The 201,931-nt window shown below is 40.8% G+C and overlaps 1 protein-coding gene across 10 annotated transcripts; it reads right to left on the reverse strand.

Annotated features, from left to right (window-relative positions):
* Positions 1-10,538: 10,538 nt before the first annotated feature.
* Positions 10,539-173,568, reverse strand: THRB (thyroid hormone receptor beta). Of its 10 annotated transcripts, XM_072328150.1 has the most exons (10): positions 173,499-173,568; positions 169,914-169,997; positions 132,598-132,627; positions 61,758-61,822; positions 33,000-33,100; positions 26,686-26,833; positions 24,680-24,885; positions 21,440-21,586; positions 17,392-17,650; positions 10,539-16,064 (listed from the first exon to the last, which is right to left on the reverse strand). In XM_072328150.1, the coding sequence occupies exons 4-10, from the start codon at positions 61,762-61,764 to the stop codon at positions 15,823-15,825; spliced, it is 1,110 nt and encodes a 369-aa protein (XP_072184251.1). In that variant the 5' UTR covers positions 61,765-61,822; positions 132,598-132,627; positions 169,914-169,997; positions 173,499-173,568; the 3' UTR covers positions 10,539-15,822. The 10 variants fall into 10 exon arrangements, with proteins under 10 accessions (XP_072184251.1, XP_072184254.1, XP_072184250.1 ...); XM_072328153.1 differs by lacking the exon at positions 132,598-132,627; XM_072328149.1 differs by lacking the exons at positions 169,914-169,997; positions 173,499-173,568 and adding an exon at positions 161,199-162,069.
* Between the last annotated feature and the right edge of the window lie 28,363 nt (positions 173,569-201,931).

Consider the following 201,931-nt stretch of genomic DNA (forward strand, 5'->3'; position numbering starts at 1 on the left):
GGCTTTTAGGGTTGTTTTTCCCATCTAAGCTAGCAGTTGGATCTGGAATACCTTATGTGATATTAGTTGCTTGCTTTGGTTGATTCCATGATCAAAGTCTTCAAACAAGAGCAACTATAATATTTTTATTAGGTTTTTGTAAAACAAATTGAGAATCCAGTCCTTGGTAGAAAATAGGTTTGAACTGACCGACTTCATCAAAGGAGCAACTTAAATGGCTTTGCCAGGTCAGACAATTACACCCACTGTGTTTGCTTTTGTCAAGTCACTTTCAGTCATGCCCACTGATCATGCAAGGAACTGCCAGGGCAGAAGGGCTGCCATGCTTTGGGGACCCAGAGCAAGTCCTTGTTGCAGGCAGCTGGGATTCCTCCAGAAACCCAGCTAGGATATCCAGCCATGGCTTCAGCTGCCTCATAGTCAGCCCCTGCATGAGGCAACTGTGTGGTGATGATATAAAACCATGAGCATAGCTCAGCTTGGTCAGAATAATAGATTTAACCTGTATTTCATACTTCTATCAAAGCAAGAGGTGGATTGAAAACTATGATGGTATGAGAAGGTGTGTAGTGTGTGAGAATGGAGGAAAAAAGTGAACATAAGGTGTCATGTAGGGTAGCAAATAAAATTATACTGCAAAATATCCTCTTTGTTCCTATCCTTTGGATAGAAGTAGGGACTGGTTAGTGAATGGCTTGCTGGGCTGTTGTGCTTTCAGTCATCTTTGGACTCACAGAATGTTGTTTTAGCTCCTCCTGCTGAAATTTTTATAAATAGGCATCTTCTGTTTTTCACTTTCGATGGAATACTTCTGAATATTCAGTAATGAACCTGCACACACATAAGAGAAGCAAACAACCATGAGTTACCTGAAGATGAGCCAACATATGTTTTGTTAAGGTAACATTCATGTGCTTTAAATCATCACCACTGAGTTAAATATAGCACCATCTTCTTGATGTGGAGATTTGTTTTGAAACATTTGCAGTTATTCATTAGAGTAAATAAGCAGGTAAAATATTAATCAATACTTTGATAGATTTATGGATGAAATTCTTCTAAAGCAGTCTGTTTCATTGCCTTATACAGAATTTGTCCCCGGCCTTCAGCTTCCTCACTCTTCTCTTTTACAGCACCTTTTCTCTCAAAAATGATTATGTACAAAATAATAGATGTGAGAGTGTCCATCCTCCTGGCTGTATGTTAGCAAGCTTTTCCACTTTGAGTCTTCTAAAGCACGTTCTTTCAGACTTACATAGTGACCACATAGTGTGATCGTTTCTACACTCTCCTCACGTTCCCATCACATTTCTAGAGATATGGCGGATCTTGCCCATCATCTGATGGGTTCAGAACTTCCTGGAAAACAGTTTGCTTCTCTTAAACCCTTCTACCCCACTGTGATTTATTCCAGAGGTGTTAACTGTTGTAATAACAAACAACTTGGTCACTTCTGTAGAACGGTTTTCGGTACAGCCCAACATAAATGGAGAAAAATAAATAGTTCACAGCTCTGTAGCACCTTCATTTGCAGCCTAAACCGCAGCAAAATAATCTGGAGGGCTTCAGCTACTGAAGAGCTGAAGGCTCTTCAACGAGATACCATCGTTAGTTACTGCCGTATTGCAGAGTCTAGGGTCAGAGCTGTGCCGTCTTTGCTCCAGGTGTAGACTAGCAATAACAGCAATTGTCACTTGGTGGAGCCAGATCACTCCGCAAATGGAACGGTGCCTTAAAAGTGTCTTGAGAAAAGGTCTCGATTTGAGAAGAATGGTGTAAAGAAAGAAAACTGGCATTGGGGGACTTAAATCTTTTGAGAAATAACAATATTTTGCCTTTTTCCCTGCAGATAGTCTGGCGTAGGAGAAGTAAAGCTCTTACCAGCAGAGGGAATGCTGTTTGGTTGGAAAAGGGTAGAAGTGCAGTATAGATGCATTTGGTAATCTATGTGCAACTGTGTGAGGTGCAACCAAAGCTGTCACTTTTCGGTTGTGTATTCTTTAAAGGAGCTCAGATGACTGATGCTAAACTGTGCCACCTTTTTGTTATCAATTACAAGTCTTTAGAGACATCTGACTCTTTTTCTCATCCCTCTCTTACATTTTCTTAACGAGAGAGAAATAACCTACTTTATTTACGGTGTTAAACAGAGTATCCTAAGAGGAAAAAAGTGAGAGGGTCCCAAACCATAAACCTTCTTTATACTCTTCTGATATGAACAACTCTTTCCTCACAGTATGTTTCTTTCCTTTCCTGTCTGTCTGTTCGGAGTATTTTAATTAAAGAGGTGTTATTATGAGAAGCTCCTCTGGCTTCTGATTCTGTGCTATATTTACTGTAACTGCTGTAACAGAGCTCAGGCAATTTACATCTCTTTGTCTTCAGTGAGCAGGAGGATATAGATTCTTTCTGGCATTTTTGTATCTTCTCATTACACAGATTTTCTTTGTACTGAATTGCTCCAAACCAGACAGATAATGCTAGAAGGAGGGTCTGCTTTTGAGGACATGAGCTGACTGGCACTTAAATGAAGTCTTACCTGTGCTTTCCATATATTTTTTAGATCCATCAGATCCCACATGTTGGGAAAAGACTGTTAGTTTGCTCCAGCTAAGTGCTTTTTCCAAAATATACTGAAAACAAAGAGAACAGAGCCCTTTTTTGGTCAGTGACTCTACAAGCCAGAAGAGGCAAGTTGGCTTAGTCTGATGCCAGCAACAAAATGCTCAGCATCCTGGTCCCACGTGTTGTATGGCTGGCCTCAGCTCTCATACCCACCTGGATGTGCATTTCCTTCCATAACATGCTGGGTCAGATGGAAGCAGAGGTTTTCACATTCTCAAGATTCTGGCAAGCCTGGCACTGAGTCTGGTTCTAACAGGTTCTATCCTATTATACAGAAGGGTGAGAAAGAATAGGAGGAACTTCTTGTGTTACAGCTTTACAGATTTAAAGTACGAAGGTCTATTAAGGATATTATCAAATTCTACCTAAGATTTCTCAGATGAGAGTTAATTTTCTCAATTATTTCTACATAAATCCCACTCTTCCTAGGTGGATGAGAACAGAATCATAAACTGTCTGTGACGAACAATGTAGTGTATTACTACAGGCGGTAGCAGGACTTTTAATGTGGAATTAATAGCTTTAGCATTATGCCTGTCAAGAAAAGCACATACATATCACGGAAATGATATCTACACGTATGGAATACATCACATACTTTAGAAAAGCAGAACAGGAGAGAATAAATTGAACTAAGGGAAATAAAGATGTGATTTTCCCATGTGCATGGGCTCTCTAAATGCTGTGAGATAGAGTAGGGGCAGGAAGAAAATTGAACATTGGCCTGTAAGATGGCAAAGGCAAGCTGGGAACTAGTATTCTCAGCTAGCATGCTTGTAGTTTGCTCCCTCTTGATGTGTGGCTTGGGCTGAGGAAGGGGCTGGGATCTGGGCCTTGGGTGAGAAGGGCAGCCCCTCAAATAGCTGTGAGAGCAGGGAAAATCACAGAGATGGAGCTGGAGATGTTTCTTATTTGACCTTGACCTGTTTGGACTCCCGCATTTCTGAGGAAGGTGGTTGTGTCTTGATGTCAATCTGAGTTGTAAATTTGGTAAAGGAAGAGGTGATGAGCTATGTTTCTCTATGTTCCCATGCAGGGAGCACAGCAGGATATATTATGGGAGCACCAGGCTGCCTCTGTCTCCTTTTACTGGGTGCAGTGATAGATGAGGACAGTGGTGCCAGGCTGTGCAGGATATTGAGCTCTGAGCTCAGGTGGGCTCTTCCAATGGACAGTAGAGCTCAAACTTGGCTGTGAGCCTCAGCTTTCTTACTGACTTGGGGGATCTTCAAGCATCCAGGCATCGGCTTAGCTTCAGGGATATAGTCTGGAGAAGAGGAGGCTTAGGGAAGACCTTGTGGCTCTCACAGCTACATGAAGGGATGTTGCAGTAAAGTGGGGATTGGCCTCTTCTCCCAGGTACCTGGCAATAGGACTAGAGGGAATAGCCTCAAATTGTGCCAGGGGAGGTTCAGATTGTATGTTAGGAAATACTTCTTATCTGAGAGAGCAGTCAGGCACTGGAATGGGCTGCCCAGGGAGGTGGTGGAGTCAGCAACCCTGGAGGTGTTCAAGGAGGGTGTAGATGTTGTACTGAAGGACATGGTTTAGTGGGAAATGTTGGCGATGGGTGGACAATTGGACCAGATGATTTTGGATGTATTCTCCAGCTTTGGTGATTCTATTCTATGAGTCTACTCAGTTCTATTCTATGTCCAGAGAGGACACAGCAATGACTGGAGCTGTGGCAGGCATCTGAGGTCTGCTCCTATTTCTGGAGAGCCTGTCTGGCACTTGAAGAGAGCAATTGAATTTTTTTTTTTCTTTTCTTTTTTACTTTTATGGCTCGCTTTGCTATTTTTCAAGCTTCTGAGGCCGTATGAAACTCGGTATTTAATTGAGTTTTTCAGTTTGGAGCTCTCATCATATATCACACTTTTTGCACAGTCACAGGATTTCAGATTTCCCCCAGTGAAGGGCAAAACACACATTTAGCTGGATTGCTTCACTCTTTGTTTGAAAAAATGGATCTCATGTCTTCTTCTTTTCCGAACTTTTATTCTTTTTATAACCCTCAAGTCAATATTTAGCATTTTCCAATCAGTGAATCCTTTTTAAACCGAGCATTCTGGATTCCTGTGGTGGAAGAGTTTCCTGTTTTTCACTTTATGGGGTTTTCAGCTCTCCGGTCCTTTTTGCTGTTGGTTTGGGCAAAACTCATCTGTAAAAATGACAGAATTCCTCGCAATACTTGTGAAAAACCAAAGACTTTGCAGAGGAAGGCAGGAGGGTAAGTTTGAGTGGTTAATTTCTAAATCCCGGTCAACATATATTTTGGCACATATCCTTGCCCTGGGATCTGCTGTAGTTTCGATTAGCTGGATTTTTCCTCTTTCTGTGACTTTTGTAGTTTTGGCAAAAGGCTTTGGGCAAGAAGGTGGCTGAAGAAAAAATCTTCCACTTCCCCTCTCTCCTACAGTTTCTCTCAGAAATGTCAGAGTGTGCTCTACCAGCATGTGGGGCGAGTGCTGCGTCCCTTCTATCCTGCACAGGAGAACAGTTACGAAAACAGCTCCAAGGCTTGGATCTTACTGCCAGTGGTCAGTGACTTTATGCAAAACTTACGTCTGATGCCCTGCCTCCAGGGCAGGAAAAAAATGGAAGAATTCAGTACAAACCGCTCAGGATCCATTCTGGGGATGCCACGGAAGCTCAGAAGGAAGGCAACAAGCAGATTTCTCAATACAATAATATTACATCAACTGCTAAAATTAAGATCAAGCAAATTAAAGCTCTGAATATGCTCTTGTGTTCAGCGCTCAACTACTTTAAGTTTGGTCCAAGAATAATGCAGTCCTGAGCCATCCCAACAGAGGAGAGGTTTTCCTAATTGGTCATGAGCTTTTGAAACAGCAAAAATCTCAGCACACTCCTTCTCACCAATGTAACTTTGTGTGGTGTAGTACTCGTAGAGGGGAGATGCACTGTAGAGAGCTCCAGCATACTCTCAGAAGAGCCCTCACTCCAGGGAGGTGGTGCAGTCACTGCCCTGGAGGTGTTCAAGAACCATATAGATGTGGCACTAAGGGACGTGGTTAATGGGCATGGTGGGGATGGGCTGACAGTTGGTCTAGGTGATCTTAGAGGCCTTTTCCAACCTTAATGGTTCCATGATTCTAAGAGTCTATAAGACCTTGGCCCCTTGGCCTCCAGGCAAATGGAACTCCAGCATTGGCAGGAGTTACTGCTGCCTGCAAAAAGAAGGAAAACACCTGGGGGTCCTGCTGTGCATACGTGAAGGTTGCAGGAGCAATGGCTGACTGGTAGTGCAGGGAAGTGTTCCCTTCAATAACTGAACAACCTGTCTGCTTGAAAAATGCCTCAACTGGGAGGAGAGAGCTTTGTCTGCAGTAGATGCATCACAAAACAACAGCAGCTGAGAGGGGTTCACCAGTAGAAGTCGAACACCTCCCGAGTCTCTTCTGAAGCCCAGAGAAAGGAAGAATTTTTTCTTCCTTTCATGTCAATGACAAAAATGCTGCTGGGGGGGGGGGAAGTAACTGAAAAACCTGGCTTATTTGTCCAGCTGGTTGCCCCGTCCCAGGCAACTCCTGATTAAAATCCCCAATGCCGCATTCTTTCTCATCACAAATAAATAGAACTGTTTGTTAGCTTAGTCTTGGAGTTGAAACATTGTCATCATTCTCAGCTCAGGAGAAAACGTGTGGGAAAAACAAAGTGTGTAGGTGCACTCAACTGCCCAAAGCCTGGAGGCAAATCAGATCAGCGAAGCTAGAAATGTGTCAAGGTGTGGTTAATGTTGAATGATGCCTTAATTTCATTTTTGTGCACTTTAAATCAAAGTGAAATTGAGAGGGGTCCCACCCCAGTACCTGGGTGGTCTGGAGAAATCCTGGGCACCTAAAATGAGTATCTGGTCCCAGAATAATATTCATTCAAAGGGCAATCAGAAGAGTTTTCATCTGTTTTATCAGGGTTGGCCATTAGGGTGATGGATCAGCTCAGTTTGGGTTTTTAGCCCTGTGCTCCATCCAAAGTTACCACGCAATCACAGTGTAAGCAGTGAGCTCAGAGCCCTCAGTCTCTTTTGGAATGGCTTCTTCCTTTGAACTGACACTCTCCACAGGGGGCTGGCAGCACTACTCACACCTTGGGAGCACTGCTGACAGGATACCTCTGGGGAGCAGACAAGTGGATGATGTAACAGCCATTGACTCATTTTTATCCTATACTCCTGATAAACAGTACTCGTTACCTGAGCTTTGCACAAGAGGTTCAGGGGCAGCAGCTCTGTTCCTGTTGTCACCATCCATTTTCTCCAGACTCACGTTGGTGATGGTGTTTCCAGCACTGTAAGACTGGTGAGGAGAAGACTGCTCTGGTGCCCCTCATCCCATCTCTGGTGTCAGCACGACTTCCAGGGGTGGCTCATGCCTCCGGGCTATGTTTATTCTGCATACACGCAGAGATGTTGGCAACTTCTCTGGCTCAGATGTCTAGCCAGGGGGTGCTGATATACTTTCTGCCATCCTCGGACGCTCTCTTGGATCTCCTGGGCATCATAACAGCTTCACAGGCATCCAGCACTCCTCTGTGTCTGCTACATGCCTCACATCCCCAGTATCTCAAGGCACATGTGGAGCACGGGGCCCTGTCCCCACCCATTGGCACAGTGCAGGCCAATGGCAGGACCCTTGATGTATTGGTCCTCCCTTGCTACAGACAGTCACACATTGACTTTGGTGGAACAACTACGACTTGCTGAGCTGGATACCAGCTGTGCTCTGCTCTCTGGGGCCAGGCTGCATCTGTGTGGACATGAGCAGAAGAGCAAAGGCAAATTTGGTGCCTTGGGGAGCTCAGCAATGCATTTGGCATGTACTGCTTCACAGCCAAAGTGTGTCTGGTGAGGGGGATGTGATTCACATGGAGGAAACGCCCAGATGTGTGGTAAAAAACAATCACCAGGCTTCAGCTGTGTAGGGTGACTGTTGCTCATGCTCACTGTTCTAAGCACAGAATTTATTTCCACAGTAGAGCAACAGAACACTTTCTTCTGCATTTCATGAAAGCAACTGATGGGATCTGCGAGCTCTCATACATTCCAGGAGCAAGGAACAACCTTACCATGCCCAGAACGTGGGCCTCACCTGACTTCAGGCTGCACAGGATTTGTTCTCTAACAACTGTAATGCAAAAGCGCTTCTGCAAGAGGTTTACAACCCCAAATAAAGTAGGCGGAGGCAAGTTAGCATTCAGCTTAATAGAGAGGTACTCATGCTACTGGCTGGTCAGTCTCATCTAAGTTCTTGGTACTGGCGGCAGCTGACTGGTACAGTGTTTGCCCTGGGATTACCCCCAGCAGATACCAGCAGCAGCAGGCTGGCAAGATGTCTGTTTCACCCCCTTAACACCGTGTCCATATAGAACAAAGCACCACGTATAAGAGTAACCAGAGTCATTCACAGAAAGCAAGGAGACTTAGTTACAGCCACAGAGCAGTTTCTCACAAACAAGTTCCTTCTTCAAGCAGAAGCTAAAGGCATTCTACTTGTGCTCCCAAGTTAATATCAGCTCTTTCTCACAGGCTAGTCATCTGTTCAGGCTGTGATCTGTGTTTTTTCCACACGCTCATCTATCACTCCCCACTTTGTGATAGAATGAGGCCACGCAGCGTCTCAGCACAATTCACCCTCCACAAGTGGGTTCCAGCCTGAAGCGCTCACCTGTAGCTGGGTGGTGCCAAATCGGGAGGTGAGGACTGACCCCTCAGCTTCTCCCAGCCTCACAGCTCTGCCTCAACACAGCCCCTGGCTCATGAGGCCCCACTGCAGGCTGTGCTCAGAGACACTGCCCAAGCTGCAGGGTGCAGGACTTGCATTGTCAGAGGCTGTCCTTTGCAGTGTGCTAAGCGCTGAGCCATGGTGCGAGGTTAGCTCACATTATTCTTTGTGCTTCCCACATTCTAGAGGAATAGAATGACAGCCTAAAGCCACTATGCGTATCTTCATCCAAAACAAGCAAACCTAGGACTGCTTGGGACCACACCAAGTCCCTGTGTGTGTTGAATTGCTCTCCTCAGGTATGCACTTCATCTGATCTTTGTGTTCTCCTAAAAGCTTTTCTCCTTCCTTTCCTTCATTGGTCTCCACTGTTTTTAGATCTTCATCTACTTGCCAGGACTTGCTGCAGCCTCAGATATTTGTATTGGTGCATTTTTTTTTTTTCAGGTCTTCAGCTCCTTATTTTCCTGTTCCATAAGTGTAGCCTCTGTCTCTGATGTTTCACTTTTGGACACATTTCCAGCATTAGACAACTGCTTTGGTAACCTTTAGACATACATTCAGGTATGCACAGTATGCACAGACTCTCATTTCCGTATCACCGTTGCAGCAGCCAGCAAAGCTCGCTGCCCTCATACCTATTCCAGCAAAGAAAACTCCCTCCCTTTTGCTGTCACCTCTGAGCAGGGAGATATGAAGGGCCTCACAGCTACAGAGCAACTACACTTTTTTTTCCCCTTTATGTGCTGTTTTCCTGCAGAGTTTGCAACACTGTTTTTTGCTTCTTGCAACTCAGAATTTCTGTTCTGGTGGACGCTGCTCTGAGCTACTTCTATTCCCCCATCATCCACTCACGCCATTTCTTGTGTATTCAGATTCCACTGGCGTTTGGGGTAGGACTCCGTCATGGTTTCTGCCATAGCTGGTGCTATGCATAGCACACCGCACACACGACCACAAGGGTAAGATTCAGGCATTTAATGTTGGACTGGTAAATCCATGCTGGGAAAGCATGTGAGAAGTGGCCCATTTTTCAAGGGGAGAGCAGTGTCACCCACTGCTGCCACAAGGCAGAATATGGTGCAGCTGTGTGCAGAAGGGCTCAGGGTGCACAGGGTGGCTCACAGCAGCCCTCTCTGGTCAGTCATTCTGGCAGTGCCTGCTTCTCACCATCAAGAACCACCTTTTGTTTTGCCCTCTGCAATGCTGTACACATACTGGAGCAAACGCAGCTGACAGACTTCTGCTCCTCTCCACAGACCTCAAACCAGTTCTGGGAGAGCATGGCCTCCATTACCAGTGCCAACAACGAGGCCTGAGGACATCACAGCCAACAGCGTGAGGTCTGCAGCAGCAGAATTCCTTCTTCCCTCCAGCCAGCAACTGTGCTGCAGTAAATCAGTTCCTTGCTCCATGGTGGGACCAGGCAGCCCATAACTCCCACATCCACAGCACAGCAACCCACCCTGGGGCTTTGGCACCACTCCCACACTTGGAGGCCTGAAACCAGGTGCTTTAAGGGATTTAATTTAGGGAGAAGGTGGATTCATTTCTTTCCCCCAGGCTCTTCAGCATGAGCCTCGACCCCGGAAGGCAGGCCCCATTCCCACAGGCTGCAGTGCCCAGCGCCTTCCCTTCGGGACACGCCAAGTAGCCACTGTGGATGTGGGTTCCAGGCCTTGCTTTACCTGCTGAGGGGGGTGAAAGTCCCCTTGAGACCACCACAAAGGAGCATGAGAGCAGAGGGAAGATTTGACTGAGGAGATCACCAACAGGCAGCTGGCTGAGGTATGGAAAATGTGAAAAGACGGGAAGACTATTTCTCTTGTCACAGCAGCCCCATCTAGACTGGGAACAAACAGACAGCAAGGGCGTTCCCTCAAGAACTGTAATTGAATGAGACGTAAATCACGGCTCACCAAAGTGAGTTAGGTTTGGCTGATGTACAGAGCTGGGAAGTGAAAGTCACTGGCTGGGCGCCCAAGGGAGGGGAGGAGATTGGGCACGAGATAGGCAATGAAGGGGTGCAGACGGATAGAAATGTGAGCAAGTCAGTGCCAACACAACACGTCGCTCCGGGCCCTACTTCTGCCATGCCAGCAGTGTGAGGTGTGTGGCAGAACCGACTACACAGCCTGGAACGAAGAGAAGGAGAGACCAGGACCACCGTTCAGTTATAAGCTTTTTCTTTTTTAGAATTGAAGCTTACACAGTTATCTATGCCCACTATATTCATAATTACATTTTAATATCTGCATACAAAAGCTATGTAAAAATTATTTTCTTCCCCCAAATATACAAATTTTCTCTTTAGATAGTTTAAAACATTTGTGATCACAGATTTTTTAATATATTTTAGGCTGAAAAAATATTACCAATCTAGCATAACTCTTAACACTGCTTGCAAAAAAATACATCATCCAAGGTAAATTTTTTTGTACTGTACTGCGTGACGTTTGCCTTACCCTCAGGGCACGAAACCGGTATAAAAAATAATGAACCAAATAAGCAAAACCCACAAACCTCATAGACAAAGTAAGAAGTCCTCCCACCTAACTTGATAAAAACAACCAACCAACCAACCCAAGCCACCCTTCTCTTAAAAAAAATAAAAGCCTGAATAACTAATGTGATGTATTCATGAGCAAACTCAAACTGAAGAGTGCTAAGGAAGTAGGAAAAGAGCAAAAGAAATGACAGTATGTCAGCTAGTTCATGCCCTGATACTATCTCCACCAACATTAAATGTGTAATTAAATAAAGTGTCCTTTAATGTTTTACATTGTGCTCAGTAATTTACATGAACTTAATCTACACCCGGGTGCTGATGTAGATTTACATTTGATTGTCTTGTGCATAAACAAGGTCAGCTTTTGAAGAAGGTAAACTGTGCAATGGACGGTCACAAACAACTCATTACCTGCACAATATTGCTTTTTGAAGGCGACATCAGTCAATGTGGATACACACAAACAATGCATACTCTTTGCATTTGCTAACATCTATACGACACACTAAAACTTCGTGGTAAGGCCAAACCTTTTTTTTTTTTTCTCTTTTTTTTTTTTGTTTGTTTTTAATTTTAAAGCAAAAATATACCGTAGTAAAAAAATGTGCTCACATTGTTTTTGAGTCCTTAAGTGGAAAATAAACCTCTATCACACTAGAATAAAATTTCTCTCTATAAAATTTAAATACGGATCACTTCGTCACTCTATCAAAAGGAAACGTCTGGCAATCATTTCCAGATGATCACAACAAGACACGTCAAGAGGTCCTACTGCCTCTTCCTTGGAGAAAAGATAAACGTTCAGCTCTTCCGACTGCTCTCACAGTGAGAGGAGCACGTTCCTTGGTTGTGGATTTTGATTCAGTCAATGAAAAAGGTTTAGCCTTAGGAATGCTGGCTACGTCTCAAAACCATAGGACTGATTTTTATAGTTTATGATTCATGCAGCAAAAAGTCAATATGACACATACAGGTTAGAGTTCCATAGCATAAAAATGCATTGCTAGCAATGACATGCTCTGCTTGTGATCAACAGCCCTGTCTTGGCAGATTTCGGATACAGCTGATTGTTCCGGACAGGTTTTTTTTCCACTTTCCAATGCCTGCCTCTGAAGAAGCAAGCATTGTGCTCAAGGATGGTTGTGGATCTCGGAGGTCTAACTCTAACGCCTACATTTTGGCAGAGTGTAAACAAGAATCATCATTATGCATGTTATATGTTGACATAAATATCATAACTTAACTGCGATGACACAAGAAATGAGTATGTAAATTCATACGTTACTTGGGGCAAAACCGGGAACGATGACAATCAGGTTTGATAGGAAGCATCTCCTATGCAAGACCCACGCATAGACCACAAAGCAAAAACAAAGGTTATGTGGCACCATCATAAACAAGACCCTGAACTGCAGTGAAAAGTGCTGTTTGTTGTTTCCCTCGGAACAGGTCCTTCAGACCCTGCTGACCAGTGCCTGCCACTCAGATGGTAAATCCAGTGGCTGAGTCCTACAGTGACCTGAGTCACTGCAGGACAAGGGTCCTCATTCACCAGTAAGAGCCTGCAAAAGCATCCTCACAGATTCTAGTTCTGCTCTCACGGTCACGTAAATCAGGAGTCAGACTGAGGAAGTCAATGAAGACACAGAGTAAGACTGATAGGAGATGAGAGGTCATTAGATGTCAGACTAAGAGCTTGGTCTTAGCACTCTGTTGAGGAATGCTACTAATCCCCCTTGGTTAATCAAAACCAGACTCCAATGTAATCTAAAAAGCTAGAAAAGTACACTGATACTATCCTTACAGCTTTAAGGACTTCTGAACCTTTCCAAGTTGGTTGCCTAATTGCCCATCCGCAACCATCTAACAAAGAATGCTCAATGTTCTGAATCCTGATTAGCTGCATCCCCAAACTGCTTCAGTACCAGGAAGTCAAGCCGCGAGCTTGGATGCCTAACAGCAGCTGACATGCCTGAATTCAGACATCCACTTGTGTAGGCTGTGTTTCTGAACCTCTTGACCTGCTACAGTAACCTTGGCAGACAAATTCCTGTACGAGCAATGATTTTTGCAGCAGCCTGCACAATGTGTTTGTTCTCAGCATTACCTCAAGCTGAAGTTCTACCCAAGGTGTTGTGAGTTTCTTCACCTCTTGCTGCTTCCCCAGGTCAATCCAGTAACTCTCACATTTTTTTCTAACTTCTGATCTTTATTTTCTGATTAATGCAGTCCTGACACTCCCAAGTGTTCGAAAGCCAGTAGTGTGGGCCCCAGTAGTTAAAGGCAGCAAAAAGTCACTACTGAGTATTGACTTCCAACCTCAACATTTAGGCTGCTGTTTTTCTTTATAACCCAGAGGATGAGAAATGTTGACCTTAAGGAGAGACTGAGCCTCTCAGGCAGCAGTGTGACTCTAAGAAACTGAGGTTCTGAGAAATACCTAAAATATCGTGGAGCCTGAAGTGAGGTCGCTGTGAATACTACCAGGAGAAAGTGACTTTCTTTCTCCTTGGTCTCATCTACAGCACAGTTACAAGTTTTTACACTAACTCAAGCTCACATTTAGCAAATAGGTGAGATACTCGGGTTGGTTTCAGAAGGAACTCCATGATTCTGGGAGTACAAACCTCCAAAAGATATATTCTTCTTGAGAGCCATTTGCGTACAGATGCTATTTTTTTGCTTTCCCTGTATACTACCAATGCCCTACCAAGCCATCCTCAAATCAGATGTCTAATACACTTCACTTACTGCAGACGCTGCTCATCTGAGACTGTGCAGAACTGAATATATGTAAGCTTTTCTTGTTGTGTGATCTCTTGTTCCAGAGGCTAGAATGTTTCCTGATCCTTGTCCCCAAGATATAGCGCTCTACACAGAATCTGTGTAGCTAGCACACCTTTTGATACTGAGCAAATAGAGCCAGCCCACAATGGGGGTTCTTCAATTTCAGCAAGCATTTAAAGACTTACTTCCAAAGGCCTGTCTACTTGGTACCTGCAAAAAGACCTCAACATCACACTGTGTTTTATATTCTCATGAAATTATGGGCATAACCCCCAAGGAATAACAACAACACTCAACACTCACCATGGGTACATATGATATCAAAGAACAGGCACAACAAGATTCCATAACCCTGACAACAGAGCCAATAGCACTCCAAACACTTCCTCAATGTTAAAGGGAAACGGAGGCGAAAAGAATTTCATCCCTGGCACAAAGATACTGTGCTCCACCTATATGTTTTCCTGAGTATTGTGATCTTATGAGGGAACAAATACATAATGTATGGGTTTGGACACGGGGCATGAGCTTTGAAAATCAACACATCAGTTGTAGCAGTGCCCACTGAGTTGCCAGGAAAATGTATCAATGAATAACAGAGACAGAAACTGGTACAAATGAATGCACAACACAAAAGAATGTGGGATCTGAGGAAGTGCAAAACAGGTCTCTTGAGTTTCCAGGAAGAACAGAAGAATGTTTTTGATGTATCATACAAATTCAGAGAATGGTTTAATATCAAGTTTATAAAATACAGGGACAACAACCCTGAATGGTGATGGATAACAGAAAGGAATCACTCTCTACCAGTAAAGCCCTCATTACAGGCTTCAAACATTCCAGCAACACTGAGTACTGACTTGCAGATTTTGGCAGCTGGACTTCGTATCTTTCAGCTCAGTTCCTGCTAGTGCAGTTAGTGGAAATAAATTACGTGAAGGAATAAAGTGGGAAACTAGCCAAACAAAACACATACACACACCGAGGAGGGAGAACCTAGCTGATCAACTCACATACACACACAGGAGAGGGTGAGAGAAGGAAAGAGAGAGAGAGATGATAAAAACATGGAAATATGTTTAAGACATCTGCTGAAGATTCATAATTATATATATATAAAATTATATATATACGTGCATATAAACTTTATATATATATATATATAAAACAAAAGATTACTGCCAAGCAATACTATTTGTACTACTGGGACAAAGCTGTATAGTCTTGAGTGCCATCAATAGCACAGTTGGTTTCTGTTCTCTCTGACGGTCATCCTATAGGTTTCATTCATTCACATCCCTGAATAACTCGTAGGAAATACTGCTATTCTGACAAACAGCTTACTCCTTCAGAGCACTGAATTTACCACAAACTTCAGAAAAAGCAGACTTCCCTACTCAGGAAAAAGCACATCAGAGGATCAAATCTCCCTCCTTCCCCCAGCAGAGCTTCCAGTGAAGTTACCTGGAGTAGTAAGAACCGAACAATCTTACTTTCAGTACACACGGAAAAAAAATGACTCAGTCCCTTCCCTCACTTTGCATACACTAAATAGTTGATTTATGGGGCACCGTTACAACGCATCCATTGGAACGATCCAAAGATAATGATGGGATCATGACAATGATGGTCCTAGATCATAAGGGTGATCGTTACAATAGAAACAACCACAAAGACTAGATATTTCATCTCACGAAACGGTCACTAGTACCCTGCAAAGTGAGGTAACAGCAAACGGAATTGCCAGGATCAAATTATCAATAGCTGTTTTAACTTGGAGGCCAATTTATTTTCTGCCACTTCGATTTATCTCCCATATTTTCCAAGCAATGATGCATGTGAGCTGGCGACCACATAAGTGCTGGTGAATGAAACTGGTCTGTTTCTATTTTCACTGTTAAGCTGTCAAAGCATTCACATCAAAGGACTGAAGAACAAATTGCAATAGTCACAAGTACCAGCAGAAAGGGATGTTTTCATCCATGTGTATACAACTGCCCCCAGCAACCCCAAAGAAAAACTCAAATGAAAGCCCAACCCCACCTCAAGAATCAGAAGAAAATAAAAGAAGAACAAACAGGTTTGAGAAGAGCTGGGCAATGGAATGAAATGACAGCCAGTAGTGCGATAGGGGTGCAGAGGACCGCTCCAGTCTCTCTAATCCTCGAACACCTCCAGGAACAACGGAGGGAAGAGTTCTGTGGGGCACTCCACCTTCATGTGCAGGAAGCGGCTGGCATGGCAGGCTCCAATCATTCGCAGATCTGTCACTTTCATCAGCAGTTTTGGCCAAAAATGTGCAACATGGTGTTTTCTGTAGTTAATGTAGTGTTCAAATGCCAGGAGGAAACCCTCTTGACATTTTTCTATCCTCTCGACGCAAACAAGGCCTGGGCGATCTGCAGATACAAAGAAACAAAATTATCTTTAAAATTCATTTACTGTATGGAATATCTGATCATAAGTTGGGAAAAATAGAATTATTCTGTTGTAAGAAAAGAAATCTGGCTCTGGCACAAACAACTTCTTTGACCCTTAGCATATCGCTTGCATGTGCCTCAATATTATCCCCGATAAGACAAGGAGATAACCCCTTCCTTCTTCGTCCTTTGTTTCTTTTGCCCATTTAGAAGATAGCTGTTTGGGAACTGTTTCCTTGCAGTGACTGGAGCAGCACATTCTCGATCTCGGTTGAGGCTTCTATCTATATCTTACCATAAAACAACTAATAATTAGAAAATGTCCCCATCAGATATTTGCAGTTCTTTCCTATCTGTTTCACCACAGTCTGACCAAGGCTTTGATTAGTCTTTGATCCACAGATGAGCATCGAAGGAATTTGTCACGGAGCACCATGGAACAACAAATGCCGCAAGTCAGGCAGACTGTCTGAACTGGGTCCCACGGGAGTGCTGGAAAAGCTTCTTTCACAGGTCACTCTTCAGGAGACATTTCAGGACAGCAGGTCATCTGAAATGCCTTCTGAGGCTCCCAGTTACGTACCACTGTGTGGGGAACTAATAAAATCAGAATGTTTTGACTGGGAAAGCCAAGCGCTGTGTTGAGATGAATGTGGAAACCTTCCTGCCACAGACACAGTTAATCCTTGTTAATCGCTGTCTGCGTACTGTTATCCAGTGTTCAATCTTCAAAATGGTCTTAAAACAAAACCCTTCTGAATCTGACACTGCCCAAGAATGGAATTTCCTCTTTGGATTGGCACAATCAGTAGTGTAAAGGACCAAGGGGCAAATGTGGTCACTCCTTCCCTCCCCTTACAGGCAGGACGTGACAAGTTGAAGCATATTTGAAAACATATTTCATCTGAGAAGGAAATAAACTGTTTGGAAATGATATGAAATGGTCTGTGCTGCTCCTGTATGACATCACTGAGAGAACAGCTAGTTTTTCAGTCAAGGAAAACTGGCTCTAAACCAGATCTTTCTGATTTCTGTCTGATGATCACCCCTGCCTCCTTGTTAAGTCACTAAACTGAGCAAGATGTGTTACCAGTGACACTTCTATGCTTGCCTCTCTGATTTTTTTTCCCCCTGTGCTCACCAAACTGATTTGACAGTGTATCAGGATTTTGAAAGAGAATTTCATTTGCGTTACTCCGTTTAGCAACACAAGATCTAATATGTCCTATTTCTTCTGAAGAGAGATTCCCGACAAAGACCGAAGTGTTTCAAAATGGTTGGGATCCCAATATATTTCTGTTCTTACCTGACGACATGAGCAGAACAGCCTGGAGAAGGGCAACCTCGGTGTCATCCAGGTTAAATGAAGAAAGAGACATGCCCAGGTCAAAAATGGCATCAGACACTACGCCGAGACCCCCATTTTTCAGCTGGCCCCTTGTCACGGCCATCTCCCCATTTAGCGTTAAAGTCTCACTCTCGGGGTCATAGCGAACTGCTGCTCGGAGGGACATTATCTCCATACAGCAGCCTTTCAGAAGGATGATCTGGTCTTCACATGGCAGCTGCAGCAATTATAAATGATAAAGAAAAAGAAGCGTTTTTCAAACTGAGATGGTTTATAACTACAGTAAATCCATGATCATGAATTCATGGTGAGCAACCCAGGACAATACCTAGCAAAGTACAGTCATCCTGAAAACATATAACTTACCAGCTAGTTCTAGTGCACATCACAAAAGCCCAAGACTCACATTCCTGCTTTCAAAGGTCCTGGCAGGCTAACATCCCCACATATCCTTAGGAAATCTAGTGATGACACAGCTGCAGGGAAGTGGCCCTGGGCAAGATATTCACAGCAAACCAAAGTAGTGCAGGTGCTCAGGAGAAATGGCCCAGCTTTCTAATTCCATGGGATCTCTTAGTTCATGCAACATTACAGGATTAAGTCCACTAAACTTAAAGGACATAGCTTCCTGTTTGCAAACCTTTCACAAGGTGTGGAGGATGAGGCAGACCTGTCCCTTGCCAGGTTAGTGGTAACATACACTGTCAGCTTTGTCTTGTATAAGGGTGGCTGAACCAAGATGGTCACTGTTCTCAGCTGTTTACGCTTCTCTCTTTCACTCCTGAGCTCCCTCAGCTTACAGCTTGGTATAACCTGCAATTGGGGCTGGTAAAGGTATCAGCCATCCCAGTTAGATGCACTGTCAGCTATACTTGATTTTCACCTGACCAGAGATGAAGAAAGATGTTTGGGAGAGTCCATCAGAGTAGACTGCTTTTTAAATAAACAGAATTATATATATATATACATAAATCTAAAAGACACATGTCAATCAGTGGAGCATATGTTGTGAATTCTCTGTCCATTTTAAACAACAGACAACTTATTCGGTATATTTAACCTATGACAGCTAGACTATATTGCTGTTGGATGTACAAAAAACAATCTATGGTATAGGTCCAGCTTTTATGCTGGTGCACAACTGTGATCTTCAGGGCATACAGCAAAACTCATCTCCTTCATACTTCTAAAAAAGTGGTAAGCTGTCCAAATTGGCAGATGTAGGTTCTGTTTTCTGTAAAGCATGTCTTTATGTTTACATAGGTAATCCAATGATAGCAAAAGGAAAACAAAAAACAAACACCACCAACACCATTTTAAGATTGTCATTAAATGATCACCAAAACATCACATACATAGAAAAGTGTTTCCAGTTTCTATGGATCATTATTATATCTACATAAATTGCAATTAGAAATAAAAAAAACAAACGAACCCACAACAATACAAACAATCATCATAGGTTTATGTGTAAACTTGCATTCACAAAGCAATTACTCTTATTTGGTGTAAAACCATGTAGGGTGGATGCCATAAAATTACCTGACATGAGTGGAAAGTCTGTTAGAGAAGAGTTTTAAGCACAAAGACAGCAAAGCAGTTGAATCATGTAGCTATTTTTCCAGCAATGACAACTTCAGGTGTAAAGTGTTTGATACATAAGAAAAATGACTCATCCTGTTCAGGGCAATCACTCTGTCGGAGGATCATACTCAGTTCAGCAGTACGGTATGGAAAGCTGCACAAACAGTGGCAGTCTTGCTACCAGTGACAAAGCCACTGTGACTCTGAGATTGAAGTAAGAAAGGGATACAGTAAGAAATAATTCAAAAAAGATGCCCGAGAGCAGCCATGAGAGATAAAGAAAAGGCAACGACAGAGAAAAAGTGAACATAAAAGAAAGAATCATAGAATCATTCAGAAATGAAAAAAGGGAGAAGAAAGGAAGGGTCCTGGAAGAACTGCTTGATGCGATTGCCAAGCCACCCTCCATCATATTTGTAAAGGCATGGCTCTCAGACAAAGTCGCCTGTGACTGGGAAAAGGGAGGCATTGTTCCCATGTACAAGAAAGGGAGGAAAACCCAGGGAACTACAGGTAGGTAAGCCTCAAGTCTGTTCCTTGGGAGATCATGGAACAGATGGAAGGGATGTTAAAACACATGCAAGAAGAGGCAATCCAGCAGCCAGAACAACTTCAGAATTGAGATCGTATCTGAATGCTGTATAGGTCCCATGGGAGAAAGGAGGCTTTTTATTTTTTCTTATAAGCACAGCCCACACAGTATTCCTTCTAAGAAAAACATATGGATTAGAAAACAGATGTATGAAACAAAGTTAACAAGACAGTGCCCTCTCAAAAAGGAGCAAACATTTGTCATTTTCTTTATGCTGCAGCGGGAACTCTATGACAACTCAGGACAGCTGTCCTATCCCTTTCCATTCACTATGAGATGTCCTTCTCTGCTGTCAAACCTTGCTGCATACGGGTGTCAGGTTTACACAGCGGTTCAGCTGTAAACAAAGCCTATCCTAGCTGAACTGTGCAGCCTACAGAGGTGATGCCAAACAACTCCTTGACTTCTTCAGCCATGCTTCCTGTTCAGCTCTGACACAAGTGGGCCCACGGTAGCCAGGAGGGGTAGAAGATGTCAGATGGGCACTGTAGTCTACGTGTGACTGGCAAAGCCTTCTAAATTGAAAAGACTACGTTGTTACGCCAGTTCAACTTCCCGCCAACAAACACCAAATCAGAGGAGACAGCTTCCCTCAGACACTGGATGCTGCAGGGGCTTCCTGATCTATGGATACATTCCTTGTACTTTAAAGTCCTCATGCTTGGTCACTATTTCATGCTCTGATGGAGCCAATGTTAAGGTTAGCCAGAGAAAGCTATTTACACTAGGCAACTATTGATATTTACCACTTTTTACTCTGTAGAATCTAAGGGATGCTAAGACCATTAGCTGACATAACTCTCCTTGAATGACCTTAAAGAAAAGCTGTCAGCCACAGAAGAGGAAAACACTCCTTAGACTTCTTTCCTGGCTGACTGTGTGTAAGAGGGAAAAACAGTCCTCATCCTAGGGAGCCCAGTGAACTCCCCAAACTTAGTCAGACTCCAGCAGAGACAGGTGCATCTCTGCAGTGTGGGAAGGAAGTCAGGTATCCTTTCACAGCTGGATTAAGAATAAATCTGTATTAAAACTCCAATGGTTGTGGATCTTAAGGGACCCACAAGACTTAAAATTATTAAAATTATTAAATCTGAAATACTATTTCAGTTATATTCAGGCTGCAGTTATGATAATGTTTTTTAATCTAGGGGAAACAAAAAAATCATCAGCCATTGCTTCTGCTCCTCCAATAAAAACGCTACTTTGCTATAAATGAAATCAGCCTACGGTCTCTCTACTCCTAATGTGCAGCCAAGCCTATTTCAGTCTATTTAGAGTATATGTTACATATGAGTACCTACCTGGAATGACATGCTATTATTTTATGCGCTCTCTCCTATTAAAGAAAAACATGCCTAGGGAAAACAATGAAGCAAGTGCCACTCCTGGGTAGGGATGCATTCCTGAATTTGGAGAATTTATTACTGCAGAGATCCAACTCCACAACAGTACACCTGTCAAGGAGCTGGAAAGTGCAGAAAGAAGCCTGTGCTAAAATACCTGATATAAAATATAACTTCAGATGGTCTCTTTTTGTTCATTGCTTTGCTCAAGGCTACCTCTGAAGCCACTTTCAGGTCTCTAGTGAATCGTGATGAGTTGCAGATGAACAAAATCAGGAGTCCAGTTGTCATGGGAAAAGGAGAAGTCATAAAAATACCAATGATTCCAATCCAGTTTTGATACTCTTATTTTTTCTGATTTGAAGCATAGTGATTTTTTTGGTTTGTTTTTTTTTGTATGATCGTTCTTGTTACAGTTTTGTGCCAGTATTTTGAATACAGCATAACCACAGCTTTGTAACTGAGGGACGCAAGGAGTTTGTCTTACCTCACAAAACATAGGCAACTTTTTGGCAAAATCCACCACTCTTGTAATCGCTGGTGTGATAATTTTTGTAAACTGGCTGAAGGCTTCTAAATCCACTTTCCCCCCTTCTGGGGCATTTACTATTGGTGCTTGCCCAATGTCTTCTGGCTAAGGATATAAACAAAGATATTAGAAGGAACGATCTATCTTACAGAGAGCGTTTGATACTCTAAACCATTCTGTTTGGCTCACGCTACAATCGCAAACGATACTATCTGCTTTTAAGTGATGATCCATTACGCCACGAAAAGCGAATTCTGTGAAAGAGAAGATCGCACACAGAAATGGGGGTCTGGCGCACCACTATCCATGCTGTGTGGACAGCTACATTAGAGGCACAAGTAGTTTCTTCCTTGTGCCTCCTTCTGCATACTTTGTGGGTGTAGCTGATGGGTTTTTTGTTTGTTTGTTTTTGTTAAAAATATAGGCATGATCTTGTTTCTTACAGTGATGAGAACTCCCAGGCTGGACTAAAAGCAAAGGGAGCTGAGGTGACTCGCTACCCCCAGAATATTCTCAGAGCTTTGCAGAACAAGGCACTTTAACCCACTCCAAGTTCTGAAATCCTCCCCAGAGCAGATTGCCTGCTATCACTGAGCTCCAGACAATTGCCAAGGCCAGTTTCCAAAGCTAGGCTAAAACAACAGATGACTAAGAACAAGCAAACACAAAGCTTGTCTGGATAAAATGACTAGAATTTGAGCTTGTCTGGGTAAAATTCTTGTTGAAAATCACCTTCTGTGTGATTTCAAATCAAGGCTTCTCCAAGTGAGAAAAAAAAAAATCCAATTTTCAAGCTTTCTACAGGAACACAGAATGCAATAGGTATGATCAATATCCACAACGAGTATTTTTTATTCCAACTGCATTTCAACTGGCTCACCTGATTCTATGACAGTTTGTCAATGTTACTGTGTGTTTTTAAAACAGACATATCAAAGCTGTTCCTCTGTTTGCTAAGTGCAGCTTTGCAGCTATAAAATACCTGCCAAACAGTATGCAGAAATTCCATTTTGTTCGTGTTAGACAGTTAAAAACTGGGTAAGACTCAGAGAAGAATGCCTTTAAAACTGATGGATTTCATGACATTCATGTAAGGGCACTGAAACAGGAGAGGTGCTGAAACTGCTGTTGATAATGAAAACTTGTGCTCAATATTTTTTTAAAGCAACACATCATAGAAGTGCCTTCCCTATCTTTGTCACCAATCTGAATCCAAACCTAACTTCTTTCATGAAAAAACTCAGCAGTGAGCTAATAAAACAAGCACCAATTGTAGAAGAACAATGAAGAGGACTGGGCTCAATTATCTAGGAGTTCCTCCTGCTAAAAAGCTCAAATAATCCCAGTTTTAGGCTGACTCTCCCCATCCCTGAATCTTGGGAAACTAAACCACATTGTCTGTGTGCTAATGATAAACAATCTTCATCGCTTCCAAGCACGAAGACCCAAAGCAAAAGCCACACATAACAGTGTGTGTGCTAGCTAGAAAAAGAGAGAACACAGAATTGCCATGGGAAAGCCAGAAGAATTCAGGATGACTAGCTAAAACCAACACACTCCAGAAAGGCAAGCTGTTGGAGAGCCCTTGCCACCTATCTCACCTCAGTAGGAAAAAACCATCCAGACCTCCAGGGAGCTCCCACTATTGAAGAACCAACCTCAGCTGCCACAGGGCTGACCCCCTGCTGCTGGGGCATGCAGTCAGCTTCTCTTGCTCTCCAACAGCTTCTGGCATGGAGCTTTCAAAGCCCTCGGCCTGAAGTTTTCAGGCCATCCTGGACTTTCCCTTCTGTGCTCACTGCAAGGTGTCAGTGAACTCCCTACACTTACCTTGAAACTGTAGGGCTTCACACATGAGCCCTGAAAAAAAACAAGGAGGCTGTAGAGTGCTGAGAGCGGTTTGACCTGGCCTAGGAACCAGCTGAGGAAATCACAGCTGGCTTCTGAGCTGCCCGTTACAGCTGCCACCCCTGCCTTTGCCCTACCTGATTCCTTTCCCAGTAGTCTTGTCCTCACATCACCTCATGCCCCTCTTTTTACTCTAAAGCAAGTGACACCAAAATAAAATAGTACTGTCTGAGTAATCAAATGTGCTGGCACAGCTGATGTTACAGTTTCAGCTTCTTGGCTTGTTAAAAAGAAATGCAGCAAACCATGCTATGCGGGAAAACTGGAAATTTCTCTATTGCTCCTTGCCAGCAACCACTGGCTGCATGTTCTTGACTGCACACTACTGTGAACGTGTGGCCATTCATATAGAAACTGCTACTAGAATTAACATAACTTTATAAAAGGGATAAGCTGCTTGAATCCAAAACTTATCTTAGCCATTTAACAGGGGGTCATGATTCCTATGGTGGATTAGGCAGTAGGAGCCTACGCTTGCAAAAAAAATGAGTATTTTCTATTTGATTTGGTATACACAGACTGTTAAACATGCCTGTGAATTCCTGACATGTAGTCTATAATACCTCTTCTGTGCTGCCTAAACATCCCGTATTCTGCACAGTTTTTCCTTAAAAACTGAGTTAGAAAAATAAAGAAAACAACCCCACACATTCTTTTTCCTAAGCTTGAAAACAACCCCACACATTCTTTTTCCTAAGCTTAAGCATCACAAATCGCCACGCATTTTCCTTAGCAATGCTCTGGAAATTCACGATTTGCAAACCCGCAATACTACAGTTCAAATATCTTCCTGCTTTCATTGAAATTTATTTTTCCTAGTCAAATTTAATTAATGTATCCTCTTTGGAACAAGGAAACAAAAAGTACAAGTTATTAATTAAAAATATCAGCTTCCAGTTAAAATTTGCCATTGCTTTCAACATTTAACATACTTTGTATGCAAGTCCCTAAAAAGACAACGAATACTACATATCATAAATAAATAAAAGATGCATTATACATTATAGATGGATATTGCTGTTAAACAGGAGAGAGTCATTTTTTCCCCACTTTTTCTTACCAAAGAACATGAAAAATATCCAGCTGTGTAAGCCTTAACTCATCAGAAAGCTATTTATCTGTTAAATACCCGGTCCGATCAAATATTGAGACTCAGCCAAGAATCAACAATCATCAATTTTTCATATAAATCAAAACACTGGCACATACACCAGCGGTTGCAATGCTGGGCATTCAGAAGAAATGAAGGAACTTGACTTCAAGAGCAGTGTAAATGTCTGCAGCCCCTACCAAAAATTTCCTTTTCTGCTTCCAGTGGCTTCCTTGTGCATTGGTGGCCACATGTGCTTCAGTGACAATTTTGATCAGCTCCCATTCCTCATCTGTTGGTTCAGGCTTGTGACCAATTGTTTTCTGCAGCTCCTCCCGACGCCTCTTCTCTCGATTTTCTTCTATCAGCTTCCTCTTTGCCAGCCGCTTGCTGTCATCCAACACCACTAGCAAGGATAAAAACATACAAAAATGGCAGGAAGTTACTGAAGTTGTCTGAACTTTGGTCTTTCCTATCTATACCAGATGTACTAATTGATTACCAACAACTTAAACAATCATAGAATGGTTTGGGTTGGAAGGGATTTTAAAGATCATCCAGTGCACCACTCTAACGTGGGCAGAGCTGCCACCCACCAGCTCAGGCTGCTCAGGTCCCCATCCAACCTGGCCTTGAAAACCTCAACGGATGAGGCATCCACAGTTTCTCTGCGCAGTCTGTGCCAAGGCTTCACCACTCTCACACTGAAGAATTTATTCCTTATATTCATTCTAAATCTCTTTCAGTTTGAAGTCAATATCCCTCATAAAAAGTTGGTCTCCCTTCTGTTTATAAGCTCCTTTTAAGTACTGGAAGACTGCGATGAGGTCTCCTGGGAACTTTACTTTCTCCAGACTGAACAAGACCAGCTCCCTCAACCTTCCTCCATAAGAGGTGCTCCAGCCCTCTGATCATCTTAGAGACCTTTCTCTGGACATGTTGCAAAAGCTCAACGTCTTCCCTGCACTGGGGGCCCCAGGCCTCAATGCAGTACTTCAGATGGGGCCTCATGAGGGGAGAGAAGTGAAAGACAATCCCCCCGTCTCTGCTGGCCATCCCTCTCTCCTGAAGCAACCCAGGATACAGCTGGCTTTCTGGGCTGCACGCGCACACTACCAGCTCATACCCAATTTTTCATCCACCAGAGTCCCCAAGTCTTTCTCTACAGTGTTGCCCTGAATATATTCATTCCTCAGTCTGTACTGATGTCTGGAGATAGCTGGCTTTTCTACCACTCTCAGTGACAGCTCCTCTGACACATTCTACATTCTACAGATGCCACTTTATGGTATCAACAACTGCTGGTCAGAATCAGACTCAGACAAACTTCTCATTCTGTGCAGCTCCTAAATGCCTGATGCTCGGTATTGCCTGATGCATCAGCGTGGGCTGGATTTGAACTGATGATCTAGAGTCATTCCGTTCCCTCTCTTTAAGTATCATCTGCCTTTAATGAAATTGTTTCACTTCTTCTGTTTCATTTTATACACAAAATGCCACACATTACATTGCAAGTGAAAAACCCTAAGTTGGAATATTTTTATTTTCCTGATTGAGTCTGGTTTTGGTTTTTATTTATTTATTTATTTATTTGCAGACGATTACAATGGCAACAACCATTAACATTAACGCACGGGGGGATTTACATGAGTTCCTCTCATTGCACTAATTGAAGTTATTGGTGTAAATCCCTGTGCAGTGGCAGGAAAAGAAGATCCCTAAGGGTTAATCTTACAGCCATATGTTCTAGTTCTTTAGAATGAGAGTCAAATTATTTGCAGATAACTTCTTCAGGGCTAAAAATAAAACAAACAACTGCAGGATGACTCATACAACGGCATTCAGTTTCACATCCTCCAGAATTTTCTAAACAAGATGGTTTGTTTTTTTTTTCCAAGCAAAGTGTCCATCCAGACGCACTCCTCCCTCCTTTCCTCCTAAGAGTTAACATTCCTATTGTTACTCAGTCCAGTAAGGCCAGGAGAAGGTGCAGCCTGGAAAAGCGTAAACAAAATACTACAGCATTCAGAAGTGGATTGATGCAGTGAGCACAATTCTCCAGAACAAATGGTTAAAAACAAAAAATGTTGTCAGTTCCACTCTTTTTTAACAACCTTCACCAACCAACGTACTTTAAGCAAATAAATACATATCAAAAAAAAAAAAAAGGAGAGAAAATGAAGAAAAAAGAGAAAAATATACTTACAATCCGTTGCCATGCCAACAAAGATACATTTTTTGAAGCGACATTCCTGGCACTGATTTCTTGTTACTTTGTCTATCACACACTTTCCTTCATATTTACAGGAATAGGTTGGATGGAGGTTTTTCTGAATGGTTCTTCTGAAAAATCCCTAAGTGCGATAAATAAATACATTGGGAAACAGAACTACTGCGTAATTTTTTCAAATTGGTGGCCAATTTGGTTTGGTAGAAAAGGTACCTAAGTAAGCAGCATAAAATACTCCATTAAACTCTCAAAGAGAACAAAACAGACTTATAGATTATGGTATTTTCTTAGTTTCAAGAAACATTTCCTCCCTAAAAATTAAAACATATAGACCCCTGAGATATGTAAAAGCGTAAGGAAAGCTGTCTTGAGGAAAAATATGTTGATTATGTGTTTTCTACAAGTCCTGAATTTCCATGCATAAATTTTATTGTTGATTTGAACTAGAGTTTATTTTGAGCCCCTTCTTAAATTACACAATGATTTCAAAGGGAGGCATATGTGTACTCTTAATTAAAGGACAGCTTCTACTAATAACAAAAATGGTGGCGTATAATTAAGTCTAAGTAGAGGACTAAGAATGAACAGTTTTACTTGTGTCCTTCCACTAAAGTCAAATAATCAACCAACCAAATCTGGGCGAGACTATGAATTTTTCAGTCAAACACAATTCACTCAACTTTTCAGTTAGGCCCTAAATAATGGATCCATATTTCTGAAATGATATGCATTTCTGAGAAAAGGAATTCCTATTTCCCATAAGCATCTATATTCAAAACAAACATCACCAACAAAGAGCTCTCTATGTATATCCTATTTACCTATAATAATATACATACAGCCAATTGCAGTTGACAGGAGGTCAGATCCTCAGCTCACAACAAGTAATGTAGCTCCACTGAAGTCTCTGATTTGAACACACCACACACCCTGGCCTTAGGTAAAGAAATCAGATACAGCTGCTCTCCAAACATCGTAGACCTAATCCTGATATAAATTTCAACATGAGTTCTCTCACAGGCTTTGGCAAGAGCTGGATGAAGTTCCCAAGAGCACAGCAGTACGGACCAGACAGACTGATAAGGGCAGAAATTTACTTCACTTCCCACCACTGTTTGAGACTGCCTACACTTAGCAACACAGTTTGGAACTACCTTGACAGAAAGAACACGCTGAGATACCGGTCCTGTTGACTGGGGTCACTGTGAATAGCTTTGGTTTCATTGAAAACAATGGTAAAATTCAAGTGAGATGGGATTTTACATACACTCTCTTCAGCTTGGATTTTAGTTACTGAACATCTTTTCACTTCACTAAGCAAGAAGTCTCTTTTTAATCATATTAAATAACGCAGTGTAAAATCTTATAGCAGTGATACATTTCAACACAGAACGTTTAATTAAGCCATACAGATAAATCTGAATTTCAGCTTGATCTCCCAACACCTTCAAATACAGTGAAGCACATTCTCATTAGAATTTTATCTTACGGAAACCATCTTGAGCTAAGGGTAGAATTCTTTCTCCCTTCATAACAAAAAGACCTAATATCTCAATTAAACTGAGCTGCATTAAGCATGGATATGACTATTTATAAGAGTGGGATCTATGGGGTTGAGTCAAAATCCAGGAGGTCAATGGTAAGATGTTCTTATGTGGAGTCTGGATCTCAAATTCTCATTCTCCCAGCTGGACTTGGAGGATCTATTCTCTACCCTGTGTCAAATTCCTAGAGATGGGACCTGTTCCTCTCCTCGCCTCTGTGAAGATGGCTCTGAATACTCAGGTGCATGGGCTGACTTCTAGTTACAGCAAGAAATGGAGAAGACTGATGATTCTCTGAAAGTGGTACTGAACTTCTGTTTTCCAAACTTTCCATGAGACTTACTTTAGCTCAAATTTGATAATTGTTAACACTTTTCATCACACATAGGCTGTATGGGGTCCAGCACTTTTCATTCCCCATAGCATTGCATTCCTTTTTTTTTGGTTGTTAAAAGCCTTCTTTGACCACTGCTAGATACAATGTGATAAGAAACTTGTTCTCCATATTTGTTCAAACACATCAGATTACCATTCCTCTGCCTTGAATCACTTCCAGCCTTAATCTTGGGTGACTGTACACAGATTTATGTCACTTTTGTCTCTTGTACTCTGCTCATTTATGCACATGCATTAATAGGTGTACACCAATACAATCATCCATATTGCCACATTTGATTCCTCTCATAGATGATTCAGACTTCTGTACACATGAACACAGGGAAATGTAGAAAAGGCATTTCTACACGATAAAGAGAGCAAGTGGAATTAGGGAAAATAAATAAATAAATAAATAAAAGTATTAAACCTAAGCATTGCCAGTAAAAGAAAGCAAATTTTACTGTATATTTTATCTACTTTCCTAAATTCCTTTACATTTTAGCAATAGATCAGTGGGTCCAGCTTGGAGAAATATTTCAGTGACATCAGAATTTATTTATGTTTAAGTAACAGAATCATAGATTGGCTTGGGTTGGAGAAGACCTTAAAGACTGCCTAGTATCTGTCGCCCTGCCATGGGCAGAGTTGTCACCTACTAGATAGGTGGCCAGGGCCCCATCCAACTTGGTCTTGAACTCATCCAGGGATGGGGTATCCACAACCTTTCCAGGCAACCTCTTACAGTGCCTCAATACCATCTGAGTAAAAAAAAAATTTCCACTGATATCTACATCTTCTCTTTTTTCAGTTTAAAGCCATTCCCCATTGTTCTATCAATATCAGACAGTAGGTTCCTTTCTGTTTGTAAGCTCCCATCAAGAACTAGAAGGCAGCTATGTGGTCTCCCCAGAGATACCTTCTCTCCAGACTGAATAAGTTCAGCTTCCTGAACTTCCCCAGCTCCACAGGAGTGGTGCTCTAGTTCTTTAATCATCTTCATGGCTCTCCCCTGCAACTGATCCAACTACTCCATGTCTTTCTCATGTTGGGGATAGGCCTGGATACAGTATTCCAGATGGAATATCAAGAGGGCACAGTAGAGGAGGGAATCAACTTTTCTGCTGGCTTGCCCTCTTTTGATGCAGCCCAGGATACTGTTGGCCGTACAGACTGCAAGCACATATGTTCAGCTCATATTCAATTTTTCAACAATCAGAACCCCCAAGGCCTCTTTTGGGATGCTCTTAATGAGTTCTCCCAGCTTGTACACATATCTGGGATTGCACTGATGCAAGTGCAACACCTTGGGCCCACTTCTCTAGGCCCCTTTGGATGGCACCCCTTTCTTCTGTCATATTTACTGCACCACACAGATTCCAAATTGCTGAAGACTTGCTGAAGGTGCACTCAATTCCACTGCCCAGGTCACTGACAAAGATGCTGAAGATTACTGTTCCCAAGACAGATCCATGGGGGATACTCCTTGTCTTTGGACTCTACCTGGACACAGATCTGTTGACACAGACCTCTGGCTACAACCATACAACCAATTCCTTATCGAGTGAATAGTCCACCCTTCAAATCCATACCTTTCCAATTTAGAGATATGAATGTGATGTGGGACTGTATCAAAGGCCTTGCAGAAGTCCAGGTGGATGACATCAATCACTTTTCCTTTATCTACTGATGCTGTCTCTCCATTCTAGAAGGCCACCAGATTGGACAGGCATGATCTGGCCTTAGTGACGCTGTGCTGGCTGTCTCAGATAATCTCTTCTTGCATGTGTCTTAACATCTCTTCCAGGAGAATCTGTTCATTGATATTCTCAAGAACACATGTGAGGCTCACTGGCTTGCTGTTCCCTGGGTCTTCCTTTCTCCTTTTCTTAAAAATCGGAGTGATGTCTCTCTTTTTCCAGTCCCTGAGGCTTTACCTGAGAGCCACGACTTTTCAGATACGATGGAGAGTGGCCTACTTCCTTCAAGCCTCTGGGTAAATGTCACCAGGCCCCACAGACATTCAGTCTCATCAGGTGGTCTTGATATTGCTCTTTGATTACAGAGGGATGGATTTTTCTACCCTAATCTTGCCTAGAGGCTCAGAGACTTGAGAGAAGTGGGAAGCCTGACTGCCAATGAAGCCTGAGTCAAAGAACTTGCTGAGTACCTCTGCTTTCTCCATGTCTGTTGTTACCAGTTTTCCCTTCTCATTTTTCAGAGGAGGGTCCTGGCCTGTCCTTGGCCTATTTTTGTTGACCAATGTACCTCTTCTAATTTTTCACACCCCTTGCCAATTTCAGTTCCATCTATGCCTTTGTTTTCTTGATCCAGCCTCTGTGTGACCAGATTACATGCGTGTATTCTTCCCAGACCACATATTCATACTTCCATTGCTAATGCATTTCCTTCTCATCCCTCAGTTTGACCAGCAGATTCATGCTCAGTCATACCAGTTTCTGCTTGATCTATTATGCTGGGGGATGGAGAGATCTTGTGCTCTCAGAAGGGTGTCCTGAAAGAGCTCACAGCTCTGTTCCATTCCTTTGTCCTTAAAGACAGTTTCCTGGGGGATCTCATCTAACAGTTCCTTAAACAGCAGGAAGTTAGCTCTCCCGAAGTTCAGGAGATGCAGATCTTTGTCAGATCCGCATTTTCCTTACAATTTATTCTCCAGAGATCATATGTGAGCACTTGCCAAAGTAAATTTTTGGCTTTCAGCCTAAATAAATTTTGCTACAAAATTAGTTTTCAGTGGAAGCAATCAGTAAATGCCAAATTTTTGAGAACTGATCACATGCAACTTTGCTAACAATAATTCATACAAATCAAAATACTTATGCAGATCCTCCAGAATGTGAGTAGAAATTGTCCACACAAAAGAGCTGTCAAACCATCTTGTGCAGTTAATAACTTTGCAAAAATAACAGAAAACACAGTCTGGAAGCTTACTGTAAGTTGGAGAAAAAAATTAATTTCTTGTTGCAAATTGTCAACTTGGTTCTTTCTGCATAAAAGCATTATTTTAAATTGTACATCAGAAGATATAAGTAGATTTGTTATACTATATTTTACAATAGCTGGTGGGCATAAAAAATAAATACTTCCAGTAGAATAACAAAAAAAACCTAAGCAGGAAATACAGCAAGAAATACTGCTGTTCAGCTGGGAGCAGAAGCTATTTCATAACGTCACACTATTTCTTACTTGTCAATGTATCTGAATTAAGCTATATTCCTGAGTTTTATGTGTTGTTATTATCTGGTATATGTGATGTAAACGTGTAAAAATCACTTGTTTGGTTCCACAATTTTTCTCACATATAAATATTTTTTAATAAATATGTATGTGTATAAAGCTGTGATGAATATTACTACAAACCTCCTACGCAGAGGATATTTAAGTCTTTGCGCATCTCATCAGTGTATGGAAGTGCACTGCTGTACAACAGAAGGAATTACTTCAATACTGTTACTGTGATGTGGGGATCTAATACCAACACAAATCCAAAATTTCATATTCAAATATTCCTGACTTTGGAGACTAACAAAATATGACTTTTGTGGTTCAATCCCATGACACTAGTGCATGACGTGTGGCTCCATTTGTTTAGAAAAACATTTCTTTTTCTGCAGGAAAGAATAGCTTTCTTACAGGATCTCAAGCCACACAGGCAAATTTATGGCAGTGAAATCACGCAAAATGTGCCTGATCGTGTTATTCATTTATGCTTTTCATTTACTTGCCCAAAGCAATTTTTTTTTTTTTCATTTTTCATGTAGCTTTAGAGTTGAAAAAGACTGAAACCGTATTTTAATATGGTTAAGTTAAAGAAGTAAAAAAAAAAAAAAGAATTAAATCTGTTTTAACTTTGTGTTGATGCTTCCTGAAGTGATGGATGTTACTGCTGTACGAGCATGTGGAAGAGATTTTTGGTTTTTGTTCTTTGCAGTGATAATGAGATACACTGGTACACTGTTAATCACCACAGACTCGTCATGGCCATAGGCAGAATCTCAGCTATTGCATAAAGAGTTTCATTGAAGTTCTTGGGAGGATGCTGATGTACACTGGCTAAGAACACGGTCAGAAAAAAAACATTAAAAAAAAGGAACTGAAAAAGCTAACAGTTAACAACAAAAGATTGAAATTCCCTGTCTTCTTTTCAGAAGCAAACGCTGCAAAAATCAACTATGTTCCTTATGTATATGTAGATCAGCAGCACAGCCAGATATGGCTTATCATCAGTACTGGATGTTCTTATTCACTTCTAATCTGTCTTTGTTTTATTTGATATAGTTCAGTAAGTCTGTATAAATGGAGAAGCTGGAGAGCTTTTTCTGATTCCCACTTTCCCACTATGCCATTTACCTTGCAACCTTCACAAGTGATGCAGCGATAATGATATCCAGTGGCTTTGTCCCCACATACTACACATAGCTCATCCTTGTCTAAGTAGCTGGGTATATACCCTGCAAAGAAAAAGAGGATGTGGCATGTAAACTCTATATAAAATGGTACATTTTATATAAAAATATTGTATTCAGATTCACTGCAAATATTGTCTACTAGCCTCACACTTCTCAACTCTCTGGATTTCCTGAATAAAAAGCTCATGCTAACAATATCACAGAAGTATTTAAACATTGTATGCTGCATCTTTTACTTTTCAGATTGTTTCAGCACCAACTGGTCATGAAGCATAACATGTCTGCTTTCTTCTGAAAGGATATAATAGCTCAGGAAAAGAAATACATTTATTTTTATAGCATGGGCTTTGATGTGAAAAATTAAGTAACAGCAAAACATGGAGTCCATTTCGCTTTTCTGTTTCAGAGAAAAAACTAATGTGCTTGTACTCTAAAATGCCAAGTTGCAAAGTGACTCGGGTACACACTAGTAAGAAATATTTACTGACAGTGCATTTGTTTCAAAACAGCTCTGCAGATGTGGTTGAGAAATACCAACAACAGATCACAAAAGGCATTGATCATACCTTACCTGGGTGTGTTCCACTGTTGCATTTAATATAGCTTAAATTGAGGGCAAAATACGTGGGCATTCAAATATTTGTGTGTGTACATATATGTGTGAGAATGACATTTTCTCTTCTGAAGTGGTTCATCAGACACCTAATGAGTGAAATCAAATAGTACTACTATGAAAAACTGCCGGGAATGCTTGGTTCTTTCTCACAACACCATTTGTTTTGACAATATAAACATATTTTTGCTCTTACGTAAAAAACAACAACAACAACAAAAACCCAGAACAATTCTGATGGCAACTGATGTAATTCTGAGCCAAAGAGAACTTTCAAGTGTAGTAAAATACAAAGCTTTCAAAGTTCGTGTTCCCATAATTTATAATTCAATTGAATTATGGTACATATTTTTTCTCTGTACACAAAGGTCTAAGATTCATTTTGAGAGGAGAGAGGGAAGTGCAGCTATTCATTTAACCCTTTAAAATTATTGAGGTACAGTAAATACTTCAGAGAATGACCGAGAGGCTGAGGCTGGAAGGTGCATCTAGAGATCTCCTGGTCCACCAGGGACATCATGGGTCAGGGTCACGTCTGGTTGGGTTCTGACTGCCCCTAAGGATGGAGACTCCGTAACTCCTGCGAGCAACCTGTGCCCTCACAGTAAAAGAAGATTATCTTATTATGCTTGCATGGAATTCCTTGTATGTTTATTTGTGCTCTTTACCTCTTGTCCTTTCATTAGACAACACTGAGATGAGTTTGCTCTGTCTTTATCACTCAGTCCTGTCAAGATTTTTTACACATGACTAGGATTCCAGTGAACGTTCTCCATTCCAGGCCAACCAGTCCCAGCACTCCCAGTCTCTCCTCTTATGTCAGACTCTCCAGTCTCTTCTCCACCTGTGTCCTTTCACTGGACTGTCCACATCTGTCCCATCAGAGTCCAGACTCAATCCCAGCAATGCAGGTACATGTCAGCAGTGTAGAGCAGAGGGAAGGTTCACCTTCCTCATCCTGCTGGTGATGACCCTCCTAACTGAGACTAAGATGTTGCTGGTCTTCCTTACCTCAAGGGCATTCTTCTGGCTCACATTCAGTTTGTTGCCCACCAGGAAGTCCCAAGTACTTTTCTGCAAATCCCTTCCTAGCCATCAGGTATCCAGCCTTTATTGATGTATTTATTCTTCCACAGGTGGAGGAACTTCTATGTCCTTTTGATGGACCTCAACAGATATCTCTGTCATTTCTACAGCCTCTGAATGGCAGCACACCCACCTAGGGCATCAGCCATCCTTCCCAGCCTTGCATCATCTACCAACTAGCTGAGTGCAATTTATAAGTACAGTGTGGGACAGTCCTTTGGATGCTGCTAGCTGCGACATTATCCCTTCTATTGCCTCGCTGTGACACGTTAAATCAGACACATTATACCAGGCTCAAAGTTTGCTGCCCTGCCATCGGCACAGCTTGGTGCAGCTTGGGGACTCGCAGAGAGATCAACCAGCACAAGGACTCAGGCACCAGAAGGCTGTCAGAGGATGCTGTCAGGGGAATGGCCATCATCTTCCTGTGACTAAAACCCAGAGAATAAGCTCAGTAACAGGCAGCTTAAAGGAGAGCGCTTTTGTAAGACTACACTTGCTACAGGTTCTTCAGAAAGGAAAGTCCTCATCAGACAGTAAATACTTGAAATTAATTCAGCTTAAATTAAATGAACTTTCCAGGGCTCATCTGGAGAAAGGAGGAAGAAACAAAGCAGGAAGTAATTGTAATGTCTACATTATATTTTTGAGCATAATTATGAGAACCTAAAATTACAGGAAATAAATACACCTCTTAGGTAACACTGGGAAACAGGACACAGGTGCCTGCATGACCGATTTACTAATACTCCTACTGGAATCTGAAGGGGGACTGGGGAATGAGCAGAGAGATCTTACTGAGGTACCATATCTGTCTACAGTATGGTAAAATATTAGACTCACATGTAGGTTATATTTCTATATTATAAACTTGAGTAAAGACTGTTGGACACATGGATCTGGTTCCTGACCTTGAGGGAAGAAAGACAGCAGGGTTTCGGTTCTAATTTACATCATGACTGCTAACGGACATTATGCCAGTGGAGGATTAGCAGAGGCTATTATCCCCGTCCTGCCCCCCTTTTGCTCACACAACACACACTGAATGCAGCTGACACAGGAGGAAGCAGGGTCAGCAAAGGGATATGGGATTTTGTACCAATTTTTTTGTCACAATTAATGACTTCTAGTTACTGCTATTCATAAAAGGCAGACTTACTTTAGCTTAGGTTATGCCCTCTAAAATTCAGCATCACCAGCTTCTGCTTCCTCAAGAAATACTTCTAAATTAAATGCCTTGATATTTCATTAAGCATATAATCTGGTTAGCACTGCTCATGTAATGGCAGCTTTGTTCTATTGGAGCAGCAGGAGATGACTTGTTTAAACTGCTTCCTTAAATATATTCAGCAGCCTGCACATGTGACCACTGATGTCCATCCTCTTCTTGGAGTTTCAGGACTTTATCCTACTCAGGAAACAGTCCTCATTCTGGCTGGAAAGAAATCCTCTACAGGCACTCCAAGTTAGAAATTAAAAACAGAATCCCTACGTGTAAGCACATTCCTAATTGTTCTTTCATTAGCAGTGTTAACTGCCTTCTACTTTAATTACTTAAATCTAAGGTACCACGTTCATCACTTCTACAGGATTGTCCCCATGTCACATGAAAAACACATACCCTGCCCTCTTTCACTGACTCAGTGGGGAACAGCAACATGGACAGAAAAGCTTCATCCCACGAAATCACGGACAATAAAAGTACTCAATAAGCACCTTTTTTTTTTTCTTTTTTCTTTAAAATGATTGATGCTTCAGACAAGCAGACCACACCAGGAGGGATAAGGGAAAATTAGCTCTTGCAAACTGTAACATCCACTGTAAATAATTCCTAGTATTTGCAGTTCCTGAGTAGTTAGCAATTAGCTAACAGAATCATTCAAAAGCAATGCTGATATCACTGAACTGTACAGTAACAGCCAATTTTGTTCCCCTGTCTTCCAAGCCTTAAGAAGGATATGGGCTTGTTGTCTGTAGAGATAGGATGAAGGGAAATGGCTGTAAACTGAAATAGGGTAGACTTAGGTAAGATATTAGCAATACATTGTTTACTGTGAGACTAGTGAGGCCCTAGCACAGGCTACTCAGAGAAGCTGTGGATGCTCCACTCCTGGAGGTGTTCAAGGTCAGGTTGGATGGGGCCCTGGGCAGCCTGAGCTGATGGGTGGCAGCCCTGTTCACAGAAGGGGCTGGAACTGGTTGGGCTTTAAGTTCCTTTCCAATCCAAGCCATTCTGTGGTTCTAAAATACTATGCTGTGTTTGGATTTTCATTTGGTACACCCAGTTTGATCCTCAAAGTTAAGCACTGAGATTGACTTGACATCACTGTTCACTGTTGATCTTTTTTGATGGAGATCAACGATTAACAACTTTGATCTGTCTTGTCTGCTGTTTCTTCTACAGCCTAAGGAAGCTCCTTTGCTTTCCAGACTTCGGCCTACCAGCCTGTCTAATCTTACCTTCTTGGCAAGGCTAGATGCTCAACAGGACCAGCTGCCCCTATCCTGGAAGAGAATGTTGGGTATGTTGTATAATCCGCTGAGTCTTGATGATGATCTACCGTAACTTTAAAATTGCAGTTGTAGCTTGTAACACCTTCTGTACTAATATGGCAAGAAACAATTCCCTTCTGCAGGAAAATGTTCTACAACTGTAAGGGCAGACGAAGACCTGCTAACCTATCTAGATATCTGACATAGTCTGTACCTTTAACACTGTATACCTACATCCTCGTTTGTAGGAGTGACACCTCAATGCACAGTGTAACATACTGGTAGGATTCAAAAGAGACAATGTGTGGCTATTCCTGCCCCCCTGCAGCAAGCCAAAGAAAAGCTATTTAAATGGAAACAACCCCTGAAAAACAGTATTCTTTGTATGTTGTGCATATCAGACAAGCATATTTTGAGAAAAGCAAAAAGCAAATGTCAGTTTTGTTGAAGAACTGTTGCACAGACTTCCCACTTCAACTCTCTGCATGTATGCACAATATTAACTTAGGAATTGAACCAGGATCAAACTGTGATTGACTGTCCAACAGGGATACATGAGATTGACACCAACAGTGTTCATAAACCAGATGCTATCTGGCTTGCTCCTAATCCTTCATAGGCTTATTCCTTTCAAACAGGGAAAGCCATTTTTGCAATTGCAGAACCTTGTGTTTTAAGACCATTACGCAGTATTTTGTTTTCTCTGTACATTGGCACAGTCACGTAATAAATGTACTCCCTGAAATCTTTTTTTCTTCATGCAAGCCATGTGACTAGAAACCACTCAAGAAAATGAGGAATTCACATTTATTCCTAAGCTCGTATTCACTTACTAGACACCGCTTTATGAAAATGAATAAGAAGAAATTAATTACTACCTTGGGAATCCCGAACTGCATTAGAATTGAAAAGAAAATTTATACCGCTATAATGTTAATTTTATAGTCACATTGTTACGCCTTGCAAAGTATAAGAAAAACACAAGAACCATCCTGCTATCGTAACTGGTATACTCGTGTAGAAGTCTATAGAATGTCTATTGGACAAAGCACAGAGCCGAGTCAGAAAAAGCATACTCCATTCTTGTTTGTTTGTACAATCATTGTTATTCATCTGAAAGGCTGTGCTGATACAGTGATCTTTATTTGCCACCTTCTTTAATTCATTCCTCCTGAGAAAAATTGCTTAGCTCTCCACAGGAAACGTCGTTAAAGAGATTCTCTCTTCTGACTTTTCTTGTCAGCTAGCTGGCTTTCTTGTCCACAATTTTATTAACATTCTTTGATTTATCAAATTACTAAAATTTGGCAAGAGATTCTGCAAAGACAGTAGGAACAACATGTCCTACAGCCCCTCTTCTCTGAGTGACTTTCCTAAATATTAGCCCTTTGGGTTGAGTCAGAATCCTTGTCAATGAAGCCCAAACCCTGCTATCACTTGAACTGCTACGATCAGTACTGCAGTTGCTCCCATTACAAGCTATAGGTACTAAATGCACTACTGTACATAACACTTGAGTGTCAGACCATTCAATTTTTTTTCCTCAAAAATTATTAAAGTGGTTCTAGAGAACATGGCATAGTATAATAAATAATTGATTTACCTAGAAATCTCAGTGAACATCAGTTTTACTACTGATGCAAAAACAAAGCATGACAGTTTACTCTCCCATTCTTCATTTTGTTTTGCAAAGGTTAGAGTAAATGAGGTGAAAAAGCATTTCCCACTGGTATTTTTCTTAAAAAAGAAAGAGATACAATTCCAACTACATAATAATTTGCTGAAATGGATGCCAATTCTCTGATCACAGCTGCTTCTTTATTTGGGTGGTCAAGAAAGAAATTAATCATTCTTAAACTCAAAATAATTGTTAGCACGGCTACTCTCCTGCAGGAGCCAAAGATGCAAATAACTCATTCTCTTTGTAACTTCATTATATGCACACATGCACCCATGCTGATTAGGAAGACATTTTTACATAACCTCCATGTTGTGTTTTCTGAGGTATTCAAGAGTACCCCGGTGTTTTCACACTGCTAATAACTCAGTCTGGACTAACTCAGAAGCATAAGCTAGCAGTCGTTTCTTTAGCTGCATACAAACTGTCTGAGAAAATACAAAGGGAAATAACAATGACAACTGCAGTAACAACAACTTTCAAATCCTATCCACCACTATACCAAGAGCACCCATAAATATCTCAGTAACCTCATCTGGGGAAAAAAAAGTGGCCAACAGGGCTAAGTACTGACATTGCTATTACACAACTCAAGAATCTGAGCCTGCAGATCAGTATTTTTCAGGGCAGTTTCCAGTTACTTCTGGCCTCCTCCACAGCGCCTGAGGTTAAAGCCTAAATTCACAGACAGCAGCCAGCATCTTTTGTTAACTTTGTGAAACGACTCTGTGCAAAGGGAAGTGAAATCCAACTCTCAGCCCACACTCAACTTTGCAGACCTATTTTTCATGTTGCCAAAATATTGCTCATGAAGCAAAAGTGGGGATACAGAGGATGCTGGGACTCTGTAAACAGCTCTTTTGCACTTTTCAGACTGTGCTACTTCTGTGCTGTCCCAAAGTGTTCCTCCTTGCTGTACAGAAGGCAGGAGGAGGCACAGGGGTGTTCCGTGCAGCCCCTCAGCCTCAGGGGTTGCTACACGGCACGTCTCCCCAAAGGAGCACTGTCTGCCCAACGTCAGCTCTGTTCTGCTCACTGGATATCACAACCCTTCTTCCTTAGAAGTCACATCTTTCATCAAAACCATCAGGAAAATGTTCAATGCACTGCAATAAGAGGAGCAGCTTGAATGTCTTCTTTTGTTCTGGAATAGCTAGATATACTTTCAAACTACTCACTTTTCCTCTTCTGTGACACCTTATTGGGGTCTTTTGTTCTTATTTTTTAAAGTTACTTCAGGAATTCTTTTAAAGTGACATTAACAATGAGAAATGATTAAATTCCCCTTTAGAAATGTTAACTTTCTCAGCATGAAATGCTGGTGTTTCTTTCTGCTTCTCAGACGGAAAGGAAGACTTTAAACATCTAAAAAACTAACAAAAGTTTTGATATGAAAAGCCTCCATGTGCTACTGTAAAGTACAATCTGATTTGAACAGCTGGAATCTTACGGAGATTACTACAAATTTCAGGGGACTAACAGAAATACCAACTGCAACAATCAGGACCCCTCATGGACACCTGCTTATGGACTTAATTTTGCTTTAATGGGCTTTTACCAAGGCTTCTCTTAACAAACTCCCTCTTCCCCCCTCAAAATCAATTCTGGATCAATACAGGCACACATGCCCTGTATGGAGCCTTCTGTTCTTATGACAGGATTAAAAGGTTCGTTAGTTTTATGATAGCTTGGTTAAAAGATGGAAATTGTACCAAACAACAACAACAACAACAAAAAACAACCCACAAAAAAAAAGTGATAGAGAAGATGCACATGTCCCACGGTGTTTATATCTGTTCTGATTAACAAACTCAGCACTTGCAAAGGTCTGACAGAAGGTATGCAACTCTGTATTGTCACAGCAATGCAGCTCTAAAAGAGTCCCGAAGAACGACACTCTGTCTCTGTGGATGATCAATTAAAAGGCTGCTTGAGAGACGCCTTCTATCAAAATTCAGTGCATTTTTAGGGGAACTGAGCTAGTAGCAAACAAAGGCAGACCAGCAGTTGTAGAAAATAACTCTGTTCCTTTAACCCAACAAGTAAAAAACTTTGAGCAGAGCATGAATCGTATGAGATATCTGAGTACTGAAATAACTTATTTAGAGCTCTGATATATGTATATCTGATACTATTTAAGAACCTTTAGCACTAGGAAGAATATGTTACTTAAATAACTTTGCAATAGTAGGACTATTTTCTTTAAGTTGATTCTGTGCAGGTTTTGGTTTTTTTAACCATTCCCAAGACACAAAAAAAGTCCGTAAAGAGCTGTAAGTTCATTAGTTAATTCCCAATAGTAAGCAGACTTAAACAGCATTCAAAATGCTGAATAGTAACAAAAACACGCATTATCCACAGCTATTCTACCTATAATTTGCTCATCTTCCTACAGCTTCCAGACATAGGATGTTTTAAAAAAATATTTCCTGCATTCTGAACTGCAATGGCGCTCAAATAATAAAACTAAGAAGACATTTTTCTACCAAATATACAGATTTACTGCAGTGAGCACTAATGAATATTACCTGCACAAAGGAAAATACTTCACATTTCTGTATTATTAATAATATCAACCGGTCTACTTTTGACTACAAAGCCACTTTAAAAATAGTAAATAGTGTTTTATCTACCCAGCTAGTTATACTGCATTTATTTTGGTTTTGGATAACTGCATACAGGAAATCTGGTCTTAATAGAAAAAGGACATTATGTTGCTACAACAGACTGTGTATGTTTATTCTTTAATTACGTGACTGTAAGGAAACAAAAGGATGTATATTCTCTGTTCATCAGTTTGCTTCTCTGAATTCAAAACAAACAACACTGAAAAGATTTTCAAGCATTTGCTGGTATTTTAGGCTCTTTCTGAGAAGGGATACCTGCTCTGATTATGTGAAAGAAAAATAAGGAAATCTAAAAGCAAGTAATGATTCAATCCTAAGGGAGCTGATGCTGCACTGACATTATCTATCACAAACGTATTGTCTATATCAACTTTTTGGATGCAGAATAGTCTTTGTTGCACAGAGGTATGCTTGAATTCTCATTCTTTTTTTGCTTTGCACAATCAGAAAGTATATGGTTTTCATTTAAAAGAGTTACTCTACCAAATGCATTCATTTTACCCACACGTATTTACAGTTCTATTTTCAAAATACTTTGCCTGAGTTGCTGAGTAAACAGAGTTCACATTTACTGGCAACAAGGACTCATACAAATCGTATGCAACTAGAAAACACAGCTTTAGATGAAGAATATATAGCGACGACATTTCAGATGAGAAACTTTCTTATCTAGCTCACTGCTGAATAGTACATGAACTTAATTGCCACAAAAAGCAGAAAGCAAGCAATAAACTGAAAATGTCTTTTACAGATTAAGAAAAAGTGCTTGGAAATCCTCATCGCTCATAGAAAACCTTACAATCACCTAGCAACCTCTGTTACTGCTGCTTTCAATTTTGAACAGGCAGCCTTCACATTCAAAGATGTATCTGAGCCAACTGATGCAACTGTAAGTTTAAAGCAAAACAAAAACATAAACAGAGATTTTTTTGTTGTTGTTATTTAAATAAATTGCCCCTACCTTTCTTCTGAGAGTACGATGGCGACTGCACTTGAGAAAAAGTAGGTTTTTCTTCGGTGAAATATTCAGGTTGGTTGTACTGATTCAGGGCCATGTCCATGTCAGAGTACTCGCTTTTAAACACGTTTCCAGGGTAACTACAGGTATAAGGCTGATTCACCGCCCAGGCCTGTTCCATATATATGTTGTTACTGTGCAGGACCTGAGCATCACAACTGCTGTAACCCTGATTATCTTCGATATATGTGCAATAATCAGTGGACTGCATGTAGCAATTGCTACCAGCAGCTGGGTGCACTTCATATATTTCTTGCATACAGTAGTTCATTTTGTTAGCCTATCTCAGCTCCTACTTTACGTACGCACACACACACACACAGGCATGCATACACATGGGACGGGAAAGGAGCACTGAATATACAACACCGACAAAGTCGACAGCAAAACAGCCCTTTTTACTTGGGAGCGGCACCCGATGTGCTAAAATCCTATTTATACTGGGATGGCTTCTGAACTCCCCTGCCAGTCAAACATATTGGGAAGCAGATTTATGACAGTCAAAGGTCTTAATCTGTGACTGTAAGTTAATTCCAAGGGAAGATGGCAGACAGGTAGCAATGAGCACCAGACAAAGAAGCGACATCCTGACAACCCTCCTGTTCCACTGTTTGTCTGTAATAATCATTTTATAAACCGTTTTCAGCCCTTCCCAATATGATTAGAAAATGATTACTAAGGCAAGGACACAGTTATGTCACTGTAGTTGTCAACTTAAGTGTGAAGCATTATAAAGACTGCTTAAGAACTCCCAGAGGGGACACGCTGAAAATCCTAAAATCAATAATCCTGTTTTTCAGCATTAAACCACAGAAAATCCAATAGTGCTGTGCTGATGACCCAAACAGAAGTCTAGTTTTACAAAATTTAGCAACTTAATCTGTCATCAGCTTTATTGATTTTGTTTTACAGAATTACATGCATGAATCTCCCCAGCCTTCCACACACAGACAATCCTCCCTATTGCCTGGTAATGCATTTACGGGAAAGCAGCTTTTTTAAACTTCAGTGATTTGTAGAGGTAATTTCTATTGAGTTCAACAGGTGGGAAACTTCAAAATATTGTCAGTTAATCAGCAAAAGGAACGCTGCTTAAACATCATCAATAAGCTAATTGTTTGCCTATTTTGCTTTGTTATCTTTTATGTTTCGGTAAAGAAGCACTTTCAGAAACCCATTTTTGTGACAACATACAGAAGAGAGTAAGTAGAGATTTTTGCTTGTTTTGGCTCATGTATGAGCTGTGAACCTTTAAATGCTACTGCAAAACACGTTTTCTTTACAGGACAGCTGAAATGTGGTAAAACTTGTGAAGTCAGAAATAAGATGGCATCTCTTTTCAATGTCTGTACTTATTATTATGAAGCAGAAATAGTGGTTTGACAATGAGGTCTCGGCTATGCTATTTCACTCATTTTAAACAATGCACAAGATTGCCAAAACAACCCTGTGGATTGGCCCTTTTCATATGCGACTTTAAGAACACATCTAACAGCCTAAAACAACATACACCTTAAATGGTCCTCACTAGTTCTCTTAAATACAGAAGAATTGGGCATGACAAGTACACATTTTTCCTTACCCACACTGTTAAATGCTTTAGACTACCGTGAAGAGCCCACTGAGAAATGGTCTCCCTTCCAACACATAAGCAAACTAACTCAGTTAAGAGAGCAGCATTGCCTGTCAGTATTTAATACCCAGGCTGAACAGGACTCAAGCTTCTGAAGATGAGAGAAGTCATTGTTTATACTCGGAATACTTTTAACTATAAAAGCATTCCTCATTAACACATCCACAAATAGTTCTACATTAAAGAAGTTGAAACGTACTCTATCAAGATAAGTTCTACAGAAGTCTAACTTCTAATGAACTTATTCTGATAAAACTGATAATTTAAAGTAACAATTTACTTCAGTGAAAGCACTAACTATTAGCAAAATCTCAGAAGTAAGACATCAGTGAACTCACATTCTCCGTACTCTTTTTAACACAGACCGAACTCAACAAACAGTGTTGTGAAGCAGTGCAACGAAGCTCACATAGAAAATTTCATTTGAGTTCCAGTTTATGATCCAGATTTTACAAACAGTGAAATTGTCTATGATAAAAAGCATGTCTCTGGCTGGACTTGATTTCTCTAGAATGGATGTTCAGCATTTCCTATAAAAACATGCCTGTGTTTCCTAAGAAAATCTGTAGTAGCTGTTTACGTAGAAACCATCTAACCATGCCCATTTATGTGACCAGCTGGTAGTTCTGTAGTACATACAAATGTGATGCATACAACCCGCCAAGCTTACTTCTCCATGCTTCCCAGAAAGAAAACATTCCACAGGTGAGATTGCACAAAGGTAAGGCTGTATTTTACAGGACAGCAGAGCAGTATGTTTAAGATATTTTTGCGCCATCCAGAAAAACCTTTCGAGGACTGAACTTCAAGTTCTCAGTGGGTATATTTCTCCTCTTGTGGATTTGTTCTGCCAGATGAAGCAAAATGTTCTTCTTCTTTGTTCTTCCCTTTCATTGATACAGGTTTGTTACTGAAAAACTAAACAGAATTGTGACCGTAGGCAGACAGAGCCATCCCAGACAGGATTAAACCTGAGGATACGGTATCATGATGTGGCACAGTCTGTGAATTTCTTTCTATTCCAGGATCAATTCCTCAAAACATATTTTTGTTTTGTTTTCTGTCGCTCTGTCAATAATTCTTTGAAGTGTGTCACATGTGTCACTTTTCACAGAGTGGCTGTAATATCAGAAGGAAATTAATTTAAAAGAAATTGCAAAGAACAAAGAGAAAAAGCAAAGGGGATGGATGAGAGTCTTTTCTTACAAAAAAAGAGAAAAAAGAAAAAAAAAAAAAAGGAAAAAAAAAAAAAAGAGGATGATAAACATTGCCAGGGAATGAGGTTTCTACCTGTAATGTGCTAACATTGAAAAGGTTTATAGAACTGCAGATTGCTGTTCCCTTGGAAACAAATCAGTTCAAAAACACTGTAAAGATTTAACATCACCATTTAAAACTGAAATATTCCTATAATATTTTCATGTGACTCTCAGGGTCCAATCCTGCAGGCCCCTTTCATGCACTACTTTGAATTAAATCATCTGATAAAAATGCAGCCAGACAGGTCTTTATCAAAAGTCTGAAACTAGAGTAGCAAACAATATTTACAACTGTTCTTCATCTTGCATTCTGATTTGAACATTAGAGTCTTAAAACATGTCAAGTTGAGCTTTCACTTCTTTCAGCAGTGTAGTATCACATTTAGAATTTTCTTAGTTCACAGGTGTCTGCTTTTGGTAACACATGGAAATTGACTGCTAGTGGAACAAAACCTCAGCTGCAAGCAGAGGGCAATGGTAGAACCTCTGACATCGTGGCAGAAGAGGATTCAAGGTATGAATCCTAGGAAGAAGTCGGAGGTGTCGGTTCATTGTATCAAAAAGGGAAAAATATTAATGCTAAACCCAAACCCTGAATGCCCCAAATTTATTGAGCTACTCACCCGATATAAATCAGAAGTAAGTGCAGTGCAGTCGGCGATGTTACTGTGGCTGAGCAGAACTACACAGCCTCTCTGCATATGCCTGAAGGGAGGCTTCTGCAGGCAGACTGCCCTACAGTACATCACGCTGCTCTCCACAGACTCATGTTTTACAGTCTCAGCCTAAAAACTTTAATTATGAACAAACAAACACCCCAACAAGCTGCACTTCTCTGGTGACTTAACTCAGTTACCAAAATATCAAAATGAACTCTCAGAAGTTTTAAGGAAAAACGATGTTTCTGTGGATGACACTCACAACGGAATACCCCAAACAGCTGAGATCCTGAACACAGAAAAAAACCACCACTGCTCAATGTAACCCATCCCACCTTGAACCACCGCTTCCTGTGGGACTGTGGCACGCTACCCACAGGAGTCACCTGTGAGTGAACCTCATTGCTCCTAAACTGCGCTCCCTGCTCTACTGCAAAGACTATCTCAAGGCAAGGCTGCTATGCTCCACTTCCAGATATTCAGCATATGTGGAAGGTATTGTAGAGCATTCAGATTGTTCAGGGTTCTGCAGGACCAAACGGAAGGATTGTACTGTGGCTCTGTTAACACTTTATACATACAGATGGAAAAAACTGAACTATTTAGTCACAAAGAGCTTTGCACATTGGAGTATGTTGATGCAAGGATTAACCGTACCTTTCTAAATTCTGTTATCTATGTTCATATTACCAGCACCTACTTTTTAATATACATCCTTACATGTTACAAAATAAATTTCATTTCCTATTTGTAATTCTTTGCCTTGCCTACATTCTCTCAGTTACGTCTAATGAAGGTTATGTGGGAAAAACAAATCAGATCACTGCTTTCCAAGACGAATGCAAAACTGACTTTCAGGACTCCTAGTGTTTAATGTGGAACACATCCCAGTCCGTGACTTCTGCAACACATCAGCCGTTAAAAATTCAGCTATCTCCTTGCCCACAAATTACTGCCATGAGTTAATGTATAGCTTTGCACTACCTTACAACTCATGTACTTTATGCTCTGTGACCAGAGAAGTCTCAAAATGATGCTTCAAAAATACAACCTGCAAACTCGTTTGCGGAAGCTGGGTTTGGGAAGCTTATCGCATCAGTTCCGACCTCCAGAGATAGCATTACAAACCTAGACAGAAAAACTCAAACTTCAGAATCCAAAATGCTACCAAGAGCAAGAACAGAAAAGGAACCCAATACAATATTTATCTTATTTTGAAAACTCTACTTCTGACTGAATCAAAAAGTATGTAGAACTATGCAGTTTTATTGCTGTAAAATCACATTTTGATGGTTCAGAGAGAGTATCTCAATGGAATCAAAGGCACTAAAATTGTCATTTTGTCTACCCTGTATTTGTAATGTCAGGCAATAGAGTACAGGGAAAAAGAGCTGAAGCTTTCTGGCATAAAAGAGTTTCTTTTTGTTTGGAACAGATACAGCAAGCTTCAAACCAGCTGCCTCTGGCTTAAACCCGATGAAGTGCTCACTTACACAACATACGTCTCTTTTCTCAACACGTGTCAGTTTACTCCTTCTCAAAAACTGCTTCACTCACAAAAGCTGCTATACCTTGCTAGGACACACCACTAGATTTGGAGGTGACTCACAAAATGCTGGAGCGATATGCCTTTCATTTAAATACTTCAGATTCATTAGTCTGTTTGGGTAACAAAGAATGTCATAGTCTGTATTTAAATTTCAGATTCACTACAAATCCAGCCCTCCCTTAAAATGTTTGAAATCTTGAATTTGACATCAAATGAAGAGAAAAGAGCCTGCTTTTTCATGACCAAGAATCTTCAAGGTTTTGTTCATGCTTTTTCTTATGCTATGAATAGAGTAGAGTAGAATGGGATAGATCAGAATTTCCTTGCACCCTTCATGACATGTAGAAGTAGTACGCTGTCTTTCCAGAAAGGATTTGTTCCTCAAGATGTTTGCCAAAAATCTGTCTAAGTCCTTAAATAGTGTTTGACAACTTTTAAGATAGCATCTGAATAAATATTGCTAAAAGAAATCATAGGCCTGTGACCCAGACAACCCAATTTGTTAAGTCTCCCCATATCTCATAATTGGAAGACCCTGTTAGCAGACATCATTTAATTATGGGGCTTATCTCATGAGAAAGTAACTGCCAGCACTTAAAACGCAAACCTTTTCTGAGTCATTCAGTTTGTTCAAAAATAAAACACAACAGAAAAACAGCTAACGCAGCTCGACACAACATGATTAAGAGACTCTTGGTTGGGACCGTCTGGGTTTTGGCAGCCTCCTGACAGCCCCAAGTAAGACGTTAAAGCGATCAACACCTGACATCTGTTAGCAAGGAGGCATTCTGAGGTGAAGAGCAACTAAATCTAAAGAAATCAGGTACTTAGACCAGTTTAACTTTTTCATGAGGTGATATCCTTCCTGACACTGTAATCTTTCTTCCTGGAGTGACGCAAGACTTAAAACAAAACAACTTGTAGTCCCTCCCTTCCTCCCAATATGCAGCATTTATCTCTTAGGCGAAGAAGAACAAAGAATGATTTATCCCTCTTTAAAAAGGAATAAAATAAGTGTAAGCACTAAATTTATGCTAATATCTAAACTACGATTCCCAAAAAGAATTTCTTCAATGTTGCTCTAACATGAACAAAAAAAGCTATCTGAAAGAGGATGGTGATTTTTTTCTGATTACGGAATCAAAGAATATTCAGAAGCTGCATTTATCTGAGTTCTTAACGTGCAGTTACTGAAGCTTTGAGGAATGGTTAATAACGAGAAAGAGGAAAAGGCAAACAGCACCGTCAGGTGAGAGATGAACGCCCTGAGAGTACTAAACAAGTGCTTTACTTTGTCTACGCTTTTTTAAGGCATTAAGGGAGTGCTTTATTCAAAAAGTCCAGGTTCAAAAAAGACTTTTGATCTGCTCATCACAACCACAAAGAGAGAAATAAACTTTTAAAGGGCTAAAGGAATATAAATGATTTTAAATTAGATAACAAATTAGACAAAACCCCAGTGAGTATTTATCACATTGTCACTAGGGCTCCCCACAAAGCTAACACGTTATGTCAAAAGGAATACTAAAAATCACAATTATCCGTGACGCAAAACACAGCAAAATAGTAACAAGAAAACTCTCCCCACATAATAATGCAATTATCAATGGCCAATCCCCTGAATGTAAACAAAGATATAATAGCCATTTTCCTTTTAATACACTGTTTGCAATGCTTTGCATAGTAAAGCCAGTTACCTTTATATTTTTTTTCTTCTTTTTGATATTCCTGGGAACTTGGCAGGACTTGAAAGTTTGCTTTTGCATGGCCTGGCTGGAAAATTGTGCTAGTCCAAGTTGAAGCACGCCGACACTGTGAGAGTTGCTGTCCATTCCTCCGGATACCATCACTTTTGGAGAGCCTTTTCCTAAACAAATCACTTTCTGCTATGCCCACTACATTCCACTTCGGATTTTTTTCAGGAAGATGAATCAGCCTGTGCCATGACAAGAGGCCACTTTCTGGATGGCTGGCAAATACAGTTGGGCTACAGACTGTTGGCATTGCCAATATCTTGCTCAGGTGTGGAGTTTTGGAAAGCAAGTGCTTCCCCAGCTCTCCTGCTGGCGTGGTACTCTCATCCACTTGGCTGCACTGGTACGATGCAGAGCCTCTCAGCCATGCCCATTCAGCCACCATAGTTCCCCTCCGGTACAATTAAATATAAAACATTCCCATCTGTGAAGCCTAATGAAGCAGACAGATCTACATGGACTAACACTAGATGTAACTTTCACAACTCCACAACCATGACACAGGCCCCCAGGCAAGTTACCACCAATTTATTGCCCTGCTCATATGATCATTTGAGGTCTTGTAGGTCGAGGCTGGTCGAGAACAATTTTCAGATACTTAAAACACAAAACATCACGGATTCAGCCTTGTTTGACTTTGCTCTTATCGTAGGCTGACCTGAGGGACACTCTGTTACCTAAGTGTGACATTCTTATGTGGGCATGCTTAGCAGTTCCGCTTTTGCTACCTACTGCCTTTCCCTAGTTGTGGCCACACTGGAGTACCAGACACTAATTTTATCACAGGAGTTCAGACATGTGGGTCCAGTGTCAGTCAGAAAAGGGACTAAGGCAGCATGACTTGACCTAGTTGGTCAAAATACTTAGGTGAATTTATTTATCCCTTCATACAGAAGGGACTGAGATACCACTAATTGAATCTGTGAAGATAAATATAACCTCATCTTCTATTTTTGGGAAGCAAAACTTTTGCCATAAGAATTACATATTTAAAGAAATTATTTTATACCACATACATCAAAACTCAAATTCAAGACAGCTCTCCAAATGGCATCTAGTAAATAGTAAATTCCAGATGTTTAACAACTAACATGCACTGTGGTTTTAATCACAGTAAAATTCCGCTATTTTATTGAACCTAAGAATTAATTTCACGTACGTTTCACTTCACAAAGTCATCCATACATATTAAAAACACGTGCATGCCAGATTAGTTATTTCCTGATAATAATCTTCAGAAATAACTGGATTTCAGTTACCAGATCTATCATATCAGTACTATTTTTGAAAGATTTGCCCTAAGAGTTAAGTCAAACATTACTAACATAGGGCATATTTAGTTATGGTTAGTATTAATTTCTAGTATTCTATATTAATTTCTGCTCACATTTATAGCTTTGCTCAGTGTATATTCACTTTTTTTTTTTTTTTTAATTTGTTTTGTTTTGTTTTTTTGTTTTTTTCCTGCCAGGAGCATAAACTCACCTGATATTTTAAGTTTAAGGTGTGCTCCTTCTACCCACTTTATCTCAGTTGGACTTTAATTGCACAGATTTGTCTGAGACACTGTCTGGCATCACAGAACTCAGTGTATCAGACATGTCCAGACAACGACTGAATCTGACCATACCCACTTTCTTCAGACTTGTTTTTCTTAGTAAAATTAAAGACTGACTTTAGATGCAGGTAATATGGCAAGAGTATATCACTCGTAGGTGGATAACTAAATTTAAAATAGAATAGTGAATATAACCCAGAAAACAATAAGCAATTGAAAACAAATTGACATACTTTTTTTTTTTTTTTTCTTTTTTTCCAGTTTTAACACTTTTCTGTCTTCTAGACTCCATAATAAGCTCAGACTCAGACAGAGAGATTGGATTATTCTGGTAAAACCCTCCAGGAGCTGCATGGAATTTCCCTGTAAGATCTAAATCTAACTTGGCCATTCATTCTTCTTTGCATGGAGAAGAACCATACACCGTAACCCACCTTTCCACAGCCAATGGCAACCGCAGATGAGGGATCCTTCAACACAATTCTGCTCTCCTCATTTTCCATCATGTTCTAATTATCTCCCTGCAGAACTAATGCTGTCTCTTTATATAAATCTAGGAGACAAGCAAGTGCAATATGTATGTAATAGATATAGAAAGTTCTATAGTTCACTCATAACTAACTAGATATTTCTGTGTTCTGTGAGATTCTCAACTAAGACCACTGACCCCACATAACCCTACACCTTGTTAAAAAAAGTGATTAGTTATATCCTCTGTTACTCAGTTGTTGCTATTATTACTGGAAATGAGATCAATGATTCATAACTCAGGCTATTCAATCTTGTTTTGTTAGGCAAAACTTCCTACATCTTCTTCTCTACTTTATTATTAAAGGCCATCTTTGCTCGTTTTTAGCTTGTGTTATTAGTCTTTGCCTTACCTTTGATTTTAATTAGAAGACACACACTCATCACAATGGTACATCTTTCCTAAGGATTCAAAGAGCATGTCATATGAGACTTACAGATTTTTAAATACAGCAAGAAAGTCGAAGGCCCTCCTTAGCTTAAAAAAGACCATTAAAACAAGTTTGCTAATTGCTGCATTTGCAAGTATCTCTGGGATTTTTCAAATTGACACATTTCAACTATGAGAATAAACAGATTATGTTACAGCTCCCATCATTCAGAATTTGCCCAGGCAGTTTCTCAAAGGCTAACCCCTTTCAAGCTGCTTTGCCTATTCTTTTCCTTTTAGCTCCCTCTGAAATTTGTCTCACTATTTTGACTCCTACGTTAGCTACAGTTTATTTAATTTTACAAGTCTCTATTGTATTTGTCAAATTCGCCCCAGTCATCAGGGACATTCCACATTCACATTTCAATAGAAGACAACTAAGCAGTAAGGAACTAGAACTGAGGGATCCCACATTGTACGTCTTTTTCCTATACTTCTGTGGTGCAGAAGATATGCATGTCTTAGTTTACCATTTAGCTTATTAAATTGTTAAATTACAATTTCACTGCAGGACTAGATTATTTATTCTACTACTTTTCCTTCCACATATCTTGCTTGATTTTGTCTAAAGCTGTGTTTTGTTGGGGTTTTTTGTTTGCTTGTTTGTTGTTTTGCAACAGAGGGCAGTTTAAATCTTCTGCATCTGATCTTGATTTTGTCAAACCAAAACTCTTTATAAAGGATGATCATGTAATTTGTAAAAGCTCTCTAACTGCATGAGAATCATCTCTCTCCCAACCCTTAGCCACTGCTAAAATGGCCCTAATCAAAGTAGAAAACAGCACAGCCTACTGGGATGAATCATGACTAAAACCAGAGGCCCTATTTCAGAAGAGAGACTAAATAAGAAGGGCCTAGAGCTTTTCTTGTCTATAACAGTGAAGGAATCATCAAGTAATTTAAGAGGTAGAAAAGCAGCACACTGTAGTGATAAGTGGCATACAAACAGTCAACAGTGAAAAAAAAATTCTCAAGATCCCATCAGTGTTTTTACAGGTAAGTCTGTTTTACAGAAGAGACAAAATTTTAACAGATGAAGGGCCTTTCTGAGCTGAACAAGTACAGGCTAGAAGAATTCCTCAGAAATTATTTACTACCGGCCAAAGACACCTAATAGATGAATCCAAAGGTTGGCCAGTTCACAGCTAGGCAATGTTGTCTGGATGGCAGTACATCATAGGCTACGAAAACAGTAAAACAACTCCTTTCTTTCCATCTATTTCTCAGCTATTATCTTCCCAGAGTTACTTTATATTCAAATACTGCCTCAGCTTGTAAGCATTTCAAGTTGTAGTTCATCAGAATTACAGTGATAGGTGAATATACAAGTAGTCTCTGAAATTGTGACTACCCTACCTGACTGGAAAACAAAAGATTGACAAAGGTTTACCTATTCTCACATCTATAGTCTAATGAAAACTGAGCAGCAAGTGCAACAGCGTGCTTGCTGTTTTTTTAAAACGTAGAAGTATACAAGCATCTAAGGACATGGAAGTGGGCTGGTTTCAGGGAGATCAACTAAGGCAAATGTAATCAGGATTAAGACTAGGGGGTGCACAATAGGTTGATCAAGCAGCCTAGCTTTGTGTGGACCCAGTCCAATAGCACTAAATGATATTTTTAACTAATGACTTAATACAAAAACAAACAAACCAAAGCTACAATTAAAGGACACCACCCCTTCAGGCAAAATTATAATGAGATTCTTTGTACAAGCATTTTAAAGCACACAGAGTAGCAAAACCTAAAAGCATACAAAGTTGTCATATGCTTGTGCTAGGAATGATAAAACTGTCTGTGCCAGACAGGGCAAAGGTTTCATTTCCTCATGTTGCTGTTGCATCAGTTCACAGCATTTTCTTTCCTTTGTTCCCATTCATTCCCTTTCCTTCTCTTTTCTCCTAAATAACACCATAACATCCTATTCACCCTTACAAACACCTGAGCTATTCACAGTGGAGTTTTCCAATTTTTAAACAAGGTCCACGAGACTCCTGAGTAAGAGAAAGGATGGGGCCAGATTCTTATTCATAAATCGCAACCCGTGCTACCATACAATATGCTAAATAACTATCTGAGAACAAGTGATTTTATATTTATTTTAATATGTAAGAATAAAACTGCAAGAGAAAAACGTACCTTGAGTGACAAAGGGCTCTAAGCAGAAGGTGGAATTAGTGATGTCTACTGAAACCAGAAGGTATTTTCAGCATCTCAGATATGTTTGTATGTCTACTTGACCAAGAAAACAGTGCAAGGATTACTTAATCCCAGACTGTTACACTGTCACTCCCTTTAGCAGCGACAATATTATAACATGTATAAATGTTACATAGTAATATGAAATAGTGGTACTACACACTAAATACTAAACATTTTAGAATACACTTTTGAAAATAGCGGACTTTAAATATTTTCCAACAAGGTTTTGGACAAATATTAAATCATTGTGAAAGTCTAGAGATACATAACTGTTGCAACATGTTCTTAGTGTGTAAGAACAGAGAATGTTGAGGAACATGCACTGTGAAGTGTAACAGCTTTATCCTGGTTCTTGCTGACAGCTATCACAATGAGCTCTGCAGTGTGAACCAGTGTTAACCACATTTTAAATACACACTGGATTTCTATTAACTAACAAAGTAAAACTAGGCATACTCTTGTCTCATCAAGAACCTGGGATTCAAGTTACACTTGGATACACAGTGGAACTGGGAAACTGGCATTAAGCAATGCAGTCATGTAGATGTTACATGCACATGGCCCTCTCGTAGTTCTGTACATCACAGGGAAGGTAGTCTTTCTGGGAATGAGGCGTATCAGAACATGCCAGCCAATGCTTGAACCACAGGGCTTGTGGTAGGACTGTTCTCCAACAGCAGCCACAGCTGGATGGGTACCTGGGGGCATAGTAAGGACAAATGAACTGTCTGGGAGCTCCCACTGAGATTCACTGCCAGATGTCCAATCACTGCTGGCCCAAGGGAGTGCCTAAGACCCTATAGCCTATCAACACACAGTAGTACCTGAGGGATCTCTCTCTGAAGTCCAGCTCAGTCTCCCTCTGTGTATATTTCATCCACTCACATCTCTGCCAAGGAGGTGTTCCAGTGTCCATCTATTCCATACAGAACCACCCCTGTTTTGAACCAGAATCAATTTGTTGTCAAAACAATGATCTGTCTCTCCAGGACTCATTTTGAAGACCACTGATTGTGTGAATATGGGCATGTTGTTGATTATTACCTTCTTCATATTACATTGCGTAATTGCTTTCAGTAATTCTTGCGATTGCCTGGAAATCTACTAATTATTTATTGCCTGAGAAAGGAAAATACCATTTACAGATTAGGGATAAAACAGCATAAAATATTCCTTCTTAAATGTATAACTGCAACGGAACCATTTGGGAAAACAAATTGCCCTTCAACTCACCCCCCACACTTTTGGAAAATCCTGATATACTCAGAGCTGCTTTGGCCACAAACCCTCAAATCACAGTATCACAGTATCGTGCGAGTTGGAAGGGACCTTAGAGATCATCGAGTCCAACTCCCAGGATTCGAGCCCTCTGTGTAGCAGAGCGGCACTTCTACCACTTGCGCCACAGGGGGGATCCGAACCCGGGCCTCCGGTGTTGCAAGAGGCAGTTCTACCACTGCACAACCATTCATATGGTCCTTCCTCAGTCCCACCCTGGACCTTCAATCCTTGTCCACTGATGAGCTAGCACTGTTCACTAACAGCAAATTCTGGGGAAACATGCACCTGATTGAAGCTCTTTGTTTTCTTTCCCCACCGTGAAGAAATAGTTAAAGTTATTTTACTTCTAGAATATTTAAGGAAACGCTGTATCTTGAAATAGGACCTCCTATTTAAGGACCATCATATGGGCAATGTAATTAAATTAAATGTAAAAAAAATTAATGAAATTAAAAAGAAGGGCACTAAAACCAGCAGTCTTGACAAGCACATGTTCTAGAAAGACAAAACAAACAAACCAACCCAAACCAATAGAAGTTTACCCAAATAATGCAAACAAAGACATCTTCAGAAAGAAAGACAAAGTGGGATGGAAGGAGAGAGTTCTTTAAAACCTGAAACAAACTCAAGTTTGGTAAAAGCCTAAAAGAAACGATTTTCAGATAAGTGACTACATACACAATAAAGCAGACCTAACAGTTTGTCCTTCCTGTTTTGAAACCTGACTTCTTTAACATTCATCTTAAATTACATAAAATGCTGTAGCAAATCTGTTTTAAAGAACAACAGAAATGCATTTAGGGAATGTAAAAGGCTGTCGGTGTTTTCTGGGTTTTTTTTTGTTTTTGTTCTTTCGTTGCTGTTGTTTTTTAAAGTGGAAGTAACTGGTAAATACCTGACTGGATAGTAGCTCCCCCATAGCTCACAAGCAGCTTTACACCTGGCATAAAAACAGATATGCTCCTCTCTACATATCAGACTACCAAGGGCACAAAGCATGAGCTCACTCTTCTGCCTCAGACAAAAGAAATGAAGAGCAGCCTGTGGTCAGGCTAATGAAGAACAAAAAAGTGGCAGGCTGCTGCTCCAGTAGCAAGCACAGAAAACAAGGATTTTATTTTACAGGTTAGTGGAGAAGGGTTAGAAAAAAGAAAAAGACAGCTTTTTTTTTTTTTTTTTTTTTTTTTTTTTTTTTTAAACAAACAAACAAACAAAAAACCAACAAAAACCTACTTTAGTAGGCTGCTTCCTGCAAAATCAACAAGTATGTTATATATTGACAACATCGTTCACCCCCTTTAACCGATGGCAGCAATATAACATACAGTGAGTGTTGCACAGTCTAAGAACGATAATCAAAATTTCAAACAGTCTGCTGCCATCAGAAATACATTCGGAGAGATGAGCTCACAAAAAGAACCTTCTCTGGTTAAAATACAATTACTATAGAAATGGGCTAAGTATACTTGCGGATTATGTAAAAAATAGAAAAGGGAAAAGTATCAGGGCTAACACAATGAAGCATACTTAAGAAAATGGCTAGCAGATGTTGCAAAGCTAAAATAAAGGCATGTTTGCTTTCTCTGTTCATTGTGAAATTTAACCAGACCTGAATGCTTTGAAAAATGCATGCATCTTTTCCAGAAAAATACAGCAGGTATCTATGAGCTGTAAGTACCAAACTTAAATACCTTCAGAAACACGCAGAGGTAAGATCTACACATTTACAAGAAGAAAAAATACTCTTTAAGGGAGCCATCTTTATGCCCTCGTGATGAGAATGAAAGCCCTAACACGTTATTAGGGAACTGAATGAACATCAAAACACTACAAAATGTCACACAGGCAGACGACTTGCTTTTGAAACTTTTTTAAAGCATATAAAATATTAAAGCTGAAAATGTAGAAGTTGAAATTAAGCCAGAATGTCTGTAACCCAGAACTTTCTAAGTGTGATATATTTAACTGCATATTCAAAAATACGTTTCTAAGTAATAAGAGCCATCATGGAATGATTCATAGCTTCATGCAAAAACATCCCACAATATAAATCTTGTTAACCTTTTGCAAATCCCCAAATGCTCGTTACAAAGCTGCTGAATCCTAGTTTAACAAAACCTTATATTAAAGTACTTACTGTCCTTCTATAAAGTCCGTTACTTAAAAGAAATAGTACACTTGAGTTAGTTGGATTTTATCGTGGTCCAGTGGAAGTGTCAGACAGTCTTTTATCTTAAATTATATTATCCTAGGAAAATTATTATGGAAGTTCAGAAGAAATAATTTCACAGCTGAGGTTACTCAATAAACTGCTGCCCTCCCAAATTAACAGCAAGTTTATGGGGTAATTAGCATCGCTGTGAAAAGATTCATGAAGAAAACATGATACATTTCCTACTCTATTATTTTTCCCAGTTCTTGGAAACTACATACAGCACCTTCGGAGGTACTGCTCTTCAAATAGATTTGTCTGCATAAGGGCTGGCTAATGTTCTTCTTTAAATGAGCAACCTATTAGAAGAAACATTGTATATTACATCCTGCTTATTGAAAACATTAATTTTTGACATTTAAATTATATTCCCTAATGTAAACACTTAATTTTATTATAACTCCTATCTTGATCTAACTTCACAGCCATTACCAAACAGAACGCTGTGAATATTTGAGAGTAGAAGCACAATGTTTGGGTCTATTAAAGAAAACAAATCACACTCTGAGCACAATCAGAGGAAAATCCTGTCCTTGGTGAAGCTACTGAAATAAGTACTGAAGACTTCATGAAGACCACTACTCTGCTCATTATAATTTTCATCTACAATGAAAGGGAAATGAAAAAGATTTACAGAATTCTACAAATACTGCTTTCTGATTTTTAGACCCTGTTCTTGAATTCCTTCTTCAGTTCTCACTCTAGTGAGAGGCAGATCTGTTTTAGGGTTCACCATGAATCTTGGGAGAGATGAGACAAAGCTTCCTTCAGAGACTGTGAGTAAATAACAACACTACAGGCAGAAGCTTCACTGGAGTGTCTGGATAGCAAGAACTTTGTTATGAACCGTAATGTACATTTATTTGAAACTACTGTATCACACCAAAGGGAAAATTCTGTTTTCCAGATTCGAAAATGTCCTATTCCATTGTGCAAACGAATGGAAGAAAGAACAGTAGTTCTTGCTGAATTAAGACTGATATTTAAATACTTATGGCTTTTTATTTATTTATTTATTTTTCTTTCCAGGTATTACTCCATGAGCAGTAATTGCTCGTGTCATCCGTAAAGCTGCTGATGAACTCTGGGAGTGCTACCACCACACAGGCATTTCCCAGTTACTTCCATTAAAAAAAAACAACTAAACGCTTAAGTCTTTTAATTCTCAAAATACATTACTGCTGGTCTTCAAAAGCATCACATTTCCTACTGCATTCATCAGAATGGACTATGAATATTAAAAAAAAAAAAAGAAACTGTTTCAAAATAGGGAAACTAAACTCGCAGACTTTGCTTTGTTACATCTATGTATGTGACCATTTGTCAGAAAACTGCTTATTTTAGGGATTACCAAGCTTCAGTTTATGAGAACAGAATGTCTCTGATTTAGTACTCAACTGCAAGATGTACATTATGTCCGGCTTTTCCCCCTCCCCAGAATAATCCTTTTATCTCAGCGTTTGGCCATCATCGCAGTCACGTGTACATAAAACTGCTTGGGCAACTTCTGGCCCTCAGAGCTGGCATAAGTGCAGAAGTACACTGAGAAGCACAGTGTTTACAAAGCCCTCCGGTCCAGCTTTTCACTTGTCACTTCTGATGTCATCAAGTACACAACATTAAGTGCTCATTAACTCCATCTGCGTTTGTGCGAACTCTAATTTGATTGCACTCTGAGAAAAAGCAAATACAGTTCGGACTTCGTTAACCGAGTATTTATTTTTCAGTTTATTTTTGCATGAAAAAAAGGCATCTGGTACATTTTTTTTTCTACTTTTTCTTTTCATTTCATTCACTTTTAAGCAACTGCTTCTTTCTTCTGCAATCCTTCTACGTTATCTGCAACTTAAATTCCCAAAACAATTTTGGCAAACTTGAACTGTCTCCTTACTTACAGCCCTCTGCACATACAAATACAGACGTGTGCCAAAAAATAATCAGACCAATAAATACTTTTAAAGTCGAGAAGTCAAAATATGCAGAATATTTTTCCTGTGGCAACTGTGAAAAGGAGTGAAGCTCAGCTTTATTAGCAAGGGCCAAATTACACAATCTTCTGCCCTAAGAAGTTCAGCAGATTGCACAAGAAACTGGAGGCTTTGGGGCAGTGCCTACAAGAGAAAAATCCTTGCTGCAATAAGAAATATTACATGGGCAGAGCAATCATCTGTCAGAAATCAGAATAATACAGCCCATTATTTTATGCAACTGGTTTTGTTTCGGATGTGATTTTTCTCTCATATTGCAGTAACAAAATCTAAGCTTTCTTTTCCATCTATTATGGCTTTGGAGGGTGCTATTTACACAGCTTTTATAGTTTGAATTTATTTTTATTTTTATTTTTATTTTATTTTTTATTTCAACTATGCTTCTTTTCACATTCACTGTCATGTAGGAAATTTCATTCGTATAACGAGAAATAAGAAATATAAACTGCCATCTTCTACAATTAATTTTTTTTTTTTTTCCACACCATGATTATTTTCTTTGCACATATTGGTTCTACTCACTTCCTTCTAATGAAATGCAGGCCCTGCCATTACTCTCTGAGTTTCCTCCATGAGCTTAACAGACCTGCCCTGCAATGGTGAAGTCCAGAGGACGGATCTGGTCTGCCAGCAAGAATGTGCTGCAAAGCCCTACCCCAATGGAAGACACACCCCAAACCACTAAGCTGAAGATAAAGAAGGTACACTGCATTTCCATTCCTGTCTTTTGCCAACACAAAGCATTAGATGCTAATCACTCCCTCTAAAGGCACGGCAAAATTAAACCCTGTAGTAAAAGGTCAAAAAAACGTAACAGGGGACAGAAGAGAGTACGTGACAGAATTGATGAGACTGAGTTACATGTCAGTGCTTCACATTGTTCCTGAAATAGGTATTTGCTAAATGAAATTGCTCTGACAGTAAGGATACCAGTTCCCTCCAGCCTTCACACGGTGTGATGCTTACCCAGAGCCTGGCACACCTATACAGCTCAGGTAACTACTCCACCAAAAGCCTCAGCTCCACCTGCTTCCAACTTATATTCATCCATGCCTAAATTCTGGTTGAAACAACAGCAAAGGTGCCATAAAACCAGAAGCCAAATATCATCTTTGCATGTTTTCAAATTATTCATTTTACTACAAAAACGTCCATTTAAATAATATTTTGTTTTCACCATAAATTTTACTCTGCTTCTCACATCTACGACCCAAAACTCAAAAGACCAACTCAGTTGATGAATAAAAGCTGTTACCATTTTCTGGTCAGTACAAAAGGATAGGAATGGAGAGGTTATTCCATCTGCTCAGCCAGTAAAAATAAGCTATTCCTTGAATAGGAATTTGGCCTTGTTTGTGATGAGTTTCTCTATGTAACACACACTACATCTTACAGAGAGGCTTTAGAGGTCCCAGTTATGCATATTTCAAGAGATGAATGTCATTGACAAACAGTATCAGCAGAACATTCTCTTTTCTTACGCAAATAACAAAACAGCCTGGAAGTTTTAACTTCTCTGTATGACCTCCATGTAATAACTGCATCTTTGCAGCCACACCATTCCTGGATTAGAATACATCATTTATTTTAAACATGAGTCATGCATAGCCTACAAATGCTTCACAACTGACAGGGCCTAGACGGTGAAGAGGACTTAAAATGGTTAATGGCTATTTCACCTTGGATCTTCTGCCCACCTGCACCCTTGGTCAATCATTACCTGAAGAGTACTTGGCAATCTATGTAAAACCAATTGGATTTTCTCACTTTGAACGTCAGAAGATACACTCCTGTTACAAAATAACTTAAGCCAATGTACTCAGCAGACATGGCCATTGTACCAGCAGTTTCAGCAGGAGAGTTGAAGTTCGAATGTTTGTTTACAACAAATCAAAACTTGGTGGATGAAGGAAAACAGAGGAGGGTAAGAGTCTTGGGGAAAAGATGTTGGGGATGATTACTGTGTGTCCTACAACTCTATGCTGTGAACGGAGGATAAACCTTAAAATCTCAGCATTCCCAGCAATGCATTTCAGAACTTGTGAAGCACAATTTCGCAGTAAATACTGAATAAGAACAACTCCAGCAAAGAGGGAAATACTGTATATATGCTCTTATGGAATATAGTTACCTGACATACTGCTGAGAGTTACAGATATGTAATCATTCTTGTTCTTCTTCTGTCACCACTGCCACCTGATAAGAAAAAAGAAAAAAACAAAATCCCACATGTAATACATCCATAAACACAAATCTGCGGAACACAGTATTTAAACAGAATGGAATATTTCGGATCTTGAATACCGTGCCAAAGCCCAGCAGACTGGAGGAGCTGTGTGCAATGTTGCTTCAGAAGTAAGGTCAGAATGCTGACAGCAGTAGAAAAAAATGCCTCTGCTCCCTTGTGGAACACTTTCCCCTGACTTTTTGTAGAAGTTATTCAGGATTAATATGTAACTTCAGAAACCGTAAGAGAAAATATTGCATTCCTGATGATACATGTGGATTATTTTCATGTTTAGTAACAAGGAGGACTCAAAGGAATTACAAATTCTCTGCTGACAGTTACACTGATTCTTCAAGTCATTTGAAACACAGAAACCCTTTAACTTTTACAAAGTCTTGAGATACACATCAGTCATTTTATTCATTTGGTAGAAGGGTAGCTTACGTGTACTCCTGATGTTCTAACAGTAATTTTCCAATGATGTTTAACCAAGTTAGCACTGCAGAGAATCAGTGTTTCTGAATGAAACACGCCAACAAGACAATGTCTAAGCATTGCCCTCATAGCTGCTCTTTGGTGATAGTGTACGAATCCAGGTTATCCTCAGAGGTATTTTATTTACTCATGACCAGAAATGAGAAATGTCTCCTTGGTAGGAATAATAGTTACGGGAGGACAGTTGGACTAGATGATCTTGTAGGTCCTTTCCAGCCTTGTGATTCCATGATGATTCTATACTTTTCCCTACTGATACTCAAACCACCATCATTCAATGCAGTGGTGCTGTTCTGAGAACCCTCTTAGGGTTTTTTGTAGGTCAATCCAAAAGTAATGCTTCCCATTTACTTCCATGGAAACTACGACAAAGAGCACAATAACACTATTTGATACAACAGATTCTCAGCTATAAACCACTGCTTTTCAACACAGTCACCACCATCAGCCAACTCACAGGGATGAGCTGATTGAGATGTTCTTCATTTTGTGATGTGTCAGCTGCGTGAACGACACGCTACACGTGGCTTGTGTATCGCAGCTGAAACGCACCACCCACCATCTCGTTGTGTCTGCATCCACTGTTTGGTCTCAGCAAGCGTCAACAAATGTCAATCAGTACCATTTTTTTTTTCTTCACGTGGAAGAATTCAGTTCCACAGCTCTGCTTCATCTGCACTCCCAAGTCAGACACCTTTGTGTCAGACTGCCCCTCTGCTGCCATCTGTCACACAGCAACAACCTGTAACAGAATTCTGGTGGGAGGATTCAACCTCTACTGCCATACCACCACCACCACATGATCCTGATGTCATGGGCCAACAGAACACAATGGCATTACTTTTGGAGCAGCCCTCAGAGAACTGCAGCAGAAAGGATCTGGATTTGTTAACTGGAAGTAATGGTTTTAATATTTAGAACTGTAAAATTGTTTGAGTTGGAAGGGACCTTTAAATGTCATCTTGCTGCAATGAACAGGGACACCTACAGTTAGATCAGGGTGCTCAGAGAGCCCTATCCATCCTGACCTTGAATGTCTCCAAGGACAGGGCATCCACCACCTCTCTGGGCAACCTGTTCCAGTGCTTCACTACTCTTAGTGTAAAAAACTTCTTCCTTATGACCAATCTGAATCTCTCCTATTCTAGTTTAAAACCATTTCCCTTTTTCCTACCACAACAGACCCTGATAAAGAGTCTGTTCCCTTCTTTCTTACAGCCTCCCTTTAGATGTGGAGAGGTTGCTCTCTGGTCTCCCCAGAACCTTCTGTTCTCAAGGCCTAACAGCCCCAGTTCCCTCAGCCTGTCCTCCTTGTATGGGAGGATCATTTCTGTGGTCCACCTCTGGACACACTTCAACGGGTCCACATCTCTCCTGTACTAAGGACTCCACATCCAGACACAGTGCTCCAAGTGAGGTCTCACCAGTGCAGAGTAGAGGGCAGGATCACTTTCCTCGACCTGCTGATCATGCTTCTTTCGATACAGCCCAGCATACAGCTAGCTTCATGGGCTGCAAGGATGCATTGCTGGCTCACGTCCAGCTTGCCATCCATCAGTATATCAAAGTCTTTTCAGCCTGGCTGTGCTCAAACCTTTCATCCCTCAGCTTGCATTGACAATGGGGAGTCACCCAGCAGTGAGACCTTGCACTTGGATCTGCTGAATCTCATCATGTTCTTCTGGGCCCACTTCTCGAGTCTATCTAGGTCCTTCTGAATTGCAGCACTTCGTGTTGGCACAGAAGTGACATTTTATACGGGAAATAAAATCCTTCTTTGCTTGTCCTGATCAATACTTAAACAGTCTGCCCTTTGATCTTCATTTCTCTTCACATTCAGCACCACCATATTTCCTTTCGGCTGCTGTCCCTTCACATCAGTAGCATTTCCCTTCCTTGTCCCTGAAACAGTGTTCCACCAACAGCTGGCTGAAAGGACATCGAGTGCATCTGCTCTATTTAGGCACAGACTATGAAACCAGAATTAGAAAGCAGGCGAACGACGGGGATCGCATGTATCACATAATTAATGTATCTGGGACGCAGCCCTCCGGTTTCACCTCGGCTCATCAGCCCCACCTGCGCGGCCCGAAAACCCTCCGGGCAGCTCCGCCGCGTCCCGGACATCTGCGGCATTACAGCCGCTCGTCACACGCCCCGCAGAACGGCAGCGGGACGGCCTCGCACACCGTGCTACTTTCCCTTCCCGCTCCTCGAGGTGGGGGAAGGCCGCAATCCGGAGCCTCCAGAGGCCGGGCGCCGGGAAGAGCCTCGTCCCTCCCGACAGCGGGCTTCCTCACGCTGCCTCGGCCTCCCCGGAGCGGCCCGGCCTCGCGGCGCAGTACTGTGGTGCCCCCAGGCGGCCGCACGGGAGCAGCCCACGACCCCTCCGTGCCGGCGGGCTCAGACCTCGACCCGCGTCCGCCAACCCCGCCCTGCTCAACCTCGGCAGCTTTCCTTGATTATCATTATGATTATTGTGATTATTCCCTTCCCCTCACCCCCCCATTCAGTCTCTCTGAATTAACATCTCTCTTATCTTCTCTGTAACGTTTTTCCTATCTCTTCCATCACTTCATGCCTCATTACATTAATTGGGCAGATCTGGTAAATCTTCAAGCTAAATGAATTGCTGCTCCAAGATTCAGCATTGCTTCATGATTCAAAAAACAACAGCAATAAAGCAAACAAACAAAAAAAGCCCAAACAAGCCAAAAAACAAACTGAGCAACAACAACAAACAAATAAAAAACCCACAAATCTTCACGTTCTCTGTGTCTGTAAAGCAAGTGCAAAGTACAGCCCATGGAAAGCTTTACAGCAGAAACTGCTAAAATGTCCTCCAGCATACATGCTGTAATGTGTTTTTACCTCCTTGTCTTTTCTTCCACAGAATCTACTCAAGACTCCACCAGAGTTCTTCTCAGAAAGACAGCATCTCCTTCAACTCTTAGGGGAAAAGCAAAGATTCTGCTTGGTATTTGCCATCTACAAACAGCACCACCAGAGGCAATAAATCAAGTGTTTTCTTTGCTACTGACACCTCGTGGAACTTCATAATCCCCTACAGTCTGTCAATCAAAAGAGAAAAGGGGATACAAATTTAGCTCAGCCCTCCAGTTATAATCAGCCTCTTCCCCATCCCATGTCATGGGACCCCAGGAACCTCAACAATAAACCGGTTCCCAGAATTTAATTGTGGTTTGGTGACTCACTGACACATAAGCACTCTTGAAGTAAACAATTCAGTGTTTCGTTCTGCCCCTCTTGTAAATAATTAGCGGCTAATCCTAAAATTATTAGTTTTGCACCAATCTATTTTAAAAAGAGAGAGAGAGAGAAAGGAGAAATATAAAATTCCTCAATGAATCCTGTATAAAGAGAAGAATTTGAGCCCTGCTGGGAGCTCTGCCATTTCCCTCACGGGACCAGGATTTGGCATGGAGGAAGCTGCCACTTGTGTAAAAAGTCTAATTACGAAACTACTGTAGGAAAAGACAGCCCTTTGTTTAAAGTGCTATACCAACACATCTGGCTTTGGCACAGTCTTCCCACATCCCGCAGCTCGAAATGGAGAGCGCTGATCCTTTTTGTGCCTACTGCTTATGATTAAAATAATCCTCCATTCTGGTATCCAAAACCTGGGCTACCCTCTGAGGGCCCAGCCTGGCGCACTGCTCTATGTCAGCAGGAGGAGTAGGCCGCATCTACGTTAATTACAGCAGTCTCCTCTTACAGGCATCGATGTGGAAGGCAGTGGTGGAAATCATATTCTTTTTCAGTGTCTGTGACGGGACACGAGTGGGAAGGAGACAGATGAGTCACCACATCAGGTCAATAATATCTGGGAGTCTTTGCAAACTTTGCAGATTAAGTTTTTCTCTTGCCAGAAGTGACACAACTTTTATGTGGGAGCTTTGCTACCATCAGAGCAGTGTTCATTAGATTATCCTTTATGTGCAGAGCACTTGCCCGCTCACAAGGAGCTACCCAAGGTCTCATGGCTCTGAGTCATGTGCCCCAAGAAGCAGGAGGAGCTCCAAAGGCTGCCTCATGTGGCACCCATGTGCCCCAGAGGGCAATCAGCAGAGCCACAGGCCAGGCAGTGTGCTCCTGCTCAATCCCCAGATCAAAGGATACCTATCTTTGGGATCTTCTTCTCTGGCCTGAAAAGGTCATATCTGGAATTAATTCTCAGGCTTCAGTCTCCAATCCAGCAACGGTGTCAAGCCGTTTTGCAAATTGCTGTACTTACCTTCTTCTCCCACAATGAAAGGTGATTAACCAATTAACACTAATCACTGTGGTTAAGCATCCTCCCACTCTCACCAAGCACCACCTCCTCCATACAAACTCACAGCATTAACCAATGAGCACATAAAAGGACTGCATCCTTACTCTATCACTTCAGATGAAGACTGTTTACTTCTCTCTGTCAGGCCATAGGCATAGTAATACTGTGCACTTAATCATAGTCTTTGTGCACATCACAGACCATATGCTGCTTGATAAGCCTCAGACCTTCTTTCCACATGGTCCTTTCTATTTGGCCAAGGCAATAAAGGGAGACTGGCACTGTTTCTGCTCATCTGTTTACAAGAGAGGTGAGAGCCAAAGCTGGAAAAGGGGTTTTTGGGTCTCTCAGAAGCACTGAGAGAGCCACCCAACTCCTAACTCTTAACTGGACCAAGCCTTGGTGTATCTTTTAAAAAGCAAAGGTAAGACAATGGTGTGACATGGCACATCCACACAGATGCCTCCTGTTACTGAATTCATACCACTCCGTATTTCTGACTCTTCCCAAAAGGTGAGAAATAAGGGTATAGAGTGAGACAACAGGGAGCATAAGCCCCTGGGCAATGAAAGAGAACTGACAAAAATGGAAGGGGCAGACAATCCTTGGAGGTGTGAGGCAGTATGTGGGAGAACATGGCGTGTACCTGATGGCTAGAAAACAATGAGGAAATGGGAGATAGCAGAAGAAGCAGGGACTGTGAACACGGTAAGCAGAATGATAAACAGTGTCAACTGCTGGGAGAGAAAATAGCGCAGAGGACGTGAGCACTATTCCCTTCTGGAGAGTCATTTCTTTTTTCTGAAAACATCTTCCACTGACTCTTGAATCTAAAGCAACTTTCTAATTTCTGTCATGTTCACCCAGTTTTTTGGAAGCCAGCTTTGGTACTTTTTGCAGGCAGCACAGGTACAATACCTGAGGGCACTGGGCCGATCACACAGACACAAGACCAGGCCTTATTTTGGGAAAAGCAGTGAGAAAACTGGCCAGCAAAGGGAGAACAAAACCCTTGCTAAACCTCAAATATCTAAGGAATAACACAAGTAATGGCCAAAGGCAGTAGATTTAACATTCTGACCTATATGAGGATATGACAAAGGACATCAGAGCCTTCTTTGGGACACGCCCATGAAGTGGGAAAACTAGCAATGCCACATAAGAGAAATGACCAGGTGGCCTCTAGGCTGTGTTAGTACCAAACCGAACCTTTACGTGTTTTTCAATATTTAGCAGGAAAGCAAAATCACTATTTTGGAGCACATTCATACAGAGAATTTCTAGTAAAACATATTCAGTGGAGACTGTACTAGGCTATGACAGAACATGGTACATATATAATGAGCAAGCTGGATAAAATACACCGAACAACTGCACATCACATGAAAAATAAAAATCTATGTAGTTTGAGATATGTTTAATGAAAAGCCCCCATCTGAACTGGCTTGCAGGCACCATCTCAAAAGCAGTCTGACTCATGCTTTTTATTGCTAGCTTAGTTCAACCCACAAGGGCATAAAGTCTATCCTGAAATGCTTAATCCAAAGGCAAGGAACTGTTAAGTTTCCTGATATGAACATTCAGTAGTTCTGTGCGATCCTTTTTTCCTCACACAGACCTCACAGTGGCTCAGATTTGTTACTGTTCAAGCCCAGAACTTCCTGTTTTAACTTGCTTCTTGAATGCTCCAAAAATTGCAGAGCGCTAATAGCTCTGCAACAGTCAGGATCAGAACATAATATGGTACGTGCTCAGTGCTGGGCAGGCTTCAGCTATTTTACAGCATAAAAGCCAGAAAATTATTACATGCAAGCAATGAGCCTGATAAGTTGTAATTGTAACCTCGGTGTTTTGCAGGTTTTTGAAAGCACTTGGGCTTCAGTGAGCAGAACTGTGGGATGAACACGTTAATTCAATGGATAAAATCATTCCTTCTGTAGTCCAGCACTGGTGGGACCCCAGGTCTGGAGCACCCTTTGCAGGACAGGCTGAATGATAAAACCATTGGGCTGAACATTACCTGCCGGAAATGGAGGTGTCCCTGGAAGTGTTCAAGGCCAGGCTGGATGGGGCCATGGGCAACCTGATCTAGTATCTGATCTAGAGGCTGGCAACCACTGCCCATGGCAGGGGGTTGGAATTAGGTATCTTTGAGGTCCCCTCTAGCTCAAGATGATCTACAATTCTACGATTACAAAATGCAGTACTGCAAATAAATATTGTTTTTATGGTTTCAACACAACTTCAAATCTTATTGTATTTAGGTAAACGCATCTTTTTTTTATAAAACAACAGAAAATACAGGAATTATTTTTGCCTTGGAGAAAAAGGAAGCTGCAGAATGGTGTTAGTAATGCAAGGAGCTCTCCAGCAGTCAGGTCACAGCAAAAAAATCAGTTCAACAAGAGATCTATCAAAATGCATCATCAAAACAACACAGGAGGATAGTACAGCATTACCTTTAACCCACTTAAGCATCAAGCAGAAAACTGTGTATGCGACGCTTCTCTCACTCTGTATTTGTTGAAATGAAACATCATCTCACTGTGCACAGTTTCTCCATCATTTGTAATTGATGATCACCATGTGGAGCCATGGCCTTTCCCTTTGATGCATACACCCAAAGAAAACTGTGTGTAATCTGCTTAGGACTGTGTCAGAGCAGTGAGTGCAGCCTCCCCTTTGCTTTACGTCAAGCCTGGCAGAGATGTCAGCAATCTCACTACTTCACATCACTTTGGCCTACTGCATGTGTACACAGGAGGGCATGCGAGGAGCACAGAACTGGCAGCAGCTCTCTAGCCACTGGCCTGATAACCAATGCTGTGCTCTCACAAGCCAGCTGTCTTACAGCTTAGCTCTTCTTGCAGGAGCTCCGTGTCTCTGATGAGGTTATCAGCAATGAAGTTGCATGAATGTCTTTATAGGGCATACAGGAATTACACACAGCACAAACACCCTGCGTGCACTTCTGCTGTTGTTTGCAGTGGGGGTGAAGAAGACCTAGTATGACAGGCAGTGAAGTGTGAAACTTCAAGGGAAAAAGAACGTATTTGGAGTATTAGTGCCAAATATTCCTTGTGGGGCTTCAAGTGGTACAGTGGAAGCTGTAACAGAGTTGCAAAAGCTGATCCATAACTGCTCATAAGGAGAGATTTAGCCTTAACATAGAAAGGCCTCTGCAAACTTGTATAAGCATCCAAGTGAGCAAGGATACTGCAGAGCTATTGATGATAGAAAAGCAAAAGTGATTACATAAAAGGTCTCCTACTCAAGTGGTTATTCCTGTGTTTTTGGAGAGCCTTACAGACACTTCATGGCTTATGTGTTTGTTCTCCTCTGCATGGGAATTTCATTCCAACAACAGCTTTGACGTAAAGCTTTTCTTCTTTTTCTTGTCCTGTCAATTCAGGAAATTGCAGCTCCCACCCAAATTTCAACAAGGGACAATTTATCTTTGATGCTAATTTCTCTTATTACTCATTTTGAAGCGTGTATTGCGCAGTTGTCTTGTATTACCCAGCAAACCTCCACAACCAATTAACCGAAGATAAGCCCAAAGATACTCAGTTCTGAAGACTTTTGTTGAAACTGGTGTTTTTCCACCATCAACACAATGGTAGTTAAGAAAAACGTTTTCTGAAGGTCAGGAGGGAAGGTACCTTAATTAATTTTGTTAACAAAAACGAATTGTGTCAATGCACCATATATGTACTGTGCCTAAAAAGTAAATAAAATAAAATAAAATCAATGAAACAGAAATGAGTACATTGCACATACAAATGTCACTCTCCTGAATGGGGATAAGCATTATCCTCAGGATTGGTAATGGCATTTGTCTGAGCTATTTCAGGGGTTCAGATACAAACAGTAGAATTAATACAGCTTCAGGCGCTCTTTTTTTCTTAACCACAGCTTCAGAGGGTTCTTAGTTTCAAAAAGAAATTCTGAATACTGTAAAAATCACTGCCTGTATTGCAGTCCTTCAGTTACAGTTATGCAAACATACAGAACTCTGCAGAAACCTTTGGAAAGTTGATCAGAGATGTGGTCAGAGATATAGGTTTAGCCCCACTGGGGTTTGCATATTGCACTACTTTGAGTTTCCAAACACAAATCCATTTGTCCTAAAAACTGATAGCCAAACTGCAAAACCATTGAGTTCTGCAATGTCCAACATGGATTCCAGACCTGAAATGTATGGCTTAAATTCAACTGTAAGTGGAAACCACCACAAAGAATCTTATTTCCAACAAAATTAAGGTAACAGATGAGAACAAGTTAGCTGTTTTCTGAAATACATATCCCTAACCAGCAAAGCCAATGCTAGGGAGATAAGGACAAGCGAAAAAACTACCCAGATCATTTCCCAGCTTCTAAAGTCACATAAGTGGTCCTGGACTGTTCATCTGCAACTGCAGTAAGAGCTCAAAGGAAGTGGGCATTAGACATAAGTTCAAAGTATGCTCTGCACCTGAAGAGGACCATGCAGTGCTGGATCGGTGCACTAAGGCCCTGTGTCAAGCAGCAAGGCACGGCATGGGCACAGAAAGTATCAGTTACAGAAAAGGGGAGACAGACAAAGTTAAAAGACTGAAAGGCTGGACAGACATATCAGTTCAAAGTTAACTGTAACTTGGCAGGAAAGCGAGCAAACGATAACCCTGTTCAAAAGAGAGCAAGGAGTGGTGGAAGAATGAGACTTATGGGAAAATCAGTTAACTCATGCTAATGGTTACTGGTGGACATGTAATTAGGTTAGAGGGAAGCTATATTTAAAAAGTATTCCTGCCTGGTTTTAATTGATATTTTGAAATGGAGAAGCCCATATTGCTATTTCTGAGGTTTACCCAAAGCTTATTTTTCAAAAGAAAAAATTCCATGACTTCAGTAACAATTAGACTCAAGTTGGAGAAACTTTTCTGCAAACATTCCCTCTGAAATTTCAAAATACAAAACATATGTTTTATACATACATAAATATATTTGTAATTATTACAGATAAATAAAGAGTTTCAAGTTATCTGGCAATAAGCTGGTGGTCATAAAATATGACTGTATTAGAACTATATAAATGCCCACTTACTCATGGTTTTGGGCAGAGGAGACTCATGGAGAGAAAGAATACTACTTGTGAAAATGAAGCAAAAGCTCTTTATTTTGCTCATTTTAACAGAATACTGCTTGCATCCTCTATACCGGGGTGCAGCACTGCATGAAGTTAACTGATTTCAGATGAGAATTTTCACAGGTCAGAAGCTGCCCTGCTCAAAGTCCTGTCCCTTTTTATCTTCACTTTTTGAGAACAAACACATGATGGCGCCTTTCCAACTAAATAATTCACTCATTTAAATCAGGCAGTTTCCTATGAGGTGTGCTCTGATCTCCACCACTCTTCATACCATTTATATTGACTTCGCTGGGGCCCCGGTGTGGACAGGAGCGTTACCAATGCCACTTCACCTCTGAAGAGCGAATGTCTTAGCATGGCGCAGAAGCGTTATGGATGCAAACCTACTTTTGGGTACGAGCTGGAAACAAACCACACAGCTTCAGTGCTAACAATGGCCTTTCAGTATGTCTGATAAAACAGTGATATTTTTTTAAGCCTATATTCTTGTTTGCTGCCTCATTTACAGCTAACAATAGTACAATCAGGCCCAGAAATTAAAAGAAAAAGTTTAATTGCTGATGATTTTGCTATCTGTCCCAAGCAAACAACAAAAGTCCACAACCTTTTAACCTTTTCCATCCTATTTGCTAATTACTTATTTTGTAATTAACCCATTATGCATCTGTCATTGTATTTTAAATTAAATCACTTTAATTGCTACTAAGTAGAGTCTATTTAGTTCCTGGTACGGTTGCATGGGGTCATGAATGGGGAGCTGTTGAAACACTGAGTTACAGGTGGCTCTCTGCAAAACTGCTGAAGTTGCTTAAGATAAAGACGAGTTAAGCTGCTTTCCTTAGGTGATTTGATTTTAATGCCTAATGGCATATTTCTAAAGAAGAAAAGTTTGCTGCGAATACCGCTTTTATTCCTCATACATACACCACACTTACATACATACACCACACTGAGCACTTCATTTTTGTATTGCAGAAAAAATAAAAAAAAGGAAAAGTAAGTAAAATATGATTCATGATAACTTCTTTCAGTATTTAGATTCTCAAATGCCCAAGGAAGATACTAAAGAATGCATGTGGCATCCTCTATAGAATGGTGGTATCAGTGAGTCAGATCAGTTTTCCCTTTAATACTAACCAAAGTCAAGAACCTAGTAACAATGCTTTGGACATGTGAACATATTTCCAGCAAGAATTTAAGCCCACAACTTTGCCAAGCATTTGTTTGACTGGTAGTTACATTTAGGTAAATTAAGTCCGCATAAATGAAGCTGGTCAATTTCTTAAGCTTCACAACCCATGCAGACTTTGTTCTGAGAATTCATTAACAATATTAGAATCCATGATTAGCCGAGATGTTAAACATTTGCTGGCTCCTACTAGAAAGTGATCTCTGACCAGTGAGGAAGCTGCAATTAAACTTTTAAACTTGCTAGGTCATCTCTGCATTTTTACCACCAACTCTCTCAAAACATCGTGCATGGCTGGGAGGTTATGGTACATGTGCAACATTTTGTTGCTGCCAAATGTGTGCTGCTGCTTCTGTTCTGATGAGCAACTTCCCAGCTCCATGGGCAGCACATGGGGCTTTGCCTTGTCACAGTCCTTTTCTCATCATTGTGCCATACTTCAGCAGAGCAACCCATATCAGCATTCCCACTGCTAGTACTGCATGACCAGACTTAAAGGTGCAGGGGAAGAAGGTTAGGTACAGCAGAATGATGCAGAGGGGAATGGGAAGCAAGGTGGAGACTTTCAGACTTTGAATAAGGAGCCTTTGGAGAACCTTCTTGTCATCACAGTCTGTCAGAGGGACACCATCAAAAGCTCAATAAATGTATAAACTTGTACAGAGCCAAATGATGATATTAGAAAGCTGATAATTGATTAGAGAAGGGGAACAGAGGCAAAGATGCATCCATGGAATTAAATTACAAACCAGATACAACTGACAGCTCTATTCTGAATATTCTTAATATGTTGTATGACTCATCTTGATCCTCTCAGCAGGCATTCTAGAAGTTCAGACCAATACAGAAAACCCAAATTATAGAAGACAACAACTTGAGAATCACACAGCTCTGAGGGTGACCTGTGTATAGATGCAGAGATAGACTCATGCTGGAGAGAACCCAAAAACAGGCCCTACAGGAGAATGGCAGGGAAAGAATGAGGCAGGGTAAATGCAGTTGTAAAGCTGTATTCTGCACCACTTACTTTGCTTGAGGTTTCAGGGAGACATTTGTACCTCTTTTGCTTTTCTTGGCTTGCCAACCATTGGCTTGGTATCCTCAAATCTTCCCAGTTTCACCATCACCTGCATTCAGCCCCCAGAAGAGGTAATGCGCTGGAACCTCAGAAACTTATCAAAGCACTAATATTAAAGTTCCTCAAAGGGCAGGAGGAGATATATATGGAAACAGCATCCTTCCAGTGTACTGAGCAAAACCATGGTCTAAGCAGACATGCCAAAAGTTACGTGGTGGAAAGCTCATCTTCCCATCCCATTAAGCTAATTAAATTGTGAATACTACCCTGCCCCAGTGCTTCATAATGTCTGTATGACTGAGGTCACACCAGGGTATCAGCCTGAATTTCTCTGTTCTCTTGAGTTTGTGGAATGGAAAAATTTTCTCGTCAAGCACAGTTTCTTCTCTCCCTTTCCTCCCTGCCTGCATTTTTCTCCTGATTTCCACTCTGCCCTCATCTCCTCCTGTTTTAGTTTCTAGCTGCGTTTGTATGAATGCGCAGATAGGAAAACTGCATGCTGTATTTCATTCTGAAGGAAATTAGACCTATGTGCTTTCTGGCCCATTCAAATACCAAACATCAAAGTTACAGCCCTGATTACTCAGTCTTTGTCTACTGCTCTTGTGTATCTATCTGCCATTTGAAGAACAAAGCCTTGATGAACACAGCTGCTAAAAGGGGCAATCATTCAAAGAAAACTCAACTTTATAATACTAAACTTAGCTGGCTTTCAAACTCTAGAAGGAAGACGCTGAATATAACCCAGGCTGGAGCCTTGAGAGCTAGGCAGCAATAAAATGGGGTGTGTGAGAAGCATATTGGGCAGACTGAAAACCCAGCAGTGCAGCGCATTGGACAGATTAAAAAAAACAACAACAAAAAACTATTTCAGAATTTTCTGTTATAAAGTTCTATGAAAATGTATTGCACAAAACAAGATGGAAATTGCTGCTTTCTCAGTAGATATCATTCCTCCATTTAGTGTCATCTCTGTTTAACTAACATGGAGTTTGATTTTAGCCAGGCACTCAGAGATAGCTTTTATGCCGCTTGTTTCAGAAGGAGATGCAGAACGGGATGTTGTCCTTGCACTGCTGATAACCAGGCTTCTCCTGATTTATCTCAGCAGCATCACACAGATACTGAAAAGGATAGCAGAAATGATCCCACAAGTGATATGGCTGACGGAAAGCACGTGAATTACCTGGACCCATGCTAAAAACATATGAGACATCTTTTTTCTTTCACTTTCCACAGTGTCTTAAGCAGTAAAATGTTGAAAGTATCAAATATGATGCAGCAATGTAAATTAAGGGTGCAGACATCCTCCCATCCTGTGCCGGGAAGAAGCTAATCTATCAGAACAATTTCAGAGTGAATCAGTTTCATAATCATTAATATATGGATCTAATCTACATTCAATTCTGTCCAAATTACCTTCTGCTGAAAGAACAAGTTCTGTGTAATGAAAAGAAACAACTGAAGCTCAGAGAAAAATAATTAAAGCCGGCAGTTGGAACGGGATTTGGAATCAGCACGTCTTCATGTTCCGTGTTGAAAATCTATTCTTACAGTAACCCGGCTTCCTCACCCATAGGTGGAGATGATAATACTCATCTAAGTTCCAAGAGTATGCCACAAAGATCTACAGATAAGCCATCAAGAACTGCTATTATTAATACTATATATAGCTGACTTGCAAATTGAAAACAAACAAACAAACGAAAAACCCAACTTCAAAGCAGTTTCACAGACTGCACTTCTGGTGTACTCTCTTTTGGAGATTGCTTCTATAGGTTTCAGAAAAGGGAGAAGTTATTCTTAATTTATTTACTGCATTTGGGCATATCTTTTGCTATTTTTTCTATTTTACAGCTTATTAGTTTTATGGGATTTTGTTCTCTTTATGATGTGGAAACGCAGTAGCACAGTGATTCAATGAACACCAGTTTTACCAACCAGCCAGATTTAACAGGCTATTTCTTGTTGTATCCTATAAACACAAGGAGCAGCCAATCTGATATTTAATGATACAAACCATAAGCAGAGGTACTGTTTTGTGCCAAGATGCAATACGTGGCGATTGCAAAAGCTTACAGAGAAATTTAGTTGAGGAAAAAAATAGAAAAATACAGCACGGAGTTTCTGAGTTGTTCTTCTGTGGGTATCAAAAACAACTATCTTTAGTATGAGAAACAGATAAATAGATTAATTAGAAAGCTTTCAAGGGTTTTAGCAGAATGAGAGAAAACTTCTTGTCGTCCTTTTAATCTATGGGAAGAATCTGCAATTAATTGTACTTTTTATGGGAAAACTTTATCAGAAGAGGATTCATATTTTCCCATTCTGCTATCTGCAAGCTAAGAGACTTCGGTATGAACAACAAAGCAGTCCCATTATAGGGTAAGCACTAAATCTACTACCTTGTAAAAGATGAGTATTTTTCAAATTCTTAAACATTCCTCAACAACTTCTTTATAATGACACAAAATCAGGATTTTCTTTGAGGGATCCTAACCAAATTATAACCTACTCTGTTTCCCAAGCCTTTATTGTACCTCTTAAGAGGGGTTAGTTGTTGGGTTGCTTTTTTTTTTTTCCTCCTTAAAAACATCTTTGTACTACTCTCAGAAGCGAGATTTTTCTACCATTAAGATTTTCTGAACTGGCATAAAAAGTACAACTTTATAGTCCGGTGTATGTACTGCAGTGCTGTCCTTGCTCACATACAGAGACAATAAAATGAAACAAGAAAAGTCTTAAAAATTCAACATGAAAAAGCAGAGTTGCCAATAATGACCTGGTTCACAGCTCCTAAGTGCTGGAAGTTGACGGCACTGGATCACTGGAAATGTTTTAATGATACAGAAATCTGTCCCCTCCTGTATCAATATCATCCATTAATTTGTTGGAATTCACAGCCACATGGATCTTTATTTCTGAGCTATTATGTTAAAAAGCTATAGGCAAAACATGCGTTTCTCTTCCAGTTCTCTTATTTCACTGATATCCTTTGACTACATTTTACATGTTTCTTCATCTCAGTTTTATTCATCCTTGCACTTTTTGTAGTCATGAACTACAACCCTACAGAGCTGTACAAATACTCTTTCATGCTCCAGGACAGATTTAAGCTGTCACTGTCAGCACTAGGATATCTGTCAGTATTAGCCATCCTGCCAGCTTAAAGATAACAAGAGAAATGATAAGGGTCTGTTCTAAGGCTCATAGAATCACAGAGTGTCTATTGACATCAGCTATTTTGTACCACATTCTTCTAGCATGGATTAGGGCACAAAGAGTAGCTCCTCATGCCAAATTCCATACTTAATTCTTCACATGCACTCAGCTTTATTGAGCAGACTCAATGACGTCTACCGGGACCACCATTCCTGCAACCTTTGTACAACTTCTACCTTACTTTATGAAGTCTATCTGGGCAAGTAGCCAGGCCTTCATATTTTACAAAGAAAAGCCTCTATCTCTGCCAGTCTGAGTTCACTCCTTTCCTTCATTCCTATTTACTGTACTTCCTTTACCAGATTCAAAGAGGTTGGTTCTTTGTTGGAAATTTACCCTTTGGAAACAATAAAACTGGCAGCAACGTGACTTTGTCAAAATCGAGCCCAAAATATTTGTCCACAGGAATACATCATTAGGGACATTATCTCTGCAGACAAACAGCCTGCCTGCTGAGCACCACAGCCCAGCTCTCCTCTGACAGCCTGCCAGCTGGGCTCATGCCTGCTTTCAGGCAGACTGCTGCCTCAGCCATGGGTCACATGGCAGCCAGCAATATTCCATCCTCTGCTCTCCCAATCCCATTGCCATGTTCAAGGATTGTCCAGAAAAATGGTAGATGCCCCATACTGGAGATGTTCACAGCCAGGTTGAATGGAGCCCTGAGTAGGTGGCAGCCCTGCCCATGGCAGTTGGTTTGGAACTACATGATCTTTAAGGTCCTTTCTAACCCATGCCATTCTGGAATTTTATGATATAAGGCCCCAATTACCTAAGTAATGGTGTCTGAAACATAAACAGAGAGCTTCCATGGTGCCCAAGCCAGTGCTGACAACACCAACCTCTTCCCGACCTCTTCCAGGCATGCAAAGCAGCAGCAGAAGCCCTCTCCCACCATCCCTGCATCATTTTCCCAAATAGCTGCAGCTAAATCAACAGAGACAGTGGTACTTTGACACTGGCATAGCTTCATACATATTAGCAACTTTGCCAGGATAATTTCACTGGCTAGATGGGGAAGATTATTTTTCTATGACCCTACACAACATATATACACTGTCAAAATCATTTAAAGCCACTTTACTGCTTGCCTGGTCACAAAGGAGTTAGAGCCCACAAATTATGTAAGTGGCAGAGCGAGGACTGAAATTGAATTGCACATATTTCTTCACAAAAACACTGCATGAAACAACTGCATTCCTGTATTTCAAGCATTATAGTTTTGTGGTAATAGGGAGTGAAAAAGAGAAGTCTCTTCCTTTCAAATGCTGTTTTTTCCACTAGCACTTTTTAAATTAGGTCTTTTTCCAGCTGGTTTCATGCAGATACGTTTTTCCTTACAAATATTAGTCTTTACATACTGCACAAATTAGAAGAGTGCACAATGTACTATCCTCAGAGATAGACAAAACCCACCACCAATTCCAAATGTTGGCCGCCAGTGCTGACTGGCAAAAACAACCATGGCTTAATATACAGCTGAGTGCCAGATAGGCTTCTGAGTTTTTTACTCCAAAGACCAAGTGAGATAACCAAGAAGAAAATGCATTTGTCTACAAGAGTCAACAACCTCCAAAATAAAAGGGGAGTCCTACAACTCTCAACTGAAGATAGATAAGAAGAAGGAAAAGGGGATATTTGAGTAAGGAGAAGCCTTAATAAAATCCAGAGACCAGCCTGCCGAATGACATCTGATTGGCTCCAAACCAAGACATTAAGTGTGGATATAAACCCGGGAACTTCACTAAATAGATGGTCTCTTACTCACTATGGGGTGTTTACAAAAAGCAATTCCATTTTCCCAGAGACCGTGACTGAGCAGCACAGCACCTCCTGCATTCATATCACATTTACATTTCCAACAGAGCCAGGCAATGATGAATGCTACAGATGCAAAGAGCTGCACAAAGCCATGCAATACTGGAGAATCTAGTCACTCCTAAGAAGGATCTGTGATAACGGATGTTCACGGTTGCCAGCATTTTCCTTAGGTTTAGCAGCCCACTAGAATATTTTAACAATACAATACATTTCTTTTTTAAACACACTGTCATGAGGAGCAGTATTTTATACATAGTTCACTTGTAACAATATTCTGAACTGCAAAGGAAAAAACTTAATTTGCTGGGACTTGTGCATCAATGAAAAAGTCAATAGTTTGGAAGCAGATCAATGTACACACAATGTCAAACATCTCACAAGTTAAATAAAGTAAGATCTATATGCAGTTCTTCATTGCTGCACTGTGAGGAAAACTTTTGACACACAGGTAGAATAATCTTTGTTTCTCATTAGAAACCACAGCTTTTAGAAATTAAAAAAATGAGATGGGAAGAAGTTGTACCGACTCCAGTTTAAAAACTAACATGATGGCTGGTGTGACTGCCCATGAGAAACTGAGATCCACAACTGGAATACTCTGACTCTGCCAAAAGCACAAACTGACAAGCAGCCTGACCCCTTTATCTTGAGAGAACTTCTACTCACTGTTTATATTCTTTCACAGGAAAGCAGAAAGCTCAAGGCAGCAGGCAAGGTAGGCAGCAGCCTGGAGCCAAAAGCTGCCTACACTCAGGAGAAGATGGAGCAAGGCATTCATTTGCAATTCCATAGCCCTTCCTAGCATGTCTCAAATGCACTCGCTGAGACAAAGGCCTTCATCTGAAACTTGACATGGATAAGAACAAGCATAAATTACAAGTCTAAACTGTTCTGGAATTGGATAGCTGATTTCTGAAATATTCTTACAAATCTGTATTACTGTGTAATTCAACTCCTGAATAAATATATGCTTTCACAAAGTGACTGAATCAACCCTTACTTCAGGCAGGGGAATATTTGTTTCTCTCAGTACACTTTCCCTGCTGTTTTTTAAAATTCATGTAAGGCTCTAGGCTGATTTCTGCTCCATCCTGCACAGATTTCTCCCAGACAAGACTGACATTTTTCTCTATGCAGTTGTAGGGAATATTTAATATATATAAAGAGAACAGCAGCTTCAGCTGGGATCCTGAGAGACCTTGCCCTGGGCAATGCTACCTATCTGTTAAGGAGGTGCAAAACCAGAGCTCACATCAGGGAGGAGATGAGGGACTACAGGTGGGAAGCGTCAGAGCTACCTCCATCCTGCAGTGCACATGACATTTCCTTCTGGTTTTGGGAGACCGGGTCTGACCTGAGTTAGCTGGTCCCAGAAGAAATGCTGTGGATGCAAATCTTGAGACATGGAAGGAGCAGTCCACTCAAAATCACTAGCCAATAAGCGGGACTTGGCTTCAATTCTTGCCAGTGTATTTCTCCTATGGGCAGTTGGACCAGATCTATGTCTAAGTGCCATAAACCGACTTTCATTCATACTCTGAGGAACAGGTGCCACAGAGCAGAGTTTCCATTCTTCTACCTATAAAGGACTCTTGCACTGTACTCAGCATTCTGAGCTCCAAAGTTACTGCCTCCTCCTTGAAAGAATGTAGAATACAGCTTATTCCTATTTGATAAGAGTTGTTTCATTCCTTCTGTGTACAAACTCTTAATATTTTATCTTCCTGGTCTTCTGTAAGAGTCAGGAAATAATAATAAAAAAGAAATCAGTGGGTGTTTTTAAACATTTTAGTTGCCAAAGTATGATTTGAATGGTTACAATCTGTGATTCACCTCAAACGAGTTTCTCTATGTCCTTGACATTTAAAGATTACCCAAAAGACTACACTCCCTTACAGCTGTTTGTATCACCAAAACCAAAAAAATCATATCAATATCTGGCATAAGCAAATTCTTAGTCAGAAACCATAGCGAGTGCCATCAGCTTTCCAAGGAACGGTATGCAGAAAGCAAAGTTCACCAGTAAGGAGGGAAACTTTAGAGGAATCCACTGATCAGAAAGCATTAGTATCACATTCAGCGCTTTCATGCAATAGTACATTTCTGTTTGACAACAGCAGGGAAAAAAACCAGCAACACAAAAACAGAATGACAAAGATGTCACAAAAGTACCATCAAGGATCCCAGCTAAGAAAAAATATTCTTGGATGCTGCCATGAGAACTGGGAATATTTTTAGAGGGAAACATTCCAGTCTGCTTTCTTAAATGTAAATACTTGCCCAAAATAAAGGCAATAGCAGATTCCCCCTTTGTGGCTTCAGTCTTTCAGCAGTGGTCAGTCCATCATCACTTGCACGAACTCTGGCTTGCAAATAGGAGCCTTAACTTTTTGTATACTTCTATAGCTAGTTGCAAAGGATTTCAGTACAATGCCACACTCCTGAGAATGTGCTAACACACTCCATCTTTCTCTACATTGCCATTACAAGTCAGCCTGCTGTTAAGGAAATCTGAGTTAATCTTGCCAATATTCTGTGCTGTGTCATGTGCTGCTTATTAGGAACTGTGGGCAACCAGACAGTCTCAGCTGGTCAGCTGCAGGAGCTGCAGAAGTCTTCCCCATCTCTTTGGTGGCAAAGATGCCAAATCTGCCACTATAACAGTTTTCTTCAGGAGAAACAAAGCAGAAAGCGCTAATTACATAAGGTGCCGTGGTAGGCAGTACAGCAAATGCCATTCAGAATGAACATTCGAGCGTGAAGGACAGAAAGTTTGCTTTCTCTTTCCAAGAAACACAGCAGAAAGTTGAACGCTGGATCTCCTCTCTGAAGTAGTACAATCTGAGTGCAATTTTCCCAATTTATGTATAGCAATGAAACACCCTTAAGTCTTCCATTAGGAACTTATTTGCAGCAGGCTGTCACTATTCCAACAAACCTGAAGTTCTCAATGCAGACATCAGCTAACATCCAGCAGCAGATCTCCTTCACCTGGCCATATGGATGTAACAGTGGGCTGGGTACCACTGCAACTAATTCATGAGCAGGGTTTGCAGTAAGTGGTTCTGGGGGCGGGCGAAGTAGTGGAGGACAGAAATGATTTAAAAAAGGTTTTCACCTGACAAGGCTTTATATAAAGTACAGGTTACCTATCAAGACTACAGCAAATGTCTTACATGAGACAAATCACACACTTCACTGCACGGGACTAAAGGAGATTTGCTTCTTGGTGGATGTCTCCTGTAAATCCAGTGCCATTTATGTTAGCATCAAACTCCACACTTACCCTAAGCAATTTCTTCTATTGCTCATCTCTTTCTTCAGTTCTTTCTTCAGCCTTTCCCCCCAATATGGAGTTTTCCTGCTGCAAAATCAGCTCTTGGTGTTCTGCTATATTTATGAACAGTGCTGGCCTTCTCCCTCCTTCACAGCTAATTATTATGCATTTCTAGAGAAAAAATATGACAGTCTTTCGAACACGCTTTCTGAGGAACAACAGCTGTACTTCTCTAACTCTTTACCCAGAACTCCACTTTCCTAAGCCTTCAATATTTCTTGCTGCTATCATCTAGCCACTCCTACTTCTCCCTGGTTCTCCAGCCAGGACATCAGCAGGGAAGCATCACAATGTGCATGTCTTCCAGCTATTACTGAAAGCAACCTATACATTAATCATACTGGATACTTTCCTCTGGAGTAAGCCCGTTTCCTTCAGTTCAAATCAAACCACGCTGAGATTACTCTGAAAAAAGAAGTGTCCCTTTATATAGTACCTCTGGAGTAGCTCTGTCTCATGTATTTATTGACATTTCTGATTGCACTCCTTAGTCAATACGTGCACACGCACCAACTTACACATTCCTCCATTTTAGACTTGGTGCCTAGATCCACACTGTAGTAGATAGTCAAGACTTTTAGCAGTTCTGCATTTAGTGAAGGCTACTGAAGGCAGAAAGAGAAATTCAGTGACAATTTCTGAAAGTAGGACCTAGCTTTGGATCTTTTTTTTTCCAGCTACCTAGAAAGCAAATGACACATTTTTATTCTAATAATGGATTAGATATCATTATTCAAGAAAGAATATATTTAAGTGAAGTCCTAAATGTTACTTTATGGGAATAACCAACACATCACAGCCACAGTTCTCATTCACAGTGCTGTAAAAGGTCAGCATGCAAATGCCGTATGCTAAAAACGGATCTGCTCTGCGTAATGCCCAATAAACTTAATGAAACTAAATCCTGAAGACAAAGTTAATCTTTTTGTTTTACCTCTGATATTTTGAGTTTGTTCTACAGACTAAGGCTTGATTCAAAATGTCAGGGGAAAAAAGAAGAGAAATTAAGTAATGCAAAAATAACACTTTCTTTCATTACGCACAATCTATTTATGCAGTAGCTATCTCTGCACCACTTTTTCCAGGAAAAGCACCAAAATGATGAGCAAAGTGTATCCTTCAGATGAGTGGGGAGGGAAAGGAGGAAAATCATTAAGCACAGTATGAATGCCCAACTTAATGTACAGGTTTGAAACCAGAACAACTGAGATACACACAGGATATGTAACAACTGTTGTATCTGAGAAGTACCTCTGGCAAAGTAATTTGTTACATCTCGGTGCTTAACACCTACAGGCACAAGTTCCGCTGGGTTATACTACCCCTCAGTGAAAGGAATAAATACAGGATTTGATCAGTATAATAGCTGTATGCACAGACATCTGAATACCCCCGTTCAAGAAGCCCTTTGAGACTACCACATCCTGGAATAAAACTTAATGGAAGACATGCTACAGCAAAGTACATACAACTGTAGCCAGCTAAACTATCCTTATTTACTAAGGATGGCTTCTGCTTTGCATGAAGTTATTTGTATCCATAATTCCTGTAATCCCATCTGTATGAGACTTCATATAGATAAGGCTTTATTTATTAGATATCTTTTTCATATTTTGCTTTGTTACTCACCAGAAAAATTAACTGCCAGATCTTCCTTCAAAATGTAGCAATACTGACAAACATTCATATCAGAAAAAACAGAATAAGATGCAGAGTCTATCCAAATCCAAATCCACTCTTCAGTATTACAGGAGTTCTAAATCATGCTACAGCAAGGTTCATCTATGCTTTGAATATGCTGTGTTCTCCAACGCCCCTTTTACAGGGGGTGCTTTACTGAAAGGTGTTGCATGTGCCCTGATGTTACAGACAAAATTCCCATAGGTCAAAAAGGACAAAGATCCCATCAATGAATGCAGTCATATGTGGACAGAAATACAGAGAATCTGGCACTTTCCTTTACTCCCTTCCTAAAAATTTCCAGCGCTTGTTTATGACCTTTGATAGGCACTCAGCTGTTACTTTTATAAAATCATTTGTTAAACACTAGCACCTTTCCCTGACTGCTAGCTCACCGGCCACGACCCTAACTCTTCTCTGTGTAAAAACCTTATTTACTTTCACTGAGTTTCCTTTGCCATCTCAGTACACAGTCACACTGTCAAATCCCTTTGCAACAGACCTTCCTGGCTGATGCTAGGGCTGTTGGAAGGTATTACTCCTCCAATCTGACCTTCTTCCATAAGCCAAATAACACAGACTCTTGGACAGATGCCGGCAGGGCTTCATGGGTAACTTCCCCCAATTGTAAACCTTGACCACTTACTCCCCTTTGCTTCCTAATGTATAACCTGCTGAAAATTTGCAACAGGAGCTTCCCTTTCATTGCACGGCAGCTTTACTTCTGTATGAGCCTTAAAGAAACTTACTGAAAGCTTTTGGAAACCAAAACAGATAAGTGGATCCCATTTTTTCCCCTCAAATCTTTTTCTCTATTGCAGAACCAAGACTCAATTGGCTGAGAGAGAAGAAATGGTTAAGAATTATGGACTTTTTACTTTTTAAAGAGCATTATCTCTCCTATCCACTTCTTACATGCTTCTTTCTCCAGTGAAGTAGAAATTAATGGGGGAAGGGAAAGAGGAGAAAGTCTTCACTGTGGTAAAGAGAGCCTTCTTGGAGTTCATGGGGAAGGAAGTCAATGAGCCTCAAGCAGAGCTGCCCAAAATGAAGCTTCCAAGCTGATGGATGACTTCAAACCTTTGGGGGACGGGAAGGAAAACTGAATGTCTTCAGAAAACAAGGCATTACGGAACTCTGTCCCTGAGTCTAGCACAGACTTATCTCACTGGAGAAGCTTTGAATTGAACCTTTCATTCAGTGAATGGTATTTTTCCATTCAAAATTTCAACCCAGGGCTCCTAGCTAGTTCAGCTACCAGAGCTAAGATGCTGCACTTTGTGCTCCTTCACAGTATTGAAGCTGTACTGCCATATTGCATGACACTGGGGCTGAAGGTATAGGCTGATGATTTAATATTGCGTTTTAACTGTAATGTCTAAAGAATTTTGGCTGGCTGGTAAAGAGGATAGTAGACAAAAGCCAAAGCACAGTTACTCACACCCTGTTTTATGGCTTGGTTTTCCTCATGTTATGACATGAGATGTAAGAAACATAGTACAGAGGTTTCTATCAGCTAGAGCAGATAAATGCATGATCCCTTATAGAAACAAAGTACATAGTGATATCCCAACGAACATTACTGTATTTATCTTTGAGACGCTTCTAAGTATTCAAATATATTCATAGACACACATATATGCCTACACAGGGAAAAACAGAAAAAGCTTACGTTAGTCTAGACAATAATTGCAACATACTGAAAATAGTTCAGTTGTAACATACCACGTACAACTAGAATGTCTTTTAAAAAGTGATTACAAGGTTACAGTTCAATGTTTGACCAAACTAATACAAATCAGCTACTGCTTACTTACAAGGGTAATTTTTCCCCTACTGATTTCCATTGTTACAATTTTGCAAAATAATTTCTATAGATCAAGGTAGCAAAAAACACTTGAAAGTAAGGAAGTAGGAGCCAAAGCTGTTTCCCAAGGAAAAGCCAGTTGTTCCCCGTGTTCTAATGCTGGCTGTCTGTTACTTTTTCTCAAACATCCCAAATCTGATAAAAAGAACAATCTCTAAGAAAATTCGGGTCTAGAAACATGTGCTACACACAACTTCTACTGCAAAATAGCCTTCCTTAATATTATATATGTTTTCAAAGAAAGCCAAGGCAATATCCCAACAAATCAAAGCAGAAACCTGGAAGGGTAGCAGCAGAGGGAAAAGCTTCCACGACTTGAACAATCATTCACTCCAGAATCTTGCAAAACCCATAAATAGGTAAGAGAATGAATGAAAACACATGAAAGAGATGAAAAATGAACAATGCAGTTTTCATGAGCCAGAATTAATCACTGCTCTTTCTTTTGAAAAAAGAGCATTCCAAAGAAGCATCACCAAAATGTAAGTAAGACACCACAACAGAAAGACATATTATGTACCAACAAATAGTAAGTGTTTGAAGAGGCAACACAAAAACTGCACTGCAGTCTTGAAATAGATATTTAATCCCACAGCAGACAATCCTGTGTTTAACTGGGTACAAAGAAGGGTGGCTTAGATGTCAGTTTGTCCACAGTCAGCTCACAAAAACAAGAATTTGCCTTTATTTTTTTGCCGCTGCTGTTAAAAAAACAACAACACAGCAAAGGAGAAGAAATAAGAGTTTTCCTCTTTCTGTACATCAAGGAATATCTTTGCTGTGTTAACTTGAAAGAACTTTTCATTCTAAATCCCTGAGTTTTCACACATAAATATCAGAGAGGCAATAGAGATAAAAATGAACATGGTTTAGCCCTGCCAGGGCAAAGCACAAATAGGGAGTTAACTTTTCCCTCTCCAAATCACAGCATATTAAGTTTTGTTCCATTCTTTGAAACATCAATTTTTAATTCTCTCATCACATCCTTTACTACTCTCACCTAATTTGAGGGCAATAGGTTACAGTAACTTTTATTGCTGCAGTGGACATTTTTCTTTTTTAAGTGTGGGCTTTTATGTTATGCCAAAATTGCCTAAAGTGCATACGAATACGGTGGGAGGTTTTTGTTGTTTTTTAAGAATGTGTGTACATTCAAACGAACAATTTTGCTTTCTGCCTGGATGCTCAACAAGCAGCATTTCTGTGCGTGTCAGCATCTCACTATTGTTCCTGTCCGTACCCACCGCATCTGTTCCACAGAAGTCACATTTCTCCCAGTCTACATCATGTTAGGTGCTATAGGCAAACATCCCAAGGAACCGAGGAGGGTTTAAGGGCCTGCCCTACTCATCCCATGGCAGAGCTCTGCCCCATGCAGGAAGGCAGCAGCTGCGTGAACCCAGCTCAGCATGGGCTTTGCCTTTCCCTGCCTGGCTGGCTCTTGGCTCTGGCAGAAGCGAGCCCACAAGAGAACTGCTGCCTTCCAACAAGCTTTCTGAATGCTGTATCTTGAAAAGCACAAAGAGCACGTTTAGGAACTGATCAATTGGCTGCTGCTGAGCCTGCAGAGGAGTGAGGGAGAAAAAGCAGAGAGGACTCACCAAGACGCATCCTCACGTAGGGAGCAAGACTTTTGTAGGACCCCTCGACAGTCTGAAGCCAATATGCTTTTTCTCTGGTATTGGCCTTTCTCAGTCCCCCTCACTCCTAATTTCCCCATTTAAGGCAGAAAATAACAAGGCAGAAGATGCCAAGAGACTTTCATGACATAAACAATAAGGCCTTCCTGAGCCAACATTTCCTTTAAAAAAACTTGCCAATAAAGCTCCTGGAGGCCAGCGAGAGAAAGAAATGCCGAAACAGCCGTGACATGAACTTGGCATATTTTCTGACTCACTCACTTCCCTTGAGACAATCCCGCCAAGAGAACGCTGAAGGATAATGGGAAAAGAAAATTTCTTCCTCTGCAGAGGACCATGGCTACCCATGCTATAGAAGAAAACTGCCAATTAACTTTATTTCTGTTTACCTACAGGCGTGCTCACGCAGCCATCTCGGCTGGCATGTTTCCTGACTCACACACTTGCGTTCATGTACTAATCTCACAATTCTCATGTCTGGAAAAGAGGCTTCTTTTTTTTTTTTTTTTTCTTTAAATACTAGAGAATCCCCGACTCCAAATAATTTCTGCAGAGCTGAAAAAATGATCAATAATTTATAGACAAATGGTTGGCTTTTTCATATTACATCCAATTTTCCTTTTCCCTTATCCCTGCTATTTAGACTTCTGTAGAGAATCACAGAATGGCTTAAGTTAGAAGGGAACTTAAAGTCCACCCAGTTCCAGCCCCTTGCCATGGGCAATGCTGCTACCCACCAGATCATGCTGCCCATGGCCCCATCCAACCTGGCCTTGAGCACCTCCAGGGATGGAGTACACACTCACTCACTGCTGGGGCGAGGCTGTCCCTTGTCCGTAGCAGAATTTTCTCACCGCAGGGGGAGATGTCGATTACAGGTCTCAGCACTGCAGTGGCAACACAGCTTATCTTCCTTTCCTCACACTCAGTGGCAGGGACTGAGTGAAGGCCCAGCCATCCCGTCACACAAACCTTGAGTTCTGCTGCCACGTGAGTTCGCGCTCCCAAGGAGGCAGCCGGTGCTGCCAGGCACCCTTCGCTCAGCGGAGGTTGTTGTTGTTTCTGAGGTTTCTCTGGTTTTGCATTCAACTTCTTAGATTAGCATCAGAGTATCGCATATCAAAATAACCACTAGTGAGGATTTGCTGGCAGGCTCACAAGTGAGGGTTCACCATACCTACACCTGCATAATTTCACTGTAATGTAGTCTGTACCTCCTACTTTCTTATTTCGAGTAACTTTCTTGTTGCTTTAGCACTTCACCTTATACTGGGGCTGAGGAGCCTCCTGATGCTCCCTTAGGAGCCTGCTGACCACTGAAGACTCTCAACAATTACACCTATGTTACCTTTCCTCTCAACACAAGGGAACTGCTCTTCTGAAGGCACTGCTCTATCCTCCCGAGAATCTGCTGATACAGCAACAATATCTAGTGGTCACTGCTGTGTTGCTATTTTTTGTATGGACAGCTAGCATGGCTCTTCTTGCAAAGTAATATACTATGCTTTAATATATATAATCAACAATGCAAGCCCTCTACTAGCTCATCTTTTCTCCTGCTAAGCACCTTGTCAACGTGCGCATGTACTGCAAGCCTCTTTTCCTCATTCATTTTTTCCTGTCCACTGGATAAGCTAACACTGGCTTGTTTTAGGTTTGTTTCCATCAAAACCTGAGAAAAGAGGTGTTTTTTGTAGTGACACGGCAGCAAGCTGCCTGTGGTTGGTTGGCAAACTCTGAAATTCAGGGCTGGGGCAGAAATATTCAGGAGTCAAAAAAAGCTGACTTGCTCAAGAAATTAAAGCCCTTCTGACAATCTTCCAGCGAACCCCTGAGGAAAAGGGAGGGAACCAGAGAGACTCAAGGAAAATGGATGGGAGCCCAGCGTGGAGATTCAAGCCAGAGCAGTTCCCGGCCAAGAAGGAAGGCTGGCAAGTAGACAAATACAGGCTTTCATAGGCAGCATTGTAAACAAGACATTAAAAATATTAATCCATTTAGATTTCAAGCACCAAGATGAGATTTACTTAAGAAGCAAAATTTTGCTGCTAATGGCTCCTCAAACATTTCAGCTGAATGTCAAAACTTTTGCTCAGCTGTATCAAGTGAAAACACCCGGAGCTGTTGACACACTAATATTCAAACAGGCAGTCATATGGTAGAGCTGGAAAAACACAGGGGATGGCAAAGGAACACTTCAGCCTTGGGCGAAAACTCAAGCCCTCACAAGGAAACTGCATTCACAAATTATTTTTACCTTCATTTCTGCACCAAAATAATAAACCGAAGGAGTGAGATGGTTTCTCAAAGCCAAACTTCCTTTCAGAAATCTTTTCAAATAAAGTGTAAATTACTTCTGACAAAATACTTTGTTTTCAAGTAGGAACAGACGCCTAGAACAGAATGTCTTTTTGTGTGAAAGAAAGTTCAAGCAGACTTTGAACACCTTGGACTTCTTTTCATTTTAAAAAGAAGTTTTTTCTCTCCTACAGGAGCCATTATGTCTTTTCCATTAGTAAAGGCACACTTAATCATTTAGAGTATTCCGATGTTTTTAATGTATTAGACAAGACATCTCCATACAAAGTAAACAGGCATTCAGGACAATCCTGAATCCATGCTTCCTACCACTGTACAGGAGGCTTGAAATACAGAAGACATGTGCATGTTTTAGCTGAACATGGTAAACGTTCAGTCAACTCAAGCCTGGCATGGCCAAAGGACCCATAAGTTGTCTTCTACAAGCTGGTGTAACAAGGGGTGAGTATATTATGGGAGATTATCTGGAACAAAGCATACAGCAAGTGCCTTGACCCGAGAGAAAAATGGGGGCTGCAGTTGCTATAAAGGGCTGAGTAAATGAGAGACTCAGGAACTGAATGGTTAAATGAAAGTCCAGTACTTCTTGACTCAACCAGGCTGCTCTTCATCCAAGCCTCTACTCAAAGGAGGTCCTCTTCCCTCTCAGTAGCACCAATGAACATTTTAAAATGACATGCACTGAGAGAACAAGATATCTCAAAGCACTAAAAGCATTCTAAGGGAGAAGCTAAAATTCTCCATTATCTTTAGTCACTTAAAGAAGCACTAACTTAGTTAAAAGGATAGAAGAAAATTCCATCTCTTGCAACCTAAGACACAGCGCACGTCCCTCAGAATGTGACTTATCAGGCTCCTTAAAAAGAAGAATGAAATGAAAAAAAAAAATAAAAAAGCCACTAAGCTCTTTTCCCTACTTATATCTTCAGCCACCCACAAACTTATCTCAAACTTTCCACAGCACCTGAAATGGAAGATCTGAGCAAAGGGAAACCTCAAAGCACAGAGTTGAAGGAGGAATAGCTTCATTCTGGTTAGGAGTGCAAAAAGAAATAGATTAAAGTTTAAAGAACCTAAAATTTTATAACATTTTAAAGATTCAAATGCAAATGTAAGTAGCCACATATGAATTATAGAAATACTGTAGCACTGCTGATCTCATGAATCATACTATGAAACGTGCTTTCTGCGCTTTTAGTGCAACCAGAATGAAATCCTGGCTTCTCAGATATCTTGAAGCAATACACAAATCACACATTTAATAAAATGCCTAAGTTATAAACATTAATACTATCTCAGATATATCAGTTTCAAAATGTTCTAGCTGAAGGTACCTGCATTAAGGCTGCTTGCCCTTTACATACCAAAACCAGCACAGCTTCACGGTCTGGGGAGCCCTTATCATCCTATGAAAGGAGCAGCCCCGAGCAGAATGCTGCTTGGCAAGCAGGATTTCACATGCTGAAGCTGCAGTATTATCCTGGCTTCCCTACACATTAAGCGTAGGACTACGTTCAAAGTAAACATGTGGTCATAATTAAATAATAATTATGACTAACATTTGTGTAACACCATTCATCCACAGAGTTTAAAGCACCAGGTAAATCTACAAACAATAGGCCTAATCCTGCACCCTTTACTCACATAAAACCCTTCAGCCCAAATGGCCTACGTAGATCTTGTCTACACACACTTAATTGCTTTCAATTAACTTCAATTCATAACAGTCTTTCCAGCCTGTCTTGATCCCATTTAGCTTGATTCACCCACAGTCTGCCACGGGTGAATGCTGTTCCTCCATTCTCGCTGATTTGAAATCCCTATTACAGATCCTTTCCTTAACAGATGCCACAGTGCTTTTTCAAACTTCAGCACTTCACGTGCATCTTCCACGTTTCTAATGAGACAAATATTTCTTTGAAGATGAGGATATGCATTTCATCACAGTACTTAAAGGGCTGATCATCATCCAGACTTGCATCCGTAAGCTCAAGATGTACAATTTCTATTCTCATACCTAAATCACACAAATAGCCTTCTTCATGCAACACACTTCAGAATAAAACCACAGGAAATGGTTAAGAACAGGGGAAAAATCTGCAGTTTCTAAAAATATAACATATTTGGAAGCAGACATTATACAATTATTTTTATGCATCTGTGGTACAAATGATGTCTGTTTCAGGCAACCAAAGTTGCTAAATGAGTTCGAAGTCAAGAAGAACTCGTAGACCTTCTGACATTTTGGTGTCAGTCTGCCGTGACAGTTGGGGAACTGGAGAGCACGAACATCTCAGTCAGATCTCATTTTGGCACTGCTATGGACAGTTACTATTTTGCTTCAGCCACAGCATCCGTGAACCAAGCCTGGCCATGCCCCCTTCAAATGGATACAACTCTTTACGGTCCTCTGAAGATAAATACTGCTTACTAATACTAGCTATTATTCACCTTTTATTGTTTTTTCCTGTCTATCTTAAGTTTTGCAAAGAAGGTTACTACTACATCTTACTCACACCTTGATACGGTATATTTTCCTGCCAATTCTCATCTTTCCTTGCAAGTAGTATGCTCTTATTTGTATTCCATGCAACTCTGGCATGGCATACATCTGAAAAGACTAATTTCAGCATTGGACAAAATCATTGCGACTGTCAGCAAAGCTCACACTAGGGCAACAGTGAAATAAGGTTTTCCCCATAAAATCTATGCATTTCTTGGCTTTTCTCATTCAGGAAAAAAAACAAACTGCAGTAATTGTGTTAACTAGACACAACGTAGTCAAATCTTACAAGAATCTAATGGCATAACAACAATCCTTATTGCAGAAAAAAATCCCTGCAGAGTCTCCACAACTATATACACAGCATAAGGATTTCTTATGAATTCATAGAAGGTTCAAGGCTGCTCGCTAATCTGGACACAGCTGTCCATGTTCACTGCTAACACCCAAAGTTCTGCACTCTTCATCCTGTACAGGGGTAGTACCTATGGACCTTACATGATGTACAAGACTATGAAGAAAGCGACACTCAGCACTACCTCTGAGCACAACTATAATCCAGGAGAACTTGTCCATAGGAAAAGACCGACCACACTACGCTCCAATATAACTCATGGTGCACCACTCAGCACTGCAACAATCTGTGCATGGCTTTTCTGGGGCCGTTTCACAGCTTGAGGTTCAGCTTGGAGGGCTGAGAAACTACCTGACGTTAAAATAAATAGTATGTTAAATGCAGGCACACAGGGTAAACATGCTTGGTCCTTCAGGTTTCCACAGCTGCTTCTCAGTAGAAGGTAATGATCAGATTTGATGCAAAAGTGAGCCAGTCCATGCCTATAACTAGTGGTGGTAACAGGTATTTACTTAGGAAGTTTCTGTGTTTAATGCTGGAAATGCAGAATCAAATCTGCTTGAATACACAAAGCGTATTCATCAAAACAGCCATCAGTTTTAGCTTATTTATTACAGTAGGCTAGAAACTGCACCAGCTCAGGTGTGCTCCTGATAGGAAAAGCAGCAGCCCAGAGCGTGAGTGCCATTTCAGGTATGTAAGCTGAATGCCCCCAAGTCAAAACTGAATGCAAAGACATCTAGAGAGGATACAAATAATGTCCAGGAACAGAAAGCAAGTCAAAACTTTTTCCACATCCAATTAGGACAAACAAAAGCACATATTTCAATTCTTCTTTCATTTGAAAACAGACCCTTCTTATAACTGCAACTGCATCTCACTGTCCCTCTCATCATTTATTTATTATATGAATCACTTATATACATACCTTGGTACTGACTGAGGTTACCATACCACTGACTTTAAATTTTAATGTGCTGCTATTTTAGGGCTGTTACTTCCCCAATGATGCAGTACTCCAATATCAAAACTTTTTGTCAGATCCGATTGAAGTGCTGGTCGCATTTAACAGTGAATAACAGAAGAGTGATTTCTATCTGTTTGAGAGAGAGGACTGTGTAAAACACAGGCCAGATTCTGATGAGATCCTTCTGTTAGCCTACTCACTGTCATGGATGCATTTTTTTTAATGGATGTTGTGACAGAATTAAGAGTTAAGATACGAGTTCAATTCAGCTGTCCCCACAGGGCCGCAGGTATCTATGATGTGAGAATCACGAGACAAACAATGATACTTTCATAACTACACAAGCTTTTGAGTTTGTCCTCTTCCTGGAGTACACACCTGCAGCAATCAAGGACAAAATATGACCAGAATCTTCAGGTAGTTTCTACTATGCTAGGGTCTACCAGAAGTCATTGGCAATTCTTTGCTATCTCACAGTATCACACAGTATCACAGTATCGTGCGAGTTGGAAGGGACCTTAGAGATCATCGAGTCCAACTCCCGGGTTTCGAGCCTTCTGTGTAGCAAAGCGGCACTTCTACCCCCTGCGCCACAGGGGGGATTCTAACCCTGGGCCACCGGTGTTGCAAGCAGCAATTCTACCACTGCGCCACCACAGTTTCTGTCCTTGAAATGCTGCATATATAGTGACACCTTGGGCCTTTAAACTCAAAACATTTATTTAGGATAACCTGATGAGGCTCTTTCTCCTTGGAGGGGTGTATTTCAACTTGAAGCTTAAAATCAACTTTCTTTCCACTGATAATTCTTTTTAAAAAATACATTTCCTCATCCTAAAAAGGAAAAATGAACATCAGGCTAAATTTCTATGTAAGCTGTAAAGTGTGATGCAACTATGTTACAGCTGCATCACCTTCTAACAAACCTAATGCAGCAGTGGGAGGGTGTTTTCTGAAGGGAGGAAAGTCCTAGGAAACAAAATGCTCTTAGTAGAATGCTGAATGGTTTCATTGAGTATTTTTAGTCTGGCCTCTTGAGATGCTCTGCAAACATTTGCAAAACTATAAAACAGAGCCAGGCTTATGTCACTATCTTTGGTACAAATAATTTGTGAGGAACTACTTTGTTCTGGCAAAGGGATATATCAAGAGAGGATGCGTGAACTGGCTTGTTTTCTTTTGGATTAGCGTTGTTTGTCAACTGAAGGCTGTCTTTATAAGGAAAGAGCAAGGTGCCAAGAAGTACATTCTGCCATGCCAAAATTAGAGGGAGGAGTTCAGAAACAGGCTTTTATTACTTAATTACTTTTATCAAACACCACAGATCAACTATCAGGAGATAACTAATAGGAAAAAGGGGTCTAATGAAAAAGTAAGTTATCAGCTGGATCCTCTCCAGAAAACATTTATCTCTAAGTAAACAAGTGCTGCGGTTGGGAGGTCAGACACACAGGGCAAGGAATGGAGTTCTTCTTAGGATACTGGCCTTCAATGGAGATGAAAAATGGGGAGCTGAAGAAAGCAGTGGCACTGAGAAAAAAGAAAGACTTGTTATTGAAGAAACTAGTATCTTTAGACAAATTTATTCCTGTTTAGATTATAGATATCCTACAAGTCTGCTTTGTCAGTTCTGTGGGATTTTTTTTTTTTTTTTAAAAAAAAAACACAAATCAAATACAGCCTGTGAGATTAGTATCTCTATTCAAAATGAAAATTAGGACTACAGTAAGAACAGTCACGTTCACCTGCTCTAGAACACATTTTCTAGCAAGCAAAGAAAATGGATGCTCACAGGTCATGTTTTATCTTGATTGTCTTTGTAATAATGGAAGGGATGGTAAAAAGCAATACAGAATTTTAGATAGTACTCAGCTTTACCCAGAACAGCTAGACGTGGTATCTGAAAGGTATTTCAAACACGTTTATGCTGCTTTTTCATCATTTTTCCCATTGTGTGATGGAAACGAGTCAGACAATTCAAACTCATGTGGCTCACATTCAGATTATATTAACTTTCAATTCTTAATCTGAACAATACTTTTAAGGTTTTCGTTTTTACTTACCTTCTATAGATCTAAAAACATGCAAAACCTAATTATTTTAGCTAGTAAAATGACACCAGACACATGCAACAGCGTGAAGGCATTTAATAAGTCTTGCTGGGGAAATAATAAATAAATCCCAAATAAGGATTTAATTGACTAAAGATCTGTGCCCCCCAGCAGCTTGAAGAGAAACAACATCAATTTTTATAAACGTTCTTTAAGAATTAAGAATGATGCAACCAAAGAATTTTATTATGCTATTCTTCCTCCATCCTCCATCATCAGCTAATCTGAAAACTGAAGGGGTACAGAAATGATGGGAAAACGCTTCATCTATTGGGATCCGCAGCTTGCTGCAGAACAGGGAAAATAAACAAGGAAGTTTATTACAAGTAATGTATGTAATAATAGCAAGTTAATAACGTATGTAATAATAGCAATTCTGTAGCAAGGAATGACAGAAACAAAACTACTGAAGAAACCTGAAAACTAGCCACTGTAATTGAAAATACCAACCACTGCCATCCCAAAACTATGCTGAAAATAGGCATAAGATTTACGAGGCCTTGGCACATCCAGTGTAGGGCTAGGTAATACTGCTGGGAAGTGCTGGTCCATTGCCAGCATGCCTTTTCCTTCATGGAAGGACTGAGCTAGGTATGAAGTTCTCATTAGGACAAGATGTCTACACAGCCCCACACCTTACTGACAACATCTGCTGAGACACGGACCTCATCATTGAGTGGCCTCTTGTGTCCAGGGCATCATAGCCCTTCTCCATTTGGCTGCAAGCAGAAGCATATATCACCACCCTCCTGTGTCTAAATGGAATCAGAGGTCTGATAATGGATTTTGGGGACTCTGCAATAGGAGAGTCATGGAAAAAAATAAAGAGCACAGTATTGGAACACAAATGAATGATCTCACACAGGCACAAATAGAAAGCAGGTTTAGCCATGGAATGAAATAACCAGAGAATGAACTTCTTCCATCTGCCATCTACCTTTAAAGCCCTGCAAATATAAAGACTGCAAGATTCACGGCCTTTGTAAGTCTCTAAGTGATTCTGCAAGGAGCAAAATTCTCTGCCAAAAGCAGCCCCAGCCTTCATTTTCCTCCAGAGTCAACTCTTTGCTAGCAAACCTCAGCCACTTGTGCTCTCCAGACCTGCAAATGCATGAGGTAACTGACCACAACTGGCACGTGTGATGCAAATCTCAATTCATGTATCAGCTTTTCCCCACTGCATGATCATTTGTTCCCACAGAACGATGCAAGACTCCCATTTTCTCTTCTTCTCTCCCTGCCCCACCACCTCCTTGTTCTTCCTTCCATCACTTCCCATCATACCATATGTAAGACATAATGTCTTCCTACTGGGACAGAATGATCCTGAGCTCTGCCCACTTGGAAAGCCTATTGGGGAAAGAAAACCTTGGCAAAGCTACTATTCTGTGCTAGGACAGTGAGTAAAACCAGAGAAGTACCCATCATTTTCATTACAACCATCAGGAAATCCAGTGACACACCTTTCCTCTCTATATAGAAGTTCTGTCTCCAACAAACTACCATCCTAGCTGTGCATCCTTACAAAGGGTTTCCAGCAGGCTTTGATCATATGTGCTGTGCAATGACAATGAATCTCCAAATGCTCTGCTAACTTTTATTCTTTTAATCCTTTCCCTTATGTGCCTTAAACAGCACAATATCAACCTGAGGACCAAGTAGGACAGGTTTCTGGAATCAAGTCCCAGATCCAGTTGTTCAGTGCTGGGCAATGATTTACTGGGTTTGATCAGATCACCCACATTACCCAGCTCTACTGATAACACTGTGAGAAAAGTCCCCACGAATGGGTGTACATCACAGCAGCAGACAGAGCAAGGCACTTGGGAGGAGGGTTATCTGTGCTCAAGCTGCAGCTAACACCCAGGTTCATATGGTACTTTGCAAAAGAAGATATCATAAGGCAACAAATGCCTTTTTGTTTTGGATCAGCTTATTGTTTAAGCTGAAAAAAGAAAAAAGAAAAAGGACTTTTTGAAATTAACAGTGAATGATTATGTGAGGCAAACGTAATGAAAACACAGCACAGACTCTTAGCTAGGGTAGAAAATACTCAGCCAAAGCCTTCCTCTGCCTCCTGCTGAGAACAGCAAAGTATGGAAATAACCAAATTATGCCATTAGAAGAATGAAGACAGAAAGCTTTCCGATAAGCTATCATTTTCCTGAAACATAAATTGCAAGACAGCTTTCCGTGTCGTCATAACATTTCAATTACCAACTTTTTACGTGACAAATTCACTGTACATTTTTGAGGATGGTCAAACATTTTATAATTATTCTATTACATCTAGAAGTAACATTTGTAAAGGACACTGAGATTTGGTCCCCAGTTGTCCAGTATAAAACTTACCCCAAACCAACAGTTGATAGCCAATTAACAGATCTAACAATGTACAATTAGCTGCAGTCATATCACGGCAGAGGGATTCTTGAGCAAAAGAGGACTACAGAATTAAGTGATATGAATTTCAGCAGAAGCCATTGGATAAGGTTGTGTGCTGTTTGCATGTATAATTAAAAGGTTTTCTTTCAAATTCAGTTCACATAGATGGGAACTGTAATACAGCCCATTACCAAGGACTATCCAATGCTTCCCATAAGATCCAATTTTCACTTGCTTATAGTTTCACCAGACTAATTGTTTGGGCTGAAACATTCCATGTTGGATCTGTGCCTCAGGCTATTTTATTTTATTTTTTTTCTGACATCAGCCAAAACTGTTCAATGATTTCCAAGATAAAAGCCAGGAAAAAAGACACTGTTTTACAGTGAGAAAACAATATCTGGTAGCCCCTCCTTCAAGAATCCCAATATCAAACAAGGAGTTTTAAACAGGGAAAATAATGCTGTTTGGTCAGGGAGGTATCTTTTGCCAGACCAGTTGAAGCCAGTTAAAACCTGGTGTTACTTCAAAGCTCCACAAAGTTGGTGAGAGGTGCTGAGTATACTTACAAAGAAAACCAAGATAAGGATCCACTGAAGAGGTGGGTAAAATGAAAAGGTTTTGATTAGCTGGAGAGCTGCAGCCTATTGCAGGCAATGCCAGGATGCAGTGGGCCTGAGCTCTGACCTCTGGCAGAGGAGCAGGGTGAGATCTCAGCCTCAGCAATGAAGGGCTTCTGAAAGTTTTCACCAATTCCTGCAGTGAATTTTGTGTTATAGCAGACAGGAATAGCAAGGGTTGGTTGACTGTTTACCTCTCTGGCATTCGTTGTTCAGTGCTCATGTACCTAAACCATGGTCCTGAAGTAAAATAGGACAAAACAGGGCAGAGAAACATCTGTGATTGTAGGCTCAAAACGGTACCAAGACATAATACTCAGAAGTATGCACAGAAATGAATGAATTTTCAAAAAATGCCATTGATAGTAGCATTTCTTTTTTCCGCCCCTTTTGTCTTCATTTTGTGTTCTATGTCACTTATTTCTTCTCTTTAAGCAGTGGAAACCACATTGCACAACTATCTGGTTATACAATAACTCAGTCTAAAGATCGAAGAAAGGGAATGCTAGCTGAGAAGCCAGACCCCTCTTTTGTTTCTACCCTGTCTGTTATCATTTATTGTGGCAGATATAAACTTCCATGCCCATTACGACAATACTGTTGTCACTGATTACATGCCTATTAATGCCAACTTCCCTGCAACAAAGAAAATCATCTCCTCTCAGGAGAAAGATGAGTTGCAATTTCAGAATAATTGCAGCGTCTCTTAAGTAGATCCAATTTTAAAAGGACAAAGTACATCTTGTTTCACAAGGATGGCAGAATCATTACACAGCACAGTGCTACAGACTTTGCAGAACACAAATATTTCCATAGAGACAGAAGAAAAGCAAATCTAATTCTCTCCGAATTATTATTTTTCTAAGTACTGAAGAAGCATATTGAGACTCTGTGCATCTCAGAAGACAAATATATAAAAACAAGAGATTCAGAAAAGTAAGGCCCGTGAATAATCTTCCTATGTTGTTTTCCTGCTTGACTTTCATATAAGTAGACAGCATTTTAAGTATTTTGGTGGTGAAAAGGAACACAACAATAACTTCATTTGTGTAGCACCCAAAGTGATATATTTGTCCAACACAGATTCCCTGTTCCCCAGCCTTGTTTCTCCAGTACATAAATTTGCTCCAGAGAGTGCTGCCCAACATGGCGCATGCTCCCTGTAATGGGGCAGCGGAGTGCTCCAGTGGTACAGAGCTTTTTCTCACTCTCAGTTCTGGCTGCATTCAGTCCTAATGCTTGTCACTGACATCTGTTTCTTCTCTATGAAAATTAGCTCTAGAGCTAGCAGGGGAATCAAGTAAAAACAGAAAATCGATTGTACTGCTACTATTTGAATCATACCTGATCCAGCTGCTAAACGCTCTATTAGAGACTTGCTAGATCTGGCCCAGAAGTGACCATCAACAAATTATGACAAAAAATGTGTTGATACGCATAAAGTGAAAGGAATTGCCTCAGAAAAGCAACACAAAGCACCAAGTGAATTGGAAATGGTGAATTGAAAGGCAGAGGGCATGCACTGAAGCCCTTTCATGCTCTTTCAAGCAGTACATGGTAACAACCAAAACATGCTGCCACAGAGCGAGCCCAAACGCTCCTCCAGCACAAAATCCCACCCTCCTGTCTCCCCTCTGCTCCTCCTATCATTACAGGGATGAAAGAAATTCATAAACTGCAACTCCGAGTCTAATACTGCCTTGGCCAGAATTCAAGCTCAATAATTAATTACATTCTGCTTCTCCAAATTCCCACAGTAGGTTGACAAAGGGAAATAACTCTTCTTTTCCCCTCTGAGACAAAGTTTTTATATGGCTAATGGAGACAATATTCTACCTTGGAGAGAGCTGGCAGGTGAACTGGAGAGAAATAAGAGGTATGTATAATATTTGGGTAAGATGACAGCAGCAGATTAGAAGAGAATAATATTGCATTAAGTTTGAAGATTATGTCAACCCAAGAGCTAAATCATTGTTCTCTAATTACATTTTCCGTAAGGGAATAAAAGCACAGACGATCACACAGGACAGGTAGTTGTCAGGACTTGGTGTCTGCAGGACTGTAACACAGACTGAATGACTTGGGATAGCAAGCTATTGAGACAAGCCAGAACTCGTGAAGGATGATAAATCTATGAGGCAAAATACATATAAACATAGCACCAGACTGTGATAAGGCACAGAAAGCACCCAAACCACTTATGCCTGAAGAACATGGAGAATTAAAACTATGTTATGTCCTTAGCCGCAAAACAAAACAGTATAGGTTGATAGATGGATACTACAGCCATAAATAGCATTCTCTCAAGGTTTTATTTGTAGTATATTGCATGTGTATTTCTAAAGGACTTAATTAGTTTCTTTCCCTTCTGGAACCAACGAAGTAAATAAATAAATAAATGAAACCGAAGGCAAGGCGACTGTGAAGGGTCTTGCTAATACTGCATTTATTTTACAGTGACAAAAGCTGGCACACCTTTCTCTGAAAACCTCATTTGCACTCAAATACTTGCATTGCTCCTCCCTGACTTCAGTCTGCCCTATTTGCTGCAAGCATTAACATATTAATAAATAGTGACAAACTACTTTTTGTATTAACCAGATTACTACAGAGAAGACAGACCCAGGATATTGCCGAAACTACAGGACTGCTCTCCATGAACCAGATGGTAACTTTCAATCCTCTGTTTCTATTTAGTTTCGGTGCCTAAAACCTCCTCCAATTCTAAATCAAAAGCAGGGTGATTTAAATCCTTCTTCACTTGAAAGCCAGTGTTGGAACAATTAATTCAACTGTGTTCCAATTGTTCATTCATTCCACTCGTTTCTGATTTGCAAGGCTTAATGCCCCCACATTTTTCTTCAAATAAAGTCCAAGATACTTACAAGCACATCATCCATTGCCTTCTGCACATATGTTCTCATGCGCCCTCTGTGCGCAGCACTCAGATTTACTGCAATAAACTCAGGGCTTTACTGCAATGAATTCAACACACCTAGAGTCTGTGTCACCTTCTCCATGTCAACAGGACATCACAATAACTGTGCAGAGACTCAGCAGAACAGCTCAGATAGAAGGATTAGTACACTGGACTGCACTACAAATTGGCCATCTTTAGTGGCAAATATATGTATATATATTGGCTGAGAGGCAGAAAATTAAAACAGTTTTCTGAGCATGGAAATGGTAAACAATATTATTGGGAATGCTTATTCTACACTTTAACTTGGTACTATACATAGGGTTTAACATTAATTCAGCAATATATATATGTATATAGAGTAATATCTTGATAATTCTCAGTTTTATATTTCATATGAAATAAGAACAAACATAAACTCGTACATCATTTTCCACATAATTTTACATAACAGCCTAAACCATCCCACTAATGAAACTCACGTAAAAAATGTGACAACTGCTTGTCTAAACATACTACATTTGTTACCAGTTGTAAAGGGTGGATCCATGAGACAAAGTTTACCCCTATGCCAGCCTTTATTTCAAACTAAAACCTGTTCTGAGCACACTCCCCCAGTCATATTCCAAAACTGGCATCCCCGCAGCTCATAATGCAAGAACCTGACTCTCTCTGCTCCTCCTGTTCAATTTTGTAACTCATTACTATCTACGCTTTCTGTTCATCTTTGTTTCTTAACCATTCATATTAATGCCTGGTAATAGCGAGACCACATACTGTGCCTTCAATATGTGAACTGGAAATGTTCAGGTCTCCAGTAACCAGCTATGATGAGTTTTTGTAGAATTGCAATATAGTTTCATCAACTTAGGTGCAATTATTTTAAATTTACACATATGACAGCTGAGGAAGATCAGTATTACTGAATAGGTAGTGTGGACAACCCCAGGATTTTATCTCATAGTAGGTGTTTGTTTATTGTACACTGTCATTTGATTTAGAATGGATTATCACACTACTCTATCAGAATGGTCATCAGTATCGTGATTTTCTCGCTGCCATCCTTTCACCTAGTAAAGATTTGCAATACACAGTAAGAGCTCCAATACTGCTGCAAAGCCAAAACACATGAAAAAGCACCATAAATCATGTTTAATTCCACTTCTTGGTCACAAGATGTAATTATAGTTGGACCTAAGCACAATGCGTAAATTATTCTCACAATATTTTGATTCTAATGCTCTTTATAAGTTCAAATGTATGTCTGCAGGCTCCTCACAACACACAGCTAAGAGAACTACAAATAAAAGACCATCACTGCACCAGGACAAATAAAAGAGGTGCTTTACTTGAAATGGCTTTCCCAGTTAGAAAAGGATTCATGTCTATTTTAGACAATGCACTGAACAACCCCGCACTCCCACCTGTCATCTCAAACACACTCCATGAAATTTACACTTCTAAACTCAGGATAATTAAAGCAGTTTGAAAATAAAATGAAAAGGCTGTTAATTTGCTGAGGTTCTGGCTGGTTATCCCCATCAGGAGGAAGACAGGTCACAGTAGTCATCTCAAACTCCTTTGTACCAAGGACATGTGGAAAAATGCCTTTGCTTGGAGGGTGACATGGCACCAGAAAACAGGGTGCCCACAGGGGTTGTCAAATCTTCTTCTTTGGAGATATTCGAAACCTGCCTCAATGCTTTCCTGTGTGCCTACTTTAGCCTGCTTTACCAGGGGGCTGGGTTAGACGATGGCCAGAGGTCTCTTCTGACCCCTATGATTCTGTGATTCTGTGGTAAAGAGTGCTCAAGTGCAAACATGCGTTTTCAAGGCATGTGCACAAAGTAAAATATCCCATACGAAGGAAGAAGGACTGGTATGATCACATCCAGATGGCCTTTCATGAGTGTTAGAATTTAAAACGAGGGACAGGCTTGCCATTTAATGTATTGCACAGGCCACATCCCCTAAACAATCCACTCATGCATATGTCATGAACATACAGATAAAACATAGATATAACTAGATAAAACAATATTATATATATATATCGATATACAGCTATAGTAAATACTCATGCACACATACTAATCAACTCATCTTCAACTTCAGCACATTTTCCTTTAAAGAAAATCTCAAAAGGTTGGAGAATCTGGGGCTTTGTGGTGGTTCCCTATGCCATCTTCGACATTTTTGGTCACAGCTGCTAGTTCTTCCCAATGCTGGAGGCAATCCCTGGAGCACCTCAGCTGCTTAGCAAGCAAAGTCCAAACTACCAAATACCACTCAGGTCTTAGAACTTCTGCTAACTAGAAAATGCAACATGAATGCTGTCAAGTAATGCCTAATTTTTTAACTAAGTACCAGTAATCATGGATTCTATAGCGTTTGCCCAACATTTTCCAGCTGTTCATGAGCTTTAGAAAATATCCAGCAAAAATCCTCTACCTTGCTCCTGGGATTCCAAATGAGTTTCATGATAATCAACCCGATGGAGCTTTAACCTAAAATAAGGATGGAGACTTCAACAATTCGTAAAAATTTATTAAAAATGTCATAGTGCTAATGATGAAATACATTGCAGTAAACTGGCCAGACCATTTCTCCAAGATTTCCAGAGTACCTGAGACAATGATGGACCTCAGTAATTTAACTAGCAATAGTCTGATGTAAGTGATATACATGGGTTTAAAAAGCTTTCTTGACCTTGAAGAGCAGACTGGAATGCCACCTGGAAAAGGGACTCTTCAGTACTATAACACTTCTGATTACTTCTGTTTACTACATTTATTTTTAATGTGTATGATTCACTCCCTGTTTCCTCGTAATGGTTATGGACAATAGCTGGTTAGCTTAAGCTCTTGGTATCACTGTGAGTAAGAAGTGAATGAGATTTGCAGATTTCAGCTGAAAAAGAGTGATAAAAAAAATACAAATATCTGTATAAAGAACAACTCAAACAGAAAATATGAAAAGCCTCACACACAGTGGAACCATTACTTTATGAAGTTACTGTACATTAGATACATTACATAAATGTTACTTATATTTTGTTTTGTTGGCATGGTTTTAAATGATCTGTTTAAATTTATCAGCAGAACTAGATTTATTACACACATGTAGACACCTGCTTTATAAATCAGATAAACTGTGCCAGAACAACCATGCTGGAATCCTCTGGCTTTCATCCAAGAGGAAATGCATTACAAACCTCTCTAAAACTCCCTAAGAATCTTCAGTTTTATAATGAGGAGACCATCAGTTAAACTGAAGGACATTTTAGCATTTGCTCATCTTCATGTTAAATAGGATAGGCAAAAATTCTAAGTTTTGGTCACCCGAAAGACAAAATGAATGCCAAGTCTTCACCCATACTGAGAAGAGGCTGAGATATTTTCTGTCGATATGGTCCCCTGTAGAATAGATATATATGCCATATGATATTGGGAAAAGTCAAAGGCTCAAAGGTGAAAAAAACAACAAACCAAAAAAATGAAATCAAGATACAAAGATAAATTTCAATGATGTAATGACCTTACTCTGCTCCCTATTTCCATACATCTTCAACACTCTTTAGTGGTTAATTTCCATACAAGACAATCTTTTGCAGCCACTGCCGGAGACCAAATGGGAACTGCTGTGACATCTTACAGCATCACTGGCCATCAGTATACTGGCAGCTAAAATGAAACACCAGTAATATCCCAAAACATGAGACTGTTGTCACTCGAAGGCACACTTCATGATTCAGAGTTGTTGCTCATGAGCCTTCTATATTAGGAGTCTAATGGGAAAAAAAAAAAAAAAAAAAGAAAAAAGAAAAAAAAAGAAAAAAAAGTGGTGTCATAGAAAAAATTAACTCTGAGAACTCCACCCACTGTACCACTCAATGAAAGGATGCTTCCAAAAAGGTTTTGCTCCTGTACCTACCAATATATCTATTTTGACTGAGGCACACCTTGGTACTGCAATAAACGGAGCAGCCAGTACCAATGCAAGTTCAATAAAACAATAAAACAAATGTTGTAAGTTCAAAAATCTGTATTCAGCTTGCTTTTATTCATCGCTGTGAAAACTTCCAACAGGTAAAATTTTGATTCAGGCCATCTCTACTATGTACAGATTTCAAGGTCTTCTTCAACTCTGAAGGTTAGTTACTCCTGCTCTACAGCCGACCTCTCAAACTAAGACAAAGATAGCCCATTAAGTTTCCAGGGATGCATATGTACAGAATACCTTCAAACATTGTTTCCTGGCCAAACTACTTGGAAGAGCCTCTCTTTATATCCAGAGCTTTAGGATTTCACAAATGTGATATACAAGTACGGTGTTAATACTTGTTGAAAGTCCGTAGTCCAGCAAGGGGTACACAGGGAAAAAGAGCATTGGTATAGCATGGTGTAATGGACTTTATTTCATATGATAATGGCCAACAATGATGCCAGTTATCCAGCCAGTGTCAACAATACTGAGTACTGAGCAATTGTATTCCTCTGTAGCTCATGAACATGGAAATAGATTTCCATTCTGACTAAGCAAGAAGGTTTATTATTTTTCAAACATAGTGCTAAGTGGAATATTAGACAAATTCTTTCCTGGGGAAAGAGTCGTTTCCAGAGGACTTGAGAATAAAGACATTGGTAGACAAGTATTTTGTCTCTGTGTACAAGAGACATAATATACAGACGAAGGTAGGAAGGAAGTGAAGACACTCTGGAGACACTGTTATTGCAGGACATTGACATAAAATATTTAAATAAAAAATAATTACAAAAAATAAGAGAGGAAGATACCTTTGAGTAAAGTACAGCTTAAAGTATACTTGTAGTTGAAAACCAAGAAAGTTCTTAAAAGTGCCCTTTATTTTCCTTTATTATTATTACTATTTTAAATAACACCACATTAAAAATATAATCCCTCTTCCCTCAACAGCCAGGAAGACCTTAGAAGCAAATTTTGATAAGCTACCTACCTTACAGCACAAGATGATGACCAGTATATACTATCGAACGTGCCACAGATAGCAATGACTTTTATCTAGCAATGAAATGCTTCAGCCCTAGGCAAACTGAGATTTCCTCCTTTACAGTGCTCACAGGGGAAAGAATTATCACATTTCTCAAGATAAATATTTCAAAGTTCAGTAAGAGCTTTACTTAGATTTTAGACTTAATATTTTCTTTCACTTGAAGGGCTAATTTATCTTATTTTCCTCCTTATTCTCACTTGTTAAGGCTGTGTGTTTAGGCCCCATGTCTTTTTTGTCTGTGACTTGAAAAATAAAAGAATGTTTTGATAATAAAAATAAACAGATTATTTTGAAATGCTACAATGACAGAATAAAACAGTAGCATTATTAATAAATTTAACAGTTCATAGCCACAAGCTTAAGGATTATCATCATCTGGTGTAGCTTGAGCTAACAAGTAGGATAACAACCCATTTCATTTTTGAATGGCACTGCCAAACAATTTGGAGAAAATGTTTTTATGGGACTATTCATATTTAAGAGTTTTTTGGAAACTGGAAATGGAAGGATTTTATTTTCAGCATTTCTGCTCTTGTTGTAAACATGTAGTAATTGTTTAGTGGTTCTGCTGAAAAGAGTTTAACATCTGGTACTTGCTGTAAAACTATAAACACAAGAGAGCTATCTGGACTTTACAAAACACAAAAAGAAATAAGAAAACCTAAATTTAATACATAGCAACTCCAAGGTGATTTTTTCCTAGCTCTATGCTTCCAGCTTTCATGTATCACTAGAGCTGCAATACAACTATGACTCATTCTGCACTTTCACAAACAGAACAGAGTGTCAAAAGTCAGCACTTGATATTGTTTGTGGCATCAGTAATGGTCATAACCAACATCAAAGTCTTTGGGCTTCCTCAAGCACAGCACAGGAAAAAAAAACAAACTGTTATACTAAGTAGGTAAGTTCTGATCACAAGAGAAGTTTGAAATGCTTTCACAGAACTTATTTCTCCACAAAACAAGTGGGATTTTTTCTTTTTAGAAAAGACTGCCATATGAAGGAGTTCACTGAGAACACAACCCTGAAGCTTATTTGGTTCTTCCTTTCCATCAAAAAACAGTCTTTTGTGCTAAATAAAAAGATAGCACTATATTAACTTTACATTAACTTTACATTAACCTTATATTAACTATTAACTATTATATTTACTAAAGCCTGTTGAGCTATGTGTAGTGCACTGAATTTCCCTCTTCTGGGCCATCCATGAGCAGCACGCAATTCTGACAAAGAAGAACAGTGAACTGTCACTCCAAGATATTTGAAAATCAGCAAAAAGCACCACATTTCCAATGACATCTAAGAAATTTCACATGGTCTCAGCCAGCTCACACGCACTCATGGTCCAAACCTAGATGAAAAGTCTGCAATTTAAAGAGCCCTGATCTAGATCTGAGAAGACAGTAATCTGTAAGCACCCATCTTTTTTCACTGTTTAGGGCAAACAATTCTGAAAGGTTCCTTCCCATTTAATCTCATTTCCAAGTGAGCGACTCTCAAGATTTATTCCTGTTCCAGTATATTAGATTTGATTTGCTAAGATGACAGTGAAAGCGCTTTTGCCAGCTGCAACTGAAATGGCTAAAATCCAAAGACTTCTGGAGATCATCAATCTCATGGTAAAAACAAATAAGTAAATAAATAAAATTAAATACTTATATTTGATTACCTTCCAAGTGTCTCAAGAGTAACAGTTGTTTATCACTTGCTGTAGGATACAAAACACTACACAAAATTACAACTTAAACAAGGCAGTGGGCTTCAGACCACTGTAATTTATAAAGAAAATTGTGAAATTGCTTGTAGAAGTGCAGGCAGATAGTATAATGTAACATCAGCTCACTGATGTATAATTTGAGCATCGTTCATTCAAAAGAGATCTGTCAGAATGCCTCATACCACCCAGAAGAGTCAAACACTTTATTCCTTCTGTCAAACAATTAACTGCTGCTTTTTCTTTCATTGAAAGTGAGCGCATAAATATTATGCTAACTTGGAACAAAATCACCTGAAATTCAGATTTATATTTGGGCTGAAACTCCATACCTAAAATAGATAACGTAAACAATGTCTTCCTTTAGAATATTTAATTGGGGGAAAAAAAAACAACAAACCAACCATAGTACATATATTGCTCCTGCAATGCTTGCACTGAGTTTATTTTGAGCCTTGTTCACCTTGCATGAGGCAGCAGGGTTTCAAACAAAACCATATGGAAATCTATGACTTCCAAGGATAAAATCTGGTAAGAAAGTCTTAAAACCAAAAGGACAATTTCAGCTGCAGTCTCACTTTTTAGGAATGGAACTGGATCTGCAGGATAAATAAGTGGCAGGACACAAGGTAGGACAACACAGCAGCACCTCTGCCTCCTGTCCCCGGGTCACCCCTGCTCCTGCCCACCAGCCACAACCCAGAGCACTTCCAATCTGATGCCTGACCTCACACAATCTAACAGCTGTAATTGCTCTCTCCCAGTTTCCAGCCTCAACACACAGCAGATCAGCCTGCAGATCCTCCCATGCCTACGCTGGCCTTAGTTAGCCAAAACAAGTGGTGACTTTTCTCCTTCCCTCATGTCTCACAGCATTTGGGAATGTGGGAAAAGGCAGGAAGAGGAAGGGGCAAATTAACTTCAGCATGCACACACACATACAAGATTATATTAACATCTACTTATGGGTGTACATTATATCTAAAATTAGATTTACAAATATGAGGTGTCTATGTATTCAGAAATGAAAGTTGGAATTATGAATCCACAGACTAAGCCGCCTTGCCTAATGGCTTGAAGTTTTGCTCCTGTTCACGTGGGGTAATCCTGGAAAAATGCAGCACATATTGAAGATCACTGGCTGACCTGACCCAGTATGTTGGGTAAATCCAAGGATGCCCCCTTAAACCACCATCAGCAACACCTGATGCTCAAGAAGTAAAGGGAAGATGTTCTGCTGCAGAATTCAGTGTGATGGAGCAAGTAAAAAGATGCACAAAAGGCATCATATGCTTAAAACTATATACACTGGTAGGATCACAGAGTATTAAAAGGCTTCAAGAAATCAATTTTAAAGCAGTTTCAGATTTTCTTCAGAGACGGCAGGTAGATAAGAAGAGTATTCATTTTATTTCAGGCAGAGTAGCTAAGGTACTGCAAATTCGTGGGAGGGTATCTACCAGTGTGAGTGACCTGTTATAGTCAGAAAACTGAACTGAAACAAAAGAAGCCATTCTTAATGCAGTGCAGTACCGTCACCATATTCCTTCCTAATTCCACAGGTATTTTGGAGTGGTACAAACACAAATCCTATGGGACTGTAGCATCTTTCACTTCATCTTACAAGTAACAGGGACGTTTCTGTATAATTCTGTAAAATAATACTTCCCCGCGGAAGTATTAGCAGATTATCTTTCCACTTATGAACATGTTTAACAATGAAGAATTTAAAGAATTGTGGAAGTTGTGGAAGTTTCTTTGTGTTGATGCATAACATCCAAATAAAATTGCTGACAAAGTCTTAAGTACCAAAATGCAGCAAAATGTCCCTGAACTAAATGAAACAAAAATAAATATATCGAGATACGATGAGATTTCTTAACTCCAGTCATTAGCTGCGTTAAGATCTGTAGCATATTTGGGGTATTAAGCAGAAAATGGTTTTATTTACGTGTAAAAAGTTTGGGACTTGCCTCATGTGACCTCCATGGCACACTGCCACAGCTCCGCTCTTGCTGACATTTAATCTGAACGTAATCCCCGAAATCTCCGTGCCATTGCTGGGCTGCGTGGGAATGACTCCCTGACAACGTACACAGAATTGTATTGCAAGTTTTGTTTTCAGCTCATGGCTGCTCACTGCAAATTACGCTTTCTGAATATAAGATAATAAGATGACAATCCCTTTATTGGTTACAGGGCCATATAGGAACTAAAAAGAAAAGCAAGCCCAACCCTTCTTATTTCAGTTGTTTCTCTACTGGCGTCTACCATATTTTTAAGAGAACAAGCTGTAAAAAGCAAATAAAATTCAGCAGCTGATGAACACCCCAGGCAATGGGCTGAAGTGGCTCAAACAGCCCCACCAGCTCTACACTGGAGCAGGACCACACTGCAGCAGAGAAATGAAGGCTCCAGCTGGAGGTACTTGCACTTGACTGTGGACTTCTGAATGAGCAATTGCCATTACAAAAAAGCATACACTTAAAGAGCCTTTTCTTATTCAAGAATGCCTCTGATCTCTGAGGCCGACTTCATTTTTGTCACGAACACTGAAAAATTGCAGTGTCCAAGATTTCCACATCTGTGACTTTTGGCATTTGTGCAAGGGTAGGGACTGAAAAACTGATGTTTAAACAACACTAAAGAAACTGAAGGAACACAGGAATTTGTAAAGTGCAGAAAAGCCCCACAATCATTTCAAGAAGATGAGTATGAATCTCTCACTTTTTTTTCTGTGTGCTCAGCATTTGCTAAGTATATTTTCCCTGATTTCAGAAAGGAGTGAGGTAGCCAAAGCAAAGCTGACTTGATGCTTGTTAATGCAGGTCCTACAGAGGGAGGTCATATAGCAGCATGCGTTTGGTTTTCTATGGGGTAACCTCCCCATTATCTGGATCCTTACTTCACTGACAGTCTCTTCATACATATCATACATACATACGTACATATTCTATTTCAAAGGTACAGTTTTGGGTTGACATGCAGGAGACCTCTCCATTCTTCTGCTGTTAAGAAAACTAGCTCAACAGGAAAAATAGGAGCTCCATTATTTCCTACAGCTGAGCAGCCTGATCCAACCAATAGCCACTTAAGTTGCTGGGGAGAGAAATTAATTAAGAAACATGTTTTGAGCTAGCTTCAGCCAGGCACACTGCCACTATAAACCAGTGGCTGCTCTAACAAGACCTTCTGAAGTGTCCCATGGGAGATACGAATCCATGAGAACAATGCAAAGCCCTCAACCCCATGTCAAAGAGGGGAGAAATCTCTGCAGCTTTACGATGAACCTGTTTAGGTGTTCTGGCATCGGCCTGCCAACAGAGAAGCCCACAGAGCTGAGCAGGGTTAGTTGCAGAGCTGGCCTTCCAGGGGCTGTATGTCACATCTCTCAGCCAGTCTTCACAGCACTGCAGCTGCCCCACCAGCCCCACCACTGCAGCCAGGCTTGTCCGGTTTTGCAGTTGGCATCACCAAAGGCTACAAGAACATGTGGCCAGCACAATCCCCTCCAGACTGACTTTTCAGTTTCTTCAGCTAATAAATACCAACAGCAGTACATACACTGGCATCAGCTGTGAACAGTTTATACATACCTGGCTCTGTGCCTCTTTAAAGCTCTTCTTTCTTAAAAATTTCTGCATGACGGTTGCTACAATGCTCTCACCAACCTCAGAAGAAAACTATTTACCAGACTAGCTTGCAAAAACCTCATTTCACCTAGTACCAGCACAGCAAAATCCTCCCCACAATAACAGCGCTGTACACAAAGCATCACAATGAAGAAGAGCTCTGCTGGTTTGCTCACTGACTCAGCAGTGGGTTCTTGAATGGCTGTTTCAGAGGCACCAGAAACTAGTTCAGGAGCTTCAATCTTGATGCTAAATACATGCTCACTGTGCAGCCAGTCCTACTGTTTTCCAGACAACAGCCTACAGCTACCAGTGATGCATAGCCTAGCAGTTGACATGTACTACCTAAATGAAAAATCATTCTCAGCGCTGACTGATGGAAAATCTGGTTTAAGTAACTGCAAAAGACTACCGTATGTGTAGGTACAGCCTATAGAAGCAATTTTTTGAAGAACATACTCACCTGTGGTGCTCAGAAATTAAATGATGCCTTCCAAAAGAGAAATGCAGAGGTCTTAACAAACCAGAAATACCATAGAGACAAGGCAATAATTCCTATTTTCATGTACATTGTCTCCATCTAAGCCTGAAGAATGAACTTATGAGCGTGAAGTTCAAAAAAATCCAAGTATCCAAACAAACATAGGATCTTTGCAAGCAGTTAACTATGGCCTTGTGGGACAAAAAAATACAAGCATACCAGAAAAGGAATTATTTATCACATTTGCTGCAGTGGGCTTTTGACAACACTTGTACTTTTGCTGGCAGGTTAGCTGCATTATGGAAGAACACGCTCTTGGAAAGTCAAACTCACAGGGCTTTTGTTATGTTGCTACTTTGACAGAAAGCCTAAGTTGTGTTCCTCATCTAACTCCTCTTCAAAGAGGTAAGATTTTAGTGCTGTGAAAGTGGTGAAAGCAGGCCTCAGCAGATGGCCGATGGGAGGAGGCGGCGTGGGCCAATGCTGATGCTGATAGCAGCACTTGCAATGCAGCTAGGAAGCAGAAGCTTGCATTTTACCATCCTTCTCCAATGCTAACCCTGAGGAGACTCCAATCTCTTATATAAAATGCACCAAGATCCAGCAGTTAGGGGACTCAACCAGCTCCAGGCCTTAAGTCTGAGCTCTGGTGCCTGCCACAACATAGTCACTGTCTCCATAAGGCCTGCAGAGAACAGTCCCCCTCCCACACCAGAGGCATCCTCTGTGAATGTGCTAGTTGGTATGGGCCAAAACCTTGCCAAGGAACGTGCTAGAAATTAAACAATACGGATGATCATAATACAATCCTCAATTACCACTCCTGTCCCTTTTCATTTACTGGTGCAGACAAAGCCCCAGTGAAGTGGATCTTTTCAATCCCATTGCTGCAGTTAAAATACAAACATCAGGAACAGTGCAGTACAGCAGGAACAAAGACCCAAATTTTCGTCCCATAGCCACAAGATGATCCTATTACCACCAGAAGAAAGCAGGAAGCACAAATAACACAAATAACTTCTGAACACAAAGTCAAATGCTTCTCAGAAAGTGAAGGAGACAGAAGATGAGTGCTACAATAGATAGCACAGCACTGGCAAAGAAGAAGTGTGAAGTGGATGCTTTCCAGCATTCAGTTTAGGAAGACAAACATTGTTTCAGAAATTCACTGTAGCCCTGCTTATGTTCCAAGCTCCTTAATTCATGCCAAAGGGCTTGGACTTTCTGAACATCCTGTTCTGTTTCCCCCACCACTGGTCTGACTCCTCTGTGTTAAATGTCTTTATTTCAGAGTCCTATTTTCTATCATTTTACTCCAGACTCCTTGTTCTGTAGGTTTTGCATTTTACTTCTGGGTAAGAGTGAAGACAAGCAGATTAATGAGAAGTCTGAGCAGCACATTAAGCTATACCTATTTTAAGAGCCTTCTCCAGTTAGCATCCCAAGGCACAGTACAAAAATAAAACTACACAAATCTCATTTAAAACTAACAAAAAGCTCACAGATGCTGGCATGCCTTGAAGCATAAATATAAAGATCAATGATTAAATGTTTCAATGATTCCCCAAAGTCTCAAAGCCACATGAACACAGACCATTTTACCTGTCATTACTAGGACACGTTCGCAACCAGATCAGATGTGAAGTCAAGGCATCTTTATGACAACTTGCTGGCAGGAAAAACACCCCCCTGACAAGGAAAGGAAAGAGCTTTGGTGTGTGAGCAGCAGCTGGCTGTTCCAGGGATTTCCTGACTGACTGAAGGCAGTGCACTCTGCACCTCCCAGACACAGCTGCAGAATGTACTCCTGCTCCTTTCTCTGCCTTGCTACAGCTGCAAGGACTTGAGTGGTCTCATGAAGAGAACAACAGTAGCAAAGGCTCAGGCAGGAACAGCAATGTTGTCCATCATCATGATGCATATGCCCCAGATGCCTGCTCTTGGGGCTTCAAAAACAGCACAAGAAAAGGCTTCAGCATGCCTATCAGTGGCCCAAGATTACCCATCTATACAGGCACACTCCTGGTGGCTAGGATGAGGTGGCACAGACCAAGGCATTTCTCTTGGTAAAAGAGAATCGCTGCTGCTCCAAACTGTGAGAGAGACTGCTGCTGCTGCTGACATGAACACAAAAGTAGCCTACTTACTTACTAATGTTCCGCCGTAAGACTTCCCATCTTGCTTCCTTCCTCCCCACAGCGACACTGGAGGCTGAGATCAAAGCACATAGCTGGAGATACAAAGAACCAACTGTGATCTTATTTGCTTTTATTAACTGCGTTTTTACACTGTCCACCTATGGCACCCTCACAGCCATGGGGCATGGCAGAAGCTCCTGCAGAAACTTCAGACCTAATTCCAGAAGCCACCTCCAGAACCTCCCATTAATGAGTATGGGTGACCCTGCACTCAGCCTTATACTTACCAGGAGCTCTGGCAGATTATTCCTATCTATCCTGTTATCTCCATCTCCAGAGCCCTCAGGCCCCTCTGTATGACCCTCTGAGGGATCACTCCAGGGTGGATGCTCACTCCCAGCTCCCACACTGAGCACACTTCTGTCTGGTAAACATGATTCTATGTGAAACTGCCATGTAGCTACTTCATCTTACCCTGCTAGAGTCAGTATTAAAACTAGTGGGGTGGTTTTATCTCAGAGGTTCATCAGCAACAGATGTGTTGATCAGACTATTGCCTGGAGTTTATGCCAACCCCTAGCACTTCTTAGGAAACTGGGATGGGCAGCTGGTGTTTTCAAGGACTATAAACATAACAGTGAGCTATTAGTAACTTTCCAAATTATTTTTTTCCAGTCTTAAAACTCATCCCCTTTACTGTCTCCTCCCAATTTCTTGCTTGTCTCAGAGATCCATCCTGCACTGCTACCACACTCCCAACCCTATGGGAAGGTCCTGAAAAATGAGGAGGGATGCACAGTTTTGGAACAAGGCAACCTCAGTTCAAATGCAGCAGTGCTTCAAGTATTGCACAGACAACCAGCTGGTCCTTGGTCAGTCTCACTTACCTTTCTCCATTCTGAACAAATAGCTCAGGATAAAAAGACAAAGTTACGCATCAGCCACCCCTTTAAGTAATGTTGGAAGATTGGCTTTGGCCCACAACATTACCAAACAGCAGTGTAGTTCAGTGTAGATTGGAATATACCTTAGAATTAAGTATATGCTAACACACACTCACACACAAAAGAAAACGATGTCAGGTCCAGGAGCCATTAAAACTGTACCTGGTTCAGATTTTTTTCATGAGCAGCTGAGCCGATCAGCAGAATCCAGAATTTGTGGAGCTCCAACAATAAACAAACAAACAAACAAATAAATAAATACCTGACATAGTGAAATTTGTGAAGAGTACTGACTTTGGTAAGTTAGAGAAAACCACACCTGTAAACTTATGAGAAGGACATGGGATAGTATTAGCATAAGAAGAACAAGAAGTTCTCAGTAATGCTGGAATCACATTTTGAAACCAGCTGAAGAATATGTATGTGAAATCGACCAACCAGAAAAAGATGATGGGATAAAGTGGGTTTCATTCTACACCAATGCTTCAATAAAGGACAGACAAGATTTCACTCTCACACTTCTCAAGCAAGGAACACTTTCCTCACCAGCTGGCTCAAAAATTACTTGGACTCCAGAGTGGCCTTCTAATCGCCAACAGGAAAGCCGAGAAACTATTTTAAGTAAGCATCACTAAAAATAAAATGGGAGATGCCATGAAAGGAGAAAGAAATTGGTCAATGATAAATACAGTATGAAGATGTCACTATTTATATTTTTAAGGCTATTTATATTTGAAATCTTTCCCTTTGAAACACTGACAGGCAGGCTTCCACACTGATCAGTCTGGTACTCACTCAACAGTATTTATAGAAACATGTAAAGGCCAAGAGAAACAGAAAAGACATTCAAATTACTTTCTGTCACAATTTGGCGCTGTTATTATCACCTCACACACAAGTTCAGCCACATATAAACAAACCATTACACAACACTACACTTCGGCATGTTTTGAATGCTCTATATGAAATTCTGCTCCATCAAATACTACACCATGAAAAAAACCTACCACTTCAGTTTGACTCAGTCTTACATCGCCTGGAGGTAAGCTCTTGCAGATAGACTTGCTGTTTGGGCTTGATTTCTCAAAGACCTGAACACCTTATGTCATTCAGGATATCTGTGACGGTAACACCATGAAGTGCCTGTACAAAACCAGCTTACTGCAGCACAAATCAGAACAGCAGAGCTGAAGCAGAAAGGATCTGTGGGAGTAGGATGTCTGGTGAGAGGATGACGATGATGGAGAACCACTGTCCCTCACCGTTCATTTCCAAAGAAGCTGCATTTCGCTCTTTAGAAACTATTTGAAGACATTTGAAGAAACACAGCTCCTCTTGTGTATCTCTGAAGGTCATCAGAAAAAAGTCTGTTCTTCTGTTTAGGAACACACCCCATTTTGAAAATGCCAACAGAGATCCATGCTGCTCCTCCAGTGACTTAGATGACTGAACTTAGTTTCAGAGTCAACTGACTGCTTTCTGCTAGAAGCTTGTTACTCATAGGTTTGTTCATATGTCAGTACCATTCAGGTATATTAGCTAGCCTGCCTCCCTAGAAGTCCCTTCCCTGATGTATTTATTGAGATTGTCTCAGCATGTCTCAGCTTTAACTTTGCTAGCCTGTTCTGCAACAACAGCAGCTTTCAGAAATGCTCTTCTTTCTGTGCCTGTTCTAGTTCTAAGTTGTCTTAACTTCAAACTCCAGAGCTATAAACAGTGAAACACCTGAAATTTCATTCTGTATATATATATTTTTAATAACAGCAAAACTTCCACGTCTCCACTATCTTCATCTTATCCTCACTCTGGTCTAGATCTATATTTACCCTTTCAGTGACCACACTGCTCACCTACTTCAGTCTGGAGATTCCACTTGTTTTTGTACAAGTTTTAAATATTTTTTATAATATATATATATATATTTCCACTTTTAAAGATCAAGGCTTTTTACTCCAGCCAATTTAACTACCAATCTCAGTAACTTGTTTAATTAATTTCACGCCTTGCTCTTCTGTAAGAAAGAGCTTTATTTTTGGACTTGCTGCTTATAGTAGTATTAATTTATATGAAAACAAATTCACTTTTCATCCAAGCTTATTTTCAATAACCAGATCTTCTATACCGTCCTCTTGCTACATCAGAATGAAATCCAAGAGAGCATTTCCACATCTCAGTTCAGTAACTTTTTAAAGAAATCCTATTAATTCATGGTCACAATTTGCTAAGGCAGTCGGTGTCCGAACTTTCCAAAAACTGCATCTACTGAAGGGAGCCATTTACATCTCTATTTCTGCAAGCACAACAAACATGCCCAAGGTGGCAGAGGCCAACTGGCACAGAAAGGTGCCATGCTATTAAATTCTCTCATCCTTCAAAACAAGGTGATTGCTTCCAAACTTCCTGTTTGGAATAATCCCAAGGTTACTTTCAAACTTTACCTGGGAATAATTCAGGTGAGTTCCTGTATGTATAAGCCAAAACTGTGCCAGGAACAGTTAACGGTAGATACAATTGATTTTCAGAGTCTGGGAATTCTTCCTAGCGCTATTTAATTTACCAGTACAGACATGGCTGTTGTAGCTGTTGTATGATATTAATATGATATGATATATGATAAATGTAGATATTAAGAGGTTATTACCCACAACCCTAAGTTTTTCATAGCTGTTCGTAGATTTTCATTCACTTGTTATTTTCTCACCTTTCTTCTTAGGGATCAAAATAATTGAGGTGATAATACACCAGCCACACCTTTTAGGAGAGCTTTTCTCTGGCTTGGCACATTAATCTTCATTCTGTTCTGCTGAGATCTTTGTTTCAACATTCTTCTTTAGGAGTTTCTCAGCTTTAGGTTCATACAGCATTTCTTTGCTCACAGAAAACAGAACATCGCTCTTTCCACTAGCTGAGCTCTGTTGACAGATCTTTCTTTCCACCTAAAGAAAACTGAGTCTTCACACATACACATCTGTGCCTCCCTCATCTTGTTATGAATTACAGATAATCATGTCTTTGTTTAGTTGTTTTTTTTTTCCTACTTTTTCTCTGCTGCAACCCAACCATTTTCTAACTATTCCCTCCCTCCAGTCCTTTAATAGCACACTTGTTCCTCCTCAGCCTCAAGTCTCATCTCTATCTTGCCTTTGTTTTTTTCATGGTGCTAGCCTTCTGCTTTGTATTCACCTGGTTCTGACTTTTTATCCTGAGAACTCCTTCATAACAAACATATTTCTCCACCACCAAATAGTGTCTGTCCCTACACTGCCAGTTCATGTTCCACACAGACCTCTCACTTCCAACTGCAATTTTTCTATACAGCTATGTATTCAGACCATCTCGACTGCTTTTCCTCTTCCCTCATTTCTTCAGCTCCCTGTCTCTAGCTGAATCTAGACTACATGGATATTCCCTCCCCTGAGTTCCGTCAGCTGACATTTCTATGTAAAAATAGATCCTATAAGGTAAAACACTGAAGAAAGTCCATATCCTTCTGTTACTGCATCCAGTCTCACTGTCTTCTCTGCTATCCTTCACTCAGTGCTGCATCACTGCACATCCTTCCTTGACTCTGCTTTCAAGGAAATTGAAAAGGCCCAGAAAAAAAAACCAACACAAACACTGAATTGTCATTAAGTGCCAGATGCTTTCTCTGGCCACTGACTTTCTAAACTTTCAGCTGAAGGCCGTTAGGTGCCCAGCCTAAACTAAGCTCACTTAAGTGAAAGGTTTTGGGTGTGACCAAAGGCAGAATATTATCCTTCATAACCTTCAGCTACAAGAATATTAATCCACAGACAACTGCAAATAGGTTCCACAAGCTGCAAGACAAAATATGTAAATACAAGCAAAAGGAAAAGCAGGTAAAGTAATTGATATATAAGGAAGGAATTTCTGAATGTAAAACTTTACCACTACTTAAAGAAAAACTGATCCCCATCTGGAATCTATGTCCAGGCCTGGGACCTCCAGAACAGACGTGGAGCAGCTGAAGCAGGTCCAGAGCAGGGCCATGAAGATGAGCAGAGGGACTGGGGCTCCTCCACTATGAAGAAAGGTTGAAGGAGCTGAGCTTGTACAGACTGGAGAAGGCCCTGAAGAAACCTCAGTTGCAGTATCCAGTACATGAAAGGAGCTAATAAGCAGGAGGGAAACCTATTTGTTACATGGTCTGATAGTGATAATACAGAGGGCAATGACCCTATAATTCTCTGATTCTGTGACCTCTTATGAACCTTATGACTATATAATAAAAACAGCACTTCCGTTTGAAAATGGAGAGTCTACCAGTTTCACTTTCAGCACAAGGCTTTCCACATGTATATGAGGAGACAGTGAAATGAAGGAAAGCCTCCTGCCCACTGCACTTACGTTCATCTCCAGAACTTAAAATCCAGTAATGCTGGTAAATAAATAAGACACAGTGAGATGCAAACAGAATAAGAGTGCCAGTTGCTTTCATGTAAACAAACATCCAGGCATCAAATTTAATTGTTAGTAACTGGGAAGACTTTCAAAGGCACAAATGGACAAGTTCAAAAGATTCTGAAGGCTGGCCTAAATCACCTATTTGTTTCAGTAAATCTGTAACTCCTGAAAATTACAAAATCTCCTTCACTGTTGTTACAGATTTTGGAACACGTATTCACTATAAATACCATACTAATTATAATTAATTACGTCAATTTCCTCTCATGGCTTCTGCTGCAATTTTCCTAAAATGAAGCAGGCCAAGAACACATCCAAACACAAACCTCCTCCACAAGGTCACCAAACGCAGTGCTATGTTCTGGATTACTGACCTCAGCGAGCTGCTGCCTGGAACCCATATAGGACACCAGTGAAAAGGAGAGAAAAGGGCTTTTTTTACAATTTTTCTTTGGATTCACCATAAAACCACCATGGAAGCTGAATCTGCTTGACACTTCTTGCCAGGAAACATTCCTGAGAATTGAGCAGCGCATGACCAGTCAGGCTGGAGGTACAGCCAGTCTTACACTTCCCCTGACTGCACTGGCTTTGTCCCAGCGGCTGGAAAAAGCCCATTAACACCTTTCCAGCAGATCACGTTTGCTGGTGACCCCTACAACAAAGTGTAACGTGGAGACTGACTCAAGGATCCTGGCCAAAAATTAAAAGAAAAGGAATCCTTTAGTTGGCTTTAAATTGGAGCCCTTCTTTCCATTAACAATGCAGACTGAGGTGCAGTCTTTGGCTCTGACCGCTGCTGCAATTAATGTTTTTTGAAAGATATTATTTCTAAACATACTTTTAAAGCATATTTCTGAAAAAAAAAAAAAAAAAAAAGAAAAGGTTTATCAGAGTGAAAGCCTGCATCTTTAATTCTACAATCAATATAAAATTTAGGGAGATGAATCAAAGTGTAAGCCTTTCAGTTCCTTCTTGAAATTCAGAAACCTTCCTCTAAATTCCCAGTGTGGCTTTGACTTGCTCTCTACACTAGCTCTTTGCCAGAGGTGCTATATAATTGTTTGTGTCTCATCTAACCTGAGGTGGAAACAGAAATTCAATAAATAAATATGCAAATATCTGCTAGTGATTTGTACTTGCAAATTATAATACAAATATTTATTACTGTCCTACTTAAGAAGTTCCCAGAGACATATTTCAAGCTACAGATTAAATGCCAATAGGATTTTATTTCCCAAGAACCAACAGGGAAGTGCTGATAAACTATGTAAAGAAATTTGTGAACAAGATTCCAAAGATAAAACCTTTTGTTAAGAAAAATATTTGAAGAAGTACACCTAACAGGGCAATCAGAATGCCTATTTCAGTACTCAAATACTTGCGACATATTTACACCAAGGAAAAGCATTTTTCCCACCAGTGGAAGAACCGAATTGCGTAGGGTACAAGGAAAGGAAACAAAGCCATTGTGAAAGGGCTCTTTCACCATCCCAGTCAAAGTGGATGTTTCAAAATATGTCAGCTGGACAAAGAGAAAATACAAAAAGATGATTAAAGATAGTGTATCTTCACCTAGCAATTGGTACGTATGTGTTCCAGCCAGAGAAAACACTGGGAAAGCTACTGGAGGAGTTTTCCTTTGGCTCGGGGAACAGATGAGCAAGAGTTCTCCTAAGGCACCGCTTTACAAAGCCAAAAGCTGTTAAATTCAGTGGTGGCTAAAGCAAGTTTCAACTCAGTCAACTGCAGCCTCTGTGGACAGAGCCAAGCTGCAGTAGAACAACATTTAGGGGAAATGAGAGAGAGAGGAAGGGAGAAAACATACGTTACAATTTTGTCCAAAGGAAGCTTGCAGAGCTGGCTTGACCAAGTCAGAAGACAGAGGTAAGGAGCCTTCTGCTCATACGGTGCTCACCTCCAGCAGTGCTGATCTCAGAATGGTATTTTACAAGGTTTATTCAATTGCGTTTCCAATTCCATAAGACATGTGACGCTTTATTTGGAAAATCACAGCACTTACTGTCCCTGGAGACAGCTTTTCCAGTCCAATGAATCTACTCTCTCCTGACATGCATTCTTTCTCAGTTAATCTAATTTTTCCTATATTCCAGTTTACCATCCCAAGCAGCTCCAACTGGTGCATTGTGATCAAACCACTCTTGCAGCATTGCTTCCTTTGCACCATTATCCTACATGAAATCTCTCTCTTCATCTGTCCTTGCACTGTCCTTTGCATCCATAGTTCATTTTCTCAGAATTTCAGTTAAATCATATAAAATAATGCACAGAGTAGGGGGAAGTTTAAAAAGCCAATGAAGTGAAAAATTTGCTCAAATTAAGAACAGCAGCTACAGACTGTTTTCTGGTCAGTTGCGCGGCTCTGTCTCATTACATAAGCATGTGTGTAAAATTATTTTGCAACTTCAAATAACTCTCATTTGTTTAATTTCCACCTAATTTAAGAATTAGCTTGAGCAAAACGTACTGGCATCCTAAGGAAGAGAGAAAGTTACAAGAACCTCGGAGGTTTCAATACAGTGAGTGAGATGCTCCATCTATCAACCAAATACAAAGATTTCATAAGAAGGATGAATCAGTTCAGGTTCTGTTCTAGTTTAATTTGAAGAAGCAGGGAATGCCAACACTCAAAGAGAACCATGAATGTTAGAATACTTCACAGCAGTCTCTTGTTTAACTTTCACATCTTCCTGTATGTGAAAGCTTTACCTCTAAACAATCATCAGAAATGTACCAAATACACCCGTGCAATACAAATACCAAATACACCCGTTCCCCATGGGAACCATGGGGGTCAGCCTGCCACTTTCCCACCAAGGACATACTGCTGAGTGAACTGAGCACTCCCTGCCATTTTCACTATTTTTTCTCTTCTGCCACTCAAGCAGAAGCTCTTCCCATAAGTCCCAGTAATTTCCCATCCGCTGATTTTACAATTTTGGCATAAGAACACGATCTCCCATATCTCAAGAAGCTACATGCTGAAGAACATCTGCATTGTGGCTACTTATTAGGAAATCTCAATGTGCTAGCAGTGTCATCATATTTTAATGTGGCTTTACAATGAATATTTTATTACCATACTTGCCTCTCCATCTGATAAACCCACTCTGCAATTGTCAGAAACAAGGCGTGCTGAATCAGCCACCACTGGGGGTGAGACTAATAGTGTGTAAGGTTAGTGAGTTAATACAAAGGAAGCCAGAAGTGTCAAAACTTGTCACAACTGCTCAATAGGATTCTCTCTCTTAGTACCACACATCTATTACCATTAAAGGCCTAAGACATGTTTTAATCCAGCTTCCTCACAGTCAATACAAATTCAGTACCTCGTTTCTGTGGTAACAGCCAGATGTGGCAGAGAGTGTTCTCTTTGGTTTCTGGATGACCTCCATGAACATGTGCTGCCTTTCCATGCTATGCCCATGCATCTGAAGTGCAAGTTCAGAATGTACAACTTCCCTCCTTGGAACATTTTTGTTTTTCTTTTTTTTTTTTCCCTGTGCTTATTAAATCAAAGAAGGGATGTTTGGTTTTTAAATTAATTTGCTAAAGGACATTCAGGGAAAGATGCTGATGACTAGAAGGATGGGAGTGAGCATCTAACAGATCAGAAGAGAGCATTAATGGGCAGACGGGTCTGGAAGGTTTTCTTAAATGCAAGCATGACAACTGCCTCAAGCCTGATTCATTACAAATACAGGCCTGCCCGTCATGTTCCAGGGGAAGAGCTGTTAGGCTTTGTTGAGGGAACTGCAAACTACTGTTCTGCAGATGAAGGGAAAATAGCAGCAGTTCATGTTTACAGGAAATATATAGAGCACTCTGTTCAGTTTTTGCTCCCTCTGCAAACAAAACCATCCCCAGTTAAAAAATAAACAAAACAAAAAATCCCAACAAACAAAAACAAATGGAGAAAGACCTTTAAATCTTTGTCTTCTCTTTTGCCCAATTAAAACCATGGGAGCTAAAGCTCCATTTCCAATGCATTTACTAGCACCCAGAGCCCACTGTGAGACCCTCTGGAGGCCAAACTCCGCTCTTTGCAGAACAGCTGGGATCAGACACACTCTGCTCACAATAACCTGCAAGTGGGACCTCTGAATACAGAGCTCACTATATCACATGAGATCAAGGAAGCAGGAAGGAATCAGAAAATGCAGCCCCCAGGAGCCCCTGGCCCCTCCACTTCAGGCATGGGGAGGTAGCTTTGCAACTGAAAAGCACTGGAGGCTGTATTTATGTTTGGGATTTTTGCAATGCAATTTTAACTGATCCAGTTCATCACACAACCCAAATCAATCAAACAGGCATGCTGGCTTGCAGCTTGGTTTACATTTATCTTTCCTTCTGGCTGGCTGCACCTAAATTTCATTTTCAGAAACTCCAGGATATGCACACATTTTACTTTGAACTTCTTGCTAGACTGCCTTTGCACTTACTTGAGTGAAAAGTCAGAACTTCTACATCTCGCACTGCCTGAGGGAACCCAAAATATTAGTGCTGATTAAATATTTATTTTGCAGAAACATGAAATCTATCATGCTACAGAAAACTATTTTGAATGATACTTCTTCAGCAAGGCTGGGACTTATGGCTTTTTTTCTTACTAAGTTACATATTCAGTAGAAATACAGCTGGGCCAAGAAAACTCTGTTTTATTTTGGCAAAGCATCAGACAGTATCTTCTGGTTTGCCAACGCAGGCAGAATCTTGTCTAGCTGTGGGATGCTCTTGGGTTTACTATTAGCGAAACTATTAAGAAGCACTGAGAAGTTCCAGTCCCTTTTACTTATCCTTAGTCGAATCTCATTAGTTTGCAAGCTCTCAATTTGCACCAAAAACACAGCAGTCTTTTCTCACCTCTCAGGGAAAATTTAATAGCAGTGTTAAGTCTCATGTTACTAGGACTTCATTACTTTTACAAGATTTGCTAAATAATTAAAATGCACTTGTCAAATAAGTGATTAGAGAACATTTTGTGCTGCAGCATCGGTTTTTTTTTTCTGTCTGTTTACCTCGACTGTCAAAACTGAATAATTCACACTGAGTCTCCAAAACAACACTATAAACAACCGCGACTCTAAAGCTGCAGAGGGGGAGAGCTGTGGGACTCAGAGAACAAGTGTATATAGGATGTGATTAAAGAAGGAACGCTGGATTAAAGCTGCGGATGAGGAAATTGAAACAACAGAGCTTGCTCCAAGGATGCTGCTGAACAAGAATGACCTAAAAGAAGATCTAGCCAACACCATTTAAGTCTGCAGTAGCTTCTATCAGGTCTTCTGTGGAGTCTCAGATCCTAAAAGTGGGCAGAAAGGCAGGGAATGGGTACGTGCTGTGTAGAGAGAACAGGACTAATGATTTTCAAACACCATCGATTTTCTCTATCTCTGATTTACCTTCTTAGTCATTATTCTGTAACAAGCTGCACATTTGAATGGATACTACAGAGAACAGGCTACATTCTCATATACTTTTACAGTAATATATTTCTCCTGTACTTTGCCTAGTGCTACTAAGCAGAATACAGTAATCTGAAATATCCTGTAATAAAAAGAATCCCTCTGGGTTGAAGCAGAGTCACAGAATCATAGAATCGCAGAACATTCCAAGTCAGAAGGGACCCATGAGGATCATCAAGTGTAACTCCTGGCTCTACACATGTCCACACAAAAATCAGACCATACTGACAGCACTGTCCAAACACCCCTTGAACTCTGCAAAGCTCAGTGCTGTGCCCACTGCCCTGTGCAGCCTGTTTCATGCCCACCACCCTCTGGTGCAGACCCTGTCCCTGACCCACAGCTGCCCCTCTCCTGACACAGCTCCATGCCGTTCCCTTGGACCCTGTCGCTGTCACACAGAGCAGAGCTCAGCGCTGCCCCTCTGCTCCCCGTGAGAGCTGCATTTGCCATCAGGCCTCCCCTCAGCTCTTCTACTCTGGACCGAATTGACCTAGGATTCTCAGCCGCTCCTCATACACTTTGCCCTCCAGCTCCTTTTCCATCCTCATAGCCCTCCTCTGGACACTCTTTAATAGTTTTATGTCCTTTTCATACAATATGCACAGAGTGGGAGAGTCACTTCCCTTGACTTGCTAGCAGGCCATGCTTGATGCACCTCAGGATAAAAGTAGGGCGGCTGCTACCATGTGAAATGGCAAACACAGAAATATCAGATGAGTAATCTCCAGGAAAAAAGGTCATTTCCAAAATGCCACAAGACAAAAATGATTTTTGACCCAGTGCCCATTGCTCTACCTGTCCCTCTTTTCCATGGGCAGGTTTTGGGAGATCAGCCTCGGTCAGCAGGATGACCCATAGGACCGAAAGAAGCAGCTGGATCCAAGTGGACTGCAGGATGTCTCTCCTGATAGGGGAGTTTATCTGCCCGGCCAGCTTTTCAGAAGCAGCTCAAAGGGTGCTCAAAGTAAAGCACCTTCCAGATGTGAATCCCTTCTGCTAGCAGCTACATGTATGCTGTACCAGCCTGTCATCATGGGAGCCACATCTGCCCTCCCACTGCAGCAACCAGCAGCAGGACCCGGTGCCTTGGAATTTTAACACCATCTCTGTGTTCACGTTGGACTCCATCACTCCCACAGTCACACAGTCTGCTACTTCTAAATGCACTATTCACCAAAAGCCACGTTTCCATTAAGCGGGAGAAAACGTTCCTGATGCTCCCGCTCTCTCACAGCATCTGAATTTCCCTGAATCGACACTTTTGGCAGAGTTACGTAACAGCGAGCACAGCACGCCTAACCCTGATCCAAGCAGACACTGCGAGCACAGTCTGAGCACCAGGGTACTTCTTTACACTGAACTGTGCTCTAACCCGGCCTGTGAATTACAAATAAAAGGGGTACATTTACTCCTTGGAACAGAACATCAAGCTACCCAGACAAAACTGGAGATTCTTGTCCAGGGGTTATTAAGTAAACAAGGTACAGGACACAACATTCAATACTTTTTAAATGCAGTAAAACTGAGCTTTTAATGCAAGCACAGTTATTCAAAATAAATACAAAATTCTGGGCTAGCATTGCATAGGAATGGAGCCAGAGGAACTCCCCAGGCCTCAACACAACTCCTCTTCTGTCATCTGGAGTGCTTCCACAGCGTTGCCTGAACCAAAAGAAATGCCACAGAAGCTCCCAATGATACCCCAAATTAATTCTACAGCCTCACCTATCACTGTCCAGTTGAGGAGTTTCTTCTGTGGTATAGAAGACTGCTTTCTTTTACACTAAATGACTTAGCCACGAGCGTTCACACAGAAGGAAACAGCAGCAATTTGATGGCTCAAATACATTTGCTAATGGAGACAGTAATTTTGTTCCACAGCACAACCTCCTTCCCTCCTTTTCAGAACTGAGGTATCCAGTAAGAATGACTCTGTGGTAGCAAAGGAAAAATGCGAATAAAGACATCCTGAAGCTTGCTTAGAAATGCTCTCCATAGCCAGTATCATAGATTTCAAGACAGATTATGCACACTAAAAAAAATTAACTCATCTGGGAGCAAGCAGCCAAACATTAAAGAGTCTTAACTAACAGCTTTCTTTCTTCAAAATTGTTGCAAAACCTCTGCAGGAATAATTCTTGAATGCCCATGTAAGCAAGCATAGCCTCCATGTGCAGGAACATAGACTCACTCATCCCAGCCACCTTATTTTGGGTTATCAAACCCAAAATTTCTCTTCTCCATTTTTGCTCTTCTGTGGTTTTAATCTAATACTGTTCCTAATTCTAGTTTAAACCATAGGTATTGAAGTCAGCCTCCACCAAACAGAGGGACCTGAATTACCAGGAAGGAGATACTTCAGGTCTTTGTGCTTTTCTCCTCAGTGTAACCGTAACCCAACTGCATTACTCCAGGCACCCATGTGCCAGCACTGCACCAGACTGCTCTGTCTGCTTACATTAAAACTAATAGGGGATGGTTGCCATCACTATGACTCTTCCACAGCCACATATAGAACACACATAGGTGTTATTCCAGGAAGGGAAAGCAGCGGGGATATTCAGAGTGCAGGAAGAAATGAGGTATGTGGTGCCAACCACCTGTCTGCAAGCCAGCTATCACCTGTGCTGGAACACATATTCGTCTGCTATCCCTGGCTTCACCCTTGAATCACCCTGGTAAATTCTAGTTTCTGAAGGTTTTACAGAACTGCTTTTTTGCTAGTTTTTAAATGGAGAAATACATGAAAATGCTTCTGAGTGATTTTTTTACAATCTCCTATGGCCAACGCGATAGTTATTCTGTTTTATTATATTCTGCATTCCTGTAACAGATGCTATGCTGTACAGGTGCAGTAGGACAATGCCATTCCGATCTCAACATTTTTTTTCCGTTTGTAGTATTTTGTGTATTAATTCCCAATCAATTTTGGATGATACAAAGTAAAGCAAAGTTAAAAAACAAAGTTTAAAGGTTAAGCAAAGTAACAAAAAGGAGTCAGGGCTATCCTTTTTCAGCACATTGTTTTAAGTTCTTCTAATACAAGACTAGTTTTTGATCAACCATTTTCAAGTATTTTCTCTGAAAAAGATCTGTTGTCTACTTCCCAGTAAAACAAGGATGCACTTCCCTGCAGCAGATGGGAACTGAAAGACAAGTATCCTCCACACTCTCAATATCCTATGCAGGTCAAACAGCAAACACACAAGCTAATTCTTATCTTACTCTTTCTACTCATATGGATATTAAGATTTCAAACACAGCCCCTGACTATAGAAAATCCTATGGTAAAGATGACATGCTCACAGATAACTGAAGAGAACTGGCCTTCCAGTACTTGCAGGGAGTTTATAAACAGGAATAGGAACGGCTGTGTACATGGCAGTGATAGGACAAGTTGGAATGGTTTTAAACTAAGACGGGAGATAAAGGTTAGATGTTAGGAGGAGGTTTTTCACACAGAGGGTGGTAATGCACTGGAACAGGTTGTCCACAGAGGTTGTGGATTCCCCATCCCAGGAGGCATTCAAGGCCAGGCTGGATGTGGCTCTGGGCAGCCTGGTCTGGTGGTTGGTGACCCTGCACATAGCAGGGGGGTTAAATCTAGATGATCTTTGAGGTCCTTTTCAACCCAGGCCATTCTATGATTCTATGAAAATTCTGAATTTAAGAAGGATTTCAGTTATACGACAGAAGGGATTCAATAGTCATCACATATAAATAACAGATCTTCAGTGATCTTAATACAAATGCAATCCACTAAGGAAGTCTGGTGAAATTTATAAGATGTATGTAAAAAAACATGCCTGTGGATCAAACAGTCGCAGAAACTGGTTCATCACCACCATGCATCAGTGCAGACAAAAAACCTGCCAATTCAGTGGTGTTGTACCAACTGCTAAGCTTCTTCACCAATCTGCTCAAAGACTTTTCAGCCTTTCCACAGTTCCTGGTAAGTCACCACTGAAACAAGAGAGAGCTGCTCCAGTGGTGATTTTGGAAATTCTGTGGCTGCTTGTACCACATAAGAGCCTTTGTTCATGGATATGTGGATTTAGAAGGCCTGAAGGAACTATTATGGTAATCAGGTCTGACTTCCTGCTTGGCACAGGCCATAATACCTCACGCAGCAATTTCTTTACAAAGCACAAGAACTTGTAACTCTACTAGAAGATATCTCAGAAGGAGATCTAATCTTGATTTAATTACTCTAAGTGATCTACCACATTCCTTTCTAAGCGTTTCCAATGGTTAATTACACCTACGGTATCGCATTTCCAATGTGAACTTGCTTATCTTGCTGTGTTTTTGTCTGTTGGAGCCCTATCCTATCTCCCTACATAGATATTTTTAGATACTAACCACATCACACCTCAAAATTCTCTGACTTGAGATAAAGAGTTTCCCTACTGCTTGGCAAATCAAAACAGAGATTCCTGAATCCAACGCACACAGCTGCTGGGGGGTTAGTGTTCATGGTGGTATTACAGAGAGCTTCTGACTACACAGACTTGAAAAGTCAATTCAAGTACAAGGAGAAGGCATTGAAGATTTTTAAGAAGCTCTCCCATCTTTCACTGCAGTAACATGTTTGTAAAACCTAGAAATTTGGGACAAATAGCACTGCAATCTGGAGAGTTTTCTCTATACTCAATTGATAATTGTAAGCTCCAACCAGATCACTAGTTACTGCAGCTAATTCATAAAGTAATTGATGGCTTGTGGCAGGTGGTTTTCTCCTACTCATATGTCAAAATCACATAAAAATTCTGTTAATGGAATGAACCAGTACTTCTGCAGGCACTGGCAAGGCAGGAATCTAGGAGTGAGCAATATGTACCCTGAACTACTTCCAGTTGTGACTCCGGGAAAGAAAACACGTAAATTTCCACTACAGCTGTCATGCCGTATTACCTAGGCATATTACTTGGAAGTTTACATTACTGTAGCATACAGAGGCTCCTCATAAGGCTCTCCTGTGTTTGGTGATCAACTGAAAACAGAGCGAGCTTAATTCATTTTTGCAGCATTTGCTCAACTCTCATACAGATGAATCCAGGTAAAGAGACAGGAGGACTTGTGTGCTGTCTAGAACATAGAAATTGATGAGATCAGTGTACAAAGACTGCTCAGAATGAGAACTGCTTCTGGAATTTACTGAATCCCTGTACTACCCATGTGATTCTCAACACATTATTAAGTTCCACAACTGACTGTATGCCAGAAGGTCTTTCAGTCCTTTGCACTGGTTTGGAGCAGAACAGCAGCATCTTTCTGTCTCTCAGATGTATTATATATGCATACACCTTCGTAACTGCAAATACATGCACACAAACATACACTTTATGCACTAATACAGAGCAGGAATATTCAAACCTAGGTTGTCTGCTATTGACTACACCACTTAAAAATTTTCCACAACAACAAATGTGGTATGACACCTCATTATTTTTTCACAACACTTCTGTTTTTTCCCATTAATATTTCACATCTCTACTCACTTGTGGTTTCAAACAGTTTCCACTCCGCATAGCCTAACTGTTTTCTAGTCTCCTTTTTCTCTGTTCCAAGGATGCCCCTCTATAAATCAGGAACACATTTTATACAGATGTATCACGTTTTACTGCTTTAAGACTTCAGTGATTTAAAACTTCTTCCTTTTCATTGCATTAGGAAAGAGTTTGACTTGAAATAGGTGCACAGAACCCAGATAAGAAATCTAAAGGCTTTTACTTTAACAACCAATAAAAAGCAAATCTGACAGATATGGCCAGAAGGGAAAACAATTACAGACACAACAAGTTCCTTCCTCAGTATCCCAAGTATGGCCACAAAAACTAAGAAATCACCTGAAAAACAGTGATTGAAAAGTAACTGTATATTTCTGTTATTCTCCAAAGGAGTTCATGCTGTCAGAACAACCTGCTGTCATGCACCTGATTATGTTATTTGACATTTCTGTTTCGTGGTATAAGCGTACAGTATTCTGGATGAGGCAGATGGCTGTCAGTATCCTTACTACTGATGAAATAAATGAAGATTAAAACTCCATTTTTGTAACACCTCTTCTAGCTGGTAATGTACACTTTGTAGAGCACTTTCAGGTTTTGCTTATCAGCAAGTGAATACAGTATCTTCTTCCAGAATGCAGCCTGAATCATTTTGCATAGAAGAGAATAAAATACTCCTAGAAGACTTTGCTCCTTCTTTACAGACCCATTTATTTGACTGTAACTCATAAACTCTCAACACAACAACTCGTAAGCTAAAAACTTGGTACAAAGTTACTTATTTTATCAGTATGAACACCGACACTTCATTTTCAAACTGCAAGAAAGTTTTCCTTACAACACCTTAATTGACTGAGTAGTGAAATAATAGTCTGATGAAAAATAATTGCCTGTAAATTTTCCATAGGCAAAAGGACGTTTCCAAATCAATGCAGGTGATTTATTGTGCTTAAAAGATGAAATATTGGCTCAGTAAGAGTGGTGAGGCACTGGAATGGGCTGCACAGGGAGGTGGATGAAGAGCTACGAGATCTGGTTTAGTGACTTGCAGTAGTAACGGTAATGGGAAGATGGTTGGACTAGATGATCTTGTAGGTCCTTTCCAACATTGTGATTCTATGATTCTATGACTCTATATGGTGGAGTCACTATCCCTGGAAGTGTTTAAGGAGAGGGTAGATGTAATACTTAGGGATATGGTTTATAGTGGGCGGTACTGGTGGTAGGTGGACAGTTGGGCTATATGGTTAAGATCATCTGTCTTTTCCAACCTTAATGACTCTGTGATTCCATGAAATATTGTTTGATTCATGTCACAATGTTATCTTCTTTCCTTTTTAGTTTATACATGCTGTATCTAGGATGTCCTTGGAAATGAGCAAATGTAAAATCACCTGTGTTTCACCTGAATATTTTACTGAAGTGGAATAAAGAAGTCTTACCTTACTAGAGCTTCATTTTCTGTTCTCTCACTGAAAAGAGTAAAGAAATCCGTATTAACGATCCATGTGGTAAAAAGGTGCTCTATTTCAGTTTAACACAAAAGTTGTGGGTGTCTTTTCATATAACGGAAATGAATTTCCATTATTTTGGAATGTTAATCATTCTCAGCACTTTGGAAGGGAAGCATTTTTTTGTTTATTTGTTTGCAATCTTGGCTAGCCATTGTTTCTCAACAAGCATTTCAAATATTTGGGAAACAGAAATTCAAACAATTGATCTAGTCAATTTACCGCCCAAACTGCGGGTTAGTCATGCTTTGCAGGTTTGTTTTCACTGCAAGCAGAACTTTATGGTAAGTATTTGCAGTATTTGTATTGCTGCTACTTTCATTTGACAGTGAAAATTGTTTCTTGTGATACAAACACTCAAAGCCTGGAAATTGTTTAATTATTTGTTTCTTTTAAATAAGGCAAGTTCTGCTCCATCCCAAAACAGGCACTATTTGTAAAAGAATGAAAACATCAATCCATTTCATTAAACATCTCCTTCAGCTAATCCACTCTAAATGATACATGTGCCAACAGCTTCCCAATGTACATCATGAAATCCCCCAAAATGTAATCCGTGATGCTATGCTGAAAAAGTTCCAGCATGACTCAGAACAACTGATGGATTTTGAGGCCTGCAAAAATAATACTTCATTTACTTGTGACTTGTTCCATCCTTTACAACCAATGAGAACTACTTACATGTATCAACATTACAGGTGGGAATTAGATTATGGTAACTCTGAAGTAAATAGGAATTTCTGCCACAAATATGCATATTTGCAATATGCAAGAACTGAATCACATTATCTGATTTCATTTTCTAAATCAGCACAATGTGCAGCGTAAAGTAGAGAACAAAAAGTCGAGTCTAGTAAAATGACTAGTAAATGGTATTTGTAGAAAAGGAGAGAAAATCATGTAGACAAAGAGTCTCAGCCTTTGACACCTTCTGTACAGTTCCCTATCCATCAAAGAATACATCTAGAATTTCATGGATGAAGGGAAATATGAAGAGAAATCATTATTCTTTGTCAGTGACTAACTCAAAGCTTGGCCTCTAACCACAGGATCTGTGCAATGGTTGAAGATATAATTCTCAGCTCTACAATTAAAATACTACTCTGGAGAGAGAAAGAAGTGTCAATAATGATGTCTTCTACGAATGGCTGTGAATCTGTCAGTCTAAGACTGGTGTCAGGGATGTCATCTGCCATTCCAAGAAGTGCATGTCACCACTGACTTAGTTTTTAGAAAAACACTGTGGGAAATATGATATATCCTGAATGTACATTGAGTAGGTGGAGGCTGCCGAGCTTCAAGCTCTGTAATTTACTGGATCGGGACTGGTATCCTGGAGAATCCCCTCTTTCCATAACTTAGATATGTTCAGCCAGCACTTTGAAATATGAGCCTATTTCAGAAACAGCGGAGTTAAAAAGAGACATTTCTGAAGTTCAGAAATTCATTAAACTAAACATCCATTTTGTGAAAAAGACGTGGGATCTCTGACTTCTAGGAATCAGCTCATTAGAGCTGACATTTACAAAGTCTGATTTACTACAGCTGAGCATCTGCACATCTATACCTTTAAAGGAAGAGGAGTAACTGTAAGTTCATTTTATCACTTAGTGAAATATATAAGATCTCATAGATTTAATTTTCTACATCTCCTTCTGACAGTCAGCTAGTAAAACACGCAGATTACTTCATGCTTACCAATCTAGCTTCAGGTCACCATTAGAGATAACTTAAGAAAGGTTTTACATACATTACAGGAATAAAGGGACAGGACCAGTAGGCATTGTATCACTGGATAATATGCAGGGTTTCAATAGGATTGAATGGGATTTGTTACAGCACGAGCCAAATCCTTCTTACCTTTTCTCACGCAGAACATCCATTGAAGCTAGAAAGAGTGCAACTGAGGACATCTTACATCTGGTTCATTACTCACCTGTCCCTAAACTACACTGGTCCACAGCACAAAGTTTATGGGATCAGCATGTGACTTTGTGGACAAAGAAAAGAATATCTTTTATAATGGTCTGCTTTAATCACAAAGCAGGTTTCTAGGCAAGTCTGAAGAAGACAAGAAGTCATATCAGACCTGTGACAAGATCCACAGCTTCTGAAGCAAAATATTTCGCTGCTTGAAACACTCACAGTGCAGATTGCTTTGAAGCATATTTAACTTATCCTATGTGTTTTTAAAAGAAGAATGAAATCTGACTGGTGAGTTTTATGACACCCAAAAGAAAAAAAAAATACATCCTAGCATGCTTAATGAAACATTTTGCATAAGCTTATCTTATCTGATCTAGCTGTTGATAACAAGGCAGCCTATAATGATGCCGTGAGCATCTCCCATCATATGTTCTCACGGCTCCCTGGAGGCTGTCAAGAAAAGGGTGGATGTGGTCCTGAGGGACATAGTTGAGTGGGCTTGATGGTTTGGGGTCAGTGGTTGGATTGAATGATCTTTGTGGTCTTTTCCAGACTTAATGATTCAATGATTCCGTTATTCTGTGACAACAGCTGCTTAGCTTGATGTCAGTAGACATTTGATCGAATGGACTATGCCCCAGAGAAATAAAGGCATGATACCACACTCCCTCAGGTAGAAGGGAGCTTCTCTCCATCTTCACATGCTCTATTTCTATCCAAGCAGAAAGAACCTTCACCCCAATGTCCCCCAAACCACCTTGGTGTTCCTTGCTGAAGACCTGTAGGGATTCCTGCCTTACCTGCCTCTGATACTCTGGCAGTATTCCATGTGGACTCTCAGCATCCAAGTTAAAAATATAACATTTCCTGTCAAATGCCTACACTTCTTTCATGCTTAATGATTTGCTTGCTTAGACGAAGGGGAAGATCTCTACCAAGAAAAGATTTTGATAGCAATATTGATATGTCTCCTTGTTCTAAGTATGTCAATTTACAGTAAAAACTGTACTTGTTGCCTGTCACCAACTGTATTGACTTTGGATGCACTCTGAAGGGTTTCTAATAGACTGTCTCAAAAGAAAATCAATACCATTAAGTTAAATAAAGTAGACATCAATCCATACTCAGTGACAAAAGGCTCTATAATTTCAACAGTTCTTGCAAGCTCCATCTTTCTCAGAACTACTCCTTATTAATTTTATAGATACTAAAACTAATACTGAAAAGCCTTACTGACAGAAACTGCTTTAATAATGAACTTTGCTACTGATACTGCACCTAAGTCCTCTCTCAAAAGATCAACTCCAGTCAAAACACAGAAAATTAACACTGCCAAACTGACTGAACAGCAGAAGTAATGTAGAGGAAAATTTCCTTCTTTACTATGGTTAGATGCTCAGGTCGGATGTTAGGAAATACTTTTCCAAGAGAGTGGGATTGGGCTGCCCAGGCAGGTGGCGGAGTCACCATCTCTGGAGGTGTTCAAGACAAAGATGTACTAGGGGACATGGTTCAGTGGGAAATACTGGTGATTGGCAGGCAGTTGTACTGGATGATCTCAGAGGTCTTTTCCAACCTTGCTGATTCTATTATTCTGTGAAAACTTTTGACAGAATAGAACTGTATGCCTAAAAGCGTTCTTTCCCATTTCAACCATTTTTATTTCACCTTTTCTGTTGCATATTGTTGAGTAGATATTGCAAAGCTGAAGCTATGGAAACATTTTACCATGAAGCAAAGCATAGTTTTGATCCCTATAATGAATACACCCAAACACCTAAGACAAATTCTTTCCAAATGATTCAGTACTTATCCAGTACACAGTAGGACAAAAGGCATCCAGGTGCACTTCACAAAATTTAGATATAAATGATATATTCTGCCTAAGTCTTTGAACATTTATAGGGATGAGGGCACTCCTTTCTCTCTTATACATTTATCCTTATCCAACAAAATCCCATTAATCCTATTACAAATTACTTTTAGGCTCCTGAAATCCTTCACAGATCTTTTCAATTACAGAGAAACAACTAGGTAAAAAAAATTGTTAAGTTAACAAAGGATCCAAATACAAACTCACCATCACCCCAGACTTTGCTTCAGTTTGCTTCTATGGTCCCTGCGGGATGCTTTGATGCTCAGAGTTCCACAAGGAGACTGACTGAGCAAAGCATCTACCATGTCCTTTTTCACAAAATACCCAAGGAGGCTGATTGAGCCTGGAAAGGCCACTGATTTCTCACTCCAAAAGAGTCAAAGAAGAAAAAAGAAAGTGGTGGGGGACGAAGAATCCTGAGCAGAAGATAAATTAATTCCCAAAGCCACTCCATTAAGTTTAGCTTTCAGCGCTATACTTCAGCAACTCCCACTACTAATTAGAACACCTAAGAGTTAAAAAACAATGACAACAAAAACAAAAAACATGGGTAATTTCACAGACCTCCTTCAGAAAGTTTTTCCTTTACAGGCACAGAAAAGTAAAGTAATCCTTACTGCCCACTGCTCTTGACTCAAGGCCATCTGATTTCACAGTTCTAACAGTCACAGTAGTTAGCAAGTTGTGCATACACTTTGTAGAGAGAAAAGCCATGACTGCAGCATGCCGAAGTCTGAACTGTGACAGGCACTTTCATTTCTGGAATTCTACACAACGCTTTGAATTGCTTGGAGTTTCCTTAGTGTGAGTCAGCCTCTGCGGGTATGGGAAGGCAGGAGATGTGCCTGTTTGCACAGCCTGCAACATACAGATGCATCCTGAGAATGTTTACTCCCAGTGCAATGCTAATCATAATTACCATGCTGGTATATGTTATCTGCAGGATAAAAGGCTAGAAGAAAGCCCATGTTTAGATTGGACAGCAAAGACAAGATCATAGCTGGAAGGCAGACAACACATAAAACAGCTCCATGTAAGGCATATGTACAGATTAAAAATTAACCATCGTTGCCAAAAAAAACGGAATGCAACCCCACCCGTAGCTATAGATGCTTACACATAATCACCAACTGCAAGAGAAACACAACGTCCTTGTTCTGATTCCCGACCAGCACAGACGGGCATGGAGCTACCACTTCAAGCTCATCCCTCTCCCCAAGAACAAGCTGAACACCAAGCATATAAGCCTCTTTCTTCAGTCATCATTTATTATGGCTTTTGATGACTGGCTGTCACCATAGAATTCAGTGATTTGCAAGCCAGACCTCCTCCTGGGTCTGAAGAAGATAACTTTAAGCCAGGTACTTTGACCTAGTAGTTCAGAGGTGAAATAACGAGGAACCAAAAATGACCACTGCTGTCGTCACTGTTACTGTTATTGCCTGAGACCATCCGAAACAGCTGACATTTCACAGCTACTTTACTGGTGAAGATACAAAAGTGCAATGAATGAGCTGTCCAGAAGCTACTGTCCTCTCCAGTACATGGTGAATCCACAGACTGTAAAGTCCATAGTCCTTCTTTCACAGCATTTCAATTACAAATCTCTGTTTTAATGAAAAATTATCAAGATCAAAAGATAAGTTGGCTAATAAGCCTTCAAGTTCAGTTACAGTAAATTGTGTTTATATTATACACATAAACATCACAGTGTTCCTAGACAAGGATAAATTGATTTATTTTTAGAATAAAAATTGTATTTAAAAATAATTCTTTCAAATCCACACATTTTTCTACTCTTTTTACAGATTCTATTATTTGTGTCACTTAATAGAAAGATGAACGTGTTACTCTCAGGTGGGACTTGCATAAAATTCAACACAGCTAAGCAGATCTCAGAAAAAGGCAGCTGTTCTCTCTGTGCATAACTTAGTCATATGCCATAAACCAGCTCTCCTTCTGAAAGATACTTTTCTAAGGATGTCATCCCTGCAGGGCCCAACGCAGGGCTACCAAAGATATGGCCATGATTCACACTGCACCCACTCAGTAACCTTCCATTCAGCCTAGGCTTAAAAACCTGGCTTAGGCTCAAGAATCTCATTAAGAAATGCATCAAGGTGATGAGAACTATCCTTTGGGCATATTTCTGAACTACTGGTGCTCATTGCTTTCCTGAGTATTGCCCCAAATGGCACAGATCTGACTTCAGGCTTTCAATGCAATGCATGACATTGGTGAAATGTAAAGTTTGGGAGACTGTACGGGTACCCATCCCACATGTGTTTAACCATGCACTGCAGTTACTTGCAGAAGAGGCCACTTCTGAGACAGGTGGAGCACACAACAGCCTGGGATTCCATCATCAGTTTACTGAAGAGGAACCCAGAGAGCAGACGGGCTGAGACAGCCAAATCATGGCAAGATGAATTTCATCCTTAGGTTCAAAACAGATGCCCTATTTTAATCATTGTGAGTTTGGGTAAAAAATAAACTACAGCAGAATTAAGACTGGGACCTTCAAACCCTTGATCAGAAAGCACAGATGTTTCTGCTTATAACTTCCCTACTGTAATGAGAACAATTAAGGTTGGTTTATTTGTCCTTGGTTCGTCTCCTCTGAAATGGAGATGGCTGGAACCTTCAAGAATGAATGAACAGTAAATGCCGCTGCCCAACATCCGCAGCCAGTGAAGGTCACTACGGAGCCCTGGAATGAAACATGACGTGGCTCACCACAACATCTTATCCAGGGTGCCTGTCCCAGTCCAACATATTACAAAGCATGAAACTTGGCAGCCTCTACCTACTCAATGTGCATTCAGGATATATCATATTTCCCACAGCGTTTTCCTAAAAACTAAGTCAGTGGTGTCATGCACTCCTTGGAATGGCAGATAACATCCCTGACATCAGTACACTGTAATGCAGCTCTTACAGTAATTCCCATTCAAAATCAAAGCAGAAAAGCATTATGAAAGTAGAGGTTTAATATGTTTTTAAAGAAAAGGAGAAGAAAACAAAGTACAATGAATTAGCCCTTAGCACATTAACTGCTTTAAGATCCCAATGAAATTTTGGTTGATAAATTCCTTTCTTCAGTTTTCTCTACTGGTATGGCACATGCCCTAATTAATTCCCCTGTATAGCACATGTCCCAGTGCAACTCAGAGCCATGGCCATAGGCTGCACACCTTGAGTGAGCAACAGGTCCCTTTGGCTTTGCTCACAGCTTGGAAGCTACAAAAAAAAAAAAACAAACCCTAAGACTAAATAAATGCTAATCTGTCATGTAAAAGTGCAAAGCAAGTTTAAAGTGGAGAGCTGCTGCTTCTTGTTTATGGCACAGCAACGATTTTAAGACGGCCAGCAGTTCTGCTGGGATGTGTTTCTCAAAAGGTACATTTGGCTGCCTTTATAAGAAATAGACAATGAAACTGCCATTCCTCAATAGTATTTTGGAAAACATCCCCCTATGCGCAACACACACAGCACACGCACATCTTCACTGAATGGCAGCTACACTTAATTAGTCAGCTGCCTAACTTCTCTTCGTTTTTGGAGAGCTGGTGGTAAGCGCTGCTACGGACAATAAAATCATTTGCTAGTGATAACCAACTATGAGTAAATTCAACATATTGTTTAGTCAAGACTTTCTGGCTAAGCAAACAGGATAAAAGCCTTAAGAAATGAGAACTTGCTTTATTTTCTGGAGCTAAGATCAGTCACGGTGAAGCTCCATGGCTTTTTTAAAGGGTGGAACTGAGCTAAACGCTGATTAAGAGACAAACGGACAGATTTAAACATTAGTTTACTAAGTACGTAGGCATGTATCAAAACCATTCTGTTGCAATAGCCTTTTGCGTTTATTTCTACCCAGGGAGATCATGAAAAAATCTACCCAAGTACTCACACTGAAAACTACAGCCATCCACACCAAAAACTTCTAACTGCAGGAACAGCAGGAAAGTGGCATTTTTTACATTTTGGATGCTCTGCAAAATAAAATTTAATCTACATTTCTGTATTTTTAGATAGACAGTGCTATTGGAATGTTGTTTTTTCTTTCCTCCAGTGTATCACAGTAATACCAGCTGCCAGGTTTATGAGGTATTTGCAGCTGTAACTCAACAGGCAAATCCTTTGTTACTAATAGAGAACAAACAGAGGGGATTTACAAAGCTGTAATTACACTGAGAGGGTTTATGCACAAGGATGTATTAAAGGAAACATTATAAGCAAAATCATATCTTAAAGAAATCCTCTGAGTATTATCATCGTTTATGCTACAGATCCTTTTATGGCATTGCCATAAAAGGGGTTTTAAGTGCATGTCATCCTTTAAAGGATGCCTGCAGGCTCTTCCATAGTCCCTTAGGCAGGCTGGATTTGGTACCACATACCTGTTTCAGTTAGCACTCAGCGACAGCAGAGCAGAGCAAGCTTTGAAATCACAAAGTCAAGACAATCTTAGAACACAGAATCAGTAAGGTTGGAAAAGACGACCAAGACCATCTAGCTCAACTGTGATGTATCCCAACCATGCCCACTAACCAAGTCCCTCAGTGCCACATCTCCACATTTCTTGAACACCTCTAGGGAAGGTGACTCCACTACCTCCCTGTGCAGCCTATGACAGCATTTCACCATACCTTCTGAGAAGAAATTCTTCCAAATATCCAACCCAAGCCTCCCATGGCACAACTTAAAGCCATTACTTCTCATTCCATCTCTGTTACCCATGAGAAGAGGCTGGCTTCCACCTTGTCACAATCTCCTTTTCAGGTCGTGGTCATTGTAGAGAGTGATAAGGTCTGTCTCTCCTGAGCCTCCTCCCCTCCAGAAATCTTAATAAATTTTAATAAAGTTATACTGAGATCCTTTTGATCCTACTGGCTTGCTCCTAAAATTACTAAAAACAGGAGAATCTGACCGTCATTGAAGAAACAATATACTAACCTGAAGTCACTTCCCCAAACCTCTAAGATCAGTGATTCATCGCCATAGTTCAAACTTTGAAAGTAATTAATTACTGGTAGGCAGTATCATGAAGACTTGGGCACTAGATTTTTACCCTTCAACGCTCAAAGCAATTACTAATGCTATAGGTGATAAAACAGTCCACCAGTTGATGATTAATTGCTTTGATGCAGACAGTCACAACCAGCAGTTAGAAGGTAAGCAGAAATTCAGTCCCAATGCAACAGATGCCAATTCTCTGAGTAATGTGTCCCACGTAGAATGGTTTTTGAAAATAACTGAGCTGGGCAGGCAAACACAAAGGCAGTGCAATGGGAACACAGGAAGGAGTGACAAGGCATGAGGCAAGGGCAACAAACCACGGCACACAGGGGCAAGTGATCTGCATTTGAAGACAGGGGGAGTGGGCAGCATCATGTCCACCCTCCTTCCAGGTCAGCATGAACCTGTTAGGCAAAGGAGATGCTCATAACACACTGGTACAGAAGAGGGGCAGAGAAGCAACTTGGAGAAAATACGGGGGAGGGGCAGAGTTCATGTGTATGTCCACAGGGAACGTTAGGCACAAAACAACATAGTTTTTTATTTCTCTGCTTTGTTCAGAAAAGGTTCTCATACTACGTTTTGCTTCTTTTATAAGGAAGGAATTCTCTTCAGCAAATGCATCAGAAGAACAGCATGACGAAGCAGCTGGATGTTGCAGTTAAATTACAATGGAGCAGAGATCCACATTATAAATTTGCAAACCAGAAAAGCTTTTCTTTCATACAACATTTCAACTTATTTATTTATTTATTTACTTTTTTAGTTTCAGGCTTAATTTACAACACTGGTATTTGGGATTGTTCATAAGGACTATGTAATGGAAAAACCTTACAACTTATATGAATCATTCTTTTATTTTGTTCTACCGTGGTTCCAATAGTTCACCATTAATTAGATCCAGGAACAACATCTCATTGTGCAGAAGACATATACTCTGTTTTAATGAAAATCTTGGACTGCAGTTTGGATGGCATCTTTAACAGCTTGGACAGAATATTTGGTGGTTTCCTCACCGATGAAGAATCAAAACAATTAACTATGAGCATGTCTTCCGCTGAATGCTGACAGCTATAATCAGGTTATTCTGATAAACTTCTATCTATTACATGGAATTATTTTAGATTTCCTTGTATTTTTTACACAATTTCTTCCTTCAAAACAATAATGAAATGTAAGCTTGTCACACAGGATGTATCCATGGTGAACTCCCAAATCATTTCTGAATTATTCATTTTATGCTATCTCGAAAGACACGCTGTAAACACGGAAGATGACTGCACTAACCCCATCTACTTGAAATCAGATCCTTTCCTTTATGATTTTCAAATGATTTTTAAACAAGTTAGCACGGCAAAGAACCAGTGTTTCTGAATGAAACATGTCAACATGACAGTGCGTAAGCACTGCCCTCGTAGCTGCTCTCTGGTTACAATGGATCCAGGATATCCTCAGAGGTATTTACTGATGACATGACGTGAGTAATGCCTCCTTGGTAGGAATAAACACTGCTCTGCTTTTCCCTGTTGATACATAAACTGTTGTTCAATGGCACTCATGATTGCCATGCTGCTGTTCTGAGAGCTTTCCTGAGGTTTTACGTGTGTCACTCCAAAAGTAATGCCTCCTATTTATTTTCACGGAAACTACAACAGATACAAAGTGCACAATAACATTATTTGATAGAACAAATTCCCAGCTACAAAGCACTATTTTTCAGCACAGTCACCAGCACTAACTATGCATTTTGGCCAGCCATGAACAAGAGCCCGTGTGCTGCACTCATAAAAACCTGCAGCAACGGAGGTGATCCACTGTCACTGTTGCAGCTGCTGAAACTACCCACCACCTCACTGTGCTCACTGTGTCTGGTTTTCAGAAATGTTCAGCAAGTGCTGGTGAATGCTAGTGGGTGCTATCTTTTCCTCATGAAGGAATTCAGTGCCACTCCTTTGCTTCATCCACACTTCCATGTCAGATGCCATTTTGTCAGAGTGCCCCTCTGCTGCCATCTGTCACATGGCAACAGAATGGAATGGAATACTGCTGGGAAAGCTCACCCTTTACTGCCATACCACCAACACTCGCCTCTGACATCATGGGCCAACGTAATAAAATAGGAGGCACTACTTTCCATACAGCCCTACATGTTGCTCCCCATTCCTCATATGCCTCTCTATCTAGCATCCTAAATCCACTGCTTCCTGATCACATGCAGCACAGCCACTACTGACAGCCAAAGGAGGAAGAGCCACTATATCACTCAGTGCCGTCAGGCCTGCAGCCAGAATCGTCCGGAGTTTGGGAAACCAAGACCACAATAGCTTATGGCTGTGCAACTACACCATCTGTCAGATCGTAGCATAAAAATGAACTACATCTAATACACTGTCTAGCCATCAGTTACTCTTTTTTTGCCTTCCCTGTACAATAATACAGACAATAATGCATTTGTTTTATAATAAAATACATTACATAATAAGCTATAATGAAGTCACATCACATTGTGTTATGTAATTACAAGTATATGCACTCATTTGTTTGGTTTTAATCTTTTTCAAATAATGAAAAGCATTCAATCAGAGTCTGAAATGAAACCCAATAAGCTCTATTTGCACATATCACAGTATCGGAGTAGTGATCTTGGATGTCTGGGCATTTCACTGACAAACCAAAATATCTGTAGTGGAACCCTGTTTCCAGTAAGAACTGAATACCATCTTTCAGATGTTTTATGTTACTCACTCTAAGATGGACTCAGGCCAAGTCATGACTCACGACTCACTTTCAAAGATGTGAGATCCTGTATTTGGTGTTGAAAAACAGCAAAATAAAGTAATCCTGTAACTATTATCAGAGGGGCATCATAATTTAGAGAAAAAGAAAAGCTCACTTTCCTTCTTCGTTTGTTTTCCCTAAGACAAAACGAAATGACAGAAAAGATTTTCCACTGACAAGGTAGGAAAGAAGACACAAGCAGCAACACAAAAAACAAGCCTCTGCCTTACTTAGGGAGATATTACAGCTTTCTCACAATTAAACACTTTCTGCCTGTATTTTAGAAGAAAAAAGCCAAAACAGGAGTCAAATAAAAGCTCACCTACTTTACAACAAGGTGCTACATATGCTTCACCAAGCACTGCGCCTCTGGGAGTTCAAACCAAATATATTATATTTTTACCACTGCATACCAATGCTGAGGGTCAAAATCTCCAAAGAGCACTCAGCAACAGTATCATAAGCAGCAGTTTGCCTTCTGAGCCTTCAAGGACTGACATTCCAAAACTCACGTTCTTCACTGCTCAAGTTTGCTTCTGTTGCACAGCAGCAAATTCCGCACTCGTGCTCAAATGAAAAAGGAAAAGCAGAGACCAAGTCAAAAGCAACACACACCTTCTATATTGGTCATTCTAGAGAGTACTGTGAGTGATTGACAGACATAAGCTTTCCAAGAACAACAACAACAACAACAACAACAACAAAAAGACATTGTTGCAGCTGAAATAGTGTTGGTTTAATGCTGCAGCACTGAAGACAGCAGCTCCATAAGCCAGCACAGCAAAAATAATAAAGAAATTGCTTTTAGTAGACAAGCGTTTAGTGCAATTTTAATGATCTTCACTGACACTTCCCGCTTTGCATTCTCTAAGCCAACAGTTAAACTTTCACTTTTATACAATATACTGTGTTTCTGACAAAGAGGGCAGGGTGCCTCATCAGCTTACACTCCATTTTTAAGCTATTTTAGCAGCAAAAGAGGTAAGAATTATCAGACACCTTGTGTTCTTTCTAGAACTGCTGTCTTCTGCTGTTCTATGTTTACACTGCTATGCAGTCCTGAACTCAGTGGGTTTCAACAGGGACTGTTATTCATTTATTTAGCAGGGCTCATATTTTAAGTCTAGGAATCTCTTCGAGCAGCTTAACCCTCCATGTAGAATAGTTTAAAAAATATAGAAAAATACAGGAAATTCCAAAGAGTTGGGATTTCAAGAACCAAGCAAGGTCAATACATTTTGCTTGTATAATCCTACAATACCTCTTCTTCTAAATTTAAGAAAAACAAGGAAATCAGTAGGACACCACAGTTTTTTGTAACAAACCACGCACCATGCAGAATGTAGGAACATCAACAGAATGCCATCGAATACATCTTAATAAGCAAGGTGCCTGCCTTGCCTTAGATTTCAGTTGGGTACTTTTTGGGGCACAATGAGAATCCTAACCTCGATAATTTTTGGCAGTACAGCTGCAGAGATAACTTCTCACCTGTGAAGAGGCTGAGCCTTGATTCAGAAACTTCAAAGAACCCCAAGGATGCCCCATTCACTGGTGTGGAACTTTCGCAACCCCAAATGCATGCAGAAAGACTCAAAATGGCATTCAGCAGTAGATACAGAGAGGTCAGAAATAGCAAAACAGGTAAAGACACACCTGCTTTGTTGAAAATTCAGCTTATAACCCCGAGATACATATATTAATAGTTAATTCCTTCCCAATCTTTCTGTCCATCTACCCACCATTATCCACCTTAGTGTTGCCACAGGCTAAATCTGATAACTTAATCCTAACCCTTTCAAGATAGCCAGCTCTGACAGACTTAATTGTTTTTGGTAGACAAATAAAGCTCTCTAAGTGCCAACAAGTCTGCATATTTCAGAGTTAGCACTCAGAGAAGCACATGAGAAAAATGTAGTGATTTTGCAAGGTGAGTTCATCAAGGCTACACACAGAGCACACGGCATCAACAGATCTCATCAATCAGAAACACCTGAGCACAAGAGAGAGACATGAAGCATAAAAGAAATGAAACCTTCAGAAATAAGGAGTTCTGGACAAATTGATTAGGCCACAGTGTTATGAGTTATACAGGAGATGCTTTACAGTGTAGATGTGCCCAGCATGTTTGTGATTTCTCTTAAAAAGAACCATCCTGCATTTCCCTGCTAGTTGCAGACAGCTCATGTCACATCTGCTTCCCCACACAGTGTATCCATCATTAATGACACTGCTGCTAGCAGACAGCTCACTCCTCCCAGCACATCTCACCTCCATCGAGGTGCCCCATGCCAGGCCACCAGCCTGCAGCCCTCTTTGCCCAAGTCCTGCCCACACCACACAAGCAGATAAGCACAGACAGCACTGCGGGGCTTGCCATGAGACCTGAGACCATTGAACTGGCACCAGGCTGCCCTTCAGCCTCAAACTCCTCTCCTGAGCAGACACCAGTTGTTTTCTGAACCCCACTGCTAACGCTGCCATGTGCTCTGCAGGCAAAGCGACAAGGTGCTCCCATCACGGAGCGCCACTGACATTTCCCCCTCTAATTACTTTCACCCAGTTTTACAGCCCAGATGTCAAACAGCAAGGAAGAAGTTTGTATGCTTAACTGGGATGCCTCCTTCTAAAAAGAATGATACTGCAAGACTTCAATTCAGAATTAACAGAGCCTCCAGTTCTTTCTGCAGAGGCTTTCAGAGCACTGTAAACAGAAGAGTTTTCCATTTTTCAGGCCATGCACAGGGAAGGGCTTCCCATGAGGTGATTTTGAAATTCGTGGCCAAAGGTTAACTTGGTTTGTAACTTCAAAGTGCAGAAAATAGTGGAGGCTGAAAGAATACAGGGGCAAGGGCTGCCCTAAACACAAAGCTCCAAGGGCACGTTACAAACCCGAGCCCGGCCCATGTGTGTCTATGAAGCTGCTCCCTACGCTTGCCCAGCTCTTTGTTTTACCAAGAAGAGAAACGAAAAAGTCTAAGAGTTTAAAACATAACCACATTTTTCTGGCTCGTGGCACAGAAGAAGGAAAGGCAGTTTCATTAATTAAGATCTGAACTACTGCTCTGCCTCCAGTTTTTCTTGATGTTGCTAGATATCTGAAAATACAGTACTCACTCACTGGAGGGTGCAGCTCCCGCAGGGCAGGGAGTAATGGTTTTACTCTTCCTCCAGCACTGGCAGCAGCGTGTTGGACTGGAAAACGAACCTCTACTTCCTATCTAATGTTACGACCACTTTATCCATCATCTGCTTGATTCTTACCCCCTTATGTATGACAGAAGCAAAGCACTCTCAGTGCTATGCTGAAATGCATTTGAGACACTCCCATCGACTCTGCCATCCAAGGATGGAATTCGTCCCTGAACAGCAACTCTGTAGTCTATAGGAAAAAATCATGAGTTAAATCTTGTCACTTCTCTTATAAACAGGCGACAAAACGAGAGAACATCGCAGGGAATGATTCAAAATCTAAACTGAGAGTATTACTTTAAGGAAAGTAAGTGGTAATAGACACAAATTATTACATCATTTTCTTTTTATTTACTCTTTTGTGTGTGTGTGTTTGTTCATTAACTGAAACAACTTCAGAATACCAACTAAACACGGTCCTGACATTTTAGACACAAGATAGAAATCTGTACTATTAGATCTGCATCGACTTGGCTGCAGACCTGAAATCTTACATGTTACTGACTTGTTTTATTTGCAAGCTTTCTGTTTTCTCTAAATACAACCATTATTTGGGTATCTAGCAACTAGCTGTGTATGACGAGGTGATGCGAGCTGTAGCAGTGACAGCTGGCAGGGACTTTTGAATGGAAGGGTCCCTACTGATACACACGCAGCTCTGTGTTAGCTCTCACAAGATGCACTATTTACTGAAGATGATTACCCATGAGTAAATAATGAGTCATGATACTCTTAAAAAAAAGCAAACACACAGAGTTAAAGAATAATTTCCAATGTGGGTAAACAGACAGAGCTGCAAACTGAATCACCCCCATGCATTATTTTCACAATAAAGTGTTAAAAATTATAAAAGCTATAGAAAATAACCAAATCAGATGAAAATGAGATAGAACATCTTGGAAGGAATCTTTTCATATGCCTGTAAAGCATAATTTATGGCCAAATGAAAACATAAATACGATCTGAAACATATGCAGGAGCCAATGAAAGAAAGGCTTTTATTTGGTTGACACAACAGAAACACTCCATGATCATTTCATCATTCTCAGTGGGTTACCATACTTATCAACAACTACACAGAGGCAGTGGTGTTTTCGCCCCCTTCTCCACTGTGTATTTCTCCTCGCATATTGGTCCCAGAAAGCAGTCTCCCATGCTTTGACCAATCTACAACCTACATCTACATCTACATATTGTAGATGAATTGTAGATATTGTAGATTGTAGATATTGTACATATCCACAGTCTGAGTTTTCAAAATGATGAAGAGAACCATACAGCCAGTGCAATGGGCAACCACAGGTGGGATCACACAACCTGTCCTACGAGTTTCTTAAATTACTCTCACTTGCACTTCTGAACCAGGGTCATATGTGTATGTAATACGTAGTTCTAGGAGGTACAGCTCATTTTGTGGCTGACTGATGGTTACTAAGACCACTGAATAGGCACCGAGTAGCTTTCCCTGCCAACAATCTTAGCAGAAAAGATGACACTTCTTCCCCAACAGTCCTCAAAACTGAAAGCACTGCCATAAAGAAAAGGAGAAGGAGGAAGAGATGAATGTAGGCTGAGCAGTTCAACTAGAAAAAAGACCCCTTTAGGGCACTTTAACTGTCACAGTTTAAAGCTCAAAGGGAAAATGAAATAGCATCTAAAATGCCTCATAGTTCTTACAAGATTATACACATCTACATTAGGCAAATACAACAGAATGAGATTTTTTGTTCTGTACTATTGCAAATGTTTTTTTGTTAAGAAAATTACAAAACTAAGAATAGGAAATACTTCGCCATATTTTCCTTTATTTCTTTTCATACTGTAAATAGTTTGTTTTCTCACTGTTGTTATACTGCACTTAAATGAGGTCACAGGCATTGTCTTGTGCTCAGCAGACATAACACTGAAACACATCACAACTATCAAAATAATCACACCAGAGGGAACTTCAGTAGCTGCCTATCCCTCCTCCTATCAAAGCAGTTCGTACCATACAGCTGCTGCTGCTTTACACAACTGAGATTTAAAGGCTTCCTATCGATCCCTTCCAAGGTAACAGCACCGTCACTGACCAAAGTCTTATTTCCATTCCTTCCAATAAGTGATCACAGTACTAAAACTAAAAAGCACTTTCACTTTTTACAGTTACTCTTTACAAATATTTGCAGGCAATTAAGACGTGTTGCCAACACAATTGTACAGGTACCTTTTCATCTTTACCAGTGCCATTTTCCTTTCACTCCCTCTAATTTTCCAGCTCTTCCTTGAACTCTCTCCTATTTAATCTGTTCTGGCCAGAAAAAAAAACAATAAATCATGAGGAGTACGGAACAGGGAACGCGGTGTTCTAAAACTGGTCCTGTGTGAGACACAGGGAAATGGTACAAAGCTGAGAAAAGCTATGATCTGCGCTGAGTGACATCATGACCTCTATTTACAGCCATAAATCTTATCAGCAAAGAGACAGTGTTCTGCATAACAGTGCATTGCTTCATTTTTTCTTTTTTTCTTTTTTCCTTTCCGTATAATAAACCACGCCAGTTTTTGCTTCATTGATTATAGTTATTTCCTCCACTTTGATACTTGGATGAATTTTTCCTATCATCTGCCCAAGCAGAGAACCAGATTTTACTATCTATGCAACCAGTTCAAAGCAGCTAACCTGTTATGGAAACATCAAAGCCAGGGCATACTCATAACCTTCCCATTTCCAATTCTAACCAAAGTGATAAACTTGTTCCTCATTAACAATAGGTAATTCAGCAGATAGCTGAATTTCAGAATAACTTTGGGCAGAAAATGAAATTTACTGATTCAAAAATATGAGGCATTTACTGAGAAATTCAGTTACTGATCCATAAAATATTCAGAAGATATATTAAAAAAAATAAGTCTAAAATAGTACAACACAGTGATTTGAAAGTTTTTGTTACATTCATCGGATTCCTTAATGTTTATTAGAAGATACCAGCTTGGATTAAAAAGGGAGGAGCACGAGTTGCTCTCACTGAGTGGCTAACTGACATGTAAAGGTACAACATGGACTCAATATTGTGTTTTCACAAACTTCCACCAAGTTCTTCATAAAGATAGCAGCAAACAAGAAACACACCAAAATTCACTAACGAGATTCCACACTCCCTCGTCAGAAAAAACCAAAGATGATATAGCAAAAGTCTGATGAAAAACAAACAAGAACTCAATATAAATTTAATCCCTAAATCAAGATATTAGGCTTAACATATATACAGATGCAGATGGTGAGGTATAATGATTCCAAATTTAGTACTGTAGATAAAATGATTTCCAGCTTAAATCACACTGTAGCAGATCATTTCCCCCACAAAACTTTGGAAAACATTAAGCTTCCACTCAGCCTACTTTTATTTTCACCCTTCTCATTTTTCAGGCCGTAGGAACCACCAAAGCCAATCTCAGCCCTAACTTATACTGACTTTCAATTTTGGGTCCTGACCCAACTTCAGGTACTGCAGGAATTTGTGCATTTATTTAAAGATGATACATAAAGCAGATTAAAAAATCATTGTTATTTTCCTGACTGAACACTCTGGGGCACCATTTGAAGTGGTGGTCTGTCTTTGATGCTCACCGAGATTTTTTCACTTTGAAATTAGATACGAATTTCATGTTGTTGCCAACATTAACAGTTAACTCACTCACTATTAGGAACATTATTGAATAATATATCTTATGAGAATGAACAGTAAAATATCTCCAAGTCTGCTGGAATCTGCTGGATACATCCTCATAGCTGAGATTTACCATTCTGAGGTTGTACACAACAGGCATAGCACCAGCCATCGTTTTTTTCTGACCTGATCGAAAAGCATCTATCCAAAATTTTAAAAGGCATACAACAAACACGAAGCTCCAAAGATGATCCTCAATTAGTGATAAGCTCTCTTAAAAACTCAGCTCATTAAAAGCGAGTGTTTAAACTATAACTTACGATCTGCCCATCTGCTTTTCCCACTTAGCCCTTCTCTCCAGATGGGAAAACAGGTGAGGTCTTCAATTACTCATACATCGCTCTATAGTTTTGCCCACACCCTTCTTCCTCTTACACCATCACCCGAGTGTTGTGAAACTTGGATCTCCTAGCAGAGATTGCAGCTTTTAACCTCACACGGCAATAGGAAAATTTCAGACCTATTCCATCTGCAGCCTTGCAACATCTGATGAGCTGAGTCTCTCAGATCCCTCTTTCATACTGCTCTGAGTTTAAATACTTTTTCTCAGAAAGATGAGAAAATGATACTGAGGTTTTCATAAGCCTAAGCAAACTGTTTCATGCTCTTTTAGATTACATTACATTACAAAGCAAACAGTAATACTGTATCACTATTATCTCCTAAAAATGGTCTGGCTTAGGGCTGCATAGGGCTTATGGTGCATTTGCTACTTTCCAGCTACCTGTGTTCACAGATGGCATTGATTTCAAGAGATCTTTGCAAAACTACAGGATGCTCCACTCACCCAAAGGTATTAAAAGGAGCAAGGCCTAAAGAATTATTGACAAGATTAGGCACGACATATCAGGAAATCTTTAGTAACAAAACATTTACATTAAAAAAATCAGACTGTAGATTAGATCTTGTAGGTCTGCACTTACATGAGTGGTAAAGGTCTTTCTTTACATACCTTTCTTGTACCATCAATTCATTAACTCAGCTGCAGAGCTACGATGATCAACACAGACTGCACCTCTGTCTACACAGATACGTTTTGAAGAGACTGAACTCAAGTTATAACTTGGAGTGGAGCTGAACACCATGAAGAGGAGCCCAAGCCTTACATCTTACTGCATATTACACTTGCCTAGACAGCATGCAGCATCATGTCAACAATCCATTTCCCCTTTGCCTTCCATCCCCAAGGTGAACTGCTGACAAGCCTTCCTTTTAGTCTCTGTGGGCTGAGGAAATAAAATATGTAAAAAATATTGAGAAATAGAAAGCTTCTAGGAAAAAAAATATAATCTGCCTGCAGTATCACTACACAATGTGGGTTAAACTAATAAGAACTTACATTACCAGCACGAATATTAGCTGCTGCTTGCGGATGATCTCAAGCTATAGGCAGAGGTAAAGAGATGTCTAGTAAATGCCTTGGCTGCCCTCCAGCATCCACATGGTCCCCACAGCGCTGCCTCACTAAAAGGTGTGGTAATAAGAGAGGGAAGATTGTCTACTCGATTTCAGGTTCTGCAGGTGCAATTCCACCACTTTCTTGCTTTCAGAATTTGGATTTCTCACTGGAGAGAGACACGTAATCCAAGAAAAAAACCTCTGGCAAAGTTCTGGAAGCCAATCTGGACAGCAAAGGTCAAGGGAGAAGGGAGGGCAACGGTTCATAGAGTAGTTTGCTTATGTAAATCTGGCTTCTTACATTTACTTACATTCCTGTGAGCAAAGCGTGATCAAAAAACTATTCCCAAGCTCAGTCAAGTTCTGGCTACTTCTTATGCCAGTATGAGTCTTTATATGGGATCAAAGGCATTAGTCTTGAACACCGGCCCCATATGTGCAAAGGCAAGAAAATTATGGTTCTAAGTTTTAAATAAGTTGGCAGCTTCTGCATGTGCACGGAAAATGTGTGTAGGACACTTCTTACAATTACACAGCAGCTCAAGTTGTTTGCTTCAACAGAAGTGGTAAGATGTGCTGTTATTTTGGTGTGAATGCATAAGATTTTTATCAACTCCCTGAATTCATTAGAGGCAGACCTGTAACACTGACCTATTTAAAACTGTTTCTTACTTCACTCATCTCTAACCACGTGACCTGAGCTTCCTCATATCAAACTGTCCATCTCAGGACACAAGTCTCAGAAAGTTTCAGTCACAGAATGGCTGTAATTGGAAGGCACCTTTGGAGACCATCAAGTTAAGCACCCTTCTTGTTCCCCTCATGCTCAGGACTACTTCCAGTTGGACTTTTTAATAACTTCAAGGATGGTGATAGCACAAGCTGAAGGAGCTACCAGTGCTAGTCAAAGTGATTCTGGTATTTCTGCGGAAGTAGCCAAATGAAACAGCTGAGATTCTGTTTTGTTTTGGTTTTGGTTTTATTTTTTATCTATGTGAAGAACTTTAGACTCTTTCAACCACTCTAGCTCTGCTATTCCTTGAAGATGAACTTGTAACTTGGCAAGTAAAGCCCTTATGTCGAGAATTAACCGCCTCCTGTCCCTGAGAAAATCTGGTCAGAATGGGAAAATGAAGGAGGTGGAGTTGCCGAACTTTGTGTTCCACAGAAACTCTTCCAGTATTTAAAAAACAAACACCCTTTTCATTCAGTTTCTCAAATTTAACAGCTGTCTGGCATTCCAGAAGATCTGAAGACATTTGCAAATAGAATAAAACATGCTATTTGTTATACCTATATTTCTCCACATATATAGCACCATGTTATTTAACAGCTGCTGCAAGGACGGCCCAAGGTATGGCCCCGACTGGGCCTGCCTAAGGAGAGGCTGGTGTCACGTGCAGAAGGCCAGTGCTTTCACAGCTAGTCAGACACTTGCCTGCCCTATGAAGCCCTTCATGCAAATACAAATGGACAAAAGGGAGGTATAGAGTGGGGCAGACTGGAGAAAGCCTGCTTGTCCCCCCACTCTTGACAAGCCAGAAGCGTGGCCCAGACACAATGCTTCATCTAATTCATGCTGTCTGGTTTAGAGTTACGAAAGCCCCTCACCAACAGAAGTACTGCCAAGGCCTGGACATGAGGCACCAACCCTGATTGTATCTCTTGAAAAATGTAAAAGAAGGTCTTAATAATGGAGAAAAGGATTGATCACACCCATGTTTGACCATATATGGAGAACACCAGCAGCAGGCAGAGCCATGCCTCAGCCCACAGCATCTCACCCACACCTAACTGCCTAGCACAGGAAGCACTGCAGCAAAATCCAAGAGCTTTTTGATGCAAAGCCTCTTGAAAGCATCACAGCAGCAGAGCTCTCCATCTCTCAAATCACAATCCCACCATCCACTGACTGAAAGGTATGGTTAGAGCAGCTGCAAGCACATTCCTTGCATCCTACCAGAAGAATGGCAGCAGGAAGCATCTGTCTTCCCCAGGCAGAGGATGAAAGCAAGAGTGCATTCCAGGAAGCAAGAGCCAGCACTGTGCTGACAGAGCCATCTCCAGGTTCTCCCACAGCTCACTGGAGGAGAAGATGCAGCAGTTGACTTGAAAAAGAGGATTCTCATATTTCTGAGAGAATCACCATTTTCACCAGAGTCTCATTTCATGTCCCAGTGGTCACATACACATACAGCATAAATGCAGAGTGCAGGGTCTGGTGACAAAAAGCGACAGGACTGGGTACAAAAAATGCCTACCAACATCAGAAGCCTAATACTCAGTAATACAAAAAGATGAGAAAACAAAAGCTTAGGGTCTGGCCAGCACAAGCAGAAGTCCTGGCATCACTTCATGCCTGCTGGTGGAAACAAGGCCCTGTCAAAGAGAGCCAGGCAGCAAATGACTCCTGGAACAGTAACACCACTCTGCCAACAGCAGGAGCATGGCAGCTGCACTCAGCACCTGGCAGATCCAGCACCACAGCAACTGACAGCACATCCTATGGGGAAATGAGGTTGAGGGTGGCATGTCTATGCATGGGACTCTTCAAGGAAGGGGAGCGTCTCTACAGACCCTGTTGAATTCCTGGCAAAGGAGGACAGTGAGGAGTATCCATAGCAGGGGGCTTTGTGGTGAAAAAAATAGAGAAGTGGACACTTTACACCTGAATGCTAAATTGAAGAATAAGGTCTGATACTTCTGTGGCACACATTTCCCAAGTGTGCACCATTTTCAACACAAAAGTTACAATCATCAGTGACAAGTTACAGTTATATGTTTCAATTTGCAGCCACATACCCCATGCTCATCCCATTCTCATCATATTCTACAACAACATTCCCTGGCATCTAATGTTGAGAAGTTTGATAATTTCAAAGGAAGTTAATAGGATCTATAGTTTTCAAATACAACTATTTCTACATACTGTTAAGCAACCTGAATAATGAAGCTGTACCATCCACGAACCATGGTTTACCTGCATGTACTCAAAGATATCAGAATTAAGGCTATAAAACTAATCTTAACTCTGGCATTTCTTTTCCTCAGTGCTTGACATTATAACCTTAATAATCAGCAACTTGTGCAGTGTGACCCAAGTCATCTGGCTCAGACAAGCTGTTTTATTCTAGTCATATACAGCACTTCAATAACCCAAATCACTTCAGCAAGTCACATCAGCCAAAGGGTACAACATAAATTATGTGCAGTTAAACACTCCATGTGAAGTACTTCGTGTTCCAGTTACAATTTTCTCTATATATTTGAAGAAATAAAATCATACATTAATATTTAATGAAAGCAGTTATTTTTCTTCAAAATGAAATTTGTCATAAATGTCATACAGACTAATACTCTTTTTAATGCACGTGTGTATGTAGATTTCTGCATTTACACAAATAGGACTGTACAGAATCTTTCCTTTCTTATCTAACCAGATGATGTGTATCACCTCATCCTTTTTTCAGAGAACACAGTATGGAAAGTAAGACATCTGACTTAAAGAAGGTTCAGGATAAATCATTCCATCTCCTGAAGCCATGAACAAAGTTACTCGAAGCCTCATACTGAAATACTACAGCTCCTGACTGCAGTTGAAGCACCTTATGCACAGACATCCCTTTTTTTAAAAAAGATGCTTCACATATATAACTAAGTATTAAAATAAAAAGAACCCAAAGTAAAACAATAAATCATGGAAATGATTTAATATAAAGCAAGAAAGCAAATGGTATGATGTCACACAAGGCCAGTCTCCCCACCAAAAATGGTAAGGGGGGTAGGGAGATGGACAAGACACGATGAGTCTTTACTTAAGGCCAGAAGAAAGGACAACACTAAAGGAGTATCTTCAATTTATTAGTGCTTCTTCTTCTTCTAGGTAGGAAATCAAGCAGCAGTACACCACACCAGCTGATATAAAGCTTGGCTAGAACATGTGGCAAGTAGCTGGCACAAATGAGTGAAGGGAAATGATGCAGAGTCATGGATGGAAGCTGCAGAGTTAACAATTACACTAAGGAAGGACAAGGTGCAAGACCAGCAAGATAGAAGAAAGATGTGAAGGTCTGCATGAGAAACGAAAAGGCTCAGAGTTCAAGAACCCTGTATGGCTGTAGGGACTGCAAGGAAACATGACACGCCACACAAGGAAGCAGTCTTGCAGTGGTGATGAAAGCAGTTTTTCTTACCCACAGAAATTCATTATTATTAGCATTTGCAGTATGGTTCATCCATATGCATGCCACTACGATATGAATTATCGAGTGATTGTCCAGTGATCCAGGCACTTTTTTAGTTGGAAAGTACTTCCAACTTTCCTCAATGAGTGCCTTCATTTTTCCACACCAAAGTTGTTCCAAAGCACATCCTGCAGTTGGGTAATGGCGCCATACCTGCGTGTTACAGCTCACTCCTACCAACTCCCATGAAGTAATCCAGAAGGCATTCAAACATCACTGTTAAAATAGGCAAAAATATTTAGTAAGTGAGTAGGATTAATGATCTTCTCTCCAAGATGAAAGGGTATGCATTGTGAATGCCTACATGTAAGTATGTGCACTAAATTCACTCTCACCTCGTTCAGCACAAGAAAGACTCGCACTTTGACTTTAAATTCACTTGAGAAGACATTGAACTCCTTGCCCCGTTTTCTACCTTCCTACTACACAGCTTGACAATCGGTCCCTTTATTTCTTCCAATGGATAACAGAACCCTAATTTATTGGGTTAAGTTCACCAGAGGACACGGAATGACTCCATAATCTAGAACGATTATACTGCTTTCATGCATATAATCTAATTATAGCATAAGAGTATTTGCCATTTTGGTTCATCAGTAAAAATTCTTACAATTCTGTACATATAAGATACTTGAGGTTGCATAGTAATTTTTTAAACTGCAGTTTATTCCCTTATTCTTTGACTATTTTATTGGTATGCATTTCACAGGACCCTCAGTTTCTCATAAGCTACAATTGATCAGAAGAAAATGAGAATTTAATGATTAAAAGCGTTCAGAATTGGATACAAAATTTAATACCGAAGTTTAAAAAAGGCATTTCATATGCTCACAATTTCGTCCTGATTTCATCCTGCCTAGTTGCTTGCTATTACATGCATCTTGGCGATGTGACCATAAACTGAAAAGGTTAAGAGCAGCACCACGGAGCTTTTTCAATCAATCATTTTACTTGCATTGTACCACTACCACAAAAAAAAAAAAAAAAAAAAAAAAAAAAAAAAAAAAAAAGATTAAAGTGAAGTAGTTGTGATGAGAAATGGAAACGATGTTGTTCACATGTTGTGAATTACACGAGAGAAACAACTTATGCAAGATTCATTTACTTCATTCAAAATGTCCTCTCGGACCACAAACAGCTGATGAAATAACAGAGAAAAAAATACTATTCTTTAAACTTTGCACAGAAAGTAAGTTTATTTACAGCCTGCACTTCATTTTCATAACAAAGCTTCTTGTAATACATGTGTTACTTGTTTAGTTGTCCGTGTAAAATATGTAAAATGCCAACTCATCCCAGAGAAGACAGAGTGCTTCTACTCAACACAATGACAAGTTCCAAAAGCATCAAAAGCAATACTACCACACTAATGGCCATGTTGACTATTCTGCTCACCTCTTTGATAGGTTAAATAAACCCAGGCAAACTGCCAAACTCACACACCTAAACTGTATTTCCCACTAAAGATTACCTCAAAGTCTCACAGGCCTTTCTTCAGGTAAGCAGATATATGAAGGAATATTTATTCATCTGAATGGGGTCACATAGGAGAGAGTCAAGGAGTGCGTATGGAACTCCTAAAATCTGAAAAGGAGGGAATAAAGAACAGTGTACAATGGGAAAATCTTTCCTGACTGATCCTATCTGTCAGAATTGGATCCTGACTGTACCCTCCAGAAGCCAGCACACGTGTGGCCAACGCATGTGTGTTCCACCTCGCCTCACAAGGGCAGAAGGGCAGACAGCCCTCAGCAGTACTTCCTCCCTTCCTCCACCTGCCAGACCCTCACCCATTTTTGAAATCCAGCACACTACAAGGCAAGACATTAGGAGTTAAGTTGGATATTAGAGAAAATTTCTTCTCAGAAGGACCAGTGAGGCAGTGTAGTCACCACTCCACTTGCGTTGTTCAAGAAACATGTAGATGTGGCACTGAGGGACATGGCTCAGTGGGCATAGTGCAGTTGGACTGATGGCTGGACTTGATGATCTTCATTGTCTTTCCAACCTTAACGATTCTCTGATTCTATGAAATGTGCATCTCTGCATTGCTGCTCTTGTGCCCTGTTGTACAGCTCTGCCCTATGCTTTGACAGAGATCTCCCATTAAACAGCAAATGAGTTTCACTGAAAGAATAAGTGCTTCCCAAGTCCGACAAGGAAATGCAAGACAGAAGGATGCATAAAAATTGTGCTACCTTCCTTCTAATACCTTCCCTCATCCCACACTGTTTCTTTCATATTCATGCCTCTTTTGCCTTCCTCAGCTTTTAGTCATAAGCAAACCCCAGATCAGTAAACCAGAATATCACGGAGAAGAGATAACAAGCTCCAGAATTTCCATTCCCAGCAAGCCAAAACTCCTGGTCTCACCCTTCCTGTAGCAAATGAGATTCTTGCTGGAGGATGTCCTGCCTCAAAATCAGGTGGCTTTGTTGAGGTTTTATCTTAACCCCCTTCCAAACAGAATCAAATTTCAAGACAGGCTACACTAGACAATGAACTGCCAACTTCCATGATTTACGTTCCCCCTCCTCCCTGCTTTTCTCGTGGCTTGGTTTTACATATAGCCAAGAGGAAAAATGCTGCTCATCATCAACAACAGGGAAGCAAGAAGGATGTATGCCTACCACAGGTATGTGTTATTCTGCAAGCTTCTGTAAGGAGAACCCTATCTGTTACTACTAATAACTCTCTTCCCCTCACCTCAAAGAAAGAAATAAAAAAGCAAACAACAACATACCGAACAGGGGCAGTACAGCATGCACGTCAGAGAAAGGACATCTCAGGTCTTCGGGTGCCCTACTGCCACAAACTCTTTGAAACATCCCTAAAAGAGCTGTCCTCAGGGCAGGCAACCATCAGTGCAAACAGATCTGCTTACAAGTGCCCTGTTTGGGGGGGAATTCGAAAAAGGAATACATAGTGTTCATAGTGTTCCATCTAGCAGATGCTGGTTCGAGCTGTCTCAGCTCCCCATTAGAAGCTGATGTGGATACAGTTAAATCCTCCCTCCTTCAGTACAGAGTCATCGCTTCAATTCCGCTGGGACCACTGTGTGGTGGAGACCTCAGTTTCACAACGGGTCCGTCAGGACCAGGTTGTTCCATCGCTAATAGCACATAACAACCAAGTGCACAACCTCACCCAAAGGTCATCGACCGACAGAAAGCTGCGCCTGACTGAAGGGTCCGGCACTGATAGGAAGGGTGATGAGAGCCGGTTAGCAGGGGAAAAAAAAAAAGCCCGGGGAGGAAGGAAGTCGGCATATCCAGTTTCACAGAACGTTTGTTGTTGTCCCTTAACAGCTGTTCTGTGAGAAAACGAAGGGTCGTACTCTGCAGTGACTTAGTGCAGCTCCTGCTCACCATCAGGTCACTTTTCAAGAAGCTATACATTTAATGTATCGATGCTACGCAGTAAAGGACAGAGCTCACACCACCCGTTGCATGGCAATACTAACTAATAGGGTCACATCAATCGCAGTAAAGTCTCCTGAAAATTACCTCTTTGCTATGGAAATATCTTATGAAGACATTTGCTCTGATTTTTACCCTCAAATTTTGTCTGTCCAGAAGCTGAGCCGGGAAAACGGGAACCAGAGAACCGAGTCAAATGACAGTCGCCTCAACAGACAAGCGGCACCGGAACGTAAAAGGAAAACAAATCCCTTTACGAAAAGATGCAGCCTATAGATTACGCAGACACGTCTTTCTGTCAGCCCAGCGCTGCAGCCACGAGCCCAGCACGCTGCCTGGGCTGGCAGATGGCTCCGCTCGGATGTACGAGCTCTAAGCTCTGCGGCCGGAGCGAGGCTCGGACACTGCGGCTCTCCCCGAGCCGATCCGAGCCGCCCCGCTCTCGGCGGCGCTCCGCAGCGCAGGTGCTGCTCAGCCGCCGCCCTCCGCGCACCGCCGCTCTCCTCTGCCCGCTCCGCGCGCCCACCGCAGCCCGCGCCCTCCCCTCCCGCCTGCAGTTAACAATTAACGCGTCGGGCTCTCCGCTGTGCGGGCGCCTGTTTGTTGTTGTGTTACAAAGTCAAACGCAACTTTGGCAGATAAACTTCGGGAGCGAAGCGCGCCGCCGCCGCCACCAACCCCCGCGCAGGAGCGGCGCACCGCGCCGGTCCCGACCCCGCCCGCCGCCCCCGCCGCCCCGACGGGCGCTGCCGGACGGGCACCGGGGGCCGCCCGACACAGCGCCCGGACGGCGCGGGGAAGCGCTGCCGGGCGGCGACTTACCGGGCGCGGAGCCTCCCGCCGCTCCCCGCCGCCAGCCGCCGTCTGCCTGCGGACGTGACCCGGATTCCCCCCGCCCGCGCCGCCTCCCGCGAGGCCGCGCACCGCCGCGCTGCGCCCCCCGGCCCCACCCGCCGCCGCCGCTCACCTCCGGCAGCGGCCACCGCCGCGCCTCGCCCGCTGTCGGTCCCGGCGCCGTGCGGAGCGCGTTACGCAACGCGGCCCCTCCGCGCCGCGGAGAGGGTCGCCGGGAGGCGGGCGCGGGGCGGGGGGAAGCGTGGCTCGGCAGCGTCCCCGGCCCCGCCGCCACTTGCAGCGCCGGACCGGAGCTGCCCCGGGCAGGGCGGGCTCCGGGTCACCGCCCCTCCGGGAGCACCGCCGGGCTCGGCGGCTCGCGGGCTGCGGGGATCTCGGTACCGGGGGAGGGGGAATCCCGCTCCCGGAGCTCGGCCGGAGCCGTCCTCGCGGCGTGGCACGGGCACGGGGGAAGGAACATCGCCGCGATCAGAGGCTTTCCCGCGGGCACCGACGCTGTGCCTCAGCCCCGCCGCGGGCACCGGGGCCAGCGCAGCGCTCCCGGCTCCCAGCGCTGCAGCCGGCCCTCTCCCGCAGGCCTCGACCGGGGCAGTAGCGTGGGCAGAGCGCCGCGGGATCCCCGTGTCGCCCAGCACTTGTTCTGCGGAGCCGTCCTGGGCACAGCGCTGGGCAATCGGCGGGTGATGGGCCCTGGCCTACACAGCTGGTGCTTAGAAGCGCACCACTGAGGGCTGTCCTCGCTGGTCGTGGGGCACGCACTGGTTGGGTTTCAGTCACGCTAGGATGGATGGCAGCGCATCCCCACCACCAGGCTCTAATGCACGAGGCGGGAAGGGAAGGAGAATCACCTCGAGCCTCGCAGACAGCTGTCGGCTCAAGCAAGGAAACAGGCAAGCAAGGAAGATGGCGTCTGGAGGCACAGGCGTGAAGGCAGCAGCTACCTGAAAGAGTACGATCAGATTGTTTTTCCTCCAGGAATTACAGGAATATTAAACCATCCCTGCAGTTGTAAATCATTTAATGCAAATCATTTAATCCAAACAGAATTTTTACAGGCTCATGAGGCTCACTCATTTTGCCAAGAGTGAGTCATGTACAAATAAAATGAAACCAACAAAGAACTCTCATACCATGTGTATGTGGGTGATCCTTTGAAAAACTGCTAATTATTTTTTAACTCTGCTGCAGCCAGGAGGACAGGTCTGTGAAGGAAGGGTGAGAGGATGCTGAGCTGCAGCCCCTCTGCACATGGCCTCCCATTGCCCTGAGCAGCACAGCGGGGCCATGCTGGCCAGCAGAGACTATGGCCTCAGAGGCCCCCAGATGCCCCAACCTCGAACCAAACTGTGCACTGCCGTACTGCGCAATCAAAAGACTTGTAAAAAATGGAAATAATGTTAAGTGATTAATACTTAGTAGAAGAATGCAGTAGGCAGTTAATCCCTCACTTGAGGGTTAGTTAAGGACGTGAGTTAAACTTCATTCTTCCCTCAGCATGTCATAAATATCTGCTGCTAAACACAGGGCACCCAACCAGCCAGCGGGGTGGTGATGCACGGCTCTGAAATGACTGAAATGTGGGGACATGGGGTCATGTGATGGTGATCAGCTTCAAATGTGTCATCAAACCTGGCATACGGAACCACCCCCGCACCACCATCCACTGACAGAAGCACAGGTACGTGCAGACACCCGATAGCTCAATGCTGCCGTGGGTCCTTGTGCCACTCCCCACCAAATATGAGACAACGGCAGGAAGGTATACATCACTGTGTCCTAAAGTGCTGGCCAGCCACTGACTTCACATTCAACACGAGGAATGTGCCCACCACTGAGGTGGTGGAGTCACCATCCCTTGAGGTGTTCGAGAAACATGTAGATATGGCACTTAGGGATATGGTTCAGTGGACATGGTGGTGATGTGTTGGCAGTTGGACCAGGGGATCTTAGTGGTCTTTTCCAACTGTAATGATTCTGTGAGTCTATGACATTGAACTCTGATGCCACACACAGCACCATTTGCTACACTGTGCCTTCCTGATGTCCCAGTGCCTGGGCACTTAAGTGCCCTTAAGGAACCTCAGCTTGCCCACAAGGCTGTCTCTTTGGATGGGCAAGTTGCGCCAACCATGCATTCACATAGACTGCACATCCATGGAGATGCTTTTCTTAGGCAGAAAACGTCTATCTGATGGGCATTTAACATAGCTATAGCACACATCAAGGAGCTGCAGTGAGCACTAAAGAGGGAAGCAGAACCATGCAGCTCATGTGGCCAAGAAAGCAGTGACAGCATTACCCTCCTCCCTTGGAACAGATTTGAGGTCATCTGCAGGCACTCCCACTGCATCAGCTGCCCATGGATCGTGGTTTGTTCACAAACACAAGAGTCATGAATTTCCTTCAATTTAAAAGCAAGCTAAAGCCAACCTCTTTACATGACCAGGAGCCAGAGAGCATCTAACATAATCCAGCTCCAAAGTAAACTAGAAGAGGATCCATCAGTCTTTCAAGGCATAAGACTCAGGTTTTTTTTTCATATTAATTTTAACAGAAAGAGAGAAGTTGACACATTGGTGAATTTCACCTTTGTTGTTGTTGTTGTTCTCAATTTATTTTTCCCCATTACTACTTTTTGCCTGGCTTCCAGCCAACAACATGCCAACACAGTGGGGTGGGTGGGCAGGGGAGAACAGTCCAGCTGATCCTCCCAGTGGTAATGAACATCTTGCATCTACCATCAACTTACAGGTTCCCTCCTTGCTGGTTATTTTCCTTGTTTTTCCCTGTGGGTATTTGAATTTATGCTGCCCACTTAGCACCACTGTTCATATACAAATGAGTTTGTCTTTCTCATAAATGTTACAATCTTCACGTGTTTTGTTTTGATGTTTTTTTGGGGGAGAGGAGCTGCTCATTTGTTTATCAGGCAGATAGCACAGACCAATAAGACATGAGCTAAGAAAGCAGCTGAATCACACGGCCGCCTAGCACGCATCGTCTGGTGGGCAGAGGAGCCCCCAACCGCTTGCTCAGGGAGGGTCTTACAAACGTGCCTGCTTATTTCCCCAAGCCTCTGAAATAGCATGTGTCACAGTGCACAAGAACATGGGGATTGAGGATGAGAGGAGTTACAGTAAGATAGCCAAAGGGTCAGTAATTTAAGATTGCTGTGGAGTCTCGTGATTAAGCAAGACCCTCATCTTCTGGGAAAATAATAATCATAATAAAAATAAAAACAAATTAAAAAAAATCCAAAATGTTTCACTTAAAAACCCTTATGGTCAGTGTGGAAATCAGGGAAGCATACATGTCCTTTTTCATGCTTTGGACTAGCAGCTGTGACTCAGCACAGCAGAAAGCATTTTGTGCGTATCCCTCTTTACACCAGAAATGACCAGTGTTTTTCCATGCCTCAAAACTACCTGGCAAGATGCAAATACAGTAACTGTAGAGTAACTCCAATTTATTATTAATGATAGCTGAGGCCAGTCTGTTCTAGATGCCATGAAAGGCTTCAAAACTTTTTAGTGGCAACTAAAGGCATTTGGCCAGCAACCTACAGACTTTGTTGGGGGCAAATATCCGTTTTCTGTAAAAATGTGATACTAAACCACTAATACAACACATTGTTTAATATTTTCCATCTTATCATACAACGTAACAATCTCTGTCTGTTTCAAGACTTCTGGGGAACCTAAAAATACCCTAATGTAATACTTTGTGTATATATATACATATATATACATATATATATATATTGTTTTTGCACAGACATTAATTCCATTCTATTATCAGAACTGAGGGGGAATCACAGTGGATGTGTGAGAACAGAAGAGGCATGTATGAAAATCCAGGGAAACCAGAAAGAAAAATAAATAACGAAAGGAAAGCAAGACAGAGAAACAGACCTAGAGGCACAGTCTAACCTCCAACGCACAGTTCATATCACTGCATATTTCAACAAATATCCGTTTTTGATCTTGCATGAAAAATACAGCTCGGAATTTTTTCCAAGTTACTCAGGGATGCAGATGGCACCACAGGATGTCAGTGCTTGGTCCACAAAACCAAATGAACGAGGGCAAAAAAAAATGTGAACGGAAAGAAAAACAGCAAGATTAAGTTATCGACAACAACAACAACAAAAAATGAAGATCTGCATTTCTAAACCGTAATAACAAAGTCTTTGAGAAGACAGACTGAGCCCTCCTACACTGAAGCAGGCTTCCAGACTAAATAGGGATTTGTGGATATTCTTCTTTTTATTGCAAAAACTGTTTTACTATAAAAGACTGTCTGGACTGTCATCAAAGGATGATGTGGAGGTTCAAGAAAGTTCAGAACGGATCAGACGATTTATGGTCGATAAGTCTATCAATGGCGAGTAAACACGATGATGCAATCCCGTGAAATCTCTGGCTCAGGAAATTCCCATAACCCCTGACTGCCAGAAGTTAGGAAATTCTACACTTATCCCATTTCTTCCAGTCTTTTAGTAAGTATCCTCTATTTGTTAGCATCAGTCGAAGGCAGCTGGGCTAGATGGGCTGCTGGAATAAATAAAAACGGTGATTCATACTTCTTATCTTCTGACAAGATAATCAAGGTCATTCTTGTCATATTCTGCTGCCGCCTGTGATGAAAATTTTTATGATCAGTGGCTCCAAATCTCATGAAAATGGCAGTGGGCCTAGTTTGGATTTCATAAAAATACACAACAGGGGCTGTAATAACATTAATGGAAAAAAATAGATGACGAATGACAGACTTAGTTCGGATGTGTAGCTTTCTTTTCATACTGAACGGAACAGAGGGTGAGACTGGGACAGTACTGGGGACATCCTGTCAGGCAAAAGAAAGCTCCATTTAAGTGACCTGCAGAAATGTCTCTAGTTTGGAACAGATGTGACACCGCCACAGTTTTCCACAGAGCTCTGTTTTGTTGATGGATACGGGACATCTCTTTTAGGAAGAATCAGAGTGAGCATGAAGGTAGCTCTGTAGGAGGCAGAGTAGTAAGATGGCCTGTATTCCTACTCAGACCAGATCCTGTGTCCCAAACCACTGTGGTTCCAGTTAAAAGGTTAGGGCTTGGAAAGGCTCTGGCAGTTGTAATAGTGATAGCCGGGTTACTTTGAGGGAAAGCTAAAACCCACTGGGTAGAGATTTGATTTTGGAGGCCTGACAGAAGCAAGAGTTTACCAAGTTCTCTTACTCCTAATGGAGGGCCATACAGACCTCAAGTAGCAGGTGGGTGGGTAGGAGGATTAACTGAGGGAATGTGCAGCTCATCGTATTCTAAATCAACTTGTTATTTGTAATTAACAGCGGAAAACATACAGATGCCACAAAACATAGCATAAAAGTGATAGAAACTAGGAATGAATATTCTATCTTTCTACTCAACTCAGAACAAAACATAGAAGCGTAGTATCTCTTCCTTGGACATCAGGACATCTGCTCATTTCAGTAAATGAAAACATAAAGTATTGCACTGTCATCTTTCTGTTTTGCCTTAGCATTATTTTATTAAGCTTTATCATAGCAGGCCTGAACATGAACTGAATGAGCTCACTTTCTCTTTTTTCATCCTGAATCCACTCATAGTTGGATATTTGGAATAATTTAGATGTATACATTTCATCAAAGCATTTTCATTTCCATGTTCTGTTCAAAGGTATGGCAGATAAATATTACCATGGTGCTAGCAGAAATGCTACAATGGCATAGTACTATAATTCTACTACTTTAGAGTGCGTGTTGCCGTTTTATACTGCAGGCGTAGCACATAGCGTAGTATGAGTATATATACCTGATCAGTGTGATGTGCAGCACTGGTACTGTTCCAGCAGTCTTATTTCAGTAAACACCAACTGAAGCAAGATTTGCCTCCTGAGTTACAAGAGGAAGGTGTCTTCTGAGTGTGATTACGGACTTCATATAGTGATACTTATGCTAATAGTGCTTGAAAAAAGCAGCAGTTCCTTCCCCTATAGCACCTGATCCACCAGGAATCCCCAAGAGCTGCTTTGGAGGCCAGTTTGAAAGCTCTTGCTGTAGAACCTGCTGAGGAGGAGTCCTATTTGAGTCAGACCTCTGTTTTTTCTAGTGACCTTAAGCAATAGAAGCTTGCTTAGAGCATTTGGAATGTTATCAAAAGTGCATCAGTCTTTGAAGAGGGAAGTACTTCAGAAAAGACACTTGTTTTACTCCTACAGGGTAAGTACAGCAAGTCATCACACAGCAGTTTGTGTACTCATCTTGGTAGAAACCACTGCCAGAACAGTGGCATTAAGGAGGCATGAAAAATGACAGATGTAATCATTTGCACTCTGAATTCACTATGCAGAAAAGAGCATAAATGTAATTTGAGGACATACTTTTTGTAGTTCCCTGGTTATCCAAAACACAAAATCATGAACATTAAAAAGCTACGTATGACCCAAATGCAGTGAGTGGTAGTATATAACCACCTACAGATCCTACCTGGTGCACTCAGACTCACGGCTACGAACTCCTGGAACAAATTAGAAAGTGGAGCAACCATTACAGCTGGAAATCTCATTTCTTTAGGATACGTTTGAATGAGCAGAACATGAACAAACAAGCAATGGGTGAGATAAGCAGCTAATTCCAACGTGTAGGAACCTCCTGCTTGTTAATGTATCAAGTAGAATATCCAGCCCTATTTCTTCAGAAGAAACTTTCTGTCAAATCTATACTCGTGTACCAAGGCTACAGACAAATTAGAAATGCACCAAAACAGGCTGAACAACTTGCACTCGGTTTTTTAATTATCTTCATAAAAATGAGAACTCAGGGAGGAGCTGAGGATGATTAGAAACTGATGATGGCATGTGCTGCTTGCTTTTCCTCCCTCCCAACACATCACTTCATTTCTTCCCATTCACTAGTCTTTCAGGCTACACAACAACGGTTACTTGTTCTTTCTGAAGACTTCTAGAGAGCTTGTGCTTACACTTTTAGCACCATGAAGAGCAAACATACTTCTTTGAAGTAGTCTTACCTGCTAAAACCACTTCTTAATGGTCTAGCAATCTTTTAAAAATAGCACCTTGAATTTTGCCAACAATGTCATTACAGAGCAGAATGAAGAGAATGTTTCTCAGTCCTGGCTATAGAATTCCCAGTACAGTGTAATAGTCATCAGAAGGGAGGAGATTCTCTAAAAAGAAATGTATGTTTATTGTTCATTGCAGTGCCATATTTCATCCTTCAACACTGAAAATGCCCATTGATAAAATAGCACTCATTATAACAATTCCAGTTCAAAAATTGCTCTTTTGGAACTCTAATTGATCCTCCAAATGAGCCTTAGTAGTCACTGATGGAAAACTGGCAAAATCCTGGCCTGTACTTTGGCGAACTTTCAAAATGTCCAATTAGGTCAAATCAAGAAAGCTCTAGAAACCAATTACAGAAGCACTTGAAAGCCAAAAAAAACCAACAACAAAACACCAACAAAAAAAACCTTGCAACAACTGCAGCATTATAGGAATGAAAAAGCAGCAACCCACCACCTCACTCATAAGCTGTGTATGTACCTGAGGTACCACCTCCATAGAAATGTGAGAAATAGCCACTCCTTGAACCACATCAGTCAATCACATTTGCTCACAGGTTTTCTCTGTTAGTGTCATGGATGTCACTGGGCAGCTCACCATAAGGAACGGTGCCAGCCAGGTCCTCAGAGTCAAGCAAACACTGGTTTGCCTTCAACATTTTTCTACGCATCTCATCTTCAGCGCTCTAATTTCACAGGTATATGAAGTCTTCCCCTTGTCATGAGTTTCATGAGTTCTGTATACTCCACCAACATGTTTGTACATTAACACATATGTTGACAACATGATAAAAATAATCCTGGCAACAACAACAAAAGCCACCTTTATCTAACTTCCCAAGAATTTGATCTTTGCTGCTGCAGGATTACTGCAAGTACAGCCATAGGTTCTGGTGGGCTGCTTGAGGTGTGTGTTGCTTCCAGCCCTAATCCCACCACCCACAGTTATGAATTAATTAGGACTTGAAGGTGCCAGAGGGAAGCAAACAACACAAAAATAGCGTTGTAATCGACTGTAAACAATAATTAAAATTCTGCATTATGTTTAGCATCTGCACATTTCTAGACTTACTGCAGTGAGTGACTCCACATCTAACGAAAACATACAGCTCAATCCCAGAAGACTGGGCAGATCTCAGATCCTAAGTACATCTCCTGTCATAACTCAAAACAGTAGGTAAGTCGTGCATCCTTACTGCGAAAACTAATAACTAAAAATTCAACAACTGGGATGGTAAAAGAACCAAAATCCATCTACCCCATCCAGACTGAAGGAGAACAAAACATTCATCCACACAGTAAAAACTTCTGAATTTTTTCTGAATTTTCCATTCCAGATGTGCTCTCGTTCTGCAGTTTCACACCACAATGGCCCCACTTTAATATGCTTATTATTATCAATTTAGAAAGTTTACTATTCATTTGTTTATTTACAGTTATTTACTGCTCTCTTTCATCTTTTTTTACTCATCTTTTTAAATTAACCTGCCACTGTACTAACAAAATTTAGGTTACTTCTCACATTACTTCTGACTCCAAACTCCATTAAATTACGTCGACACGGATCCCTCTAAACTTCTTATCAGTTTCACTTTTCTCTGCCATCCAGCCCTCAGCTGGCTAGGTAACAGACTGGACCTCATCAGTTTATCTCCACATCAAGTGCCGCAATCCCTGCACTCATGTTGGAAGCAGTCACTCGTCATCCAAAGTCATACTTCTTAACAAAAACCTCCTTACCTTCATCAGGAGGACGAGTAAACTTCCTGAAGTTTGACTTTGCCGTGAGCTTGACCAAAGGTAACCACAAGGACCTCCAGTAACCTAAAGAAAAACATCTCTGAAATAACCACACTGTTTGCGTTCTGTCATTTCCCAGGGATGGCGAGACCAAACCTCTTAACATTTATTCAGCGCAGCCAACATCACGAGAATTCACAAAAGAAAGACAATGGCTTTCATAACTCCATCTACATAAGGCATTCCAATTTACATCCCCCAATATCTTTTTTAAATTACAGCCAACACATGGCAGACAATTGCAGCATGCTAGCTAATATGCTGAAAGCTTTGTGTGGATCCTTCTTCTCCCTCCTGTTATTTGTTTACTAATCCATTAATATAGCAATCACAACATGTTTGGAAGATATGATGTATTTCCATCCCTCTTCCAGCTCATGTTTCATAGGTTCCTCAGGTTTCATAGGTTTCTCCCTGACATGCTAACTGCTAGGTACAGAAGATCAACTGATTAGGAATTATGTAATTAATGTTTTCAGTTTAATGCTTTTTTACAAAAAAAAATTCAAGTTGAAGAATCATAATGGAAGTATTAGGAAAAGCAGCCTGCTGTGCATTCAGGAAGCCAAGACCAGACCTAAAGGTAAAGCCACCTTCGGCTGCACCCTGATGGAAGAATACCTTTTGTTATCAATGGCTGGCATTTTCAGGACTGATTGCAAATACAGCTAAATTGCTTTGTCGGCCTGGAAAGTGTAGGAAGCTTACTACAGACATCTTGTCTTTCTCATTTTATTTATTTCTGCCTTTCCTTCAACCATTTATATTCACGACTTCCGTGCTTCAACACTTGGTTTTCTCCATAAAAGTTTTCCTCATGTTTTCCTTTTCTTTTGAAACATTATTCAGCATCAGCAGGTTTTTCTGGCTTCATCATTTTCAGCTTCCTGGAAAAGGCAGCCTTCAGTGCATTTAGAATTTCTTAGGTTTCTCCAGAGCATCTTCACTTACACAGAAAACAAAAGAGGAATATTTCAGGGCTTTCCCAGCACCCACACATGAGGCCTACAGCTCCCCAGGGCAGGAGCTTTGCCACCCTCTATCTCAGCAGAAGTCTCAAAGCCGCATGCAGCAGTGCAGCCACCTGCTGACTTTCTGCTTCCTGCTCCCATTCCACCTTGCTTTTCCACAATTTTTCTATGAGCAGTCCCTCTTCTGGGGCATTACTTGGGCTGACCTCAGCTCTACACAACCACTGTAATGGAAGCCAACATCTTCCCTTAGTCTCAGCAGCTTGCTGAGTAATACGAACCTGCCACTGCTTTTGTTTGGCTCCTCTATTGCCAGCCAACCAACTCAAATACAACCTTGCAAATACTTCCATCTTATCTGGAGCACTTCAACTTCTTTTTAACAGAATGTTTCCATCATTGTCAGAGACACTTTGGATCTCACTTTTTTAACCAACCCTTTTTTCTCTGAAGTTCCGCATTTCAGTTTGCTCCATAAACTCAAAGCAATGTTGCAGGTTCCCATTCTTTCTTTCTTTCCAGTAGGCCTCGTTCTTAAGAGATTTCCTTTTTATGTCTGAGACAATGTTTTTTTCTCATTTCTCCAGTAACTCCTGATACATTTCCCCAGCCTTTTTTGTTTCTTTTTTTTTCTTTTCTTTTTTTTTCCTTAACTAACAATGACTTCTCCTTTGTCCTGCTCAAGCTTTTTGTCAACTGATCAGTTTCAGTTCACATGAGAAGCTGTATATTTTCATCTTATCTGTACTGATACAATGAAACAGACCAAGACCTTACTTTTATGCACATCCTATTCTGCTTTGAATTCCTAACCAAGTCTTGCTCTTTTTAGAAACCTTGCTAATCTAGACCCTACTAATTTTTATTTAGTGACAGCATCTTTCTGTTTCCTTTTGCTACTCATTCAGTCTCAACAACTCCACGCAGTCTTTTCTTTCAGGCACACTTCGTTTCTAGGGAAATGAGATCTCTGCTGGGTGGAACTTCTCCCTTTCCATCGAGGACTTCCCACCCCTTCCTGCCCCACATACCACCAGCTGAGCACACCTTCCTCCTGCCATGGCAGCAGTCAGCCAAGCACACAGGGTGGCATTTACACCCCAAAATGGCACAACTTCCTCACGAGAACTTTACTCTCCAGGTTGTAGGGCTCACGTGCAAGCTACAGTTTTTCCCAGAGGTGCTTTCATGGTATCACGGAATCATTAAGTTTGGGATAAGGTCACTAAGAACATCTATTCTAACTGTCAACTCATCCCCACCATATCCCCACCATATCTACACATTTCTTGAACACCTCCAGGGATGTTGACTCCACCGATGCCTCTGAAACACTCGGAAGAAATGTTTCTTAATATCCAACTTGTACCTGCCCTGGTGCAACATAAGGCCATTCCCTCTTGTCCTATTGCTAGTTACCTGGGAGAAGAAGTAAGGTCTACCCTGAGCCTCCTCTTCTCCAGATGAAACAATCCCAGTTCCTTCAGCTGCTCCCCATAAGACTTGTGCTACAGGTCCCTCACAGCTTCGTTGCCCTTCTCTGGACACACTCCAGGACCTCAGTGTCTTTCATGTAGTGAAGGGACCAAAACTGAATGCAGTGCTTGAAGTGTGGCCCCCTCACTGCCAAGTACAGGGGGACAATCACCTCCCTGCTCCTGCTGACTGAATTAATTCTGATATAAGCCAGGCCGCCATTGGCCTTCTTGGCCACCTGGACACATTGCTGGCTCAAAAGTCTGACAAAATTAAATGGATCTCTGGTTCGCTACTGCATCCCTGTAAGCAGGGCCAGCCCTGCCCTTCCTGCAGGCAGCAGCACTTTTGCTGTGGTTTCACTAAGAAGAGGCCCTGCCCTGTGGGAAGAAGGCACAAGGCCAGCAGCCACCTGTCGCCCTGGGCCTCGGGTTGGGTTCCTCCATGCTGTTGCATTCCCCCATCTCTCTCTGCCTCGAGGCCCTGTCCCAGCACATGCTGACAACTGTGTATCACTGCTACAAAGCACCCAGTTGCCTTGACCAGGAGGTCAGTAGCGGCCACTGGTTTTAAAACATCGCTCCATCCGCCTTTCCAGTCACACGCACCGTGAACAGGCAGAGATAGGGCACACACAAGGAGCCGCTCACAACTTGTGTCCCCACGTGCATCTGCTGACAGGCTGATAGCGCACACCAACTCTGCGACCCGACCCCCGGGCTGTCAGCGCAGCATCCCCATAGGCACCAGGGTAGGGGCAGCGGTCCGGAGCGCTCCCGCACGGCACTGGGATGGACCCGGCAGAAGCTCCGGGCACGTCCTCGGGCCGTCCGCTCCCCACAGACATCCATCTGGGGGGCGGACGGGGGACCCGAGGCCTCGGGGAGCCCGCTGAGGAGAACGCGGACCCGACGGCAGAAGGGTGACACCGCGACCCCGCGCGACCCCGCGGTTCCCCCACCCCGGCCCCCTCCGTCTCCCGGATGCGCTCGACCGCGGGCCCCGCCCGGCCCCTCTCCCCGGGGCTCCCCCGGCCCGTCCGCCACCGCCGCGAGCGGGAGGGCGCGGGCAGTCTCACCTGCCACCGGCGAGCGCCGAGCGGGAGGCGCCGGGGCGGCTGCGGCGCTTCCTGCGGCGGGAGGCGGGCGCTGTCCTCGGCTGACCCCGCGGGAGGCAACGCGGGGGGAGCGGAGCGGGAGGCGGCGCGGCGGCCGGGCGGGAGGCGGGCGGGGCCGGGCGCCCGGTGGCTGTCATGGCAGCGCGGCCTGGAGCGGCGCGGCGCCCCTCGGGGAAACGGGGCTCCGGGGGGATCTCGGAAGGAGGAGTCCCCGAGGGGCTGCCGGCGCTGCCCGACCGCCGGGCTCCGCGGAAGGATCGGCGGTGGCACCGCTCCGGGGCCGGCTACCGAGGCGCCGCGCCGTGCCCGGGGTACCGCGGAGCGAGGGCTCCTTGCGCTCGGCGACAGCTCGAGCGGCGGCGGAAGCGCTGCGGCTGTGAGAGAAGTGCCAGAGCGGCACTGCGGGCCGCTGCCGGCTCCGCTGCACCGCAGGGCACGGCGTTGCGTAAGAGCAGAGCTCGGTCCTTTGGCAGAGAGCTCGCGGGCACGGCGCGCCCGGCACGGCGCTCTGCCCTGCTTACTTCGCATCCCTGCGCAGCGGCTGAGCTCTGCCGCAGCCGAAATACGCGCACGTCGGGCTCACAGGTTTTAACTGGCTTTGGAAATTCAGCTTCTTTCTGTTCGCAGCTTCCTTAGCGGTATGCTTGGTATAACAAGAAACGAAAGAAAAAGAGAGAAGGGCAAGGCGGGGCTGAGCTGTCACCGCGCTGCCTGTCCTGGGAGAACGCACGGAGCGCCCGCCTGCCTGCGGCAAAGGGATGCCATTAGCATGACCAGGCGGTGTAGTAACGGCACAGCTGAGAGCGAAGCACATTTCCAAGGTGGTAAAACGATTAAAATGCCATTCTACTTAGTATCTGAACCTCCCGAGCACTGCTCCACCGTCCTGCTCTGAAAGTACAATCCATGCTTGATGTGTTTGCAGCATCCCAGGCTCAGCTGACACATAAAGATGTTGGCACTCAGTTACCATCCTGCAAAAACATCCATGCTGCTCAGCTATCAGAACAGTTATCTAGGTACAGTGTGCTGGAATACTCAACTCCGGCTTCTCATACGCACCATTTAGTTATTATTACACAAACACCGTTTAACATCTTGACAATTCAGGTAAAACTTAATATTCATTTTAAACTAGATTTAATTCAATTATATAACTGAATGAATGACAGCAAAACTCAACAAATATCACCTGATTTCAGCAGGAAATAGCACAAGCAGGCAGCCAAGATTCTCCATTAAGATCAAAGAACCTCAGGAACACAGCATAGTTTGGGTAAGAAGGGACCTTAAAGACCATCCAGTTCCACCCCCTGCCATGGGCAGGGCTGCCACCCATCAGCTCAGGCTGCCCAGGGCCCCATCCAACCCAGCCTTTAGCACCTCCAGGGATGGAGCACCCACAGCTTCTGTAGGCAGCTGTACCAGGGCCTCACCGTCCTCTGAGTGAAAAATTCCCCCTGACATCCAGTTATCTGATACTTTGGCCCTGACTCTAGGAAGCACATTGCAGGGAGCCTTCCCTAACCATTGGATTTGACAATCACCATGAGCTGGACTAAATTCTCTATATTTAAACAAATTTTCAGTTTTTCACCTAGTATAAATATGTAAGATGTGATTGAACTGCCTGCATCTCTTACACCATCGCTTCTCATACCCAGCAGGGCTGGTTGCTCCATGTAGAAAAAGCTTTGTAGGCCAGGACTGAAACAAGTCAACAAAAGATTTGATGAGACTGCACTGTTCCCTAGCAAAAGATGAGGGGAGGGGTGGTGATGGGGAATAAGGACAAAAGGTCCATCTTGATGTAGGAGGGGAGGGGAAGCAGCTGGTCACTGAGACACTGAGATGAGGTGAACGAACCAGGAGCAGCAGCACCTCTGGTGACCATCAGGGGAATGGATGATGTTTTTAAAGCCACTCTGGAGAACCATGTTAAAGGTTTTGGACTTTGTGGCATCGCTTGCTTCAACCCAGCAGCAAGTAAACACATCTGACCACAGAAAGGTTGGTCAGGCACTGGAATGGACTGCCCAGGGAGGTGGTGGAGTCACTGACCCTGGGGGTGTTCAAGGAAAGACTGGATGTTGTGTTGAGGGACATGGTTTAGTGGGAGCTATTGGTAATAGGTGAAGGGTTGGACTGGATGATCTTTTAGGTCTTTTCCAACCTTGGTGATTCTATGATTCCCTGTATTGTTTCATCAGTGGGGCAATTGAGTGTTTCTGTACCAGAGGTCTATCTGGAGGAAAGGACACATCCAGTTGGAACTGGGAAGAACTAGGGAGTAGATGAGGCCCACTGTATTTGTAGGGAAAGGCAACAGCAGATAACCAGTTCCAAATCACCCAAAAAAGGGTGATGATCATAATCCAGTTAAAGAAAGATTTGCCTACTCATTGCAAGGATCAGAGCTTGCCAAATACTGCAAGAGGAGGAAACTCTGGGTAGAGATCCTTCTGTTGTGGCAGCCAGCCCTTAAATGAGATAGGTGAATTGCTTTATTTGTGCTCCCAGGGCTGGCTGTGTCCCCTCATCAGGTGCTCAGTTACTGGTTCAGGCCGGTTCAGACTGAGCAATTCCCGTATAGCGTTGAAAAACAATGTCTGGAGAAGAGCCTGAAGCTGTGCTACTCATGCTTCCTTAGAGACTGTTGCAATACATTCTATAGTGCCACGATGATTTCTTTAAAGTATAGAAATATAAATGACCAAAAGCCCATCTCTGTATTTTCTTGGAAAAAACAAAACAAAACAAAAACATGTGCATATATATACGGTTTCCTATTCCTATTAATTTCTCACACGTATATGTAAGACCCGGCTACGCATTTCCCGGCAGCGCCCAGCAGCGGGCTGCAGCCGGCGGCGGAGCTGTCCGTGGTCACGGCCGCCAGCGGCGCTGAGGGGCGGCCCGGCCCGGGGGAGGGTCCCTTCCAGCGCTCCCTGCTTACAAATACTTCTGAGTACGTTTTGACCGCTGTAATTTCTTCCTTCTCGTTATGAACGCATATCCCAGATACCTCCTCTTTTCCTTCTTCTTCTTCTCCTTTTTTCGTTTTTGGGAGGGGGGGTGTTTCATCAGGTTTCCTGCACAACTGCCTATACTTTTGGTAGATTTCCAGCTTTCACATCCATCTGTCAAGTTGAAAATAACATGAATTGAATATTCAGTTTTTTCTTGAAAGTGAAGACTTTCAGGGACTGAATGTTATTTAAGCAGATTAATGCGGTTACTGCCTTGCCAATTTATGGCATTATTTCCTTCAAGATGTCCCCACTGGCTTGCACAGTAACTGCCAAGGTATTCAGGTTGACTCATCTCTTACACTCCTTTACCTTGTAAAGCAGTGCTGGAATTTTACTCTTCTCACTGGAATACTATTTGCATATGACTGTTAACCCTATGTTTACATGCTCAGTAGCCTTTTAGTTCACCTCTTCAAACAGTCCCACATCTTGTCTAAGTGGACATTTAAGACCTATGTCACTGGCAAAATAAAACTGCAGTATTCTCTGTTGAGCCATATGATGTCTAACAGCCCAGTTATCCACACCTTCTGATAGTGAACAGGTGGAAAAGCCAAATCATTTGCTGGTTTGGCGCTGTCAACTTTTGTGGATCAGCCCTCATGTGCAAGAACTTTGGCATCTCCTTGTTCGCTGAAACCATGCTCAGTGTTAATCATCAAGCAGAATATTTTGTCTCTTTTTGCTCATGCTTAATCTGTGCATGCTGCACCTGGGTATAAAGCTGTGTTGATAGTAATTACTTTCCTTGACAAAACACATTGCTTCAAGATTCAGAAAAACAAATAATGGTAGAGACTGTCAAATGCTACAGTGATGTGTGTGGTTCATATTAGTGAGTTCTTGCTATTCAGTCTTCCGCTCTTGATTGCTACACAATGTAAGAAGTTAGAGTAATGGTAGATTATTAAAAAAATGGCATGTGCCAGAAATTGAGCAAGAGAAATGCCCCCCTTGGCACTTACAAAACTTACATAAAGAAAGATGCATCAAGCTTGCTAGCGCCTTCACTGCTGCAGATGCTGCAAATGCTGGTATACAATTGCTACCAGAACCAGCTTTAAACACATTAGCTTTAAACCAGAAGTGACTGTCATGCAATAATCCTTTGAGTAAACTGAGTTTACAGTCTAGTACAACTTCATCCAGATCAATGCTTCCTTCATGAGTTTTGCTTCAGCTAGCTCATTATACAACAAGGTCTATCCACAAAGAAATAAAGGGGCAGACAAATGGATAACTTAAAGGATTATCCTGACACCAATACTCTGAGAAAAAGAAAAAAGAAAAAAAGAAGATTTTAAGAGCTGAACATTTCAGAAAGAGGAAAGCTCTCAACGTTGCAGTCATTCCTATCGAGTGAAGAGAAAGTGGTCTGCGTGGACAGGACTCCTGCACTGCTCCCTGGTGTGTGGCCCTCACCCTCTACCAGCAACATAGCACTTCTGGAGCCATTCCTTCTGGCCCAGGCCCAGTACTTCTCGCCTTCCGAGTTAATTCTTTGTGTGAGTCCTGGGTGACATCTGCAAGAAGAGCTGTTGTAAGGCTAAGACCTAAGTGATCTCCTGTTTGTTCACATCTGCTCATGTATTGAAACATGGATTTCAGAGAATAAATAAATGTGATGTTTCTAATAGGAACAGTTCAAGCATAAGTGATTTAATTACTTCTTTCTGATTCAAAATGAACTGAAAAATTCCTTGGTTATCATTTTTGTCAAGGGGCATTACTATTTTAAAATCAGTGCTAGACATGTAGTGGTCAAAATGGCAATTTTGTTCAAGATTTCTTCCATGGTAATCTGCTAGCATACGTGTTCAGAGTGCCCATATGGCACACTTCCATATGCTGCCTCATTTTAACCAAAGCATAGATATATTTCTCCTTCTAATTCTGCAGAAACAGTAAGGCAGAAAGCCTTACAGAAGAAACTCATTTCACAGATAGGTGAGGAATTCACTTCAGAGAAGACATTATTTTCTTACTCACATAGGGAGCGGGTAGGGAACATATTCCTCAGTAACAGGAAGAAAGAGTAAGAAAGAAGAAAAACAACAACAAGAGACATCCTTTTGTTTGGTTCTATTCTCCGCCTGCATTAAATGACCCAAATAATGAGTAGAGCATGATTTAGATCCAGTAGTACACAACCATGTTAGGTCAGTAACTGCTCGCTGCTGGCTGATAGTGTGAACTGCCTGTGAGCAAAAATGTGCTGTCATTTCAGAACATTTTTTAGACTTAGCTATGGAAATATTTCCTATAACAGACAGATTCCTTTGCTACACAACAATTAACACCAAGAGCTTAAAAATGCAGAGAGGCTTGATGTGTTTTTTAAGAGCTCAGATGCCTCCAGGGTTGGTCAATGAAGCATGAATGGCTGATATAAGATTCTGTCAATACTACTTGAAGATAACTTAAAAACAAACAAACAAAAAATGACTTCCGAGATTTTTCAAAATGTACTTCTGGCTAAAATAGTTTTACCTGAGTGTATTTCCTACCTCTCCTATTTTCTGCCCTGTTTTGCTGTGAGCTTCTAAATTAATTTGCGAATTCCAAAGGGCATGAGCTATGACCGGGTTTGCATCACACCCGGCTCAGAAGAGATACACCTAGGACTGGAAAGCAGCATTTTTTATGGATAATGAAAAAGAAATTGAAAACAAACAAACAAACAAAAACAACAGAGAGAGGAACTTGACTGATCACATCTTAAAACCTGGGACAGAGAATGGGTGGGTGTCCTGGTCCAGTGATCCCTGTGTTTTGAAGAATGGACTTTGAACAGGCAAGGATCATGGTGACACTGCAAGTCTACAGTGGGAATGTGGTCCCATTTGGGCACGTGCCAAGGTAATCTTGGTGTAGTGTGCAAAGAGATATTCTGGAGATGAAAAGGTTTTTCTATAACACACTGTTCAGGACTCTTCTTTTGGTTTAGGTCACCTCTCACAAATCTACCTTTTGTGTTACTATTTTTATGGGATACATGGACAATTAGTGAATGTTTCCATGGCAATTCATCGACAGTTTCTCCAAGATAGATTTTAGCATTCATAGACAAAGACTCTGTTCTTCCTTTCTATTTTTAAACTATTTTTAAGGCTAACCAAGTAGGATCATGTAGGAGTATGTTCTGCTACAGTAACAATACCACTGTGAGGATATGTAGGGATTTCCAAGTTAAAAGTATACTATTAATACCTTGAACATACATGTTAAAGACACATGAGACTAGAGAATACCTAAATCAGGTGTTTTTTTCTGCTGTAGACAGAGAAACAGCTTACGTTCTTCTCCCTGCTGAAGCCACAGTCAGAATAAAGCTGAGGAAGGATATCAAGACTTTCTGACAGTGGTCAATACTAGTGTCAACCTCTTTACCTCTTCTGGAGGTTTGTCTCAAGGTTGATTCTGGCGTGGTGCCCAAGCTGGAAACAGACTGCTCCAAGGCTGCGTTTAATCTCATGTCTGCACTCTTGGCTCCTGCTTGAGCTATGCCACAGATGTGCCTGCACTTGGCTTTCTGACTTCTTCATTCTGACCCTGATCTCGATCCTGGCCTGCTAAATTGACATCTGTGGCTGGCTTCAGACTTATCTAATCATCAAGAGTTTGCCTGGCGAAGTGGGGACTGTCACCTCGCTCAGGGACTGTGGAATCAGTTCCCTTGCTGGTCAAGCCCCTGCCCAGACAGCCTTGCTGTCACTCTTGCCTCCCAGCTCTTCTGCCTTCATGGAGCTCATCATTACTATGCCCTGATGCCTCTTGGACCAAATAAAGCCTTTAGCAAAGTACCCTCATAATGGTGCAAAACTGCCCCATTAAATTGTCTTAGGGTCAGGGAGACAGTAAAAATATAAATGTAATTGGTTCAATCATTTCCCAAAACTGTTATCTGTTTACATTGAGAGAGGAAGGCTGACAGTGGACTAACAAGAAAATTAGCACCTCAAGATGTTCTAATCATATTGTAGGTGATATCTTCTTGCATGTGCCAGGATCGGAGTTCCACTGCGAGAGAGGTCTGTGATACAAAAAATAAATAAATAAATAAAATCCTCAAACCTTCAAAATAGGGTTAAATTTTGGAGCTCCAGAAAGGATTAGCAGTGCAAACCATGGCACAGCTGGGAATGGACTCAAATAGCTGAAAAGCTATGGATTGGTCATTTCACACCTTTCATTTCAGACAGCCAACATACAGCGAGCTGCTGTGCAGATATACTTAGTTTTCACTTTTGAAGAGCAGTTGGACAGTATACAGGAAAAGTCTTGGAAATGAGAACTGCAAAAACAAAGTAACAAAAGAAACACATGCTAAGCAGTTTAACAGGGGTCAGGGGAAAGAGCCTGCTCGTTCCTCTTCCAGTGAAATGGACATCCCTTTGTGAAAAGAGAAAGGGAAGATACTTATTGCAAAGTGAAATTCTGGCAGTCTAACTTATGATTATGACCCATTAATAATTTTGTCTGAGCAACTCAATGAAGGGAGCAAATAGCAGGGGGGAGGCATAAAATGCCATCCACAGCTCAACATTTTAACCAAAGCTTCAATCCTATTCATAAATCATTTGAGTATTAATGTCTAAATGTACAAAGCTAGTTTACCATGTTACCTTTCTAACCAACATATTACCTAAGCTTTCTTTTTTTCCTTATCAGTAAGACATAACACTTTGCAAATATTGTATATTATAAACAATCCTCCTTGACCATCCTGCAAATGTTCATCATGTAATCTAAAAACAGCAGTTCTTTCTCAGCTCATAGTATGATGCGTTTTCCAGAACCACTGCTGAAGCACAGCAGCAGGGTATCTTGCAAGCAATCAGGTGACAGACCCTGGTGTTCTGAAGAAAATCCTAATTTTGTTGAGTCTTAAAAGAAACTAAAACAAATATCAACCATTCCACATTTTTGAAACTTGGAATCTTTTTATTCTCTGTGAAAAATAACTTTTGTTGCAAAACTGGTAGTGCCACTTCTAGTAGGAACTGTTGCAGTACAAAGACATTTGTGCAACGGTGAGCTCCCACCTGAAGCCTTACAACAAAAACCTGGAGTCTTAGACTTGTTTGCACAGCCTATTCATCTTCTCAGAACATCTGTTTGACTCTACATTTGCCCTTGTAGAACCTCATCTGGTTCCTCTCTGCCCAGCTCTCTCTGACAATAAACAGAACCATTTGAATGTAACAGGTAAAAGACAGTAAACAAAGCTAACTCAATAAATTTAAGTGCAAAAGTGCTAAAGCCTAATAGACAAAGTAGAGGACTGAGAAAGCAACTTAATGTACTGCATTAGGTACATAACAAAGACTGCTGAAACAATTTGAATTTTCTGAAGTTCAGACCTATTTCTAACAAACTCAGAGTGGTAAGAAAGAGAATCAAAGTCAGTTCTGGTATCTGGTATCTCACCGTGAAGTAATAAAATAAACCATTGTAAACAATCATGAACACCTTAAAAAAATACACAAGTACAAACAGAGCATCTGACAGGGTGGAAACAAAAGAAATTACATAATAATTTCAACACGCAATTCTCAGATTAGATCTGCATGATACACTGCTGTTATTTTTTCACAGTAATAAACAAAGGTTGGTACTGACAGCAGATGCTATTCCTCAGTATTCAGTATAATACTGCTATACGCTGCTGCTGCATTACCAAATTACTGAGGGTATTACTGAGAAAGCTGCTACAGAGGAAAGAGAAAAAGATGGAAGGAATATTATTGCTTCTATGCTAAGCTGCTGTGGAGGCAGCCTTCTTAGTAGTGACCAAAGATAAAAACAATTAGGTAGATTTTGCCATTCAATTCCTGTGATGTTTGTTTTAAATACATAACACTTTGGTGTCTGTGTATGTTTTGTTCTCAAGTGTGGGCTAAACAGAGGCGTAGTGAAAAAATAGACTGACTTCACGTTGACTTCAACAGATTTGAATTTCACCCAAATGTTCTTAACCGTGTGTGTCTCTCTGAAAGAGCACTACCGACATTCCATTTCTTCCACTCAATATTGCGAGCAGAAGTGTGGAGAGCAGGATAAATTTCAATCCCATTAGAGTTAGCAACAAATCTCCAGCTAATTTACATGTGCAGAACACAAACATATGGCTAAGTTAGAAACAGAGGAAGATAAGGAAATGCTCTCTCTCTGGATGGAACCAGGATGGATGGACAGTGCCCAACTTGCCCGTGCAGTTCTCTGCTCTAATGCCACTGCGGTATTGAGGAACTGCTCCTTCTTCCTCCAAAACCAGGGTTCCCACCTCACAGAGCTGGTGGCTGATAGCTGTGGGCACACAGATGAGGAGGGAGTCAAATATAGGGTACAAAAGCAGGTACTGATGGCTGTGGAGAACCATGCAGAGGCGAGGAGGAGAGCAAGAGTGGCCTCTTTATCTCAGCAGGCTTGTAAGACACGTCTTGCACATAAACATGCTGGAAGATGTCCAGTTGGAGAACTGGGTTGATATATTTTAATACGGCTATTTTTAGGTTATATGAGAGAAGGCTGCTGGGAGTCTAAGTTTAAAACAAATGGTAGGTTTCTTCTTTCTGTTGCAGGCATAGAGCTGTGTCACGACTGAAAAAGAAACACGTGGCTGAGAGATTTCTTGAACTCCTGCATGGTGGTTAATTTTTCAGCAGTTCTTTTAATGGATATGTGAGCATAATACAGTAGAATCCACAAAGTCAGCTCTCACCGTCAGTTCCTCAGTATGACTCTGGAGAAAATCCCATCTCTCATACCAATGTTTTAATTTTTAGCTGTGTTCCTTCCCTATCACTCTGGTCAGCTTTTGAATGAATTGCAGATTTTGAATTAGATTTTTGAAACATTCTACAGAAGCACTGCTTTTTGAACCATGCTTGTATAACTCTGCATCTGACTAACCTGCTAAATTCCTAGTCCCAACAGACATGCAGAAATGACCCACTTTCAGTGGTGCGCTACCTTATATAAACAGAAGTCCTATTATATGTTATATATATTATTATATGTATATACTTATATACATAAGTTTGCATGACAAGACACAAGCAGTCCTCAGCTGCATCTTGATAACCTCTAATTATTTTGTTGTACTGGAATGAAGGGTTTTTTTTATTATTATATTATATTATATTTTATTTTATTTTATTTTATTTTATTTTATTTTATTTTATTTTATTTTATTTTATTTTATTTTATTTTATTTTATTTTATTTATTTCATGGAGCAATGGAAAGAAAATAAATAAATGTAATTGAAGTAGATTGGAATGCTTGATGGCTTAGGATTTAAAATCCAAAGCCAGCTCACTTACACGTGGCTAATCACTCTTGGTTTATGATGGACTATGGAAAACTATAAAGTTCTGCTATTGTTCCCAGTGGCCAGATATTCATATCCCAGCCCCACCAGCATATCTGAGTTACTAGCATGCGTTTTGGCAATCAGCAAAAAAACACTGCAGGCTGAATGTGTGCCAACATGTATGCATTCCGTGAGCCAATACTGCAAGAAAATTCAGGTCCAACCTTGCTGAGTGGACATCTAACTACAGAGTTTGAGGAGCAGCAAGGGGGAAAGGAGAGAATGGTGGACTCTGCCCTTTCAATGTAGGACACCTTCCCATTTGAACCTGCAGAAGTTTGGACACTATTCTTGAAGCCTTGGGTCAAGTGTCTTCTCAGATAATGATTTATGTAGTTTTGGGAGTTATTTTTCATTCCTGTTAGCTCTGCGTAGCTAAGCCAGCCAGAGGAAGTAGGTTGGATTCTGTTATTTATTCTGTACAACATCAGACATACACATGCTGCATGTGTGCCGAGCTACTGACTGCTATCTGACCACCTAGTGTTACTGATGGCAGAGCTGGTCTGCTGGTGACAACACGCTGGAAAAAAAAGCCAAGAGTAAGAACCCAAGCTGACAGACCCAGGTTTTGGCGGCTTAATACATTAGGAAAAGGAAGATGGCTTTTTTTTTTTTTTTTTTTTTTTTTTTTTTCCACTTGTAAAATCGGATACAATTTGTCTGGAACAAATCAGAGCAACATAAAAATGTAACATGTCTGTGTCATTTTTCTAGCACCACTTTTTAGAAAGCAGATTTGTAATTTAAGGCACTATGTAGTGCCTGGGACAAGCTCCATCCAAATCAACAGGAGCTTCTCCTGATTTTTATGGAAATTAGTTCAGGATGCTGAAAACTCACTTTGCTGCCAACCACAAAAGCTCAGGAGTACAAAGTCTTATTGATCTGGTTATCAGTTGAAGCTTTATTTATTAATCTCCTTACACAGATTTGTGGGAACACGGTGGGAGAAAGAGTTAGATGGGAAGAAGCGTTTAGCTGTGCAGTAAATACAAATAAGAAGATAAACTTAAGCCTCTAAACGAGTCCTGCTGAGTGGGAGGGACACTGCACCACTCCTCATGCTAACAGCAGCCTGTGGTTGTTGCACTGAATAGAAGCCTTGTACCTGAAGGAAAACTGGCTTTGAAAAGCAACTAGTCAGATCCAAACAAATTATTTTAGTAAACTGAAGTGTTTTGTCCTTTGTATTCTGAGGAAAAAGCATCTGCCATGGCTGCTTTTTATGAACCTATTTCTCAATTAAAAAAACCATGTGAGCTGATAGATGTTACGATTTCATAACTTTTGCCACATGAGTACTTTACTCTTTGGGACACTGAGCCCCTCAGCCTGCCAGCAGCACACTGAGCTGGACAGGTTGCTGAGTAGTGACTCAAGGGAGAAATGAAACCGCATTAATAAAGACAGTGGCTGAGGAGATCTGGCAATAATTTATCTGGCAAGAGTTTATTAATGGAAATACAAGCCACATCATCAGTGTTTCCTGACACTATTTTTCCAACACAAAGATAGCAGAATAATATCAAACAAAACAAAACAAAACAAAACAAACAAACAAAAAAAGCAAGATAAAACTTCAAAACTTTAGCTTTCTTTGGAAAGAACATTTCTTTTACTGATTGTGTCTCTTGGGTTTAAAGAATTTAACAAAGAAGGATGAGGACTATCCTCATTAATGGATTTTAAAACGTAACCCTCTTAGAAGCAGACAACGTAACGTAGCTATTACAACAGCAAACATCAGAGAACACTTTGTACTAGAAGGAAATTTACAAGTCAGAGTTAAGCTCAACAGAACAACCATAAAGCCAATATCCAAGTCACTCTCTGTTGTATAACGGGAATATAATTAAAGAGATGAAATCCCACAGACGTGCGGTATCTTCCTTTAAAGTTGTTGCATTTCAAAACCAGGCATTTCATAAAAATACTTTAGTTCCATGTTAAATGTATTAAGGGTGTTTTTTATTGTTGGGTTTGTTTGTTTGTTTGTGGAGTTTCTTTCACTTTAAAATATATGGTAATTTTAGGCTTAGGTTGGGTTGGGATTTTTTCTTCAGGGACAGACTAGTACCTGTGCCTAATAACTATGCCTGCGGTGGTTTCAGCACTGGGCAGCTGAAGCTGGGCACTCCTCCTCAGTCAGCTCCACACCTCAGCTTGCTTCCTATGGGGAGCTGGAGCCAGAGCCACTGAATGTTCTCTGTAGGTGTAGCAGATGGCATAGGAAAAACATGAAAGTTTCCCTGATAAGATCTATACCTGGAGGTGTTCAAGTAGTGTGTAGATGTGGCACTGAGGGCCGTGATTCAGTGGGCATGATGGAGATGGGCTGACGGACTATATGATCTTAGAGGTATTTTCCAACCTTAATGGTTCTACGATTCTATGATTTGCTGCTTTCCTCAATAATTCAGACCAAATTTGGCCAGCCTATTCTGTACGACATATACTATAAGAAATGAGATTTCTCTCATGCTTAAACTACAATTTAGCCATTGAATTAAGCACTAGATATCACTAAAGGGTTGAACATTTCCAGTACTCCATAATTATTCACAGGAGCAAGCCACTGAATTGGATTAGAGTTAGGCTGTGTTCCTCATTTCCATCTGAAGCTCTGCTATAAAGGGATTCTTGGAGTGTGCTGTATCTTGAAAAACAGAACAAATAGGATTTGGCTCTGGCTACTTCAGAGCTAGTACTGAATTTGCAATTGAAGAGAAATCCAACAGTAATCACTGTCATTAACAAAAAAACAAAAATTAAAAAAAAAAAAAAGTTTACATGTTTTATATTTGCCCAATGATATATTTAAATGCATTTTACCCATCAGAACACATAAGAGGAAAGCCCACGAATGAACTCAACAATCAAAGGAACTACAGAAAAAGTGCATGCTTTTTCCCTTTGTAAACATTTGCAAAATAAATCTGTCCTAAGCTTCACTGTATCAAATGTTTTATTTATTTATTTATTTATTTTCTAACATTGTTTTATCCTTCCTGCTTCTGAAGCAAAAAGTCTTTGTGATGCTCTGCAACGAGTCTGTATCTAAGGCCAAAAAGAATGATCTGGAATTCATCCAGAAAAGCACCTCCTTCATCAAGATCTGGGTCATTAATAATTAAGAATTGCAATTGACATATAATAACTTAGCATGGGCTACAATATTTATTATCTGTGTCATGCTACATTTGTGATTCCTACATTCTGTGTACAGGAAAGGCTGAATAAATCATCTGCCCAAATTCATTAAACAGTAAACTTTTATTCTAATATATTCATTTTCTTCACTTACAACCACATATGTAGAAATCCAACCATCTGATTCCCCAGCAGCATGATTCATTTGACAGATCTAATAACTGTTAAGTGTAAGATTTCATCATACCTTGTAATTTTGTTCGTGGGACTTGGCAGGGAGTTTTCATGCACAGAATTTGGAATGTATCAGTTATTCCACTTCAGTGTTTAAGTATGACAGAAGGGAAATAAAAAGTTGTGAGAGAAAAGTGCAAATGGAGACAGTGACCAAGCAAGACCATGTTGGGTTTGTCAAGGAGACCAAGGGGGTTATAGCCTTCTTCACAGTGCCCCTTGCAGTAGTCACTCCTGGACTGCTCACAGAGGGAGTGACCTTCACAGCCTCCCTACCTGCTGGATTGCATACAGCCTCAACTAGACTCTCACAAGAAGCAGCTTGGGACTCTTCACGCCTGTGTTACTGTCCAAATGGACAATCAGTGTGTATTATGTGTTCACAGGATTTGATCACAGAATCACAGAATTACATGAGGTACACAGAATTGATGAGGAATATAGCTTACTGATTTTCTTTCTTTTCCCTCCTATCATTAAAGAGAGACTGTACTGACATCTCTGCTCATGAGCATTTTGCCTAAATAAAGTTTACATATCGATAATACTTCAGTTTTAAAGAAGGATGGCAAAACACAATGGAAAAAATAAAACAGGTTTTTCTCAGTATCATGATGAGCTCATCTCTGCCCAAGGAAAATTGAGAGAAATTCTGCTGATTTAAATAGAAACAGGATCAAGCCCTTTCTACCAGGGATTTATTCAGAGCCCAGAAAAAAATGAGTAGAGAATGCTATTACTAATATTTTAATATTTCTGTTGATATTTGTACAGTTGCTTACAGGGAGATGTAAAAGGAAACAGGTGGATCATTTAAAAGTGAAAAAAGGAGGTATAAGACAATTTAATTATTGCATAAGAAAATCCAGCAGGAAATACTTAAGCACCACAGAACATATTTCAAACAACTTGACTTGGCAACAGAATGAGAATTTAAAGAGACTGCAGAAAGGTGAGAGATGCATCTTTCCAGTGGCAGCATGTCTGAACCCAGAATTCAGGTTCTCCTGTCTCCCATATCAGAGGTGGGACTCAGGAGCAAAGCAGTACTTTTCCATTTGATTACCTCCCATCTTTTTTCACAGCAACCTCAGCACTGGGTCCAATGACCATGTGCCTGTATATCAGCCACTTTTTTTCTGAAGATTGCTCATGGGATATCCATGACCTATATCCAGATTCTGGAAACCGAAAGCTTTCAGTAAGTATGGACACAATCAAGAAGCGAGACATCCTTACATTCTTTGGAGGACTAAATGTATCCTGTCTGCCTTCACTGTGAGCAGTTTTCCATGGATGCCAATGATTGATCCAGCTCACCACACAATGTAGACACTTAACTGCCTTTCTAGCAATAGAAACAGAAAAGTGATTTTCTCAATAGCTTAGTTTGAGACTGATTGTGAAAGTCAGCATCACTGTAAGGTTTGTGAAATGTTTGATTTAAAATGTTGCTAAGGATGTAGGCGCATGATTGCTGAACTCTTGGATAATATCAGTTTGATCCAGGGATTTGAAATATGCAGACACATTTATTACTAGATGTTTCAATCACAGAAATAGCAAGCTATCATTAGAATATTTACAAACTCTCTCAAAGCTGAGTAATATGATACTTAAAATTCTTATTACATGGCTAATCGAGGGAGTTACAATTTATTTTTTTTAATTATGGGTAACATCCTGTCACCATTGGAGTTGGTAGAAGGTATTCTATGGAATTACCTTTAACACTATGCTACAGAATATGTTGCTATGTGTTTAATGCCAACAATGAACAGTAGCTAATGAGACATTTTGATAGCTCTACAAAATCTGAACGTGTGCTCAGCAAGGTAAGGAGTTCTCTCTGTCTGACTTCACATGATATGTGACACAGGGAACTGCCCTTTCTGAGTCTACTTCATATTCATTCCATCATATTTCTCCCTGAAGTATATGAAATAAAATACTTTTTATTCCAGCTTGCAGAAGGATTCATTGCAATTAGCAGAAATTATGAATTTCTTAATTATAATGAAAGAACTTGTAGGGAAGACTAAGCTAGGTTTGATGGTATCGGAATTATCTTCTTAAGAATCTGTGCAAAGTAAATATATTTGGATGGGGACTGTTAGAATCCAGTAGGCTTAGTGTAGGAGGACAGTGACATTACAGATTGTTCAAGTCAACAACTTCAGAAGCTGTCATAGCCTTACTCATTCTGAAGAGGACAGATATCTTTCACTGTTGAAGGTTTAATTGTATCAGAAGATAGCCAAGAGTTTCTTATTTAATGTACCAGAGTTATTTTTTTCTGGCTCCTGTTTTCATAAATTTTAATTAAAAATAAGAAACGGAAGAAACATAGCTTGCAGCTATACACAATTCAAGTGTATGAAATTTCACTAAACAATCAGCAAAGAAAGCAATGTTTTTATATCCTTTCAGAGTAATTCAGAAATACCATGTATTTATTCAATTATGGGCCATCACATAACACAATCTGGAGTTGTTAAATACTGGGCAACAGATCTTCATACGTCTTTATTGGGCTACATTTGCAGATGGCAAATTGAAGGCTTAATTCAGCAAATCTTACTGATGGAAGTAATTCTGATTTTTGCATGTCTTCTCATGGTTTTCAAACTCCCTATTATCTTGATTGTTTCTATTGCCCTCTGTAGTACTAACTGCGAGAGTAGAATTACCAGTATCAGTCCAGATGTCATAAACTGACTGTGTAAATAAGCAGTCATAGATTGCTTAAAGGATATGTGTTAAAGGATTGTTCATTGGCACCAGAATTATTCCTTATTGTTTTTTTTAGTTTCCCTGTGGCAAAGTTTATGGACTACTTTGTCTTCCTACCCTAAAGAGCTTAAAATTTATGTGTAGGAGAAAAAAAATAGAACATATGCCTAGAATAAACAGGATTATATATAGTTATCACAGAAAAGACAGGATAGACTAAGTAACAATAAGACTAAGTTAATTGAGACTGTGTATCCAACACAAGCACTGGTATTGAGGTTGATCTCACCTATGTTTAGATGTGTAAAAATTAAGCATTCACTTTTTGCCATTTAGGTTGTTGCTGCAGTCCAAGGAGAAAGGCAGTTATAAGAAATGATCCATCCATCTGACATATTTTAAGGTGTGATGGATGTGGTAGCATCCGTTGACTGCAGGAGGCATGTAGATAACTAGTCTACATTTACCACTTAAATGTCTTTTAGATGGCTAGATTAGGTAAAAGAACCCAGCCAAACTGCTTTGCAACTATCACCTATGTGTGAAGGTGAGTTTTAAGGGAGGATTTAAGGACAGTAAATTCAGTTAGACAAAAAAGTAATTGTGAATGTTGTATCACTGGTCCGTAGGTCAGAGCTGAAATACACAAAGTGCGTTTTCATTATCTGCTTCCCCATTCATTCTTGCAATTCCAGGCATATTATTTTGGCCTTTAAACTTGCTGTGTGCAAGGGAAGAAAACTTGAGCCATTTAATGAAACAGTCAAACTGAAGTCAAGGTGCTGGCAAATGCTCAGCACAAACAGCTGAAAAAAAAGATCTTTTTCTGTATAATTATATAGGAGACAAAGCATCACGAGTAGATTTCAAAAACATTTTAGGTGTAAATGAAAGCAGGTAAAGTCAGAAAGTACCAGAACTGCAGTAGATAAACACTACTTCCAAAAAAGCAACAGTTTTTAGAAATGTCGATGGATTTCACAGGTCTCCACATAGCTAACAAAATAATCACTGCCTCTTCCTGAAATTTTTCATCAAAAATAATTCTTGCATGAGGTCTTTGAGTCCTTGTAGTCATAACTTATATGGAAAAGAAATATATGGATAAACACAAAAAGGTATGTGAGATCTATTATGTGCTATATTTAAAGGAAGAAAAAATAACTGCTTAAGTTGTACATTGTTTTGTCAGCTGAGATGTATTTGTAATCCCATTACTTGGTTTAGTACTTCTGCAGTTTACTTGGTGCACTTAAAAATCCTTAGAAGGAGTAATTTAAATAAATACAAGATTCAATGTACTTGAAAGGAAATAGTAATTCATAACTATTATTATCATTTGTATTATATACATAATGATTTAATAATACCATCGTATTTTATGAAAGTTTTACAGCAAGGAGCCAGTCCTGGAGGCTATTGACTCAGCAAGAGAGCAGATAAATCAAAGGAAAGAGGACTGCCAAACTTGTATGTGACATTGAAATGATCCTGGACACCCTTCAGGTCTTAAATCTATTTTTGCACTTCCAGATGCATCTTGATATTAAAATTGTTCCTATAAATCTTTCTCTCAGTGTCAACTTTTAATAGGACTGAACAATAATATCTTTATGTCAATCCATAAAATGCTACAGACACAAGCCCTGTAATTTTTTCCACTTTCACTTTCACTCCAGAGCTGATAAAAACATCCATCACACAAGCTCCAAAGCCTGGGTGACTGGTGACAAATATTCAGACAGAAGTTAGTGAGGAAAGAAAAAAGCCTTCAGTAGTCTGATGCCTTCTTAATCTAATGACACACTTAATTTGATTCCAGACACGTCCTCAAATTAGACATAATAACTGCGTCTACTATTAACAGTATTTGTTTATTCTGTTAAAATGTACTGACTGTTGCTATCATCAAATTTGCCTGTCAAAATTGGTAGTGAAGTACTTTGCCTTGTTGCAATTTCAGAACTGCATTGTCCCAGCTTAGAAAAACGTACTATAATTATCCTTGAGGAACAGCCAATTTTCTTGCTAGTTTAACTCTAGCCCAGATGCTTGTGGCACAAATGAGGAACCTGAACTCTTTCTCCACTCTAATGTCATGAAAAAACAAATGAAGAACTCAGATGTTAGACAAAGTCAGCCTTGGTCAGTTATGTGTATCATCACCTAAAAAACTGGAACAAGGTAAAAATGCAAGATCTGTCCTTCTCCACAAAGTCATGAATTTGCTGACTTTTTTTCCAGATTAAAAAAACAATACTTGGAAAGAGCTAATTTAATAAGCAGCCCTCTGATGCTCTCCCTCAAGCTACCTTGAGCTCTTCAAGGAACAGGCTGGAAAAGCACAGCATCACAGAACTGTAGGTGTTGGAAGGGACTTCTGGAGATCCCCCAGCGCAATTCCCTGCTAAAGCAGGTTCCTGTCAGTAAGTTGCACGAGAAAGCGTGCAGGTGGGTTTTGCGTATGAGAATGAGACTCCACAGTCTCATTGGACAGGCTGTTCCAGTGCTCCAATCACCCTCACAGTAACTAAGTTTTTCCTCATGTTTGTATGGAATTTCCATGTTCCAGTTTGTGTCCACTGATCATTCTTCTGTTGCTGGGCACTACCATAGAGAGTCTGGCCCCACTCTCCTTTAAATACTTGTAAGCAAGGATAAAATGCCCTCTCAATCATCTCCAGCCTTTCCTCTTATATGAGATGCTTCAGGCCCCTGATCATCTTTGAGGCCCTCTGCTGGACTCTCTCCAGTAGTTCCATTAGCAGGTTGCAAGTCTCACTTGAGAGGGAGCATTAAACAAATGATATTAGATGTCAGATGTAGCCTATGGTAACACAAAACTAGTCAGCAGAGGCTGATTCCTTGTGGCAGTGGGATGGACCTTTGTCAGTGAGGTCCATGTACTGCCTGCCTCATTACCACTCTGGACACAGACAGCTTCTGCCATGTCCTGACATCGGCAGCCTTCTCTATTTCCCCATTTGTTCTTCAGCTAGAAGGCAAAATCTCCTCCTGAGTTAGTGGGCATTTATGTAATGTTCAGAAGGAAAGAAGCCTGAATTGTGACAGGAAAAGATTTACATGAGCCACTGCTTGAGACTGGGCACAAGCAAGCTGCATGGGGAGACAGGAGAGAGACAGGGGCAGAGGCAGAAAGAGGAAGAAAGCCCAGAGAGAGAGGAGAGAGGCAACACAATTACACAGTTCCTCAAACAGCACCAGAAGACAAGTGTGGATGACTGGACACAGCAAAAGAGCAGCTCCTTGCCTGCTTCATTGTCATTCATTTAGGGCAATCGCAACATGAGCTACAAACTGTTGCCTGAACTTTCATATAAAAAAATTCCACGGGAAAAATAACAGTAGATCCCTGAGCACATCTGAACTTCTGTGCGTGCCTTTGCTGCTTATGAAGCAGAGAAAATCTACAATGGCTTTTAAAAATGAATATTTCAGACTCTTGTGCTTGGTTTTCACTGTGTTATGTATTGCTAAGTAGCAGGCACATGTAAGCCCACAGATATGTTCTTCTTGACTATTCTGGCCTCACCTGTATCCTCTGTATCACAGAACTGATCACTACTAAACCCATCACAGGTAGGTGAAAAGTTTCCCGGTTCAATATTTATTCCACATGCAAGATTTTTTAAATTATCTTTTTTGTTCCCTGGGGTTTCTCTGCAGACCTGCACATATAGATTGAGAGAATATTCTGGGGTGGGCGCTGGTACCCTATGTGACTGCAGCACCACAAGATGTTAAAGCAATACTGCAACTGGGCCATGAGGATGATTTTGCTGATAGCAAAGCTCTACTTTTTGCACATGGGCTTGTTGCCATAATACCTGATTACTCTGGAATGCTGTGGGTTAGGTACAAGTGCTAGCTACAAGTGCTAGTTAGTGTACAAGAAAACATGACAAAAAACCTTATGTACTCATTAGTGAAAAAGATCATCATGACAGATTGTAGTCCATATGTGGAAATTCTTTCTGGTAATCTCGCTATTTACAGAACACATGATGAATCTATCATTTTCTGTCAACAAGTTTCATTTCAAATAATATCTTCTAAATCATAAAGACATGATAAAAAGGTTATTTTGTTTATATTTATTCCAGTAGGTGTGAACTGACAGAAATGTATAGTGCTGCATTTGCTGCTTTAGCTTCAGTGTATTTCTTTATATCATAGAGAAACATAGATATTGCAATACTGGTTGGAACCAATAGAAGTTAAACAAAACAGAGTAACTGACACCTCTAATTGATGTCACGAAGATCAGAAAATTCAGTATACTTAAGAAATTCGCCTCCAGCAGTTTTCTAATCTACTGTATGTGGGAAAAGGAAAGTATTTATTAGTAAATCAAAGAAGCCAATTAAATCTTGCAATGCAAATGCTAGAATTTACTTATATTTAATTAAACCTTACTGTATAATTTTAATTAAATTATTTCTTTTCAAAATATTAGTAATATTGAAATATTAGTTAAATAATTCATACTTGACATTTGAACAGTTTAGAAGTGAAATATTTACACACAAAAGTTTCGTTTAGGGGATTCGAATAGTAAGAAGATACAGCTGAAAAGTGTGCAGTCTGGAAAGCAGATGACTTTATTTCAGTGGGCTTTTTTTTATGTTCCTTTTAAGTGCTGGGATGTTCAATAAAAAATGTTAAATGGAAATTTCTTAAAATAGTCATTTTCTTAATTTCTTAAAATAGAATCATTTTCCTGTAATCTTTCCTGAGGCAGAACCTTAACTGAGTTGAAGACACGCACAATCTGTTCCAGAACTCACGTAATCAGTGAAAACGCTTCCATTTACTTCAGTGAATTTTAGGGAAGGAAAATATTAAAAAGTAGTAGACTGCTCTGTCACGTATTTGGACAGCAAGCGCATCACATCTTTGTAACTGTGTCAGAGCTATTCTGAACTCCAGCACAGATTATTGCATGTGATATTCAGATACCCAAATTTCCTCTTCAGACGGAAATAATACCTGAAGCAGATAATAAGCAAAGATTTTTTTTTTTTCCAGATGCATTTACTGGAAAAAAAAAAAAAAAAAAAAAAAAAAAAGAGTAAAGTGAATTTGTGTGGTTCTGTGGCACTGCCTTACAGAACTCTTTATCTTATAGTAGTTCATTTCCTTCAGGGAGCTTGAAAGATACCGCGGTGACAGGAAGGAATATGCCCGTATCTGCACTGAAACTGTGGGTAATGATTATTTACTAAGGATTTTGTAGGGGAAAAAAAAGACAAACAAATCCACACTGAATAGAATGGGCAAATTGCTGTATTTTTCCAGAGTGACAAATTCAGAAATGTGGCTGCCCTGTGTGATTATTAATGTGTGCCTTTCAAAGACATGACCTATTTTTCTTCTAAATAGACAAGAATTTGGAGAAGCTCCATCCTTATCGGTTTTCTTTTACTTTCTATTTAGTGTACTTAAATAAATACATAAATAAAACAACCGATTACCAAGAAGTGATTTTATTTAACTTTCATTAAAGTTCTCAGAAAAACACCTAAGCAACATCAAGGATAATGTAACCACATTACTTAATATGCCTCTAACACAAGACTTCATTGTTTTCTGGGTGAATGAATTTATCTGTTGTAATAAATCACTTTTTTAATATTACCCAATAAGTATTTATGGTGCCGTTAATTATGCACTTTGGCTGCAGGCATTTTTGCATGAGCTGTAGAGATCTGTGACAACAGCAAAGAACTATATTAAACATACATTCTTTGTAAAGCACCTGTTAGTAATTCCAAATTTTTTATGTGATACTCCAAAAGGACTCGATGTGCACTTCTAGCCTCCATTTTTATGGAAAACTCTCTGACAATAGCAGCTCGCTGCATGAAGCAAAGCAAAATGCTCTGCCTGTTTGGGAATGCTCACATACTGCTTGTCATTACACCAGCAGAGTATTTTTACTGATACTTATTACTGGTTTAGAAACAGGGCTGGATTTTAGGAAAAATATCTTCCTTGATCACAGCAATGGCAATAAATACAGCAGAAGGAGACAAAAGGGATGTGACAGTTGACAGAATTTGGTCTCACGGTACTTCAGAATTTCTTGTAGATTCGAAGACTCAGCTCATGAATTATTATTTTTGCTTTTTAATTTTAACAGTTTTTGGCTTTGAAGAGATCCTGTATTTCAAGTTGAATGATCAAACATTGCCAGACTGTTTTCTGGCCAAAGTTGTCTTTGAGGAACTATTGATAGTTTACCAGATACGTACTATCACTGTCTTACCACGGACTAGCACAAAATTACTAAATATTTTCAAGAGACTCTTTGATCTTATTCGTTAAGAAATAATCCCAAAGTTTTTGTACAGAATTACTGCAATTTATTGGAGTTTAATTTGAATAAGGACTGATGTCACATTTATTTCTCCCACAGTGAAATCTATAAGTTGGGTTGTCGGATGTAATTTCCTCTGTATTGCCCTTGGAAATCAGAGCAAAGTATTAAAATACAGAAATTAAAATAAACTTGTATCAAGGTGGGTTTTTTGTTTGTTTGTTTGTTTTTTGGTTTTTGTGTTTTTGTTTTGGGGTTTGTTTTTTTTTTTTTTTATACATGTCAAAGAAGAAATAAGGGTCAGGGAGTCCATGGAGCCATTACTGCTGTGGTTTTAATGAGGAAATGGATGCTTGGATGAGAGGTGACCAAAGCAGAGGCTCTGCCTGGAAGGGTTACCACGGCTAATCACTGTGACTCAGATTGCTCTGTGATGAGGGCAGCCTGTGATGTTTGCCTGGGAAACCAGGCAGGCAGGAAGGGTAGGAGTATTTCACACAAGTTGGCTGTTTTTGCATTTCTTTTATCTTGTCCATGATCAGCTACTAAGTGACTGTTATGTATGTGTGGTTTTTTAAACATCCTATTTTGCAGCTAGTACTAATTCAGCCTTAGTAATGTTTTGTTTGGCTGTGATTCACTTTGAACAAAGCCTTTCAGGAAACCCCTCCAAGCAGCTGTTTTGTTCTGAAGCCTTCTGGTACCAGACTCAAAATCCCAGGCAAGTTTCTTTTATTAAATTATTGAAAGATATTTTTGAAATTCCAATATCTGACAAGGATGGGTACAACGTGAGTTGGATATGAGAATGCTACTAGATATTTCTCATGATGTTCATCAGCAAAACTTGTAGTGAGAAGTGAATCCCTTGAGCAATCCCAAAGCTGTAAAATGCACATTCCTTCTATCTGTCATCTCTTCTACTTGGCGTCACCAAAATCAAGACTTTCACTGACCTTACTTGGCCCTATATGTTACAACAAAGACATGATGTTTTGATTTCAATGCATTTGGATGACCTAGGGCTCAAGATTTCTATTTGGAATCTCCATTACTGGGTTTTGCCTGGTCAGTCCAGATCCCTAAAATTACTGGTGTTTTCCAGATGGAATACATTATTTTAAAGATGCTTGTTATCTATTAATAAGAATATGTATAAATTTAAGCAAATGTATGTTCTGATTAATATGTCTCAACACATAACACAGGAAATATAGTGGGTGTCCCTTAGTGATAAGATAATATAGTTAATATTACTCACACAAACCACCAGACAGAGGAAAGCGTCTGTGTAACTTTGCCAAACTTACACGAACTTAAGGAAATATCTGGGTTGAAATTTGCATAAAGAAAATTAAATTAAGAAAATTCACTGAGAATCCAATAGAAAAAACAACTGTGATGTATTCTGTACAAAAAGGAAGAGATTGTTACGCAGACAATAGCATTATCTCTTGAATGCTATTGAGGTCTCTTTCCTAGGATCCGCATTCTGCAGCCTGAAAAGTTACATGTAAAGTTTTCTCAGACAGTTTCAGCGGAGTATCTCTAGGGAAAAAACAAAATGGACTTTTTCACACCTTGGTTCCTTTCTCACGAAGAAGAGATTTTTCAGGCCTATGAAGATGTGTCAAAATTCAGGGATTTTTTTTTCCCATTGCTTTCGGACGAGATGCAAACAACCAACTGCATTTTCTTACTCATATCAACTACTATGTGTATTTGTAACAACAAAGACTACAGTCTTACGAAGACATGAACAAAGCCTACACATAACTATGTCAACTGTCTTACTTTGCCATCAGTTATATTTGAGAAAAAAATTAATTTACCTTCTTTATCTGACAATTCTGAGAAAGCAATAGGTATCCCTCCAGATTATACTGAAGCAACTTTCCACTGTTGGTTTGAATTTGAAATCCATTCATATCCCTCTCCTTAATTTCTGAAATTTTGGCTGCCTTATTTTATTTAAAGAACGGGGCTAGTATTTGAGGGCAAAAGTATTAGCTTCCCGCCTGGAAAAATTCAGACAAGGACCAGATCTTCATCTGGTGTTAATGAATCTTGGGGTTTCATTTTCAGAGAAATAAAGTGATATTAACCAGATGAGGATTTGGCTCATGCACTTTTGTACATTAACTTGTCATCCATTATTTGAAACTTTCCCAAACATTTTTGTTGATCCACAATGGCTTCTTCTATCATACTTGAATTTGCACACTCCTTTGGCTTTGCTTAAAAGAAGGCTCTGTAATATGCTATGAAGAATAGCTTTAGTTTGAGCAGTAACGTGAACTGAAGGATCCTGAGAAGTGTTATTGGACTTCTTTGTCTATACGATGGAATTCTCTACTCTCATGAACCTCAACATAATGACCATGCAGTAGGAAAGCAGAAAATGGCTATGTACCACCTTTGTTCCTCTTGTAATCTGAAGGCTCCCTTATCAAATCCAAAGCTGCTATAAGACTATGTGAAGCACAATAGTGCCCAGCCTCATCCACATGCTTTGTGCTACTAAGCCAGGGGACTGAGGAGACACCAGCAACTAAGGCTGCTGTTATCTCCATGGACCAATTTGAGAGTAGGCAAAGCACCAGTTATCAGCCTTAGATGAATCATGCTTCTGAAGCAACATGATGACTACAGATCACAGAAGATCCAGTTCACAAAGATGGCAATGACAACAAATAGCAAATGTCAGCAAAGAATTTTTTCACTAATCATCAAATCACCGGACAGTTATGAAACAACTTCTTACTGACTTAGTTTTTTATTTACAGGCTCAAGATCAAAGTTTGCTTTCTGGATGTCAGCAAAGCATTTAAGAATTTTATCGTCATGAGATTAAATGCTGTTTTGCCGCAATGCTTATTCAGATCATTTCAAGAAAAGATGAAGTCTTCTATCAGCCATAGATATGAAAACCAGTAACTGTATCATCTTCCCACCGTCAGATTCTAAAAAAACAGATGTACCCAGTACTCAGCCTACAAGGTCCTTATTGATTTTCTGTATTGTGCATTCATTATGTCTTTATTAAGTACATTTAGAACTGTATTTAATACAGTTCTGTGAAAATATACCATGTCTGCATAGTTGCTACGCAAAGCACAGGATTAGACAAACTTTTAAAACACTGACATTAATAATGCTTTGAACAATATGCAATGCATTCAGAGGCAAAATGTCACTTAGAGGAAGGTGGAGAATGTTGTAGATGCCTAGCTTCAGATAATTAATTTATTTTTTTCCCCTAAACAATGGTAAGAAGAGCAACGTGCTCTCAGGTTTTTTTGTTGTTTCTTTTTTAGTTATGGGTTGTTGTTTTTTGGGTGGGTAAGTACTGATAAATTAGGAGAAAGCAAGCAAAATGCAACTGTCCAGAGACTGGGGGTAAAAAAAGCTTCCCATCTTCATCATGAAAAATAGAATAGCCACAGACAGGAACTGTCTGGGAGGAAGTAGGTATTTTCCTTTAAACAGCAAAAGAAAATAAGCTCGTTGAATAAAACGAACTGGCAAAATGCTACATTCATGCCTTCCACTGGAGGCTGCTGTCAAACGTATCAAAGATCTTTCCCAGGGACCATTTGTGTGAGCAAAACCAGATGTGCACAGCACACACTGAAAAATCTGGTGGCCTACTGCTTTATAACATCAACAGCAGCAGAGTTGGCCCAGTAGCTTCTATGTGCAGATGGTGATCTGGACCACAGCTGGCTCCTGGGGTTCTTCTCTGTTGTCTGCTCCCTGCACTGGGGACATGGCTCTGCACTCCAGCTTGAAGCACTGTAACAGTGGGTGTGTAGCCACACAGGTAGCCTTTCCTGGCCTGGGAAATGGATAACTCTGATACTTCACTGTCACCCACACGCTCTTCTGGTCATGGAGACTTAATGATAAAGAGGCTTAAAAAATACACATATATGTTGTAACACAAAGTTGCAAGAAAATAAAAGCCCTTCTGCCCTACTGAACAGCATCATTTTAACCAGGATTTTTGGTGTCTCTTCTACAGTTCCTTTCAAGTGTCCTAGGTAAGATATGTCCCAGATTTTGTAGCAAAATCATGCATCCCATCTGCCCTGAACTTTTGTTACTTCAGTTTTCATTGATTTCCATTTATATTTCCTTGGATACAGCCTTTCAGATACAAATGTAGCTTATTCTCTCTGGACAGCATCTTGAGCACATTACTGTTATTTCTCCTCAGTTCACCAAAACCACCAGTGAGTATACAACCCATCTGTGTGATTACCTAATTGCTATTGCTGCTTTTCCTAGGGCTGAGTCTTTGAGCTGCCTGGAGGCAAACAACCCACTCTCCTCCTCTTAAGCCCACTGCTGGGTGGCTCCCTACTCCTCTTTTACAACTGAGACCCAGACAGAGCTGCTAGTACACTCAAAAGATTACACAAAACAAATGTTACATCTATATTTTCACAAGAACACTTCATCGTACAGCTTTGTGTGGAAAGCACAAGGCATGGCTTTACAGCAAATGTCAGACTTGGTCACAGGGGCCAGTTCAAGCATGAAGACTTGAGTCACTTTCTGGTCACTGCTTTTCCTGAGGCCAAAGGCAGCTACAAGCTCAATGTACACGTGTTGGCTGGGCACCTGCAGTGAGACAGGGTGGCTGGAGGCCTTGTCACTTAGGCTGCACACATCTGCAACAGCAACTTCTTCTCTCCTGCTTTTACCACTGTTTTTGTTGGACTGTAAGGATCACAAAACCAATTACTAAAGTTATTTATTTATTTATTTTTAAATGGCAGGAATACTATGCTAGACAAAAAACTGAGGTGAAAGGTGGAATGTGAAAGCATGCAAAGGGCCTGTCTTCCATTCCTGTGTCCTACCAAGGTGATCTTTGCTGCCTCTTTACAGAGAAGACCCCAAAGAAAGTGACTGTTCTCTCTCCTACTGGGGTTATCCAGGGAACAGCTGCACTGTGGTCAGTGTGGGGCTTCCCTCCTGCAAAAGGGGAAGTGCGTGTTATCTCCAGCCTTTGCTTTCTCTTGCACACAGATGCCCTGCAAATGGCATTCCGACTTACCTGTCTAAAGCTACTACAGATCCCAGGGTGCCGCAAGATGGCTGGTGCCTGTGCAGAGAGTGAGGGGGGAGCAAAGGAGGCTTGGCTCTGTTAGGTGAAGTGCTGGCTCAGTTCTGGTGACAGCAAATGTCTGCCTCTTTTTCTAACCACTAAACATCACTGCTTTTGGCCAAGTGACTACAGAAGCAAGAATCCTTAACCAAAACTCTTATTTCTTCCCAGAGTTTCCATTAGACTGGTTTACACATCTTTCACTCATTTTTAAGTGTGGGGAAAATCCCTCAGTGTAGTCAGTGATGACTGCTAGAGGAGACTGATGCCATTTGCATGCCTTATTGCCAACAGCAAGCACTGAAAGTCATGAATAAGAGCCCAAACATCACAAGCCTGCCTAAAAAAGATTAAAGTAATAATAAAATTTAAAATAACATTTTTAAATTGCAAAGTGATGCTCTTCTCA

The sequence above is a fragment of the Excalfactoria chinensis genome, chromosome 2 (assembly GCF_039878825.1).
Source record: "Excalfactoria chinensis isolate bCotChi1 chromosome 2, bCotChi1.hap2, whole genome shotgun sequence".
Taxonomy (NCBI): domain Eukaryota; kingdom Metazoa; phylum Chordata; class Aves; order Galliformes; family Phasianidae; genus Excalfactoria; species Excalfactoria chinensis.

What these genes read in the sequence shown, in the direction of transcription:
- THRB (XM_072328146.1), bottom strand. Translation starts at nt 49,812, where the DNA reads ATGGTGGCTGAATGGGCATGGCTGAGAGGCTCTGCATCGTACCAGTGC. An exon ending in TCACTTGTGAAGGTTGCAAG is followed by an intron (nt 26,834 to 32,999) that starts GTAAATGGCATA and finishes TATCGCACTTAG; the next exon opens with GGATTTTTCAGAAGAACCAT. An exon ending in AGCAGAAAAGGAAATTTTTG is followed by an intron (nt 21,587 to 24,679) that starts GTAGGGGCTGCA and finishes TTATATCCTTAG; the next exon opens with CCAGAAGACATTGGGCAAGC.